The sequence below is a fragment of the Oncorhynchus masou genome, chromosome 24 (assembly GCF_036934945.1).
Source record: "Oncorhynchus masou masou isolate Uvic2021 chromosome 24, UVic_Omas_1.1, whole genome shotgun sequence".
NCBI lineage: Eukaryota > Metazoa > Chordata > Actinopteri > Salmoniformes > Salmonidae > Oncorhynchus > Oncorhynchus masou.
The window spans coordinates 58606421-58883653 of record NC_088235.1 but is presented as its reverse complement, the minus strand read 5'-3'; the positions used below and the strand labels follow the sequence as shown (position 1 = coordinate 58883653).

The 277233-nt window shown below is 43.3% G+C and overlaps 6 protein-coding genes across 15 annotated transcripts; 2 read left to right on the top strand and 4 right to left on the bottom strand.

Annotated features, from left to right (window-relative positions):
* The first annotated feature begins 14252 nt into the window (after positions 1-14252).
* On the top strand, positions 14253-47610 carry LOC135512388 (glutamate dehydrogenase, mitochondrial-like). Of its 3 annotated transcripts, XM_064934386.1 has the most exons (13): positions 14254-14833; positions 24336-24416; positions 24532-24587; positions 25629-25692; positions 27043-27137; positions 28471-28650; positions 29755-29892; positions 30129-30266; positions 30475-30555; positions 32207-32330; positions 33078-33169; positions 33993-34055; positions 34984-36082. In XM_064934386.1, the coding sequence occupies exons 1-13, from the start codon at positions 14431-14433 to the stop codon at positions 35101-35103; spliced, it is 1635 nt and encodes a 544-aa protein (XP_064790458.1). In that variant the 5' UTR covers positions 14254-14430; the 3' UTR covers positions 35104-36082. The 3 variants fall into 3 exon arrangements, with proteins under 3 accessions (XP_064790460.1, XP_064790459.1, XP_064790458.1); XM_064934388.1 differs by lacking the exons at positions 32207-32330; positions 33078-33169; positions 33993-34055; positions 34984-36082 and adding exons at positions 45682-45805; positions 46644-46724; positions 47548-47610 and having other exon boundaries at positions 14253-14833; XM_064934387.1 differs by lacking the exons at positions 32207-32330; positions 33078-33169; positions 33993-34055; positions 34984-36082 and adding an exon at positions 45682-45912 and having other exon boundaries at positions 14253-14833.
* A 1394-nt stretch (positions 47611-49004) lies between these two features.
* LOC135512387 (RNA-binding protein cabeza-like) lies at positions 49005-51934 on the bottom strand. Its single transcript, XM_064934385.1, has 3 exons — positions 51780-51934; positions 50466-50693; positions 49005-49298 (listed from the first exon to the last, which is right to left on the bottom strand). The coding sequence occupies exons 1-3, from the start codon at positions 51847-51849 to the stop codon at positions 49180-49182; spliced, it is 417 nt and encodes a 138-aa protein (XP_064790457.1). The 5' UTR covers positions 51850-51934; the 3' UTR covers positions 49005-49179.
* Positions 51935-59477: 7543 nt separating this feature from the next.
* On the bottom strand, positions 59478-77056 carry LOC135512386 (synuclein-like). Of its 3 annotated transcripts, XM_064934384.1 has the most exons (5): positions 76663-77052; positions 68362-68403; positions 68089-68216; positions 62242-62280; positions 59478-61171 (listed from the first exon to the last, which is right to left on the bottom strand). In XM_064934384.1, the coding sequence occupies exons 1-4, from the start codon at positions 76781-76783 to the stop codon at positions 62242-62244; spliced, it is 330 nt and encodes a 109-aa protein (XP_064790456.1). In that variant the 5' UTR covers positions 76784-77052; the 3' UTR covers positions 59478-61171. The 3 variants fall into 3 exon arrangements, with proteins under 3 accessions (XP_064790456.1, XP_064790455.1, XP_064790454.1); XM_064934383.1 differs by lacking the exons at positions 59478-61171; positions 62242-62280; positions 76663-77052 and adding exons at positions 67420-67698; positions 72394-72589; XM_064934382.1 differs by lacking the exons at positions 59478-61171; positions 62242-62280 and adding an exon at positions 67433-67698 and having other exon boundaries at positions 76663-77056.
* Positions 77057-98817: 21761 nt separating this feature from the next.
* LOC135512383 (multimerin-2-like) lies at positions 98818-129137 on the top strand. Of its 2 annotated transcripts, none has more exons than XM_064934375.1 (8): positions 98818-99231; positions 110589-110711; positions 117021-117127; positions 117408-117488; positions 118302-118535; positions 121638-122074; positions 122232-123735; positions 124118-129137. In XM_064934375.1, exons 1-8 carry the CDS (start codon positions 98864-98866, stop codon positions 124528-124530), a joined length of 3267 nt encoding a protein of 1088 aa, XP_064790447.1. In that variant the 5' UTR covers positions 98818-98863; the 3' UTR covers positions 124531-129137. The 2 variants fall into 2 exon arrangements, with proteins under 2 accessions (XP_064790447.1, XP_064790446.1); XM_064934374.1 differs by having other exon boundaries at positions 117405-117488.
* On the bottom strand, positions 126122-187639 carry LOC135512385 (bone morphogenetic protein receptor type-1A-like). Of its 5 annotated transcripts, XM_064934377.1 has the most exons (14): positions 187402-187639; positions 174381-174518; positions 173311-173374; positions 147137-147489; positions 136222-136381; positions 133502-133604; positions 132448-132547; positions 132219-132315; positions 131833-131971; positions 131321-131513; positions 130800-131097; positions 130371-130546; positions 128698-128828; positions 126122-128417 (listed from the first exon to the last, which is right to left on the bottom strand). In XM_064934377.1, exons 4-14 carry the CDS (start codon positions 147210-147212, stop codon positions 128292-128294), a joined length of 1599 nt encoding a protein of 532 aa, XP_064790449.1. In that variant the 5' UTR covers positions 147213-147489; positions 173311-173374; positions 174381-174518; positions 187402-187639; the 3' UTR covers positions 126122-128291. The 5 variants fall into 5 exon arrangements, with proteins under 5 accessions (XP_064790449.1, XP_064790448.1, XP_064790452.1 ...); XM_064934376.1 differs by lacking the exon at positions 173311-173374; XM_064934380.1 differs by lacking the exon at positions 173311-173374 and having other exon boundaries at positions 147146-147489.
* Positions 187640-188108: 469 nt separating this feature from the next.
* On the bottom strand, positions 188109-262230 carry LOC135511411 (PDZ and LIM domain protein 7-like). The gene is made up of 19 exons (XM_064932927.1): positions 262152-262230; positions 261837-262019; positions 243365-243516; positions 215343-215415; positions 212892-212914; positions 211434-211634; positions 208636-208802; positions 208220-208256; positions 207510-207612; positions 206497-206558; positions 198950-199069; positions 197901-198032; positions 195482-195541; positions 194441-194808; positions 193982-194339; positions 193310-193490; positions 193079-193199; positions 192733-192848; positions 188109-192604 (listed from the first exon to the last, which is right to left on the bottom strand). The coding sequence occupies exons 2-19, from the start codon at positions 261930-261932 to the stop codon at positions 192515-192517; spliced, it is 2460 nt and encodes an 819-aa protein (XP_064788999.1). The 5' UTR covers positions 261933-262019; positions 262152-262230; the 3' UTR covers positions 188109-192514.
* Positions 262231-277233: the final 15003 nt, after the last annotated feature.

The window sequence follows — 277233 nt, the reverse complement described above, 5'->3', positions numbered from 1 at the left end:
ATAAGATGCATGGGTTGAAAGACATTGGGGGGGAAAAAGAAAAAGAAAATGTCCACCAAATATTCAGACCCCTTGACTTTTTCCACATTTTGTTAGGTTACATCTTTATTCTAAAATTAACTCGTTTTTCCACCTCATCTATCTGCACACAATACCCTATAATTACAAAGCAAAAATCTGTTTTTATTTTAGAAATGTTTGCTTCTCCCATTAAGAATGATGGAGGACACTGTGTTCTTGGGGACCTTCAATGCTACAGAAATGTTTTGGTACCCTTCCCCAGATCTGTGCCGACACAATCCTGTCTCGGAGCTCTACGGACAATCCCTTCGACCTCATGGCATTGTTTTTGTTCTGACATGCACTCTGGGACCTTGTATAGGCAGGTGCGTGCCTTTCCAAATCATGTCCAATCAATTCAATTTACCACAGGTGGATTCCAATCAAGTTGTAGAAACATCAAGGTTGATTTATAGAAGCAGGATGCACCTGAGCAACATTTAAAAAAAATAAAAAAAATAATATCTTCATCCCCCCAAAATGTATTTTATTTTGTCATTATAGGGTATTGTCTATAACTTGATGAGGAAAAAAAATGTATTTAATCCATTTTAGAATAAGGCTGTAGCAGAACAAAATGTGGAAAAAGTCAAGGGGTCTGAATACTTTCCAAATGCACTGATAAGAGCAGCAGAATTCAATTCAGGATGAGTCGCCAGGCAAACATTTTTGTGCCTTGCCCAACCCAAAAAAATACAAATTGGATTTTCCTGTGACCCTCCAAATAAGTAATGTTTCTGGCCACAGCCCAGTCTTCTGTAGGAACTGCAATGGCCATGAGTCATACGAGTAGGCCCCAACCCACCATTTGGCAAACAAAACCTGTTGTAGCTGCTCACCAGTGTACTTCTGGGACAAGAGTGCTAAGGTCTGTCTCCAGGCTGTTGCTGCTATGTTTGGCACAGAAGCCCCGGGGGGGGTGGAGTAGAGCTCCAGCAGGATTGACGTCATACTCTCCCTCACCAGCAGCACCCTGAACTCCCACACGGCATCTGCACAGGAGCAGGGGGCGGCAGCTCACGCATTAAGCATGATCTAAATAGTTAAATAGCTAGTTGGATTATGTAATGCATACAAGTAGAACGATCTCTAGCACTTTGCAAAATGTTTAACAAAGTTACCGTAAAAATCCCTGTAACTCATTTTTACTTGTCCTGACTTTACTTTGGTTCCTGTTGATGCAACTGCATTGCAGCCAGGTCAATGCAGCTCCCCAGAGCAACACTGCCCCCTGCTGTCTATCCCCCTGCTCTACAGTCAGCACAGCCTTCAGTACACCGCCAAGGCTTGCAACACTATGGAGACACAAACAGAACCAGACACACAGGCTGCTGCTGTCGCACTCATGTAGTGATGGCTGTAATGATGTCTCATGTAATAATGTCCATACAACCACCTTCCATATCAAAGTCAAACAAAATGCATATCAGACAAAAGGGATAGATTCAGACGTGTGTATATACTGGTTTGAGTGACAGCTGTGGTGATCTCTGTCCATGTGACCATGCTATGTGGTGTGCATATACATTACGCAATCTCCTAGTCTGAGGCGTGACCTGTGACCGATGACCAACTTAGTGTGTGTGACTCAGAGCAGTGTCTGTGTAACTGATGTGAAATGGCTAGCTAGTTAGCGCTGGTGCGCGCTAATAACGTTTCAATCGAGTGATGTCAATCGCTCTGAGTCCTGAAGTAGTTGTTCCCCTTGCTCTGCAAGGGCCGCAGCTTTTGTGGAGCAATGGGTAACGATGCTTCTTGGGAGACTGTTGTTGATGTGTGCAGAGGGTCCCTGGTTCGAGCGCAGGTAGGGGCAAGAAGAGGGACGGATGCAACACGGTTACATCTGCACCAGTGTGTCTGGCCTCAGAGTCCTGAGACGGGCGTAGGGGATGGCATTAAGATTCTGAGGGACGTGAGGAGGAACGGACACCAGCAGGGAATCTCGCGCAGGTAACCACAGCGACCGACCATTCACACGCTTGAGAGACTGCAGAACACAGAAACATTAAATCAACTGTAAATGTAATGTGGGATTTTTGTGACTCAACGGTCAAAGATTAACATGTGCAAGGGGCTTTCACAAATACTGTCACATAAAGACACACCCTCTGAAACGCATTCATTGTTTCATTCATCACTTCATCACAAGCTATTCAGATGATCACACTATGCCAAGCGCAGAAAGCAATAGGGCGTGAGTGAATCTACACCATCAATAAAGAAATCTGTGATATTAGAAATTCTACAACTTCTAGGAAGGGGTGATAAATATGCCACAAGCTAAATTTAAAAAAGGCACTTGAGAAATCATGGTGTAATTCCCCATCCAGTCACCAGATTGGGCAAAGGCCTAAAAGATGCCCAGGTTGGAATAAGTACTGTCCAAAAATATATATAAAAACGCAAAATGTAAACTGTTTGTCCCATGTTTCATAAGTTGAAATAAAAGATCCCGAAAATGTTTAATACGCACAAAAAGCTTATTTCTTGCCGATTTTGTGAACAAATTTGTTTAGATCCCTGTTAGTGAACATTTCTCCTTTGCCAAGAAAATTCATCCACCTGACAGGTGTGGTATATAAATAAGCTGATTTAACAGCATGAGCATTACACAGGTGCAACTTGTGCTGGGGGACAAAAGACCACTAAAAAATGTGCAGTTTTGTCACCCAACTGAATGCCACAGATGTCTCAAGTTACGGGAGCTTGCAATTGGCATGCAGACTGCAGGAATGTTCACCAGAGTTGTTGCCAGAGAATTTAATGTCCATTTCTTTATCATAAGCCACCTGCAATGTCGTTTTACAGAATCTGGCAGTACATTCAACTGGCCTCACAACCGCAGACCACGTGAAACCACGCCAGCCCAGGACCTTCACATCCAGCTTCTTCAGCTGCGGGATCATCTGAGGCCAGCCACCCGGACACCTGATGAAACTTAGATTGCACAACAGACAAATGTCTGCAAAAAGAAAAAAGAAACCTCAGGGAAGCTCATCTGCAAGATCCTGAGGCCTATAGTCATGCCATTCATCTGCCACCATCACCTCATATTTAAGCATAATGATGCACAGCCCCATGTTGCAAGGATTTGTATTACAAGAGGTTGATGGCACCTAAATTGGGGAGAACGGGCTCATGGTAATGGCTGGGGTTGAATTAGTGAAATGGTATTAAATACGCCAGGTGTTTGATGCCAGTCCATTGCTCCGTTTTAGGCCATTATTATGATCAGCAGCCTCCACTGATCCGGCTACAATTCCTGGAAACTGAAAATGTCCCAGTTCTTCCATGTCCTGCATACTCACGAGACATGTCACCCATTAAGCTTGTTTGGAATCCTCTGGATCGACGTGTATGACAACGCGTTCCAGTTTCCACCAATATCCAGCAACTTCACACAGTCATTGAAGAGGAGTGGGACAACATTCCACAGTGATGAGTAGCACATCTCCAGGTGAGGTCTGTATAGGGGTCTGAGTGGGGGTTGCTGGGCTGTACAGCTCTGGGGAGCTGGTGGAAGTGGATGGTGTGGGTCTCTGGCTGTGTCCACAGTCTTACTCTCACGAGCAGGGCCTGGCTGATTGTCCATCCACAAACACAGATGGAGCAGGGGTTGGGTATGACTGCAGGTCATACCTAGGGGCAGACTCAAGCCCTGGGTAGACCCCTCAGGGGATGACTCAAGCCCTGGGTCCTGTTGCCGTGATATTCCCTCAGTGACTCAGAACACAGGTCCTCATCATTGCCAACTGCTTGCTCATTCTGGGCAGGTGAGCTCTCCAAAGGGCCCAGGACAGCCCGGTTCTCTCTCTAAGGGAGATCCGGTTTGGGTCTCAGGACCTTGGAGTCTGGTACCGTGCTTGCTGGTACTGGGCACCTCACCGGGCTCCGATGAGGCGTCAACCCAATCTCAACCGTCAATTCCATGGATCCTACCCCCCACCAGCAGAGCTCCATGGTCCTCCACTGACCAGACTGTCCAGGCTCTCCTCAGCAGCATCAGACACAGGTGTGAGTGGAGGTGCACCTATGAGCACATGAATCTTTGGCTAGTCAGTCATGCAACTCTTTTCACTTAATGCCACGTCAGCATCTCTTGTGTTCCAAAGAAACTGTGACGTGATTCTTTCCTTTTTCAACAACAGAAAATTATACTGCGAAGAAATCGGTCTATGATATAATAATGCATGTTGATAATGATTACTTCATCCCTTTGATACATTTCTAATGTTAATATAGTTCTTAATGTGGATTGGAAGCCTAGAAGATTTGTGAATTCACCTTGGAGGGGTTAAATACTGTAACGTCTGTGGAATTTTACTTTCTCTCTTCAAAACAGGGCACATTTGTCCTAAAAACTTCCAAGGATATATGATAAAAGCACAATACATTGACCTTTTTCATCAAGTCAACATGAGATTTTTTTTTTTAAATGTATAATTCACGAGTCAGCCGAAGTGGTGATTTGAACAACACATGGTAGAGCCCCCATGTTCTGAAAACCCAGCTTCATGGGGACTTTAGTACAGCAGAGGTATACAGCCCCACACCTGGCAACAATAACAGAGGTCATTTGTCAGAGACAAATAAATGTACACATTCCTGGCATGTGAGGGTTTTCTTCCCTGTGGAAAAAAAAGACAAAAAAGGCAGTGTAATTGGGAAACTCCACAGAACTCACCAATCAGAAGATGGGCGTTGTGAGCACATGAGCCAATGACACACTAGAACCGTGCTCTTTGAAACCACATCGAGATTCATTGCAGCCCTCAAACTACAGAATGGTGGGGTGAGAGACAGGAAAATATGAGAGCGAGAGAGAGAGAGAGCGAGGGAAATGAAAGGATATACAAGTGTGGTCAATGAAAAAGTATGGTAAGACTAGAGAGAAGGAAGCGAAAGTTATGAAATGACTGAAGTGTGCCTTTTGATTATCAATGTTATGAGTGTGCTTATACTACAGAAAAACTGCCAAAGTTTGTGTGCAATGTGTTCCGAACTCATGAAAATAAAAATAGAGCACTTAGGTCACAAATACATGGAAATGCATGGGAATGCCAAATTGTATCTAGCTAGAGCAAAAACAATGGCATTTTGTACTGGGGAGTGCCCTAGTCTGATCCCTTAATACCATTCAAATCCATTTGCTGCAGGTTAAAACAGGTTTAATATCTCCTGGAGTCGCGTCCTGAGGTGTACTGCTCTTATTTCATTAAACGTCACCACTTCCTATAGTGATGTGAAAAGAAGAAGCACCTCTCCCTGACCTCATGACAATACCATCACGACCCAGTTAATATAATATGCACACACAAACTGGCCCATCGTGTCTCATACAGTAATTTGGCCAAGGCCAGTCCTTTAGTAGTCTTACTGGTTGACACACTTCTCTTCCAGAAGCCCCTGGAAAAGAGCTGTGGTTGATCATTGCTAGATTTCTAATTTAAACAAGCGTGGTGGACTGTGTGTGTGTGTGTGTCCGACCCTTGGGATGATCTTATCTATTTACTCAGGGTAGAGTCTACAGCAAGGGGTTCGGTATTCCCTACACAACTAACACCAGTTTAGAGGTAGTAAGGATTTACAAAATGAAACATCTTTGTATAACAAGGATGCAACATGCTACCTACTGTTTGATATCAGGTTGCAGCAGCCAGTGCTGGGTCTTTGGAGCCGACTCAGGCTTGCGGTTGGACACACTCAATCTCAAATTATTAGTGATAGATCTACATCCAGACGTCAGATTGGGAGTCACCGGTACAGATGTGACACGGCATCCTTCTTCCTGCCACCCTATGGCTTCTGGAGGACACCCATAAAACACAGCAACGTGCATTGTCTAACTACAAGGGACACGGTCTGCCTTGGTGTTCATTCCTAAAAATTGGGCTCTAGTGGTGTATGACTTTTACAGTCTCTACAACTGCTAAAGTCTGCAAAATAACTAAATGTTTTTAAAAAAAGCAGCATATGGAATATATTCTCCTCAGTGCTCTTCAACGTTACTCCCGTTCCATGGGTGAACCTGCTGTCTTTCAAAGTGGCATGACACTTTTTGAAGGCGGTTTGGGGTCAATTTGCTGGTGCTGCAGGTCAGAAGAAAAGACCCAGAATGTGTATCCCAATCCATTTCCTTTTCATAATTCAGTATTTCCTGTATAGCCCACGCCCCTTGAACACACCCCTCCAACTCATGAATATATATAAAGTACCACTGTATGAGTCATAAAACCCATAATAACTAGCAGTCAAACAGGGAAATGGTTACAATCGTTTTTCCACCATTTATTTTTCCTATAGGGGAGTTTAGAAACACTTAATAAGGGCAGTGTTTCATGTAGGCTTTCCCTGGCATGACATTTTGTTAACCGTGTAAATCTCTTTAGGACAAGGTGGCTTTTATCAATATATTCACCTGTATTTACCCCCCCCCCCCCAAAAAAATCTATATATATAATGCAAATTAGCAGTGTTGTGTTTGAGACCACCTAAAGCGAGACCAATTCGAGACCAGAGCAAATCGAGTCCGAGTCAAGACCGAAGGGGGGGTGGGACCGAGCGCGGGAGGGGGACAAGGATCCAAGACCGAGTCAAGACCGAGACCAGAAAAATGCAAGTCCAATTCAAGACCACGATTGTAATTTTGTCAAATCGCCAGCATAATAGCTCAAAATGTCCAGTATTTCTGTGTTCATATTTCAGAAGAACATACGGATTCTTTAGAAATTCAGAATGGTGAGGGGGAAAAATCCATGCTGAGGGTAAATAGAGCCAATATACTAATTATTACTCATCCAAAACACAGTGGGGAACAATGAAGGCCTTCTACACCTTCAGAGAAGGGCAAATGATTTTTTTTTTTTATAATTCTAATAATAATTCTAATTACATTATTTTTGTCAATGGCCTTCTGATTTAATCTATTTAGTTTTTGTTGGAAAAGAAAGGGTTAACGCTGATGAGAAAAAAAGATCCAATCAGGATCTCTCTTTGGTGGTCTCTGGGGAGATAAATCTAGCTAGCTAAGTCAGCCATTGGTTAGGCCATCAGTAGCTAGATAGAAGGCATCTGCCATTCAACTGTATTAGGGCAACATTTTGGAATGACTGTAGAATCAACCAATCACATTTTTAATTGTAATGGGTGGGACCATTTTTACAAAACATTTATGAAAACGTCTGCCTTCTCAAAGAACAACAGGTCATTGAGCAATAGCAAGCAGTCGTTTTCCCAGTTTAACTAGCGATCTTTTGTTGAAGGCTAGTTTGCAGTGGCCGCAACAGGTCTTATCGAAAAGGATGTTGTTGCTAAAAGGTTTCAAGAATCACTTTTAACAAGAAGTTAAGTTTAAATGATCATCATCTGTTTTTTTTAATTGGAGCTCACTTGCTTTTGTCAGCCATCTCTTTGATGGTTAAATCAAAATAAAAAAATAAGCCATCTCTTTGAAAATAACTTGTGTGAAACATTGTTGCATTTTAACTTTAGGGCACTGGATACAGCCTGCAAAGCAAAGGAAGGGCGCACGGAATAAGCCACTGCTGTTAAAAAAAACATACATTGCTGCACGTCTAAAGTTGGCAAAAGCGCCTCTGGCAAAATATTCGGTGGACAGATTAAACTAAAAGTTGAGTCGTTCGGAAGGAACACACAACACTAGGTGTGGAGAGAGAAAAAGGCACAGCACACCAACATCAAAACCTCATCCCAACTGTAAAGTATGGTGAAGGGAGCATCATGGTTTGGGGCTGCTTTGCTGCCTTAGGGCCTGGACAGCTTGCTATCAGATGGAAAAATGAATTCCTAAGATTGTCAAGATATTTTGCAGGAGAATGTAAGGCTATCTGTCCACCAATTGAGGCTCAACACAAGTTGGTTGATGCAACAGGACAATGACCCAAAACAGAAGTAAATCAACAACAGAATGACATCAGAAGAAAATACGCTTTCTGGAGTGGCCCAGTCAGAGTCCTGACCTCAACCCGATTGAGATTCTGTGGCATGACCTCAAGAGAGAGGTTCACACCAGACATCATAAGAATATTGCTGAACTGAAACAGTTTGTTAAGATGAATGGTCCAAAATTATATGGTTGAATCATCAGCATACATGGACACACATGCTTTGTTTAACGCCAGTGAGCTGCCCTGTGGTACACCACACTTTACATGTTTGACATTAGAGAAGCTTCCATTAAAGAAAACCCTCGGAGTTATATTAGATAGATAGCTCTGAATCCAAAGACATGTTTCTTCAACAACAGGTTATGGTCAATAATATCTAAGGCTGCACTGCAATCTAACAGCACAGCTCCCGCAATCTTCTCATTATCATCAATTTCTTTCAACCAATCATCAGTCATTTGAGTCAGCGCAGTACATGTTGAGTGCCCTTCTCTATAAGCATGCTGAAAGTCTGTGGTTAATTTGTTTACAGAGAAATAGCATTGCATTTGGTCAAACAATTTTTTTCAACAGTTTGCTAAGAGCTGGCAGCAAGCTGATAGGACTGCTGTTGAACCAGTAAAGGCTGCTTTACCACTATTGGGAAGCGGAATGACTTTGGCTTCCCTCCAGGAATGAGGACAAAGACTTTCCTCTAGGCTCGGATGAAAGAAAGGCGTGGTTATAGAGTCAGCTACCATCAGTAGCTTTCCATTTAAGTTGTCAATGCCAGGAGGTTTGTCATTATTGATCGAAAACAAAAAAAATTCACCTCTCCCAACCTTTGAAAATTGAAACTGACAATGCTTTTCTTTCATTGTTTGTTTTTTTGTCCATAAGTACGATGGCTCACTGTTCGAGGTTGGCATTTCCTGTCTAAGTTTGCTCACTTTGCCAATTAAGTAATCATTAAAATAATTGGCAACACCAAATGGTTGTGATGAATAAGCCATCTGATTCGATGAAAGATGGAGTTGAGTGTCTTTCTGCTCATGATTTCATTTAAAGTATATTTTTTTCTCCATAATTCTTTATATAATTAATCTTGGCTCCATAATACAGTTTCTTCTTCGTTTTGTTGAGATTAGTCACATCATTTCTCAGCCAGTCAGATGTGCAGACAGACTTATTAGCCTTTTGCACCATCTCTTTCAACCATACAGATGTTCAATTCCTCATTAATCCATGAAGCCTTAACAGTTTTAACAGTTAGTTTCTTAACAGGTGTATGTTCATCAATAATTGGAAGAATCCATTTAATAAAATGTATCAAGTGCAGCATCTGGATGTTCCTTATTAATCACATCAGACCAACATTTTTTTACACCATCCACATAAGAGTCACAGCAAAATCTTTTGTTTGATTGCTTATACACTATTTTAGGCCCAGCTTTTAGATGTTTGGCTTTCCTGGATATTAGCCAATATACTATGATCACTGCATTCAATGGGCACGGATGCAGCTTTAGAACAAAGTTCTGCAGTATTAGTAAAAATGTGATCGATACATGTGGATGATCTTCTTCCTGTAGTGCTTGTAAACACCCTGGTAGGTTGATTAATAACCTGAACCAGATTACAGGCACTGGTTACAGTAAGAAGCTTCCTCTTGAGCGGACAGCTTGAGGAAAACCAGTCAATATTCAGGTCCCCAAGAAAGTAGACCTCTCTGTTTACATCACATACACCATCTATTCACACATTATTTAGACGCGGACTGTTAGCACTTGGTGGCCTACAGCAACATCACAAAAGAAAAGGCTATAAATGTGCCAGGTGAACCTGCAACCACAACACTTCAATAACACTTGACTTAAGATATTCTCTAAGCATTACAAGGATATGGCTCTGAATATATACAACACCTCCCCCATAAGCATTTCTGTCTCTTCTATAGATGTTATATCCTTGTGTTGCTACTGCTGTTTCATCAAGTCAATTATCTAAGTGAGTCTCAGAAATGGCTAATATATGAATGTTATTATGTTAGCAAGTTATTGATTTCATGAACCTTATTCATTAACCTTATTTCTAAATCTCCTTCCAAAATCATGGGCATTAATATGGAGTTGGTCCCGACTTTGCTGCTATAACAGCCTCCAGTCTTTTGGGAAGGCTTTCCACTAGATATTGGAACATTGCTGTGGGGACTTGCTTCCATTCAGCCACAAGAGCTTTAGTGAGGTCGAACACTGATGTTGGGAGATTCGGCCTGGCTCCGCAGTCTGCGTTCCAATTCATCCCAAAGGTGTTCTATGGAGTTGAGGTCAGGGCTCTGTGCAGGCCAGTCAAGTTCTTCCACACCTATCTTGAAAAAATATTTCTGTATTGAACACGCTTCGTGCATAGGGCAGAATCGTCTAGAATGTCATTGTATGCTGTAGCGTACAATGGGACCTAGTATGAATCATGAAAAACAGCCCCAGACCATTATTCCTCCTCCACCAGACTTTACAGTTGGCACAGTGCATTGGGGCAAGTAGCATTCTCCTCGCATCTGCCAAACCCAGATGGTGAAGCAAGATTCATCACACCACAGAACGCGTTTCCACTGCTCAAGAGTCCAATGGCGGTGAGCTTTACACCACTCCAGCTGATGCTTAGCATTCCACATGGTGATCTTAGGCTTGTGTATGGCTGCTCTGCCATGGAAACCCATTTCATGAAGCTCCCGCCGAACAGTTCTTGTGCTGAAGTTTCTTCCAGAGGCAGTTTGGAAATTGGTAGTGAGTGTTGCAACCAAGGACAGACAATTTATGCGCTTCGCACTTCAGCGGTCCCGTTCTGTGAGCTTGTGTGGCCTACCACTTCACGGCTGAGCTGTTGTTATTCCTAGAAGTTTCCACTTCACAATAACAGCACTCACAGTTGACCGGGGCAGTTCCATCAGGGCAGAAATTTGACGAACTAACTAGTTGGACAGGTGGCAACCTATGACGGTGCCACGTTGAGAGTCACTGAGCTCTTCAGTAAGGCCATTCTACTGCCAATGTTTGTCCATGGAGATTGCATGGCTGTGTGCTCAATTGTATACACCTGCCAGCAACGGGTGTGGTGGAAATAGCCAAATCCACTAATTTGAAGGGGTGTCCACATACTGACTGGGATAAATTATTTCCTCTTTTGGCACACAGCTTCAGGTTAGTCCTCGTTGAGGAAGATGTACGTTCCTCCCAAGTTCTTGGCTCTTTCCAGAACAGCTACGTTGTCCTTGAACCTCAGTAACTGGACCACTATCGGCCTGGGCCTGTCACCTGGGTTGGTGGTGGGTTTTCCAGTCCATCTCAATCTTCCTGTGGTCCATCTTCAGTTTCTCCAAGATTATTTACCTCACTTTGTCCCCAGACTCCATCCAGGGCTCGTGGAGATTCTGAAATTCCATTATTGTTGTTCTGCCTGGACTGTCCCTCGAGATAATCTGATTTCTCTGTCATTGTTATCATGAATTCACATACAGAACTGATGTCCAGAACTGATGTCCTTCCTCAGACCAGGCCTTGGTCGGCAGTATCACTGGACAGATAGAGAGCCGAGCAACTTATGCTAACCGCGTTGCAGGATCCAAATTCAAAAAGGCAGCTAGCTAGTTACGAAACCTTTTCAATAGACTTTAAAAACTTTCTAAAACAACAAACTGAGCTCTCCCTCGTTCAATGATGTGCCACAAAGAACCTCAGAATCAAGGCAAAGGTAACAATATCTGGATTAACTATCTAATGTTAGCTAAATGTAGTTATGAATAAATTGGCAAAATGTCTTTAAATTGACAATTCTGTGAACCTGTTAGCAAAGGTGTCAGCTAGAGATGACATGCAGGAGCCTGCAGGGATTTGTAATTTTGCATGATGTCTACTTTGATGCTAAGTAGCATTTTTGAATCAGAGTAAATAGAGACGAATATATTGATAAAAGTCACCTACATGGTTATCAAAACGTCACACCAGGGTAAGCCTACACAAAACACAGACCTTATTTTAAGTGTTTCTAAAATCCCCTATAGAAAAATGGATGAAACCATTCCCCTGTTTGACCGCTAGGTTTTATGGGTATTATGACACCTCCACTGTGGGGTTCTATTCTACAAATGCAAATTAACCCTCTATGCTACCACATAATTCACAATACAGGATTATACAAAAGTATTGGCATTTAGCTTTAAATCAACATCAAGACAACAGGGCCATGTTCAGTAAGAGAACGTTCTGGAGGTTGCAGATAGAAATGCCAAGACTAGAGCTGATGTGATTCCTTATTATCAGTGGCAATTTTAGCATGTAAATCTAGGTGGGGCAAACTCAACATATTTTTTTTATTTTCTTTTTACCCCTTTTTCTCCCCAATTCTGTGATATCCAATTGGTAGTTACAGTCTTGTCTCACCACTGCAACTCCGGTACGGACTCGGGAGAGGCGAAGGTAGAGAGTCCCTAACCCGGACAGGACTGGGCCAACTGTGCGCCGCCCCATGGGTATCCCGGTCGCAGCTGGCTGCAACAGAGCCTGGACTCGAACAAGGATCTCTAGTGGCACAACTAGCACTGCCTTAGACCACTGCACCACTCAGGAGGCCAAACTCAACAATAAACAATACATTAATTGCACTATAACGGTGACAAACAGTGCCTACATAAAGCTGTTCCATAAAGATGTTCTTTTCAGCCCCGTGGGGTGAATCCTTACCACCGCTACAGCTGGGTATCTGCGGAGCCTTGTCGAAAGAGTTCATTCAGCCTCATTTACTGCCTTTTTAAAAACATAGCTGATAAGGCTGACTTTCTTAAACAAATGTGGTTTCTACTGACAATTGAGATGTATAAGGGAACGATGAGCAATACGTAATTTTGATTAAGACATTAATGAGTGAGCTAAGACAGAGTCAATGTAACAATTTGTTTAGCACTTTTGAATGTACAGTGACAGAATTCAGAACATGGGCCGTTCTTACAGTATTCTCCCTGTACACCAAGTCAGAACCGTAGTATAAATAAAGGGGGCCTATAAGCCGACAATGAAATATCTTACAATAGTTGATGATGAAATTTATCTAAAGCAGGCTATAGGCTACATGTGCAACACCAAGTCAGAACAGTAGGCTAAGTTATGATGGGGAAAGGGACCAAATTATTAGGGTGAGGCACATGGGCTACTAACAGCTTACTACACAACATAGACTTAGTATTACTTTCTTTGCTACAGTACACATATCACATAATGTATGCAGTAGTATACATTACATTTTTGGACCTTTGTTCTATGCTCACTTGAACAGGAAGGTGGTGCAGAGGTCCTTCTTGTGAGCAAATTGTCATCAACTTTGTCATTCTCTGGATTTATAGTGTGTTTTAGACAACTGGGAACTCGTAAAAAAAAAAGTAAAATCATGACATCAGTGATCTTCAGGTCGGAGCTCTTGAAAGACGCTCGAGTTCCTGACTTGGATAACCGTTTTACCCAGTCTGAGCTTGTTTTTCCGAGTTCCCAGTTGTGAGTTTACAGTTGTTTATTCAACCCTTTTTGGTCCATGGGATTGCATGTGAATGTTTATCCTTTAAAGCTTGAAAAAGACTTGAACCACACACCCTCTCTACTAAATAGCAGGCTAGTGATTGCTTTGCAACATTTGCAGTTTGCCACTGACTCCAAAATAGGAGTGACATAACACTGAGCCAATCACAGCGCAAGTAGAGAACATAACCAACCCCTCCCTACTCTTTGTATTTTTCTGCTGGCTGCTCCACCACCACAGATAGGACTGAGCTAGCCTGAAACACCTGCATTTTGGAGCTGCCTTACTCTAGAAAGCAAAAAAAAGATACCATGTTTTTATGCGATTTCAATAACTCAATGTTTTTTGTTACACTGTTTGCAAACTGATATGTAACGCCTTTAATGCCAAAATAGCATGCAAAACAGACAAACGACTTATTTTTTGCTAAACAGATGGGGCTCAAAACATGTGGGGCTCTGCCCTGTAATGGGGTATTCATTACGCCGATTCTGTTGAAAAAAACGTTTCTTAACCGAAAGCAAACTGAACGAAACTGGGTGGAAACTACTTGAATTTGTCCAAAATAAATGATTGTGCCAGTTGCAAAACGGAACGTTTCCAATTGTTTGACTAATGATTCACCACTACACACCTGCGGAACGCTTCCCAGGGAGCAGAAAAATGTGTCGCGGAGACGCGCATTACTTCGCATGCGCGTTCAAGTGGAACCCTCCCCAGTGAGGTGGGCATACACACAAACACGCCTGTTCTCTAAAGAAACGGAATGCACGACTGCTGTCAGATCAGTACGAAACGGGACAGGACTAGAAGGAGCAGTTCTCTCGTTACACGTTTGTTTTCCCCCTACCCATTTCATTGTCGTCCCCTCACTTTGCTTTAAGTTTCATTCGTTACTAACGCCTTAACTCAGTGAAAAATGTACAGGTATTTCGGAGAATTACTTACTCGTGGAGCAAGCAGTGCTCTGGCCTCGGGATGTGTCAAGTCGGCTCTTCCAGTTTCCGCGTCGTTGATGCGGATGCGCCACTACAGCGAGGTCGCAGGAGAGAAGGATGCAGATGACCCCAACTTCTTTGGCATGGTGGAGGGATTCTTTGACCGCGGTGCCAATATCGTTGAGGATAAACTGGTGGAGGACCTCAAGAACAAGGAGACGCCAGTGCAGAAGAGACACCGAGTACGCGGAATTCTCAAGATCATCAAGCCCTGCAACCATATACTGAGTGTATCGTTCCCTATCAAGCGAGACGATGGCGAATGGGAGGTGATTGAGGGATATCGTGCCCAGCACAGTCAACACAGGACCCCCTGTAAAGGAGGTAAGCCGGCGAATGGGTGGTGCTGAAGCAGAATATAGCTAGCATGCTATCTAGCCTATCAAGTTGAGAAGCGGGTAGCTGCAGCCCAAATGGCCTAAGGTTTTTAGAACTAACCTAACTGGACTACAGCCTGTCATTTCCAATTGGAACAAATGAGCCATGGTGGGCAGAACTAAGCACGACCTAGCGAGATCCTATAGGCTCGATCTAGTATCGTCTGCATATTTCACTTAGGGAACGCCTACTTTGCGTGTTCAATAACTCAATTCGCATTTACACTCCTAAACAACGCTATTTAAAAAAAATATATATATATATACTTTTCATAACAGATTCTAGTTTTGGGAACATCAAACTATATTGAGATCAAATGTTTCATCGTAGAGAAAATTTGCAGAATGTCGGCCAAAATCCATCTCGTTCCATCTTCTCCCACTTCCATATTTGGTAGTGAGTGGAAACGCCAATTGGATGCTTCACATTTAAACGTCCAGTGAAATATCTGTCTCATTGTTCTGTCTCTGATAGGGCGGCTGGAGTATGGGTGTGTCGAAAGAAAAGTAGTGGGTGTGTCGAAAGCGCTCCGCTATAGCGGGAGTTATTTTAATGCTGTCCAGGTTTGAACCGGGCAATGGCCCATCATGTCATCTGGCGAAAAGGGTGGGTGCGGAGCGCCCATCTCAAACCAAACCGTAATCTTTGCCTTTAGGTCATGTCAACCAGGCAGCATGGTGCATCGTCCAGAAACATAAATCTCTTTGGTAATAAAATAAATGTTTGAATTTTCATTGGGAAGGCAGATAAAGAACTTATCAAAAGCAGTCACTTGGGAACACAGAATGAATCATGGGAACACAGAATCATACTAATTACTATACGTGCTTAATTATTTAACGTTTGTTTTTTTTGAGAGGACATGGCCACCTGACAGAGCGGGGTACCAAATAAGATGTTCAGTTTAAAAAATGTTAAGGATACAAGAATCTGTACATATCTGGCTGTATTGGCAAAATCATTATATATCCCATCTAGCCAGGCGGGGAGAGGCTTCCTGTTGTCACAGTTCCAAGACCAGTCATGCAGAGTTCAAAACTGGGAACAGGGAACTCGTAAATCTTCAGGCCTCTTTTTAGAGCTCCGACTTTCAGACCCGGAGATCACTGACCTTAGGATATGACCTCGCATTTTTCTGAGTCCCCAGTTGTCTTGAAAGCACCATAATATCTGAAAATGTAGCTAACACGCGTAATAGGCTGACCACACCGCTCGCACATGCTTTGCAAAATAAATGTAGAATTCTGTTAGTCAATTATTGCACCCACACTGCTCGCGAGTGTCTGCATTGCCAAGGGCTAAAATAGATCTCCTTTCTATTTCTGACCTCGATCGCGCTGCAAGTCCTGCCTCTCCCATCTCCTCATTGGTTTATAGAAGCAGGTACCCACGTGCCATCTCCTCATTGGTTATACCCACGTGGGTGATTGAAAGATGAACTGTTTTGCTGGTTGTCGTGGTAATACCATATAAATTCAAGGATGAAAAAGCCTGGAAGGAGGAAACATGGCTAGAAACGATTCGATTGACCGTTTTTATGTGTGGATTAACTTCTCTGGGATATGTGGTACGCCACCTCGCCAACAGCCAGTGAAATTGCAGGGCGCCAAATTCAAACAACAGAAATCTCGTAATGAAAATTCCTTAAACATACAAGTATTATACACCATTTTAAAGATAAACTTGTTGTTAATCCAGCCACAGTGTCTGCTTTCAAAAAGGCTTTACGGCGAAAGCACACCTTGCGATTATGTTAGATCGGCGCCTAGCCACAGAGAAACATACAGCCATTTTCCAAAGAAGGAGAGGTGTCACAAAAGACAGAAATAGCATTAAAATTCATCACTAACCTTTGATCTTCACCAGATGGCACTCCCAGGACTCCATTTTAGACAATAAATGTGTGTTTTGTTCGATGAAGTTCATCTTTATGTCCAAATACCTACTCTGAAATTGGCGTGTTCAGAAATGCATTGTCTCAAACAAATATCTGGTGAAAGTGCAGAGAGCCACATCAAATTACAGAAATACTCCTCATAAACATTGATGAAAGATACAAGTGTTATACGATTAAAGATAAACTTCTCCTTAATGCAACCGCTGTGTCGGATATCAAAAAGGCTTTACGGTGAAAGCACACCATACGATTATGTTAGGTCAGCTCCTAGCCACAGAAAACCATACAGCCATTTTCCAAACAAGGAGAGGTGTCACAAAAGTCAAAAATAGCATTAAAATTCACTTAACTTTGATGATATTCATCTGATGGCACTCCCAGGTCTCCATGTTAGACCATAAATGTTTGTTTTGTTCGATAAAGTTCATCTTTATGTCCAAATACCTCCTTTTTGTACAAGTGTTTAGTCCAGTAATCCAAATGCACAATGCACACTCACAAATAAGACACTTTTTTAAAATCATAAATCTTCAATAATATTCCAACTGGACAATTCCTTTGTCATTAGAAAGGAAAGGGAACGGTGCTCGCGCGCAATAAACAACTCAAGGCTTTCAGCCTGACCACTGGTTGAAACAGCTCTTATTCGCTCCCCTTTCACAGTAGAAGCCTGAAACAACTTTTTAAAGACTCTTGACATCTAGTGGAAGCCGTAGGAAGTGCAATCTGACCCCATAGACACAGTATATTAGATAGGCAATCACTTTAAAAAACTACAAACCTCAGATTTCCCACTTTCAGGTTGGATTTTTCTCAGGTTTTTGCTTGCCATATGAGTTCTGTTATACTCACAGACATTATTTTAACACTTTTGGAAACGTTGTGTTTTCTATCCAAATCTACTAATTATATGCATATTCTAGCTTCTGGGCCAGAGGAGCAGGCAGTTTACTCTGGGCACCTTATTCATCCAAGCTACTCAATACTGCCCCCCGTTCCCAAAGAAGTTAATTGTCGGAGTAGAGGACATTGTGCATTTCAGGTAAAATAACAACCAAATGTTTATATCCCAGGACAAATTATCTAGCAACAGCAAGTTAGCTTGCTAGCTAATTTGTCCTATTTAGCTAACTAGTGTAACAGTATAACTTTAGACCGCCCCTCGCCCATACCCGGGCGCGAACCAGGGACCCTCTGCACACATCAACAACAGTCACCCACGAAGCATCGTACCCATCGCGCCACAAAAGCCACCGTCACCGATTGAAACGCTATTTAGCGCGCACCACCGCTAACTAAGCTAGCCGTTTCACATCCGTTACACTCACCCCCCTTTTGACCTTCCTCCTTTTCCGCAGCAACCAGTGATCCGGGTCAACAGCATCAATTTAACAGTATAACTGTAGACCGTCCCTTCGCCCCTACCCGGGCGCGAACCAGGGACCCTCTGCACACATCAACAACAGTCACCCACGAAGCATCGTTACCCATCGCGCCACAAAAGCCACGGCCCTTGAACGTCACTGATTGAAACGCTATTTAGCGCTCACCACCGCTAACGAAGCTAGCTATTTAGCGCTCACCACCGCTAACGAAGCTAGCTATTTCACATCCGTTACACTAGCTAAATTGCCATAAATGTTTAATGCTTTTTGACCTGTACCCAATTTAATGTCATTGGTTCAGAGTTTGTTTTGATATTTTAACCTGCGTGTCGTGAACGCATTTGGTGTAGGTGGACAAAATACATTTATGCACGATGGCGCATGCGTGCAGCCGGTTTGGGTTCTGTGTTAGCCCTTGGCAATGCAGACCCACGTTGGCGCAATAATTTAATAACATAGATTTCTAAATTTACGCGACACGAGCGGTGTCGTCAGCCTGTTACCCATATACCTGGATGAACTCTTCTCCTCTGTCATGGATGCCATGGATGCCCTTAGCTAACCAACTGCGTTCAATGTTGGCTGGCTAGCTAAAATTAGGCTTTAACTAGCAATGTTTCTGAGATATCAATAATATTACTACACAGGTTGTAGAAAATGCCCATGGAGTTGGTGGAAGAATCCCTTAAGTCATGGCCGCTTGCTCAGCTGGGCCAGGGGCATTTTAATTAGGTCAGGTGGAAATGCCAGACAGATCTCAACTCATTAAAAAGAGGAAATCGCCATCGCCCGATTTCGCTGCTTTCTCTTCCTTAACTCCGTCTAATCCAGATGTTCTGTGCGTCCATGAATCCACTTCATGGTTAAAGGAATTCCTGCCTCAGTCTCATCCATTCCTGTCACCTGACCTGTGACCACCTGTTCACCTTCACTGTCAGTCATGCTACCTGTCCACTAATCTTTCAATGGTCCTTCGAGCAGGATGATGACTGAACCAAAGACGGGTGAAAAAGAAAAGGAGAAGGAAGATTTGTCTGATTGATTCCGTACTTTATCAAGTACGGAATCTCCTGTCCAAAGGGGATTCAAGGTCCGACAATGGGCGAGTAACAGAGCGGAGGTTATCCAGCACCTCCCGCCACAAGCCAGGTCCAGTAGCAATGAACTATGGCTTTCGCAGTCTGGCGCTAACCCACAAGAGCCCACTTTAGGACTGAGATGGAGCTGCATACCAGATACCGTGGGGCACAAGCACTGCTCAGCCCTGAGTACGGAAACCCCCACTCTGCGCACCATCTATCTGAACCTGGCCAGTCAATACAATCCCCTTGGGTATATCCTGCCATACACAACCAAGCCAAAGTCTTAGTCCAGGACCTGTGGCAGACCAAGAGGGACTGGGATGAACAAATCCACCCGGCTGACCTAGTAGAATGATGGATCTGTTGGGAAACAGAGTTATCGGAACTCTCTGAAGTCCAAATTCCAAGATGTTATGTACCACCCTGTGTTGACCAACTAGGATCATGCTTGGAACTGCATGTGCTCTGTGACACTTCGGAGTGCATCTAAGAGTGGAGGATAAGGCAGGCCACACCCATGTCTCCTTTGTCATGGCCAGGTCCAGTGTCGCACCCAAGAAGCAGTTGTCAATGCCTAGGCTGGAACTCAGTGCTGCCCTTCCCGGAGCCCAGTTGGCCTCTCGAAGTCCTGCAGGTATAAAGTGTTCGTCGGAACTCGCATTGCGGAAACCCAAGACCTAACAGAAGTCCAGGACTGGGGGTATGTTGACAGCGTAAACAATCCTGCTGATGACGTTACTCGTGGTAAAACCCTTAAGGAACTGGCTAAACCCCATCGCTGGAACTTGGGACCACCATTTTTGTCCCAACCAGAGAGCGAGTGGTCGACAGCTCTGTCGTGCGGCCCCTCCGCAACCAACTGAAGCTCATGAGTTAAGGAAGTCCGCCCAATGCTACAGCGGAACCAACAACCTCTCTCCCTGACCTAGCACAATACCTAACACTGCCGGATCTGATCGCCGCCACAAACCGGACCTCAGATGGGGTGGCTTCCATACCCACCTCCCTCGCGGCAGAGACACTACTCTTCCAGCATGCACAAGCAGTTAGCTTCCCTGAGGAGCTGAAAGCCGGTAGGGAAGTGGCTAAGTGGTTCTTCTCTCTTGCCCCAGAATATGACCAAATCCTCGGGGTGATTGGAGTCGGAGGGAGGCTGCACATAATGTTAGCCAGCTAGCCAGCCAGCTAACGTTAGCTAGCTAGCTAACAGTACGCCTTAAACTTGCAATAAAAACAACTCTCTGACAAAATTAGAATGTATAATATCTGAAAATGTAGCTAGACTCTTACCCGTATACATGGATGAACGCTGCTCTCCCTCTATCATGGATGACATGTTTGCCCTTAATTTGAAGATGTAATCCGGAGATTTTATACGAAAGCCGCCCGTGTTCTCTTTGACTCCCACCGCATTTGCAATCATACTCTGCTTCAACCAAGCATTCCACTGATTTCAAAACTTGATCAACTTCCTCCATGACAACACTGTTGATTGCTGTTTCTTCCCCATCACTGACATCAGAAGACTCTTCAATGGAAATGTTTTTACCTAAATCTGGGATTTCCTCATCGTCTGCTTCATTCAGAGTAAGAGAGCGTCAGCAAGGCATGATCATCCTCCAGAAAATAGTCCATCACAACATTTTCCCACTGCACTAATCTTTGTCGATAACACATGTTAAATTCAGTTGTGAGCAGCAGAAGCACTTTTGCAGTTTATTATGATATCTTTAAAAAAAAGCTGTCGTACGCGGCCTCCTGAGTGCCACAGTGGTCTAAGGCACTGCATTGCGGTGCTTGAGACGTCACTACAGACCTGGGTTCGATCCCAGGCTGTGTCACAACCGGCCATACCAGGAGTCCCATAGGGCGGTGCACAATTGGCCCAGCGTCGTCTGGGTTAGGGGAGGGTTTACGTGGCTCATAGCCTCTCCTGTGAAGTAGGGACGTGCCTCATACGCCTAGCTTCCTGAAACAGGTTGCATTTTGTCTTGTGCTCTTTCCAGGGGTCACTCGTAAAGAAAGGGGGAGAACAGATTACATATTGTCCCTGGTGACCTTTATGACCTAGTCATATAATGAAACCCATTCCAGTTCTGGTGACCAACTCAACGGCAGGAAGGGTGATCCTGGTTCCCGTGTTAATGTGTAATTGTAAATCACCCCCGTTGTGTATGGCCTCCTCGTGGGACCTCGTAACAACTCCACATTACATACAAAACCGACTCACACCAGAGAGCGAGGGAGAGTAGCACAATCACCAGATGGTGCCACAAAGTAGTATGGGTTGCACCTCCGTCACTAGGTCGCATCATTGCCATTGTTATCAACGTTCCACAGACGCTACAGCCACATTGGTGTCCAAAAGTAGAACGGGGGCTAATGACTGTTTCGCCTAGTGATGTAGTCGAGTCACTAAACCTAGAGTCCAAATCGAGTCCCAAGTCCCCTGTACTCAAGACCAAGTGACTCGACCATTGGTGACTGACAAGTCATAGTCCCAGTGCTCGAGTCCTGGTCTGAGTCACTGGATCCACATGAACTCAAAATAAAGTCAGATATAGTGTAGTGGTAAGAGGAATTTTGTCAAATTGTTTGTCTTTCCTTTCTTTCTGTGCCACCACGTTTGCATATAGACTACTGGTAATGTTACCAGGCCCACATTCAGTTGCAAAATGTTCTTGAACGTTACAGGTAGAAATACCATGAATAGAGCCAACGTTATTCCTTATCATATTTCTATCTGACATTAGTCTTGCTGACCGCACCCCAGGTTGTTAGCTATAGCTAGCTAATGAGGTAACATGACTGAACAAGGTGTAGCCTAAACCAATGATTAATAGTCCAGTCCGCAAGTAGCTTACTTTTAGAACGGACCACGATATGCTTTATGAATGTAAAATGCAGTGCCGCTATTATGGGTCATATATTTTGAACGTTAAGGGCTAGAATCAAGACGTTTTCTCTTAGGAAAAGAGTAAGACTTGGCTATGAAATGTAGTGGGTAAGGGGGAGGGTTGAACGCGACTACAAAGAGTCTACTTTTCTATACTTAAGGGAGAGAAACATAACTAGACAGTTGTTTTACAATTAAATCCAATGCATTTTTTTTGTTATTAATTAAGTATAGCAGCTGGTGTTTCTTAATCAGGCAAAGGGTAGCTAACTAGAAGGCTGGTGGTTACAGATTTTAGTCACAGATAATAAAATTTCATTTTAATTGACTAAAACAAGACTAAATTATCTGTGACTAAAATCTGTAACCACCAGCCTTCTATATATATACACACACACACACACACACGGTTTTTTTTCTGGGTCTATTTCAGTAAGTCTCGTCAATCGCCATTGAAAAATAAGTGTTTGGCGATTTATTTATTCACTGTTTTTGTTTGACGTAATCAACAGTGCGTAGATTTCAGTACATTAAGGTATATTGTACTGAACATATCTACTTTACAATGCTTTACTGTGCTGAATTGTCTACAATGGGAACTCATAGTAGTCACAAACCACAATTGGGTCACTTGTCCATATGTCAACTGACATACAGTAGGTGCATGCCTATTGCCTATGGCAGATTAAGAATGAAATCTGATTTGTTGAAGGAAAGTGGTGGTGATTAAACTAATCACACCAAACCACAATTATTTCCCCAGGGGAAATACATTAATCTCCTTTCAATCCTAAATCCTGTTTGGTTTGCTTTTGAATAGAACACCTTTCCCAAAATCTGTTCTCTGCATCAAGTTTTAACCATTAGCTTCATATTGCACTAATTAGAAATATCCTACTTTTTATGCAGCTATTAAAAGCTTCAGTGTCTTCAGAAGTAAAGGGTTTGTGAGGTAATATGTGTAGTATATAGTGGTAGTCAGTGAACAAGACAAACCTGCCAGGACCACACCCAGTAGTTTCCATCTCACTATGTTTTTCCTCTTTGTGGAGGGGGCCTGGCCTGCGGTCTCAGGAGTGAGGGAGTTTTTTTAAGCTGGCCCCGGGTGGGTGGAGTTTGCACTGGGTGAAAAGTGATTGATGGTATTAGTTTTAAAACCTGGCTGCTTTCCTGTCGTGAGCAGGGCGCCCTATTCAAAGCATTATGGTGAAGTCTACTCAACAAAGTGACGTATGTCAGACACATGGAGTAGTGATTTAGGATTCTGAGTTTTTGCATGCGAAAGTGTTTTGCTTTTGATTTAAAAAGGGGGGGGGGGCTTTATCTACCTTCACGAGGAAAACTAGTTTGAAAGCTTAAGCATACATTTGTGTTTCTGAACAATGCACCATACTGCCTGGTTGACAATAGGACCGGTGGGAGCAGATTACTGTTTGAGAAGGGCGCTCCTACCTCCCTGCTTTTGCCCGGTCGCATTACAGGCCATAGCCTGGTGCAACCCGGTTCAGCCCCATTGAATCCCCTCAGTGAGTCATAGCGCTAGGCGGTGTGGTTTCTACCTCCCTCAAATGCAAGCGTCTCCTCTCCTACGGAGCTCTAGTGTAACTCTCAGACACTGGGCAGCTGCAACCATTTTGTGCATTTCCTAATACTGCCTCCCTGCGATAACTACAAGAGGCCTAGTATGAAATGGAGTATTTGGATTTTGTAAAATAAACAAAATGGGGTATTGTTCCAGAGCTGACTGGGCTGGCATAGACAAGGGCTAGCCTACATTGGACAAATTGTGCCCTCATTTTCTCTCCCGCTCATACTCCTCTAACAAGTTCATTTTTTTATGAGTGGTTCTGAGACCGGTTAAAGGCTTAGTAATCAGGGCGCAAAATACCCCCTAGCCTGTGATTGTGTGCGAGTAGGCTAATTGCATTAATCCACCTCCTTGTGTTGGAGAATAAAATCCCAAACTGATGAAGCTAGTGGGATCGCTGGTTTTATTGTACAGTAACTTATTAAGACATATTGTTTTCATCATGCAGAAAGTATAAAGTTAAAGTATACCATTTTCCTAATATTCGTATACACACGTACTCTAGCTAGAGGTGAAAATGGGAAAACGCAACTTTTTTTTCAGCCAAGTCTGATATCACAGGTTTCGCTCTACTAACTCTGTCATGTTGTGTTTTTCCAGGTATCCGATACAGCACCGAGGTGTCTGTCGACGAGGTGAAAGCCCTGGCCTCGCTGATGACATACAAATGTGCTGTCGTGGGTAAGGGCTTTTTCTAAGCCTACACAGTATATTCTAGACACAAGTCCTCCAGACATAAGTATTTTTTTATTGCTGTTTTTTCTGTTGCAACCCCGTCCATTTAAATCCTTTACAGATGTGCCGTTTGGAGGAGCCAAAGCTGGAGTGAAGATCAATGTAAAGAATTACACTGTGGGTATTCGTTTGTTTCTGGATTCGCCAGAGTATTTGATTAAATACTTATTGTTGATGTCTTTTCGCCCAGTCACGTGTCACTTTCACATTAGCTTTAGGGTGTGTTCCCTTTCAACAAGGCCATTTTGTCTTTTATTGAGAAATTGTTTATCTGTGACTCTCAGAGCATAGCATACAGGCTCACATTACCAAGTCATCTAAACCAGTGATTAGAGTGCTGTCAAGGCATTTAATTTTTACCTCACTTGGTTCGTTGCTCTGTATTTACCCCTAGTGCAGGATGTTCTATTATGTGACCATATAGTGGAGTTTGTTTTCACAGTGATAGGAACAAGGATGAGGGAATCCTCCACCTTCAACCCCAAAATAGCTGAGATTACTTATAGAAAATGATTTATCCTGAATACAAAATATGCATATCCTGCACTTAATAAGGTTCTCTTTTGAATTTGCAAATAACTTGATTAAGTGCAGGTTGTACATACGGTATCAAAAGTTATTAATATATTGAATATCTTGTGTAAAATAATAGATCGCCCATTCAGTGTTCTATAGAGCTCTACACAGGAAGCTGTTAGTCAGTGGGATCTCGCTCCCCTTCCTGTTGCCAGCCCAGTGCTGACCCATCCCGTCTGTTGTTGCCAGTGGCCCTAGGGCTCCATTAGGCATTGGCAGCTCTGCTCTGGGGGAGAACTGCTGAGCCATCAGCTGGTAGACATCATGACTGGGACACCCTCCCCCCTCTTATCTGCTAGGCTGCTGGCTTTGAAAGTTGAAGCATTTTAGTCACTGATACTCAAGGACTTTCTGTCCTTGAGCCAGGTGGATGAGTGTCACTTTTGGTGTTCTTTTGAATAAATTCAAGTAATCCAGCTTTTAATTTAGTCGTATTAACTTACCTGAAGACGATGTTGCTTCTTAATATTTGAGTAGGAAGTTTTTGTTCTGTGATAGTAGTGCCTTTACTTCTTTTGTCTGACTTTACTACCAGTGAAATATGCAATGCCCTTTTATCATACTGTTATACGCTGTGTGCAGGACAATGAACTGGAGAAAATCACCAGAAGATTCACCATTGAGCTGGCCAAGAAGGGTTTTATTGGTGAGTAGTGTCTTGTGTCCAGGGGAACATTGAAGGCTGCTGGTGAAAGATATCTGGCGGTAATGTCTATGGCCGCATGAACACGTGGTCCGCTGGAATGGGTCTGCCTTCCCCCTAGCGCATACTGTCAGAAGCAGGGTTTCATGAGCCCAAAGTGCATGACACACAAATAGCCACGGTGCGAGAGGGGTTAAACAAAAGGCTTGACAAGGCATGAAGGCAGCTTGACCTTCCAGGAATCACAATGGGAAACCTCTCAGGATGGGAATACAGGGAAAACGGTACACCAGAAATCTAAAACGCAGTAATCAACAAAATATTTTTGGGGGGTTTTGGCATCGCAATTAGAGAAGGAGTTCACATTAACGTCACATTTCCTTGTAACAATTCCCTATCACTCCCGAGGACGTCCGCTTGTTTAAGAGTTATTTTAGGGTTATGCATTCAATGCTTGAAGTGCCTGTGACCTATTAGGGGTTTCTAGCATGACATGTCCACATTGTTTCAAAAGGCAATAATTGCTCTCTTTGTCGCTATTTGTTATCCAAAGCTGTAAATGTGGTCCACATGGTCACTAATCAGCAACGTATCAGACCAGTCCAGAGGAGCCTGTTATTAAAAGGCATCCCCAACATTCTCCCATAGAGGGAGGAGGGGACTGTTTGTATAGCTACATGTTCTAGAATAGACTGACGAGTTTCAGAAGAAAGTCCTTTGTTTCTGGACATTTTGAGCCTGTAATCGAACCCACAAATGCTGATGCTCCAGACACTCAATTGGTCTAAAGGCCGGTTTTATTGCTTCTCAAATCAGAACAACAGTTTTCAGCTGTGCTAACATAATTTCAAAAGGGTTTTCTAATGATCAATTAGCCTTTTAAAATGATTAACTTGGATTAGCTAACACAATGTGCCATTGGAACACAGGAGTGAATGTTGCTGATAATGGGCCTTTGTAGATATTCCATTCAAAATCTTCCGTTTCCAGCTACAATAGTAATTTACAACATTAACAATGTCTACTCTATATTTCTGATCAATTCAATGTTGTTTTAATGGACAAGGACATTTCTATGTGACCCCAAACTTTTGAAAGGTAGTGTGTGTGTGCTTAAGGGGTGTGTAACCCTGCATGGCAACCATATCCTCTGGCACTGTGTCTTCCGTACACTGCCATAGCTTCAAAGTGGGCCATGAGTGCCACTATTGTTTCACAGCAATATATTTAGATGGCTCTGCATGTTTCAGTATGAGTTTGTTGGTGTATTGGTTGTTTCTTCTTTACTGAAGCCATTTTAGTTATCCTGTAAGTTTACTTTAAAATTACATTATTTTGTCTTTCTCCTGTCAGGACCTGGCATTGATGTCCCTGCCCCTGACATGAGCACTGGAGAGAGGGAGATGTCATGGATCGCTGACACCTATGCCAACACCATGGGCCACCATGTATGTGTTCCCTGTATAAACTCACTGCCCTCTCCAACAATAGACATTGAGTTTCCCCCAGAACTTCCTATCAACTAAGTTAAATGGCTTTTAACAATTACTGTAAACCAGTGAAATGAAGGAAATCTCGGACGCCGCTCCAGAATCTTCCATCAATGTTCAATTGGATTGAGACATTAAACCACCTATGCTCCTTTCAAAGTCACCGAGATCTCCTCGACTAGCAACTGGACATTTTTATACATGACCCTAAGCATGATGGGATGTTAACTGCCTAATTAACTCAAGAATCACACTTATGTGGAATAACCTGCATTCAACATACTTTGTATCCCTCACTTTCTCAAGTGTTTGCTTTATTTAGGCTAGTATATACGTAACTTTCTCAGGTGTTCCTCTGCTTTGCATATTTTATCACCATTAATCTGTTCATGTCTTATCACCCTGATAACGAAGCGATTGTTACACAACCGCAGACCACAAAGCTGAGCATATCTGTGTACGGTTGCTAAGTTGTGATTATTCTGTTTGCACACGAGCCATCCCTATTGTCTTTGCTGAGTAAACATCTCCACTATGTCACTGTTTGTTTGCTTTTGTTGATTAGCATTTTTCCAGGGATTTCTGCTGGCCTCGTAACCCCCGCTCCTTGGCTCCAGATAGTATTCTGAGATCCATTTCCAATCGCCCTGGCGGTAGAGGAAGTGCTTTGACTTTCCATAAACTGACACTTCTACCAGTATTTTCTTGTCATAAAGACTACTGTTCCAGTTCTAATGACAGCATTTCGAAAGACGAAGCTCAACCAGTCTCTTGCTGTATTGCATCCTCATATATGTTTTGTTGATTGTCAGGGAGCACTCCAAAAGGTAAAGCATTTCAACTGTACACTCCAACTTCTACCCTATAGCGTAGTCATAGAAGTTGGTCTCAGTCTAAAAACAGCACTATGAAGAGACGTGTGCTCTTGTGCTGTCTAGGATTAGGCTTATCACAGTTTGAGGACAGGACAGTGCTGTGGACGATACCAGTGTTGTGATATTTTGTTAGTATCGTGGCAAGGAAATTAAACGCGAAGCGGATTTAACTTCTTTAAGAAAACCGAGATTTGTTTCTGAGTCAAATATTTATTTAGTGGAGTCTTGCTAGATCCTTATCTTTTCCCCTTGAAAGATTTGTCTTCAATAGATCCCAACATATGTTGTCTACACTGTCCAGAGTACCTAATACAAGGTTTACAAAATATGTATAATAAAATGGCCGACTGAGGAATTTTGGTGAAGTTGCTAATTCCACCACTAACCAACCACACGCTCCTCTCCTCTGTGTCCAGGACATCAACGCCCATGCCTGTGTGACTGGTAAGCCCATCAGCCAGGGGGGCATCCACGGCAGGATCTCAGCCACCGGGCGTGGAGTATTCCACGGCATCGAGAACTTCATCAACGAGACGGCCTACATGACCCAGTTGGGCCTGAGCCCCGGCTTCGCCGACAAGACCTTTGTCATCCAGGTACACAGACACGGCACTTATTGATTAGGAATGGCATTTCATTAAGCGTCTTTCCTCAGGTTTCAAAGCAATAAGAGGTTTGGCTCTGCACCTAACAATGTCTTCTGTTATGGCAGCGCTGTTTAATGCAAGGGATGCATCTACTGCAGCACTGCTTATATGTATACAGAATGACTGTACCTTTTGGCACTGAGACCAAGCATTAAGCCTTTATGTTCCACATATAGATTCCCTCCCTCATGTTGACAAGATATCAGCTGTACCTGATTCAGTGAAAAATTGTCCAGAGAATCAATTCCTCTGTTCTGCAGCCTTCTAATGTAATTATGGGAAATGTCATTAGGAAAACATCTTGGAGGCAAGATTTAATTCGACCCAGATGCCTTTAAAAAAAATGTGTCTGTAATCTAACGCATCCTTATCCCTTGAAATCCATACCTAACGAGCATGTTTCTGCTCGCCTGGAAAGACCGGGGGGAGGGAGTGCCGTCAGTAATCTAGGTTGCTGACTTGTGTCTTTGTATTGGCCGCTGCTGTAGTGGAGCTGCCTATTTTCCTCATGTCATAAATAATTGATATCTGAGTGATGTATGAATATGTTCCGGATGTTTAAAGGTATTGGAATATCCACTCTGCTTGGTTGTCATCAGATCAAGCACAACATGTATTTTCGTTTTGGTTAGAGGTAGCAACATTCGAGGCTACTATTGGATGGAACCCACGAGGTCGGTATAATGACAAACAGACGGGATAATGACTCGTTAGCAAGGTGTTCCATTTGGATGTGTAGGGGACTGTCCTCCCTCCTACAGTAGAACACATTGCTACTGCTAATTAACAATCTCTACTGATTACTGTGTCCTCATTAGCGTTAGCGAACAATAAACTCATTGGACCAGAAGACGCTACATGACATGTTTACTGTGCCAACCGAGCATGTGTCTCATGAACAAGAACATAAACGTAAATGGACATTTGGTGAAAACAAGCGGAACAGGCTTAGCAACGCGTGAATTATCTACCACAGGGCACCCAGGTCGGAACCTTGTTGGCCCATTTTCTCTCTTATTCTGAAGCGTGTCATTCTTCTTCCTCTTCTCCCAGGGTTTCGGTAACGTGGGCATGCACTCCATGCGTTACCTGCACCGTTTCGGTGCCAAGTGTGTCGGTGTTGGAGAGATGGATGGAAGCATCTGGAACCCCAATGGCATCGACCCCAAGGAGCTGGAGGACTACAAGCTGGTCAGTACACGACTCCTAGCTACGGTCAATAGCCTGCAGGTCGCCCGACCTCTGGCTGTTCCCTGTCCTTGTGGGGAGCACAGTGGAGCGTACTGTCTAAGGCTACCACCTAGAGGACGTACAGTGTCCCTACACTCTGAAAGTCCCCCACAGCCATCTGAGACGGATGACAAGTGGTACTGTCTACTTTATCTCTCTATGTCTCATTCTCTCTCGTCTCTCCTCCTTCTCACCAGCAACACGGCACCATCGTGGGCTTTCCCAACTCTACACCGTACGAAGGCAGCATCCTGGAGGCCGACTGTGACATCCTGATCCCCGCCGCCAGCGAGAAGCAGCTGACCAGGAACAATGCGCACAAAATCAAAGCCAAGGTCAGACCAGCATTGGGCGATGTGCAACGATTCCACATGAATGTGTTTGTTCCAGTCAGTTTGACCGAGCAGGCTAATTGGGGGGTGTTTAGTCATGTTTATGTAAGTTATGTAAAACGTACACAATCATCACTAACAGTAAAAACACATTTGTGGAGAGCTGGATTCTGTATGTTGATAGTATTTAAATTCTCTGTGTTTGTTCCAGATCATTGCTGAGGGAGCCAACGGCCCCACCACTCCGGACGCTGACAAGATCTTCCTGGAGAGGAATATCATGGTGATTCCGGTAAGAGGCTGCATTCATATTTCAGACTGCATATGAATTAATTATCCATTTATCCACTTGTGTAGTTGGGAAATATTTATCATGTTTGTATATTTATTTATACCTCTAATGCAACCCGTAATAAGACTGTAATGTGTATGCTAACAAATTCTATTAAGTTAATTATCTGACTCCATAAAGATGATTTAGCAATGTGCAAGAGACTAGTTGAGTTAAAGTATTAGAAAGGTCTGGGAATGGAATTCTAAAGGCTAATTGATTTAATTACATTGTAAAATGAATGAATTCACATACAAGGCTTAAAGGGATACTTTGAGATTTTGTCATTGAGGCCCTTTATCTACTTCCCCAGGGTTAGATGAACTCGTGGATACCATGTGCTAGCAGTTTGAAGGGAGTTGCTAACTAGCTCTAAAGCAATTGCGAACTAGCGTCAGCGCAGTGACTGGAAGTCTATGGGTATCTGCTAGCATGCTAGGAGATACCCAGTTTTCAGCTTGCAAAAGGGGTTTCTGATGATCAATTAGCATTCTTAAAATGATAAACTTGGATTAGCTAACACAACGTGCCATTGGAACACAGGAGTGATGGTTGCTGATAATGGGCCTCTGTACGCCTGTGTAGATCAGCCATTTCCAGCTACAATAGTCATTTACAACCTTAACAATGTCTGCACTGTGTTTCTGATCAATTCGATGTTATTTAAATGGACAAAGAATGTGCTTTTCTTTCAAAAACAAGGACATTTATAAGTGACCCCAAACTTTTGAACGGAAGTGTAGATACAGGGCCTCATTGCCAAAATCCCGACATATCCCTTTAAGTTACAAGGCATTACTAATATTTCAAAGCATTATTCAAGGCATAAGAGGGAGAGAACGAGACAAAGAATCCATTGCTTGTGTCTTAGCTCATGGGAGAGGGAGACGTCATAGCCTGAAAAGCCACGCCCCAGGTATCCCTGGGGTGGCGAGAGAAAGAGGGCGAGTGTTCCTGACCTGCGCTGGTGAGATACAAAGAGAGACACAATGAAGCGAAAGACCCTTTTTATAACCCTTTGAATATGTTTATATTTAAATCTGAGTTGTTAACTCAACAGTAATCCTATTGGTCAACTTCCAATCAGATAGCAGACCTACAGGATGTTTTCACAACAGAACCTACTGCGTCACAGAGATGTGAGAAAATGGGGAATGGCAAGAGTAACACGGAGAATGCTGAATTCTTGAGACGACAAGCCCTCTTACGTAGAGTTGATAAGAGTCACTTCAGGGGCTGGCCTGCCCCACACCTGTAGCAGGTTCCATTAGATTCTGTTGGCCCTGGAGACGTAGATATTTTTAGAGTCGGTTTCACAGACCAAGATCAACAACAGAAAAATAGCCTGGAAGTAGGCCAGATTCTGACTTGTTAAATCTACATGAAGACTGGGATTTCAGGAACATTGAGTTGGATTGCATACCTCTGGGTTCCAGAGTCTGACTCTACTTCTTTGAGTGGAGATGAATCATAGTCCAGGGATATTTTAAGACAATGCATACAATAACAATTATCATACATTTAGATTAGAAATCAATGTAGTGCGGATAGTTGCTTCATCTGTCTCTGTGACTTCACAGCTCTTGATTCGCCCTCTCTCTTGTTTATTTAGGACATGTACCTGAATGCTGGTGGAGTGACTGTCTCCTACTTTGAGTGGCTGAAGAACCTGAACCATGTCAGCTACGGTAGACTGACCTTCAAGTACGAGAGGGACTCCAACTACCACCTGCTCAGTAAGTCTGACATTTCTCTACCTGTAGCAAGTTCAGCCTGCTCTCTGTTATGTCACAAAGATGGATGTTGTTGATCTTGTATTATACTAAAGTGTAAATCTTTAATTACTTCCCCATGTCAACGGGGAGATTTGTTAGAATGGGAATGAGAACTATTAGAAATGTCAAACCCGAGGCTGATTAAACACAATGTTGTTTTTTTACAGCTGTGACTCATGTTGCACATAAAAAATGTATTGGACTGCAGAGTAGACACACACACGCACAGCACACAGAGTACAGCCCCTCCTCTGTGCCTGCTGAGCGAGAACATTATTGTCAGTCACTTTGTCGGGTTTCCAGGAAGAGGTGGATGCTGACTGTCTGCAGGCCTTGTCTAACACTCGCCCTCTTTCTCTCTTCCCGGTCTGAGTGGGTGGGATGGTTTCTGAATATTTCAGAAGCTGAAGCCATTCCCTAGTCTCACGAGAGTGGAAAGACTGGGCAGTGTTGGAGACATGGAAAAGAGCTCAGAATAGATACGGCTGTGAATTGCCAAACCCATAACGTTTTTGTAGAAAGGGAACATTTATATCATATTATTAATGCAGGTGAACTAACTATAAAATGACCTAAAATTTAAGATTTATGAGCTGTATCCTTCATGATGGTTCAATGAGGATTTAGTCAGATTCATATCCATATTCACTACAACATAATATACATCATCTAGTCATATACATATGAACTGTCTGTGGTCTCCCTCAGTGTCCGTCCAGGAGAGTCTGGAGAGGAAGTTTGGGAAGCATGGAGGAGCCATCCCTGTGGTCCCTACCTCTGAGTTCCAGGCCAGGATCGCTGTGAGTACAACCCTCCCCACACTGGCCTTTCTATGATTGTGGATTACTCTTCCTTCAATCAAACAATACCCCTAATATTTTATTAAGATATGATATACACTATATATACAAAAGTATGTGGATACCCATTCAAATTGGTGGATTTTGGTGGAAATTTGGCTATTTCGGTCACACTCATTGATGGCAGGTGTATAAAGTTGAGCACACAACCATGCAATCTCCATAGACAAACATTGGCTGTAGAATGGCCTTACTGGAGAGCTCTGTGACCCTCAACGTGGCACCTTTCCAACAAGTCAGTTGGTCAAAATTCTGCCCTGCTAGAGCTGCCCCGGTCAACTGTAAGTGCTGTTATTGTGATGTGAAAATGTCCAGGAGCAACCGGCTCAACCGCAAAGTGGTAGGCCACACAAGCTCACAGAACAGGGCTGCTGAAGTGCGTAGAGCGTAAAAATCGTCTGTCCTTGGTTGCAACACTCTACATGGCCAAAATGTAGCACTACATGACCAAGAGTATATGGACACCTGCTGGTCAAACATCTCATTCCAGAATCATGGCGGTGAGCTCTACATCACTCCAGCCTACACTTGGCATTGCGCATGGTGCCCTTTGGCTTGTGTGCGGCTGCTCGGCCATGGAAAACCATTTCATGAATCTCCCGACAAACAGCTTTTGTGCTGACGTTGCTTCCAGATGCAGTTTGGAACTCTGTATATCACAGTTAAGCAGCATTTTTCCAGAGATGAGTAAGGGTTTAGTTTAGTGGGCTAAATGTGAGCTCTGAGCCCTATTTTCAATGTATTTTTCTCTGTTTGGTTCCAGGGAGCTTCAGAGAAGGACATTGTGCACTCAGGACTGGCCTACACCATGGAGAGGTCTGCCAGGGTAAGAGGCTGATTGCTTAAACATGATTATCTGGGCTAAATGGTTCCTCATAGGTCCAGGGACAGGGGTTTTATTCAAAGGAAATGCTGTGTTAATCCAACACAAGGTCCTGAGGCATCCCATTACTCCTGTTCGGGGAAATGAAGTCTTGAAAGTTGAAGTCATGCTTCAACGGTCCAGTGACAAGTTCCATTTCTGTTTTACACATCTCATTACCCAAACAGCACTAAGCTCATATTGCCTTTTCACTGCTATCTTGCCACCATTTTTTTTGTTCCTCATTCAAGCTCATAAAATAAATCGCTCTCGAACATGGTACACACACACACACACACACACACACACACCCACATCCACACACACACACACACAGCCACAGCCACAGCCACATCCTCTCTCACCGGTTTGCTGTGCGTGCGAGCAGTGGTAACTGGAGCAGCCAGGGCTTTGTTAGTCTCTCATCATTGCTAAGGCCCAGCACTGATGCCAGAGAGAGCAGAGATAGGATGAAGATTCAGACCGTTACCCTGCTCCCCTCTACCATTAACACACTATCTATCCCACAAACACTGATGACTTTAATGTCACGTCTGACTGAGGATCCAGCCTTTGTGGAATGACATCCCCCTGCATCATATGGGGTTGCCTATAGCATCTCCCAGGAAATGTCGTACTCTGTGCAGACATACTGCATGAGAGTCTGCTGGTTTGTTACTTGCTTATTGCTCCCTGGGGGTTATTTCTTTAAAAGTACACATAGAGATGCTTTATTATCCTGTGGAAATGGATCACTGCATTGATAATGGAACAATAGTGGTGTATTGCTGTAGGTAAGAAATGGAGGATGGGAAAATAATGATTACTTGAAGGACACGGAGATGAATATCTTGGTTGAGTTTATATTCTTTGTTTTCTCTCCCCTTTTTAGCAAATCATGCGCACCGCTAACAAGTACAACCTGGGCCTTGACCTGAGGACGGCAGCGTACGTCAACGCTATCGAGAAGGTCTTCAAGGTGTACAACGAGGCTGGTGTTACCTTCACATAGGCGGCTCCTCACCACCCCACCCGCCTCCTGTCTGTCCGTCCACCAGAGCAGACCCAGCCCCCCCCCCCCCCCCAACAATCACACAACATATCAGGTGTTTACATTTTACACATGACCATTAGCTTTACTCGTTGTATATGTAAAACCAGCCAAGCAATATGCACATTCTTTTGCGTTCTCATGTCTTCAAGAGAACCCGTGTTCTAGCTTGCCTTAAATCCAGTAGGGCTGTTCTGACGCTACTGTGTCTATGGTCATTTTTTTCCCTTTACTGTAGAAACCTCATCTATTTTCTCAGTCATTCTATGGACTCCAACCCATTTATTCCTGTTACTATATTCTTATGCCAGTAAACACCAAAACTTCTGGTCTACAGCTTTCATGGGATACTGCTTTTATGAATCAGTGTTGTGCTTTTTCAGCATCTGTTATGGATCTACAGACAGATTTGAGTAAGTTAGTCAATATAATAGAATGTAAAGCGTATCAGATACACACTTAAAGCCTTAATTGCACCAGTTTCTCCTGTGGTGAAATGGAGCAAATGTTTACCTAAATGGAGAAAGTTCTTACCTACACCAGAATGTTCTTTCTATTTAAAGTCTCCCAATAAGACTTCAGTGCGATTATAAAGCAGTGCACAACGTGTGCTTCTACACTATTCAAGATGATATCATAAAATACATTTGTTACAAATACAGACTTATTATATGTTTGTAAGTAGGTTGGCACAACACTAAAATGCTGAATTCCAGAAGATTGTTCTGTTCACCTTTTCGAAGCCTTTGTTCTAAACCTGAACGCTTTGTTTTGCCTCAGAATTTGACCCATTTCAGAATGGTTTCTGTGCTGAAGGCTACTGGAAGGGGAGATGGGAGGGAATATGTGAGACAGGCCTTGATTGACTGCTTTGGGATTCTATGTAAGAGAATTTGTACTGCCTTTTCATTGATACAGAATTAAACTTTAAATTGCTCAATTGTTTTTATTTAATGTATTCATTGATTCAAACCAGAAACCATGATTCCCCATGGGGTATGTAAAGATTTTTCCATTGAGGTAAATTCTGCTTATTTTGTATACCAATGGCTAGGTATTGTTTGCATAATCCCCACTAACAATTTCATCCAACAGTAGCCTACTCAACAGACTTTTGAAATAAACATTTTGATTTATTTTTCAAATATAATACTCAACATTACACAATGTAGCATAGTGATAATAATAGATTATGACGGTAAAATAATATATTCTTCATAGGCTATAACCAGAGGTCTGTCAGATTGACTGACAATGAGAGGAAGAGAAACCGCTTCAAAGTCTGACTCAGCCGAAGAGACTTTTCCCAAATGACAGCACTTGGTCTGCGGCGCTGTTGTCCTTAGATTTGTCGTCACTCTCACCAGACATCTCTCCTGCAATTTCTCCCAGTGTGTCTGTCAGGTCTGAAGGATAAGCAGTGTTTAGCAGAATTGTAGAATTTATAAATAAACATGACCATAGGTTGCAAGGCTACAGATGGAGCTCAACATGAATTATTGTCTAAACAGCAGCAGCAAAAACTGCTGCAAAGCTTAAATCAGACAATATATTTACATTTGAGGCATTTTGTAGAATATATTGTGTTGAGCTGCATGAGGCAAATGGTGGTCACACCAGATACTGACTGGTTTTCTGATTCACATCCCTACCTTAAAAAAAATACAAATATTCATCCACCTTGGCGTTTTTCCTATTTGTTGCATTACAACCTGCAATTTAAATTGATTTTTATTTTTGGATTTCATGAGACATGATGTCCCAGATGTGCTCAATTGGATTCAGGTCTGGGGAACGGGCAGACCAGTCCATAGCATCAATGCCTTCCTCTTGCAGGAACTGCTGACACACTCCAGCCACATGAGGTCGAGCATTGTCTTGCATTAGGAGGAACCCAGGGCCAACCGCACCAGCATATGGTCTCACAAGGGGTCTGAGGATCTCATCTCGGTACCTAATGGCAGTCAGGCTACCTCTGGTGAGCACATGGAGAGCTGTGCGGACGCCCAAAGAAATGCCACCCCACACCATGACTGACCCACCGCCAAACCGGTCATGCTGGAGGATGTTGCAGGCAGCAGAACATTCTCCACGGCGTCTCCAGACTCCAGTCACGTCTGTCACATGTGCTCAGTGTGAACCTGCTTTCATCTGTGAAGAGCACAGGGCGCCAGTGGCGAATTTGCCAATCTTGGTGTTCTCTGGCAAATGCCAAATGTCCTGCACGGTGTTGGGCTGTAAGCACAACCTCCACCTGTGGACGTCGGGCCCTCATACCACCCTCACAGAGTCTGTTTCTGACCGTTTGAGCAGACACATGCACATCTGTGGCCTGCTGAAGGTCATTTTGCAGGGCTCTGGCAGTGCTCCTCCTGCTCCTCCTTGCACAAAGGCGGAGGTAGCGGTCCTGCTGCTGGGTTGTTGCCCTCCTACGGCCTCCTCCACGTCTCCTTATGTACTGGCCTGTCTCCTGGTAGCGCCTCCATGCTATGGACACTACGCTGACAGACACAGCAAACCTTCTTGCCACAGCTCACATTGATGTGCAATCCTGGATGAGCTGCACTACCTGAGCCACTTGTGTGGGTTGTGGACTCCGTCTCATGCTACCACCAGAGTGAAAGCACCGCCAGCATTCAAAAGGGACCAAAACATCAGCCAGGAAGCATAGGAACTGAGAAGTGGTCTGTGGTCACTACCTGCTGAACCACTCCTTTATTGGGGGTGTCTTGCTAATTGCCTATAATTTCCACCTGTTGTCTATTCCATTTGCACAACAGCATGTGAAATTTATTGTCAATCAGTGTTGCTTCCTAAGTGGACAGTTTGATTTCACAGAAGTGTGATTGACTTGGAGTTACATTGTGTTGTTTAAGTGTTCCCTTTATTTTTTTGAGCAGTGTGTATACAGTGGGGCAAAAAAGTATTTAGTCAGCCACCAATTGTGCAAGTTCTCCCACTTAAAAAGATGAGAGGGCCTGTAATTTTCATCATAGGTACACTTCAACTATGACAGACAAAATGAGAAGAAAAAAATCCAGAAAATCACATTGTAGGATTTTTTATGAATTTATTTGCAAATTATGGTGGAAAATAAGTATTTGGTCACCTACAAACAAGCAAGATTTCTGGCTCTCACAGACCTGTAACTTCTTCTTTAAGAGGCTCCTTTGTCCTCCACTCGTTACCTGTGAATAGTTATGAACGCTCAAGTTTTCTGTTTTCTAGTGTTATTACTTGTTTGTTTCACAATTAAAAAGTATTTTGCATCTTCAAAGTGGTAAGCATGTTTTGTAAATCAAATGATACAAACCCCCCAAAATCTAGTTTAATTCCAGGTTGTAAGGCAACCAAATAGGAAAATGCCAAGGGGGTGAATACTTTCACAAGCCACTATCTGTGACCAGCATATCTGTATTCCCTGTCATGTGAAATCCATAGATTATGTCATATTTAATATATTTAAATGGACTGATTCTGAGTTAACTCAACAGTAATCCTATTGGTCAACTTCCAATCAGATAGCAGACCTACAGAATGTTTTCACAACAGAACCTACTGCTTCACAGAGATGTGAGAAAATGGGGAATGGCAAGAGTAACAGGGAGAATGCTGAATTCTTGAGAAGACAAACCCTCTTATGTAGAGTTGATAAGAGTCACTTCAGGGGCTGGCCTGCCCCACACCTGTAGCAGGTTCCATTAGATTCTGTTGGCCCTGGAGACGTAGATATTTTTAGAGTCGGTTTCACAGACCAAGATCAACAACAGAAAAATAGCCTGGAAGTAGGCCAGATTCTGACTTGTTAAATCTACATGAAGACTGGGATTTCAGGAACATTGAGTTGGATTGCATACCTCTGGGTTCCAGAGTCTGACTCTACTTCTTTGAGTGGAGATGAATCATAGTCCAGGGATATTTTAAGACAATGCATACAATAACAATTATCATACATTTAGATTAGAAAGCAATTTAGTGCAGATAGATGCTTCATCTGTCGCTGTGTTACTTACTCTTTGACTTCACATCTCTTGATTGCCTGTACAGTCGTGGCTAAACATTTTGAGAATGACACAAATATTAATTTTCACATTCTGCTGCCTCAGTTTAGATGATGGCAATTTGCAAATTCTCCAAAATGTATTGAAGAGTGATCAGATGAATTGCAATTAATTGCAAAGTCCCTCTTTGCCATGCAAATGAATGGAATCCCATCATTGCTTTGCCCAAAAGGGCTTCACAGGCAAGGATATTGCTGCCAGTAAGATTGCACTTAAACCAACCATTTATCAGATCATCAAGAACTTCAAGAAGAGCGGTTCAATTGTTGTGAAGAAGGCTTCAGGATGCCCAAGAAAGTCCAGCAAGCGCCAGGACCGTCTCCTAAAGTTGATTCAGCTGCGGGATCGGGGCACCACCAGTACAGAGCTTGCTCAGGAATGGCAGCAGGCAGGTGTGAGTGCATCTGCACGCACAGTGAGGTGAAGACTTTTGGAGGATGGCCTGGTGTCAAGAAGGGCAACAAAGAAGCCACATCTCTCCAGGAAAAACATCAGGGACAGACTGATATTCTGCAAAAGGTACAGGGATTGGACTGCTGAGGACTGGGGTAAAGTCATTTTCTCTGACGAATCCCCTTTCGATTGTTTGGGGATTCGGAGAAAAGCTTGTCCGGAGAAGACAAGTTGAGCGCTACCATCAGTCCTGTGTCATGCCAACAGTAAAGCATCCTGAGACCATTCATGTGTGGGGTTGCTTCTCAGCCAAGGGAGTGGGCTCACTCACAATTTTGCCTAAGAACACAGCCATGAATAAAGAATGTTACCAACACATCCTCCGAGAGCAACTTCTCCCAACCATCCAGGAACAGTTTGGTGACGAACAATGCCTTTTCCGGCATGATGGAGCAACTTGCCATAAGGCAAAAGTGATAACTAAGTGGCTCGGGGAACAAAACATCAATATTTTGGGTCCATGGCCAGGAAACTCCCCAGACCTTAATCCCATTGAGAACTTGTGGTCAATCCTCAAGAGGTGGGTGGACAAACAAAAACTCACAAATTCTGACCAACTACAAGCATTGATTATGCCAGAATGGGCTGCCATCAGTCAGGATGTGGCCCAGAAGTTACAGTGCCTTGCGAAAGTATTCGGCCCCCTTGAACTTTGCAACCTTTTGCCACATTTCAGGCTTCAAACATAAAGATATAAAACTGTATTTTTTGTGAAGAATCAACAACAAGTGGGACACAATCATTAAGTGGAATGGCATTTATTGGATATTTCAAACTTTTTTAACAAATCAAAAACTGAAAAATTGGGCGTGCAAAATTATTCAGCCCCCTTAAGTTAATACTTTGTAGCGCCACCTTTTGCTGCGATTACAGCTGTAAGTCGCTTGGGGTATGTCTCTATCAGTTTTGCACATCGAGAGACTGAAATCTTTTCCCATTCCTCCTTGCAAAACAGCTCGAGCTCAGTGAGGTCAAATCAAATCAAATCACATTTTATTTGTCACATACACATGGTTATGTGTATGCCGAGATGTTAATGCGAGTGTAGCGAAATGCTTGTGCTTCTAGTTCCGACAATGCAGTAATAACCAACAAGTAATCTAACTAACAATTCCTAAACTACTGTCTTATACACAGTGTAAGGGGATAAAGAATATGTATATAAGGATATATGAATGAGTGATGGTACAGAGCAGCATAGGCAAGATACAAAGTAGATGGTATGATACATGTATTACATAAGGATGCAGTCGATGTACAGTATATACATATGAGATGAGTATGTAAACAAAGTGGCATAGTTAAAGTGGCTAGTGATACATGTATTACATAAGGATGCAGTCGATGATATAGAGTACAGTATATACGTATGCATATGAGATGAATAATGTAGGGTAAGTAACATTATATAAGGTAGCATTGTTTAAAGGGGCTAGTGATATATTTACATCATTTCCCATCAATTCCCATTATTAAAGTGGCTGGAGTTGAGTCAGTGTCAGTGTGTTGGCAGCAGCCACTCAATGTTAGTGGTGGCTGTTTAACAGTCTGATGGCCTTGAGATAGAAGCTGTTTTTCAGTCTCTCGGTCCCAGCTTTGATGCACCTGTACTGACCTCGCCTTCTGGATGATAGCGGGGTGAACAGGCAGTGGCTCGGGTGATTGATGTCCTTGATGATCTTTATGGCCTTCATGTAACATCGGGTGGTGTAGGTGTCCTGGAGGGCAGGTAGTTTGCCCCCGGTGATGCGTTGTGCAGACCTCACTACCGTCTGGAGAGCCTTACGGTTGAGGGCGGAGCAGTTGCCGTACCAGGCGGTGATACAGCCCGCCAGGATGCTCTCGATTGTGCATCTGTAGAAGTTTGTGAGTGCTTTTGGTGACAAGCCAAATTTCTTCAGCCTCCTGAGGTTGAAGAGGCGCTGCTGCGCCTTCTTCACGATGCTGTCTGTGTGAGTGGACCAATTCAGTTTGTCTGTGATGTGTATGCTGAGGAACTTAAAACTTGCTACTCTCTCCACTACTGTTCCATCGATGTGGATAGGGGGTGTTCCCTCTGCTGTTTCCTGAAGTCCACAATCATCTCCTTAGTTTTGTTGACGTTGAGTGTGAGGTTATTTTCCTGACACCACACTCCGAGGGCCCTCACCTCCTCCCTGTAGGCCGTCTCGTCGTTGTTGGTAATCAAGCCTACCACTGTTGTGTCGTCCGCAAACTTGATGATTGAGTTGGAGGCGTGCGTGGCCACGCAGTCGTGGGTGAACAGGGAGTACAGGAGAGGGCTCAGAACGCACCCTTGTGGGGCCCCAGTGTTGAGGATCAGCGGGGAGGAGATGTTGTTACCTACCCTCACCACCTGGGGGCGGCCCGTCAGGAAGTCCAGTACCCAGTTGCACAGGGCGGGGTCAAGACCCAGGGTCTCGAGCTTGATGACGAGCTTGGAGGGTACTATGATGTTGAATGCCGAGCTGTAGTCGATGAACAGCATTCTCACATAGGTATTTCTCTTGTCCAGATGGGTTAGGGCAGTGTGCAGTGTGGTTGAGATTGCATTGTCTGTGGACCTATTTGGGCGGTAAGCAAATTGGAGTGGGTCTAAGGTGTCAGGTAGGGTGGAGGTGATATGGTCCTTGACTAGTCTCTCAAAGCACTTCATGATGACGGAAGTGAGTGCTACGGGGCGGTAGTCGTTTAGCTCAGTTACCTTAGCTTTCTTGGGAACAGGAACAATGGTGGCCCTCTTGAAGCATGTGGGAACAGCAGACTGGTATAGGGATTGATTGAATATGTCCGTAAACACACCAGCCAGCTGGTCTGCGCATGCTCTGAGGGCGCGGCTGGGGATGCCGTCTGGGCCTGCAGCCTTGCGAGGGTTAACACGTTTAAATGTTTTACTCACCTCGGCTGCAGTGAAGGAGAGACCGCATGTTTCCGTTGCAGGCCGTGTCAGTGGCACTGTATTGTCCTCAAAGCGGGCAAAAAGTTATTTAGTCTGCCTGGGAGCAAGACATCCTTGTCCGTGACTGGGCTGGATTTCTTCCTGTAGTCCGTGATTGACTGTAGACCCTTCCACATGCCTCTTGTGTCTGAGCCGTTGAATTGAGATTCTACTTTGTCTCTGTACTGACGCTTAGCTTGTTTGATAGCCTTACGGACGGAATAGCTGCACTGTTTGTATTCAGTCATGTTACCAGACACCTTGCCCTGATTGAAAGCAGTGGTTTGCGCTTTCAGTTTCACGCGAATGCTGCCATCAATCCACGGTTTCTGGTTAGGGAATGTTTTAATCGTTGCTATGGGAACGACATCTTCAACGCACGTTCTAATGAACTCGCACACCGAATCAGCGTATTCGTCAATGTTGTTATCTGACGCAATACGAAACATGTCCCAGTCCACGTGATGGAAGCAGTCTTGGAGTGTGGAGTCAGCTTGGTCGGACCAGCGTTGGACAGACCTCAGCGTGGGAGCTTCTTTTTTTAGTTTTTGTCTGTAGGCAGGTATCAGCAAAATGGAGTCGTGGTCAGCTTTTCCGATGAAATTTAAGTTAGAGTAACAGTGATCCAAGTTTTTCCACCCTGGTTGCAGATATGCTGATAAAATTTAGGGAGTCTTTTTTCAGATTAGCCTTGTTAAAATCCCCAGCAACAATGAATGCAGCCTCCGGATAAATGGTTTCCAGTTTGCAAAGAGTTAAATAAAGTTCGTTCAGAGCCATCGATGTGTCTGCTTGGGGGGGGATATATACGGCTGTGATTATAATCGAAGAGAATTCTCTTGGTAGATAATGCGGTCTACATTTGATTGTGAGGAATTCTAAATCAGGTGAACAGAAGGATTTGAGTTCCTGTATGTTTCTTTCATCGCACCATGCCTCGTTAGTAAGGCATACACCCCCCCCTCTTCTTACCTGAAAGGTGTTTGTTTCTGTCAGGCATGCGTGGAGAAACCCGTTGGCTGCACCGCCGGATAGCCTCCAGTGAGCCATGTTTCCGTGAAGCACAGAACGTTACAGTCTCTGATGTCCCTCTGGAATGCTACCCTTGCTTGGATTTCATCAACCTTGTTGTCAAGAGACTGGACATTGGCAAGAAGAATGCTAGGAAGTGGGGCACGATGTGCCCGTCTCCGTAGTCTGACCAGAAGACCGCCTCGTTTCCCTCTTTTTCGGAGTCGTTTTTTGGGTCGCTGCATGCTATCCATTCCGTTGTCCTGTTTGTAAGGCAGAACACAGGATCCGCGTCGCGAAAAACATATTCTTGGTCGTACTGATGGTGAGTTGACGCTGATCTTATATACAGTAGTTCTTCTCGACTGTATGTAATGAAACCTAAGATGACCTGGGGTACTAATGTAAGAAATAACACGTAAAAAAAAAAAAAAACTGCATAGTTTTCTAGGAACGCGAAGCGAGGCGGCCATCTCTGTCGGCGCCGGAAGAGCATTTGGAGAGCATTTGGAGAGCATTTGTGAACAGCAGTTTTCAGTTCTTTCCACAGATTCTCGATTGCATTCAGATCTGGACTTTGACTTGGCCATTCTCACACCTGGATATGTTTATTTTTGAACCATTCCATTGTAGATTTTGCTTTATGTTTTGGATCATTGTCTTGTTGGAAGACAAATCTCCGTCCCAGTCTCAGGTCTTTTGCAGACTCCATCAGGTCTTCTTCCAGAATGGTCCTGTATTTGGCTCCATCCATCTTCCCATCAATTTTAACCATCTTCCCTGTCCCTGCTGAAGAAAAGCAGGCCCAAACCATGATGCTGCCACCACCATGTTTGACAGTGGAGATGGTGTGTTCAGGGTGATGAGCTGTGTTGCTTTTACGCCAAACATAACGTTTTGCATTGTTGCCAAAATGTTCAATTTCATCTGACCAGAGCACCTTCTTCCACATGTTTGGTGTGTCTCCCAGGTGGCTTGTGGCAAACTTTAAACGATACTTTTTATGGATATCTTTAAGAAATGGCTTTCTTCTTGCCACTCTTCCATAAAGGCCAGATTTGTGCAATATACGACTGATTGTTGTCCTATGGACAGAGTCTCCCACCTCAGCTGTAGATCTCTGCAGTTCATCCAGAGTGATCATGGGCCTCTTGGCTGCATCTCTGATCAGTCTTCTCCTTGTATGAGCTGAAAGTTTAGAGGGACGGCCAGGTCTTGGTAGATTTGCAGTGGTCTGATACTCCTTCCATTTCAATATTATCGCTTGCACAGTGCTCCTTGGGATGTTTAAAGCTTGGGAAATCTTTTTGTATCCAAATCCGGCTTTAAACTTCTTCACAACAGTATCTCGGACCTGCCTGGTGTGTTCCTTGTTCTTCATGATGCTCTCTGCGCTTTTAACGGACCTCTGAGACTATCACAGTGCAGGTGCATTTATACGGAGACTTGATTACACACAGGTGGATTGTATTTATCATCATTAGTCATTTAGGTCAACATTGGATCATTCAGAGATCCTCACTGAACTTCTGGAGAGAGTTTGCTGCACTGAAAGTAAAGGGGCTGAATAATTTTGCACGCCCAATTTTTCAGTTTTTGATTTGTTAAAAAAGTTTGAAATATCCAATAAATGTCGTTCCACTTCATGATTGTGTCCCACTTGTTGTTGATTCTTCACAAAAAAATACAGTTTTATATCTTTATGTTTGATGCCTGAAATGTGGCAAAAGGTTGCAAAGTTCAAGGGGGCCGAATACTTTCGCAAGGCACTGTAATTGACAGCATGCCAGGGTGGATTGCAGAGGTCTTGAAAAAGAAGGGTCAACACTGCAAATATTAACTCTTTGCATCAACTCATGTAATTGTCAATAAAATCCTTTGACACTTATGAAATGCTTGTAATTATACTTCAGTGTCCCATAGTAACATCTGACAAAAATATCTGAAGACACTGAAGCAGCAGACTTTGTGGAAATTAATATTTGTGTCATTCTCAAAACTTTTGGCCACGACTGTATGTTACATTACGCTGTAATGTTGGTGTCTGTAAACATTCACCATCTCTTGTTTATCCAGGACATGTACCTGAACGCTGGTGGAGTAACTGTCTCCTACTTTGAGTGGCTGAAGAACCTGAACCATGTCAGCTACGGTAGTCTGACCTTCAAGTACGAGAGGGACTCCAACTACCACCTGCTCAGTAAGTCTGACATTTCTCTACCTGTAGCAAAGCACTTGCTTCTACTAAGTTCAGCCTGCTCCCTGTTAAGTCACAAAGATGGATGTTGTTGATCTTGTATTATACTAAAGTGTAAATCTTTAATTACTTCCCCCTGTCAACTGGGAGATTTGTTAGAATGGGAATGAGAACTATTAGAAATGTCAAACCCGAGGCTGATTAAACACAATGTTGTTGTTGTTTTTTTACAGATGTGACTCATGTTGCACATAAAAAATGTATTGGACTGAAGAGTAGGCACGCAGACACACACACACACACACACACACACACACACACACACACACACACACACACACACACACACACACACACACACACACACACACACACACACACACACACACACACACACACACACACACACACACACACACAGCACACACAGTACAGCCCACACAGTACAGCCCCTCCTCCGAGCCTGGTGAGCGAGAACATTATTGTCAGTCACTTAAGCTCGTCGCTGAGTGGGATGGTTTCTGAATATTTCAGAAGCTGAAGCCATTCCCTAGTCTCACGAGAGTGGCAAGACTGGGCAGTGTTGGAGACATGGAAAAGAGCTCAGAATAGATAAGGCTTTGAATTGCCAAACCCATAACGTTTTTGTAGAAAGAGAACATTTATACCATATTATTAATGCAGGTGAACTAACTATAAAATTACCTCAAATTGAATATGTATGAGCTGTATCCTTCATGATGGTTCAATGAGGATTTAGTCAGATTCATATGCATATTCGCTACAACATAATATACATCATCTAGTCATATACATATGAACTGTCTGTGGTCTCCCTCAGTGTCCGTCCAGGAGAGTCTGGAGAGGAAGTTTGGGAGCCATCCCTGTGGTCCCTACCTCTGAGTTCCAGGCCAGGATCGCTGTGAGTACAACCCTCCCAACACTGGCCTTTCTATGATCGTGGATTACTCTTCCTTCAATCAAACAATACCCCTAATATTTTATTAAGATATGATATACACTATATATACAAAAGTATGTGGACACCCGTTCAAATTGGTGGATTTTGGTGGAAATTTGGCTATTTCGGTCACACTCATTGATGGCAGGTGTATAAAGTTGAGCACACAACCATGCAATCTCCATAGACAAACATTGGCTGTAGAATGGCCTTACTGGAGAGCTCTGTGACTTTCAACGTAGCACCTTTCCAACAAGTCAGTTGGTCAAAATTCTGCCCTGCTAGAGCTGCCCCGGTCAACTGTAAGTGCTGTTATTGTGATGTGGAAACGTCCAGGAGCAACCGGCTCAACCGCAAAGTGGTAGGCCACACAAGCTCACAGAACAGGGCTGCTGAAGTGCGTAGAGCGTAAAAATCGTCTGTCCTTGGTTGCAACACTCTACATGGCCAAAATGTAGCACTACATGACCAAGAGTATATGGACACCTGCTGGTCAAACATCTCATTCCAGAATCATGGCGGTGAGCTCTACATCACTCCAGCCGACGCTTGGCATTGCGCATGGTGTCCTTTGGCTTGTGTGCGGCTGCTCAGCCATGGAAAACCATTTCATGAATCTCCCGACAAACAGCTATTGTGCTGACGTTGCTTCCAGATGCAGTTTGGAACTCTGTATATCACAGTTAAGCAGCATTTTTCCAGAGATGAGTAAGGGTTTAGTTTAGTGGGCTAAATGTGAGCTCTGAGCCCTATTTTCAATGTATTTTTCTCTGTTTGGTTCCAGGGAGCTTCAGAGAAGGACATTGTGCACTCAGGACTGGCCTACACCATGGAGAGGTCTGCCAGGGTAAGAGGCTGATTGCTTAAACATGATTATCTGGGCTAAATGGTTCCTCACAGGTCCAGTGACAGGGGTTTTATTCAAAGGAAATGCTGTGTTAATCCAACACAAGGTCCTGAGGCATCCCATTACTCCTGTTCGGGGAAATGAAGTCTTGAAAGTTGAAGTCATGCTTCAACGGTCCAGTGACAAGTTCCATTTCTGTTTTACACATCTCATTACCCAAACTGCACTAAGCTCATATTGCCTTTTCACTGCTATCTTGCCACCATTTTTTTTGTTCCCCATTCAAGCTCATAAAATAAATCACTCTCGAACATGGTACACACACACACGCACGCACGCACGCACGCACACACACACACACACACACACACACACACACACACACACACACACACCCACCCACCCACCCACCCACCCACCCACATCCTCTCTCACCGGTTTTGCTGTGCGTGCGAGCAGTGGTAACTGGGGCAGCCAGGGCTTTGTTAGTCTCTCATCATTGCTAAGGCCCAGCACTGATGCCAGAGAGAGCAGAGATAGGATGAAGATTCAGACCGTTACCCTGCTCCCCTCTACCATTAACACACTATCCATCCCACAAACACTGATGACTTTAATGTCACGTCTGACTGAGGATCCAGCCTTCGTGGAATATCAGCATCTGTTATGGATCTACAGACAGATTTGAGTAAGTTAGTCAATATAATAGAATGTAAAGCGTATCAGATACACACTTAAAGCCTTAATTGCACCAGTTTCTCCTGTGGTGAAATGGAGCAAATGTTTACCTAAATGGAGAAAGTTCTTACCTACACCAGAATGTTCTTTCTATTTAAAGTCTCCCAATAAGACTTCAGTGCGTTTATAAAGCAGTGCACAACGTGTGCTTCTACACTATTCAAGATTATATCATAAAATACATTTGTTACAATTACAGACTTATTATTATGTTATTATGTTATTATGTTTGTAAGTAGGTTGGCACAACACTAAAACTCTGAATTCCAGAAGATTGTTCTGTTCACTGTTTCGGTGTCTTTGCCTTTGTTCTAAACCTAAACGCTTCGTCTTGCCTCAGAATTTGAGCCATATCAGAATGGTTTCTGTGCTGAAGGCTACTGGAAGGGGAGACGGGAGGGAATATGTAAGAACGGCCTTAATTGACTGCTTTGAGATTCTACGTAAGAGAATTTGTACTGCCTTTTCGTGGATACAGAATTCAACTTTAAAATTCTCAATTGTTTTCATTTAATGTATTCATTGATTCAAACCAGAAACCATGATTCCCCATGGGGAATGTAAAGATTTTTCCATTGGGGCGAAATTCTGCTTATTTTGTATATCATTAGCTAGGTTTTGGTTGCGTAATCCCCGCTGTACCTAATTCAACAGCCTTTTGGAATAAACATTTTGATTTATTTTTCAAATATAATACTCAACATTACACAATGTAGCATAGTGATAATAATAGATTATGACGGTAAAATAATATATTCTTCATAGGCTATAACCAGAGGTCTGTCAGATTGACTGACAATGAGAGGAAGAGAAACCGCTTCAAAGTCTGACTCAGCCGAAGAGACTTTTCCCAAATGACAGCACTTGGTCTGCGGCGCTGTTGTCCTTAGATTTGTCGTCACTCTCACCAGACATCTCTCCTGCAATTTCTCCCAGTGTGTCTGTCAGGTCTGAAGGATAAGCAGAGGTTAGCAGAATTGTAGAATTTATAAATAAACATGACCATAGGTTGCAAGGCTACAGATGGAGCTCAACATGAATTATTGTCTTAACAGCAGCAGCAAAAACAGCTGCAAAGCTTATATCAGACAATATATTTACATTTGAGTCATGTTGTAGAATATCTTATGCAGAGTGATTTAGCTAGGTGACACAACCATATATCACTGTCTCCATCCAATTGGCAACAGATTTTCATGCTGAACATTCTAAAATCTGCATTAAAACAATAGGCCTATGCACATTTTCCCTTCCAGAAATGTATTTCAATCAAATTGACCTGTTGCGGATAAAAGCCTGTGTTTGACAGTGCACATAAAAGTGCACTTAAAAGGTTGGAGACAGGTTTTCAGACATCTTCGACCGTCCTCCCTGACCAATGATATGTATTAAACCTAGATGACAGGCAGGGGGTGCTGTTTGGAAGCTTCATCGCAGCCATTTTGTACTCCATTGTAAAAAATAAAAAATAAAAAATGCTATACTTTGGAGCTTTTTTGAAAAGATATTAGTACTCTTAAATTATATTATGTGAACTAAACATAAACATACTATATAAAAACATTACATTTTTAGAGAGTACTAATGTTATTGTCCCCACTACAACAAATACATATTTAAATACATGTCATTTTGTCATTTTTTTTAAATACTGTAGAATTCCATTCATTCCTATAGAGGGAGGACTGCTCCTAATGAGGGTTACCAATATGGCGGCTTGTGGCTTCAAAGCCTCTCATTGGTGACAGTAACATAATCAATCCAGGGTTTATACACATAGTTGGTCCTGACATTAGGGGGACGTTTTTTCAACGATTTGGGTGCCAGGTCAGAGAAGAGTTTTGACAGGGTTTTGTTTAGAAGGGATACAGCTTTTTTCTAGATGGACTTTTCGTGGCCCTAAGATAGGTTTTTTTCTAAATTGACTTTAAGTAGCCTTAAGCAAGTAAGGGGCAGTTCCCCTTACTTCATGTGGAGAATATACAGGAAATACAACACACTAAGGCACACCTGAATAGGATGCATGAGGTTTGTACTTCATAATACTATGTAATTTGTACATTATTGTACTATGTAATGTAGGGTATTTATTTATTACCAAATGTAAGTTGATTTACCTCTGTTACCTCCTCCGGCCCCACCTGCTCCAGTACTTGACTCCTCTTTCTCATCCTTGCCAGAGAAGAGACTTCCGAAGCCGCCTCCCTCTTTGTCTTTGCCCTTGTCGTCATCCTTTGATCCTCCAAACAATCCTCCAATACCCCCACTGCTGCCCCCGCTGGACTCCTCCTTCTTTGAATCATCCCCTCCAAGCATGCTCTTCACCTTTTCTTTGGCAACTTTAGCTGCGAAACATCACCAAGTGAACTGTTTAGAAATCTGACCAGAAACATATAGGATGCATGAAACTAAAATGTGATTATTATTATTATTATTATTATTATTGTTGTAATGACACCCTTCTGGTTTTATTTATTTGGTCGCAGATGCCACATTCACGATGACCTTCTATGGGTGTAGCTTTACATAGTGAACTGGCAGCATTGTCAGACAACATTACAAGCAAACATTTCTTAGGCCTACATGTTGCTGACATCTCTGTAATTACACTGTAATGCAGCTAGTTTCAAGGATATGCACATTTAACAAACAGGACATGCATATTTGAACGTAATTGTGGCCGAGCTTCCAGTACATTTCTAAAAGACAAATGCCATGTATTGCATTTTGTATGCTTCCCGTCATGAGCTGTCCATAAATTACATGGTTAATAAGCACAAGTTGATGCTGATGCCGAGGTTCCAGTTGCCAGTCAAATCCAGAAGGATTCATCTCACTTTCTCTGTAACATCTAATTAGAGTAAATGAGAAACTGTGAAAACAGAGGATCAGATTGATTCGAAGCGTGCTGACATGCTTACAAAGAGTTTAGAGGAGAGATGGTTGGATCATTATCTACTGCAGCTGAAAGAGGAATGTCATTGAGCTGAGTTTACACGCTGATCTGAGCGCAGAGGCCAAGGCAATGGAAAAAATGACAAAAACAAGTCAGGTCTGTCCAAGCCTAGCAACCGCCCTTAAATGCCAAGGTTAAATGCCCAACTCATACCAAAGGATGCTGAGTTTTAAAAGTAAACGTCAGTTTGTGTGTGTTTATGTGTAAAAGTGTATATTTAGAGGAAAGTGAAATGAATCTATGTTTAATCATTTCCAGCTGCTACCAGCCTCACTCCAGCCTATGTAAAGTAGGACAGTGGAACGCTCCACAGAAATTAATCACGCAGAACAAAAGTCAAACAAACCAGTTCCAGCTGTGCGTCACTCCCTTCTCCTCACTCAACCCCCCCCATCTCCTCCCCACTTTCCCCCATCTCCTCCCCCCTTTCCCCCATCTCCTCCCCCCTTTCCCCCATCTCCCCCCCAATGCTCACCTGCCGTATCCACTGCCTGGTCCACATATTTGTCAGCCGAGTCACCCAAAATGCCTGAGAGGAAAGACATGTCTCTGAAGAGTAGTCAGCGTCTCTAGAGCAGTGTGTATGAGTCTGAGAGAGTATGTCGGAGTAGTATGTGGGGGCGGAGGAGGGCATGGAGTCTTATAGAGGTTGGCACTCTCAGTCCCTAAGCCCACGCCTCTCATAGCTCTACCGATTGGCCAGAGAGTACAGGATATGGCAAGAGGGTGTAACTCAGGACGGTAGAAAGGGGAATGGAGGGGGCTGGCTTGCTTTTGAGAGTGAATTCCATGACTGCTTGCCTTTCCCCCCGAATAAAAGCTTCTTTGTAGGGCTCGGTAGCTACAACACAGTACAGGAGTGAGTAGCCTGTGAATGTGTGTGTTGGGGAGGCTGGTTCTTGGAAACTGTGAAAGGAAGGTTTGGCACGCTGCCCTGTCTCCACCCTCAGTAGGAATGCTTGAAATGACCATAATGATACTCTCTGTCACAGACGAAGAGATGAAAGGGGCCTAAATGCAGTAGCCAAAATACAAGTCTGCCCATTGGAGCAGAGCTCTGTTTTGAGTCTGTCTTCAAAGTGCACCATGAAGAGTGGTGGGAAAAACAAGAAACTGTCTATCTGCCATCATTCGTGTGATTGGTTCAACATTCCACTAGCTCATGAGTAACAGAAAAATACTGCATCCACGAGACCTATGCTCGCAATGAACAATGTCACAAAGTAAGAAATCAATCGGCCATAAGACTACTTACCTCTCATCAATATTTGATGATGCATTGTTGTGGATTCTATTTCTGTGGTTGTGCCATATGACTCATCAATTTGCAATGTACTAATATCTGAGTTTGCATGGGATCTGAGGTGGGATGGTGTATTCACAATTTCCTTTATTTTTTATCTCAGACATGCTTAACTTGACTTTACCTATAATTGTATAAGAGTGTCTTCTTTTTGAGTAGATGTAGACCTACACTGTACACATAATATAAGACAGTTAGACAGGAAGGGGGATTCGACGCCAGTGGGAACAGAAAATATTTTGGGTATCTCAGATTGTTCTGGCAATTCTCACATGTGATAGTAAATTGTAAATACGGAGTATGTCTAGATAATGAAACACAATTTCCACATTCATTTATTCAACATTACAAATATGAATATGAATATCTCTAAACTACCCTTCTTGACTATTTTTAGATATTTCCTAGTTCTGACTAGCACATGAATGCAACATAAGTCTCAAAAGCCAGACCCTAGACAACACAGTGACTAAAGTTTGGTTTCAATGATAGACCCTCTTGGCATAAAGGAGCTATGTCACTGCCTACGTCGATAAGGGAAAAGGAATCATCACGAGGTATGTCTGCCAAATCACGAGGCAGACATGCCAGAACATTGCGATTCAAAACACAGGTTGGCAGGCAAAACCTTTGCAGTTGTTTTAGTTAAGGAAGTTGATGCAAACTAGACATTTGCCAAATGCACTCCTTAAAAATAACCTCCATGATCTGCATCTTGCTAGCTACTACACTGAACAAAAATATAAATGCAACATGCAACAATTTCAATCATTTTACTGAGTTACCGATCATAAGGAAATCAGTCAATTGAAATAAATTCATTAGGCGCTAATCTATGGATTTCACGACTGAGAAAACAGATATGCATCTGTTGGTCACAGATTCCTTTATAAAAAAGCTAGGGGTGTGAATCAGAAAACCAGTCAGGATCTGGTGTGACCACCATCTCCTTCGCATAGAGTTAATCAGGCTGTTGATTGTGGCCTTTTGTCCCACTCCCGTTCTAAGGATGCGCAAAGATGCTGGATATTGGTGGGAACTGGAAGACACTGTCATACACATAGATCCAGAGCATCCCAAACATGCTCAATGGGTGACTCGTCTGGTGAGTAGGCCATTGAAGAACTGAGCCATTTTCAGCGTCTAGGAATTCTGTACAGATCATTACGACATGGGACAGTGTATTATCATGCTGAAATATGTGGTGACGGCGGGGCGGATGAATGGCACAACAATGGGCCTCCGGATCTCGTCACGGTATCTCTGTTCATTCAAATTGCCATCAATAAAATGCAATTGTGTTTGTTGTCCATAGCTTAGGCCTGGCCATACCATAACCCCAGCGCCACCACGGGGTACTCTGCTCACAATGTTGACATCAGCAAACGTCTCGCTCAAACGAAGCCATACATGCTTTCTACCGTCTGCCCAGTACTGTTGAAGCTGGGATTCATGTGAGAAGAGCTAACTTCTCCAGCATTCTAGTGACCATTGAAGGTGAGAATTTGCCTATAGAAGTTCGTTGTGAAGTCGAACTGCAGTCAGGTCAAGACCCTGGTGAGGACGACGAACACGCAGATGAGCTTCCCTCAGACAGTTTCTGCAGAAATTGTTGTGCAAACCTACAGTTTCATCAGCTTTATGGGTGGTGGTCTCAGATGATCCTGCAGGTGAAGAAGCCGGATGTGGAGGTCCTGGGGTGACATGGTTACACGTGGTCTGCGGTTGTGAGGCCGGTTGGACATGCTGCCAAATTCTCTAAAATGACGTTGGAGTCGGCTTATGGTAGAGAAATGAACATAGTATAGAACAAGAAGGCCCGCAAACCGTTAAAGCTCCCAATTCACCTCTTTATTGGCAACGTTTCAAACCGAAACAAGAAATGAACATACCATTTTCTGGCAACAACTGTGGTGGACATTCCTGCAGTCAAATTAAATCAAAATCAAATCAAAATGTATTTGTCAGATGCACGAAATACAACAAATGCAGACCTTACCGTGAAATGCTAACTTACAAGCCTTTAACCAACAGTGCAGTTCAAGAATAGTTCAGATATTTACCAAATAAACTAAAGAAAAAAATAATAACAATGACCAGGCTATATACAGGGGGTACCGGAACCGAGTCAGTGTGCGGTGGTACAGGTTAGTTGAGGTCATTTGTACATGTAGGTAGGGGTCAAGTGATATTAAACAGCGAGTAGCAGCAGTGTACAAAAGAAATGGAGGGGGGGTGTCAATGTAAATAGTCCGGTGGCCATTTGATTAATTGTTCAGCAGTCTTATGGGGATTGATGTTAGAAACTGTTAAGGAGCCTTTTGTTCCTAGACCTGGCGCTCCGGTATCGCTTGCCGTGCGGTAGCAGAGAAAACAGTCTATGACTTGGGTGACTGGAGTCTCTGACAATTTTATGGGCTTTCCTCTGACACAGCCTATTATATAGGTCCTGGATGGCAAGAAGCTTGGCCCCAGTAATGTGCTGGGCCACACGCATTAGCCTCTGTAGCGCCTTACGGTCAGATGCCGAGCAGTTGCCATACCAGGCGGTGACGCAACCGGTTAGGATGCTCTCGATGTTGCAGCTGTAGAAATGTTTTGAGGCTCTTGGGACCCATGCCACAACTTTTCATTCTTCTGTGGGGGAAAAGGTTTTGTCGTGCCCTCTTCATGACTGTCTTGGTGTGTTTCGATCATGATAGTTTGTTGGTGATGTGGACAACAAGGAAGTGGAAACTCTCGACCTGCTCTAGCTACAGCCTTGTCGATGTTAATGGGGGCCTGTTCGGCCCGCCTTTTTCCTGTAGTCCACGATCAGGTCCTTTGTATTGCATGCCAATTGCACACTCCCTCAAAACATGAGATATCTGTGGCATTGTGTTGTGTCATTTATTGTCCCCAGCACAAGGTGCACCTGTGTAATGATTATGCTGTTTAATCAGCCTATTGATATGCCATACCTGTCAGGTGGATTGATTATCTTCGCAAAGGAGAAATGCAAATTCAGAGGGATTTGTCGCCAAAATTTCAGAGAAATAAGCTTTTGTGCGTACCGAATGGAACATTTCTGGGATATTTTATTTCATCTCATGAAACATGGGACCAACACTTTACATGTTTCATTTATATTTTTGTTCAGTGTTTTTTGTATTTTATTCAAGAGGGGAAAGTAGTAACATAGACAGTGACATAGTTTTTCTATGCCAAAAGAGACCATCATTGAAACCAGTCCCTCGTCCCTGTGTTGCCTAGGGTCGAGTTTTTGAGAATATTTACCAGTCACTGTGTTGGTGGTGCTCATAATATGTGATGTATATTGTTCCAAATAATATAAATGAACAAAATAAAAGTAGTTTTGAGATATTCATATTTTTTATGTTGAATACATTTAGGTGAAAAATTGTTTTTCAGAATCAAGACATACTTTATATTTTAGAGCAGGAGTATAATGACACCAATATGTTGTTTGTTTCATGTATGGTTCACAGATCAAAGGGTCTTAAAAGGAAGCGTGTATGGGCCTAAAATGTCCACTTTCATCATGCTTTTCTCAAAAATGGTTTGTGATACAAACGTAAAAAGGATTTCAAACATCCTTCTCCCAATGAAATTTATATGTGAGAATTGCCAGAACAATCTGAGGTACCAAAAATATTTTCCGCTCCTGCTAGTGTGGAATCGACCCCATTAGGCTCATGTTATTGTTTAGTGATGTAGGACGGCTGTGTATCTATTTGGCCCTGATGAATATTTAATAGTAGGGAGCAGATGGAGCTGGGCACAGGGAGAATGAATAGGAGGGTGAGTGCTGTGTTGTACATTAGGTCCTGAATGTGTCATCTCAACTGCTGTTGTGCTCTCATCATGCCGGAGGTTCAGATTGGTGGTGTCGGTATCATCAGATGCACCGCCTGGTAACCTATCCTTAGTGCAGTGGTGCTAAGTAATACCTTAAAGTACTACTTAAGTCGTTTTTTGGGGGTATTTGTACTTTACTTTACTAATTATATTTTTGACTACTTTTACTTTTGCTAAACTACATTCCTAAAGAAAATATTGTACTTTTTACTCCATATGTTTCCCCTGACAACCCAAAATGGTCAAATTCACGCACTTATCAAGAGAACACGTGGTCATCCCTACTGCCCATGTTCTGGTGGAATCACTAAACACAAACACATCTTTTGTAAATAATGTCTGAATGTTGGGAGTGTGTACGATGTTTATATCGTAACACTAGATATTTTAACATTAAAGTTAAGAAACTGCTTGTCTCAACCTTGATTCAGTGTCATTTTGATTATGCCTGCTCTGCTTGGTATAGAGGGCTATCGAAAAAGCAGAAAAAGATCATGCAGGTTATGCAAAATATTGTTAGCAGGAATATGCTGAATGTCCCCCCTAGGACCCACATAGGGGTACAGGAGTTCCGGGAGGTGGGCTTGTTGCCTTTGGAGTCCAGAGTGGAGTGGACCAACTTAAACTTAATCATATGTTTGACAATTTAAACGATCATGCCCTAGGTTACAGGAAAAACCACATTGATATGGTCTATAACCAACACAGTCACAACACCAGAGCTGGTGTTATGTCTTGTAAAATCCCAAGAGTTTTTCCATACAGGCATTTGTCTATGGAATAGCCTTCCCTTGGAGATCAAGCAAATAAAATAGCTTTAAAAAGCAGGCAAAGGTTTTAATTTGGATAAGGTTGTCTAAGGGAAACCACTCCTCTGCCCCTTGTGCCCCCTACTGCTGGTCAGGTGTATTTATTTAAAGGATCGGTATGATGTGCAATGAATAGATTGTTTTAATGTGAAATGAATATGGTTGATTTTTAAGGTTAGGGAGAAGTGCAGTGAATAGTGTCACTTTATAGGATGTCAGTATAAATACACATATTTATGGTTGTTTGTAATTTTATCTTGTCTTTTTATCATTATGTGTTGTTGTTTTTATCAGTTTGGAAATACGCTTTTTAATTGATATCCTCTGGGTCCACATTGTCCATTTGGTTGTATATGTCTGTTGCCAAAAATACATTCACTTCAATTTAAAACAAAAAATATAATATAAGACATTTTAAATTATTTACACTTTTACTTTTGATACTGAAGTATATTAGCAATTACAGTTACTTTTGATACTTAAGTATATTTAAAAACAGATACTTTTAGACTTTTACTAAAGCAGTATTTTACTGGGTGACTTCCACTTTTACTTGAGTAACTTTCTATTAAGGTATCTATACTTTTACTAAAGGACATTTCTCCAACACTGCCTTAGTGCCTCGTGACCTGACCAGAGAATAACTACAGACCATATCAAGGGCCCTGAGTTGGTCAGGCCTCCTGGGACTACCATCCTACATTGTCCACTGAGGGATGAATGCTTACACATGCTAAAATCAGGACAAGAATACACAGAAGTGTCACTGAGGGAACAGAAACAGTCCCTCTGGTAAACAATGTGTGTGTGTGCACAGTATGCGTGTGACGCAGACGGACCCGTGTGTGAAAACGTTCTCACCGCCCTGTCTCCTGTGTATGTTTGTGACTTTGTGTGTGTGTGTGTGTCCTCTCAGTGGCTGCCTTTACTGATCTTTTTTTCCACTAATTGGTCTTTTGACCAATCACTTCAGATCTTTTCACATCAGATCTTTTCAGAGCTGATCTGATTGGTCAGAAGACCTTTTAGTGAAAATAGATCAGAATTGGGCTGCCTGTGTGAACGCAGCCTTTGTTGCAGAGTTTAATTAGTGTTTTTTGTTTCCGGCTGAGCTGGTCCAAACACTGAAACAATGAATAATATGCATAGCATAACAAGCATAAACATGTCCGAAGACGAATTGAAGACCAGGTTGAAGGACGGGGCAACATCAATATTATTTCTAGGAATGTCTCCATAGCAACTTGATTAAAGGATCGGGTTTTGCAACAAACCTGCAAAGTACATAAATTACCAAATTGCCTCATGGGTGGAATGTTATTAATATGTTTAACAGTTTCGTAAAAATCTGTTGTTTTTTCTATGTCAAACACTTTTGTTATATTTCTGTCTTCTGTAATGTCCTGTGTGGCTCAGTTGGTAGAGCATGCCACTTGCAAGGCCAGCGTTGTGGGTTTGATCATTCCCACAGAAGGCCATTAAAAAGGAAAACCTATCCATTCACTACTATACGTTCCTCTAGATAAGAGCTTCTGCTAAATGACTAAAGTGTATATGAAGCATAATATTGGGACTCAAAGTCTTATACATTTCAACTCTAGTTCTGACATGTTTACAGGTGTGTGTGTGTGTGTTTGCTTCTTCGGCTATCCCTGGGGAATCACTCTTGGAAGCAAATGGAAGTGCAGGGCATGTGGCTTAAATAAGTAATTGCTCTGTTGTTGTTTTCAACTAGAGCCAAGCGGACCACTCTGCTTTTCACAAATCAACACCAGGTGGCAGTTGGGAGTCTGGGACGACACGTTCGGTCTATTACGGCCGCTGCTCTGCTGTTCGTCTCTCTGCAGGTCATCAGTACACCAGACAAAGAGTCAATAAAGAACCCTGCTTCAATAGCATTGCAGAATGACCATACAGTTTACAGCCCATTTCTTTCTAGAGGCATTCATTAGGCTCCACTGCACAGATAGTCTGGTGAGTATGGAAATAGAAAGTGAAAGAGAGAGAGAAAGATGGAGAGAGAGAGAGAACAAGAGAGAAGACAGAATAATAAAGGAGTAGCCAAGAATATCATGCATGAGAGAAAATGTAAATAATTAAATGAGCAGTCTATTGGTGTTTGCCCCAATTTTGTATTGTGTCAAGCTTGAGAATAATTATTATCCCATAATGAAAGAGAATAAAACAAGACAGATACAAACAATCATTTTGGATTTAAATAAAATTGTATTTATTTCAGTTCAGTTGTACTGTTTATAAAAGAAGCAGTCTGCTTGGATGCCAACATATATATTTTGTATTTTTGGATGAATGTGTGTGTCAGTGTGTATGTAACCTCTAATTCTTGGATACATGTGTGTAATAGGTGAATTTGAATTTGTGTGAGGTTGTGTTTTTAGTACCAATGAATGTGTGTCTGAGTCTATGTGTCTGGATGTTAGTAAGGCAACACGCAGTCTCGTTTGAGACGGCTTCAAAGGACAAACACTGTGATGGTTTAAAAGACCTGTTTAAATCACCGAAAGCAGACAGACAGGGGAGGGGGTAGGGTACATTGTTGAGTGACCGTAGGCGTCGCTTGAATGAAGGATCAGAGTGAAGGCACGATGAGGGGGTGGAGAAATTGTATTCCTCGAAGACCAGATGTACGGATGCCAAGGTATTTCACCTATCGACTACTCGTATCCACTTCTGAGGTAGGCATACATGCTGAATCTGGAAGTGGGGCCATTATACTATATATTTAGTCTGATCACATACATACATATCATTTTTTCATTGCCTTTCTTTGCAACTAGTCAAACACAAGATAAAGGCCGTTGCAAACTCCTAACGTCACCTTTCTCTCTTTGATTTCTCTATATAGCAGACCCAGGGTTCGGGGCAGAGAGACAGCAGGAAACACCACAGACAGTATCTGTTTATGAGATACAGAGTACCCGGTCTGTACTGTAGCCCCTTTGCAGGTGCGAGATGGCCTGGGTCATGTGATGGGGGAGCTGTTAATCCATAACTTCACCTTCACTCTGACCCTGAACCCTGTTTGGCAACGCTTTATTTGGATAGTCTGTAGAGTATCTACAGATGGACCATCTATAGACTATCAGTAACATTTCAACTAACCATCTACTAACCCTAACCCTTATTCTAAACCTAACCCTAGCAGTAACCTTAGCAAGATAGTTTGCTGATCGCATGGCCATCTGTAGAGCGTCCACAGATGGAAAATCCGGGCTATCTAAATAAAGTGTCACCCTCTGTTCTGTCACAATAAGGATGAGGGGGCGTCAGGCATTAAGACACAAGGGGTTAAATTAACTCACTTCAAAACACATGTTCATCAACAAACCTGACCAACGCATACACTGACATAAGTACATCTACTGTATAAGTACCGGTGTTACATTATCTGACAGAGTGCACACTACCAGGAAGTCTCACATTGCCAACCCTCTCGGAGAGGACTAAAGGTATTGTTCTGCGAAGTCTTTCTCAATGTCCTGGTGTGTATGCATGTGTGAACTGTATGTTTGTGTATGTGTGGTATCGTGTAGGATGACCTGGAGTGGTGGGCAAAGGGAATGGGGGAAGGGTAGGGGGGAGGGGGTCACAGTGGTAAGGTGGGTAATAGTCAGGGGTGAGGGACATGGAGGGTAAAGGTATACGGGCAGTGAGGGATGTTGTGGATGGGGAGGATCTTTCAGAATGTTTAGTTTCCATCGAGTCACACAAAGAAAGCATCAGAAGGGGGGCGGCACACCGGGGTTGGTAGTCCTCCCCAGGAACAAGAGTTGGCAATGGGAGACGCAGGACGAGCAGCATCTAACACGGTATTTCTTCCGGAAGAGAGGACGAGGGGGAGGCTGCTGCAGATCACTGATGTCAGAACCAACACTCCTGAGGTAAGGAGAGAGAAAGAGAGAAAGAGAGAAAGAAAAAGGAAGAAAGAAAGAAAGGGTAAATATTGTGAATGAGAGGAGCAGAAGTCACATATTTCCACTGCAGATGGTACACATCAGTACACTTTATGTTCCAATGAAGCGATTATCATGGATAAAGACTATCCAATGTGTCTGTTTAGGCAGAGTGTTGGATTATCTGGCAGTTTTGGGTGCCACCCTCGTTTCGTGCCCCATTTTAGAAAGTGGACGTAATATAAATACAGTATATAAAAAGGTCTGCTTCAATTTACGAGAGCATGTGGTTCCTGCTATAGGGTATGAGTGAATGATGCACAGGTGTAACAAATCCCCCAGCTCACATCTAACCCCATATGTGGACCTGTGGGGTCATTGTAACCGCTTGGGTCTTTGAGCTAAGGCTTTTTTCCCCACGGCCCCTCAAGTAAAACTAAACCTTTTCACATTAGTAGATGACTTCTGTTATTTGAACACTAAATCAAATGTCACAGCAATATTAGAACCCCCTTAAAGTGGCAATCAGCAGTAGAAATAATATCAAAGCAAGCTCCCCAGCCCTGTTTCGGTAAAAAAGCTGAGGGATGGGACTGGAGAAATGTATCCACTCTCAAATTCATAGGCAGAGCTATGGGCGCAAGGACTGACCATCCATGATATCAAAATGATAGTTTTAACCATGTTTTGAGACTATACAGTGCTTGTTTACATGTCATTTGTTTCCAAACGCTGGAGTAAAACAAGCTTATATCTTGAGTTCTGATGGGGTACGACAGTTGAACTAAGCTCATGATGCGTTTATAAGTTATGTTCTTCAAGAATCAATGGGTACATTATGATTCATTTATAAGTCCAAAAATTGATGGAGCAACCGCTGATTGCCCCTTTAAGCAGTTCACATTAACATATGGCTATTCCAAGAGGAGATGGGTGTTATACCACCTTACGCCTGGTCATACATAAACACATGCACATAGATATACTTCAACACGCAAAGCACACACAGAACCCACCCCTTTATACACCTACTGTACAAACAAACACACTCACCTACTGTCCTGCCTGCTCAGCTCCCTGAGAGAAGTCACTCTGTGTGGTACAAACAGAGAATGGGGATCAGCATGTGAATGAATGGATACCGTCTCTACTCCTATTGCTGCTGCAGCCGCCTGTTGCTGCTACAGAGGAGGATGGCGATGACAACTTCCTCTGATGCAATATCCAGCTGAGCATGTGAGTAATGGATTTGGAGGAGGGTTAAGCTGGAAAGAAATAAGGATGTCCGTGTATTTAAACTACGGTTTTGGTTAATAGACTTGCACGGGCATCTCTTTAGTAGGGGTGTTGAGGCTTCAATGGGAGAACATGCATTGCGATATTACGGGCTCAGGCACTTAGGAAAAAAGATACATCCTAGACAGTTTCCTCACGAGTTTATTCATGCCCAACAATTACCTTTGCAATCATCTCTACTCTGATATCAATTATAATTATGACTCCCGGCATGGCATTATGGTAATAGTTTGGTGAATGGTCTAAAGTTTGATAATCAAGTTTGATTCTGATTATTCATGGCAGTGGCAATATTGCCTGATTTGGTTGTAGAAATGTTAATATAATTAAAGTTATTGCTGTGGGAATAAATATGACCTCAATCCCCAATATTATAATGATTATAATTCATACGGGCAATTCTAGCAGGAACTGACTTTAATCATGTCCTTACCACATAATATATCAGAGACTGAGATTGTGAAAATGAGAGTGATTGTAGCATGTCATCGGGTATGGATATGGTTGTTATACTTGACCTTGGCTCTACTGTACTCTCTCCCACAAAAGGCTTTTAAGTGCCTTTGAAAATGGCACATGACAGAGCTGTGAGAGCAAGACGGAGAGATAGGAGATTGAAAAAGGGAGGGGGTTGAATGTATGCTGTGGAGAGGAGCGATGGAGAGATGGTTTGAGCTCTGGATGTAATTACAGATGGATCTTCTTGATTTACATTAAAAAGAGCCTGAAAGAAGAAAGGACACACACACGCACACACGCGCACACACACACACACACACACACACACACACACACACACACACACACACACACACACACACACACACACACACACACACACACACACAGCAACCTGGTCTCGGGACTCAGGACATTCATATTATTCTGTACGTAAATCGGAGACACTCCATTTAGTATGATATATTACGTTTCGTATGGTAAGTATTCATTTGTGGACGTCCATCACCCATTACGCATAATATGTAACCAGTTACAATTCATATTACAGGTTACGAATTTGCTAAATTTATAATATGTTATGAATATGCAAAAGGTATGATACAGTATGTTTCAAATCCTAGCTAGGTGGTTTACATTAGATAGGCTAAGGGTTAGGGTAAAGGTTAGGAGTTAGGTTAAAGGGTTAAGCTTAGGGTTAGGGGAAGGGTTAGCTTAAATGGTTAAGGTTAGGGTTAGGGGAAGGGGAAAGGTTAGCTAAAAGGGTTAAAGTTAGGGTTAGGGGAAGGGGAAGGTTTAGCTAAAAGGGTTAAAGTTAGGGTTAGGGTTGGGGGAAGGGTTAGCTAAAAGGGTTAAAGTTAGGGTTAGGGGAAGGGTTAGCTAAAAGGGTTAAAGTTAGGGTTAGGGTTAGCTAAAAGGGTTAAGGTTAGGGTTAGGGTTGGGGGAAGGGTTAGCTAAAGGGGTTAAGGTTAGGGTTAGGGTTAGGGTTAGGGGAAGGGGAAGGGTTAGCTAAAAGGGTTAAGGTTAGGGTTAGGGGAAGGGTTAGCTATAAGGGTTAAGGTTAGGGTTAGGGGAAGGGTTAGCTATAAGGGTTAAGGTTAGGGTTAGGGGAAGGGTTAGCTATAAGGGTTAGGGTTAGGGGAAGGGTTAGCTATAATGGTTAAGGTTAGGGGAAGGTTGGCTAACATGCTAAGTAGTAAAACATGTGTAAGTAAGAAATAAAATGCTAAAGTTGTCAATGATGAGATTTGAACTCTCAACCTTTGGGTTACTAGACATTCACATTATACGCCCATCCATCGACCCCGACCAACCATCCTACTTTCATTTTTGCCTTAAGTAACCATCTGTTACCTAACGTAACATATCATACTAATTTGAGTGTCTCGGATTGACATTTACTATGTTACGTCAAGTCGACACATGCACAAATGCACACATGCACCCACACACGCATACCCACGCACTCAGGCATACATAAACGTACACTCACCCATGCCTGCATGTTCACCCACAAACACAGAATATAGATTTAGAGTGGAATTAGTAATTTTGCACCCGAGTGGTGCAGCGGTCTAAGGCGTCACTACAGACCCTGGTTTGATCCATGGGCTGTATCACAACCGGCTGTGATCGGGAGTCCCATAGTGCGCCGCACAATTGGCCCAGCGTCATCCAGGGTTAGGGGAGGGTTTGGCTGGGATAGGCCATCATTGTAAAATAAGAATTTGTTCTTAACTGACTTGCCTAGTTAAATAAAGGTGAAATAAAATCTGCATATTTAAGCATGCATCTTGAGCAGTCTGGATCCTCCTGACTGGTCATTCTTTTCTTTTTTTAAGGAACATAATATGCTTCTCTGCATCTCTGCTATGATCTCTGGGTAAAAGATGGGAGAAAGGAATATGAGTCTTATTCAGTACATGTAGCTTCATTTTCCAAAGTCCGCCAACCTAGTTAGACAAGCTACTCTAACTTGATTGATAGCCTGAAATGGCTTCTTGGTAGCTAGTTATGAGGTTGGGAGATTGGATCTATCTGGGCTAGGTAAAGCCAACTTCATCAAATTGCTAGGTGGCTATTAGTATTACAGAGAAAAATAAATAAATTGTAAATACATTTTTTAAAACAAGACAAATCTGAGGGAGCACGTGCCCCTGTGCCCCCTCTGGGCATGATGCCTCCGACTGTAATATAGCGGGGACACAGCTGCTGTATCTTCACTGCAGTACAAATGACCACAACACAATAATGAAGGGCAGCTTTTAAATGAATCTTAATCAATGTAATCTTTTAAAGGTATTCATACTCTACCTTGACATGTGTTGTGTTATTTCATGTATATTTCATGTATATGTATAGAAAACAATTAACATGGTCTACATTCCTTTGAATTCATTATAAGATTTGTGATTGGAAATGTTTTCTCAATGTGAACATAAAATCCCAGCTTGAGGAAATATTAGCTCATTTGGAGCTGACCGGTCGCACGCCCACCTGTCCACCCTCAAACCAACCAGCACCCAATTACCACTGCTGCCTACCTGCCAGCACCCAATTACCACTGCTGCCTACCTGCCAGCACCCAATCACCACTGCTGCCTACCTGCCAGCACCCAATCACTACTGCTGCCTACCTGCCAGCACCCAATCACCACTGCTGCCTACCTGCCAGGACCCAATCACTACTGCTGCCTACCTGCCAGCACCCAATCACTACTGCTGCCTACCTGCCAGCACCCAATCACTACTGTTGCCTACCTGCCAGCACCCAATCACTACTGCTGCCTACCTGCCAGCACCCAATCACTACTGTTGCCTACCTGCCAGCACCCAATCACTACTGTTGCCTACCTGCCAGCACCCAATCACCACTGTTGCCTACCTGCCAGCACCCAATCACTACTGTTACCTACCTGCCAGCACCCAATTACTACTGTTGCCTACCTGCCAGCACCCAATTACCACTGCTGCCTACCTGCCAGCACCCAATCACCACTGTTGCCTACCTGCCAGGACCCAATCACCACTGTTGCCTACCTGCCAGCACCCAATCACTACTGTTGCCTACCTGCCAGGACCCAATCACCACTGCTGCCTACCTGCCAGCACCCAATCACTACTGTTGCCTACCTGCCAGCACCCAATCACTACTGTTGCCTACCTGCCAGCACCCAATTACCACTGCTGCCTACATGCCAGCACCCAATCACCACTGTTGCCTACCTGCCAGCACCCAATCACCACTGTTGCCTACCTGCCAGCACCCAATCACCACTGTTGCCTACCTGCCAGTACCCAATAACCACTGCTGCCTACCTGCCAGCACCCAATCACTACTGTTGCCTACCTGCCAGCACCCAATTACCACTGCTGCCTACATGCCAGCACCCAATCACCACTGTTGCCTACCTGCCAGCACCCAATCACCACTGTTGCCTACCTGCCAGCACCCAATCACCACTGTTGCCTACCTGCCAGTACCCAATAACCACTGCTGCCTACCTGCCAGCACCCAATCACCACTGCTGCCTACCTGCCAGGACCCAATCACTCCTATAGACTACTGTACCAGCCAGCACCCAATCACCACTGCTGCCTACCTGCCAGCACCCAATCACTACTGTTGCCTACCTGCCAGCACCCAATCACCACTGCTGCCTACCTGCCAGGACCCAATCACTACTGCTGCCTACCTGCCAGCACCCAATCACTCCTACAGACTACTGTACCTGCCAGCACCCAATCACTCCTACAGACTACTGTACCTGCCAGCACCCAATTACTCCTACAGACTACTGTACCTGCCAGCACCCAATCACTCCTACAGACTACTGTACCAGCCAGCACCCAATCACTCCTACAGACTACTGTACCTGCCAGCACCCAATCACTCCTATAGACTACTGTACCAGCCAGCACCCAATCACTCCAACAGACTACTGTACCAGCCAGCACCCAATCACTCCTATAGACTACTGTACCAGCCAGCACCCAATCACTCATATAGACTACTGTACCAGCCAGCACCCAATCACTCCTATAGACTACTGTACCTGCCAGCACCCAATCACTCCTACAGACTACTGTACCAGTCAGCACCCAATCACTCCTACAGACTACTGTACCAGCCAGCACCCAATCACTCCTACAGACTACTGTACCTGCCAGCACCCAATCACTCCTACAGACTACTGTACCTGCCAGCACCCAATCACTCCTACAGACTACTGTACCTGCCAGCACCCAATCACTCCTACAGACTACTGTACCAGCCAGCACCCAATCACTCCTACAGACTACTGTACCTGCCAGCACCCAATCACTCCCATAGACTACTGTACCTGCCAGCACCCAATCACTCCTACAGACTACTGTACCAGCCAGCACCCAATCACTCCTACAGACTACTGTACCTGCCAGCATCCAATCACTCCTACAGACTACTGTACCAGCCAGCACCCAATCACTCATACAGACTACTGTACCAGCCAGCACCCAATCACTCCTACAGACTACTGTACCAGCCAGCACCCAATCACTCCTACAGACTACTGTACCAGCCAGCACCCAAGTTGACAGCGTATTACTGCATATAAAGGCATGGTGCTTCAATGAGAAGAAGACAATAAAGGCAGCAAGCATCATGCCGTGCATTCATTCATTCATTCTACAAAACTATCCACCACACACCCTTTCAGAACCAGAACCAGCCACCTCAGGCTTAGCGTCCAGAGCTACAGCTTCTTCCTGTTCCTGCCAGACACAACAGTTATGGGTGGAAGGAGAAGAAATTATACAAGTTACCAACAATACGCACAGACAGACACACACAAACATAAAAGACACAAGTAAGCGTTGATCCTTTTCCTCGGCATTCCTTATAACAGAGACACTAAAATCAGAGATATGCACACAAACATTAATACGACAAGTCAACTTGGAAAAATCGGTGTTTTTGAGACCAGGATAAGATTGTTGAAGGATGGACCTGTTGAAGTCTCTTCTCCTGTAATCGCAAGGTTGATCTCAAGTCTGTTATAACTGTCTCTATTCCAGCCACCTCCAACCGTCCAGCCCACAGTTCCCCGTAGTGGAGGGGTTTGTCATAATCTTCACAATATGAAAAGACAGGATGAGACTCACCTGGTTCACCAATCCGGAGTTCACCGCTGCGTTCTCCATCCCTTCCACTGTTTGCTGAGACAGCTCATTGGCTCCGGCGACCGTTGCGTCCCCGACAATATTGGCTTGGTCAGTTGTTCTCTGGGCCACTGGGAGAAGGGGGACAGTGGGTTGTCACACTCTGTCCTTGGAGAACCAATTTCACCTCAGAATTTGGATTGTGAAAAAAGCCTGATCCCTGTATACATATGAAATGTAGCGCAGGATACTTTCTGTGGGTAGTGTTGCGTTTACCTGTGTTCACACCTGCTACCATTCCGTCCTTTGTCTTATTCCCTGTAGAAGAGAGAAACAGATGCTAGAGGATTTATGTTTCAATGGCGTTTCTCAAACTCCAAGCACTGTAAACTCGGACAAAACAGAGTTGCTAGTACTAGGTCCGAAGAAACAAAGATCTGCTTTTTGATCTGACAATTCATCTTGATGATTGCACAGTCGTCTCAAATAAAACTGTGAAGGACCACGGCGCTACTCTGGACCCTGATCTCTCTTTTGACGAACATATCGAAAATATTTAAAGGACAGCTTTTTTTCCATCTTCGTAACATTGCAAAAATCGGAAACTTTTTGTTCAAAAATGATGCAGAAATGCTAATCCATGCTTTTGTCACTTCTAGATTAGACTACTGGAATGCTCTACTCTCCGGCAACCCGGATAAAGCACTAAATATACTTCAGTTAGTGATAAACACAGCTGCTGGAATCCTGACTAGAACCAAAATATTTGATCATATTACTCCATTGCTAGCCTCTCTACATTGGCTTCCTGTTAGGCTAGGGGTGATTTCAAGGTGTTACTGCTATGCTACAAAGCATTACATGGGCTTGCTCCTACCTATCTCTCCGATTTAGTCCTGCCTTACATACCTACGTGTACGCTACAGCCAGAAGACTCAGGCCTCATTGTCCCTAGAATTTCTAAGCAAACACCCTGGAGGCAGGGTTTTCTCCTATAGAGCTCCATTTTTATGGTCTCGACCATTAAGTCATTACTGAAGACTCATATTTTCAGATGGTCCTATGATTGAGTGTCGTCTGGCCCAGGGGTGCGAATGCGAACCACAAGGAACTAGAGCGACTAACCACCCTTGCTGTCTCTGCCTGGCCGGCTCCTCTCTCTCCCCTGGGATTCTCTGCCTTTGACCCTATTATGGGGGCTGAGTCACTGGCTTACTAGTGCTCTTCCGTACCGTCCCTCGGAGGGGTGCGTCACTTGAGTGGGTTACGTCACAGACGTGATTTTCCTGTCCGGTTTTGCGCCTCCTCGGGCTCGTGCGGTGGAGGAGATCTTTGTGGGCTATACTCAGCCTCGTCTTAGGGTAGTAAGTTGATGATCTGTTGATATCCTTCTAGTGGTGTGGGGGCTGTGCTTTGGCAAAGTGGGTGGGGTTATAACCTGCCTGGTTGGCCCTGTCCGGGGGTATCGTCGGACGGGGCCACAGTGTTCCCTGACCCACCCCTGTCTCAGTCTCCAATATCTATGCTGTAATAGTCTATGTGCCGGGGGCCTAGGATCAGTCTGTTATATCTGGTGTTCTCCTGTCTTATCTGGTGTCCTGTGTGAATATACGTATGCTCCCTCAAATTCTCTCTCTCTCTCTCTCCCTCTCCTGGAGGACCTGAGCCATAGGATCATGTCTCAGGACTTCCCGGCCTGATGACTCCTGGCTGTACCCAGTCCAACTGGTCGTGCTGCTGTTCCTGTTTCAACTGCTCTGCCTGTGGCTAGGGAACCCTGCCATGTTCACCGGACATTCTACGTTCGACTCTCTCTCTTTCTACCACACCTGCTGTCTCGACCTCTGAATGCTCGGCTATGAAAAGCCAACTGACATTTACTCCTGAGGTACTGACCTGTTGCACCCTCTTCAACCACTGATTATTATTTGACCCTGCTGTTCATCTATAAACGTTTGAACATCTAGAAAACACTCTGGCCTTAAATGGCCATGTACTCTTATGATCTCCACCCGGCACATCCAGAAGAGGACTGGCCACCTTTCAGAGCCTGGTTCCTCTCTAGATGGATTAACATTGGATGGGGGCACTCAGCTTCCAAATCAAAAGGCAAATTCGGAATAACTTAGCGAGGACACCAGGATCAACATCTCCAGGCTTCCCTAACACTTCAATACTTGATGAATCAGGCACAGAGAATCAGTCTCCCTCTCTAATGGTTATTACATAGGGTCAGATCCTTGTTGTCTGTTCTAAGAGCAATGGGTTCTGCTCAGCTGGTCCAGTATTGTCTGTTCTCTCCCAGGCTCTGTCACAGTGCTCTGCTCTGTCTCTCTGGAGCTCAGCCCATCTCTGGCTCACAAAGACTCCTTGAGGAGAGAAAAGGTCAGCCATTCCTTCAGCCATAGAGCTGTATGGGTTGAGGCCTGTTGGCCAGCCAAACCCACTCAACCTCCTCAATACAACTGGCATGGAGCATTGGAGTGGATCTCTCTCTCTCTCTCTCTCTCTCTCCCTCCCTCCCTCCCTCCCTCCCATGCAAATCACCAGCCAAACCCACTCAACCTCCTCAATACAACTGGCATGGAGCAGTGGATCTCTCTCTCCCTCTCTCTCCCTCTCCCTCTCTCTCTCCCTCTCTCTCTCTCTCTCTCTCTCATGCAAATCACCAGCACAACAAGCCGTTGCTCTGTTCCCCCTGTTGACCCTTTGAGTTGGGCGTTAACTCCCTACACGACAATGGGCTAATTTAGTTCTAGGGACATGGAAATTGCCATGAGCTAAAGTCCAACTGTCCAATGTAGAACACAGGAAAAAACACAGACACAGGAGCCAGGCTATTGTATTGTTAATGCTGTAAAATCAATAGAGAGGATGGTAACATCACCAGGCAGCCATCAATGTTGTAACTTGATGTCAGTTTTCATGAGGAATCTAACATAACTTCATACCAGCAGAGGGACATTGTGACTGTGGCTACAGTTACCTCCCCTGCACCTGAGATGGTAAATACTGTTACTATAATACATGACTACACACCCACAAAACATCCTGTTCGCGTGTTTATATTCAAAGATAACAACTGAAACACAGGACCTCATTGTCTCATCAGAATGCTATCGCATCTTCGATTCTGTGTGTAGTAATCTCGGCACCCAGAAATAAATCTCACATGCGTGCTGGCCAGCTAAATGTTTTGTCTGCCATGATAGATGTATTGGTGGGTTTCATTGCATTTTCTTCTCCCTCTCTCTCTCTCTCTCTCTCTCTCTCTCTCTCTCTTTCTCTCTCTCTGTCTCTTCTCACTGCTTCTGATTCATCTACACACATCTTAATCCTTCTATGGTAAGATGGTGCTTATAAGAAGAAAGCGGGAGTGGGAAGGCAGCGGACGAATGAGGAGGAGGAATAACAAATATTGCATTTTAACATTGTTTATCAATTGAAAGACACACACTGTACAGCTCAGTTATTGTTTGATGAACAAAATAACACTGTGGCAAAATTAATGGAGAGCAGTACAATCCAGACATAATGGGATCATTACCTACCATTGTGTGTGTGTGTGCACATGTTTGTGTGTGTATGTGTGTAGACATGCGTACGCAACTGTATGTGTGTGTGTACATGCGTACGTGCAACTGTGTGTGTGTGTGATGGCGGTAGTGGTGGTAGTATATTCACGTCTCAGCTGTGATGTGAGGGGACACTCTGGCACACTGTGACCTCTCATCTGTGATTGTGGGAGACAGCCTGTGCCCTCCCTCCCTCCTCTCAGTTCTGCACACTCCCTGTCCTGGAGCACTGGGCCTCGTGACTGTCTGCCACCCACCCAGCAGCAGCTGAGCATCACATACACACACCAATATAGATACATGCCTGCACCATTGCACATGTACACACACACACCTACACCTCACGCCAATATATAGATACATGCCCGCACATGCACATGCACATGTACACGCACACACACACACACACACACCCCCCCCACACACACACACACATATATATACATAAACAACACATAATGCACCTGCTCAAAGCCTAGTATGTTGTAATACGCCCATACCACAGGAGGCTGCTACCATTCCACTGATTCTGCTTCAGCCATTAGCACCAGCATCCTGTGGACCACACAGTAGTGAATTCACACTAGATTGCCTCACACGATAGTACACTGCGTACAGACATCAGTCAATCCCGCACTCACTGAATAAAGTGCTCACACTCAAACAGATGAACGTAGTCAACAAACACAGGCACGGGCAGACATGGACACACACACACAGGATAAGGGCTCACCGAGAGGCTGTGCAGATAAACAGAGGCAGCAGATCAGGGTTAGGGGGGATTCGTGACAAATCTCCTCCTTTAAAAAAAAAACATAATCCATTCTCTCTTACACTCTGTAGATGACTCACACAGTAACGTGTGTGATGGAGGCCTGGTGGGGCTTGGCTGTGTGTAAAAGCCTCAGTATGCTCCGCACGCTCAACTGCTCCAACAGCACTGTCTCAGAGCACTCAGTTGTTTGATCACAGATCTGATGGGGGGGGGGGGGGGGTAGTACGCTACACCCTTCTCTCTCAGAAGAAGGGGAAAGAACAACGAAGATGAAAAAATAAGGGAGAATAGACCGCTTGGTCATGCTGATGAGATATATGGCGTTGCAGTAGAGGTTCAATGATCTCTTTACAGTGCTGTGAAGATCAATACACCAATGAAATGTGATGGGCTCTGCCCTCTGTGGCTGAATGGCTCCACTAGGTTGTTCAGCAGAACGGGGTGGATGACAGACCGCCTCCGTGTGGTGGGGATGATTTATGATGATGGATGAAGATGGATACAGCCTCCTCTGTCTCTGCTTATTGACATCCAATGAATGATAATCCCACGAACTGGATTCTGAGTGCATCACCCACTCATACATAATCTCGTTCCCTCGCTCTCATTCTCTCATCTCTCTTTCTCTGCCTCTCTCTCTTTTTCTTTTTTCTTCCCATCCTCTTCTCCTCTTCTCCCCCCAGGAATCACGTCACTCTCAAATGTTTCATTTATTAATTCATTTATCCTTTTCCTCTTGTTCTCCTTCGTTCTCTACCATTTCCTCTCCGCCCCTCTTCTCTAGGTTGTTAGTGCTGTAATCTGGTACCCAGACACTTCCGCCCAAATGTGTGAAGAGTCTGGTGGACCAACTCGTCAAACTTGGCCTTCGTTCTCTAACTGGCGGCACTCGAGACGAATTTGGCCAGCGGGTGGTTTCAGTTGGCCCTACAAGTTTCATTTTTTATTTTCTTATTTTCATTGATGGACATAAAATGTAAAAACATCAGGAAATTAAGTGATTTTAATTCAAGAAATCAACTATTCCCACGCCTAATATGGAGACGTGATCGTATACAAATGTAAGAATGGTTTGAAATTATTATATTTTAGTCAAATATTATACGTTTGGGCTTCTTGAGGTCAATTTGCAGTCTACAAATTATTTTTAATTATGTTCCGGACCCCCAAATGATGACAAATACAATATATATACAAAAGCATGTGGACACCCCTTCAAATGAGTGGATTTGGCTATTTCAGCCACACCCGTTGCTGACAGGTGTATACAATTGAGCACAAAGCTATGCAATCTCCATAGACAAACACTAGCAGTAGAATGGCCCGTACTGAAGAGCTCAGTGACTTTCAACGTTGCACCGTCATAGGACGAGTCAGTTCATCAAATTTCTGACCTGCTAGAGCTGCCCCGGTGAACTGTAATTGCTGTTATTGTGACGTCGAAACGTCGAGGAGCAACAACGGATCAGCAGCGAAGTGGTAGGCCACACAAGCTCACAGAACAGGACTGCCGAGTGCTGAAGCGTGTAGTGTGTAAAAATTGTTGCAACACTCACTACCGAGTTCCAAACTGCCTTTGGAAGCAACGTCAGCACAAGAACTGTTTGTCGGGAGCTTCATGAAATGGGTTTCCATGGCCGAGCAGCCGCACACAAACCTAAGATCACCATGCGCAATGTCAAGCGTCGGCTGGAGTGGTGTAAAGCTCACCGCCATTGGACTGTGGAGCAGTACAAGCGCGTTCTCTGGAGTGATCTGGCAGTCAGACGGACTAATCTGAGTTTGGCGGATGCCAGGAGAATGCTACCTGATCCAATGCACTGTGCCAACTCTAAAGTTTGGTGGACGAGGAATAATGATCTTGGGCTGTTTTTGATGGTTCGGTCTAGGCCTCTTAGTTCCTGAGAAGGAAAATCTTAACGCTACAGCATACAATGACATTCTAGACGATTATGTGCTTCCAACTTTGTGGCAACAGTTTTTTGGAGGCCCTTTCCTGTTTTAAGCATGACAGTGCCCCCGTGCACAAAGCAAGGTTGATACAGAAATGGTTTGTCGACGTCAGTGTGGAAGAACTTGACTGGCCTGCACAGAGCCCTGACCTCAACCCCATCGAACACCTTTGGTAGGAATTGGAATGCGACTGCGAGCCAGGCCTAATTGCCCAACATCAGTGCCTGACCTCACTAATGCTCTTGAGGTTGAATGGATGGAAGTCCCCGCAGCAATGTTCCAACATCGATTTGAAAGCCTTCTCAGAAGGCTGTTATAGCAACAATCGGGGAACCAACTCCATATTAATGCTCATTTTGGAATGAAATTTTTGATGAGCAGGTGTCCACATAATTTTGGTAATGTAGTTTACTTTTCTTAATAGGTCACACCCATAGAATTATATGGCCAGTCCCACAATTATATGGCCAACTTTGAATTGTTGATATCTGTATGAATCAGTGTTCTAATGTCTCAGTGTTCTGTATGAATCGGTGTTAGAATGTGTCAGTGTTCTGTATGAATCAGTGTTCTAATGTGTCAGTGTTCTGTATGAATCAGTGTTCTAATGTCTCAGTGTTCTGTATGAATCAGTGTTAGAATGTGTCAGTGTTCTGTATGAATCAGTGTTCTAATGTGTCAGTGTTCTGTATGAATCAGTGTTTTAATGTCTCAGTGTTCTGTATGAATCAGTGTTAGAATGTGTCAGTGTTCTGTATGAATCAGTGTTCTAATGTGTCAGTGTTCTGTATGAGTCAGTGTTCTAACGTCTCAGTGTTCTAATGTGTCAGTGTTCTGTATGAGTCAGTGTTCTAATGTCTCAGTGTTCTAATGTCTCAGTGTTCTAATGTGTCAGTGATCTGTATGAATCAGTGTTCTAATGTCTCAGTGTTCTAATGTCTCAGTGTTCTAATGTGTCAGTGATCTGTATGAATCAGTGTTCTAATGTCTCAGTGTTCTAATGTGTCAGTGTGTCAGATCTAATGTGTCAGTTCTTCGGCTGTCCACATAGGTGAATCCTTTGAAGAACCCTTTTTGGTTCCTGGTAGAACCCTTTTGGTTCCAGGTAGAATAATTTTGAGTTCAATGAAGAACCCTTTCCGCAGAGGGTTCTACAGGGAACCCGAGAGGGTTCTAGCGGGAACCAATAAAGTTTATCCTATGGGGACAGCCGAAGAACCCCCTTGGAACCCTTTTTTCTAAGAACGTATGTGTCAGTGTTCTGTATGTGTCAGTGGTGCTCAGGGCTGCAGAGCTGGGCTGTGCTATATTGTGCTGTGTTGGGTTGGGCTGGGTTGACGGGGGGTCCGACAGTGGAGCTAGCTGCATTAGTCACTCTGAGAATCCGAGACGCCCATGTTAAATCTCACTGCTGCAGCGGGCTGACAGCCAGGTGGGTGGTACAGCAGAGATGAGCTGATCTGAACTATACTCAGAATCATAGACCTCTCCCCAGCACCACTATACTGTATTATCACGTACGCACCGATTGGGGAAAATATGTGAACACACACACAGTACACCCCCAGTGCTCTACAATAGGATTTTCTCATCCATATCCCCCTGTCACATTAAGTGGGTGTACTGTATGTGTAACAGGTGTACTGTGTGTGTGTGTGTGTGTGTGTGTGTGTGTGTGTGTGTGTGTGTGTGTGTGTGTGTGTGTGTGTGTGTGTGTGTGTGTGTGTGTGTGTGTGTGTAGAGAGATGGTAGCGTGCAAATCATGTATATGACCATCAATATTGTTTGTCAACGTTCTGTTGGTCATTAGACTCTACATAATGAATAGAGTACCTCAGAGTAGCCCAGACTTGTCCCTCTTTGAATAGAACATCTCTTGCCTGAGGCATATGCAATCTAAAAATAAATACATCAATATCTTTCTCTCCCTTTCTGACCCTTTTTTCTGCTTTTCTCCATTGTCTTGCCTTCAGTCCTTTGCAATCATTCTCATTTTCTTGTTCAAAGTTCCCTTCCTATCTGTATCCATGTTTCCATCACCAGCCATATTTAGCCCTGCCTGGTTGTCTGTCCCATTTTATTCAAACCTTGCAGAACAATTAGTGCACTCACCCATCAGTCATCCATCAACTACAAGCACACCAGGAGGGCTTCACAGGATCAAAATGTAAGCCAGATTATCCCACATAAAAACTGTGATGTACTATTTTCAGCTAACCCTCTCCACCGCTGTCTATCCTCCACACCTTTCCCCATCATCACTCCTGTACTCACCCACATACATTACCCCCTCCTTGGTTTTGGCAGCTGCCCCCTCCACCCCTGCCTTGGTCTTCTCCGCTGCAGCCACCGCGCCTTCCTTGGCCATGGAGAATCCCTTCTTCAGGTAATCCATGCTGGTCTGCTGTTACAGGGCTGTGTCTTTTAGCTGGCTCTGGCTGTGTCTTGGAGCTGGTAGATGAGGTTGCTTGGTGTGCCCTTCTGTGCCTGCGTGTGTGTCTGCGTGTGTGTGAGCGTGCCTGAGGTTGTGTCTCTGCGTGGTAGGTGGGTGTGTGCGCGAGTGTATGTGCATGCGCTGCTCTTATGAGAGAGAGAGAGCGAGAGAGACAGAGAGACAGAGAGCGAGAGAGGGGCTGGACTGATCTGTGCTGCTGAGGCAGATTGGGACACCCTTAACAAGGAGAGCAGCTGAGCGAATGAAATGGGGAGAGGGAGGGTAGAGGGGCGGAGGGAGGGACATGGGGAGAGAGCTGGAGAGAGGGAGAGAAGAGGTGGAGAAAGAGAGAGCAAGTGGGTGAGGAATGCAGCGATGGATGCTGCAATGTTGCTCAGTTATGCTGCCCCATTTCTTCTGCTGTCATGCACACAGAGGCACAAATACACTCACAGGTTTAGTGGATAATTCAAGCCTGGATTAATCTGTCTGTTAAACCTGGAATGACACATTTTAAATGCTATTCAACACCAAAACCGCAAATTATCTGCTCCCCCTCTTTCATTACCCCCTAAGAATCAATGACATGCCATCCTCAGCAGTATGCGATACAGATACTGATGCGGATATGATGCAATGTAATATAGCAGTACGATATATGATCTTACACTTTATTGCCCAATTTGATAAAAAAAATAGTTTTGTGAAGTTTACAACACATCAAACAATACATATAAATCAAAACTGGATAGTCTTCAGAGATGGGAAGGGTTGAGTGGAGCTGAAGGATGGGACTAAAAATAAACAAAAGATAACATGTAAAATAAGCTGTGTCTGAAAATGTTTTGTATAATATGTAAACTCAGCAAAAAAAAGAAATGTCCTCTCACTGTCAACTGTGTTAATTTTCAGCAAACTTAACATGTGTAAATATTTGTATGAACATAACAAGATTCATCAACTGAGACATAAACTGAACAAGTTCCACAGATATGTGACTAACAGAAATGGAATAATGTGTCCCTGTACAAAGGGGGGTCAAAATCAAAAGTAACAGTCAGTATCTGGTGTGGCCACCAGCTGCATTAAGTACTGCAGTGCATCTCTTCCTCATGGACTGCATCAGATTTGCCAGTTCTTGCTGTGAGATGTTACCCCACTCTTCCACCAAGGCACCTGCAAGTTCCCAGACATTTCTGTGGGAAATGGCCCGATCCAACAGGTCCCAGACGTGCTCAATGGAATTGAGATCCGGGCTCTTCGCTGGCCATGGCAGAACACTGACATTCCTGTCTTGCAGAAAATCATCCACAGAATGAGCAGTATGGCTGGTGGCATTGTCATGCTGGAGGGTCATGTCAGGATGAGCCTGCAGGAAGGTCACCACATGAGGGAGGAGGATGTCTTCCCTGTAACACACAGCGTTGAGATTGCCTGCAATGACAACAAGCCCAGTCCGATGATGCTGTGACACACAGCCCCAGCCATGACGGACCCTCTAAATCGATCCCGCTCCAGAGTACAGGCCTCGGTGTAACGCTCATTCCTTCGACAGTAAACGCGAATCTGACCATCACCCCGGTGATACAAAACCACGACTTGTCACTGAAGAGCACTTTTTGCCAGCCCTGTCTGGTCCAGCGATGGTGGGTTTGTGCCATTAGGCGACGATGTTGCCGGCGATGTCTGGTGAGGACCTGCCTTACAACAGGCCTACAAGCCCTCAGTCCAGCCTCTCTCAGCCTATTGCGGACAGTCTGACCACTGATGGAGGGATTGTGCGTTCCTGGTGTAACCCGGGCAGTTGTTGTTGCCATCCTGTGCAGATGCTGCTACAAGTGGTCTGCCACTGCGAGGACGATCAGCTGTCCATCCTGTCTCCCTGTAGCTCTGTCTTAGATGTCTCACAGTACGGACATTGGAGTTTATTGGCCTGGCCACATCTGCAGTCCTCGTCTCTCCTTGCTGCATGCCTAAGGCATGTTCACGCAGATGAGCAGGGACCCTGGACATCTTTCTTTTGGTGTTTTTCAGAGTCAGTAGAAAGGCCTCTTTAGTGTCCTAAGTTTTCATAACTGTGACATTAACTGCCTACGGTCTGTAAGCTGTTAGTGTCTTAACGATCGTTCCACAGGTGCATGTTCATAAATTGTTTATGGTTCATTGAACACACATGGGAAACAGTGTTTTAAACCCTTTACAATGAAGATCTGTGAAGTTATTTGGATTTTTACAAATGATCTTTGAAAGACAGTTTATTTTTTTGCTAAGTTTATAAGCTGGAAGTAGAAGCCTTATTGTTGTTGTCAATTAGTTTACTCCAATTAGGGGAGGGGTGGTAGGGTTGGTTGAAAATAATAAAGAACAAAAATAACAAACAAAAGCAGCACAAAAAAAACTGTATATGTTGTATGTACATCCCACTATACACATTATATAATGCATAGCCCGTATACACACCACACTTACTTGTACATTGATAGGCAGGTTTTTCCCTAATAGAAATTGAGATGCCACTGCGATATTTCCCATTAATAATACAGAAAACCATAGAGGCACTAATGAGATTTAAGTGGCCGCTCTAATCCAGCTCAATGTATTTGATCTCATTGGCAGCAGGAGGACAGGGAGGGGGAATGGATCATGAAGCCCAGAGCTATAATTAGCGCATGTGAAGTTAGTTACATATGGCTCCTCTCTACATCAAAGTGAATGGCAAAGAGAGCCCCTTTAGAGTGCTTTACCTGGAAAAGCTATCCATAATCTGGCACGTACTAAAAGGTGGTGCAGATATAGTATCACAATTTTTTAAATGATGTAGAGATAAATTGTATATAGATACGGATTCGTATATTTGTGCTTCAGTTTAATACAGCTCCGGATGTTCTACAAGGAGAGTGCTGTGGTGTCGTTGAGGGAAAGACCGGAAAGCGTAGAAGTCAAAATCAAAATCCAATCTAAATTTATTGGTCACATACACGTGTTTAACAGATGTTATTGCGGGTTTAGCGTAATGCTTGTGCTTCTAGCTCCGACAGTGCAGTAATATCTAACATGTAATATCTAACAGTTTCACAACATATACCCAAAATACACGTAAATCTAAGTAAGGAATAGATTAAGAATATATACATATTTGTTAGAGATACAGTGACATAATAAAGAATACAGTATATCCAATATGAGATGGATGATGCAATATTTACACACAATTAAATTGAATAAAATACCATAGAACAGTATAGAGTACAGTTTATGCATAAGAGATGAGTAATGCAAGATACGGAGACATTATTAAAGTGGCTAGTAATTCCTAATCTATGTCTATAGGCAGCCGCTTCTTACAGTTGAAGTCGGAAGTTCACATACACCTCAGCCAAATACATTTAAACTCAGTTTTTCACAATTCCTGACATTTTTTTTTTAAATTGTACCTTTATTTAACTAGGCAAGTCAGTTAAGGACAAATTCTTATTTTCAATGACAGCCTAGGAACAGTGGGTTAACTGTCTGTTCAGGGGCAGAACGACAGATTTGTACCTTGTCAGCTTGGAGGGATTGAACTTGCAACCTTCTGGTTACTAGTCCAACACTCTGACCACTAGGCTACCCTGCTGCCCCTAGTAAAAAAATCCCTGTCTTAGATCAGTTAGGATCACCACTTTATTTTAAAAATTGTGAAATTTAGAATAATAGTAGAGTGAGTGATTTATTTCAGCTTCTATCTCTTTCATCACATTCCCAGTGGGTCAGAAGTTTACATACATCCAATTAGTATTTGGTAGCATTGCCTTTAAATTGTTTAACTTGGCTCAAACACTTCGGGAACCCTTCCACAAGCTTCCCACAATAAGTTGGGTGAATTTTGGCCCATTCCTCCTGACAGAGCTGGTGTAACTGAGTTAGGTTTGTAGGCCTCCTTGCTCAGACAAGCTTTTTCAGTTCTGCCCACAAATTTTTTATAGAATTGAGGTCAGGTCTTTGTGATGGCCACACATACCTTGACTTTGTTGTCCTTAAGCCATTTTGCCACAACTTTGGAAGTATACTTGGGGTCATTGTCCATTTGGAAGACCCATTTGTGACCAAGCTTCAACTTGCTTCAAGATGTTACTTCAATATATCCACATCATTTTCCTACCTCATGATGCCATCTATTTTGTGAAGTGCACCAGTTCCTCCTGCAGCAAAGCACCCCCACAACATGATGCTGCCACCCAGCGCTTCACGGTTGGGATGGTGTTCTTTGGCTTGCAAGCCTCCACCTTTTCCTCCAAACATAACGATGGTCATTCTGCCAACAGTTCTATTTTTGTTTCATCAGACCAGAGGACATTTCTCCAGAAAATACGATCTTTGTCCCACATGTGCAGTTGCAAACCGTGGTCTGTCTTTTTTATGGTGGTTTTGGAGCAGTGGCTTCTTCCTTGCTGAGCGGCCTTTCATGTTATGTCGATATAGGACTAGTTTTGCTGGTTGTTCTGGGATTGATTTGCAACTTTCGCACCAAAGTACGTTATTGCTCCCAAGGATGAACCAGACTAGTGGAGGTCTACAAATATTTTTCTGATGTCTTGGCTGATTTCTTTAGAGTTTCCCATGATGTCAAGCAAAAAGGCACTGAGTTTGAAGGTAGGCCTTGAAATACATCCACAGGTACACCTCCAATTGATTCAAATTATGTCAATTAGCCTATCAGAAGCTTCTAAAGCCATGACATCGTTTTCTGGAAGTTTCCAAGCTGTTTAAAGGCACAGCCAACTTAGTGTATGTAAACTACTGATCCACTGGAATTGTGATGCAGTAAATTATAAGTGAAATAATCTGTCTGTGAACAATTGTTGGAAAAATTACTTGTGTCATGCACAAAGTAGATGTCCTATCGGACTTGCCAAACAAGACATTCGTGGAGTGGTTGAAAAACAAGCTTTAATGACTCCAATCTAAGTGTATGTAAACGTCCGACCTCAACTGTATGTGCTAGTGATGGCTGTTTAGCAGTCAGATGGCCTTGAGATAGAAGCTGCTTTTCAGTCTCTCGGTGCCAGCTTTGATGCACCTGTACTGACCTCACCTTCGGGATGATAGCTGGATGAACAGGCAGTGGCTTGGGTGGTTGATGTCTTTGATGATCTTTTTCTTCCTGTGGCATCGGGTGGTGTAGGTCCAGGAGGGCGGGAAGTTTGTCCCTGGCAATGTGTTGGGCAGAACGCACTATTCTCTGGAGAGCTTTGCAGTTGTGGACGGTGCAGTTGCCATATCAGGCGGTGATACAACCCGACAGGATGCTCTCAATTGTGCATCTGTAAACGTTTGTGAGGGTTTTAGGTGTTAAGCCAAATGTCTTTAGCCTCCTGATTTTGAAGAGGCGCTGTTGCGCCTTCTTCACCACACTGTCTGTGTGGGTGGACCATTTCAGTTTGTCAGTGATGTGTACTCCAAGGAAATTGAAGCTTTCCACCTTCTCCACTGCAGTCCCATCGATGTGGATAGGCGGATGCTCCCCCTGCTGTTTCTTGAAGTCCACAATCATCTCTGTAGTTTTGTTGATGTTGAGTGAGAGGTTATTTTCCTGGCACCACACTCCCAGAGCCTTCACCTCCTCCCTGTAGGCTGTCTCATCGTTGTTGGTAATCAAGCCTACTACTGTTGTATCATCTTCAAACTTTATGATTGAGTTGTAGGCGTGCTTGGCCACGCAGTCATAGGTGAATAGGGAGTACAGGAGGGGGCTGAGCATTCACCCTTGTGGGTCCCCAGTGCTGAGGATCAGCAAAGAAGAGGTGTTGTTTCCTACCTTTACAACCTGGGGGCGACCCGTCAATAAGTCCAGGACACAGTTGCATAGGGTGGGGTTCAGACCCAGGGCCTCGAGCTTGATGATGAGCTTGGAGGGTACTATGGTGTTGAATGCTGAGCTATAGTCAAGGAACAGCATTCCTACATAGGTATGCCTCTTGTCCAGATGGGACAAGGCAATGTGAATTGTGTTGGTGATTGTGGATCTTTTGGGGTGTTAAGCAAATTGAAGTGGGTCTAGGGTGGCACTTATGGTGGAGGAGATATGATTCTTGACTAGTCTCTCAAAGCACTTCATGATGACAGAGGTGAGTGCTAGTCAATTAGTTCAATTACCTTTGCTTTCTTAAGTACAGGGACAATGGTGGCCATCTTGAAGCATGTGGGGACTACAGACTGCGATAAGGAGAGATTGAATATACTGTATCTGTAAACACACCAGCCAACTGGTCTGCGCATGCTTTGAGAACATGGCTAGGGATACCACGGCTAGGGATACCATGGCTAGGGGCAGCAGGTAGCCTAGTGGTTCGAGTGTTGGGCCATTAAACGAAAGGTATCTGGATTGAATCCCAGAGATGACAAGGTAAAAAACAAGGCAGTTAACCCACTGTTCCCCGAGGCTGTCATTGTAAATAAGAATATTTTCTTAACTGACTTTCCTAGTACATTTTTAAAATTAAAATACCATCTGGGCCGGCAGCCTTACGAGGTTTAACATGTTTAAATGTCTTACTCACGTTGGCCTCAGAGAAGGAGAGCCCACTGTCCTTGATAGCGGGCCGCGTCGGTGGCACTGTATTATCCTCAAAGCTAGCGAAGGTGGTGTTCAGCCTGTCCGGAAGCAAGACGTGGCTGGTTTTCCTTTTATAATCTGTGATTGTCTGTAAACCCTGCCACACAAGTCTGGTGTCTGAGACGTTGAACTGGGACTCAACTTTGTCCCTATACAGACGTTTAGCCAGCTTGATTGCTTTGCGGAGGGAATAACTACACTGTTTGTATTCTTCCACACTCCCAGTCTTCTTGCCCTGGTTAAATGCGGAGGTTTGCGCTTTCAGTTTTGCGCGAATGCTCCCATCTATCCACGGTTTCTGGTTGGGGTATGTTTTAATATTCACAGTGGGTACAACATCTCCTATGCACTTCCTGATAAACGCATTCACCGTTTCGGTATGTGTGTCAATATTATTTTCTGAAGATACTCTGAACATATCCCAGTCCGCATGATCAAAACAATCTTGAAGAGTGGATTCTGATTGGTCAGACCAGAGTTGAATAGTCCTTACCACGGGTGCTTACTGTTTGAGTTTCTGCCTATAGGAGGGGAGGAGCAAGATGGAATCGTAGTCCGATTTGCCGAATGGAGGGCGGGGGAGGGCCTTCTATGCATTCTGAAATGTAGTATAACAATGTTCGAGAGTTTTAGCAGCGCGAGTACGACAATCAATATGTTGATCGAATTTCAGGAGCTTTTTCCTCAAATTTGCTTTGTTGAAATCCCCAGCAACAATACATATAAGCCTCAGGATATGTGGTTTCCTGTTTGCATAAAGTCCAGTGAAGTGCTTTGAGGGCCGTCGTGGTATCAGCTTGAGGGGGGATATGGACTGCTGTGGCGATTATTGACAAAAATTCTCTCAGGAAATAGTACGGTCGGCAATTGATTGTGAGATATTCTAGGTTGGGTGAACAGAAGAACTTGAGTTCCTGTACGTTATCACAGTTACACCATATGTCATTAATCATAAAACATATACCTCCACCCTTCTGCTTCCCGGAGAGCTGTTTGTTCCTGTCGGTGCAATATACTGAGAACCCAACAGCCTTTACAGAGTCAGACAGTATATCTCGAGAGAGCCATGTTTCCGTGAAGCAGAGTATGTTACAATCTCTGGTGTCTCTCTGAAAAGCAACTCTCCCCATGAGCTCATCAACTTTATTATCCAGAGATTGGACATGAGAGAGTTATACTCGGGAGCGGTGGGTGGTCTGCACGCTTCCTGAGTCGAACCAGAAGACCGCCCTGAGTACCTCTCCTTCGCCAGTGCTGTTTTGGGTCAGTCTCTGGAATAAGTTAATTGCTCTGGGGAGAGCAAACAAAGGATCTGCTTCAGGGATGTCGTAATCCTGGTCGTAATGTTGGAAGTTCTGGTGAGTTACTGCCGCTATAATATCCAACAGTTCTTCCCGGCTGTGTGTAATGACACAAAACAATTCCTGAGCTAGTAACGTAAAAAAAATAGCATATAAACAAACAAAATACTGCATAGTTTCCTAAAAGCTAGTCGTGTTGCTGCCATCTCCGTCAGCGCCATCTTCACGGACGGCAGGCAGGGTGGGGTGATAGGTCACGGCAGGAAGAAGAACTCTGCGTTGCACATTATGTGTATGTGCAGCTGTTAGATAAGAAGGTCATGTAAGAAATTTGAATATGGTGTGTTAAAGTAGTGCTTAAGGAAAAATGTGTAAACATGTTTGCGTGCCAAGAAGTCTGGCTCAGGGACCCAGAGTTAGGACTTTACCTGTAACATTCAGGACGGGGTTGAGGGTCATCATGACTCATCTCAACTCAACGTTATCAAGCAACAAACAGAGTTCCGTGCCTCTCCCCTCTGTGTCAGCAAGGAAGTAGGATGGGGATATTTTCTGCAGTGGTGTTACCGTTGAAGCTGATTAATGTCTGATTGTCTCTACTATGCGTGTAACGTGAATGTACGAATGAAACAGACATTGAATGAGAAAGAGAATTAAGGGGGAAAGGAGGGGCTGAGACAGTCATTGCTGAGAGATGTTGAGGTAAGGTGTATGGGAGATTGGGGACTTGAAGTTGGCTAGGTTTGGGGTTATTGGGATAAGAGGGAAACGGAGACCCAGGGTTCTAGTCCCAGGGGTGTGGGTGTCCATTAGAGGGTAAAGAGGCACCATCCTCAGGAGTAATGAATTGGTTCTATGGACACATTCAGACAACCAATGATCTTGTCTATTAATGACAACCAGAGGATTGCCTCCACTGTGATGATGGGTTTTACTGTATTGCCTACTACAGTTCTGGCCTTTGATATACAGTGTTGGTACAGAAGGCGTGCCAGACATTATCCCCTAACCACATTTGACCTCATGTTATTTAAAGTTAAAAGTAAAAATGATAACTTCGAAAATAAGTATCCACTAATATCAATGGAAAGAACTTTGAGTTTGAGAAAATATCTTTTTATTCAGGGGAAGGTTGATCTTTGTGATCAGAAGAAGTGGCCAATTGAAAAGTGAATAAAGAGCTGCAAATGGAGAGTGATAATTGGATCATTTTGCACCATTATCAGTGCTGTTGTAAATCAGTTTGTTGTCTCTTCGGCTCCACTGGAGTCGTCCATTTAATCCCGAACAGGATGAATAAAGCTGACGTTTCACCCTGTGATCGGGTTTGTTGGCCAGATGCCTTACAAAGTCCCGGTTTTGCAGCTGTCTCCCTCCCCTCGTGTCCTGACTCCTGGGCAGAAAACAGGGTGACTCAGCGAATAACCTCTAGCAGTCAGCCCCAATACCCGACCAGCCTCCTCCAGCCAGCCACCTCTTTCTCTCCTTCATGCAGCCTCCATCTCTCCTCGGATTGGCTAAGGGCCAGCGCAGGGCTATTTTTAGAAGAGCTAATTTCTCGCATAACAATGAGAAAATGTATAGTGACATGGGCCCCTATGGGTCTCTGGATAGCAGATCGCCCACCCTACATGAGGTCAGAGGAGCAGTGACCAATACAGATCATGAGGCTCTCTGCGGTGTGTTGCTGTGAAATATCCCTCTCTTTACCCCCTCCCGTCTCTCTCACCAGCTGGGAGTGGCCACAGGAGCCAAGGCCTATTGACCAAGACAGGAGAAGGAGAGTGATGGATGTCCACAATCTCCACATCCACCACAGGCTGAGAGGAGCTGGCGATCAAGCAGACATACGGTGATTGCAAGTCCTTCATCAGGATCCAGTTCTCCCCGCCCTGTGGTCTAAGCCTTTTATGTAGCTCATATTCAGTGGAGCATTTCAGATACAGTACAGCACCTCTGCATTGAGAACCCCAGCATGTTCCCAGTCCAGTCAAGCCTGGTCATGAGACAGTATACTAGAACCAAGATCAGTCAGTTTTTGTTTTGTATTTTTTCTTCACCCAATTTGCTTGGAGAAGAAACAAAATGTTCCCAGAATATTTGTGCCAAAATGGGTCAGCAAGTCGCACTGAAAACTCAATACAATTGAAGACATTTGAACTATGTAGCACTTGCAACCTAAGTGAACTGTCATTGGTCAAGTAGATTCTTTAGAAAATGAGGGCCAGAGGGCTGTTTTGAGTATATTGACGTATTAATCAGTATACTCTGTTGATTACGAGGACCTGATTGAGGAGATTGTCCTGGTCAATCTATATCGCGGAAGCGTAAATTTAAAGGTAATTTCTGATTGAGCCGATGTAGGCAGCATTTACCGTGATTGCAGTCTCCACAAACACAGGAAAGTTGCCTTTAAATTTCAATCAAGCTGTACTGCTGAACTTCCGCTATATGGATTGAAGAGAGCCCTAAGCAGTGTTGGAAAAAGTACCTAATTGTCATACTTGAGTAAAAGTATAGATAACGTAATAGAAAGTTACTCAAGTACCAGAAAAAGTCACCAAGTAAAATTCTACTTGAGTAAAAGTCTAAAAGTATTTGGTTGTAAATATACTGAAGTATCAGAAGTAAAAGTACACATAATTCCAAGTTTCTTATATTAAGCAAACCAGATGGTACAATATTTTTAAAATCTTATTTACATTTAGCCAGGGGCACACTCCTACAATCAGACATAATTTACAAACAATGCATTTGTGTTTAGTGAGTCCCCCAGATAAGAGGCAGTAGAGATGACCAGGGATGTTCTCTTGATAAGTGAGTGAATTGGACCATTTTCCTGTCTTGCTAAGCATTGAAAATGTAATAGGTACATTTGGGTGTCAGCAAAAATGTATGGTGCAAAAGTACGTTATTTTCTTTAGGAATGTAGTGAAGTAAAAGTAAAAGTAGTACAAAAAATATAAATAGTAAAGCAAAGTACAGATACCCCAAAAAACGACTTAAGTTTAAAGTATTTTTACTTAAGTACATTACACCACTGTCCCCAACCCACTACACTATCATACACTGCTAATGATATTCCAAAAGGCTGCTATATGTAAAACCTCAAATTAAAAATGAATAATAATCATTTCACCTTTATTTAACCAGGTAGGCCAGTTGAGAACAAGTTCTCATTTACAACTGCGCCCTGGCCAAGATAAAGCAAAGCAGTGCGACAAAAACAACAACACAGAGTTACACATAAACAAATGTACAACCAATAACACAATAGAAAAATCTATGTACAGTGTATGCAAATGTAGAAGAGTAGGGAGGTAAGGCAATAAATAAGTCATAGAGGCTAAATAATTACAATTTAGCATTAACACTGGAGTGTCACACTCTGATCTGTTTCACATGTCCTTGCTATTGTCTCCACCCCCTCCAGGCGTCACTTGTTTCCCCCAGTGTATTTATCCCTGTGTTTCCTGTCTCTCTGTGCCAGTGTATTTATCCCTGTGTTTCCTGTCTCTCTGTGCCAGTGTATTCATCCCTGTGTTTCCTGTCTCTCTGTGCCAGTGTATTCATCCCTGTGTTTCCTGTCTCTCTGTGCCAGTGTATCCATCCCTGTGTTTCCTGTCTTTCTGTGCAAGTGTATTCATCCCTGTGTTTCCTGTCTCTCTGTGCCAGTGTATTCATCCATTTGTTTCCTGTCTCTCTGTGCCAATTCGTCTTGTAAGTCAACCAGCAGTTTTTCCCGTTCTCCTGCCTTTGCTGTTCTCCTTTTTCTAGTCCTCCTGGTTTTGACCCTTGCCTGTTTCTGGACTCTGTTCCCGCCTGCCTGACCAGTCTGTTTGCCTTGACCTCGAGCCTGTCTGCCACTCTGTACCACCTGGACTCTGAACTGGTTTTGACCTTTTGCCTGTCCACGACCATTCTCTTGCCTACTCCTTTTATGGATTATTAAACATCTTAAACTCCAACCATCTGCCTCCTGTGTCTGCATCTGGGTCCTGCCTTGTGCCATGATATGGAGTGATAGATGTGCAGATGATGACGTGCAAGTAGCGATACTGGGGTGCAAAAGAGCAAGAGGATAAATAACAATATGGGGATGAGGTAGTTGAGTGTGCTATTTACAGATTGGCTGTGTACAGGTACAGTGATCGGTAAGCTGCTCTGACAGCTGATGCTTAAAGTTACAGAGGGAGATATAAGACTCCAGATTCAGTGATGTTTGCAATTCGGGATCAGAGAATCACCAGCAGCAAGAGCGAGATCATTGATATATACAGAGAAAAGAGTCAGTCCGAGAATTGAACCCTGTGGCACTCCCAATAGAGACTACCAGAGGTCCGGACAACAGGCCCTCCGATTTGACACACTGAACTCTATCTGCGAAGTAGTTGGTGAACCAGGCGAGGCAGTCATTTGAGAATCCAAGGCTATTTAGTCTGCCGATAAGAATGCGGTGATTGACAGAGTCTAAAGCCTTAGCCAGGTCGATGAAGACGGCTGCACAGTACTGTCTTTTATCAATGGCGGTTAGGATATCGTTTAGGACCTTGAGCATGGCTGAGGTGCACCCATGACCAGCTCGGAAACCAGATCGCATATTGGAGGGATTCGAAATGGTTGGCTTGGCTTTCAAAGATTTTAGAAAGGCAGGGCAGAGGATATAGGTCTATAACCTTTGAAGAGGGGGATGACAGCTTTCCAATCTTTGGGGATCTCAGACGATACGAAGAGAGGTTGAACAGGCTAGTAATAGGGGTGGCAACAATTTCGGTGGATAATTTTTTGAAAGAGTGGGTCCAGATTGTCTAGCCCGGCTGATTTGTAGGGATCCAGATTTTGCAGCTCTTTCAGAACATCAGCTGCCTGAATTTGGGTGAAGGAGAAGCGGCTTGGGAAAGTTGCTGCAGGGGGTGCTGAGCTGTTGGCCGGGGTTGGGGTAGCCAGGTGGAAAGCATGGCCAGCCGTAGAAAAATGCTTATTGAAATTCTCGATTATCGTGGATTATCAGTGGTGACAGTGTTTCCTAGCCTCAGTGCAGTGGACAGCTGGGAAGAGGTGCTCTTATTCTCCATGGACTTTACAGTGTCCCAAAACATTTGGGAATTAGTGCTACAGGATGCAAATGTCTGTTTGAAAAAGCTAGCCTTAGCTTTCCTAACTGACTGAGTGTCTTGGTTCCTGACTTCCCTGAAAAGTTGCATATCGCGGGGCTATTTGATGCTATTGCAGAACGCCACAGGATGTTTTTATGCTGGTCAAGGGCAGTCAAGTCTGGGGTGAACCAAGGGCTATATCTGTTCTTATTTCTACATTTTTTGAATGGGGCACGCTTATTTAAGATGGTGAGGAAAGCACTTTTAAAGAGCAACCAGGCATCCTCTACTGACGGGATGATGTCAATATCCTTCCAGGATACCCGGGCCAGGTGGATTAGAAAGGCCTGATCGCTGAAGCGTTTTAGGGAGCATTTGACAGTGATGAGGGGTGGTCGTTTGGCCGCGGACCCATTACGCACGAAGGCAATGAGGCAGTGATCGCTGAGATCCTGGTTGAAGACAGCAGAGGTGTATTTAGAGGGCAAGTTGGTCAGGATGATATCTAAGAGGGTGCCCATGGTTACTGATTTCGGGTTGCACATGATAGGTTCCTTGATCATCTGTGTGAGATTGAGGCCTAGACTGGGCCTAGATAATAATAGAGCTACAATACAAATCTTGGTGTGTGACAACCACTGCTTATTTCCAACAATCTGAAGGTGATTGAGTGCTGGAGTGCAACCTGAAAAACGATTCCTTACTTTTCCATGATACGCAACAAAACATTTGCGTCTACACATCTGCTGTGTAAAAGTGTTATTGTCAAGATGTAAATTGGGGGTTCAATCATGTGGTTAAAAAAATCCTGTGAACGTTTGTTGTCTGTCTTTGGGAGTTGGGCTGGGTTGTTGTTCTGCACCTGAACAAGGCAGTTAACCCACTGTTCCAAGGCTGTTATTGTAAATTATAAGTTGTTCTTAACTGACTTGCCTGGTTAAAGAAAGGTTAAAAATAAAAACATGGAATGGCATCAATATAGGACCCATGCATCTGACGTCCCCCTCATGAAATGGAGAGGGAGGACCCATTAGAAGGTGGGTGCTAAATTACTCACAGTGGTGGGTTGTAGCATTCTGATGTCCTCACCCAGGGGTAACTACGCAGGCCTACACACTGTTACGGCCCATGTTCAATGTACATGGATACTGATACAACAATCCAACCGACAGAGGCACTGTATCAGTCCCCTAAGACCAACAAAACAACGGCTATCAATGAAAGAGTCATGAAAATATGTTAGTTAAGTTTTGATCTGGCAGCAGATAATAACAGCTGAGGCAGCAGGATGTCAATACCATTTGGACTAATCATACCACTTCACGACTGCCCAGGTTCCTAAACAGACCCGCTCACCATTTGCCCATGTTATATCAGCACTAATAGAGCCAACTATAGTCTCTGAAACTCAACTCCAGGAATCCGTAGAGCTACATTATTGTGTTGGTAATAAGCTAAAGCCACTTCACAGCTATTACTCAAGTCTCCCCATATCGTTCTCCACTTTCGACTCCACTTCAGGGAGTGGGAGAGAATAATGCAGTGCACTCTCACTGTAGTAGCTACTGTAAATTGGATAGTGCAGTTAGATCAACAAGAATTGAAGCTTTCTGCCAATATAAGATATGTCTATGTCCTGGGAAATGTTCTTGTTACTTACAACCTCATGCTAATTGTATTAGCCTACGTTAGCGCAACCATCCCGTGGAAGGGACACCGATCCCAAAGAAGATTTATTTTAAAGAGAAGACACCTGTATCATGTCAGATGTAGAGTTGAAATGTATTACATTTTGAGTTTGCATCCCAATATTAAACTTCATATACATCACAGAAGACTAAAATAATACAAAACTGTTTGACATAGAAACACTTTTTTTTCTCAATCATGTTTATGAATTATAAAATTATGAAAAATATGAATTACATTCCACCCATGAGGCCACGTAGTAATTTAACTGCAGGAAAGGGCTACAATGCACTGGAATCTGTCATCAAATGTACACAATTCCCTATACAGTCATTAACACAATTAGACTCACACAGAGACCCAGACAACCTCATTAAACGTATATTGCATTTAGGAATATATGAATGTACACTAAGCAGTGAAATGAGTTTCCTTGAGAAATATGATGACAAGGGAAATAGGTCGCTTTCTCTATTGTGGGTCCCATGTGGGATGACCCCTTTGGGACTCCTGTGGGGACTCCTTCCTAAAGGATAACATCAGTAACCCGATACAGGAGATGCTTGAAATACCCCAAGGTTGTGTGACTCCCAAATGTTTTCTAACATAGCTGGAGACAAGCTAAATGTCCAACTTTGATTCTTTGTAACAGGCTTCCTTTTGTTCCACACATAGCCCACCCATACTGATGGTGAGATTTCTGGGCCCCACATGAATTAGAGAAAAGCATCCTCTTGGTGCCTTCGCTGTTTGGATGAGGAGGCCATGTGAGGTACTGGACCATTATAATCTAAATACATGAAAGCCCTCAAAAAAAAACTGTCCAATTATGCACATGAGCAGTTTTCAATTAGAACTGTAGTGTTAGTTCAGTATTTTATGGAAAATCATTTAATAGAAAAAGACAAGTAAAACAAATGGTTCAAAGAAATCTCACAAGAGAAGTTTGAGGGTAGCCTATATTAGATTATAGTTTCTCAGTGAGTGCTAAATAATAACATTTTCCAATAGCCATGTCAATATCACTGTCCATGTTGCTGCGTGGCGCAGTGGGACACCGCTAGCAGACCGTGCTGGTGTCATGGCTGGCTGCTCTGAAGTAATATCTGTTGCGTCTCACGTAAAACATTTTATGGCCTTGTCTGCCTTCCTCGCCCTGCTGTAGCCCTGCTTTGCCGCTGCTGTACGACTATACACAGGTGCATGATGGGAGGGACTGCAGCGATGCGCTGGTCTGCAGGGTGTGGTGGCTGCAGCCTTGGCATGGTGGGTCTGTCTGGACCTAACTGGCAGCAGGCCCACTATTTGGGCCTTTATGTATCACTGCTCTGAATGCAGGAATTTGGTGGAACTGAGAATAGGGCGAGGATCATTTTCTTGCAAACCCGGGGAACTCTTTCTAGAGATCAGTTTGTCTTGTTTGTTCCATGAAATGTGTTTGAGTGGCTTGTTAGAGTGACACAGCACAGGGGCTGCTGGATCTCGCATATGTCTCAATACAGCTGCATCTACCACAAACACAAGCACACATTAACAGACATTAGGACACTTCTCAGATCGTATAGACCTAGGTGAAAGAATACCATGCCATTGTTTGAGGAGAGTGCACAATTTTGAACATGAAATGTTATTAATAAACAAATTAGGCACATTTGGGCAGTCTTCATACAAAATCTTGAACAGAAATGCAATGTTTCGTTTGATCAGTCTAAAACTTTGCACATACACTGCTGCCATCAAGTGACCAAAATCTAAACTGCACCTGGGCTGGAATAATACATTTTGGCCTTTCTCTTGCATTTCAAAGATGATGCACAAACAAAATACAATAGAATGGTTGTTTTTTTCTTTGTATTATCTTTTACCAGATCTATTGTGTTATATTCTCCTACATTCCTTTCACATTTCCACAAAATTCAAAGTGTTTATTTTCAAATGGTACCAAGAATATGCATATTCTTGCTTCTGGGCCTGAGCTACAGGCGGTTAGATTTGGGTATGTCATTTTGGGTGAATATTTAAAAAAAGGGGCGGATCCTTAAGAGCCATGTGTGTGAGGTGTATACATTTGTTTCAAAGTAGATTTGTTTAAGACAGTGGTGGGCCGTCAGGGCCAGCAAGGCCTTCTCTGCTGGCCTAAAAATCATCAGAATATAATTTTTTAAAATATATTTTCCCACAAATATGTATTAAATTATTCCCCAGAGTAAGAGTTACACTCTTCATTTCATAGCGTTCCTCTTGGTTGCACTGCTTCCAGCCCCAGGTTGAGATTTGGAGGGCTGGTCTTTATGTTAGATATTTTATCCAATCATATTCAGCCATCATGTGTTGCCAGGGTTCTAAAATCTGCCCTCAGGCCTTCAGAATCAACAGTGCGGGCGCTTGGTAGCTTAAAGTGAATGGAAATTCAAATTTAGTGTCAACCAATCAGCTTTAGAGTTGGCTATTATATGCCTGCTGGCTGGCTCCAGTGTTACACAGGAGCCAGCTAGCAGGCGTAGTGCCTGCACGTCTTTTGATTGGATTACCAATATTGAGAGGCAGGTCCTATATGGGCAGGTCTCAGAACTAGGAAACTGAAATTGATCAACAAATTAATTTACGTACTACTAAACTGTTTTTTCAACCCACAATGGCGGAAGGAGAAGATATCAATTTGGTTGAGGATATAATTATAACGCCATTCTCAAGACAAACTTTTCAAGAAAAGTTAGACATTGTCAGGAGAGGTAGACGCCGACGCTACAAAGACAGGCTCCGAGAAGCACTGCAAACTGTACTGCTGGGAATGCCTATTATTTGCAAGTGATCGATTTGGTGTTTGGAGCCACACTGGCTTTGCAAACCTGAGTTGTCTAACCAAGGCAGCAACGAGACACCAAAGTACGGCTGGGCACTTACAAACAATGGTGCTTTTGAAAACTTTTGGGGACACCCGAGTGGATTTACAGCTCAAAGAACAAGCGCGCAGGGCAACGAAGCTGCACAATGAAAAGGTATTGTACTCTTCCCCTGCAATTCTCTGAATAAAAATGTCAATTTCAAGGTGACGCAACGCCTGGTTATACTGTGTTTCTGTCTAAATGTATAGTGTCTAGAGCCATGGCATCATAATGATGGTAATAAGAGGTGGATTAATTTGGGTGGGACTGTGTAGGACTTCACTGAAGGCCCAGGCCCCAGAACCATGGCACGCTACTGGTTTAAGACTACCAAGAAATACTCTGTGTGACCCAGATGTAGCCCACTGCAGTAAAAGGTTAAAGGGACACTTCATCCAAATTACAAAATTACACATTGGTTTCCTTTCCCTGTAAGTAGTTGGGGGCAAGGTATGGCAGCAATCCACACTTTGGTTAAGTTTCCCTGGCACTGTTTCCAAATGCTAATGCTAACAATACCATGTAAGTCATTGTACCGATATTAGGCAAATCATCTTTAAATGAATTTGTTGAGCTACACAATCAATTTTAGATACTTTACAAGGATTTGGAAATAACGTGCGAAAAATGCTACAATAGGTACCATGAATTGCATTGGATTTGTGCCAAAAATTCTAAAATGTTAGCATTTGAAAACAGTGTCAGGGAAACTAAACCAAAGGATGGTTGCTGTCCAATGACCAGAGCTCTCCCTCCTGGCCTGTCCCATCTGGGCGACCTCTCTGTTGGTGGACTGTTGATCCCCAACCCCAGCTAGCCAAAGCGGCTGTCACCTCTCCCCCCAGGGTGTTTGGCAAAACAAGGCCCCGTCAGCTCTCTGCGTGTAAAACTAGTGCCATCTGCTGATGATACAGTGAACACTCACTCTGTCTTCATTTCTCTCTCAGCTCATAATTTACCCTGTGGTCCCTAGCTGCTTGGCTGCAGCCAAAAACACCAAATTAAGTCTTCGATCACATGGACACCCGGCAGGGAGGGGCCTCACTACTAGAGCTCCACCTGGATGCAGACAAGGACAGTAAATCGATGTTGCTATGGAGAAGAAGAAAAACGTTACCTTTCTTTTCATCTTCAACAGTAAGAACCTAGTGCAGAATAGCTTACAGTGTCGAAGCGTCTTACTGTACTGTTTATGATCATGGTAGTCTGTCTATTTTAACGGGCTACAGTCTCTCCTTGTACATAAGGGTGGGATTTCAGGTCCTGCTGCTACTAAAGAGTTACAGGGCTATCTACGTTAAGCACCTTAAGGAGCACCGTAAATCCTACTATGGCGAACAAGTCTGTCCCAAACACCGGGAAAGATAGTAACAGCAGCAGCACACATTCCAATGTCAACTTTTAAAGTTAGTGGGACACTGACACCGTCACCTCTCCGAGGTCGTTGTGAGTAAGGTCTTTAATCAGGTCAACACCCCGCAAGGCTGTGGTGCCCGACGGCATTCCAGGGCGCGTTCTCGGAGCATGCTCGGGACATCCGGCAGGCATATTCATATTTAAGCCTCACCTTGTCCCAATCTGTAATCCCCACGTGTTTTAAGATGACCACCATCGTTCCTGTTCCCAAGAACTCTTAAGGCATCATGCCACAATGACTACCGGCCTGTAGCACTCACGTCTGTAATCACGAAGAGCTGTGAGTTGTGGCATGAAACTCCATCATCCCGGACACCCTGGACCCACCCCAATTTGCATACCGCCCCAACAGAGCCATTGATGACGCAATGTCAAGTGCTCTCCACACTGCCCTCGCCCACCGAGATGAGATACTTAATACCTATGTGAGAATGCTGTTCATTGACTACAGCTCAGCGTTCAACACCATTGTCCCCTCCAAGCTCGTCACCAAGCTTAGGACCCTGGGACTGAACACCTCCCTCTGCAACTGGACCCTGGATCCTGCCACGCTGGCCCACAGGGCTGTGTGCTTAGTGCCCTCCTGTACTCCCTGTTCACCCAAGACTGCGTGGCCACCCACGCATCCAACAGCGGATTGCTGATGACACGACGGCGGTGGGCCTGATCACCGGTGACGATGAGACTGCCGGCAGGGAGGAGGTCAGAGACCTGGCAATGTGGTGCAGGACCAACGTCTCCCTCAACGTCAGTAAGACCAAGGAGCTGATAATGGATGACGGGAAAACAGAACAGCTTGTTTCCCCAAGCCATAAGACCACTAAATAGATAACAAAATGCCTACATGGACTATCGGAGTTGACCGTTGTATTTTATTTTTTGCAATGTCTCTATGCATATCACAAGACCCTACACACACTGACACACACACACTTACTTCATCATTTTCTCACACATACACATAATGTGCACATATATTTATACTGACTCTACACACACACCCACATACAATCATCATATACGCTGTTCCTACTCTTTTTATCATATATCTTACCCCTATATCTTACCCCTATACATATCGACTTCTATCACTCCAGTGGCTCTCGAGGTGCGCAGCGGTCTAAGGCACTGTATCTCTTTTTTTTACCCCTTTTTCTCCCCAATTTCATGGTATCCAATTGTTTTAGTAGCTACTATCTTGTCTCATCGCTACATCTCCCGTACGGGCTCGGGAGAGACGAAGGTTGCAAGTCATGTGTGCTCCGATACACAACCCAACCAAGCCGCACTGCTTCTTAACACAGCGAGCATCCAACCCAGAAGCCAGCCGCACCAATGTGTCGGAGGAAACACAGTGCACCTGGCAACCTTGGTTAGCGTGCACTGCGCCCGGCCCGCCACAGGAGTGGCTGGTGCGCGATGAGACAAGGATACCCCTACCGACCAAGCCCTCACTAACCCGGACGACGCTAGGACGCTAGGCCAATTGTGCGCCGCCCCACGGACCTCCCGGTCGTGGCCGGTTACGACAGAGCCTGGGCGCGAACCCAGAGTCTCTGGTGGCACAACTGGCGCTGCAGTACAGCGCCCTTAACCACTGCGCCACCCGGGAGTCCAAGGCACTGTATCTCAATGCTAGAGGTGTCACTACAGATCCTGGTTTGATTCCAGGCTGTATCACAACCGGCCGTTATTGGGAGTTCCATAGGGTGGCGCACAATTGGCCCAGCATCATGCGGGTTAGGGTTGGCCGGGGTAGGCTGTCATTGTAAATAAGAATTTGTTCTTAACTGACTTGCCTAGTTAAATGTGCACATTGTAAATATGGTACTGGAACTGACTGCCCCTGTATATAGCATACTTTCGTTCTATTTCTTGTGTGTTTTTGTTCTACCTTATGCTATTTATAGTATTACATTGTTATTGATTACTGCATTGTTGGGTTTAGAGCTTGAAAGAAAGGCATTTCACTGTACTTTTGCACCTGATATTAAAAACTTGAAACTTAACATGGGAGTTACATCACTCAAATATTGGAACATCCATCGCCGTGGCAGCAGATGTATGATAAACCGAAAAACAATACAGTTTAAACTCAAACACTAATTCATCTGTGACCTAAACAACAATGTATAGTCATAACTAGGGTTTCAAAATTCTGGGAACTTTCAATAAATTCTTTGGTTTAATTCAACCCCCCGGTTGGAGGATTCCCGGAATCAGGAGGGAATTAGCAGTAAATTTGGAATCTTCCAACCAGGGAATTTATTGAAAGTTCCCGGAATGTTGTAACCCTAGTCATAACATCATTCATCTTCCCACTATCTATTTAAAAACGGATTACTCATATGGGTCAGTGTGGGGGTCTGTGTGTGATTCTGATGCATAGAGACAGAGATAACTGGAGGGAAAAGCCTCTCCTATGCAGATACATTTGACTGATTCCCTCTATCCTCTGGTCAACAACCCTTTACACTCCTTTAAAAGCCATCCAATCTCCTGCTCTCTCTCCGCCCTAACATCCCTTTCCTGCACTCCGCCAGTTAGAGGAAGAGAGACAGAGGTGAGGTGATAAGAACATAAGAAATGGGCCGCTTCCTCACCGGCCCGGCTGGAGTATGTGTGTGTATGTGCGCGTGTGTGTGTGTGTATGTGCGCGTGTGTGTGTGGTGAAGGTGGTGTTGGGGGGGGGGTCCTAATGGCACCTCCAGCCTGCGGGCCTGAGGGAGGGAGAGAACCAAAGCCACAGGCTCATTGTTCCAGGCCCTGCAACCTTTCCATAGGGGGGGGTCAGTAGGAGGCTCATTTCCGAGGATTGTTAGAGGGCTTTGAAAACTTCAGGAGTTGGGTGGCTGGGGTGTGAGTGCATGTGTGTGTGAGTGAGGGGAACAGTGGGAGGGGACTCCTAGCCTGAGGAGGAGGAGGGTGACTTTTGAACATGGGGGCGGGGTATTTCCAAAACGTAACTCTTTAAAAACAAATAGCAGTCCCGGAGAGGTCTCAGATACTTTTGGCAGCTAGCTAGTGTGGATAGATCAGGACCAGGCAGCGTAGCAGACATGACAACTGTGGGGGAACTGATGCTGCTGGTGCTGGGGCTGCTGGTGACAGCTCATTGTGAGGTCAGGGCCAGAGATCCAGAGTTGGAGGAAGAGGACCCAGGCCTGCCTCTGGAGAAGGAAGGCTTGGATACCCAGAGGATGGGGATAGGAGTCCATCCTGAACCTGGGGGGATTGACATTCCCCACCTCAGGACAGGACCCCGTGGCCACGAACCTGATATGCCTGGACCTGCCCACCACCCTCTGGGGCATGGGCCACATGGACAACCCCATCAGGTTGGTCCTGGGGGAAAAAACCTGGGTCTGCTGCCCGAGGAGAGTGCTCCCCCACCAGGAGAGGGAGGGAGCTACCCAGCCCGCACTGGGTAAGTGTTTATTCACAGTAGCTAGCCACCTCTCAGCTGACAGACAGCCTGTGCAGACACGTATTTATAGGAGAAGGAAAACACAGGAACAACCACCTGTGGATCGACAAACACACACATGCACTTCGCAGCATGCACATCAAACTGAATATTACATGTTTAGTCTACCAGCATGTGTGTAATAACAGCTACCACCATAGATGTGGGAAGCAGGGGTGCTGAGGGTGCTGCAGCAACGCCTGAAAAAAGGGGGGGGGGGAAATGTATGTTTTTCTTCACAAAAGTAGGCAACAACAACAAAAAATCCCACCACCCCCAAACATCTTCCCGGCGGCTATGGTTACTACCCACGTTAAGAACGTGGAGCAGCCACATATACAGTTGAAGTTTGAAGTTTACATACACCTTAGCTAAATACATTTAAAATCAGTTGTTCACAACTTGTCATTTAAACCTAGTAAAAAATCCCTGTCTTAGGTCAGTTAAGATCACCACTTTATTTTAAGAATGTGAAATGTCAGTATAATAGTAAAGAGAATTATTTATTTCAGCTTTTATTTCTTTCATCACATTCCCAGTGGGTCAGAAGTTTACCTACACTCAATTAGAATTTAGTAGCATTGCCTTTAAATTGTTTAACTTGGCTCAAACGTTTTGGATAGCCCTCCACAAGCTTCCCACAATAAGTTTGGTAAATGTTGGCCCATTCCTCCTGACAGAGCTGGTGTAACTGAGTCAGGTTTGTAGGCCTCCTTACTCGCACATGCTTTTTCAGTTCTGCACACATATTTTCTATAGGATTGAGGTCAGGACTTTGTGATGGCCACTCAAATACCTGGACTTTGTTGTCCTTAAGCCTTTTTGCCACAACTTTGGAAGTATGCTTGGGGTCATTGTCCATTTGGAAGACCCATTTGTGACCAACCTTTAACTTCCTGACTGATGTCTTGAGATGTTGCTTCAATATATCCACGTAATTTTCCTGCCTCATGATGTCATCAATTTTGTGAAGTGCACCCCTCCCTCCTGCAGCAAAACACTCCCACAACATGATGCTGTCACCCCGTGTCGGTTGGGATGGTGTTCTTTGGCTTGCAAACATCCCCCTTTATCCTCCAAACATAACGATGGTCATTATGGCCAAACAGTTCTATTTTTGTTTCATCAGACCAGAGGACATTTCTCCAAAAAGTACGATCTTTGTCCCCATGTGCAGTTGCAAACCGTATTCTGGCTTTTTTATGGCGGTTTTGCTGAGTGGCCTTCTTCCTTGCTGAGACTCGTTTTACGGGCCTCCCGGGTGGCGCAGTAGTTAAGGGCGCTGTACTGGATACCACGGAATTGGGGAGAAAAAGACTAAGGATATCCCTACTAGTCAATTGGAGGGCCGGGTGCAGTGCGGACGATGCTAGGCCAATTGTGCGTCGCCCCACGGACCTCCCGGTCGCGGCCGGCTGCAAGAGTGAGTCTCTTGTGGCACAGCTGGCGCTGCAGTACAGAGCCCTTAACCGCTGTGCCACCCGGGAGGCCCCCACATTTGTTTTCTGAGGTCTTGGCTCATTTATTTTGATTTTCCCATGATGTCAAGCAAAGAGGCACTGAGTTTGAAGGTAGGCCTTGAAATACATCCACAGGTACACCTCCAATTGACTCAAATGATGTCAATTAGCCTATCATTAGCTTCTAAAGTCATGACATCATTTTCTGGATTTTTCCAAGCTGTTTAAAGGCACAGTCAACTTAGTGAATGTAAACTTCTGACCCACTGGAATTGTGATACAGTGAATTATAAGTGAAATAATCTGTCTGTAAACAATTGTTGGAAAAATTACTTGTGTCATTACTTGTGTCATTGTCCTAACCGACTTGTCAATACCAGAGGTGGGACCAAGTCATTGTTTTACAAGTCACAATTAAGTCTCAAGTCCCAAGTGAAGACAGGTATGTCCAAGTCAAATCTCAAGTCAAGATTGTCAAGAATCAAGTCAAGTCTCAAGTCCTAAACTTTGAGTTTTGAGTTCTAAACAAGTCATAATGTGCTCTTTACCAAATGTAATACCATTTCATGTTTTTAACAAGAGTAAGTTAGTATATTACATTTACGCATATCATGAATGCTTTTAAAAATATCTATATATTTATTACTTTCCAAATAAACATTATATTTCCATGGAAATTCATGGGTAGCCATGAGAAAGACACACCCCCCAACACACACACACACACACACACACACAGTGTGATTACAGTAGGCTAACGTATGTCAATGGTTTAGGAACAGCAGTAACATCAGGCAGGATTTAGGCTACCAACTGCCAGTTGTAGCTCAATCTTGGGTGCAATGATCACGTTCCCTCACTGACTGACTGTGTAGAGGCTCATTGATTTAACGTTACATTAGCCTACACTAGTAAAGTAATAACATATATAGCTATCTGCTATATTAGCCACAACTTACTGTTCTTTGTGCAGCTTCAAATGTCAAACAAAGTTGGAAATTGTTGCGCCTCCGTCTGTAATTTTCTTCCCGCATGTTTTTCAAGTTGCAATCCGTTTTTTATCATCTTTCCAAGGGCTCCACCTGAATTCACCCGCCAACGTTCCTCTGCACTGCCACACACAACTTTTTCTCAGCTGGCACGATTTGATTGGCTGCTGTCCGATTCTAACTGTCATCCGTTAAATGAAGAGTTGATGGGATGCACACTTTTTTTAATAGCATCATTTTTAATATTTGGGCTTGGGGAGGGTATCAAGTCCAAGTCAAGTCATTGGTGTTAAAGTCAAAGTCGAGTTGCAACTCATCATATTTGTGACTCGAGTCTGACTCGAGTCCAAGTCATGTGACTCGTGTCCACACCTTTGGACAAAACTATAGTTTGTTAACAAGAAATATGTGGAGTGGTTGAAAAACTATGTTTTAATGACTCCAACCCCAAGTGTATGTAAACTTCAGACTTTATATGCAGTGCCCCAGAAATATGTATTTTTTTGGGGGGGGGGATTCTCCCCCCCTTTTTCTCCTCAATTTCGATCTTATCTCATCACTACAATCACCATGAAGCTTGAGCTGATGGGGTGAACTAAAACCAATGTAAAGTCTTTTAGTAAACTTTTACATGTGCCCTCCTCAGCAGAACTGCTGGGATTTCACTGCCTTGGTTTGGCTGGGCTTCTTGTTAATGTGCTCTCTCCAGTCCCACCTCAACAAAGTGGCGAACGTAGGCACATGGTTTTCCTTACCCGATCGCAATTCATCGTAATTGCATAGAAAGCCATAAGAGAGCAATAGGTTTCCTGCAGTTTGTGCTCAGAGCCCAGCCTGCCGACGGAGCCTGGTCTTTGCTCCAGAGCTGAGTTACTGGACATTTCATTATTCTAACCTGGATACATACATTACACCCTAAATTGCAGCGCAGCTAGCCTGATCCGCTGATAATGTGCTCCCTGAGGAGCTAGCTCAAACAGCTAGCGATTATCCCTCCTTTAAGAACAGCCATTTAAACGTTTACTTAACGACATCGTTCAAAGAAGACCTTTTTCTTATGTGTCACCATCATTACTGTAATGGAGTTCAGGTTTGAGCCGGCCAACGTGTAGCCTGTGATATCTCTGAGGGCCAGGTTTGATTGGATCCTCTTGTGCTGGAGGAGGTCAGTGAGAGGTTCACCCCGTGTGTGAATAACTCTTACTCTGCAACAGAAAAAGTGAACGGTCTTTTGCAAACTCTCAACTCAACCAAGGTTCATGGTTCGACTGGATAAGTGAGAGGTTTGCATACAGTCCTTCCTCTTCAGTGTAAAAGAATGAATCAATGTGCTTCGGCCTTGACGTCTGTAAACAACATTGGTTGTTAACAAAAAGAAAATCGAGAAATTTCAATGACTGAATACCTCTGACATATGAAGACCGTGCAAAGGAAAAATTAAACTGTCGATAAATGTGCAGTCCAACAAAGATGTATTAACAGATGAACAGAGTGGATATGTGAGAGGTATTCAGGCACTCAAGGATGACCAATACGGAAGGCTGAGGCCGAAACGTCTCTTCTTCTAAACCGTAAAAAAAGAAAAATGTTTTTTTACAAACTTCTATTTGTTCGCCAAGAGTGTCTGAATACCTTTATCATATGAATAACACTGATTTAAAGGTCAGATATCTCCATTTAGTTTAGTGCTAACAGCCCGTTGTTTTGGTGAGTGCTCAGGGTCTAGGTGATATATATATATATATGCGTGTGTGTGTGTGTGTGTGTGTGTGTGTGTGCGTGCGTGCGTATGGGCACGTATGTGTGTGCTACAGTGCTAGGATAATTCCCTCCTGTGGTGTAGACAGTGCGCTTCACTGCAGAGTCCGAGGCTGTTTCATTCTGCACACTTCTGGGCCCCCAAAATGCATGCATTAGAACCCAGGTGGTGGGCGAGGAATGTGGATATACGAGGGGCGTTGGGATGGATGCTTCACGGTTGACGTGAGGCATTGGGTCTTTGGTACGCATGGGGAGCTCTGAAAGGCCACAGAGAGCGAGGGAGTGAACTGTAGACCTGTGTGGACTACTACAATCTAGCTAGCAAAACAGAACAGAACTATGCAGAAGCAAAGAGGAGCAGACAACAGGCTAAACAACTCATTACAAGAACCCATGAAAACAGGAAGTATGAGGGAGGGGTAGTTTACTGCTTAAGCTGTTTTCAACAATTCTGCTCAGATATTTAAATGCAACGCAGCTCATTCTAGTGTGGGATGTTACATCGGTGACGTCATCGCTAATGGTGAAGCTCCGTAGACATAATTAACAGTCGCTTAACGGCAATTATACTTTCCGCAAATGTCTTTCATCAAGCACACTCATTAAAATCAACATAATAGTAAGAAAAGCTAAAAGAATGAAATCAAGACATGAAAGTGCAGCCCATGTCTAAAGCCTGGCCCTCCTGCTGGGGTCCATCGTGGGGCTCGGAGGTTGTACTGATGACCGTACTGATGACATGTACCAGCTCCAGCTTCAAGAGCGGAAACATCTGCTCCCTTTCCATCCCTCAGTGGCCCTTCCCGGACCACTCGGAACAAGGTCATTCCCGACCCATCACCAACGCAGCCAATGGCTGTGTGTCCGGAATAGATGTGTGGAAAAGCCTGCTTGTTGCTGCTATGCTCTCACGTCTCTCTAAAACATGTCCTAAAGGAATCAGCTTCGATTCCCAGTGTGCTCGGCCTCGCCGCTCAGCCACTGGCATTGGCACAAAGGCCTTTTGTGAACAGTTGGGTTTCAGAGCCCATGTCGACTCAATGGCTAACACCCCCATACCCATCTGGTTATTTTCTCTTTTTGTTTCTGAATCAACATCATCTGCAGCAGTCAGGGTCCTCCGTAGAATTGAAACACTTTTGAACACTCTCCGACACAATGTGGCTTTTCTTGAAAGCAAAAAAAAAAAATCATAATAATGGCCACGAGTGCAGCATAAAGGGGATATTGTTATCCAGGCCAGCTGTACTGTATAAGGAACAAGCAAAGGGGAGTCCTGGCCAAGCCAAAATAACATTGTAGATCTACTGTTAATATTAGTTCTTCATTTATCTTGCGAAAGGAGTATCTGGTCTGGTGTTTTTGGTACTATAAAACATCTATGAATTAGTTAAATGACATGACTCTTCAACAAGACTACAGAGCCTCTTAGCTTAGCTTAGTTAGCCCTTTTTGGAAACCTCAGCTCCTCCAACCCAGAGGCCTAATCAATCACCCAGGACGCCATGATTAGACTGTGGGAGAGGACAGTGTCGCTGTGGGAACACAGTCCTAGTATCATATCACCATAATAGAGAAACTCACCACCAAAGCTGTATGACAGAGCTGTATGACAGAGCTGTATGAAGGTTTGTCCAGTGGATTTGCAGTGTGTGTGTGTGTGTGTGTGGGGGGGTATACTGTGTGGTGGAGTGTCTCAGGATGGAGTAGGTTAGCGCTGCGTGAGAGCGTCAGATGCTTCCTTCCTGGTCGGGGCCAAAGAGGGGTGATGTTCTGGAAGTTGTAGGCCTACAGGAGGTATGACCACGGCTATTGTGCTCTCCCAGAGATGGCCCTTCATGATTTCACAGCAGACCAGGAGGAAGCAACACCGGGCAGCTCTGACTCAGATCTGCCAAGCTAGTAGCACAGTGGTGGGGTTGAGCATGGAAGGGACAGATATTGGATGTTGACAAATTGAAATTCACATTGACAAATTTGTATTTCCAATGAAAAAGTTCAACTTTGCAAGCAGTCGGTGGGAACCCTAATTCATAGACTGTGAGAGCACATTGCCATTGGCTGGTAAGAATCTAGTATCTGCCTTCTTCTCAGCCAGAAAGGGAGTGCACATTTACCTCGGGAGGGCAGAAAGGGCAGACCTCAATGTTCTCACATTGTGAAAGTTTAATATTATTGTTCTGTGAAATATCAAAGACGGGATCAAGCGCAGAACACTGTTTGTGACACACGAGAGGCCAAAACAAACTTAAAGTATCAGTGACCCTCTAGTCAATTCACCAGGCATTCCACTCTCTGAGTTTCCATTCAGTCCTGTTGAACGAGGATATTTCTCAAAATGTCCTTTGTTTTTGTATGGGAAGGGACACAGTCTTTCCTTGTATTTGCCTTCTTATTTGCTTTCGAATGGCAATCGTCATGTACTGAAAACTTGTTAGACGAGCTTGTTTGCTGTGGCACTGTTTAGTCTGTGTAAGGGTGAACACCGTCGTAGAGCTAGAGCAGGAGTTCCCCTCCTAAAGGGGGTTGTAGCTTACTGGGCCAAGAGAAAGTCTTGGATCAGAGTGAGAAAAGGTGAAACATCTTGTAAACTCCAACTGTCTCGTTTCTACACATTCTCTGTCTCTGCAGTGTAAAGTAAGTCTCAAAACAAACCGCAGTGGCATGTGTGTCTGTACAGTACATGAAGGACTTCGGCAACACTCCAATGTCAGGGCCACAACGATGCAGCCACTTGCTTGTTGCCTTGGAAACAGATGAAGTATTTTGGTTTAGTCCTCTCCACTCCTCTGCAGCTGCACCCCTGGGACGTCAAGGCTCTTTGTTTGGTCTGGCCTGGATGCAGAAGTGGTGGATTAGAGAGCCAATGACACAGACATGTTGAGAATTCCAATACAAGGTCCTGTGAGTCCCGGGGGGGGGTTAGGCTGAGAATGGCACACATACTGTGCATACATACGACTTAAGGTTCCTCTTAAGCTTGAATGGGTGAGCCAGGTCAGATAAAGATTGTCCTTTTTCGGGAAACTCCTACTCAAACACGCAGGGTTACTTAATTCAGCCTCCATACAATGCTACACACCACAGTGGAAGGGAGCGGTTTGGCAATCACTTTGCCTCGCCTCACAGGTTCAGCGAGGTAAGCCAGAAAAAACACCAAACACCAGATCTGACATGTCACACTCTACCACGTCAGTTTGAGGGGCCCCAGGCCGACCTGTTCGCCTGGTGTTTAGTAAACTCTGTCTCCTGGTTGATGGGACAGAGGGGCGTGAGGTTTGTCTCAAACAGACTGGTCGAGACAGGGCCACCCAGGAGCAGTGAAATTTATCCCCCTCTGCACCTGTCTCACCTGGTGTCAGGGGCGAGATGACCTCTGCAGTGTTGTAGACTGACCCCTGGCTATCCTATACCTTCTCTAATGGGTTGCTTGGACAGTCTGGGTCTGAAGCAGGTTAGCAAAGCTCAGTGCAGGTTTGTGCTGGTAAGGGAGGGTCAGAAGGGGAGAGCCGCTGTAGCAAATGAAGGTCAATGGGGGCCAAATGGAATAAGAAGGCATAATTCACCAGAAATGGAGATAAATGAATACCTGTGGAATTCATTGAAATCAAATCTGCTGGTAAAATAAAGTGACTACAATTTCCCTAATTAGATATATGCAGACAGCAGTGTGAAGGTCCTGGCAAGAAAGCCAGCCCATAGATGATGTCTTGGCCTAGTCAGTAGTTGCTATGTGCTGAGAAGGCCGAGTTGGAAGCAGGGGATGGTTCTTTCAGCACCACCCTGGAGAGAAGCCAGGCGGGTGACTCACCGTGCCAGGCCTGGGCACTGACTCTGGCAGTAAAAGACCCATTATATAGTAATGAAGGGTAGATAGGGGCCAGGAGGGTTGACTGTCAAACATAAAAAGCAATTCTAAAATAGAAAATGGTTAAAAACGTCATAAGAAATGTCAGCCACCGAAACAATACGTTCTTCAAGAGTCCGACAACACCCAAATAAGGTTGGATGAAAAGGCAGATGCTGCTGAAATAGATTTTTATTTTTGGCACTGTTAAAAATAAATCAAAATGACTGTTAGATTATGGGAAGTCCAGTGGTCAGTGCCGGATGCTATGTTTGTAGCCTTGACCTGTAGAGACAGGAAGGAAAACCACAGAATTGCAAACAAGCAAACTGTGAGACAGCAGCAGTAGCAGCAGTCGTTGAGGGAGACAGCACTGTAAGCCCAGGAGGAAGATAGACCTTCACCCCAGAAACCTATAATAGTATAGAAGAACAACTTTACTGTCCATCCAGGATGGAAGTTCTTCTTTGGCATCACCTTACATTTAAAGAGTGACATACACATACAATCTCACATCACACACGTAAAACAGTCAGTTCGGCATACTGCATACACGTAAAACAGTCAGTTCGGCATACTGCATACACGTAAAACAGTCAGTTCAGCATACTGCATACACGTAAAACAGTCAGTTCGGCATACTGCATACACGTAAAACAGTCAGTTCAGCATACTGCATACACTTAAAACAGTCAGTTCGGCATACTGCATACACATAAAACAGTCAGTTCAGCATACTGCATACACATAAAACAGTCAGTTCAGCATACTGCATACATGTAAAACAGTCAGTTCGGCATACTGCATACAAGTAAAAGTCAGTTCGGCATACTGCATACACTTAAAACAGTCAGTTCGGCATACTGCATACACTTAAAACAGGACATGGATACATTCACTCACAACTGACCCAACTGCACTCTTAAAATAGATAGACAGGTACATATACCGATACAATTGACATTGCGTTTAGTAGTCCATCACCTTCGTCTTGGCCATGGGCATGCTAAAGCGCCAGCCAGAGGGAAGCCTTTTGAACTGAGGGTGTAGAAGGTGGGAGGAGGTTGCCAACGATGCCAAGTGTGTGCAAAGCTGTCGTCAAGACAAAGGGTGGCTACTTTGAAGAATCTCAAGTATAAAATATATTTTGACTTGTTTAACGCTTTTTTGGTTACTACATGATTCCATGTGTTATTTCATAGTTTTGATGTCTTCACTATTATTCTACAATGTATAAAATAGTACAAATAAAGAAAAACCCTGGAATGAGTAGGTGTGTCCAAACATTTGGCTGGTACTGTACCAGAATAATGGTAATCTGTCCAAACTCGCGTGGTAGATAAAACGGCCTGAATGATATGAGCATCTCATAGTCTCTGGTGAACACTTGTTCAATCACAATACACTGTGTGGCCCAAGTATTAACTACAAAGATACACAGCTGCCAGCTATTGATTTATGTGATGTTGTTTTGTCTCGATCTGCTCTGATTGCTGTGTATCCATCAAAGTTCACATCAATATTGTCCTGCTTGAGCCACGTTTCTGTAATGCAGATTGCTTGCTTTTCCCAAAGTCGTCTTCAAATTGAACCTTGGCCGCTAACTCATCCAGTTTATTATTCAGTGACCGTACATTTGTCATGGTGATCACTGGGAGCGGGTGACGGCTTCCCCACATTTGTCATGGTGATCACTGGGAGCGGGTGACGGCTTCCCCACATTTGACATGGTGATCACTGGGAGCGGGTGACGGCTTCCCCACATTTGTCATGGTGATCACTGGGAGCGGGTGACGGCTTCCCCACATTTGTCATGGTGATCACTGGGAGCGGGTGACGGCTTCCCCACATTTGTCATGGTGATCACTGGGAGCGGGTGACGGCTTCCCCACATTTGTCATGGTGATCACTGGGAGCGGGTGACGGCTTCCCCACATTTGTCATGGTGATCACTGGGAGCGGGTGGCATCTTCCCCACATTTGTCATGGTGATCACTGGGAGCGGGTGACGGCTTCCCCACATTTGTCATGGTGATCACTGGGAGCGGGTGACGGCTTCCCCACATTTGTCATGGTGATCACTGGGAGCGGGTGACTGCTTCCCCACATTTGTCATGGTGATCACTGGGAGCGGGTGACGGCTTCCCCACATTTGTCATGGTGTTCACTGGGAGCGGGTGACGGCTTCCCCACATTTGTCATGGTGATCACTGGGAGCGGGTGACGGCTTCCCCACATTTGTCATGGTGATCACTGGGAGCGGGTGACGGCTTCCCCACATTTGTCATGGTGATCACTGGGAGCGGGTGACGGCTTCCCCACATTTGTCATGGTGATCACTGGGAGCGGGTGACGGCTTCCCCACATTTGTCATGGTGATCACTGGGAGCGGGTGACGGCTTCCCCACATTTGTCATGGTGATCACTGGGAGCGGGTGACGGCTTCCCCACATTTGTCATGGTGATCACTGGGAGCGGGTGACGGCTTCCCCACATTTGTCACGGTGATCACTGGGAGCGGGTGACGGCTTCCCCACATTTGTCACGGTGATCACTGGGAGCGGGTGACGGCTTCCCCACATTTGTCACGGTGATCACTGGGAGCGGGTGACGGCTTCCCCGCATTTGTCACGGTGATCACTGGGAGCGGGTGACGGCTTCCCCACATTTGTCACGGTGATCACTGGGAGCGGGTGACGGCTTCCCCACATTTGTCACGGTGATCACTGGGAGCGGGTGACGGCTTCCCCACATTTGTCACGGTGATCACTGGGAGCGGGTGACGGCTTCCCCGCCTCCGTAGTCTGTTCCTGACACCACCAGCTTGAGGTCTCGCTTCTTCTGAGTTTCCGTTTTTGACTTTGTAGAACAACAATCAGGTAAGGCAAGGGTGTTTGAGGGTGCGAGCTTCATCTTGGAAAGAGAGCAGATTCTCACGGGTGTAATGTTAGGTGACAGTGGTTGTTTTACTCACTGGCTCCATACAATCTCCGTTTGTCGTTGTAAAGCTTTTTGAATATAACAGCAATCAGGATGAACAGGGTCACACATGCCACATACAATCCACTTTCAACGCACTCGGGACTTATATAGAGCGATATAACTATAAACAAAAGAACAGGGTCTGGCAGCAGCGCCGTGCCCCTAGAGGATGTAATATCTCTCCATAGATTCATCTCAACGGTCTCCCAGTTTCCGGTGTCATTACACACAGAGATTTGCACAGTATCAAAGGAATGGCGCTGTCTCTCTCTCTTTCAGGAACTGGTGTGCATTCGTGCACCGCCGCATTGTCACCACGGCCGTCTCCTGTGGCACGGAGGAATACACCATCAAGTCTCAGAGCCCCTGTCCCAACGGCACACCTGACTGCCAGCTTGTCATGTGAGTTCATCCCAATGTGCATTCAAACGTCAACTCAAATCACATACTAACAGTACAATGCATTATATTACAGATTGCACGATGCACACTCAGATTCTCCAATCTCCCACACACATCTTGTGTATTTTTGTATGTTTTATTTCAACTTTATTTCGTCAAGGAGTCAATACTGAGAGCAAGGCCTCTTTTACAGATGAGCCCTGACTGACAGAAAATACTTGTCAAAATATCAATACAAAATACAAAAGACGGTCATAACAAACACACAAATTCATTCATCCGTAATAAGGTCCTCAATCAGCTTTCTGAATTGCAATAGAGACACCAGAACATCACATTTAAGAACATTTTGAAACTTGTTCCACGTATAAGATACATGAAAACTGAAAGCTCATTTACCTACAGGTGCATTCGGAAAGTATTCAGACCCCTTCCCCTTTTCCACATGTTGTTAAGTTACAGCCTTATTCTAAAATTGATTAAATAATGTATTTTTCTCATCAATCAACAAACAATAATCCATAATGTCAAAGTGAAAACAGGTTTTTATACATTTTTGCGAATGTATAAAATATAAAAACAGCAATACCTTTGTTTACATAAGTATTCAGACTGAAAATTGAGCTCCGGTGCATCCCTCTCCATTCACAGCAAGCACATTAAGTGTGTGCCCTCAGGCCACTACTTTGCTACCACATACTGTATCTACAACACAAAATGTATGTGTATGTGTGTGTGTCTCTTCACAGTCCCCGCTGTTCCATAAGGTGTATTTTACTGCATACATCAGTTGTTTGATGTGGAATAGACTTCATGAAGTCATGGCTCTATGTAGTACTGTGCACCTCCCATAGTCTGTTCTGGACTTGGGGACTGTGAAGAGACCTTTGGTGGCATGTCTTGTGGGGTTTGCATAGGTGTCCAAGCTGTGTGCCAGTAGTTCAAATAGACAACTCAGTGCAATCAACATGTCAATACCTCTCACATGTTATGATGAAGTCAATCTCTCCTCCACTTTGAGCCAGGAGAGATTGCCATGCATATTTTAATGTTAGCACTGTGTATATCCAAGGTCCAGCTATAATGCCCTGTTCTGAGCCAATTGCACATTTACAAAGTCCCTCTTTGTGGCACCTGACCACACGACTGAACAGTAGTCCAGGTGTGACTAAACTAGATCCACAATAGGGGGTGTAAAGCCAGAACACATACGTTTTCCCAGCAGAAGACTATGATCGATAATGTCAAAAGCTGCATTGAAGTCTAACAAAACAGCCCCGCGGTATTTTTAGCGACAGTCCTTTGTGTAAGTGCATGTTGAATGTCCTTCCCTTTAAGCACGCTGAAAGGGTGTTTCAATTTGTTCACTGTAACATAGCATTGTATCTGGTTAAACACCATTTTCAAAAGTTTACTAAGGGTTGGTAACAGGCTGATTGGTCGGCTATTTGAACCAGTAAAGGGAGCTTTACTATTCTTGGGTAGCGGAATGACTTTTGCTTCCCTCTAGGCCTGAGGGCACACACTTTTTAGTTGGTTTAAATTGAAGATATGGCCTTCCGAGTCCCTACGGTGAAGCATGGTGGTGGCAGCATCATGCTGTGGGGATGTTTTTCAGCGGCAGGGACTGGGAGACTAGTCAGGATCGAGGGAAAGGTGAACTGAGCAAAGTACAGAGAGATCCTTGATGAAAACATGCTCTAGAGCACTCAGAACCTTAGACTGGGGCGAAGGTTCACCTTCCAACAAGACAATGACCCTAAGCACACAGCCAAGACAACGCAGGAGTGGCTTCGGGACAAGTCTCTGAATGTCCTTGAGTGGCCCAGCCAGAGCCCGGACTTGAACCCGATCTAAAATTTCTGGAGAGACCTGAAAATAGCTATGCAGCAACGCTCCCCATCCAACCTGCTAGATCTTGAGAGGATCTGCAGAGAAGAATGGGAGAAACTCCCCAAATACAGGTGTGCCAAGCATGTAGCGTCATACCCAAGAAGACTTGAGGCTGTAATCGCTGCCAAAGGTGCTTCAACATAGTACGGAGCAAAGGGTTTAAATACTTATGTTAATGTCCAATTTCATTTAAAAAATATTTGAAATGTGCAAAAATGTAACAGATTTTTTGTTGTTGTATAAAAATGGATAATCAACGAGGGCTGTGGAAAATAGTGAGGGACATCACCTTCCATAGGCCTATTTATTTGGCAAGAGAGCTGTGCATGGCTGCATCTCACTGTCGAAGACTATGTGATATGTTTTGGTTATTTGGCTCTCCATTCAATTTTGTTTGTTGCGTTTGTCTACTGTTAATGTAACTAGCCTAAATATGGATTGTGCCATGACTTTATTGACCTGATATTGTGTACTTGGTACCAATGTTTTGTTTTGTTCTGTTCACATTCATTTCACAGTTATGTCGTTATTCAAAGCCAAACTGCTATTCAGTACTTTTGTTTGCAAGCATGAATAACTAGGCTACTACTTTCAGCATTTAGTTTGCATTATTTTGGTAAGACAGCTGTGTGTACGGCTGCATTCACATAGGCTGTTTGTAATAGGTGAATTACCCCATCTATCTTGTCGCGTATACTCATTACCAAAACGGCCTAGCTGTAGGGCGCTGTCCATTGTGCTGATGCAGCGCAGCATAGATTGGTGTGAAATCTGTAGTCTACCTGTCACTTCAAAAGCACTCCATGATCTCAGAGTCTCACCATTTGAACTTTGTTTACTGTGATATAGCGTAATTATATAAGCAGAACTTAATACAATTCCAACGCAAGAACCCCCCAAAATGGTGTCCACTCGCCAGTTTCAACTGCCCCTTAGTCACTTTATCCTGGCCCTGGGTCTACTGCCCATCACCGGCAGGTAAAATTAAATCAAACGCTGTGTGTGGTGCACCTTGGAAGGAACCACTTACTAGGGAGAATAGGGGGGGCTTAGTCTTTGCCTCGTCCAGTGAGTGTGCCCCCCCGCAAAATACCGCTGACAGATTTAAAATAATATAAAATCTCAGGGGCACTTGCCCTTGGGGCCCCTATGGGCATGAAGCCTCTGACTGTAACTAACACATATCATATGAAAACCCTATTACTACCACTGACATCACTACTGCCGCAAGTACCATTACCTCTACTACTATTATTTCACAACCATCAATATTTCAAGACGAGCACGCACACCACATTTACTTCAGTAAATGGTATTTTTCTAGTTTTATTTTGTTCTTTTATTAGGATCCCCATTAGCTGTTGCTATTGCAGCAGCTACTCTTCCTGGGGTCCACACAAAACATAAAATATGACACAATACAGAATATTAATAGGCAAGAACAGAGGTATGTACATGTAAAATAAGAATAAGGTCCTGCACAGACATAAAGCTATAAAAACACAGAGACCTAAACTCTTGGCCTAGATTCAGTAGCATCATCATTCATACAGTACATACATGTAACTGCCAAAATAAAGGAAACGCCAACATAAAGTATCCTAATTGGGCGATGGGCCACCACGAGACGGAATAACTACAATGCGCCTTGGCGTAGATTCTACAACAATCTGGATCTCTATTGGAGGGATGCGACAACATGACAAGGTGAAAACTCTGTCAATGTGCTCTTGAGCAAGGCACTTAACCCTAATTTGCTCCAGGGGCGGCATAGTGCTATGGCTGTCCCTGTAAAACAACACATTGTACTGCCGCTATCCGATGTATGCGAAAAAAATACCATTATGTAGTATTTTGTTGATGGTGTTGGAAAACGCTGTCTCAGGCGCCACTCAAGTGTCTCCAATAAGCGTTCAATTGGATATTGATCATATTCCGACCTCTATTAGAAAAGGGAACCGTCTTAAACAGCTAAACCAAAGGGACAGTTTTTGGATTTACAAACTACAGGCCACTAAATACCCTGGTTTAAATAAAGATCTGGATTTCTCACTTTTCCTGTCGGGTCGTGAGAGGTTCCTTTGCTGTCATCTAGTGGGCATATCGCTCTATTGCCCTCAGGTATGTTTAGACGGATGTGGTCCATGTCTGATCTGGTGGACTATAAATAGACGGCTCTCCTATTCTTACCACTTTGTCTAGTCATATTTTCTAGGGGATATGATGCTTCTCGCCTTGATTTGCATTTTGATAACGTTTCACTTTTTAATGTGTATAATACTGCTTGCTATGTGTTGGCCTTTTAAGTCTAGAAGCATGTCCTCTTCAAATCAGGGTTAATTGTACAACGCTGTTCAAAAGACGACATTGTATTATCATATCTTTGTACTCCCTGGTGAAAGCCATGCAGCGAAAACACGTCAGTTATTAATCTTTCTTTCTATTGAACATGCTATACAAATAAAGGCATTTTAATTAATTATATGAAGAGCGCCTTGGTCCTCTTTTCGTTTTGAAGAGTTCAATTGGATTGAGATCTGGTGACTGAGATGGTCATGGCACATAGTTTACATCATTTTCATGCTTTTCATGCTCATCAAACCATTCAGTGACCCCACCTCGTGCCCTGTGGTTGTGGGCATTGTCATCCTCATAGCTATGGTAGCCAGAATAATAGAATACCCAGCATTTTTTATAGCACGATGGGATGTTAATCGCTTAATTAACTTAGGAACCACATCAGTGTGGAAACACCTGCTTTCAATATACTTTGTAGCCCTCATTTACTTAAGCGTTATTTTGGCAGTTACCTTTGTGTCAGTTTACATATACATACACCTTATTTAGGTCAGATAGGAGAGAGGCGTTGTTTTATTTGTTGATTAAAAAACAAAACATTTTGCTGTTTGCTTGAGTAATTTGACGAGATGGGAGTTCCATGTGAACAGGGCTCTGTATAACACTGTGCATTTCCTTAAATTAGTTTTTGGATTTGGGGACTACGAAGAGACCGCTGGTGTCATGTATGGTGGGGTTAAGCAGGTCTGTCCGAGCTGTATGTTATTTAATTATACAATGTGGGATCTTTAACAGTCATTTTTCTCATATAAACAAGAAGTGATGCAGCACATTGTTCCTCTACTTTGAGCCTCTTGTTGCATCTTGTTGATATCGACCTTCCGTTTACAGTGAAGCGCAAGATGTGCTGCTCTGTTGTGGACCAGCAGCTGGTCTCCCGAGCTGCTTCTCTACAGCTCCTGACCATATAACTGGGCCGTAGATGTGGTAGAACCAGAGCCTGCAGGACTTGTTTGCTTCAACGTGGTGTTAAAGATAGAGCCCTCCTCATCTTCACAAGAATAGAATCAAGATGCCTTGAACGTGTTCACTTACAGTGTACGGTAACACCAAGAAGTTTATTAGCCTCTGCTCAATAGCCACATCATTCATTACCAGATTCAGCTGAGGTCTCGTAGTTAGGGAATGGTTTGTACCAAATACAATGCTTTCAGTCAGAATGTGAATTATGCAGTCATATTCAGCAGTGTCTCAATTATTTTCAAGGGACCTCCTATGGTGCACACTTTGTGCCCTAGTAAAGACGCCATGTAAACAGTAATAATCGTTTTTATTTTTTTTAAAGGTGGGTGGGGGACATGAACACAACCAGTCATGATGTTTTCATCTTATTGTCAAACAAATCACTTCAAAAAGTAGGCTGCCTGTCCATCCACTCCAAAAAACTAATCCAGCATCCAAACCGTGTGCTGGTGCCATTTGATGAATGGAGAAAGAGATCTGTTACAAAGCACCAAAAAGTGTAATGACTTTTTCACTGACTGTCATTGGGTCTACACTCTTGTAGGTGGAATTAACGGATGTTTCTTGCTTACAAAATGACCTTTCTTGTAGAAATAAAAGTTGGGGCACCGGAAAAGGGGCTGAGATATGAAACTTTCCCGGGAATAACTGTGCAGCCATGTGGAATATATATATTTTAAAACCATGACTCAGAGGTGGGGGTGTACGTTTAATATGGAATAACCTTTTATTTAAAAATGTACCGCTGAAGCAGTACAAATTTAATTTTAAACAAATAGGAGAATGATTAAATTTGCATTGTTTAGAACCCCCCCCCCCCAAAAAAAAAATAACTTTGTTGCATTTAGTGGGACTCATGTCTCATTAGGGGTTAAACAAAATTTCTTTGATAAGTTTACTGAGAACTGGCAGCAAGTTGATTGGTCGGATATTAGAGCTTAAGTAAGGGAGCTTTACCATTGTTGGGTAATGGAATCACTTAAGCTTCTCTCCAGGTTTGTGGACAAACACTTCTCAAAAGACTCATATTAAAGATATGGCAAATGGGAGTTGTAATCAGGTGTAAATCCAATGTTTTTTGGTTTGTGTGTTTAGGTACAAGCTCTCTACCCGGCCAGTGTACAGATTAAACCCGAAGATCTTCACCGCCTTGTTGTGGAGGTGCTGCACGGGACATGGAGGGGAGAACTGCGAGGACACGGGTACTGATACAGAGCTACACACAACTGATGCACACATGGTATAAGAAGTAACCTTACAGTGCAATATGCCTCCACAGCCCTGCTCTAAATTGTCTCCTTTATCACTTGCAGAGTTTGGCTCTTGTTATCTCAAGTAGATTTCCTGTGTGTGAAATGGCCCTGAACTCTGCGAGAGGAACCGGCTGGGGAATTAACGTGTTTACGAAAACTGTGGAACCAATAAAAGTAACATCCTCCCTCTGTGCTCCTGCCCTCTTCCTCTATCTCCCTTCCCCAGTAGCTGATGGCCATATATCTGACTCTGCAGACCCCACAATGGCAGGACAACCACATCCAGGAGACACTGAGCCTCATCACACAGGTAGAGGTCTGCTCATCTGAGGGGGGGGTGACTGAGTAAGCTGCCCTCAATCAAATGCCCCGTGACGCCCTCTCTGACTCAAACTGAATAAACGGAGGAAACGCCAGTGGCCCAGGAGAGCGAGTGTTTGGGTAAATGCTATAGCAGGCTGTGTGGGATGTTTGTCACTTCCCGGGGGAGGGAGGAAAGGGTTTGTGAACCGTTCTCAGGACATCAAGCAGGGCCTTAAAAGGGGGTGTTGACCCCATCCCATCCCAGCCTGCCCTAAGCCCTTTAACTATGTCTCTCATGTGTAGCTATGAGTCCAAACACACAGAGTCACCAGTACACAAACACATTTGCAGGCATGAGAGAAAGAAAGACATAACAGTCAGAAGCCTGAGACACTAGGGACCTAAAAAGAACCCTCTGCACTTTTTGGACAGTTTTAGGTAACAAAGACGCAAAGTCCCTCGTTGTCGGCTGGTCCGCTCTCAGTCCCTCCGCGTCCCTTATTGAGAGGGCTTCCTAAACCGTTGAGGGCTCACATACTGAATTCTTTACCACCACTGGAGTCGAATAGCTATTGTATTACACACACTAATCAAGCACACCCACAGGGTTGGCTGAAGTCGGGCGAGAAGTGGCGGCCAGAGAGCAAACCTAAGGCTGTTTCTCAGGGTCGGGGGAGAGTCCAGTTCACATCAATAGATACAACAATGTGCCACTGGAGAAACAAGGATAAAGTGTGGTTAAACATATTTACCTTGATAAAAGCCATGGTTGAAATCCCCCCCTGCTAAAATTTTATCCATCTGTCTGTTATCTGTCTAGGCGCTCAGTCTAGACTCACCCACCAGCCTGAGTGGGAGCAGAATGACTTCCAGGTGTCTGAGAACCCTCTGTACGAAAGCCATCCCTCAGAGGCTGACAACAACAACGACACACACACAGATTCCCGAGAGCCCCCCTCATACCCTCGACAGGCCCAGGAGCACATCCCTCACCATGGCGATGACCACCCCCACCCCTACCCCAACCACCGGCAGCAGGATTTCGATAATGGAGGTAAGTTGGGACCCTAGAATCACCATTACTGTACTAAAATCATGATAATCACACTAGGCAAAAGTTAGGGAAACGTTAGGAAGCCTGATTAAAATAAGTTGTTAGGACCTCCAAGACCAGGATGGTGACTGTGCTTTAGGAGGTCGAATGTTTTCACTACTGCCAAAATCAGGGACATGAAAAGGAGGCATGGTCGTCATTGGCAACACCCCTAACACCATCTATCAACCTCTTTGGGACATGCAAAAACATGTTCACTCACTATCTCGTAGGCAATAACAAACCTGCAAGGAACGGGCCATTCAATGTCAATAGAAAACAACTTTGAAAATTAACAGAACTTTCGGACAGTAGCAAAATCATGTCTCTAAGCTCCTGTTTGGCATGTTTACACTCCCAGCTCTTATTTATGCCCTACTGTCTGGTCAATTGCCTGTCTCATCCACATCCCCTGAGAGAATTGACAGGCTTTAGACTGGTGCAGTAAATAATCGGAGGACAGCTTGACCGGGAGGGGTGGGGGACATTTCCACAAACGCCTGCTTAGTGTCATCCCACCCATGAGCTTCCTTCTCAGGAAATCCTCTTCCTTCTGGAAAAAATGTCCCCCCCCCATACATTGTGTAAAGATGATGTAATCCACAATAGGATGGGGACTTAAGGGGCCTAATACACCATAGTGTGAGGTCTCGTATTCTAGCCACACATGGTGACATAGCCACAGGAAGTATGGGTGCTGGAGGGGCAGCAGCACCCCCTGGCAGTGAAATTGTAAAACTGCAAGGATTAAAAAAATAGATTTTTCATTGCATTATTGATATCAATTATCATAAAACCTGAGATATTTACAGCCTATTTGGGCCCCATTCTGCATGGAAAGCTCTCAGCTCGGTTTTGTAAGCATGATATGCTATTATCTATTCAGTTGTGGGGGTTTGGAGTTTGATACGAGCTCTGCTGTACGGTGGACATTTAAGTTTGAGTCAGGTCTCTCTTGCCCCCTCTTCCATAAACAGCACGTGAGTTTCAAGTTTGGGGAAGCAAATGTTAATCATAAGAATGCCTGCAACCATCTAATCTAGGCATATAAAAAAAGGGGAATCACAAATTATACAATAACCTGGAGAAAATGATTGTCCATGTGCCGATGACCCATAGCTGTGGGAAGTAGGGGTGCTGTGAGTGCTGCAGCATTCCCTGATAAATCAACCCCCCCCCAAATAATGTGTGTGTGTGTGTGTGTGTGTGTGTGCGCGCACATATACATACATACATACATACATACACACATATATATATATATATATATATATATACTACAAAAGTCCTTGTTTTTGAAAGAAATGTACATTTTTCTGTCCATTAAAATAACATCAAATTGATCAGAAATACAGTATAGACATTGTTTATGTTGTAAATGACTATTGTAGCTGGAAATGGCTGTTTTCTTATGGAATATCTACATAGGCGGATTATCCACAACTATCACTCCTGTGTTCCAATGGCACGTTGTGTTAGCTAATCCAAGTTTATCATTTTAAAAAGGTTAATTGATCATTAGAAAATCCTTTTGCAATTATGTTAGCACAATAGCCTTAATTTCTCAGAACAAGAATAGACTGACGAGTTTCAGAAGAACGTTCTTTGTTTCTGGCCATCTTCCGAGACTCATCAGTCTATTCTTGTTCTGAGAAATGAAGGCTATTCCATGCGAGAAATTGCCAAGAAACTGAAGATCTCGTACAGAGTGCTGTACTACTCCCTTCACAGAACAGGGCAAACGGGCTCTAACCAGAATAGAAAGAGTGGGAGGCCCCGGTGCACAGCTGAGCAAGAGGACAAGTACATTAGTGTCTAGTTTAAGAAACATACGCCTCACAAGTCCTCAACTGGCAGCTTCATTAAATAGGACCCGCAAAACACCAGTCTCAACGTCAACAGTGAAGAGGCGACTCCGGGATGGATCCAGGGAGGGGGGGGGGGCCTCTTCACTGTTCACGTTGAGACTAGTGTTTTGCGGGTACTATTTAAGAAGCTGAAACCTCGCTGACCAACTCCCTTCTCCCCTGATTGTTCAGTTTGACTGGGCGGCCAGCTCTAGGAAGAGTCTTAGTGGTTCCAAACTTCTTCCATTTAAGAATGATGGAGGCCACTGATGCTGCAGACATTTTTTGATACCCTTCCCCAGATCTGTGCCTCGACACAATCCTGTCTCGGAGCTCTATGGACAATTCCTTTGATCTCCTGGCTTGGTTTTTGCTCTGACATGCACTGTCAACTGGGGGTCTGAATACTTTCCGAAGGCACTGTATATGTGGGTGGGGGAATTCAATGTCGCATATTCACTCACACAGACGAGTATGCACGCACACATGCTTGTTTTACTATCGTTGTGGGGACCAAACCATTTATTCCTATTCAAAATCCTATTTTCCCTCAACTTAATTGTAAACCTAACCTCTAAGCCTAAAATAGCCCTTTTTCCATGTGAGGACTGGCAAAACGTTCCCACGTGTCTGAATTTTCGTTTACTATTCTTGAGAGGACTTCTGGTCAAGGATAGTAAAACCAAAAACGCACACACCCCCACACAATTTCTAGGAGGAATGTGAGAATCCCTGCAGCCAGTATCTTATAACTCTAGAAGGACCTGCTTCCATTAGGGCCGTCTCTGGGGTGCACTAACACTGCCACGAAACAAACCCATCCAACATTAAATCACTCTGCTTTCTTGTAAACAAAGAGGTCCAGTCAGGAAGAACAATACATTGGGGAAATTAAATTCCAAAATATTGGTCAGGAAATAGGAATAACACAAGAGCATAGCTATATTTGGCAACTTGGCATTTTACTTTGGCTACATCAGCAAAAAAAATAAATTCAATTGTAGATTTCTTGGAACTAAAGCCTCTCATAACTGTTCCTGAGAACTAATGGCACAACTGATATGAATGAATAGCTTTTACAAGAGAATACATTCTAACAGGTTTTGAAAAGGAGCCTTCCTATGCCCCTATACACACAAAATGAGTCTTGTTCTGAATCCTTCTACCGATTGATGTGAGTAAATATTATGCACCGACTTCCTGGTTTGTCTCTCAGATCCAATCATGGGTGAAGTGGAGGCTGTCGCTCTACTGCCCTACGCAGACTCTCTGTCTCCCCTCCCTCTGCCCCACATGATGGCCCTGCTGATGTCCCAGCTCCAGCCCATGTTGGATGGCTTCAACCGCACCTTGGAACGCCTGACCTCGGAGGTCGGGGGTCTGTCCCAGGATGTAGCCCAGCTCCGGAGCGCTCAGTGGGAGGTAAAGGAGGCGGCCCTGCGGGGTGCAGATGCCGGAGAGGGTCCCGAGGCCTTTGACGCTAAGCTGGAGCAGAGTTTCCAGGACATCAAGGAGGTGAGGAAGGAACTGGAGAGACAGAGAGCTGAGATGGCAGATCGGTTACACTCCCAGCATGCCATGCTGCACTATAACATCACCAACTTCAAGACAGACATCGACGCCAAGATCAAACACAACGACAAGATGTTACAGGTCAGTGAATTCCTCATGACGTGGTGATGAAACTATGTAATGATTCTTAACTTTGAGACTTAGTTTCTCACTTCGGTGTTAGGATCATACACCTTCAGACTTTTTATGGGCATTAAGTGAGAATGTTCTTCATGCCTTTCATATGTTTCCCGGGTAGGTTAATCTCGAGACCCTGAATGCCACCCTGTCAGACATGAAGCTCGAGCAGGAGCATCTGAGTGAAGAGCTCCAGAGGGACCTGACCAGCCCAGGGGACAGGAGAGAACCCAACCAGGCCCAGCACCCTCCAGAGGACTCGGCAGTGTGGGAGTCTATCGCTCGTCTGGACAACAAGGTGGTCAACAACACAGGGAGGGTGAATGCCCTGGTTGAAGACTTGGAGATGTCCAGGGCGTTGTCATTGGCTCTGAAGAGCGGCTTCCGAGGCCTTGAGGAGAACATTGCCCAAACGTGGAGGAACAGCCAGATCCAGTTCATGGAGACGGGCCTGGAGGTGGAGGCGGCTAAAGTAGCCGTGCTGAACCGTGTCAATGAGCTGGCCAGCAACCTGACCCTCCGCTGGGAGCAGCTGCAGGAGATGGAGACTGACATGGACTACCTGTACACACAGTTCTACAAGAACGTCAGCTCTGCCAGAGACTGTGACTGCGAGGCATTCACCGCCACCATCTCCCGCTTGGAGCAGGGACTGACCAACGTCACAGAGCTGGCCAACGACAACCGTCTGGCCCTGGATGGGAGTACCGATGCTGGGTCGGAGCGCTGGAGTCCCTCTGTGGAGGACATCTACCAGGGGTTGGATCACGTCAAGGCCTCCCTGGCCTTTGAGCAAGAGAAGAGCAGGACTCTCCACCACAATGTGACCCAGCTGCTGGCCTCCTTTCTGGGCATCCAGAGGGACATGCTCAGTCTGCGGGAGAGCGACGAGTGGTTGGCAGGTGAGATGAGTCACCTCTCCAGCTCCTTCTTTTCTCTTTTGAACGATGCCATCCGCCACACCGATGTGCTGGAGATGCTCCTGGGAGAGGAGGTGATGGGGTTTATGGACTGGCCCCAAAGCAACCAGGAGGCCCACTCCATCCCTGCACTGCAGGAGAGGCTTCGCCACATGCAGGAACAGATCAGGGGCCAGAACCTCAGTCTCACCTCCCTGTTGGAGGCCGCCCGGGCAGAAGAGTTCCCGGCCTCAGACGAGCCCTCTGTGCTGGTAGACTTGGCCTCCCGCGGCCTGAAGAGGAGGAGTGGAGACCAGAGGAGTGACCACCTTGTGGTCTCAGCAGCCTCTGAGGACCAGCAAGACTACTCTGACAGTGACCTGTGGACCCTTGAGAAAGCAGTGAAGGAGCTGGGGGAGAAGGTCCACAGGCTGGAGTACAGGCCTTGTACTGCCAGCTGCAACAACACCAAAGATGGTACCAAACTGCAGGCAGAGGTGGCCTGGCTGAGGAGGGGTTTAGAGAATCATTTGAGTCTCTTCAAGAACGTCTTCAGTAACTCAGAGGGATTGGCCGACTCAGAAAGCACCCTGGACTTGGACCAGCTGTGGGCCCTGATGAAGAGGAAGGAGGGGAAGAGACAGAGGAAGCGCAATAACAACAAAGAGGGAATCAAAGACCACATTGGAGAGAGAGATAACCTTCGCAGCAGGAGGGATACATCAGGTAGGCATCAATCTATGAAAGACATATCTACCTCTCAATCAAGCTGGGCTACACTTCTTTCTAACATCCACAAAGACTGGAAGTTCACTTTAAACTCTGATCTATACATGTGAAACACTCTCAAGTCAGTGCTCGCAATGGGTTAAAACAGGGAGTCGCTTAGCATGACAGAGAATCAACCCAAGACTGCCCCCTGGTGAACCACAAATGTTTTAGTTCAGGCTTAAGTGGTCTAAGCAGAAGTATAGTGAGTGTCTATGGGTTAAACGCATTTTGCTACACCCACAATAACATCTGCAAAATATGTGTATGCGACCAATATTTTTTTCCCCCATGAAGTTAGCAGATAACAGCTGATCATTCCCTGTATGTTCTCTTACAGTGCTATCTAAGCTGGGGGACAGTCCCCTTATGTTTCTGGCCAGAAGCATACAGCGCAGCAGACCAAGTGACAGCAGCCTCCTGGTGTTTGAGGACACGTCGCTAAACCTGGGCCAGATGTACTCAACTCACACTGGGATGTTCCAAGCACCTTTGGCAGGAATCTACCTCTTCGCGCTGACGCTGAACTTTGAACCTGGCCCCTCGCTGTCTGGGCTGAGGAGAGAGAACAGGGAGCTGGCTGCCGCTCTGCATCAGGACAAGATGGCATTGTTTGGCCCCGTCACCCGTGTGTGTCTCCTACAGCTGCAGCAGGGAGAGGAGCTCCGGCTTGAACTGTATGAGGGGACTCTGGTGACCGATGACCCCAAAGACAACGCCTTCGCTGGGCTTCTGCTCTATCAGACCACCTGAGGACGCCGGGGCTGCTCTGTATAGTCAGAGGAGAGATGTTGGCCTGGGAGCAATCAATCACAAGACTGACAGCTACTATGCCACCTGCGTTTCAATCTCTTACATTGATATTTTGGGGGGGGGGGGCATTCAAGCAACAAGGCAGTAACTGCTCATTTGGTCTGAAACGGGTTAGTCATTTTTGCTACATAAAATACATGCTTAATCACGTGGACAAGTATCCTGCCTCGAGTTGTGTTTTGGAGAAAATGGGGGTCATGTTAGCAGTAACTGTATAAAGTTACTGTGAAACCAAGGTAAATAAAGATAAATAAAAAAATTCTCAGTTCCATGCTACGAGCAGTTCCTGCCTTTTTGCTTGGTAGGGCAGAATACAGGGCTTTCTGTGCTTTATGTCTTCAACATTTCTAATTCAGTGCCGTGAAAAAGTATTTGCCCCCTTTCCAATTCTCTACTGTACATATTTTAGATACTGAATGTTATCAGATCTTCAACCAAAACCTAAAATTAGATAAAGGGAACCTGAGGGAACTAAATTATACATATTTTAATAAACAAAGTTATGCAACACCCAAATGGGATTAGGTCTGGACTTTGACTAGGCCATTCCAAAACTTCCTAGACATTCATATAGACTTTAATTGTGTTTTGGATCATTGTCCTGCTGCACTTCAACTTCAGCTCACTGTAACTGTAGAATTCTGACACAATAGAAGAAACCAAGAATTCTGCTTTAAGGCAAGTCGTCCAGGCCCTGAAGCAGAAAAGTATCCCCAAACCATCACACTACCACCACCACGCATGACCGTTGGTATAAGGTTCTTACTGTAGAATGCAGTGATTGGTTTTCGCCAGACATAATGGGACCCATGTCGTCCAAAAAAGTTATACTTTTGAATCATCTGTCCATAGAACATTCTTCCAAGAGTCTTGATGATCATCTAGGTGCTTCCAGATGCCTTTTGGCAAACTTGAGTAAACTTTTTGGATGACATGGGTCCAGACCTAATCCCAAATAAGATGTTGTGGCAGGACTTGAAACGAGCAGTTCATGCTTGAAAACCCACAAATACCACTGAAATAAAGCAGTTCTGAATGCAAAAGTGGGCCAAAATTCCTCCACAGCGACGTGAGACTGATCAGCAACGACAGGAAGCGTTTGGTTGCAGTCATTGCAGCTAAAGGTGTCACAACCAGTTACTCAGTGTAAGGGGGGAATTACTTTTTCCCCACAGAGGGGAATTGGGTATTGCATAACTTTAATTAAATTAAATAAGTATATTTAGTTATTTGTAAATGCATGTTCCTTTTATCTATTAGGTTGTTTTAAGATCTGATATAATTCAATCCCTTTTCATGGTACTGTACATGTATAAGGCCTCAGGTAGAGAAACAGACCCTTTTCTACAAGACACGGGTTCCATACTGACGAGTTTTAAACTCTTATTACAGTACATCAATATGCCGTACCTTTCTCCTCCAGCAGATGGCAGTGCTAGACACCTTTACTGGTTTTAGGCTCGGTCTCCACAGTCAAACCAACAGTTAATTGGAAGGAAATGAAACAATAACCCAAGACCAGACCACAAAGTTGTGTACTAAAATAAGGTTATTTACTTTCAAATTGATACATTGGACAGGCTGTGTACAGAAACAGAATCGTTTTCTTTCCTTGGTAAACTCAAAAAAAAAGGGCACCTTTTAACCAGATGCTGTATAAAAACACATTAAAGATGTACATAGAGATTATTCTATATGGTTTTCTTGCATATTACAAAGAGGAAAACACTAGTTACTGCTCAGGTGAAATATTTTTTAAATATCTACCATATGTACTGTTAGCTTAATTCACAAAGAAACTGTCCTGACCACACTAGGTTGCACGTGATTTCAGCGGACATGCACACTTAAACATGTGCGCAAACCCACAAGCACTGCAAGATATTTTTTCAGAATTTGTATGGACACAAGGGAAGCAAAAGCAAACATTGGATAGATAAAGAGGCAGACACAATAGGAGCAGGGACTTGGAAGAAATAGTTAAGAATACACTGGCCAAGACTTGGATCCTACGCAAGAGGGTTAACAAAGGGCACGATCTGCGTCTAGAGTTGAGGACAAGTGGTTCAGCCAAGGATATTATTTATGTTGTTTTCATTTCATACCTGTATGAAGTTCTAAATGTAGAAATGCAGTTCCTCTTGTGCTAAATGGTCATAAATGGGCTTGCTCTACCCTCTGCACTGGCCCGCAGATAACATCACTGAGGAAACCTGCAAATATGTATATATTTGAATGTGTCCCAAAGCAAGCGGAAGTGGTTTCACTTCAGTGTTGCATCTACTGTATGTTCCCTCTGTACATGGCTTTACAACTCTGGCTAACTAAATGTTTTTAGCACAAGTAAATATGCCATTTACCATAGCATTGAGTAAGCTATATAATTGTACATTAAGTTAGTAAAATATTGCATATTTTCTGAACTAATGTTGACTTGTGAGCCCTATGACAAACCTGACATGTAGGACCCCGGAAGACAAACAATTACTGCACAATGGTACAGTTCAACGGCTGAGCTCACATGATGTTTGGCAATATGAAAGTTGGCCACTTAATGAATGAATATATATCTGTAACTCAAAATGGAATGAAAAGCAAGAGAAGAGCAGGGGGGGGAATCTATGGATGTGGGTAAGAGGCGTGGGGACAGCAGAAATGTCAGATTAATCATTTTTAGAAAGGCCTAATTGATGTGTGCCCTCTAAGCTAAACACTTTTGCATAGGCTTCATGAGGGCCAAAATATGCCATTTTTGTGTTCTGAACTTAACTCCCAGAAGACATACAGAATATAACACATATGAAGAAGGGGTAAGCATAGAGACATGATGGGACACAAACTCCCTATTCACAAATGTCATTTGAATACAATTTTGTGTTAAATATGTTTTTTTTTTTTTTACCAGACGTCTTTTTTGACAAGTTACTGAGTTGAGGTTTGTTGTAGGAAGCACAGTGACAAGTTGATTTAAGGCAAGTCAGGTATCCCCTCTTACAACGTCCTTGGTTGACTGGATTGCTCATAGCTCTTGAAGAAGGTCCCGTTTGAAGCCCACTGGACGCGAATACCATTGCAGCATGTTTTTTTTTTGAGGCACGGCATCTATCGATACAATATATTTACATATTAAATTCACATATAATTATAGTACCTTATTTCGTATTTCGTAATTACTCTACTTATGAGTCGAGAGACATTTTAATATGGCAGGAGAAGACTGTCCCGAAGAGAAAAAAATGTTGGCATAAAACGCTTACAGGCAAAAACCGAACAGAATTGGCAGGTGGTGACGCTTGCGAGGGCAGTGTCTTGGTTTGAAGTGAGGCTCTAAGGTTCCTCCATCATATTCCTTTCTGCCCATCAACATGTGAGCAGGAAAATGCCATCCCCCTCCACACACAATGTCATGTTTTGACTTTCACAGAAAGCATTCAATGCAGCACGATAACCACAAACTCCTCTGGCCAGGGAGGGAATAAGGGAAAGAGCCTCTGGCAGCAGCATCTGTTCGTTGTGGTGATAGAGACTCATGGAGGCTAAGGCTCTATGCCCAAGGCCCAGTGACAACAGGGCCCTTTTTCTCCCATACCCTGTTCCTCCTCCCCTGCCAACTGAACAGAGGTGACACATTCAGCATTACGACACACTGGGGAGTTCTGTCTCTAGGTCATGCTGTGTTGAGTATGTAGGGGGGAAAAGGATCAAATCTTGATGTCCTGCGATTCTACCATTTTGGCCAAGGTCTTCTTGACTCGTAAGATGGTGAGGCGCGAGGCGGGGTTGTGGGCCCAGCACTCAGACATCAGCTTCAGCATGGCTCTCAGACACTGGAGAAAACACACACACACACACACACACCCCGCTTTAGGAGTTTGATCTAATTTAAATAACCTCTAAATAAACAGTATTGCCTCGGCAGATTTGTACTTATTATAGTTTTTTTTAAGTACTAAATACAAATGCTTTCATATGGGTTACAACTGGATAAAAGACAACCTTTGCCTTCTTTACTTCTTTTTTCTATGCGTTTATGCATTGATCTTCAGGTTCTTTCTCAAGGGTCTTGTACAGGGAAAACCATATTTGCCCTGATAAATCAGGACTCACCTCGTCACCGTTCCACCTGTTGGACACGGTGGGCCGCAGCCCTTTCACACACACCACCTCCAGCATGTCCTCAAAGGACGGCTCTGCCGGCACCATCTCATAGTAGGGCAGCTGGTGGTCCTCCACTATGCCTGAGAGAGGAGAGGGAGATAGTGACACGTAAGCAAAGCGCAAAAGAACACCGGGTTCAACCATACTGTCAGTGTAGCGCTTTCCATAACCAGTTGAAATCTTAACCCCAGATAGGCTTTTCTTCTGTAGCGGTTGGCAGGGCCTAAAAACAAACACCGCGGGTAGATTTTTGGCATTGGCGTGTAATATGTTTGTTTTCACAAGCCATGTTGGCGGGTGGTCAGGGCTCCACAGCATTTCACTCACATTTGAGAATAAAAATAGATCTCTGCACCCATTTATAGATAAATAAATGCTTCAGAAGTGTTTCTTTAAGTGTTTCTGTCTTTTTGTTGCATAGCTGGTAGCTGCATAGCTGCATGGCTAGAGCGTTGGACTAGTAACCGGAAGGTTGCTAGATTGAATCCCCGAGCTGACAAGGTAAAAATCTGTCATTCTGCCACTGAACAGGCAGTTAAACCCACTGTTCCTAGGCCGTCATTGAAAATAAGAATTTGTTCTTAACTGACTTGCCTAGTAAAATAAAGGTAAAATTAAAAATCATCACGCAAAGAACTACAAATCCTGTAGTATATGCCGCAGGACACGCATCAACACCGCCTGGCTGGGAAGCAGCGCGCACTGTGATTGAAGAGCTGAAGATTACATTTTTAGATGCGCTGTGCACAGGCATAATAGTTGGTCTAATTTATTCGAAAGTCTACCTAAGTGAGACTTTGTCCTTGTGTTTCTTGGCCTTTTACATTGTTTTGTTCACATGCTAGGTTGTTTTGAATTTTTGAGTTCGCTTCAGCGAAGACACATCGGGTTCTAGTCAGATTCTATCTGACAGACACACTGTCACTGACAACTCCAGGGGCTATGTGCCCTCATTGCCATGGTAACCTCCTGCCTTAAAGGGGCAGTTGAACAATTGTCTCATTTGTAAAAATGTTGGTTAAAAGCCTAAGGTAACAAAAATGAAATAATATTTAGCAATATAACACCTACCTTCTGACTAGTAATACATTTATTGTTCTTGGTTTTGTTATTTTGGCAGAAAAAAATATTTAGGCTGGTAAAGAATCTGAGTGGCTGGTAGACTTTTGGCTGGTTAAAAAAAGTTTGTTTCAGGTCCTGGTGACTGGTCTGGAATATCAGTATCAAATGCGTACACAAATTCCTGTAGATTCGTGACTATAAGGAGTGTGTGCGTATACGCATCTACAGTCAAAACTGTTCGCTGCTCTGGCCCCCCAATGGTGGAACAAACTCCCTCACGACGCCAGGACAGCGGAGTCAATCACCACCTTCCGGAGACACCTGAAACCCCACCTCTTCAAGGAATACCTAGGATAGGATAAAGTAATCCTTCTCACCCCCCCTTAAATGATTTAGATGCACTATTGTAAAGTGGCTGTTCCACTGGATGTCAGAAGGTGAATTCACCAATTTGTAAGTCGCTCTGGATAAGAGCGTCTGCTAAATGACTTAAATGTAATGTAAATGTACACGTCTATGTCGGTGTGTGAGAGCATGCGCGCACGTGTCTGTCCCCATACCTCCTGTTACACAGCGGCGGGCCATCTCCCAGATGATGAGGCTGTAGCTGTATATATCAGCCATGATGTAGGCCTGGAAGTGGTTCTTGTTCAGGGTCTCGCCCAACACCTCAGGGGCCATGTACCTCCGGGTCCCCACCCGCGTACTCAGAGGAACGTCCACCTCGTTGGTATCACTGACGACAAGAGAAGAAGAGGAATTTACAGGGAAATGGTCAGTTGCTCCAGAAACAAAACTTCAGCACTGTTTAGAAGAGCGGCCATAAGTGAAAACATGGGTGCATTCATTAGCACACACCATAGCAAAACGTTTTGCGTCACAAAACGATTGTTGCTTATTAGACAAGTTCATGTACTCCCTCCCTGCGCGTCAGTTTTCTTACGTTGAGTGCCTAATGAACACAACCTTGAGTAAAACATTCATTCTACCTGTTGAACTTGACAGCCAGACCCAGGTCAGCGATGCAGCAGGTTCCATTTTTCTTCATCAGGATGTTCTTGCTCTTGAGGTCTCGGTGGGCGATGGCCGGCTTGCCCTGGGTGCCGTAGATCTCCGTGTGGAGGTGGCACAGGGCACAGGCAGCGGAGTAGGCCAGTCGCAGCAGGCTCTGGGTATCCAGCGTGGTGAACTTCAGGTAGTCGTACAGGGAGCCGTTCTCATGGTAGTCTGTGATGAGGAGGAGCTGCGTGAAGGCCCCGGTACCCTTGATGTCTGCTGCTATGAACCCTGAGAGGGGTGAGAAGAGAGTTGAGGGGTGTTTAGTGCTATATTGGGATGTAGGCCTTGCCCTGATACATGACTGTTGACCTCATGTATTAGGGTAAATGTAGGCCTAAAACCACTCCAAGCCAATCAAGACTACATTAAAAACTTAGATTCAGACCATTTTAGATGGAGGCAGAGACAGCAGTCTTCTTTACTACAAGCGAGTGGTAGGAACAAAGCTTACCCAGTATGTTCTCGTGCCTCATGAGGACAGTTTGGTAAATCTCAGTCTCTCTGAACCAGCTGGCCTCCTCCCGGGTGAAGAACACCTTGACGGCCACCTTCTCTCCCCGCCAGCGGCCCAGCCACACCTCGCCGTAGCGCCCCTTGCCGATCTGGCGTACCATCTGGATCTGCTTGGCAATGGTACGCTGCACCTACACGACATACCAGGGAGAGGCATTGAGCATCAAGTGTGCCACAGATCATACCTACTACAACTTTGATCATTTGTTATTTTCTTCACGTGATATTCGCCGTTTCAAGCATAGATGCGTGCTAATGCTTTGTACGGCACTGTTGTTATAATTTTCAATTCGACTGAACCTACTATAAATCTAGTTATGACCAAAGACAAACACAAAAACAGCTGTTACACTTTCCTGGAAAGCAGAAAAGTCACATTCCATAGCCAAAGGCTTTCCATCCAGGCCACATGCTCCAAAGCCCCTCCCTGTGTCATGTGGGGGATCTTACCAGCAGGGGGAGCCCAGAGCCACTGCTAGAGGACTGGGACTGGTTGATGAGGTCTTTGAGAGACTCTCCCACAGGGATGAAGGCCTCGTCCTGCTCCAGGTCCCGGTGGTACCGCTGCCTCTCCGTCTGCCACTTGTACCTGGCAGGAACACACACAGATCAGTTCACAATGCTAAAGTTACAATATGAACAAGAAGTGCTGTGAGGCAACAAGTCAATCGGTATTAGAAAAGGGGTGAAACCGACTAATCTCAAAGAAATGCTTAAATGGCACCAACAGTTGACTTGTATTCTACCACCACGACTCAAGTCACTGTATATTAGAGACAGTACATTTGGAATCGCTCTCTTTCTGTTCGCTAGTCCACTGTAATAGCCAGTCCTACCTGTAGTAACAGACTACCGTGATGCAGATGAGAGTGCAGCAGCACACAGTCATTGATATAAGGAAAGCCAGCCAATGGGCACTGCCAAAGTAGGTACCTGCAAAACAAAACAATTTGTATTCCCAAATACAATTTCCGACCCAGACAAACTAGTATAAGAATACCATAGTGGAGCCCCTACACAGAGGTAAACACCAACAGTAGAGTAACAGTTGGCCCGGAGCCTCACCAGTGTCCATTGGGGGGGGTAATGTGGGCTGCAGGTCCCGATTACAGAAGTCTGTATCGCAGCATTCGATCGTGCGCCTTGTCTGAGCCCTGGGTGAATCCTGAAACAATGGTTTGTTGGCATAACAAGGGTTATTTAGAATGACTAAACAAGAACAAAATATGAATATTAGCTATAGACTCCGTGGCCAGTTTATGAGTTAACGTCTCTCCTCCAGACAGTGAGTCAAGTGGCAGTGGCTTCTAAAAAAAGCAAAGGCATCAAGGGATTCTGTTACTGTTTGATTGAATGTTAGAGTGTGGTATGATTGGCGGAGCCAGGCGCGCCGGATCTCAGTATCTCAGGACCGGTCACCATCCTGGGCTTTTCACGCACAACAGTGTCTAGGTTTGACCAAGAATGGTGTGACAATTTTTTTGTTTGAAATAAACATCCAGTCAGTGGCAGTCCTGTGCGCGAAAACAGCTCGTTGACGAGAGAGGTTGAAGTAGATTGGCAAGAATCGTGCAAGCTAACAGGCATGCCATAAACAGAAAAATAACTAGGCGGTACAACAACTCGTCGATCCTTGTCATGGATGGGCTATTGCAGTAGACAACCACACCGGGTTCCACTCCTATCAGTTAAAAATGAGAAGAAACTGCTCCAGTGGGAACGCAATCACCAACCCTGGACAATTTGCCTAGTGGAAAAACATTGCCTGGTCTGACGAATCCCTGTTCCTGTTACTTCATACTGATGGTAGAGTCAGGATTTGGCATAAGCAGCATGAGTCCATGGACCCATCCTGCCTGGTGTCAATTGTACAGGCTGATGGTGGTGGTGGTGTGGAGAATGTTCTCCTGGCACATGTTCAGTCCCTTGATACCAATTGAGCAGTGATTGGACGCCATGCCCCGAAGAATTCAGGCTGTTATGGAATCAGTGTCCAACCCGGTACTAAACTTGCTGAGTGTACATATACATTCAATAATGACATTCATGAAACATGACATAATTGACATCCGTGCGCCCTTGTCTTGTCCTGCTCCCTCCATACAGACAGCATGCTTACCTTGCATTGAAAATGTGAGCCTTCATACTTCATGCAGCCAGAGGTCAGAATAGCTTCTCCATTCTCGTCCTCCTCGATGATGGCAAAACACTGGCCATTCGTCCTACAATATACACATTCAATGACTACAGTTCCAAAACACACATATAGGTTAGCGTCTTGACCAAACCTGCCATTCATCACAGACCCAAAAGTCAGAGTTGGAACAAACATCTAAATGAAAGATTCTGGTAATTTTGAATACTTTTAGCAAAAAGCTTGGAAAGTTGCTCTCACGAAACAAAAGCGGTCCCTGAAAATTGCGTACTACGTCACATATTTGCAGATATGTACGCCACGTCACATTCCTCTGTCTCTTGCTCTGCTGTGGGTGTATCATGTGCATCGTGCTAGCTGTCAGTCATATGGCGAGGGGCTGATGCTCATTTGTTAAACTCAAATTATTAGGGGCTGGCCCATGTGGGGGAAATGTAGGAAAAATGGCGCAGCACAGATCCCAGAAAAACAGTCGCTATCAAACTAGTGATTTCGAGGTAAGTAATTCTGCTCATACATTTTGCATGTATGAACGACACGTTGACACATCCAGCCCAAAGCGGGAGGTAGGGATGCACGATATGTCGATGAACATATCTGAATCTGACGATATTAGTTAAAAATGCAAACATTGGATTTGGCCCGATGTCTAGTTTAACGGCGATGACAAAGCTGACGTGCATAACTATATAACGTAGGTACATGACGTAATGACGCCACGTAAAATGTTGCGCTACACGTGCAACACAGCATTCCTAACCTAGCCCACAATGTCTACTGTGTCGATTGAGCATTCAACAAGTCCAGCAGTCATTTGAAAGAATAAGAACATTTCAGCGAGACAACTCAAAGGCGAAATCCATTAACGCCGGGATATTGGAATCCATTGCCCTTGACAATCAACCGTTCTCTGTCGTGGGTGATGTTGGCTTTCGCGACTGGTCGAGCACTGGTACACACTAACATTACCAATTGAGCCATTGTTCAGATGTTGCCCTACCTGAGTTGCACAGTAACAGCGTCACTGCTATTAGCTTCACGACATACTATGGAACGTCAATTGGGTCTTTGCGTGTCAAAAAAGATAAAACGTCAAATAACACTATTTGACGCTTAAAGCGTCAAGCTTTCAAAGCATATAAGCTTTTAATTTGACACGTCAAATATCACAGTTCTATTATAGAATGTTGTGTGTTCTGAATTTGCATGTGCAAGCCAAGCGCCAGCACTACTATCAGTAACACTATCAATGCTGTACAAGAAAAGTCTGCAAACAAGCAAACACCAGCCACAAACAATATGTTTACAATACCACGTTGATAATAAAGCATTATGTGTTTGACTGCAAATTTGGGGTAGCTAGCTAGCTTTAGCTTGGTATCTACCTAGCACCAACACAAGCAGCCTGAAAACAAGGTTACAATTGGTCGAATCATGCCATATTTAGACTAGTTGTTAAACAAGGTTGGAATGTGAAGCAATGGAATTGGGTATCAGTCTACTCAGTGACACCCACAGAACACAACTGTGAAGAGTTTACACAAATATTAGCGTTGTAGCTCTTATCACGGGACTGTGTCAGCTTATTGTGTGTATTGACATTCATATTCCACTGTATAGCTTTACCTAAAGATTGGGGATCAATGAAATGGGGTAACAGTCTACTCAATACCCAATATATTTTTTCCCAACATCCTCAGAGTTATCAGACTCCAAAACATACACGCAGTATTAATTTTCCTCTGGAATGGTGTTCAATACACATAGGTTGACAATAAATGTGGCTCAATTCACAGTTGTTTCAGAGTCCCGCAATAAGAGCTACGACGCTAATGTTCACTGGGTGTCACTGAGAAGACTGATACCTATGGATTGTGGATCAATGACATGGGGGTAAGGCTGTGGAGTGAAATAAGTATGCTCCAATGCAATTCTAAAGTATAATACATCCAGTGTGACTTCAACAGATTTGTTAAATTAACAAATTATTGTCTTTTGTTGATTTTATATAACATTCCAAATAGTGTTATTCGACATGCATAGACCCAAACGGCGTTCCATAGAAATCCTGCTTGAGAATGAAATGACTGAACAAACGAACAACGAAACAGCACAGCAAGTGAAAGAAAACGGTTTTGATGATGTTTTACTGGTAATGGAGACATATGTAAATGCCAACAAAACAACTTTTTGGTCAGTGTGGTGTGTGTGTGTGTGTAACCTTTATTTAACTAAGCAAGTCAGTTAAGAACTAATTATTAATTTACAATGACGGCCTACCCCGGCCAAACAGGGACGACGCTGGGTCAATTGTGCGCCGCCCTATGGGACTCCCAATCCCAGCCAGATGTGATACAGCCTGGATTCGAACCAGGGACTGTAGTGACACCTCTTGCACTGAGATGCCGTGCCTTAGACCGCTGCGTCCATGTGTGTGTGTAAACTATTTAACTGTACTAGAATGCTTAAAAGGACGCAAAATTTTAATATCGGTTATTGGCATCAGGTTTTTTGTCAAGGAAAATATTGGATATCAGTATCAGCTAAGAATATAATATCAGTGCGTCACTAGCGGGAGGTTTTAAAAAAGTATACTTAGTAGTCGCCAAAGTTACGGAGCATGTCTTTAAGGATTTGGCCTTTGGGAAAGTACAGAGTGTACAATGAGGTGGTTGGTCACTCACTCGCAGGTGTTATTTTTGTGGTCCTCTGGACAGTGGCCCGAGCAGTAGCAGCTCAGAAAGCGGGCGGCGTCCTCTGGGGCCACCGTGGGCCCGTCTCCGGGCTTCCTGGACTCGTGCTTGTGCCCGGTGCCATGGAGCATGTGGTCTGGATTCTGACCAGCTGGATGGACGGATTGAGGAGAGACAGAAAGGGAGGAGAAGAGACAGGGCGAGAGAGAGAGAAAAACAGTTGTTTTATAATGACAGTAAAAATATCACAATCCATCATTCTTTCCTTCCATCTGTTTTAAGTGCACGCATCACCATTGTCTGGCATACAGAACATATAAATACACTGTCACATTACTTATTCCACCACGTCTGGTTTGAAGAGTTACAGTAGTCAAATACTAGGCTATGTAATCAGCGTAAACACAATAGCAATACGGTTATTTTTAATCTGCTGTCCCACCCTCTATTAGTTTCTATCTGAGAGCGGTCTGCTCTGGTCTGATTGGGTCCTCATCTGATGAACCTGATCCATATAAGGCCAGAGGGCTATTTATACTCCGTACTAGTGTCCAGCCAGGGCCATCAACATGGATGAGTGTAAGCAGAGCAGACCAGTGTATGAAAGGGCCAAGCCAACCACTGTTGTTCTCTCAGCACAACTTCAGCACCGTTGCCAATCTGATCGCAATTACATATGAAATTGAAAACAGTGTGGTTTTACTGGCGGAAAAATCGAATATTCATGCAGGCTATGATGTTGTGGTTCTTAATAATGGCAAGGTTTAGTACACAGCAAACGTTTACGGGTAAACTCAGTTTACGGTGGTTAAAGTAGCCGAGCGCTCACTGCCAGCGCTCTGTATTAACAGCGTCTAGAAAAGGGCATAGGCAACAAATCTAGACACATATTAAGGAGCCAGTCAGAGGCATTAAGATTTGATACACGGCACCATGGGTACAAGGTCAGGAAAATAACATTTTACAGAGCAACACGCTCATTTTAGGTTAAGTATCTTATGTTGTATTAAATGTGTACGAGCTCACCGTGTTAATCCTCCTATTAGTCTGACACTCCTGCCACCTCTCCTCATGCCCTTTCTCCTGATCCCTTTTCCTCTCTCTCCCCTTCTTTTATTTAACTACGCAAGTCAGTTAAGAACAAATTCTTATTTACAATGACGGCTAAGGAACAGTGGGCTAACTGCCTTGTTCAGGGGCAGAATGACAGATTTTTACCTTGTCAGCTCAGGGATTCAATCTAGCAAACTTCCGGTTACTAGTCCAACACTCTAACCACTAGGCTACTTGCTGCCCCGATGCCCCCCTGCAATGCCGTGTCCCACTTTCCTTGTCATTTAACCTCTTGCCCTCTTTTTTCCCCCAGTCCTACAACCTGTTGTTCTTCTCTTCCTTCTCTGTCCATATCCTGCTCTTCTTGACTTCCACTTCATCCTAACACCCCACACCCATTTCTCTGCCCCCTGTTTATTTTCCTAGCCTCCTTGTCCTTTCACCTCTGCCTTTTCCCCAGTTCCCTTCCTCCCCCATGCTGCTCAGGAGAGTGAACCTGAGCTGTGGGCCTCGTGAGCACAAAGAACAAAGTGATGTCTGTGTGTGGTGCTCGGCGCGGCTGCGGGCACTTCCTCTGGAGCATGACGCGACTCGAGCCTGCTCGAGTTCAGACATGTCTGCAGAGGGGCAATCACCTGCAAAACCTACAATTTGAAACGTCTCGGCAGCAGGACAGCAACAGGGCAGACGGTTTTTTTCTCTCCCTGCTGCTGTTGTCTCCATCGCCGCATTCCTTTCCTAGACCCCATTAACTGACTTCAGAGTTGTTGTTCTAGTCTTTCTCAGGGATATTTTCCTCGTTTTACAACCGAGTGTCCTGGAGGTTCTACATTCAGGCTGCATTGTCTGAGTAATTCCATTGGTAAATGACCATTAAAAAGGCAATTGGAGCGATACAATAGCTTCTGCTGGGCTTCAGTTCCTTTTTACAGTTCATTTGTACACTGATCGCGTACATAGAGACTCACTGGCATACTGATGTCAGCTAGCCTAACTGCAGAAATAGACTACCACAACTACAAATGCTTCACTTTAGGTACTGTACTTCAGCCAAGAGAATTTCCAAGAAATGTAATTGAAACCCCAGAGGGTGGCAGGTAAAAAACCTGCCAGACATAACTTGGTTTTGGGATCCTAAACTAAAACGATTGCGAAACACTTCTACAAACACATAACAGCTGTATCGAAAAGGGAAAAAAAGCCCATTAGAACTCTATTATTTCACTTCAACAACTAAAGCAAAGCTGATCACAACTTTCTTCACTAAGATGTTCTGTGCATAGAGAAGGGAGATTCACTACAGTCCTCATTAATGTGTCAAGACGATACTTCACTAGGACAGATTTATGAAGCCCGAGTGAGAAGGGAAATCAGTGTGGCAGAGGTTGTGAGCTCATAGCTGTATCGTTAGAGCTGGAGTCCTAGGGCATAGAACAAACCATAATGTGTTGAACAAACAAAGGTGGCGGGGGCTATTGCTTATGGCAGCACCACCCTGAAAATAATTAAGTGCTAATGGAAACCTGAGCAGTCCTACAGTGAGATAGCAGAGCTGGCCTCGGGAAGCTGGGATCCAGGGGCTTTGAAGTCTGCCTTCTATCAGTGAAGGGGGAAAACGACACACAGATTACAGGACTCCAGAGTTCCCGACATTCTCCTGGGTGGTGGGAATAGACTCACAGTCTCGCGGTTTCTTCGCTCTACATCCGTCACATACACGGTCTCTCTCACACACACCCAAAGAAATAAAGCTCAGAAAAGGAGGCAGATAGTCTAGACCTCTTGCCATTGATATTACACACAGGAGATTTAAATCAACATCATATCAGAAATTGTTCCGCTAATAAACTACGCTTAAGTGGTGGCATGGCCCAGGGCCCAGTTTGAGCTGGGCTGTCCCTTGCTGATGTCAGAGCTGTGTAGGGAGGCAGAGTGGAAACTTATAAACACACAGCAGACTGGAACCGGATCAAATGGGCCAGGCCCAAATAAAAAACCAGAACGCTATGGGTAGATGGCTCTTTCTCCCTTCCAGACTCTCTCCTCCTGTCTCAGCTCCTTCTGGGAGCTGTGCCTGGTCTAGACTGGCTTAAGTCATGTTTGAGTGGGGGGGGGGATTCAGGAGGCTCCCGACGCTTTGATGAGGTGATGAAAGCCTCTGGTAGTCCACATAAAACTGACACGTTTTTACTGCAGTCACTGGGGGCTGTGAGGACTTTTAAGGCCTCTCTCTCCATCTCATTGGAGTCAGAGAAAGCCATGTTGACAATACAAGATTTAAAGTTCAACATCAATCCCCAAAGAGCCTCAAAGCACTGTCTGTTCCTATATGGCCTCGCTAGTGAAAACCCGGAGTACCTCTCTCCCCCCTCGACAAGGAGGCCTGTGATTGGTTGGGGAGCAGTGGCTGTCAGTGAGGCTGGAAATGGCTGCTGCTCTCTCTAACTCTGCCTCCACATGTGTGCTTAATTCTGCCGCCAGTCACGGCGGAGTCTGAGGTCTGGCAGAGCACGCCCAGTAATGAGCCTTTCCATCTCCAGTCAGCCACATGCTCTTAAGGGGCCAGCACACTGACGCTAACGAGCCACTCCATCCACAGGCAACGTAATGCATGGCTCTTAAAGGGCCAGCAGCAGAATTGTTTTTATTGTCAGATCCAGCCTTAAGAGTGCCGCGCCATGATCTAAACAGTGTTCCGAACTGGTTGTTCTACCAACAGGGGCCACTGTGGAGATGAGGCGAGTAATATGTCCTATACCTGCATTAGTGGTGCGCGGGTCAGCTGTTTGTTCACCTGCACCTGCCCGAAATTGCTAATAGACCATGCGCAAACAACTATGTGATCAAGTGAAAATCTGAGACACCGCAACCGACCCTAACCCTCTATTATAGAAACTCGCTGTAGACTAGTCAGGCACGGTGGAAAGGTGTTTTGACAGGTTGCAGGATTTCCTTTGCCTGATGTAGATATGTTTCTTCTTATAATTTCCGGCATTTTGGTAGGCTATTTGTAGTTAACGTGTCTATAATTAGATACATGCAGCTTCTCTTCGGTCATTGCCCTAGAAGACTAAATAAACCCTGGCTAGACCAGAATGTCAGAAAGCGAAGAAATTAATGCTTCAATCTAGTTGACATCCATAAAGTTCTCGGTCATCTCTGCTTCTTTCACGAAGCAGAGACTAAACTTCGTTGCTCCATGAAAGCAGCAGCAGTGTGTGAACTTGACCGGGGAGAAAATGACAATAACCAAACGGACAACAGTTTGACCGTTTATTAGAAAGCTATGAAAATGACCCAACATGTTTATGATAAGATTTCCGTTCGGCCAGGATGCATATTCACAGCGCGCGCACGCACACACACACACACACACACACACACACACACAACTATAAGGTTTATTTCTATGCACAGGATGCATAAAGGAATAAATCATATGTATTCACCCCGTTCGAGTCTAATTTTAGCCTACATTTGGTGTATAATTTCACTGAAAGAAATGCTTAATTCTGCAGGAGTTAATATTAAGACTATGGGAGTGGTTATAGACCTCAGTGGTCAGTGTCCAGATATCAGTTTCCATTTAACTCATCTGAACAGTAGGGCTAGTTTCCTTGACATGCCATAGGCCTATTTGAAGTTCCTGTCTTGTGACTGTCGAATTTGTACAGCGTTTCACAATCATCATAACCGACACTGCTATCAAGATCGACCAACTGGCAAGTGTCTTCACTGACATTTTCAACCTCTACCTGACCGAGTCAGTAATACCTACATGTTTCAAGCAGACCACCATAGTCCCTGTGCTCAAGGAAGCAAAGGTAACCTGCCAAAAATGATTACCACCGCGTAGCACTTACATCTGTAGCCATGAAGTGCTTTGGAAGGCTGGTCAAGGGTCACAACACCATCATCCCGGAAACCCTAGACCCGCCCCAATTTGCATACCATCCCAACAGATCCACAGATGACGCAATCTCAATCGCACTCCACACTGCCCTTTCCGACCTGGACAAAAGGAACATCTATGTGAGAATGCTGTTCATTGACTACAGCCCAGTGTTTAAAACCACATTTCCCACAAAGCTCTTCACTAAGCTAAGGACCCTCGGGACTAAATACCTCCCTCTGCAACTGGATCCTGGACTTCCCGCCCGCCTGGCGGTAAGGGTATGCAACATCTGCTGCGCTAAGCCTCAACACTGGGGCCCCCCAGGGGTGCGTGCTCAGTCCCGCTGTACTCCCTGTTCACCCACGACTGCGTGGCCAAGCTCGACTCCAACACCATCATTGAACTTGCTGATGACACAACAGGCCTGATCACTGACAACAATGAGACAGCCTATAGGGAGGTCAGAGACAACAACAACCTCTCCCCCAACGTGAGCAAGACAAAGGAGATGATCGTGGATAACAGGAAAAGGAGGGCCAAATACATCCCCCATTCATGTCGACAGGGCTATAGTGGTGCTACAGAGGGTAGTGCATTTGGCCCAGTACATGGGCATGGGGGAACAAGTTCTAGCCATCCAGGACCAATAAACTAGGCGGTGTCAGAGAAAGGCCCACAATATTGTCAAAGACTCAAGTCACCCATGCCATAGCCAAGTCTATCTCCAAAGGGTCCCTTAAGAGCTTCAACCCCAAGCCATAAGACTGCTGAATAATAAATAAAAAGGCAACCTAGACAATTTGCATTGACCCCCCTCCCTCCCCCAATGTTTTTATACTCCTGCTATTTGAAATTACAGCTCGAGGTGGGTGAGACGGCAAGAAATAGTATGGAGGTATTAGCTGACAATTATATAAGTCATACAACAAGTGAGACACCCAATTTGAAGGCTCCCCTTTCAGCTCCATCATCACTTCCACAGTAGCAAAGGACACATATGTATACCGCTCACATTGTTCCTCAGGTTTGTGATGCAGACAATAGAAAAATGACAGGTGTTACCGTAACCTCTTCACCACAGTACATTTCAACACCACAAATCAAATACATTTTGTTCATATTAATCACTACAAGGCTTTTGTCCAAAACGTGGCGGGGTGGGAGACCCACCATTCCTTCCATCTGTTTTTGAGTGCTATTGGAGAACTTCCTGAGAAGTTTATTCAACAACCCTTGTTACGCAGCAACAGTTGAGTACCTTGAAAAATATTTAACAAGTTGCTACAACCTCACACATGGAAAACAACAGAAAATAAAACTAGACCTATAAAACATGCATCTTTCCCCCTTGGTGAGACAACAGTGGAATTTTAATTGGTTTGTTGACACCTTTGGAACAAAAAAAAGTGAGTCTGAAAAGAGCATTCATAAGTTGGCACAGCAGGCCCCTTATACAGCCACCCTATTGCCCAGCGGGCGCCTCTGTCCCTGCCCCCTCTCTACGTAACGCTTGGCATATGCCAGACCCCACACTCTCTCGCGTATCAGCTGGTGTGGTGCAAAAAAAATTAGAAAAGCGGTAGAGAAAAAAAACCTCTTGTAGGATTGAATTATTTCCGGAGAACAATGAATGTTTGGAGTGGTTTCTGCCCTGTAACGACTGACAGTACAATAGAGGAAACGGTTAATGTGCAAAAAGGAACCCAGAGCGCCAACAATCAGTTCAACAACTTCCTGTAGTGGGGGGTTCTTCGACAAGTCACTACTGTCGATGACTAAGCTGCAAAGGAGGAAGGAAGGAGAGAGGCTAACCTGGCCCAGTGGGTACAGAGGCACTGTTTCACTGTACAGTATGCCTGGGACAAGGGCTACAGAGTCAACAGAGGCTAAAATAGCATGGGCTCTGTGATAACAAAACACGGTCATAAATTCACAACTGATTCAGAGCTACGCTCGCTGAGACTAATCATCATACCTAACACTTGGACCAGCCTCGCCTTCCTCTTATCAGCTCGTGTGTGTGTGTGTGTGTGTGTGTGTGTGTGTGTGTGTGTATGTGTGTGTGTACGCTCGCTCAAAGGCTCTGCTTTCAGGGTAATCAACTCCTGATACTTGCCTTAACATCTCATTGGCTGGTTAAAAGGTGACCTTTTACGAGCCTGAGAGCTGCATCTTTATGGTCATGGTTGGCTTTATGGCTGCCGGGTGAGTCACTGTGGAGGCCCAGCTGGGAAGGCAGTATGAGAGCAACAGTAGGAGCAGCTAGGGGAGCAGAGAGAGGCCCTTTTATGAGGCCCCGGCACATTAAGATAGCACCATATCCTTCCGACATCAAACACGGCAGTACAAAACCAGCGTGATGCTTGAGTCTTCCGTGACTAAATTGTTTTTGTGATCGGAGCATATTCAGTGTCTTTTTGACACACATTTGGAACATGTAGGCCAAATTTTCCAATTTAAGGGCAAAATAAGGCAGAAAGCAAGCCCACAGTGATGTGATGATCTATCCACTGTATCCTGGGAACACCACATGACATTCAACATGTTCTAATCTCATTGAGAACAGGGCATTTTCCAAGTGGCGGGTACCATTCACTCCTCATGGTTGTTTCTGCACGTCATGGTAAACTTGGTATTGAGAGAAGGGACTGCGAGTTGCGCCTATGGTGTTTGGTCCCATTGGTTAGGTCCCATAATTAGAATATAAAACAGTTCGGACCACCTGGGGGGTTACGGTAATATTCTTTAACTAGGTGGCTTAGGCCTTGCATTTCTAAAAGGCCCTGCATTTGCCGCTAATTCACTCTAATCACGGCCATTACAACAGCTTAAGATACTGATCTCTCCATAGTGAGGGGTGGGGGACCATGGGTGACATGAAGGGGTAGCTTAAAGGCTGAAAAACCAAACTATTCATGCTAATTTAGTTTAACAATGTTTATCAAGCCCCTCCTCCATATGTAATAGACAGATGAGTGTTTTAACAGTACTTCTGAAGTTAGTCTGGTCTTGGATTCATAAGGGAGATCAAATTAGAAATTGCAGGACAGATTGGGTTAAATTGTTACTAGCTATTCAGTATTAATCATACGAGAACAATGGGCAAATTGGACAACTATTTAGAATAAATATAAAATAATTGCCCTTTTAAAAACAGAGATTACGTTATAAATTCTCAAAGAGGACTGCCAGGTCATTGAACCTTGCACAGAAACAAGTCAAATTTCCACCAAAACAGCATATTAGAGCAGGGCTATTCAACTGGTGGCATGTGGACCAGATCCGGCCCGTTTATTAATTTATAATGGCCCTTTGATAAATGATGAACATTAAAAGATGCGCTATGCAGAAACAAAACAAACAAATATGATTTAGAGAATCATTGTACCATCTAAACAGTGAAATATATTTTCCATAACCGAAACTATTGTATTTTCAGCTGGTGTACAAAACCGAAAGTAAAAGTCGCACAAACGGGAAACAGAAATATCGCTCATATAACAGATCTACCAATTCTTAGACTTGCTTTCAATGACTGACAGATCTATAACTCAAATTTCTATGTGAAATTGGTCAGGTCACCCAAAACGTTACATATTGCAGCTTTAATGAAATAGCTGTAAAAAATTGGCGCCAAAATATGGAGTTCAGTGGCAAAATGACAAGCACTATTGTCTCTCTAGTGTGTGCAGTTTTTAGCGTTTATTTTAGCACCTATGTGGAATGTCGATAATTTTTTTAATCATTTCAATTTGGCTCTAGTGTTTGAACGGTTTAAACTACAAAAGATTATGACCCAACACGAACATCCCTTCTGTTTTCCTCTCTGAGGAAGGACTGGTTAGAAGAATCAATGAATTGAAAAATGAATTGAATTCAAAAACATACTTCCTTCAGACTGGAATTTGGCATTACCTGATTTGACATATCTTTGCATTATTTATTTAGATGATTCGTTTTCAGATTAATTTAAAATGAGAAATTACTTTTAACCTCTGCGCACGGAACCCGCTAGCGGGCTGAAATTCCACAACATACGGTGGTCGCAACATAAATAGTCATATTAAACATTCATGAAAATGCAAGTGTCTCACCTGTATCGAAAGACTAGAATCTTTTTTGAACGGGAGAGGACATAGTTTTGGACTGGTAAGTTATTATCATGCTAATGTCCTTATTTGAAATTAATATTAAATATTATTTGTGATGTTTTATTTATTTTAGAAGCAATATATAAACATTTAATATCATGAAATGTGAGATGCGTGTCTGCCGCCCCACCCCAACCTACATGAAATAGTCTATTTGAGGCTGTTGAGGAGAGGGCAGGACCACATCATTGGCCAAAGTTAAATGGAGACAGATACAGCTGGTCTGTTGTAATATAATAAAGACAGTAAATCTAGCTGGTCTGTCATAATATAATAGAGACAGTAGATCGAGCAGGTAATAAATAATATATTCAACCTTCAACTCTCTCATATATATATATATATATATATATATCTGTTTATTATACCTGTTGATACAGGGCTCATATGTGAAACTATTCTAACTGAGCATTTTCTTTCACAGTGACACTGACTCCGAATGGGAGTCTTATCCGGTGTCCTGTGTGAATTTAAGTATGCTCTCTTTAAGTCTCTCTTTCTTGCTCTCTCGGAGGACATGAGCCCTAGGACCATGCGTCAGGACTACCTAGCATGATGACTCCTTGCTGTCCCCAGTCCACCTGGCCTTGTCGCTGTTCCAGTTTCAACTGTTCTTTTTAACTCGAGGTGCTGTCCTGTTGCACCCTCTACAACCACTGTGATCTACACCCGGCACAACCAGAAGAGGACTGACCACCCCTCATAGCCTGGTTCCTCTCTAGGTTTCTTCCTAGGTTTTTGCCTCTCTAGGGAGTTTTTCCTAGCCACCGTGCTTCTACACCTGCATTGCTTGCTGTTTGGGGTTTTAGGCTGGGGCTATATAAATATATTTGATTTGATAGAGGACTGAGGGTCTTCCAAATAAAAATGTTATTTTGTAAATGTGTATATATTTTTTCATATTTTTTAATCAATGATTTTTTTCCCCTTCATATATTTTGGGGGGTGTGTTAGAATACCATTTTGGTATTTTGTATATAGTTATTTGTTTCAAAATATATACCTTCACCAATTTGGCCACTTGGGTACATTTGGGCGACTTGTGTGGGACACCTGGGTGACTTCATGATGAATGTCATGTAAGCACAATCATTTTGGAAGTTATCATTCTGAAACTTTGCACAAGTACTGTTGCCCTCATATTTTTCACTGAAATTGTCCCCATTATCCTATCTGAATGTTTGTTTTATCTTGTTCATTTTAAAGATACCTATTTTATTTTTGTATCTTTTTTTCCATTGTTTTTTCTAAACCAGATCTAGTGTGTGTTATTCTCCTACATTCAATTCACATTTACACAAACTTCAGTGTTTTCTTTCAAATGGTACCAAGAATATGCATATCCTTGGTTCTGTGCCTGAGCTACAGGCTGCTAGATTTGGGTATGTCTTCAGGCAGAAATTGCACAAAGTAGGGAGGGAGCTGCAAGATGTTAACAAAGCTTTAAAATGGCTGTTTTGAAATTAATAGTTTCCCATATTTGGGTTGCACCTCGACTCACGTTGGTTGAGCGCCTTCCAATTCTTTCCTAATTCATTTTAGCAACATTTAATTTTAAGAAAAGTGCTTTACTGGTGTGTGTGCCTTTTTTTTATACAGTTCTACTGAAGAATAATCGCATGTAGAAAATGTCTGGCACCTATGCAATTCACTATTTACATTTTTTTTTACACCCTTTAAGAATATAGTTAAATCGCTCTGTATTGAGTGTCCATCCAACTAAAGAGAGTGTGAGGCACAGACAGTTGTGAGAGTTTGGGTGCAGTGGGACAACAGAGGACTATAATAACAGAGGAGCCAGTCTTACTTTGAATACCTTCAGCTCTGATCACCAGTAGGATGCAGAATCCCACCGTGGAAATGCAAGAGGGCAACCCTGTCATCCTGGCACAGTGACTTGTGGAGACTTGACTGGGCTGGACTGCTCTCTGTGGGAGCTTGTTGGTCACCTCTGTAGGCTGATGGTGAGCCTAGTCCTGTCCCTTCCTCAGCACAGGTCGAAAAGGTGCAGAGTAGTTTTCCCCCGTCAGGGGGGAGTGGAGGTACGGGTGAATATGTATGGGGCAGGGAGAGAGGAGGGAGTGAGGGAGGATGGGTACGATGGCAAAAAAAAAAAAAAAATCAAATCTTCTTTCTCACAAGCTCCCTCGGTCCAAAACCCTGGAAAATCAGAGAGAAAAGGAAAATATTGTTATAGGAAGTACAGTGTAATCACACAATTCTAGAACACTTGATCATCATTTTATAGGCTGGTTTTCCTCACGCGTGCCACTGCAGAGAGTGGCATGCCCTCACAGCAATGTCATGATCAAGTTTAGAGAGGGCAGCGGGTTTGACACTGACAACCGACTCCTATTCGTCTTTGTGAGCCCTCGGCTGCAAGTTATCAGATTTGCTGAGCAATTTAGCACAACTCGGGAGGAAACATACAGGACTGCGGTAGATAGAGAAGAAATGGTCAGTGGGGGCATCATTGCTCCTCTCAAACCGCACTGAGAAGAGCGACAGCATCAAAAAAGGGTAACATTACTCCCAACCAACAAATGGATTTTCCACTGGAGACTTTCATGCCTCCAATCCTCCCAGTCAAGTAAAAGCAGAGTTTAAAAAGGACAAAATGGCAGACTAATCAAATAAGGGAGATACAGAGCACATCTTATTTAATCTAAAGACGGGTTACCGTGCCAGAACAGAATTATGCAGCAGCGACTTCCCAACCGATTACATATCAGCTCCTTTGGCCACAAACAGAACAGACAGAAAAGCCACATATTTGATGCAAATAATAGCTATTATGGAAAAAGTACCCAGCTGTCCTCTCTCTTAACTAAGCAGATTGCTTCCAATGTGATTCAAATCATGGCATCGTATGTCTGATGCAGAGGGTGCTGGGGAGGGGTAAATGGTGAGAAGGGTCTGAGGCTGATGTATGACCCTGCTGACTCCTAACCGTACGCTTGGTTGATCAGAGGAGGACAATGCCAATGGGGCAAGGCAGGGCTCTCGGTCGCTCTAACCTCTAACGAACATGTGGGGTGACAACCAGCCTTGGACGATAACCCTCAAGAACCGAAAACTGCACTTGTTCATCCATTCTCCCCTTTTTGTTTTCCTTCCATTAGTGTGTGTGTGTGCTGTCCATCTTTGCCCTCTTGTTTTTTGCAGGCTTGACCTCGCAAATCCCGGTCAGGCTGGCGCTACTCTTGAATGGCTAAACATTCCCAAATTATTTGTTGAAGGATGTTCCGCAATTACCCGTGTTGGCCTCGCCCAGCGTTAATAACGAGATGTGTCTGTTCCCTTGTAGGCATGTGCGTCTCGCTGCAATTAGCGGCGCTGAGAAGGGGCCGTTCGAAGGGGGGGACAAATTAGCGGCGGAGCGGGCCGGTGTCTGTCACTTTTGATTTGCCCGAGGGGGACAAAGAGCCCCGACCTGTGCTCCACTTTTCACACATCCCTGACTGGGTAATGAGGGAACAAAGAAGGGCTCCTCGAGGCTGGGGGACAAGAGAGCCAACCAAGGTGTGTGCTCTCTGTGTGTGCGCGCATTACGTGAGGGATCGAGTGGGATAGATAGAATGGAAAAAAGGGAGAAGGAACAACTGTTAAGGGATGATGGTCAGGATGACAACTGTAGCAAGCAGTTCGTATCTCTTCGAGTGACTAAGCGTTTTACAATTCTTTCAATAACCGGTGTGCAGACAAATACTGAGAGAAATCAAAAGGTAGAACTTATGTATAAGCAAACGCATTGCATTAGCCCAAACGACAAAACACTGCAATGCAGTTATAATACAAACAATCTCAGCCCTGGGAGAGGAGTTGCTACCCCTATCAGGTGGAGGCAAGATGAGGCATGCAGGGGAAAGGCCAGTTGTGAGCCCCCAAGCCAGGAAGCTGTCCCCATCACCCCTGACACGTACACTTCCCTTCCCAAACAAGAGATGAACAGGGCACACGGACACACACACACACACACAACAGCTGGGGCTGCTGATTGACATGGAGACGCACTATCAGTTACCCATTCAAAAACAGCAGCTAGAAACAAGAGTAGCTGGCAGCTTTTCTCTAAGATTAACACAAGCCAACAAACAGAGGAAAACTGACTAGTAAATCAACAAGAACATAGACTACAGTTAAATAAGATACTTTTGTATGAATATGGCATTTTATAGAATGGTCCAGACATATTTTTTGTCAGTTCACGTTTGAGAAACTTACCCAAAACAGCAAATCAATTCCTCGTCCTCGGTGTGTAGTACGGGGGCACCAGAAAACCTGAACAAAGGCGCCAAAAACACTCAAAATGCGTCCTTTCAGAAACTGCAAAGCTCTCAGTATAGTGAGGCAGGTGTTTAGATGTTGCACGCATGAAATTGTCATTCCGAACTTCAGCTGCAATGTTATATTCCCTATTGCGCGACTTGAGACGTTTCCCCTATCCAGCTGTCCCATTATTCTTGTAGCCTGCTGCTACATATAACTGCCAAAATAAAGGAAACACCAACATAAAGCATCTTAATTGGGCGTTGGGCCACCACGAGCCGCCGGAACAGCTTCAATGCGCCTTGGCATAGATTCTACGTGTCTGGAACTTCCTGTGGAAGCACCCCATGCTTTCAATGTACTTTGTATCCCTTGTTTATTTACTCAAGTATTTACTTTAAATTTGGCAGTTAAAAATAAAATGGACAGAGGTATCACTCGAGTCGCAACAAAATTGAATATAACAGATGCGGATAAAGTTCGGAATGACTATTTAATGTGTACAATATCTAAAAACTTGTGTCGCCATATTTGGATGTTTTTGGAGCCTTTATTCGTGTTTTCAGGGTCCCCATACAACACAATGAGAACGAAAAAGTGATTTGCTGCTTGGGGTCATTTTTAAAAAACATTTGAAATCACAAAAAAAGGTGCCCGGACCCTTCTATAACATGCCGTTTCCATCAAAAATAGAGATTTGGTTGTAAAAAAAACAAACATCGTCTGGCAGGCAACAAGTAATAAAAAATAAAACTATATCTATTTTTTTTAAAGCATCTACAATCAAAAGGAGAATGAGTTTAACATTGAGGTACTAAAAGAGTTGGCTTGGGAGGCTGAAGAGTTTGTTGTCCTGTAGTCTCGGCGATGCTGTCAGGTAACTTTCCCTGCAGAGTACAGACGTCCTAGGCTAGCACCACCTGTACTCTTATACATGGCTCAGGACTCAGCAAGGTCTTGTTGTGACTTGTCAGAGGCAGAGCTAGCAGACTATCAGTACAAAACAAATCTCCTTTTGTCTGGGTGAGAGCGCTCGAGTCTGGGTTGATGTGGTGAATCATAATTAACACAGCATATGTTTACCTGGTATTACTTATTTTACCCTCACACCTCAATTGTGGCCACCTTCCCCTAAAGAAACACTACTACCAAGAGCTACTGAAATGTGCAGACCTATAGGTAGTTGGAAGATTGCGTCACCACCATCTTCTACCTTTTTGGGAGTGCTAGCCCTGTGCTCACTCCATTCCCACAGATGATGAAATGGGACATTGTCATGTGGTGGTGCCACCTGCATAGAATAATAACCCTTACACCAAACCCATGATGGTCAACTGCTTGGGAAAGGAATTCTGGGTCGCACCACTCAATGAATGCCAGGAAATCCAACGGGCTGGATTTCCAAGGAGCGGCTACAGGCTGGACAACATTTTGAAAACGCTCCTAATAGGTCTTTAAATGCCTTCTGGAGACTGACGTGAACTGATAAGGATCACTCCATTAGGTCAGAGACAACAATGGCCCTATTCCAACAATGAGAGATGAAGGCCAGTCTGAGGAACAGAAGGGCAAAAGAGATTTTTACTTTCCAATTCACACTACATCCTTGCCTTACCATTAGTTGTGGCTGCGTGACCAACATTCTTGGTCAGCAGCTAAAATTTACCATAAATATCATGTTAGCCACTAAGCACCTTTTCCTCTAAAACACATTACAATATTGAATAATGAAACAAACCACAAGCATTTGCAGACAATTAAATGTTTTATTTTCTTGTCCATACACATTAATCTAGCTCATCAAGGACAACCACCACCCGAGCCATTGCCTGTTCACCCCGCTATCATCCAGAAGGCAAGATCAGTGAAGGTGCATCAAAGCTGGGACCAAGAGACAGAAAAACAGCTTCTATCTCAAGGCCATCCGACTTAAATAGCCATCACTAGCACAGAGAGGCTGCTGCCTACATACAGACTTGAAATCATTGGCCACTATAATAATGTTTACATATCTTGCATTACTTAACTCAAGTGTATAGTTGAAGTCGGAAGTTTACATACATTAAAACTTGTTTTTCAACCACTACACAAATGTATTGATAACAAATTATAGTTTTGGCAAGTCAGTTAGGACATCGACTTTGTGCATGACAAGTAATTTTTCCAACAATTGTTTACAGAGATTAATTCACTGTATCACAATTCCACTGGGTCAGAAGTTTACATACACTAAGTTGACTGTGCCTTTAACTTCTTATGGCTGGGGGGCAGTAATTGAGTAGCTTGGACGAATAAGGTGTCCAAAGTAAACTGCCTGCTACTCTGGCCCAGAAGCGAAGATATGCATATTATTAGTAGATTTGGATAAAACAAACTCTGAAGTTTCTAAAACTGTTTGAATGATGTCTGTGAGTATAACAGAACTCATATGGCAGGCAAAAACCTGAGAAAAGTCTTTGCCTATCCAATATACAGTGGAACATTTGGACCCGAGCTTCCACTAGATGTCAACAGTCGTTAGAACCTTGTTTCAGGCTTCTACTGTGAAGGGGGAGAGAATAAGAGCTGTTCCAATCAGGTGTCTGGCAGAAGGCCATGAGCTCTGTCTCACGCTCGCCCGTGAGAGTTAGCTGCGTTCCTTTTCCTTTCTAAAGACAAAGGAATTGTCCAGTTGGAATATTATTGAAGATTTATCATAAAAACATCCTAAAGATTGAAATAGAAATACTGTGATGGGATTAATAACAAGTTTATCTTTAAAATGGTGTATAATACTTGTATGTTTGAGAAATTTTAATTATGAGATTTCTGTTTTTTGAATATGGCGCCCTGCACTTTCACTGGCTGTTGTCAAATCGATCCCGTTAACGGGATTTCAGCCCTAAGAAGTTAAAAAGCTTGAAAATTCCAGAAAATGGCTTTAGAAGCTTCTGATAGGCCAATTGACATAATTTAAGTCAATTGGAAGTGGACCTGTGGATGCATTTCAAGGCCTACCTTTGCTTGACATCATGAGAAAATCAAAAGAAATCAGCCAAGACCTCAGAAAAATAATTGTAGACCTCCACAAGTCTGATTCATCCTTGGGAGCAATTTCCAAATGCTTGAAGGTACCACGTTCATCTGTACAAACAATAGTACGCAAGTATAAACACCATGGGACAACGCAGCTGTCATACCGCTCAGAAAGGAGACGCGTTCTGTCTCCTAGAGATGAGCGTACTTTGGTATGAAAAAAATGTAAATCAATCCCAGAACAGCAGCAAAGGACCGTGTGAAGATGCTGGAGGAAACGGGTACAAAATTATCTATATACACAGTAATCAAGTCCTATATCGACATAACCTGAAAGGCCGCTCAGCATGGAAGAAGCCACAGCTTCAAAACCGCCATAAAAATCCAGACTTCAGTTTGCAACTGCACATGGGGACAAAGATCATACTTCTGGCTGTTGGAATACAAATAGAACTGTTTGGCGATAATGACCATTGTTATGTTTGGAGGAAAAAGGGGGAGGCTTGCAAGCCGATGAACACCATCCCAATCATGAAGCACAGAAGTGGCAGCATCATGTTGTGGGGGTGCTTTGCTGCAGGAGGGCCTGGTGCACTTCACAAAATAGATGGCATCACAAGGGAAAAAAATTACATGGATATATTGAAGCAACATCTCAAGACATCAGTCAGGAAGTTAAAGCTTGGTCGCAAATGGGTCTTCCAAATGGAAAATGACCCCAAGCATACTTCCAAAGTTGTGGTAAAATGGCTGAAGGACAACAAAGTCAAGGTATTGGAGTGACCATCACAAAAACCTGACCTCAATCCCATAGAAAAGTGGTGTGCAGAACTGAAAAGGCTGTGCGAGCAAGGAGGCCTACAAACCTGACTCAGTTACACCAGCTCTGTTGTGGGAAGCTTGTGGAAGGCTACCCGAAACATTTGACCAAAGTTAAACAATTTAAAAGCAATGCTACCAAATACTAATTGAGTATATGTAAACTTCTGACCTACTGGGAATGTGATGAAAGAAATAAAAGCTGAAATAAATATTTCTCTGCTATTATTCTGACATTTCACATTCTTAAAATAAAGTTGTGATCCTAACTGACCTGAGACAGGGAATTTGTACTCTGATTAAATGTCAGGAATTGTGGAAAACTGAGTTTAAATATATGTAAACTTCCGACTTCAACTGTATATACTGTATTAAATTATATCTATTGCATCTTAGCCTATGCTGCTCTGAATTGCTCATCCATATATTCTTATTCCTTTCCTTAGATTTGTGTGTATTAGATATTTTTATGAAAGTGGTTAGATATTACTGCACTTTCGGAACTAGAAGCACAAGCATTTCGCTACACTCGCTATAACATCTGCTAAACACATGTATGTGACCAATAAAATTTGATAATACACAGCTTATTAGCTAAGTAACATGCTTCATGATCAAGTAATGTTAGCATATCAATATTGAGCGTTTACCCCTCCCAAACAAATATAACATGTACAGTAACATTATCATACAGTGTCATTCATATAATATAGGCTACACAGTTAGGTAAGGTTAGCAAGCGAGCTAGCTAGCTCAACAAAATACTTTGTCATGTTTAGCTATACCATTGCTAGATAGGCGCTATTAGGCTTATCGTAAAATTTCAAATAAACACCTCAGAAATGAATTGCTTAAATCACTGAACAGGTGCTTAAATAAGCTAATATTGTCTCTAATATTAGAGACAGGCTTCTATTTGAGCCAGGCGTCCATTTCCTCCATTGTTTAATTCCAGCATTTTTGTAAGATTCTTAATTTCCTGCACTGCGTTATCATTTTTACACCAGGTCACATTTATTTTGTCTTGGTATGCCTCCATTTCAACAAAACACTTTTCCTTGACAATAATTATTCTCCTCTGACTGTGCATTTTCATCAGTTCTTTGACGATTTCTAGCGGTCTCGAAGTTGACTGTTTTTGTGTTTGTCCGTTACATAGCAGTTCTCAGCTGTTAGCAGCCAATGGCTAGCAGTTTCTTTCTGGCAATAAAAACAGATGATTGCCATTACTGAATTTCTTTATTTAACAAATCAAAACATGAAACCTCAAAACAAAATCATGGTAACCTCAAACAGTTACTTTAGACCCACCGTTTATTTGAAATAGGTGTTTATTTGTTGAAATGTGTGCAATTGCATGGCTATTAAGAGGGACTGGCGCATATTTGAGGCTGAATAATTTAAGTTCTATGCTACACTAGCTACAGTATTAAAATTACCTTAGAATAAACCAGGCTTAACTTTATCAATATCATGGAAGTCATGAGGTAAAAGCAAATTGTGACTTAAAACGTTGATAATTCAATGGGGAATTGCTTCTTGCCTGGATCTCGGTGGCAGCTCAGTGCAAATACTGTTGAGATTTAAAGCTACGATGACAATTTCAGAACGTAACTGGCTGTTACAACAATTTCAGATGATAACTCAATAAAACCGGTTATAAAAAAAGAGGAAAATGTCTGTACATTTCAGCCGTTTCAAAAACATTGCTATGCTATTACAATTTTTACTGTAAGAGTGTTGGCTCAACAAGACATTTCTGTTTACACTGCCTTGTTTAGATGGGAGCAACTGTCAAGTGAGTGTCCTGCGCTCCGGAGGTTGCGGTCGAGATGTTACTAGTACGCTAGTTTACATTCCATTATGTAGCCGAGAGTATTTTTGCGAAAAGTCTAGTAAATGTGGAAATCCTCTGATGGAAATGATAAAGAAATCGCCGTCATTCCAGAACACCGCACAGTGCTTATTCTCAGGAAAGAACTTGCACATCTAGAAACTGTCTAACATGAGGTGAATTTGAAGTGATAGTGCACTCCCAAAGTATGAAACTCGCTGACACATTTTGAATTTGCGACTGAACAATCCCTTAAAAGCTGAACATGGTCGTATGGTAGGGCCAGAGTCCGGGATGATCTTGTCCAAACCTTGCCAAATGTATACAATTTTACAAACAACAATCTCAGGATTCTCTTTCACGTCAGTATATGAATGAATCCACTCGAACTGAGACCTGGTATAGAAACAACAGATGCTGCACCCCCACTTCCTCATATAGTAATAGCTCTGTAAAATGAGCCTGGAGCTGCATGCCTCCTCTGTGCTTGGGGGTGGGTCGCAGACATCAATAATCCAACTCTAATGCCTCTCCGCTTCCTTCTCTGGAAAGCTGCAGGGGAGACCAGACATCAATAACCAACCTTAATGCATCTGCACTTCCCGTTCTGGAAGACAGCAATCTAAATGAAAACAAAGCGGCCTGGTTGACTTCAATGCTTACTTTCCATCTCCTAAGCTTGAAAAATAAATGGACTAATATTGGGCGATTTAGTGAAGGGTAATAAGGTAGACTTGAGCAATATGGGCATGGTGAATGGACAACAGAGACAAGGGTGTGTAAATGAGAAACACTTAGGTACAACTAAACACTTGCTACATCCCTCTCACAGCCTTGGAAAGAGCTCTTCACTACAGCCCTGCTGCCATGTCATTTGTCTCCTCCCACCCCCCCCCACCCTAACATGCCCTTGCTCTTCCACTCTCTCTAGTTCACACTACCTTGGCACAGATCCCTGGCCTCTCCTGGAGCCCCTCCATGCAGGCAGCCCTCTCCGTGCTGCAGGCAGCCTTCTCCCAGTGTCAGCGCCCTGCCCACATGCCTTTCAAGGCCTGCTAGACTGCAGGGCAGACTTTCTGGCTCCACTGCCATTGTTTGCTTGGCTGCTTTGCACCTCATCCAGGGAGCGGATTAGCATAAGAATACCCATCCACACTGAGCTGCCGCCTTTCCCTCCTTATCCATGACGTACTCTTCATCCTCTTCCTCATTTCCCTTCTCCACACTCCAGCATCTCTCCCTTCCTCATTGACAAATTTCAGAAGACAGCGTGTGAGTTCCTATTGGTAGGGAGATTGACTTCTGTGAGTAGGCGAAAAAAAAGTTAATTTGCAGGGCAAAATAACACCTGCCACTGATCAAATACACTTAAAACCCCACAATGTATAGAAGTATAAGATTAATATTCACCTAGCACTTTTGAACCTGTTTACACCTTAAACCTGATACAGCTAAAAAGATCATCTCTACCGATGTTGCTCAAACAGAGTGTGTGAGGTAGGGTAAGTGTTTTTATCATGACAGTATCACTAAGGAAACACTTTGCCTAACCTATGTGTCATAAAGCATACATTGCTACCATAAACATGACAAATTATAACATCAATTAGGTTAGGGAGGACCACTAGAGGTACACAATGTCATAAGAATTGAGAAATAAGAGCGTGTGCGTCTAAAGTACACTACAAGATAGAGGCCTCAACTGTGATCTGACGCGTCACACCTGCCATTCACCATTTCACACAGTCAGTGTGACCAGGGCAGAACCTATGAAAAGGAGCTTGCAGAGGCTAGGAAAATGTTGAAACAAAAACTTAACACTAAAATTAAAATCAGAAACCACGATGTCGTAGTCCACAGACAAATCCATTTGTTCAGAACTGTTGACCAAACTGAACTCAACATGTGTTTAGCTTTAACTGACTTGGCAAGTTAAATAAAAGGTAGCAATAAATAAAAACACTGATTTCCGATTGTTATGAAGAATAGAAATCGGCCCTAATTAATCGGCCATTCCGATTAATTGGGCGACCTCTAGTCTGAAGTTTGCAAATGAACATCTGAACGATTCAGAGGACAACTGGGTGAAAGTGTCAGATTTTGGTGTCAGATGAGACCAAAATGAAGCTCTTTGGCATCAACTCAACTCACCGTGTTTGGAGGAGGAGGAATGCTGCCTATGACCCCAAGAACACCATCCCCACTGTCAAACATGGAGATGGAAACATTATGCTTTGGGGGTGTTTTTCTGCGAAGGGGACAGGACAACCTCACCGCATCAAAGAGACGATGGACGGGGCCATGTACCGTCAAATCTTGGGTGAGAACCTCCTTCCCTCAGCCAGGGCATTGAAAATGGGTCGTGGATGGTTATTCCAGCATGACAATGACCCAAAACACACGACCAAGGCAACAAAGGAGTGGCTCAAGAAGAAGAATATTAACGTCCTGGAGTGGCCTAGCCAGTCTCCAAACCTTAACCCCATAGAAAGTATGTATAGGGAGCTGAAGGTTCAATTTGCCAAACGTCAACCTCAAAACCTTAATGACTTGGACAAGATCTGCAAAGAGGAGTGGGACGAAATCCCTCGAGATGTGTGCAAACCTAGTGGCCAACTACAAGAAACGTCTGACCTCTGATTCCCAACCAGGGTTTTGCCACCAAGTACTAAGTCATGTTTTGCAGAGGGGGTCAAATACTTATTACCCTCATTAAAATGCAAATCAATTTATAACATTTTTGACATGCATTTTCTGGATTTTGTAGTTGTTATTCTGTCTCTCACTGTTCAAATAAACCTACCATTAAAGTTAAAGACTGATCATTTCTTTGTCAGTGGGCAAACGTACAACATCAGCAGGGGATCAAATACTTTTTCCCCCTCACTGTATATCTTTTTATATATCTTTCTTCGCATATTTTTATAATATTCTTTTCTAAAACTAAACTTCAAAATACTCTCCTGCAACCCGCTTCACCCAATGTAGTGTGGATCTGTTTTTTCTAAAGTATTTTTATTTACCTAAAATCCAGAATCCCCTCACAGAAGATAGCCAGCTCACTAGCTACTAGCCAGCTAACCACTGCTAGCGGTCACCAGTTAACCTTTAGCTTGGAAAGCTCTCGCCAGTCTGTACAACGCGACTCAAACCAGAGCATACTAGATCTATTTTCTCTCCATATCCTCGGATTCCTACCGCAAGCTCTGGGCATTTTCCCCCTGGATCATCGCAGCTAGCTAGCTGCTATCCGAGTGACTACTCCAGCTAACGTTGGTCCCGAAGCAAGCCCAAATTAACCTGTAGCTAGCCCAAGTTAGGCCCTTTCTCCCAGCTAGCTAAAGAGCCCCATCAGCCACTCATGGGCTACAATACCCGGACCCTTTCTACTGCCGGTACAGGGCACGGAACCCTGCCGATCCTTCACGACGACGTAATGTGCTCGAGGGGGTACTCAACTGGCCTCTGCACTGCAACGTCCCCTGAATGCCCATCTGCTAGTCGCGGCCCGCTAACTGCTAGCCGTGGCCCACTAGCTATCTACAGCATATTGGGCTGTTAGCTGTATAGAGCCATTGGCCAATTTCTTGGGCCACTATACCCATTTTGCCAATTGGACCTGGACCCCTCTGCTACTTGGAACCCTACTAATCCATCAAGACTGGTCTATCGACTTCACCGCGTGCGGAGGCTAAAACAGAATTTCCTCTGTCGAGATGTCCCTCTAAGGCCCTCTGCTAGCTTGCAAGCCTCGGCCTGCTAGCTGTCTGAATCACCGTGTCTCCAGCCAGCCCAACCACTCACTGGACCCCTATTGATAACCCGGGTAGGCATGCCTCTCCCTAATATCAATATGCCTATGTCCATTACTGTTCTGGTTAGTGCGTACAGTCTTATTTCACTGTAGAGCCTCTAGTCCTGCTCAATATGCCTAAACCCACCATTTAGTTCCACCTCCCACATGTGGTGACATCACCTGGTTTAAATATCTCTGGAGACAAAATCTCTTATTACTCAATGCCTAGGTTTACCTCCACAATGTACTCACATCCTACCATACCTTTGTCTGTACATTATGCCTTGAATCTATTCTATCGCACCTAGAAACCGGCTCCTTTTATGCTCTGTTCTGAACGTAATAGACGACCAGTTCTGATAGCCTTTTGCCATACCCTTATTCTACTCCTCCTCTGTTAGCACACTGCCAACCCGGATGTCCTAGCCGTGTCTGAATCCTGGCTTAGGAAGACCACCGCAAACCCTGAAATTTCCATCCCTAACTAACATTTTTCAAAAAGACAGAACTGCCAAAGGGGGAGAGGTTGCAATCTACTGCCGAGATAGCCTGCAGAGTTCTGTCTTACTATCCAGTTCTGTACCCAAACAATTCGAGCTTCTACTTTTAAAAATCTACCTTTCCAGAAACAAGTCTCTCCCGGTTGCTATAGACCACCCTCTGCCTCCAGCTGTGCACGGGACACCATTGTGAATTGATTGTCCCCCATCTATCTTCAGAGCTCGTGCTACTAGGTGACCTAAACTGAGACATGCTTAATACCCCGGCCATCCTACAATCTAAGCTTGATGCCCTCAATCTCACACAAATTATCAATGAACCCACCAGGTACAACCCCAAATCCGTAAACACGGGCACCCTCATAGATATCATCCTAACCTACTTGCCCTCCAAAAAAAATGTAGAACCAGAAACAGATATAGCCCTTGGTTCTCTCCAGACCTGACTGCCCTTGACCAGCATAAAAACATCCTACGGCGTTCTGCATTAGCATCGAATAGCCCCCGTGATATGCCACTTTTCAGGGAAGCTAGGAACAAATATACACAGGCAGTTAGGAAAGCTAAGGCTAGCTTTTTCAAGCAGAAATTTGCATCCTGCTGCACAATCTCAAACAAGTTCTGGGACACTAAAGTCCATGGAGAATAAAAGCACCTCCCCGCTGCCCACTGCACTGAGGCTAGGAAACACTGTCACCACTGATAAATCCACTCTAATTGATCATTTCAAAAAGCATTTCCCCCCTGCAGCAACTTGCCCAAGCCCCCCAATTTCTCCTTCACCCAAATCTAGAAAGCTGATGTTCTGAAAGAGCTGCAAAATCTGGACCCCTACAAATCAGCCGGGCTAGACAATCTGGACCCTCTCTTTCTAAAATCTGCCGAAATTGTTGCAACCCCTATAATTAGCCTGTTCAGCCTGTCTTCGTATCATCTGAGATTCCCATAGATTGGAAAGCTGCCGCGGTCATCCCCCTCTTCAAAGGGGGAGACACTCTAGACCCAAACTGCTACAGACCTATATCTATTCTACACTGCCTTTCTAAGGTCTTCGAAACCCAAGTTAACAAACAGATTACCGACCATTTCGAATCCCACCGTACCCTCTACGCTATGCAATCTGGTTTTAGAGATGGTCATGGGTGCACCTTCGACTCTGTCAATCTCAACATTCTTATTGGCAGACTCAACAGCCTTGGCTTCTCAAATGATTTCCTCGCCTGGTTCACCAACTACTTCTCTGGTAGAGTTCAGTGTGTCAAATCAGAGGGCCTGTAGTCCGGACCTCTAGCAGTCTATGGGGGTGCCACAGGGTTCAATTCTCGGGCCGACTCTCTTCTCTGTATACATCAAATGATGTCGCTCTTGCTGCTGGTGATTCTTTGACCCACCTCTACGCAGATGACACCATTCTGTGTACATCTGGCCCTTCTTTGGACACTTAACTAACTTCCAGACGAGCTTCAATGCAATCACTACTCTGGATGGTTCTGATTTAGAATATGTGGACAACTACAAATACCTAGGTGTCTGGTTACACTGTAAACTCTCCTTCCAGACTCACATTAAACATCTCCAATCCAAAATTAAATCTAGAATAGGCTTCCTATTTCGCAAAAAAAGCATCCTTTTCTCATACTGCCAAACATACCCTCGTAAAACTGACTATCCTACCGACCCTCGACTTCAGCGATGCCATTTGCAAAATAGCCTCCAACACGCTACTCAACAAATTGGATGCAGTCTATCACAGTGCCATCCGTTTTGTCACCAAAGCCCCATATACTACCCACCACTGCGACCTGTATGCTCTTGTTAGCTGGCCCGTGCTTCATACTCGTTGCCAAACCCACTAGCTCCAGGTCATCTACAAGTCTCTGCTAGGTATAGCACCGCCTTATCTCAGCTCACTGGTCACCATAGCAGCACCCACCCGTGGCACGCGCTCCAGCAGGTATATCTCACTGGTCACCCCCAAAGCCAATTCTTCCTTTGGTCGCCTATCATTCCAGTTCTCTGCTGCCAATGACGGGAACGAACTGCAAACAAACAACAACAAAATCACTAAAGCTGGAGACATATCTCCCTCACAATCTTTAACTTCTTCAGGCTAGGGGCAGTATTCGGAAGTTTAGATGAATGAGGTGCCCAAAAGTGCCTAATCTGCCTGTTACTCAGGCCCAGAAGCTAGGATATGCATATAATTGGTAGTATGGCCCGTTCCTGTAGGTTCATGCTCTACAACATCCGCAGAGTACGCCCCTGCCTCACACAGGAAGCGGCGCAGGTCCTAATCCAGGCACTTGTCATCTCCCGTCTGGATTACTGCAACTCGCTGTTGGCTGGGCTCCCTGCCTGTGCCATTAAACCCCTACAACTCATCCAGAACGCCGCAGCCCGTCTGGTGTTCAACCTTCCCAAGTTCTCTCACATCACCCCGCTCCTCCGCTCTCTCCACTGGCTTCCAGTTGAAGCTCGCATCCGCTACAAGACCATGGTGCTTGCCTACGGAGCTGTGAGGGGAACGGCACCGCAGTACCTCCAGGCTCTGATCAGGCCCTACACCCAAACAAGGGCACTGCGTTCATCCACCTCTGGCCTGCTCGCCTCCCTACCACTGAGGAAGTACAGTTCCCGCTCAGCCCAGTCAAAACTGTTCGCTGCTCTGGCCCCCCAATGGTGGAACAAACTCCCTCACGACGCCAGGACAGCGGAGTCAATCACCACCTGCCGGAGACACCTGAAACCCCACCTCTTCAAGGAATACCTAGGATAGGATAAAGCAATCCTTCTCACCCCCCCACACTTCTCACTATTGTAAAGTGGCTGTTCCACTGATGTCAGAAGGTGAATTCACCAATTTGTAAGTCGCTCTGGATAAGAGCGTCTGCTAAATTACTTAAATGTAAATGTAATGTAATGTATTGGATAGAAAACTCCAAAGTCTCCAAAACTGTTAAAATAATGTCTGTGAGTATAACAGAACTGATATGGCAGGTTGAAAACCCAAGGACAATCCATCGGGATCTTTTTTTTCAGCTCACCTTTTGATTACTATGGCTGTCAATGGGAATATAAAAGGAATACCTCCCAGATTGCAGTTCCTAGGGCTTCCACTAGATGTCAACAGTCTTTAGAAAGAGTTTAGGCTTGTTTTTTGAAAAATGAGCCAGAATTTGTAGTTTTAGTAAGTGGCTCCCATTTTGGCTGTAGTGTTTGTTGCGCGTTCCGGTGAGTGCGGGTACTTGGTTATATATCCGGTAATGGTCTCCGGTATTCTCCGTCTTAGATTCTATTGTTTAAAATGTATTGTTTACTTTTTTGGGATATAAAGGACTTTTTCGAACAAAAGGGCAATTTGTTATGTAGCGGGGACCCTTGTGATTGCAACCAGATGAAGATCTTCAAAAGTAAGTAATTTATTTTAGCGCTATTTCTGACTTTCGTGATGCCTCTGCTTGGTTGGAAAATGTATGTAATGCTTGTGTGTGGGGCGCTGTCCTCAAATAATCACATGGTGTACTTTCACCTTTTTGAAATCTGACAACGCAGCTGGATTAACAAGAAGTTAAGCTTTGAAATGATGACATGATATTTTCATGAATGTTTAATATTACGATTTCTGTAATTTGAATTTCGAGCTCTGCAATTTCACCGGATGTTGTCGAGGTGAGACGCAAACGTCCCAATGATCCGTAAGAAGTTAAGCACCAGCTGTCAGAGTAGCTCACAGATCACTGCACATCGCCCATCTGTAAATAGCCCATCCAACTACCTCATCCCCATACTGTATTGATTTATTTTTCCTGCTCCTTTGCACCCCAGTAACTCCACTTGCATATTAATCTTCTGCACTTCACCACCATGGCCTATTTATTGCCTTACCTCCCTTATCCTACCTCATTTGCACATGCTGTATATAGACTTTTTCTACTGTATTATTGATTGTATGTTTGTTAAGTCCATGTGTACTTCTGTGCTGTTGTATGTGTCAAACTGCTTTGCTTTATCTTGGCCAGGTTGCAGTTGCAAATGAGAACTTGTTCTCAAACTTGCCTACCTGGTTAAATAAAAGGAGAAATAAAAAAATGAAGTGCGCCTGTGTTGTTCTCTCTGTGACCAGGCCTCCCAGAATCTGAGGTTATCCTTCACAGACACAGTCAATTACTGCAACCACAGCTAAAGCATCTCTAATAAGGCATGCGTACACACACAGTGAACACACCACGGCTCACACACCACGGCTCACACACCACGGCTCACACGCATATGACACCCATGGACGAGTAGGCTACCCTATGATTAAACCACTCTACAGGGTAATTGACGTTTTACATCATGGTTTCACATTGATATTCGGGTTGCCTGTGATCTTGATATTACCTCCTGAAATCTACTGAACACCTTCTGAACAAAACAGTGTTGACGCCCTTGTTAAAATAGAGGCCCCCTTAAAGAAAGCAGAACATTTTAGAAAATCCACAAGCATGCCAACTAAAAACCACTGTTGTTTAAATATTGTTTTTACGTTGACTAAGGCTTGGCTCCGGCAAGGTGCCCACTATTACTCCACCAACTCCCAGGAGCTGAGATATTCTGCCTGTTTATTTTCCATTACCTGCTCACACATTCCACTGGCAAGGGAGGGGAGAGGGGGAGTGGCAAGGTGCTGATAAGGGCTGGGACCAGGCGGCGCTCCAGCACAGCAATCCTCCTGTGAGAAACCATCCACCCTGAGAGAGACAGATCCTCCCTACCAGAGCATGATCTGAACTAAGGCTTGTCAGGACAACAGGATCTGCTAGTACTCTATGTCAGGAAAGCATCTCTCCCGCGGTCAATAGACTGACCTTGAAGATGGGAGGATGTGGGGCAAGTGATGCGTTTCATTACAACACACACTGGATCGTCATCAGGAATATACTGGGTATAGGCCTAGCAGTTCAGTGGTTTGAACTGACCACACGACATAGGCTAATCTGGAAACACGTTAGGAGTTTAAGCTAAGCAAAGAGATTTTATTCCATCCACCAACACTAGGCATGTGCATTTAACGTGCTCTATTTTTAGGATTTTGATATTGAACAATATTTATTAGAGGTATGGATAGAGCCATCTTTAATTGTGCAAATTGTGAGTTTTGGCAGGGCACTGAATGCTAACAATGCCACCGGGAGGCACCTCGCCTCATCTGGACCTGAACGGTTTGTCACAACTTTGTCTGAGACCAGGACAAATCAAATTTATTTATATAGCCCTTCGAACATCCGCTGATATCTCAAAGTGCTTTACAGAAACCCAGTCTAAAACCCCAAACAGCAAGCAATGCAGGTGTAGAAGCACAGTGGCTAGGAAAAACTCCCTAGAAAGGCCAAAACCTAGGAAGAAACCTAGACAACAATATCAATGCAATAAATTGCATACAATTAGTTTGTTGCTAATTATACTACTTAGACAGTCAGCTAAAACAAGGTAGCTAGCTATCTATAGCTAGAGGACTCATGATATATCTCCAGGAGTGATAAGTAACATTTTTGTCTTCATATTTTGTTGTCTAGTATTATTGCTAGCTAGGGCCATCTACTAGAACCACCCGTCTTCCCAGTAGCCTACTTAGTAGGTGAACTGCTGACTGCTCATAACTCGCAGATGATTGTTGACACGTCCAGGATTAAGGGGCAGGGCAATTTGTAACTTGTTTTTGTTAAATCAGTGGCTGTATTGGAGGGGGGAGTCGTTTCTTCTCAATCAGCAATTAGTACAGGGAGGTGTGCTCTTAACCTCTGCTAGGCAATTAGTGTTAGTACTTCAGCCTCCCCTGGTTTCTCAGCAACAGCTGTAAGCGGCAGTCATGTCAGTCTCGTTGGCAAAAGTGAGAACGTCGCAGAAACTAAGACAGTTCTGCCAAGTTGTTCTGTGGAATGCTCCACACCACTCTCTCACTTGAGTATCTTACCTAGTTTTTTTTTCATTTTGCAGCTTTGGCAACTATGCATGTTTTTTTCATACCTGTTCGCTCTTCTCCCTGTAGGCGTTACAGACGCTCCCCACCCCTTGGCTGCAATCCTAATTTAGTGTACCCTGCGCAACCTATGTGGAATTCTGAGTCTGTCAGCGTTCGGGAAACTGCTGATCTGCAGTCAAGAAAGCGGAGTTCATCTCATCATATGCTGACCTTCAGTCCCTTGACTTTTTTAACCTTTCGGAGACAAGGAATACCACAGGGAACACTGCTCCTGCAGCTGCTCTCTCTTCATCTACGTTGTCTCTCATAGTCCAAGAGCATTTGGTCGTTGCAGTGGTGGCACCGGGCTTTTTTCTTTTCTCCCTCTCTCACCTGTCCATCTCCTCATTTGAGTTCCATGTGGTCACTGTTACTTGTTCACTCAAGCTGAATAATGTTGTCATCTATGACCCACCAGGTGCTCTTGGAGAGTTCCTCAATGAGCTTGACAAGCTAATTTCCCGACGATGGCTCACCGCTCTTCGTACTTGGACTTCAACGTCTGCCTTCAAATAATTTATTTCAAAAGCTCTTTCCTCTCTGTGCCTTTTTAGCTCACCCTTCGCCAATCCCCCCAACTCACAACGCAGACAATTAGCTTGACTCATATTTACTAGAGGCTCTTCGCCTACTAATCTCACTACAGCTCCCCCTTCCAGGTCTCTGATCCCTACTTTGTTTTCGTTGTCTCCCTTTCCAACCCTGGCCACTCAGCCCCTACCCAGATGGTCATGCGCTGTCACAATTGCTCCCTCTTCTCTTCTATCGTATCATCTTTCCCTTCTGTTAAATCCTACTCCCTCCAGTCTCCCGATTCTGCCTCTCTAACCCTACTCTCTTCCCTTTCCGCATCCTATGACTCGCACTGTCCACTTTCAGGGCTGCGGTTAGCTGAGCAAAAATTTAAAACTAAACTTCCGGAGGACCTATCATCCTTTCACTCCCTCCGCTCTACCTTCTCTTCCACTGTATCCGGTCCTAAAGCCACTGTCATTATAAATTCAAGTTTCTACCTCTAACCCTAGGGAACTACATTCCACCTTATCCTCTAACTTCTCTAGGATAGGAGGCAGCATTTGGAATTTTGGATGAAAAACATGCCCAAATGCTACTCATCCCCAGAAGATAAGATATGCATATAATTAGTAGATTTCGATAGAAAACACTGAAGTTTCTATCATGAATCATGTCTGAGGATAACAGAACTTATTTGGCAGATACCCCAAGGACAAACCATTCAGATTTTTTTTGAGGTCACTCATTTAAAAATGGGGTTTCATTGGGAATCCAGATTTCTAAGGGATCTTCTTGCAGTTCCTACCACTTCCACTGGATGTCAACCGTCTTTAGAAATTGGTTAAGGTTTTTTCTTTGTGTAATGAAGTAGTAACAATGTTCAGAAAGAGGCTAGAGTGAAGAGGACTTTGTTAGAGGCGTTTGACCTGAAAGCTAGCTACAGTTTGTTGTCCTCCTGTATTGAACACAGATCATCCAGTCTTCAATTTTATTGATTATTTACGGTAAAAAAAATACCTAAAGTTGTATTAAAAAAGTAGTTTGAAATGTTTTGGCAAAGTTTACAGGTAACCTTTGAGATATTTTGTAGTCGTGTTGCGCAAGTTGAAACTGGTGTTTTTCAGGATCAAAACAGGCCAAATAAATGGATATATATCGATGGAATTAAATTGAACAAAAGAATCATTTGTGATGTTTATGGGACATATTGGAGTGACAACAAAAGCAGCTTGTCAAAGGCATGAATGATCTTTATTTCTGCGTTTTGTGTCGCGCCTGGAGGGATGAAATATGTGTCAGTGTTTGTTTACTATGGTGCTATCCTCAGATAATAGCATCGTTTGCTTTAGCCGAAAAGCCTTTTTGAAATCTGACATGTTGACTGGATTCACAACAAGTGTAGCTTTAATTTGGTATCTTGCATGTGTGATTTCATGAGTTTGATTTTTATAGTAATTTATTTGAATTTGGTGCTCTGCATCAGCCTATTAATTAGGAAAATAAAAAATGCCATTTTACTAGGCTATTCAAAATCATTGTAGGCTAACTCTTTTAGCTGCCCTGCACAATCAATGAACCAACATCACCTCGGCCTATGAGTTATTTCGCAGACTCATGAATAGAACGTTTGGAGTGTAGCATAAGGTAACCAGTACATCCAGTATGCATAATAACAGTCCACTATTAGAAACAGTTCCATTTTGAAGTATAGGCTACATCAATTATGTACCAAAGACATCTTAAAATCTGTAATTTTTTCCTGACATGCATAATATTGGCAGGCTATATAATTGTATAAGGGCACAATCTTTATTTTAAGTCAGGTTGGGAGGGCTTGGGATGTAGGCTTATTCATATGCATATGCTCTGTGGGTGTTTTAATTAATCACCATCTTAGAAAGCGCTGTACATTTCGTTGGGTTGAGCTTTGAAACAACATCCACAATGACAATTTTTTCCACTCAGTTTCAACCTGATGAACTTCTTTCTTCAAATTGATCAATCACAGTGAGGGGAGTTTTAAAAGCACGCTACTGTTTTGATGCAATGTTCGACTGCATTTGCATTGATGTTAGAGTGGTTTGAGGGAAAATAGTAAACTGAGTACCATCAGCGAGTCTACCAACCCATGTACAACTATTTGTTGAAATGTGCTTAGTCTCAAATGTAAAAAATAATCTTGAAGATAACGTTAATTTGCTTTGACTATAGTATTCCATGTGCATGTGGAGCACAACAAAATAGAAACCAAACAAAGCATGTTCTCCATGATTCCCTTTCCCCCTCAATGTCTCTCTCACTCACTCAATTGTCTTCTGACTGCTCCCTCTACACACGTGTGCTGAGTGTGCACACAAGCTCCCATTAGGCCTACAGAAATGCCGATAAAAACAGTGGGTATAAAAAAAAAGATCCTCTAACTGATAAGATACACACGCTACATTTTCTTGCCAAATGATGACAGTTTTATCACAAATTCAAAATGGACTGGTTGATTGAAGTAGGGAAATGTGTTCCAACAACTAGCTGCAGATTTGGAATAATTGTATCCCGCCCATTGTCTGCGTATATTAAGTTACTTTGTGAACTGCTAGCAACAATTAGAATGAGTTAGCCTAGGCCATAGCCCACTAAACATTCAGGTTCCACACTGAAAATATACAAAAACAGTTTGATAAGGACATAGGGTATTTTCATCAGAATCATTAAAGCTACAATGTCACTTTTTGGGTGACCAGACCAAATTCACATAGAAACGCAAGGTATAGGTCTGTCATTCTCATTGAAAGAAAGTTTAAGAAGCGGTAGATCTGTTATGTGCACTATTTCTATGCTTCCCTTGCTTAAGTTTAGTTTTTGCCTCTTTTACTTTTCGGTTTTGTACACCAGCTTCAAAACAGCTGAAAACACACTTTTGGGTTATGGAAAAGATATTTCACCGTGGTTTAATTGGTACAATGAGTCTCTAGCAAACTGAAATAAGGTACACTTTTTGAATTTTAACAACCAAGTAATGGGGGAGGGGGATATCTGCATAGTGCATCTTTAAAGGAAAGCTCCACCTAAAACTATTTCGATATTTGTTACATTATTAGGCCATTGTGGATATGGTCCCACAATGTTTTCAAGATATGCAACTTTCAAAACACAGAAATATGGCCCGTATGATGCATCATATGATGCAGCGTTTTGCAAGAAAGTGCAATTCATCATTGTTTTATGATTATTTAAGTTAACAGTCAGCCGGAGAGCTGAACTAACCCAGCATCCAGACAGATAATAAAAGTGCACAGTGAAGCGTTTTAGTGCAGATGTGTTTAATATACGATGCAGATAAAAAAGTATCTGATAATGGAACATCCCATAGAATTCTAGAAAAATACCACCTCTCACTAAAAAGGCTGTAACTCATTCACAGTAAAAAGTATTATTCTAATTTCAGATGTTAATGGCAGTTGGGGGAAACAAAGGTGTTATTTTAGTACAGGATACATTTTCACAGGTATTTTTTCTTGACTGATTACCATTTGATTTATGATATATATTGTATATCAAATAATTGTTTCAGGGCTGTTTCTCAGCTTTCAAAATATGCATAATGTTTTCATGTACAGTGCCTTAAGAAAGTACTCACACCACTTGATGTTCTTCCCATTTTGTTGTGCTAGTCAGAATTTGTTTTGTTTTTTTGCTACTGGCCTACAAAGAAAGCCCCATAATGTCAAGGTGGAATAATGTATATACAGTACCAGTCAAAAGGTTGGACACACCTACTTATTCAAGGGTTTATTTTGACTATTTTCTACATTGTAGAATAATAGTGAAGACATAACCATGAAATAACACTGAATCATGTAACCAAATCAAAATATATTTTATATTTGAGATTCTTCAAATAGCCACCCTTTGCCCTGATAACAGCTTTGCACACTCTTGGCATTCTCTCAACCAGCTTAACCTGGAATGCTTTTCCAACAGTCTTGAAGGAGTTCCCACATATGCTGAGCACTTGTTGGCTGCTTTTCCTTCACTCTGTGGTCCAACGCAACCCAAACCATCTCAATAGGGTTGGGGTCGGGTGATTGTGGAGGCTAGGTCATCTGATGCAGCACTCCATCACTCTCCTTCTTGGTCAAATAGTCCTTACACAACCCTGGAGGTGTGTTGGGTCATTGTCCTGTAGAAAAACAAATTATAGTAGGGCTATCACTAAGCACAAACCGGATGGGATGGTGTATCGCTGCAGAATGGGGTGGCAGGTAGCCTAGTGATTAGAGCATTGGTCCAGTAACTGAAAGGTTGCTAGATCAAATCACTGAGGTGCCAAAGTAAAAATCTGTCATCCTGCCCCTAAACAAGGCAGTTAACCCACTGTATCCAGGCCGTCATTGTAAATAAGAATTTATTCTTAATTGACTTGCCTAGTTAAAGGTTAAATAGAAATAAATACATAGAATGGAGGCCTGGAGTTGTGTCTGTTACTTGAACTCTGTGAAGCATTTATTTGAGCTGCAATCTGAGGTGCAGTTAACTAATGAAATTATCCTCTGCAGCGCAGGTAAATCTGGGTCTTCCTTTCCTGTGGCGGTCCTCATGATAACCAGTTTCATCTTAGGACTTGATGGTTTTTGCGACTGCACTTGAAGAAACTTTCAAAGTTCCTGAAATTTTGCAGATTGACTGACCTTTATGCCTTAAAGTAATGATGAACTGTTGTTTCCCTTTGCTTATTTAAGCTGTTCTTGCCATAATATGGACATGGTCTTTTACCAAATAGGGCTATCATCCCAGACATCCTGGACCCACACCAATTCACATACCATAGGGCTGTGTGATAAACCATATTTTTACAATGTACCGGTATTGATGCACGGACCGGTTTGGGTTTAATTTTACATTCTATAAATGGTATTTGAATGTTTGGTTTGTTAAATGTGATACGCTGTATGTACCTTACATTTTTATAGTTTACTTTGCTACTTGAGTCATCCCTCTCCATGCCACTTTCCTCACAGACCTAGCCCTGCCCCATCACTCAAGGAACGCATTTGTTGTTCCTCCATGGTCAATGCAGCCCATGCAACAATGTTGATGACAACAATGCTGTTTTCACTTTGCTTCTTAATATAAACCCACTTGTATTCTATAATTACACTATTATTTTGTTTATTACATCTTCAAACTGCTACTTTGTCTTTTCTTAGCAAGATGCACCTAAATACTTGTTAGCCGTAAATGCTAATCGCTAGTTATTACATTTATTAGCTAACTAGCTAGCAAACGTAATCAGTCAGGGCAAACGTAATTAGCTATACAGCCTGATAATACCAGTGATGGTGTAGACCTAAATCAGCATGTTGTTTGTGTAACAGTATCTTCTAAATCAAAGAGGAATATGCAAAGCAAGAATGTTAGCTAAGTGAAGTCGATAAGAGAAAACAAACACTTATCAACACTTTGTTCCCTACCCCATTGATAACTCTTCCCTGTTAATTTTATTCATTGTTATGTCAAACCCTGTATTCAAAACTCCCACAATTATATTCTAACTATAGAATTGGAATAATCGCTCTCGTTCCATGATTCCAACAGTTCACCCAAGTGTTTTGCTCTAAATTGTAAGTCAAATCACAACATTTGGTTAAAAATACGGCCTAGGTTGTTTGCCCATAGCGCACAGCCCTATGTGACAGTGTGGAAATTAACTCAAATGGGTGCAGGAAATGCAGAAATTGATGAAAATGCTGAAAAGTATTTTTAGTTGAAGTTGAATTGAACAGTATAAAAATAATCAGAATGGAGAAAGACCCATTGAAATCACTTAGAAATGTACTACTACATGTAGAACTTGTATTATTCAAAAACATAAAATAACGTCAAATACAGGCATACCATTAAATTTTTTGTTTTTTTTTTGTTTTAATACTGTGATATATTTTGGCCATATCACCCAGCCCAAACTAGCATACCACCTCAACAGATCCACAGATGATGCAATCTCTATTGCACTCCACACTGCTCTCAACCACCGGGACAAAAGGAACACCTGTCAGAATGATGTTCATTGACTACAGCTCAGCAGTCAACACCATAATAACCTCCAAGCTCAGGACCCTGGAACTGAACACCTCCAGCTGCAACTGGATCCTGGGTTGGCAACAACACATCTGTCAACACAGGAGCCCCTCAGGGGTGTGTGCTTAGTCGCCTCCTGTACTCCATGTTCAGCCACAACTGCGTGGCCAAGCACGACTCAAACCCCATCATCAAGTTTGCTGACGACACAATGTTGATAGGACTGATCACCGAAGATGAGGCAGCCTCTTGGTATGTCATCAGAGACCTGGCAGTGTGTGGTGCCAGGTCAACAACCTCAATGTCAGCGAGACAAAGGAGATGATTGTGGACTACAGGAACGGAGGGTTGAGCACACCCCCATCCACATCGATGGGGCTGTAGTGAAGCGAGCCGAGAGCTTCAAGTTCCTTGGTGTCCACATCACTAAGGAATTAACATGGTCCACACACAGACTACTGCACAGAGCGAAGGTGGGCTAATCTAATCTATCCGGATAACTGCTAGCGTCTTCTGTCAACAAGTCAGAAGTCACAGTGACTTCTGGAATTCACATATTTTTGGGAGCCTCCCAAATAACAAGTACTGCATTCCCGTCAACAGGACCACATTTTGTTTTAGAACCAAACCAAGATTGGCTGTGGTTTTTCTTTCAAATGGGTAAAACAATGTGTTAGCGGACAGAACAAGCAAAGTGGTGGGCAGAGATGAGCATGAGCTAGAGAGATCCCACTCTGTTCTATCATTCATTTGCATATTTCTGTTAGTGAACACTAACTCTAAAGTGTATGTGTGAGATACCTCAATATGCCTGCCTTCACACTCCTAAACAAATACCTTTTTTTTTTTACTTTGGCAAAGGGTAAAGTCTACAAAACTTAGTCCACTCTGTTCGTTAACAGATTGTAGTTTTGGGAACAGAAAACTGTATTGAGAACAAATGTTTCATCGATGAGAAAATGTGCAGTGTCGGCCAAAATCCATTATGTTCCATCTTTTCCCAGTGCCGGCCACTGGGCTACCTCTCACTACCATATTTGGTAGTGAGTGGAAACACCAAGCGGGTGCTTCACATTTATACAGCTAGTGAAATAGGAACCCCCCCCGACTCGACTAACGTTGTCCCCCTAAAACATTACCTCGGTTTCCTCACCTATCAACAAGGAGAGAAGATCCCGCCGCTTCCTTTAGATCACGCCGTGCCTTAGAGCAGGGATCTGCAAATTGACCGCAAGAAGCTCAAACAGATATAACATTTGACTAAAACATAAGACAGATTTCCAAAATTAAAATCACTTGGAGCCGGTGATTGCTGGTGTTTTCAGTCTTACGTCCAACAGTTGAGGACACCTGCTTTAGAGTCCATGAGTGACGATTCAGGGGCAAATGTCAGACACAAAACTTGAGGCACAAATTGGGAAACTCACCCACTCGCCTTAGTGTTGTTTAAAAACGAGGAGGTGAAAAACATTGGGTTCAACGTTCTCTGTGAACATATGGTAGTAATTTGCTCGAGTAGACTCCCTGACTCTGAAAGTCTGCCGGTGGAGTTCGTAAGCTCTCACAGTCTTTTCTCTCTCTCAAACAAAAACAAAATAAAGAACACATGTGCAACCGATCAGTTTATTATCTAATCTTTTATACATTTTTAAATTGAAATAAGACTAGGTGTCTTAATGTCAACAATACTTAGACCAAAACAAATAAATACATAAGAAATACTCCAGAAATGCCATTCTAGATCTCTCTTATGACGGGTGTCACTCTACCCAAAGCAAACTTACAGATGTCTAGCATAAACCTCCAGGAGCATGTGCAATCAGGTCCTTTCCTTCTCTTACTCCTCCAGTTATTAATCACATCAGTAGACAGCTTCAATAACCCAATCTGTGCCTGCAATTATGATGCAGGAAACCACCTGATTGGCCAGCTCTGCTGGGAGAGATCAGGAGTTAATCTCCTTAGAGGGGTATAATCAAGTTTTGGAGTAATCACCAGTGCCCTCCAGAGAGAAATTAACATTTGTTTGTTAGGTAAGATTTTTCTTTTTAAAGGCTGAGATGGAATCCAAATAGAGATGCATTCACCAACCAAGCATGTGACCACAACGCATCTTGCACAAATTACACACTGTATGAGGCTGAACATGCATCATCACAAGCATAATCCAGAGCAGGAGTCATCTCTCTGATTCACTGTAACAGCCATAGAGAGCAGTCTTACCTCACTGGGGGATCCATGGTGCAGGAGCATGTTGAGGATGCTTGTAGAGACCAGTGTTGGTGCTGGGGGTCATACAGATCCATAGGGATAAAGAACATAGACGCTGGAGATAGAAATCCAGCATGGCACCATGGAGACCTGAGCAGGAGAGGGTAAGAAACTCAAATTAGTCATGCACCAAGAAAATGGGACTTACTGCACTTCAAAGTGTGTCAATGTCAACGGCAGATGGGAACCACAAAACATGTCAGGTCGGGAAGGCTATTGATTGCATATCACAAGTCTTGGGACGTCTGGTTGAAAATAAAAACTATGATTTAGCTAAATATTTTTGTTTGTTTCTGCCCTGAGATTGTGCACGAAACCCCTTTGGGTTAAGGAGGCTGGGGGGTTGCTGGGCAACCCGAACGGTGGAGAGGTATCATTGCACAGCGCTGCAGACATCCTGTCACCGGGCCAGGAGCCCAGGGACCCAGCCGCAGTACACTACGACCTCCACTGAGGGAAAGGAATTACACATCACTGCAGCCTATAACTTAGTTCTCACAACTTTAGAAGTCATTAGCAGTGCCGGATCGGTGCGCGTGTGGAATTACCACCACTTCAGCATCACCGCCAGAAGGACGCTGCCAGAGAGAGACTGAGGCAAATTCCAACAGGAATATAAGAGATAGGCCTACAACAAAGATAGAGGACTATAGTGTCTGAAAAATAAAATGTGGGCGACTCATACATTGACTCACTTGTGTGATTAGTCAAGTCAATAACCTCGAGACCCACGGTAACGCTGGCACATTTTGGACTTACAACCCCTTTTAAACAGTGTGTTTGAGCTACAGGGTTGTTGCAGTGGATTTGTCCATTTGTTCCATTAGTCTATGATTAATGGGAGTTAGAGTGGCATTTGTGAGACAAGGGCGGATTGCGAAGACCGTTCTTCTCACAAAACATCTCAAGTCTGAACAGTTGGAGTTAAACTATTATGACCCATCAATGAAAAGCGGAGACACTCATGACCACGTAACCGGTTTCGCTCTAAGACGCTAACAAGCCACACAAGAGTCTTTAGAAAGTACGAGGTTCTTCTCCATAGAAGATCATAAGAAATCCCAGGACAGTGTCTATAATACTGAAATAAGCTCACATAGTTGCTGTCAAACTCCAGTTGTCACTCACAATTTCTGTACTTACTGCATTCATATGAATACATTTATCAGGTTTTTGCTTGGCAGACATTTTTTTGGGGGGGAAAGGGATTACATGAAATGTATTTAAGATTAGCCTTTCAAAAACAGATTTAGGCCTAGCCTACATGAACCTGAAAACATACTGAGGGGCAAAATGTTGGTCAATAGCTGGTATGATACCAGGGAATCCTCATCTAGCTGACAGAAATATCAGCAAAGACATCCCAACAGCACATTGGGACACACAAACATCTGATTTTAGACCGGGGAGGTGTTATTCCAAGGGGTGGGGGGAGGACAAGGGTGTCGCCATAAAGCCTCCAATGAGTGGGCCACTGCAGGCCAGAGAAGCCCCCTACTGTGGCTGGGAGATAAGTGGAGCAGCATGGTCTGGATATGGCCCAGCAGCCAAGAACAGCTCTCAGCACCAACACAGGGGCTAGTCTTCCACCAGCGAGAGCTCCTTGAGACTCAAAGGGGCCTTTATTTAGCCAGGGATATCAAAGTGAGTTTACATTCAAAACAGACAGCACACAACAAACTCTTGCAGGGAAAATAAATGCACTATATCAAATATAAATCTTAAATTCCTGCAAGCAAGAAACTCTATTCTGTTAGCTTAAAGGCATTTGAGGGCACCAGAGCAAAGTCTAAAACACACTCGTAAAAGGAAATAGTGCATGGAATGCCTACTGCAGTTATCTACTTTTAGGCCAAATTACAAGAAACCTGCCATTTGAAAGTGCGAGAGTGCAAACGGAATACAAATTGAAGAGAACAAAATCCATGGACACCGTGAGCAAGTTCAGGAGAGTGAAAGGCAGCAGGGGGAGATCAGCTGTGCTCATCTGTTTACAATACTGCCTCTGCCTCTAGACTCAAATGTCTCCTCAACATGCCAGGGTCACTTAAGGGTGCAGCCGATAATTGGCAACTAACCGCGCTGGCTATTTATAAAGTCCTGAGAGAATGCAGGAATATATTCTGAGGTTGGGAGGTCTGTCACAGTGCAGGGGCATGGCTCCGGGGAAAGTTATTTTGAGTAAAAGCAACAATGCAGAGAGAAATGCAGGAAGCATTAAAATAGAGAATGAAAGTACTAGCTAGACATCTTGTAGTTCTACTCAAGTTTAAGTGCTATCATTAAGTTGGAGAGTTGGTCTCACATCTGTTGTGAAGTGGGAAAAGCTTCAAGCGCCTTGTCACGTCATATGCAAATTCCTTACAAGCACTAGGTGTCAGGTGTTAAACTTCACTGTCTGACAGGATAGTTATGTAAGGAAGGACAAAGACGGTTACACAACGGAACAGAACTGTCAGCCAGGAGAGGGAACACTGCTGCCCAAAAGTGCGAGGAATCCCGTGGCACAGAAAAAACTAAAGTCAACAAACAAAAATAAACTTTATTGAGCTGATGTGTGAGTTTGTGTGTGTGTGTGAGACAGAGGCTCGAAAAAGGAAGTCGAAGTGAAGCATTTGGAGATTCCATCGCTGCAGTTAATTCCGTCGGCTTTAGCAAAACCAACAGAGTGGCACGAGAGCAGAGGCAAATGTGTCGAAGCTCAGAGGAGCGACTAATGCCATCAAAGTGAACGATCAGCCATAGCTAATTGAAATTAAGGACCATACAGGGGGAGGGAGAGTGGCTCCGGTCCATTCATAGGGTCATCTCTGTGTAGGGGGTGTGTATGGGCCTACGCCAGCTTTCCCCCCCCTCCTCTCTCAGCAACTCACCTTAAATCAAGTCCGCTTCCTTACAGGAATAATCAGCCTCCTGTTAACTAGCTACTTTATCCTGTTAACTAGCTACTTTAACCAAAGTCCTAACCTACATCTAGCTCAGTGTTTTCAACAAGCATAAATTCACTTATTTTACTCATATTTTTAGACAGCAAATTGACTGCAAGCCTAGAGTGATATAATATATGACTAATGTCAAACCTTGATTACATTTGGGAACATTGTCCTGCGTACGGTGCCGTCTTTCGACTGGGACGTTAAAACTGGTGTCCCGACTGCATGTGGTCATTCAAAATCCTACGGCGCTTATTGTAAGAGTAGGGGTGTTCAACCCGGTGTCATGGGTAAATTTCCAACCTGGCCACATTCCATCATGGCCACCAAAGTATCCCCCTCATTCCTAATTGGAATATATCACTCCTCACCTCTCCAACTGATAGTTTATGTGTGGTGAGAGTTCTGGCACAAAAATGGTTGCCGTACATCACTGAGGTGGGTGCTACACATTGACGGTGGATGAAGCGAGTTCCCCCTCTTTTTTTGCTAAGAAAACTTGGGGACCGCAGGCCACTAGTTGGGGAACCCTGAAGAGCTGAGTGGATTTTTATTTTATTTTTAGAAGCACTACTCACAGGCATAGCAGGTCTAATTTACTTGAAATAATGTCTTGGTGTTTGTCCTTGTGTTTCTTGGCTATTTATATTGTTTTGTTCACAATGTCATATTTCAATACTTAAGTTTTAACTGCTGGGGAAGAGAAGACAACAGACTACTTACTAGTCAGACTCAATCTCAAAAGGCAAAAAAGTGACTGGAGTCATGTTACAGGGTAGCCTTAGAGGCAGGTGAACATGTGTCAACGTTGATATTTTGTTTTTAAAAAATGAAAACAAAACAATATGCCACATTCATTCTTACTAGTAGTACATTTATTGTTTTAGAAACATTAGAAAGCACTCTCATCGTTTGTTTGGTTGGTGTAATTTTAGTGAAAAAATATATTTGGGCTGTTAAAAAAATCGGAGTGGCTGGTAGATTAAAATAAAATAAAAATTGATCGACCTGCCACACGGCTGATGGACCAAAGAGTTAATGTTAGGCCCTGCTCCTTTCTCTGTTTTTATCAAATTTCATGTGTCATATTTAAAGACAGACATTCTGTTTGGAGTGGAGATGGGTCTTGTGGGTTGATGAAGTCTTCCCACTGCATGTACCATCCATTATTGCTCAGGGGAAGAAAACAGAATTTATGCAAAAAGAATACCCCTGCACTCATCTTATTGACATTCAATTATACTCACAGTTGTGAGCATACCTGCTGACATTTAGACTAGGCTACCAGCTGGTCTTAAATCAGTGATCAAGTTGTATTAACATTAGGCCAAACCGTCCTTCATGAAGAGTATGGAAAATATATCACAGGTCAAACTGAGAAACAATGACAGATGACTGCAATTTGAAACTGAAGCTGTGAAAATGCAGGGCTATAGTGAACTTACTCAGCAATGTTTTCATGTGTTTATCCATTTTAAACACTTGCCCGCCTAAATCCCATAAACAAGGGCCTACTAGATTTGTACTGCAGTGGTTCCTGACATAGCAATTAAAAAGACGTGTGTGCATTTAACCTCTCAAAGAGTAACAAACAATAATCAGTACTACTTATCAACAATTTTGGAGCAGCAGGTAGCCTAGTGGTTAAAGCTTTGGGCCAGTAACCGAAAGGTTGCTGGATCGAATCCCAGAGCAGAATCTGTCGTTCCGCCCCTGAATTGTTCCCCGGTAGGCCGTCATTGTAAATAAGAACTTGTTCTTAACTGACCTGCCTAGTTAAATAAAGGTGAAATAAAAATATGAACTAGGGATGTTAAAGGTATTAACTATTAAATTATAGGTTAATTTGCTTAATTCATGGAATTAACTTGCGGTGTGTGTATTTTCATTAGTTGTTATGCATGTTATATATCACATGCACACAGAGTTTGAGGAGAGGAATAGATCTGCGAGAGCAGATCCTCAAAAAGCTGGTACAGGAGTGAAACGTGCTTTTGTGAGCTCAGTCATTGCACAACAAATATAAATTCTAAATGCAATCACATGTTAAAAACAGTTTTGATGGCCAGGATTAAAAAGAGCTAAAATAAATGTATCTCACTCAGAATTAAAGCGCACCTCCCATTCGCCATTCCAGTGCTTAGTCGACGGTGGGAAGGCCATCAATTTGCAACCACCACTGTGAGCTTGAGGCAGGATAAAAATCAGGGCTTGACTAACTTCTTTAGCCACTTATCTTTCAGACAAGTAGTAGATTGTTTTTTAATTGAACTTGTCCAAAGGCTCGAATCACTTAACCCCCCCCCCTGTTGTATGATGCAAGGAACCACTTTACAAAATAAAATTCATGTTTTTTTAACCATAGAGAAACAAACCGAAATCTAGGCTAAACTGCCTATTACCTTCTTTGCATATTCAAGCCAGTCTCAAAATACAACACTGTTCCTGGAGGATGGTTGGCCACCCTTGGCACCCTATAAAATATTGCAATACTACAATTAGAACCAAATACTTGTCTTCAGAAATTAATTCTCGCCAGGGCTCGAAATTAAGGGCGTCCCATCATCCCTGGGAGGCTAAAAATATGTATAATATGAAGATATCCCTCTCGTGGTGTGGGGGCTGTACTTTGGCAAGTGGGTGGGGTTTTATCCTGCCTGTTTGGCCCTGTCCGGCGGTATCATCAGATGGGGCCACAGTGTCTCCTGACCCCTCCTGTCTCAACCTCCAGTATTTATGCTGCAGTAGTTTGTGTGTCGGGGGCTAGGGTCAGTCTGTTATATCTGGAGTATATCACCTGTCTTATCCGGTGTCCTGTGTGAATTTAAGTATGCTCTCTCCAATACTCTCTCATCTCCTCTCCTCTTCTCTTCTCGGACCTGAGCCCTAGGACCATGCCTCAGGACTACCTGGCATGATGACTCCTTGCTGTCCCCAGTCCACCTAGCCGTGCTGCTGCTCCAGTTTCAACTGTTCTGCCTGTGGCTATGAAACCCTGACCTGTTCACTGTGATTACTATTATTTGATAATCTTGGCCATGTTCTGTTATAATCTCCACCCGGCACAGCCAGAAGAGGACTGGCCACCCCTCATAGGTTTTGGCCTTTCTAGGGAGTTTTTGCTGGCCACCGTGCTTCTACACCTGCATTGCTTGCTGTTTGGGGTTTTAGGCTGGGTTTCTGTACAGCACTTTGATATATCAGCTGTGTCACGCCCTGGTCTTAGTATTCTGTGTTCTCTTTATTATTTTGGTTAGGCCAGGGTGTGACATGGGTGATCTATGTGGTTTGTTTTGTCTAGGGGTTTTGTAGTTTATGGGATTGTGTTTAGTTAAGTAGTCTAGGTAAGTCTATGGTTGCCTAGAGTGGTTCTCAATCAGAGGCAGGTGTTTATCGTTGTCTCTGATTGGGAACCATATTTAGGCAGCCATATTCTTTGGGTATTTCGTGGGTGATTGTTCCTGTCTCTGTGTTTGTTGCACCAGATAGGGCTGTTTTGGTTTTTCACGTTTCTTGTTTTGTAAATTGTTCGTATTTTTCATCTTTCATTAAAGTTGTATAAAGATAACCACGCTGCATTTTGGTCCTCCTCTCTTTCACCAGAAGAAAACCGCAACAAGCTGATGTAAGAAGGGCTATATAAATACATTATGATATGGTTCAAAACAGACTGAAGCAAATCTAGGATGACAGATCCAAAATTCATACAACCACTGCACATTAAAACATTTTAAAAAGCAATGACACTGATGCAACAGATCAGACCGTTCAGCTTAAAATGTTGATAAAGTTGTATTTCTTCATATCATAAGTTCAACAATGCGCACATGGCTTTGGGCTACACAGGAATGTTCCTAAATGCGTTCTCAAAAGTGCACCGCACTTTGGTTTCAGTTGACAGAGCAGAGATTAAAAATATCCCTTAGAAAGGAGGGGAGATCTTAAGATGCATCAACTAACATGGGATACTAATATGACTAGGATTACACCTTTGAATACTTAACAATAAAAGAAAGTTCATTTACATATTAAGTATTTATAAAATATTCCCTTAACATTTCTATGGTCGTATTTTGGTTGGGCTACTTTGAAGGTAAAATCTGCTTCATTAACTTTCATTAAAGGTTTTAAACAAGTTTATGGTTAAATAGTTTTAAAACAAAGCTGGAATGGCGCTGGAGGGAATAGCAGCCGCCTTAACAGTAATTGTTTTTGTACATAATCTTTCAGACAATTTCCGATGACCGAAAAAGAGCTTCTAGACATCAAAACTGCGATCACTAACCTCAATTTGGATGAGGATTTCTACTTCAATGAACCAGAGGTGAAGGACATAATACTCATCCTGGACCAGGTCCAAATCCGCAACACCGGGAGGAAGTGGCAGCATTAAAGAGGCCGACATAATGGATACCTGACGAGACCATGTCGGTGAGTGTATAAACGCCTCTACTCTCCATTTTAACAGCGAAAGTGCAATCACTGGAAAATAAACTGGACGGGCTCCCTTCGAAACCATCAAATAAAAGTGATCTGAAGAACTGCAATATCCTGTGTTTCACAGAGTCGTAGCTACACAAGGACATGGGAAATATAAATCTAGCTGATTTCTCTATCCATCAGCAGGACGGTAGCTTCGGGAAAGCTCGGGAGGGGGGGTGTCTCTTAGCAACAGCTGGTGCACAATCTCTAATATTAAAGAAGTCTCAAGGTTGAGATAGAATACCTTATGATAAACTCTTGGTAAATAGTATGGTCTACAGTTTATCTATATTTTTCATCGTTGTCTCTTTACCATCACAAACCGATGCTGGCACTAAGACCGCACTCAACGAGCTGTAAAGACCATAAGCAAACAAGAAAATTCTCACCAGAGGCGGCGCTCCTAGGGGCCAGTGATTTCAATACAGGAAAACTGAAATCAGTCTTACCTCATTTCTATCAACACGTCACCTGTGCAGCTAGAGGAAAAAAAAAAAACTGTAGATCACCGTTACTCCACACAGACACGCATAAAAAAAAACGCCCGTACGCTCCATTAACTATATCCTCCTGATTTCCGCTTACAAGCAAAAACTCTGAACAGGAAGTACCAGTGACGCACACGCTCAATATGGAAGTGGTGTGATGAAGCAGATGCTAAGCTACAGGACTGTTTCGCTAGCAGACTGGAATATGTTCATGGACTCATCCCATGGCATTGAAGAGATTACATCAGTCACCAGCTTTACTAATATGTGCATTGATGACGTTGTCCCCACAGTGACCATATGTACAAATTCCAACCAAAAGCCATGGATTAGATGAAATATCCGCACTGAACTAAAGGCTAGAGCTGCCACTTTTTTTCCACTTATCAGAAGTTTATATGAAATCCCGCTACGCCCTTTGACAAATCACCAAACAGGCAAAGCTTCAAGACAGAACTAAGATCGAATCCTACTACACCGGCTCAGACCTCGTCGGATGTGGCTGGGCTTACAAACTAACAATGATTACAAAAGGGAACCCCAGCAGAGAGCTGCCCAGTGATGCAAGCCTACCAGATGAGCCAAACACCTCCTACGCTCACGTCGAGGTATGCAACACTGAACTATGCATGAGAGAACCAGCTGTTCCAGGACGACTGTGTGATCACGCTCACCGTAGCCAATGTGAATGTCAACCTGTTAAAAAGGTCTTACTCACAAGGCCGCAGGATGTGTACTCAGAGCATGCGCTGACCAGCTGGCAAGTGTCTTCACTGACATTGGGCATAGTACATGTGCCCAAGAACACCAAGGCAACCTGTCTAAATGACTATCGCCACATAGCACCTTAGCCATGAAATGCTTTGAAAGGCTGGTGATGGCTCACAACACCATCATCCCAGACACCCTGGACCCATTCCAATTCGCATACCACCCCCAACAGCTCTACAGATGCCGCAATCTCTACTGCACTCAACACTGCCCTTTCCCACCTGGACAAAAATAACACCTACGTGAGAATGCTGTATTTAACTAACGAGTAATGTGGAAATAACATTCAAATCTTGACACAGGGCTCTACAGTTTCTGTGCGACCTGGAATTTTGATTTAGGAGTACTAGTGATCCTATCAAAATGTAGGATTCTAATTTTATTATCTCAAATATTTTTCATTGTGCTCCTACATTTTTCAACTTGGGCGCGCACATGTGGTCCTGGTAAAGAAAGGTCAGCATAGAGCCCTGCAACATTGCATCATATCACAGACCTTAGGCATATTACTGAGGTATATCAACTGTTTTTACAAAGACAAAAGACACTAAAAATCTTCTTAACCATCTTCGGTTTACTGAATCCTCCAGTATTTGAATTCTCCAGGAACGCCATCCTTTTAGCTGCCTTCCACATATTATTTCAGATGCTGATCGGCCTCCATCACACAATGCATGTTTTTATAAATCCCAAGGCCCCAAATAATCATATTTTCTTGGTTCACAAACAGGAAGGGATTTCCCCAAAATAAAACTAAGTAAACAAACTGACCTTTTCCACTTTCTCCATTAAAAGACAAAAACCTTTAAATTACCATCAGAACAATCTGTCCCTTGCCCTATTCACATTAGCTCTTCTAAAATTGTCACTCATGTGGCTCTGTGTATTTAAAAGAAAGATCAATACCATTAAAAAGGACAACTGCAGCCTGCATGGTAAACATCAAGACCAGTCATCCAGCAACCGTATAGAATAGGGGTGTCGTGTCAAACATACAGCAAGCAGGTGGTTTCAGTCTGAAATAGGCAGGTCAACGAAAGGCTGTTTGATTTAAAATGAATGAGAAACATTTGCACGCCTAGGTGTTCCAAGAAAATCCCTCTTCAACAAGCACATTGAAGATGTAAACATTTGAAGCCTCAATAAAATAGCCACCCGCACACTGTATACTGGAAAAACAAATAGGCTATTCCTTTACAGGCAACATGTTAATTGTTATACTATCTTTATGTTGCAAGTAAAAGTGTACAGAATGAAAATGGATAAAATGTCAAGAGTATGAAATGCCCCGCATTAAGCAGTATTTCCAAAACCCAGCGGGAATTGGTGCAGGTTTATACAGCCTGTGGTAGCAGAGCACCCCTAAACCTTCACAGCTGTCTGAAACAGTTCTCTGTGTACAGTCTAACGGTGACAGGTTAGAGTTATAGTCTTTATCTGCTCTTCTAAGTTGGAGTCGGAGGTGGATCTGAGCAATAGATCTCAGCTTGCATTTTGACTCAGTTATCTTGACTCAGAAAAGGCTGGTGACCACTGCTCTATCCTGATTGCCTAGTCACTTTTGACCCCCACCTGTATGTACATATTACCTCGTGCTGCTGTTACATTTAAAAAAAATGTTCCTACTTTTTAACTCTGCATTGTTGGGAAAGGGCTAGTAAGATTTCTTCCACAGCTCAGCCACCCTGTCTCCAGGCTTGGGGGGGGGGGGTGTATGAGTGGGGGTTGACTCAGGGAGGCACAGCAGACAGAGGGACCCATTGGGATGTGAAACTTGATCCGTGTGCTACCCCCTCACTCTATCTCCACCACCTCCAAGAGAGCCTTGGAGACTCCCTGAGCAATCTGATCCCTCACTGCCTATGAGATTGGAAATGCTTTCAGAGGAGAAAGACGGATGCAGGACAACAGAAGCAAGGCAGGGGAAAGACGCTCTTAAACTTAAAGGGATGTTAGAAAAACAAGCATTGTAAATTTAAAAGTGCTTGAGAATGTTTTGCTTCTCTCTTTCACCGCACTCAGAACACTTGAGGCAAGTTCTGGTTTACGTTACAGACTTCAGTACTGAAACAACTTCAATTCTAGGAAATAAGTATCAATATTACCCACACCACCTACAACACACTAGTCATGAACTTTACGGAAACCATGTAGGTTAGCCTATTTAATGAAAGTACATTAAAAAACATCTCTTGATTTCCAACATGTAGACTATGCCTACTTAAAAGTTCAACTGCAGTGGCAGCTGTCAAGCAGAGGCATGGGAGATAAAACAAATGGCCCATCATGAGTGATAATCATTCCATTATAAAAGGAGAAGATAATTCCAGCTAGCTACATCCTCTTGACAATGAGCAGTCCTCTGATCTGTGCATCGCGTGTGCATAAATCATATCTGAATTATGCACAATTTACTGAACCCCATCCCCATTTCTGTCTAACCCTCCATTATGTTCTCTCCAGACTTCAGGCAGTTACAGAGCTCTGGCTAATTAATCAGACTCAGCTCCAGAGCAGGGCTAGACTCCTGCTATAATCATTGTGTTAGCCCACTGATCAAGACACTGTGTACACAATCATTGCTAGAGAGACTAGGCATAGGTCTATATGAACTATGTAGACATTCAGCTACGTTTAAATAGGGACAATTTGTCACGTGCTTGATTATAGTTTTAATAGCTGAAGAAATCCTCACGCTTAGTTTGTTAACCATTTTTCCTGGCCTAGTCTCACTCCCCCAATATTGGCCTGTTTTATGGAGTATCCCGGTACCCACAGAAGGTAAAGATGTCTGGCATATGTATAATGTTAGACTCCAGACGCAATAATTTTTCCCTCCACCTTTAGAAATCCACTTCTACCCCATGCCGCTTAAAGTGAACAGTTTCACAATCAGGTTTTCCATCTGGCTTTTGACCTCCCTATTTTCCAGAGCCCATTCACTCCAGAGTTGCCTTCAGCATCGGAAGGTGAGGAGCACAACGCATCGCCCTCTCACTCCAGGCCCAAATTAAAACCAGCTTTTTTCACAGACGAGAAAAGCATGGCCAAAAATGACCCATTCGTATGCAACCAACACCATGAGACGAGACACTGGGTATTTTCCTTGTGAAAAAAAAAACAGACCTCTTGCTACTGACGTAGTGTGTGTATGGGTGTTTGTGTGTGTATTGCCAGATTTTAAAGTGTCTCACTGCCTCTAATACTTTCACACCATCAGTGTGGACTATATCACGACGATGATTGACCAATTTACGATGTGCAATGATAGTCAACAGGGAATAAAAATCAATTAACCTTCATGGTAGCCCCCCAGAAACCCCTTTATTCAAACTATGTGTGTGGTTATTGGCAGAAACGTGAGAGCTGACGTGAAGTCTAATTAAAGAGCAGGATGAATGCTTATTTGGGCGATTTGTTTAATCAACTTAATCCTTGTTATCAGTACGTTGTCCTAAACACTTGTTACAAAACAAACTGACATTACAACGAGGCCTACCATGGGCCAATGTACAGTTGTAATCCGTGAACTACTAACGTTAATTAATTACACATAGTTAACTAGCTAACACTAGGCTAGCCTACTAAGCTTTCAAGTAGTACAATTCAAAGATATGATTTAGAACTTACTTTTCAGAGGGAAAGTGAAAAACGTTATCTTGTCATCTAATTTGATACAAATGATTCCAAACCTCATCGCATTCAATCACTCAGTAAAATATGTTACAATGTCTCTGAAAGCGATACTTAACGTTAGTTACATGATATCGCTCTGTGCTAGCTAACTAGCAACCCACTAGCTAACAACTTTCATTGCGTAATGAGTGAATTGATTTGTAAAACAATTTAAACTTAGCAACTAGAAAATAATACGTTGGCTAACTATATACACAAACCAATTCGGTCAATATCAAAGTTCAGTGTCAGGTTTGCTAATAGAAGTACTTGCAAACGAGTAAGCTAGCCAAACAAATATATCTCGATACTTAGCTAGCTCGCTAACAAGCAAGTGGCTACGCTAAAATTAGCTAGCGCTAACAATCTAGCGAGGTAGTTTTCGCTTTCAAAACAAACTCTCGGAAACAAGTGGCTGTATTTAAACCGAAGCTAAAATATTTAGCTAACTAGTTAATAAATATAAACGTAATACACTTCCAAAATGAAGCCAGTAGCTAATGTGTTTTTTAGTTTTATTTTCCAGACGCAAAAAAAACAAAACTTTTTCCAAGACAACAGCCAAAGCGAGGGCAGAATTAACAGGAGTATGACCTAGCCTGGTTAGATTTCATTCCACCTCACCTTTTCTTCAGCAGATGTGGCAATCCTTTTGGTTCCGGGCGAGCACTCCTCTGTATCTTTCTATTTCGTCTTGAAGTTGCAAAAATGTGGTGTACATTTCCCAAACATGCAGTTTAACGTCGGCCCTGCTCTACTCGCTCTGTTTTTTGCCTCTGCCTATGTCATTTGATGAAACACGTAGACAGACCAACATTTTCCAATCACTGCAGCGAATGCACAACCATTTGAGGGAGACCGAGTTGCGGTAGGAGTATTTCTATGGAGAAATCAAGTATTTTCCAATTACCTCAGTGACGCCCCCTGGTGTAAATGGACATAGCTATTATTTTTCATTGCCCTAATCTACTACAGTATATTCGTATTTGTTTGACACATGTATACAATAGTCTACTCACAAATAGAAGAGCGTGGAGAGTAAAAAGTCGGGGAAGAAGCGAGGAGATGAGGTGCTTGAGAGGTATATAGAGAGAAGCTGGTGAAAATTGAGAAAGAGGTGGACAAAGTGTGGACATAAGAGGGATTGAAAAACATGGATGAAGGAGAGATGATATGGAGAATAAAAAGGTGGAGGAGATAGATGAAGAGGAGTATAGGATATGAAGAATAAAGGTGAGAAGGAAGTGGAAGAATAAGGGTGAGAAGGAAGTGGAAGAATAAGGGTGAGAAGGAAGTGGAATAATAAATTAAGGTGAAAGACAATGTGAAATAAAATGTTTATTGACACATTTCAAAGATTCAAACCATCCTGGGGTCATTCCACCACTTCAGTGCCCTTTGAGAAGTGTAATTTAACATTGTCAAGCGCACATGTTCAAAGTCATAAAAAAACATGTTCTCATCTCAAGAGGTTTTTTAAATAACAAAAATGACTATAGAAAGGGCCTATTAAAGTGCCAAATAAATCAAATCAAAATAAAGTAACGGGGTTGATGATTTCTTCTTAAATCAACCATAAATCCCCTTGTGACAAGGGGAATGGATGCGTCTGTGCATCAGGGAGTGGCAAGTGAATATCAGCTTCATGAAAAAAAAATTGACAGCTGAACCATTTCTAGCCTATCTATGGGTAACAGGGTTGACGTGTTGTGTCCAACCCGCTCAGTTTCCCACCACAAAACACCAGAAAATGGCCAAAAATAGTCAAACCATAACACCTGCTTTTTAACTATGATTTGACAATTAATGTTCAAACTTTCCTTAAAAAAAAATAGTTTAAAAGAAATAGTTTCACCATATTAAAACAAAAGTTCAGTTCACATAACAGGGATCACCAAAATGAGGGACAGGAGTAAATGAATCAATAATCACATGAAATAAATCATCGTCAAATTACTTTGTTAAAGCAACAAAAATAACTAGGACAACGATGGTGACACTTGGAGAAAGGTTTTGAGTAAGTGGGTTGAAATCCTAGAGGAAGTGACACAGTTGACGGAGGGGCATCAAAATGTTGAATTTTGGCACTTTAGGTAGCCTTTATTCACATAAAAATATATATATATTTATTGGATTCTCCAAATGCTCGGTATTAAAAGGGCACTTCATTTAATATAACAGGCTTTTAAAATGTAATATTGTTGCACAAATTCTACTTAAATATCAAACGGATGCAAGAGGCACCCATTTTGTGGAACGACCCCCTAGAGATACCAGCAGCCTCTCAACATTGACTCTGGTAATACAGGCATACTTGTGGTTGTAAAACAAAAACATAATGGTGATTCGTAGTCTTTGCTGAACAATATAAATTAAGGTCATGGTATTTAATAGGCTACAGCATGCATAAATTAAGGCCCTTCAAACATTGCCCAATCCAGGAAGTTCTCAAGAGAGACGAAATCAAGCACATTTCCTTCCCAAGATAGATACACACACACACACACACACACCGATAGACTCCTGTTAAATTCTTCAATCGTCAAGGTATATCCTTTCTCCATGTAACTCTGTTCTCATAGCAGTCAGATGCATTTCACTAAATAAAGCAATGCATAAAACATGTTCCTATTTCTAAGTATAGTTCGTGTTATGGTAGGCCAGGCAGGGTGAGTCATTTGAAATATGGGGTTACAATCCAAACACATCAACGTTCCACATAAAAAAAGACCTCGTCTATATAGACGATAGGGTTCTAAGTACAAATGCAGCAAGAGATGAACCACTAATTCAGGTGTTATTAATACATGTACAACAGAACAATGACAACAACTCCATTCCTCCAACACAGTCCATGCCAAAGAAAAAAAAAACATTGACGCCCTACAACTACTCAAAGATCAAAGCCATATTTCAGTTGCTGCTTCAAAAACACGAGTAAATCAACGATCCGATTTAAGAGTGCAGTTGTTATCTCATGCCAAGTATATATCATCTATTCTAAGACAAAAATACTACTCTAGAAAATAATTACTTTCCCCGATCAAAACACAGAACATGGAAGAAGAAGCAATCCCTTTTGCACATTGGATATAAACCTTGCAGCCTCACCAGTGTTTACTAAACAGCAGTACAAACAGAAATCGTGTGAACCAACATCGAAAAGACCACTCAGCAGCCTGAAATTGAAAAGGATGGTCTTAATACAGTGTCATTGCAAAGTAACCTGTGTGCCATATGTTTAGTGAGAACAAGCCAGGAGGGAGGGACGTGTCAAGAGTGAAGAGAATGATGAAGGCTACTTAAGCCTCCCGTTACAGAGGACAGAGATGCACCAGAGACCTCTTACCTGAATGGAATGAATGCCTGACGGCAGAGAGAAGTTATAGTCATTTGGGAATGGACTGTGAAATTCTATAAAACTGTGTCCTCCTTAATTATGTCCTTAACTATTCTTTCATAGTGTTATTATTGCCATTGTTGACTACAGAGGACACGTGTGAGCATTGGAACCAGCAATATTGACATTTTGGGCTGCTGACATGGTCCTTCAGATACCAGGTAACACAAAATACACCACATTTGATTGTCCAAAACTAGCCTCAATGGGATGCACAGCATTTCTATCATCATGTTGACGCAATAGTCTTCTTTTTTTGTTGTTGAAAGGGGAACCATCTAAATAACCCTAACAATTGTTTTCCCTGTGCTGTCCACAGTTTCTGATTATGGACTTAGTGTAATGACATGGCTGGTTGATACATGGGGCCTGGAAAAAAAGCTTGACATTGAACTGTTGGATACGAAGTCCACAGGGGTGACAAATGGCTTTGTAGTGTTTGCTGGAGTGGGGACAGAGGGAGCATACAGTGAGTGTACTATGTAGTGACGAGTGTCTGAGGCATGCTAAGTAGCAGAATGGTGTCAACACTCTGTTGCACTCTAGTGGTTGGAAACTATACAACTAGTTTCAATACGCTGAACTTTCAGTAAACAACTATTTAGCAACAATTCAAGCCCGTCTTCATTTCCCTCCAATGGTACCGTGTAAGGTTTATTCTGAACTGGCACAGACTGTGCTTTTCTTACCAGTTGATCTACACACATACAGTATGCATATCAAAAGTACTCAGTGTTATGCAAAATCACAGTATGCTTTGCTACTCTAGTGGCACAGATACATAACTAATACTGATGTTGCCTCAGTAGACATGCACTGACAATCATGTACAAACTCATGCATGCACACACACTTACACAAATACAGAACATACACACAGATGTATAAAATAAACTCTGAAAGTATAAAGTCTGTACACAAGCACACTGTCTCAACTGACCTTTAAGGTGTGTGTGCTAGTGAGAGAGAAATGATTGTGTTTGGCTATTTTTTTTTTTAAATGTTTTAACCTTGACAGACATTTCCTATATATTCTTGTTTAAATTAAGTGCTTCATACAGGTGTATGGCATATCACCATAGACATCTGTTGTGTAAAATGTATCTGTAACACCCCAGGCCAGAGCTCGTCTCCCTTAAGCGCAATTCAGAGACACAATAGTCTGGCGGCCCACTGTGACATATCTTTCTGGCTCTGGTCCACCAATCCGTGCACCTCCCCAAAATTCCCATTACATACTATAAAAGACAGAGTGGTTCCTTGATTTCCAGTCAGTAGCAAATCCCGTTTATGAGACACATTCCAAAAACCTGACTTCCCTACCCCATAAAGTGTTCAAATATATCCAAAAAATCGTCTCATCTTCTACCTGGATCCCCAAAGTTGGTACAGTATTACTGTATCATAATGTAACAGAGCACCATCTTTGTATATCATAAATAAATAAATCCAGGATGAAAGAGTGAGTGACAGGTTCTTCATATGATACTATGAACCTCTGTATGATGCAACTGCATGCATAAAAAAATGAAATAATTCAGCAAAAGCCCAAATATAACTGTTTTGTTTTATCAGCAATATAAACATCCATGGATGTTATACTTCCGTTTTATTCTATGTAAATAAATAACACTTTGCCAAAGATGCAATAAATATCACTTACTAAACTGTCACTTTTAATAATACCTTTGTGAAATCAAACAGCATTCGTAGGCCTAAATGTGTCATGCTACAGTGTACTGTATCGGTTCACGTTCTGTGCTCTGTTGGTCGGCGTGAGGCATCATCATGTTAAATCTACTGTATGTGATACTAAAACGATCTTATGACATTCACTGCAAGCTATTTGGGTTTTTACATTCAAAACAAAGCACACAGTGTTCCTGTGAAATAAGGCATCCTATTTACTGATTGCCCTGCTACTCCACTCAGTCTGCCTGTGTCTGTAGGCTGCTAAGGTTTTTGCTCCAGCCTCACTGGATTGAGGCCCTCCAGGATCTGAGTGGAGTAGCAAAGGATTTACATCAGAATTCTCTGACATACAATATCATTAATTTTGAAGTGATATTAATAAATACAAACGGAACACATGTTTGGGGGGGGGGGGGGCTGCAGCATTTTCGGCAGTTTGTCTTGAATTTCAGTACCGATGAAAATACTTAACATTTTGTCACGCCTGATTGATCGGTTTGCTGAACAGTCAATCTTGCTGCTATCATCTTCAGCTTTTTCATCATTTTGACTGGCATCAATGCCCTCTACTGGGCTCTTTGCCAAGGCTTGGGCATAGCTACGTAAGCACCTGCCCACCACCCCATAAAACTGCAGATGGAGCATCTACACGTTGATGGCGTGAGCGTGCTTCTTGCACAGTGGCTTGTCCTTCTTGGAGTAGAAGGGCTGGCCCTCCAGGTTCAAATTACACACCTGTGGGAGAAGGACACAATTGTGAATCTCACAAACCATATTTTTTGGCACAGTCCAAGAGATCTGAGGAATAACCGTTTTATACAGCAGGGACATGGGTTATTGTACAGCGCTGTAGCCATTCTTACCGCACAGACAAAGCAGGTGTCGTGCCAAGTATGACCCAGTGCTTCAATGAACTTGTCTCCCGCTTCTACTGGGAAGTCACAGCCATGGCACTTGGTGCTGAAGAGTGAAATGTAGTCTGGAAGAGAAAGCATAGAGTGTGAAAACACTAGCAGAGTGCAAACGGTAGCAAAGTTACATGCGTAATTGTTTTTAAATAATTGTCTCTATGTGTATAATTCAAATGTTGTTCAGTTGCAGAAGAGGACATTATGACAAACATATAGGAGCTAGTTTGGGCTCTGAAGGAAACATTCAACACTTGAGGCGTTTCATTATGTGCCATGCTATTCCATTGATCTAAAGTACCTTTCTCGCAGTAGGGCTCCCCGTCCTCCATGTGGAAGAGGCTATTTCCAAATGCCTTGCCACAAGCAGCACACACAAAGCAGGTGGTGTGCCATGTCTGCCGCAGAGCATGCATCACCTCCTGCACACCAAAAAGAACGCAGGCACATAAAGTTATTGTGTGGGTGTATGCTACGCACAAAGTGACTTCGTGTGTGTTGTACTTGTCTGCGTTTGGGTCCGTCATCTTACCCCCATGATCTTGGTGTTGCAGCGGGCACAGGTGGGGGCAAAGAACTCCCCGTAGCAGTTCTCACAGTACACTGCGTTCTGCTCCTCCACAAAGCTGCAGTCTGCCAGCGATGTGTGGCAGTAGTGACAGTTGAACTCCTCTGGGTGCCAGGATCGACCCAGGGCCACCAGGAAGGGTCCCCTGTAACGACAGAAAGCAGGTGAAAGCTATGATCCCTTATTGATGTCACCTGTTAAATCCACTGAAGGGGAGGAGGCAGGTTAAAGAAGGATTTTTAAGCCTTGAGACATGGATTGTGTATGTGTGCCATTCAGAGAGTGAAAAAGCAAGACAAAAGATTTAAGGGCCTATGAACGGGGTATGGTAGTAGGTGCCAGGCCCACCGGTTTATGTATTAAGAACAGCAACGCTGCTGGGTTTTTCACACTCAACAGCTTCCCGTTTATCAACAAGGGTCCACCACCCAAAAGACATCCAGCCAACTTGACACAACTGTGGGAAGCATTGGAGTCAACATGGGCCAGCATCCCTGTGGAATGCTTTCGACCCCTTGTAGAGTCCATGAGCTGATGAATTGAGGCTGTTCTGAGGGCAAAAGGAGAGGGGGGTGTAACTCAATATTAGGAAGGTGTTCTTAATGTTTTGTACACTTAGTGTATCGTTGTTGTTACCTGATCATGTTGTTGCAGGCTCCACAGAGGGGTGCTCTGTTGCTGTTGGCAGCAAAGCGCTCTGCCCTTTGGGCCACGCCCCGGGCAACGGGATTGAAAGGGGCAGGGGTGGGGTTGTAGGGGGCAGGGCTTGGGTTATAGGCAGGGCTTGGGGCAGAGTGAGGGGTGTGGGCAGAGCCAGGGTGTGGGATATAGGCCGGTGCTGGTGGGGCACTCTGAGGTAGAGCAGGCACTTTCATGCTGGTGCTGGTTGTCTTGCTGGGGTCAAACTTGTTCGCAAAAGAGTCGTCAGTGATCCAGGGGGGCCTGCTGGAGGGGGGTTCAGGGGCAGCGGCTTGGGGTGGAACAGGGGCAGGAGCTATGACCCAAAGAGACACCCGGTTAAGTCAACACTATCCATACTTAACAATATGGTAACACACATACAAATGGTCACACAGCGCCACCTGCTGTAACTACCTGGCACGATGCAGGCGGTGCTGACCACCTTGGGTGGGGGAGGGCCCACAGGGATCTGGATGGAGCTTTGCTGCATGTGAGGAGGCTGCTGCATGTGAGAAGGCTGCTGCATGTGTGGAGGCTGCTGCATGTGAGAAGGCTGCTGCATGTGTGGAGGCTGCTGCATGTGAGGAGGCTGCTGCATATGTGGAGGCTGCTGCATATGCGGGGCCTGGTGCACGGGGGGCCCCTGGTACATGGGAGGTCCCTGCTGCATGGGAGGCCCTTGGTACATGGGAGGCCCCTGCTGCATGGATTGCCCCTGGTACATGGATTGCCCCTGGTACATGGGAGGGGCTTGTTGCATGGGGGGAGCCTGGCCATATTGGCTGCAGAAGGATAAAAAAGAAGCTGAATGACATCATCACCACCAAGATGGAAACATATCTACTAGTCTGATCATCAGTCTAGCTGTTTTCTGAACGTTCATAGTTTAGACAATATAACAATCTAAACTGGGAAACTGTACTACAAGTACCAATTACTAATAAGGAGACTGTTAGCACTATGCCTCACGATTAAACCTAGTACGCTGAATGCTGGACAGCCACCTCTCTCCTTCCTGACTGAGTGTCCACATATGTTTCGAGTCTTACCTGGAGCTCCTCCACTTCACCAGACACGTTTAACTCAAAGGTTAGTGGGAGTTTAATATAGCAGAGACCCACACAGAGAGAGAAAGACAGCCTGGTATCAGAGAAACAGTGTTAGAACAGAGAGCCTCAGTTATGGCAGTGAGAGATTCACAGAGTCACCAACAGATTTCATTTGAGCGGAGAGAGGAGCAGATTTTGACATATTTGTAAGAAAGGGGAGGTTAAATCGCAGGTTAAAACGAACACTGTCAAAGCACAATTTTCATCCTTCGAGCTAAAAACAGAGGGAGGGGAATAAGGGTGTGTTATTCCGGAAGTGAAGTTATGTTGACAAAAAGGGGAGGAAGCACACTATCCAGATGTTCTATGGACAGTGGCATCTGGATAAACTTCCCCACAGAAGTACCTGGAGACTGAGGATTTGAACTGGGAGCTGTAACCAGAGGCAGACTGTTGCAGGCTGTAGCTATAACGCATCAGAAACAAAAAGGGGTCAGGCGTCAAAAACAGGGGTCAAAAATAGCTCTTTGGATGAAGGCCATGTACACCTATACCTGTATGATGCCGTGCTGCCCAATGAGTTTGTTTCCGATAATGGCATCCGGTTTTTAAATGTTGCATGTGCAGATGTAACTTTTCTCCACTGTTTACTGAAGGAAAGCAAGTCATCGGATTTCTCACATATTGTAACATTATCAGATCACAGCAGTTTCATTCTAACTGCTAGTCAGTCAGCCTAGTTTGACCACAAAGGGCAGCACACAATCAGTCTCTTTGAAGTATAGGTGAACTTGGTTTCATAGCAATACCTTTGTGAGAGCACACATTCACACACACAAAGGAAAAAAATATTTATCATAGAGAGAAAATTAAACAGGTTCTGAAAATCCATGATCCTAACACTGCCAAACCAAATTGATACACACCTAAGCTCCTATACACCATATCTCTATTTATCCCCATCAATAAAGGAAACTATATTGATACTGCACACACACACACACACACACACACACACACACACACACACACACACACACACACACACACACACACACACACACACACACACACACACACACACACACACACACACACACACACACACACACACACACTCCTGGTAACATCAGTTAACACATCCAATCCACATTGAAAAGAAAACAATGACACAATTATTAGGAAACGTTCAAGTGGACCACAGGACCACGTCTCAAAAACACACTAACATGCTGGCGAGATGAATTCACTTCAAACCACCCTTCACTGCACATCATGAGTCGATATAGCCTTCACAGTTTCAAGCAACTGTGGTAACCACACTGGCTCCAGGAGATCTCTATAAAATACCACTATTATATTAAAGGTTAGATTTGATTTCCTTCGTTATTTAAACACAGCTGTTGATACAAAACAAAAAAATGGACCCTCTACAATGGTTGGCTGAACCAAACAAACTTGGGGATCATTGCGTCATACGTACCATAAACCCCCTTGTTGTGCAAAGCAAAACAATTAAGGTCATTTCATAACATCCCCACTAGACACTGACAAATCAGAGGGTATTCTACAAGCACACAAAATAGTCATCTTTTGTGATAAGTGTCACATTTTGAAATTGTGTACCAAATTCTACAGCATTCTAGCGCACATAATATGACCCTTCCAGCTACTGCACTATGAAGCATCACATCGGTCAAATGCTGCTAATTGCCTGTAGCCACTAGTTAGCCATTCAGTAGTTGACTTGAATGGTGCATTACAGCCATAGATAACGATTTGGTACATCACTGATTTGCAGGATACAAATGATTGTGATCGACATCCAAGTGCTACACCCTTCTGCTGTTCTATGACAAACTACCCCCCCAGATCATAATTAGTCAAGCCAGTGTGTGAGCATGCAGTTGAGCAGTGACGTGCAGAGTGAGCATGGGAGAGCGTGGGATAGAGGAGCTACCGCCATCACACAAGGTAGTACAATCACTAACTGGACTACTATGTGCACTACCAAGTGAACTACTCTCATATCACTAATTATGTGGCCGTCGCAGGTTGAAGAGAGCCCATTAATACCAACTCTGAGAGTAGGCTGTTGCTTACTATGACATGCAAAGGTCCAGACTTGAACGGGCCTGTGGGGATTTTGTGCGTGTGTTAAATGGAAGAAACAGGGTGACCTGCAAGTCAACTTCAGAGTGATGTTAGCCACATTCAGCATTAAAATGGGAATGTTTTTTTATATTGGGGTCAAACATATCTAACCATTAATAATTGTGAAGGGAATATTGACATTGTGGAGAAAGAGGTGCAAATTAGTCAAACAAAAACTTAGCAAATGCTGCCAAACCCCCACATGAGCTTACATTCCTCCGCTTGTCCCTTGAGACAATCTGCAGTGTACCGTCTGCACATCAAGCCTCATGGACGTTTTCCTATCCATTCAGCTGTAATGGAGAGAGCTAATGCAAAGAGCTTTTGGAGAGAAGTTGGACCCGGTGCAGGCAAGCAAAAAGTTGCACCGACCTATTGCAGTCCCGTTAAATAGCATGTATCCAATTGGGTCTGTCGCAGTTCATTTTGCACCACTTTTCATGCTGCGACAGATGTAACTAATCCGATAGTCTTATGAAACATGGCCAATCCGAACGAAGCGACGCTGCAGTCATGGCCTTGGCTCCTTTGATCCGGCTAGTGTCCCAAAGTTTGTTTTTTTATTACCCTCCTGTCCCCTATCCCACGTACCGAAGCAACTCTGCACACCACCGTCTGTGACGTGGTCAGTCTCTCTGTCACTGTGTCAGTCTGTCCAGGTGTGTGTGTACCTCAGGTGCTTGGGTTTCCCAGAGGGCAGGGTGCGCTTTCGTTTGGGCAAAGTGCTGCTTCGGAACACTGGGGTGATTGACAGAGCCTCCAGCGCAGAGGTGGGCGGTGGCCCTTGCTTATAAACCTTGTTTCTTAACGAGAGCCAACAAGAGAGGTCTGAGAGACTCCAATTTCCTCCACATACACAATGAGAACTTAGAATTTCTTATGCCATCTTAAACCCTCTGAAATACTACACTGTATTGCAAAATAGAGGGTAACACTTTAGTTGGATAGTCCTTAGTAGATGTTTTATATATGTTCAACTAACTGTCAACAAATTGTCCTCTAGCAAAAACTATCCTATCTGCCCAATCTCAATATGTATGGCCTTTCGTGGTACCCTACAAGTAGATAGGACACTATTTTTTTATGTGATTTTTGATCCTACTGACAAACCACCATTCATGGATACGATATGATATACTTTATTGTCCATTTTCATTTCATCTGCTGTGATGGTCCAAAATAGATTTCGGAGGGTCCAATAAAGTAGTATAGACACCATGCCTCTCGATGGTCCAAAATCCTAATCCAGAAGTCTAAGAAAAGGATCTCAGGCATCGCCATTGAAGGTCCAAGGTCCAATGGGGTGATCTGGGGTATTTCACCAAGATGCAATATCTGGCTCATGTAATTATGTCGAAGAGCGTTATACGCCAACCCTAGCAAGCTGTTGCATATAAACTGACTTACAGTTGGTAGTTTTCTAATAGTTTGAGCATCTATAGATCATCTATTGTGGACAATCCAAATAAATCCCGTTTGACACCCTGTATACTCTTCCATCCACTATTTCAGCATCAGAAAATAAAGCTCTCCCAACCCAATCCATATTCCTCACAAACCTCTTCTCTGGCCCCCCATAAAATAGCAAATATGTACTAGCATCTGTACCTGCTTCTGCCTCTCCTATCTCAACCAAATCCACACAACACATTGGCCTAGCTCCTGATTGACATTAAAGGTAGAAACTGTGACAGGGGGAGTGATTGCGTGACAACTGTACCTAGACTGTGTAATCAAAGCAGACGAGATATGGGAGGCTGCATGCGTCAGGTGGCGAGGTGCCCCAGAGGGGACTGCAGGGGCCACTGGCTGTGTCTGGGTGGCTGGGGGTGGCTGCTCGCTGCAGAGGACAGAGTAGAGTTAAAACAGAGAGGGAGGTAGTGCTCTGGGGGAACTAGGAAAGGGAATTTGGGGAATTCTTTGTGTGACATATTGACTGTGTTCACTCATCAAACTCTCTCTTGATTTGACAGAACTGTCTGCTTCCTATCGAGGGGGGGGGCGGCGGGGGGCAGCAGTGATGACCAACCATAAAAGCAACAGCTTGCGCAGCCCCAGGTCATTGTTATATTGTATTAAGGCTGGTCTGATAAAAGACAGGTTTAAGATGGATGGATCGTTATGACGATGAGGACGTTAAGGGTTAAAGGATGATGGTTTGGCAGACATGCTCTGCATGACTACAGTACTCCACTGCCTTGAGGCTCTCTGTTCTCACACCGCTCACAGACATGGCAGGTCTTCCCGGTGTCTCTGTCCTCACAGTTTCCACGCAGTCCAGATGATCACAGCATCATCAGACCGTTTGACTTACCTTGGACACTCTTCCCTGTGAATGTACTAAACCCAAATCCATAAATGCATACTGCTCATGAAACCTTTCACCTAACCACTCATGTAGTACAATCAAGGTTTTCCAAGTCTAATTGGAACATAAAAACAAAAACACACATTTCAATAAATGTTCAATCAATCACATTGAAAAAGAAAAAGTGAGACAACATCAGAACAATACAGTCACTCTCAATGAAAGTGAACACACAAATATAGGTACATGCCAAAGACAAGGAAGAGCACTCAGTTGGCGAAGGACAATAAAACCACAACAGACAAAAACTTTCAACCCACACAGCATTACCTCTCAGGGGTGGGTTCAGGGACTACAGGGGCAGGCCCTGGAGACTGCGAAGCAGCAGGTGAAGCCACCTGATTGGGCAAAGCAGCGCTAGCAGGCAGAGCGACAGGTGCAGGGCTAATAGAGATTGGAGCATGCTCAAAAGGGCTACTGCATAAGAGGTCAGGTTGCATTGAGAGAAAACTGTTAGCAGTCTGAGGCCGAAAATCATATATACAAACAGCCCACGTAGGGCTAGGTGTATATGAATTAGAGAGTTAATGTCAGCACAAATAGACCTGTAAAAGGTATATGGCCTCAATCACACGCAAAACCAAAAGCCTTGATATTGCTCAGCCCAACGCAAGGATGTCCATCCAGGAACAAATTGAAAAAGCGTAGAAAAAGAAATCAATTACAATTATTTACGAGTCTTATCTTTCAATATAAGGAGTTGGAGCTCGAGGTGAGCAAAAACCCCTATGCAGGAAATAAAAACCACACAGAAAAAGAAAGCAATCTGCCCATAAGATAAAACAGACATTTGAAATATTGGTTTTGGGGGGGGGGCACTGGAGAACGTATAGAGACTGGCAGCATGGGCGAGTGGGGAGATATCTGGTTGTATCATGGAAAGCTGCCTAGCTGCTTCTGCACGAATCGATTGTGCATAACGGGGAATGATTAAATAACTGTGTCAAGACAAGAGAGCTTCATCAATCATGTCCAGAGGCCAGAGAGAGAGGGTTACAGAGGGTACCATCTCACTGGGATGAAGCAGGCTTATATTGCTTGATATGTACTTCGTCTTCACTTTACTAACACAGTGCATTAAACAGTGATTTGTAACGGTACAGAATATCATACTAATCTAATATAATCAGAGACAATCTAAGGTGTCGGGAGAGTTTCAGCCATAAACCCTGCTGGGGAAAGGATTAAACAGAGTATACAACAACAAAAGCAAACAAAAAGGAGAGAAAAATGTCAGCATGGCATAATCAATGAGTGCACACACACTACAGAACATTTGTGAATTGACTTTTAAACCTAAGTAAAAACTAACAGATGTTGCCATTTAAAACACAGCTGACTTGGACATGAGGCCAAAACATTGAGTGAATGACTGAGGGAGAAGGTGGCGTTGAGGTTGCCCCACTCTGGACTGGGGAGAACGGAATGAATGCAATGCCCAGGGGGAGCTGCCCAGGCTGGAGGACAGACAGAGGATGGCAGGCATCTAGCAGCAACAGGCCTGATGGTGGTAGACCGATGGCTGACCCCTACTCACTTCCAGCACCCTGACCTCTTCTCCTGGACATCTCTCTGACCCCCCCCTCCCCATTATTCCTGTTGACATTTACAGGCAGGTATAGAAGGGATAGTTGGAATGTCATATGTCAGGGAGGTGGTATGGCACAGAGAGAGGTCAGGTAAACAGTGGTCTCAGGTGGTCATTTAACCCTTCATCACTTTCTTTGGTGAACCCGTGAGGTTAGCAAGTGCTCCTAGGTTGTGGTTGTAGTATGTCTTTCTATGGTGTGTCTCACGGCTAGATGTGTGGAGTACGGAGTGGAGTGTTGGTGTGTCGGCAGGGGAGATGGAGGCTGGGTACAAGGACAGGACAGGCCACAGTCACACAGATACTAAAGACACTATTATTTCTGAATCCAACCAACCAAGTTTTCAACAACAAAGTTTTGTAGCGTTAACTGCTTTCATCTAGAGAGACTGCTACAAAGTCACTTTTATCTGATGGGAGTGCAGGGAAGGGTTCCCCAATAGGGGTCTCGCGGGCCAAATTCGGCCCAGGAGTGATGTTATTTGGCCCCCCAAGTTTTCTGAGCAAAAAACAAACAAAAAAGCATTTTTTTTTAAATATAATTCCCATACTATGAGGTTGAAATAATACTGCCCTTTTAGTATAAGAGCAGTTTGAAAAGACCACCTCAAACTTCAGCCTGTTGTGGTGGGATGGAGTTTTGGCCTGCCTGGTGACGTCATCAGGCAGTAAATTAGCAAATAGACCAATAAAAAAGAAAGTTCCAAAGCGCTCTGCCAATGACAGCTAGCTAGTTTTCCCCTCCCACTCAGACCACTCCCAGACAGTCCTAGCTAAATTCTTGCTTGAGAAATAGCTCTTTGCTAGGAAGTTATTTTTGTTCATTTTTGAACATTTTAATTGAAAACAATCAACAAGCATTTTTACACAGAAATGATTTGATATTGAGATAAAAATGGCTGCAATGGACCTTTAATAAAATACTAAAATCACCAGTAATTGAGCTCAATGTGATTTTAATTTCGGAAATATGTTGCCCCAAATTGTAAAATCACAAAAAAATGAGCTCAAAGGGATTTTAATTTAGTAAATCTGTCCGAAGCATTCCCACACAAAAATAGAGAAGCAAGGGGCCTCCCGGGTGGCGCAGCTGTGCCACCAGAGACTCTGGGATCGCGCCCATTCTCTGTCGTAACCGGGAGGTCCGTGGGGCGACGCACAATTGGCATAGTGTCATCCGGGTCAGGGAGGGCTTGGCCGGTAGAGAAATCCTTGTCTTATCGCGCACCAGTGACTCCTGTGGCGGGCCGGGCTCAGTGCGCGCTAACCAAGGTTGCCGGGTGCACGTTGTTTCCTCCGACACACTGGTGCGGCTGGCTTTCGGGTTGGATGCGCGCTGTGTTAAGAAGCAGTGCGGCTTGGTTGGGTTGTGTATCGGAGGACGCATGACTTTCAACCTTCGTAGTGATGAGACAAGATAGTAGCTACTAACAATTGGATACCACGAAATTGGGGAGAAAAAAAGGGGGTAAAATTCAAATTAAAAAAAAAAAAAAAAAAAAAAAAGAGAAGCATATGCCATCGTATCCTAATTTAATCAAGGTTGGAAATTATACTTTTTTTGTCAAATATTATATCTGTTTGGGATTCTTGCAGTCAATTTACAGTTTACAAATTATTTATAGCTACTGATGTTCAAAATCAGTCCACGGCTGAATGTAATTGTGGACCCCTGGTGTGGGGTATAAGCCTATCTGGCATAGGTACAGACATCTAACTTCAATACTACTGGATCTCTATTTGAACTCAGACAGCCATGTACACAGACACACACATAGGCACAGACAGACTTCCCTCACAACAAGTGGTTTATATAAACAGGCATTCTGTGCAGCTCACTTGGTACACACAGAGGACACTGGCCTTCAAAACACAATAATTCTATCCATGCTGTATCAATAGACTGCATTGACAGAATTGCTGTGATGTATTTCCAGATGTATTGAGGGAATGAGTGTTCCAAGTTAGTGGCATAGGAAGGATATTGTGCTTTGAAGGCTGAATTCATAATCTGTTACCTCCGATTAACAACATAAGGGGAAGGGGGGAAAGAAGAGAGAAGAAGAAAGAGGCCACACCTGACAGAGAGATGTTAAAGATAGCTGATTGCATACATGCACCACTCTTTCATCTGCCAATTACCTATAAACAGTTAGGAATTTGGACGACTTAATCTGTATACTAAAGCGATTTCTCACTCTCTTTCACTGTGGAAAGGAAAAACTTGAGGATAGTTTAGAAGAGCAACAAATCTATGGCTGGTAACGTCTGCTTGGCACAACTGTCAACATAGGGACATTGTTACTGCTCCCACTAAAGCAGCTGTGTTAGTTAGGCAGCTCCATGGGCAGGCAACCTTCTCAACTACAATTTCACTCTGCTCCTCATTCTCTGCGACCGAAAGACCACTCCGGGTTAGGCAGGTAAACACTGGCATGTGTTTGCATGACACCGGTGAAATGGGCAGGCAAGGGCAGGCGATTGAGAGACCAGTCCATGCTCTTACAGGCAATTTAGGAGGACGATAATTGAGATTACAGCTAGTCAAGGCAGGGGGAAATGAGTCTAGTACCACAAACAGGTATGTATATTACCACGTTCAGCTACTTCAAAGCAGCAGTGAGCTCTAACCATGGAGGTTAAGGATTTGCGAGTGGGGCTTGAGGTTGAGGGAGGGGGATGGCTTACTGCAGAGCTGTAGTAGATGAGGAAAACACTGACTAACAGGTGCTACAGGCAAGACTCTAAGACAAGGGAGCGCAATGAGTCAGACACACAACATGAAGACCGACACAAACATATACTGTAGCTGTCAACAAGTACCCCCTCACCTTCTGTACCCTTTACATGATTCTCGAATGGTACATAGGCCCGAATCAACTCTACCTTCTTGACGGACCGAACTGTGATTAGTCCCATGGATTAAACCTACAATACAACTTCGTATCGCCGACTGTCACAAGCTTATCTATAATATCGAGACAACCTCTACGGTCCTTGACGCTTTCGAAAACAATATCATTTTCTAAACATGACGATAAGAAGATGGGAATTCACATGGGCACTAGGCCCCTAAAATGGGCCCTAGAAATCACCAACTGCAAACAAACAAAAAAACGCATGGGAACGGAGCACACACACCGAATGGCCTTCCACTAGTTTGGCGGTGAGGGTGGGATGAGAGAGTAGGATAGCCATGTAGTGACGTGCCAAAATATGATGTGAAGCAATGACGCTTGTCCTGATGTTTAGGAATGTTTGGTGTGTCAGTTCTCGGAAATAAATAAAGAGAGGGAGTCAGGTACAGGAGGCCTAGAATACTCAGGGCAACTGAAGTGGAAAATGAGATTTTGTTTTAGGGACGGAGACTGAGGCCGGTGTATGATAGAGGAGGATGAAGAGGAGGAGCGATGAAGGGCGAGAGGGGGTCAGCCACCCAGAGGCACTCCAGTGCAAACACACTGTCCTCCTGAGCATGCATTGCATGCAGGTGGAAATCTCTCTCAGGGGAGGTGAGGAGGAAGGGAAGAGGCAGTTAGCAGAGGTTTCCAACAGTTACAGACGGTCATTAAATAATCCATTCATCAGCCCACAGCAGAGCTAAGTAACAGCAGCTCCCCTATGTGACAACCAAACAAGCAGTTACCTTTCAAAGGGCTTTCAACGCCTTCAAACATGGCCTCGCCAAATCTCACTACTCACATATTTGACTTCCTGTTCTCCTCTCTTACGCGGGAGGACGGGACGACGCCCAACAGGGTGTTGTCTGACGGCTGTACTTCCCTCCTGATATGATAGTCCCTTCAGCCACATCTGACCTAACCTATAGTAGCAGCTAGAGACTCTTGCCTCGGCAAGGCCTAAATGGACAGACCATTGACATAATACTGCTTTCTATGTAATAACAGACAATCAACATAATATTGACCTCTGTTTAGGGAATCTCACAATTGATGGCATGATTATATGAGAGTGAATGATGGCTGAGCACAGTAATAACACAGTCATCGCTCCGTGTAACAGACTAAATGGCAGGTGTGGAGAAGATCAAAGCCTTGTTTTCTACATGGTGTACCAATGTGGCAGGTCAGTTCATCTTTCTGTGGGTAATATGAAAATTAGCTTGGTTTATTTCTACAGTCTTTCTAAAGAACTTTTCGGGAATACAATCTCAAAGTGATTGAACGATGTTATTTGTCATACATATCTTATCACACTAACAGCGGTGTAAAGTAATTAAGTAAAAATACTTTAAAGTACTACTTAAGTAGTTTTTTTTTTTACTTCACTACATTCCTTAAAGAAAATAAAATGTACTTTTTACTCCATACATTTTCCCTAACACCCAAACATACTCATTATATTTTGACAGGAAAATAGTCAAATTCACGTACTTATCAAAAGAACATCCTTGGTCATCCCTTCTGCCTCTGATCTGGCGGACTACCTAAACACAGATGCTTCATTTGTAAATTAATGTCTGAGTGTTGGAATGTGCCCCCCAAAAAACTACTTAAGCACTTTAAAGTATTTTTCCTTAAGTACTACGTAAATAAAAAAAGATATATAAACATTGTGCTGTCTAGTTTGCATAATATAAGGAATTGGATACTTTTGATACTTAAGTATATTTTAGCAATTCCATTTACTGTTGATACTTTAAGTATATTTCAAACCAAATACTTTGACTTTTACTCAAGAATAATTTTTACTGGGTGACTTTCACTTGAGTCATTTTGTATTAAGATATCTTTACTTCTCCATTTGGATACTTTTTCCACCACTGCACTCTATGAGGCAATGTAGCTTGGTTATTAGATATTCCAAAGCCATTTACATTATATAAAATATCTCTGTCTTGTCTAGGTCAACATCTCAAAGGCCAAAGTACTTGAGGCACAAGGCCTTGACCTTTGTTGGGGGCTTCTGTGAAAATCAATCCTTCACCAACTTCAATTTACAAAAGTCCTGCTTGAATAGTGAAGTGCCTCTACCCTTGGTAGTTGAGAAAAAAATTACCATTCAAACCGTTCAATACCAATGATGAAATGTAACAGAAAATGGATGAACTTCTCTCATTGAAGTCAAAGGAAACTCATAGTCTACATATAATCCAATAATGTTCCCTCTGATTGAAGTCATACTTGTAATCATGTGGCCATCTGGCCATGAACCAGACTGGAGCCTATTGTTTAATCGTTTTAAAAAGTCAGTGCAATGCACAATGCAGGCAGCACTCCTGATTATCACTGCAATAGTCCACTTTACTTTATGCCATTCACTCTCTCTGGGCAATTCTCTAATTCCTCACTTTATCATAGGCCGCAAGGGTTTGCTGCTCTCCACACATTCCAATGAGCCAGAGCCCGAGGACTAGGAAACAAACAAGCCATGTTTCATCTGTGAGTGATTCATATTAAGAATAATTACGACTTCGGTTGACATTGGGGAATTGTTGAACCTAAATTGGACCCTTGAGATCGCTGTTACGTTCTATGTATTTGGTTCCTTGGGAGCGGCTTTGAAATTCTAAACAAACAACTGATTTTATTTAGAGTTTTTGATTAATCATACAGATGTAGGATCTCAATTTGACCAGTATTGTCACAGCAAAATCATCCTGCATCAACAGGATTTGAACGGTTAGTCCACATATTGTTGCTTGATTGGTGGTTAGGTTATTAGTTGGTCAAAATTGGGCTACATGAAAAGTGCAATACTGTTAATATAACTGTGTTATTGAGTGTTTTCAGTTAATTTATTTAAATTATGAAGCATTTCCTGCAGTGCAGGAAAATTCTCAACAACAAAAGAGTGATCAAATTAAGATCCTAGACCTGTATCTATAATTGTTTATGGTCTCTAAGAGGGTGTTATGCTGCTATGCCTTAAAGGTAAGCAACTATTTCCTCTATAACTTCCATTTAAAAGCTTATAAACTGCTCCATCAAAACTGCATCTGATAAATATGATACGAAAGCAACCAAAGGAAAAATGTGTTTCGTTCACAGTGGTATCGTTTTTATTCATATTTATATCACAATGTCAAACTCAAATAGTGATAATTTAATGTTGAAATACAATCCAACTTTTTATACAGCTGCAATTAATTTTGAAAACTAGGATCAACTTTCATTGCCAGAATAAGAGGGAAATTATGACATGGGCTAAAATCTCCATTACAACATGTGATCAACAAGTATTGAACAAACCTCTTTCCACTAACTCACTTTCCAGTATCTTTAGCCTGACCTTCTCCTCACTCACCTGCTCTACCCTTCTCTGATTGCTACAGTTACATTCGGTCTGACGCTTCTTTTAAACCAGGGTTTTTTCTGGCACGTTAAGGATTTGAGCAGACAGGCCATTGTGCCAACTTTTCAATTTGGCAAAACGTGGGCCTTTAAATTCTGTGTCAAACTTTTCCCTGTGGCATGAGGAAAGACAAAAAGGAAAATGGGGGGAAGAAAGAGAGAGGGAGAAAAGGGGGGATTAGAGATGGGTTAGGGACTGTGGCCTCCACTCCCCTGCCTGAGTCCTGTGAGGGTAAGTGTGCACTGGGGACTCCCAAATTCTCCACAAACACAAATCAACCCAACTCCTGGGTGGGTCTATGATGTCCTGCACTATACTGTATCAGGGCCCCTGATGAATTAGCTCAGGCATGAGAAATCACTAATGAGAAAACAAAAAAGTTAAACACGTTCTGTGTCATTTCAGCTGGAGGAGTCTAACAGACTGCTGGGAACTTGTGTGAGCTCATCATGAGGGCTATTTGTAATCCGTGTGAGGGGAACTATCGATACACTTCAGACTATTCTTACTGTTGGCTCAAAATGACATGAGTCACATGCTAACCTTCAAGTTCAGCACAGAGAGTGGTGTGGAGTTGGGGCCTGAAGCAGGGCTGAGTGACCCTTTGACCCTTGACCCCCTAGCAGGAACTCTGCTAAGGGCTCATATGGTCTGGTCTGGAGCAATGTCTAAATACAGCTTTTCTGCTAGGCCACCGGTCGCTGCTGCTAGCTGCCTACCTTGATTTCCTCAGATGTTCCACGTCTGGGTCTTGCACTGCAGGAGAGAGAGACAGAGACAGAGAGAGACAGAGAGAGACAGAGACAGACAGAGAGAGACAGAGAGAGACAGAGAGAGACAGAGACAGAGAGAGAGAGTTAGAGAGAGAGAGAGAAACAGACAGAGAGAAACAGAGAGAGAGAAACAGAGAGAGAGACACAGAGAGAGAGACACAGGGAGAGACAGAGAGAGAGAGACACAGAGAGAGAGAGAGAGACACAGAGAGAGAGAGACACAGAGAGAGAGACACAGAGACACAGAGAGAGAGAGACACACAGAGACAGAGAGAAAGAGAGAAGAGGAACCATCAGTAACAGTGTTTGGCAAGGTAAGAAGGGTTGACTAAAACGAAATGAAACAGAACAGCGCTACTTACTGAACTCCGTTCCCGTGATGTGGGCGAGGAGGCGGAAGGACTTGGACTGCACCTGGGAGGAGCTGCGGGCCCAGTCGTTCAACTCCGTGTCCCTGTCTGCAGTCTTGATGACAGCCTGATACACTGGGGAGGCACTGTCTACCTGAGCGTCTTTTACAGGGAGTGAACTGGAACCACAGAGAGAGGGCTGGCTCGTCACACTGGCACTAATTCCTACCCACCATCGCCATCAGGGCGTATAGGGATTGGGGTTTGTTATTCTGGTTTCTGATCACGGTGTTCAGAAACTGTAGCCCGGTGATGATAATTTATTATTGGGGCATGTCTGAGGTTATACATATACTATAACTAACTTGTGTAGCCTGCTTGGATGACTAAGGAGCATTTAGGGGAATAACTATTTCATAGTGTGATGTAAAAACCAAAATGGGTCTTGCATAAGGTGAGCTGCATGAGAGGGGCTTAAAAACTGGACATTAAAAAGGGGCATCCGCCAGCGTACGCTCACACAAACCAGTGATGGAATGCTGAAGAGATGTCTCATAGTTTCCTATTTTCAGAAGCTTGCATGTGAAGCATTATGGTTGCATAGCAACTAGCTTGGACCCTGTGGTATCTTTCCTCAACAGCATAGTATGGAACTTTCATTTCAAACAATCATTTAAAAAAAATGGTGTACCTTCAGCAGGAGGAGGAAAGAGCTCAGAACATTCCGTTTAGTGTCGTTATTAAACCAGTATAGCTCCTGGTACATGGCATAACTATTGCTGGTCAGCTGCGCATTCCCTGAGCACTGATAGTTCTGGCCACCTCGCTGAGGCCGGCACTTCAATGTGTCCCTCCTCCGTTCATTTCCTTTTTTATATCCATATAAATCATGCAGTTTTTTTTTTTTTTTTTGCAATTCAAGAGAAAATTGACTTTTGATAACATCCCAGCAGACAATAAAACCTATGTGACAGAGAGCCTTGAAACATAAAGAATCCCTGTGTAGCCAGCGCCGGAGTGGACACCCTCGACGAAACGGTTTGCAACACCATGAGCAGAACATTATGGAGAATGGAGGAATGAGCGGAGCGATTGATGGAGATGGCGAAACTGCCAAATAACTCAATTATGATTCTATGGTTGACCTTTAGGCAATATCGGTTTGCACCTCACTCTGTGCTTTTCTAAAAACTCGAATAATGTATGGCATGAAAACGTCTGAATCGATGGATGTTTTCGATACATTTCAAAACAGCACAATTTCAGCACAATTTTCCAACTGAATGAAAAATTGTTTGTTAGTAATCAGATAGACATTGATATAGAGCCACACACCATATAGTGATGTTCTCTACAAACAGCTGCTCTGCAATCAACTCCCATCAAACTATGACGTCATCATTGGATTAAGGGTGCAGAGGCAATATCCGGCAATTCTAGACGTCCTTCCATCAACCCACAAACTACGCCAATTGGTGGTGTGTGTCGAAAATTGCCATGGGTAGAAAAACCAGACCCTCCATTCAGTGTGAGGACGTATTGGGTTAGCAGAGAGAAGGTTTGGGACGAGCGAGGTGTACAAGCAAAGAGTGGTGAGCGAAACGGACATGGAGGAGGCGGCGGCGGAGGGATATGAAGACAGCACACAGGCTGGGCTCCGTAGGTTGTCACAGAGCGGTCTACTTACGCCAAGGGGGAGCCGGCTGGGACTTCCTCTCTGTACAGCAGGGATGGGGTGGGGCAGGGCAGGGTTGGGGTGGGGGTGGGGGGCAGCATGAGGGAGGATTAGATATGAATCCCATAGGGGATGTCAGAGTGAGAACCCAGAAAAAGGACACTTTTCTCCACATACGAACAAAACAATTTCCCTTTAAGCATGTGTGTCTACATATTTACATACACTGATACAAATCAAGAGTTTACAGTCCCTTCCATGAAATTATTAATTTTGCAACGGTAACTAGCTGAATATGATGTGTGTACTGAGATCTCCAAGTATTTGAAAGGTAATCATGGGTGAGGATATGTAAATGGATCAGGGAAGGCTTGGTGACTAACCTGGTGGTTTTATGCTTGAAGGTGAGCACAGCATGAAGACGTTCAGAGAACGAATGGAAAGAATCTAACAAATACACTTGAATACCGCAACAGGTGACCTGCCTTTGTAACAAGGAATACGCCTTTATAAATATACTACATCTGTGCCTTGGCGCACAAAACCAAACCCCTTCCAGCACCAGACAATTCAGTAGTCAGACAACCACAAAACTAACAGTCAAAACCTGAGCACTGCACCAACACACAACCAACAGCACCTTTGAACACACAGATCTCACTGCTACCTGTTACAAACCATCTGTGTTGAATGTATGCTCCTTCTTGACACATACAGAAGGCACTTAGGACATTCAGAACTGTACAACCATTTTTAAAAGGATGGTAACCATCCTAGATCATTAGACCCTGATAAGGCATTCTGATGAAGTCGGTCTGTGGTTTTAGTTTCTCCAGCACAGCACGGCTACACTATGCTGCAGTGCCAGACTAGTTCAACAGCCAGCAGAGGAGAGGAAAGGAGGGGTAACACCCTCTTAGAAAAAAACGTTGTTTTTAACCTGGAACCAATAAGGGTTATTCAAATGGTTCTTCCTATGGGGGACAGCCGAAGGACCCTTTAAAGTTTGAGATAGTACCTTTTTTTCTAAGAGTGTATTAAAGTCATGCAGGCTCGGTAGGAATGCTACAAAGAGTGGGTGGGGGGAGGAGACAAGGAAAGGGAGTGAGGGAGTGCAGAGGAAGGAGGGTCTTACCCGCCCTCGTGGCCCTTGGACTGGGACTGTCCGGCGATGGCGTCCATGATGGCGTCCTGGGAGTACATGCTAATGGGGGTGTTGTACTGGGCATGGATGATGGTGGCCTTGCCCCCAGGACCCTTCACCTCGATGGGCTTGTGGGTGGACAGGGCAGTGTCCTTCAGCGCATTGGGGTTGAAGTTGGGGATGTACTCGTTGCTGTTGTGGAGAGCGGTGGAGGGTCCCGGAGGAAGGCGGCAGGGTTGTGACGGGGAGGGTGAAGAGGAGAAGGAGGGAAGAGACGGGGGGAAAAGAGGGGAAAGGGAAGGAGGAGGGTGGCAGTGGAAGGAGAAGTTGTGTGAGATGGAAAGTTCAACAGTGTCATAGCCTGCTAGCAGATCAGTTGGTGCTTCAGCCAACTCCTCTGTCGTGTGTACTGCCGTGTGGAACATGATCATGCACGGCACAACAATGGGTGGCACAAACAAAAGAGTTGGCTAATGCACAAGAGATCTGCTACGTGACTACTACAAGAGTGTGGGGCTTTGGAGAGAAAGGCAGATCAGTTGCCATCGAGGCGCTGTATGCCACACAGCAAACATGCTCCCTACAGTAAATCTCTCAGTAGAGCAGGCGCAGCACAGCTCACATATCTGCGCACACACACACACACACACACACACACACACACACACACACACACACACACACACACACACACACACACACACACACACACACACACACACACACACACACACACACACACACACACTCCGGTTTCCCCTCAAGACACACAGGTCAACCATCCCAGGTATGTGGCAGCATCAGCCTACAGGATGGTGTTATACAACTGGCCCACAAGTAAACTGATCAAGATAAAAGAGCAAATGGAGATGTTAATATAAGCATGCACTGTCGAGCTACAAAAATGTAAAGGCTCATTTATTGAACCATTGCATCGTGCAGAAATTCAAAACTGATCTGCAAATCCTCTACATCGTATTAGCCATCTTTCAAATGGGAAGCTTCACACTTCCACCTAAATGTATGTACATGGTTGATGGCTTATGGGGGAATTTAGCAATAAGTCAGAAAATGACCTTTATTCTCGAATAAAAAAAAACATATCCCAAAAACACTATTAATGAACAGGGATCTTGTCCGTGAGAGTTCGAAGGCAACGCTTTTTTTTCTATTCTCTTCACAAGATCGAGGTTAAGATTTATTAGACGTTCTCGGGCGGACGTTGACGACCTTTACATTGCAAACCGAAAAAGGTCATTATGAACGCCGACGCTAGAACTGCGCATCCATCCCAAAAGGCAGAATCACTACACAACAAGCCAAGACAATGCACATCCACTTCACACCAACGAGACTGACACAAGAGCAACAACATCACACCACACCACACAGCCAAACCGCACAATCGTTTGGACACACGCTACTCCACCACAACCAGGAAGTACTAACTTGGCAGGAGTGTTGAAAATAACCTGAGGCAGTGGAGAAGAGAGAAAGAGACAGTGGGTCAACAACACAATTACACTCCACAATCCACCTACACAATGCTGCTCGTGTGGCGTGAAAGGCAAGCCGCAACGCGTGTCAGAGATGAGCGAATAGGACAGGAGAAAATGGAGTGATGGATAAGAGGTGGGTGAAGACTGACCCGAGTTCACTGGGAATCACACAATGCAACAGTGAAAGCCATCAGTGACAGAGATGTTTTCACCTTTGTTGACGTTCATCCTCAACTATGATTACTGAGGCTTGTCCGCCACTGATATAAAGCCATGGCATTGCAGGCTCCTTAAATATATCACACACACACACAGACACACACATACACACACACATACACACACATACACACACACACACATACACACACATATATATATAAATAAAACATATAACAGACTCTGCTTATGTCAGAGCAATGGTACGAAGTGATAAAGAGATAAAGTGGGAGAGAGAGAGTGCCACAGGCGAGAGAGCGATATTTCCGTACTCCGTGTGTTTTAGATGAGGACAGAAAGCGAGATAAAGAAAGAGAGAAAGGGGGAGAGAGAGAGGCGAAGCGAGAGGGCCAGATGAGACAGATATATATTGGGGTAGTGTATGTTTAGCACAGCAGAGGAGAGAGAAACCTGAACCCAGCCATTACAAGGCCTGTTAAAGAGATGACAAGAACAGGTGCTTGCCCTGAACCTGACAGAGTAATCTTATCGCACTCCGCAAATTATTGTTAGAAGTCTCGTTTAGCACTAGAGGAACGCTAGTGCACCGTGTTCACCACAAAGGCTGATACAGCACTGCACTTAGCGATTCCCCTCGGACTTTCTCATATCCAAGTGACGCTATTAGCATTTCATTGAAACATCAGCCGCGTACTTTAAAAAACGATCCCCAACCTCACTGTGCAGTCACTTCAGCCACCCTGGCCACGTTTAAAGCAATGGTTTGGTTGATCTCTACACCCGCACTGTAAGGCTCGTCTGGGACGTCGCAGCGTGTATTTCGGCAGAGGGGAGACCTAATCTCCTTTGGGCTCTTTGTATCACCTGGAGGAGGGCCACAGGCTTGCGCTAGGGGGCTTTACAAGGACCGTGCTGTGCCTCTCCTGCACATTCCACGCTGGGGAAACCTGAATCACTAGGACCAACTGGGGTCAACAAGCTGTCTGGAGGCCAGCTCAGGATGAGAATACACAGCTAAATCTGAATGTTCTGAGACTCTTTCTATCCTTCTGTCCCACGAGGGCAGAGCAGCAGGGACTGGGTGGAGTAGGCTGGAACCCCTTAGAGTAGACTGAAGTTAGACATAGACACTGATCTATGATTCGTTTTGTGTGTGTGTGTGTGTGTGGGGGGGGTCTCCAAATGTTGAAGGTTTTGGAGAGGGTTAGCTGATCCTACACCTGAGCCTACAGGCAACTTCTACACAGAGCTTGTACCCCAACCCCCTCCTCTCCACTATGGGGTTGAACAGACCTAGCCACCCCAGGCTGCTGCTGCTACTACCAGGCTCCCTGGCCCGTTCCAGTTGGTTACATACCCCACTGGGAGGCCTGCTGCAGAGCCCTTTCCTCTGTGGCTCTCCTGGAGCTGAGCCATCTCTTGCAGGGTCTCAGCTGAGTACAGCCCAATAGGGGTGTTATACTGCGCCTTCTCTGTGGGGGTCGTCTTGCCCCCGGGGCTTGGCGTTTGCCTCTTGGTGGGCGACCCTGAGTAGGAGTTTGTCTCGCCAGACGCCTCTGGTGACACGGAGGAGGTATTGCAGGCCGAGAGGCCGCCATTGATTTGGGTTGTTTGACCCTTCAGGAGTGGAGAGATGTGGGTGAGGTGGATAAGGGGGAAGACAGATAGAGGGGTGGTCAGAGAGAACAAAGCCAAAGGTACTCTATCAAATTCAAAAATAGAGTTGTATAAAGTTAAACTTGGAAGACAGGGGTGGGTGCTGCGTTATCACCAATATCACCAGTAGAGGGCAGTGAGAGACTTCACATAGGCACCATGCACATGGCACCCCAAAGAGAGTACAATTCTGAGAAGATCAGACCAGCAAGGTCCAGGGCTGTTCTCACAGACCCCAGAGAGAGCTGGATGTGCTGCCTCTGTTGCTCCTTAAACCCCTAATGGAGGAGCTTTGCAAGGAGCTTTCTGGAGCTCTCTCCCCTGAGAGGAGGTACTGTTTCACTGAGAGTCCTCAAACCACTCGATCCCATATGAGTGTGACTGAAAAGTGTGTGTGTGTGTGTGTGTGTATATCTTTTCTTTATAAGTGCACGCTACTGAAATTCTACAACTAGGGAAGTATGAAAACTGAGCATTCGTTGTACTGAATATTTTGGTAGAGTGAGACCGAACAGTGTGTTTCTGGCCGAGTGTGTGACGTCTCTGAAGGTGCTGTCATGCTTACCTTCTGGTGAGGGATCTGTTGCATGGGAGAGTCGATTCTTGGGATGGCACTTAGCAGAACTGGGCGCTTTGACCTGCAGCAAAATAATGAAAATCAATGAATCAATGATCAATGAAAATATTACAATTATAGCAGTGTGACTTGGAATTCTACCACATGAATAACACATTAGCGGCTGTCAGAAAAGGTGTTCTGCACTGAAACAGCTTTCATTTCAACCAAGGTAGTCCCGCCAACGCCTGAAGTATAAACTTGGCCATTCATTTTATTGGCATTCTATTGTTGTTAGACATCAAACTTGCTTTTATTGCATTTATAGTTTCCATTTAAGTTTATGTAGTTCTGTCCTTGAGGTGCTCTTGTCTATGTCACAGAAAAGCTTTGGCATTTAGCCTGATGGAACGCACACTGCCATTTTCTTATTACTAGAGATATCGGTTATGTAATTATTACCCCAGGATGTGTTATGCCAGAGGACAATTCGCACAGGATTCGTTATTCCAAACGCCTCCCTGTAATTCTTCATTCTTTTTTTTCCTATTCAATTGAGTCTTATAAAGGAAGCCTGGACGGTTCTATTCTAGGTTTGAAGATATTTCAACATCATGTGTAGACGATTAAAGGCTACTCGCGCTTGGTTGCCCAATGTGTAGGTGTCCACATAATATAATATTGAGGAAGTGTGATCGTGATCATTATTTTAGCGATCTACAGTAGACGTCCCTCCTAAAGAAAATGCCCCCCCCCCCATCCTGCTGATGTGAGCTGCTGAACAACAGACTTGCACTTGAGATGAGTTAATAGGTGGGAACATGAACTTCCCATTTCCAAAAAATGTAGCTCAATGCTTTTCTATCTAATTCCTACATCGACAACTAGGCCAGGCAACATACTTTTTTTATTGCACATTTGAACAAACTTTTTATATTCATTAGCACAAAGCATATAGACCTAAACAAAAAGGATTCACTGTGAAGAGTGGTACTTGTAGGTTTCTCAAGCAAAATCTGTCAAACTCTAATGCATCAGAAAACACAGGGATGTCAAAAAGCACAGGACTAATATTATCAGAGGACTTTGGAGTTTGCCAAAAAAACAGTAGGTTATTCCTCTCCTCCCTTACATAATAATTCAATAATAATTTTAAAAAAAAATGTAAACGTAAGAAAAGTGAGATTTTCACGTGTGGAATTGCATGTTCACATTTGGAAACATTAACATGTGTAAATCACATTTGCAGTTTCACATGTAAGAAAAGTCCACCCACTGTATACACACTAGTAGAATAAATAAAAAAATAACCCCCCATGTCATTTCAATGAAATGATGATGAACCACTGTGGAATAGACTCTGAATTGACGTCTGGGCCCAGTGGACACGTGTAAATGTCACTTTCACATGTGAAATTGCAAGTTCACACATGGGGGTAAAATAGTGCTTTCCTCCTCACCTGTGTAAAGGTGCTGACAACATGTTGCAGTAGCAATGTCCCCACATGTGGAACGGCAAATTCTGTAATGCCACTCTGTAAAAGGTTACTTAGCGCACCTGAGTTGAAATAGTTATTTCTTAATTCTGTGCCATCCACTCCATTATAATAGTAGTCCATGGCGATGCATTGATTAGGGCTGTGGCGGTCACAACATTTCCTCAGCCGGGGGGGGTATGTCAAGCAAATAACTGCCAGTCTCACGGTAGCATCTCCTGGCTGCCACGCAGCCTACATGCCACTGATGCAGACCTTTGGAACATCTACATTTTAAAAAGTCTAATAAATCCATGTAATATAGCCTACACCTTCACAATAAATCCATTATTTATTTTAGACAGGTCTAAAGAAACATGATATGAAGAAAATGGAGACTATTAAATGAAGAACAGAATAGCATACTCTGAGTTAGTTGTCCTTATATTAGGTCCTAATGCTATGCCATATGGCTGTGGGCTACACTACTTCATTTAGCAGACAAGATTTGCTTAGAATTCCGTGGCATTATTATATAGTATGAAGAATTCAATTGAGCAAAGCTCGATAAAATAGAAAGGATATTTTCTCCAAACGATTTGAGGGAGTGCGCACATGCAGCTATTATATGTTGAGTGGATAACAAAGAAATAGGTACTCCTATATGCTCAATTTAGAGGTATTAATGGAACTTTAGTTGTTCGTTGGGCTATACAATGCCTTCGGAATGTATTCAGACAACTTTACTTTTTCCACATTTTGTTACGCTACAGCCATATTCTAAAATATATATTTTTTAAATTCCCCTTTATCAATCTACACACAATACCCAATAATGACAAAGCAAAAATACGTTTTTAGAAATGTTTGCTAATATATATATATATATATATATATATATAAATTAATATTACATCTACATAAGTATTCAGACCCTTTACTCAGTACTTTGTTGAAGCACCTTTGGCAGCGATTACAACATCGGTTATTTATGGGTATGACACTACAAGCTTGGCACACCTGTATTTGGAGAGTTTTTCCCATTCTTCTCTGCAGATCCTCTCAAGCTCTGTCAGGTTGGATGGGGAGCGTTGCTGCACAGCTATTCTCAGGTCTCTCCAGAGACGTTCGATCGGGTTCAAGTCCGGGCTCTGGCTGGGCCACTCAAGGACATTCAGAGACTTGTCCCGAAGCCACTCCTGCGTTGTCTTGGCTGTGTGCTTAGGGTCGTTGTCCTGTTGGAAAGTGAACCTTCACCCCAGTCTGAAGGACTGAGAGCTCAGGAGCAGGTTTTAGTCGAGGATCTCTGTACTTTGCTCTGGTCATCTTTGCCTCGATCCTGAATAATCTCCCAGTCCCTGCCGCGGAAAAACATCCCCACAGCATGAGGCTGCCACCACCATGCCATGATGGTGCCAGGTTTCCCCAGATGTGACGCTTGGCATTCAGGCCAAAGAGTTCAATCTTGGTTTCATCAGAACAGAGAATCTTGTTTCTCATGGTCTGTGAGTCTTTAGGTGACTCCAAGCGAGCTGTCATGGGCCTTTTACTGAGGAATGGCTTCCGTCTGGCCACTCTACCATAAAAGCCTGATTGGTGGAGTGCTGCAGAGATGGTGACCTTCTGGAAGGTTCTCCCATCTCCACAGAGGAACTCTGGAGCTCTGTCAGAGAGACCATGAGGTTCTTGGTCACCTCCCTGACCAAGGCCCTTCTCCCCTGATTGCTCAGTTTGTCTGGGCAGCCTGCACTAGGAAGAGTCTTGGTGGTTCCAAGGGGACCTTCTTGGGGACCTTCAATGCTGCAGAAGGTACCCTTTCCCAGTAGCCTTTTTTGGTACCCTTCCCCAGATTTGTGCCTCGACATAATGTTGTCTCGGAGCTCTACGGACAATTCCTTCGACCTCATGGCCTGGTGTTTGCTGTGACATGCACTGTCAACTTTGGGAACTTATATATACAGTTGTATGCCTTTCCAAATCATGTCCAATCAATTGAATTTACCACAGGTGGACTCCAATCAAGTTGTACAAACATCTCAAGGATGATCAATGGAATCAGGATGCACCTGAACTCAATTTCAAATCTCATAAGAAAGGGTCTGAATACTTATGCAAATAAAGTATTTCTGTTTGTTATTTTTTTTATAAATTTGCAAAAATGTATAAAAACACATTTTTGCTTTGTCAATATAGGGTTTATTTAATCCATTTTAGAATAAGGCTGTAACGTAACATTGTAAGGCTGTATGATCATACATTTACATTTAAGTCATTTAGCAGACGCTCTTATCCAGAGCGACTTACAAGTTAATTTTTACCTTTATTTAACCAGGCAAGTCAGTTAAGAACACATTCTTATTCTTATTCAATGACGGCCTGGGAACAGTGGGTTAACTGCCTGTTCAGGGGCAGAACGACAGATTTGTACCTTGTCGGCTCGGGGGTTTGAACTCACAACCTTCCGGTTACTAGTCCAACGCTCTAACCACTAGGCTACCCTGCCGCCCCAGGCTACTGATGATCTGAAAAAAAATCTATTAAAAAGGCATGAACTCTGCTTTTTTGCACAGGCTGTACACACTTCATCAGTCTCTTATTCAACATTAGACAAGCACTTGATAATGCCTCAAATATTTTGGCGGTATCCCCTTTGTGTGGCGATAATGCCCCCTAAAACATCTGTGCCTTTTGCGGCCAGTGGCCGTTGTGACCTTGGGTTGAATATAATAATTCTAATTATCTTCTCCCTGAGTGCTGTCTGCACCGAAGCACCTCTCACTCACATAGCTCTCCATCACGTGATCGGGTCTTTCTCACAGAAAAGAAAACCTGTGTTTCTTACCTTACGCTGGGCATCATCCACAAGTGATAATATATAATTCACATGTGATAGGCTAATATTGTCACCCATCAGACTATTCTTGATTTAATCTTGTCTTTACATATACTAAATAATAGTGTGAAATTTGTTTTGATTTAGAATGGACCATTATCATGCACCTGTCTCTAAACAGGGGCAGCGTAAAAAAAAGAATAAATAAATAAATAAATAGAATGTCATCTATGCACTTAAATAGCGAACAAAGGACGCTTTTCCTGTGGTTAATTTTCATACCAGCCAATACTGCTGTTGTAAAGAGAAGCAATATATTTAATATTAGGAAAGTTGACAAATAAATATAGTAGCCCTAGCCTATAGAAAGTTGATGGGATTCTCCTCTTTTAAAATGGAGGCCACCACTCTGTTCTCACACAATTGCATAGCCTACAGAAATGTTGCGCAACATGAGCTCATGGGCTCTCATGAAGTGCTTAATTTGATTTTTGAATTCATTTGCATTGAGGTCAGAGTGATTAGAGGGAAAATAGAGTGCCGAGTACCAGGCAGTTAGCATGTTTGGTGGGCTACTAATGACCATCAGCAGCATCAGAGCATGGAGAAGCCTAATTACCGTGACTAACAGCCCTATTATTGATACACATGTATACAGTGCCGGCAGAAAGTATTCTGAATTGAATATTGAATTGTTCCACATTTTGTTGTGTTACAGCCTGAATTCAAAATTGATGAATTACACCCATTTACACACACAATCCCACAATGACAGTGAAAACATGTTTTTAGAAATGTTTGCTAATTTATAGAAAACTAAATACAGTTGAGGTCGGAAGTTTATATACACCTTAGCCAAATACATTTAAACTCAGTTTTTCACAATTCCTGACATTTAACGCTTGTAAATATTCCCTGTCTTAGGTCAGTTAGTATCACCCTTTTATTTTAAGAATGTGAACTGTCAGAATGATAGTAGAGAGAATGATTTATTTCAGCTTTTATTTCTTTCATCACATTCCCAGGAGGTTAGAAGTTTACATAAATTCAATTAGTATTTGGTAGCATTGCTTTTAAATTGTTTAACTTGGGTCAAACATTTCGGGTAGCCTTCCACAAGCTTCACTCAATAAGTTGGTTGAATTCTGGCCCATTCCTCCTTATAGAGCTGGTATAAATGAATCAGTTTTGTAGGCCTCCAAAAAGTACGATCTTTGTCCCCGTGTGCAGTTGCAAACCGTAGTCTGGCTTTTTTATGGTAGTTTTGAAGCAGTGACTTCTTCCTTGCTGAGCGGCCTTTCAGGTTATGTCGATATAGGACTCGTTTTACTGTGGATATAGATACTTTTGTACATGTTTCCTCCAGCATCTTCACAAGGTCTTTGCTGTGTTCTGGGATTGATTTGCACTTTTCACACCAAAGTACGTTTATCTCTAGGAGACAGAACGTGTCTCCTTCCTGAGCAGTATGATGGCTGCGTGGTCCCATGGTGTTTATACTTGCGTACTATCGTTTGCACAGATGAACGTGGTACCTTCAAGTGTTTGGAAATTGCTCCCAAGGATGAACGAGACTTGTGGAGGTCTACAATTGTTTTTCTGTGGTCTTGGCTGATTTCTATGGATTTTCCCATGATGTCAAGCAAAGAGGCACTGAGTTTGAAGGTAGGCCTCGAAATACATCCACAGGCACACCTCCAATTGAATTTTCTAAGCTTTATAAATGCACAGTCAACTTAGTGTATGTAATCTTCTGACCCAATGGAATTGTGATACAGTGAATTATAAGTAAAATAATCTGTCTGTAAACAATTATTGGAAAAATTACTTGTGTCATGCACAAAGTAGATATCCTAACCGAATTGCCAAAACTATAGTTTGTTGACAAGATATTTGTAAAGTGGTTGAAAAACGAGTTTTAATGACTCCAACCTAAGTGTATGTAAACTTCCAACTTCAACTGTACATACGTTTTCACACCGCTGAGTCAATACATGTTAGAGTCACCATTGGCAGCGATTACAGCTTTGAGTCTGTTCCGGGTAAGTCTCCAAGAGCTTTGCACACCTGAATTGTATTCTTTAAAAAAAAGCTTTGTCAAGGTAGTTGTTAATCATTGCTAGTCAGCCATTTTCAAGTCTTGCCATAGGCTTTCAAGCCAATTTAAGTCAAAACTGTAACTATGCCCTTCAAAACTGTAACAATAGGTGTCATTCTTTGTGAGGCATTGGAAAACCTCCCTTGTCTTTGTGGTTGAATCTTATCTTACAGATAATTGTATATGTGGGATACAGAGAGGAGGTAGCCATTCAAATATCATGTTAAACACTATTATTGCTCACAGAGTCCATGCATCTTATTGTGTGACTTGTTAAACCAATTTGTAATCCTGAACTTATATCGGCTTGCCATAACAAAGGGGTTGAATACTTATTGACTCAAGACATTTCAACTTTTATTTTTAATTAATTTGTCAACATGACTAAAAACAAAATTCCACTTTGACATTAAAACTTCTTCAGGTTCGGTGGATCCCCTGCGGGACAGTTGAGCTAAAGTAGGCTAATGCGATTAGCATGAGGTTGTAAGTAATAAGAACATTTCCCAGTACATATACATATCTGATATTGTCAGAAAGCTTAAATTATTGTTAATCTAACTGCATCGTCCAATTTACAGCAGCTATTACAGCTATTGTTTGAGGAGAGTGCACTGTTTTGAACATGAAAAGTTATTAATAAACAAATTAGGCACATTTGGGCAGTCATGATAGAACATTTTGAACAGAAATGCAATGGTCATTGGATCAGTCTAAAACGTTGCACAAACAATGCTGCCATCTAGTGGCCAAAATCTACATTGCGCCTGGGCTGGAATAATACATTATTGCATTTCAAAGATGGTACACATTTTTTTAATTGTTGTTTTTTTCTTTGGATTTTCTTTTATCGAATGTGTTATATTCTCCTACATTAATTTCCCATTTCCACAAACTTCAAATTGTTTCCTTTCAAATGGTATCAATAATATGCATATCCTTGCTTCAATGCCTGAGCTACAGGCAGTTAGATCTGGGTATGTCATTTTAGGCGAAAATTTAAGGGGAAAAAAAGTGTCCGATCCTTAAGAGGAGGTGGTTATTAAATGTTTTCAATGCTACAGGAGCTGTGTTAATTTTGTTTTAATCCAGGACAATTTGGACCGTCCGGACTTTCATTGTAGCAACTGTTTGCTTGCAGAGGACTACAGGGGTGAAGTGGCTACTCTCAAACAAGTAGCTGCGGAATCCACACCCGCCTACTTTTTCTCTCTCTTCTACCCCAGTAGCCGAATGCCGCTCTGGCCTGGTGGAAGTGTCGCTGCGGTGTTGGCTCTCCAAAGCCAACTGGCCGGCACTCTGCAGAGATCCCCCTCCCCTGGAGAATGGAGCTATTAGGATGCTCCTGGATGACTTGGGGATGTTCCTGTTCTCGACCCTACCAACCAGCCATGGAGATATGTCACTCGCCATGGAAGTCGAAAACAGCGTCATCTGGCAACGGGAGCCTAGGTGGAGATGTTAAGCCCGGACCGGACACAGACCAGAAACAGTTGACGCTCTGGATCCAGAGGTTCTGGCGCCTTCTTCACTGGGGGCTTCCAATTCAAGATCAGATCCAGGAGGTGTCGTTGACTTGCAATAATGCTGCATTAATTTACATTGTCTCTGTCAAAGCCCCTGGGATAATGTAAGTAACTTAATTTATGTCTCCCTAACTACCCTGAAGGCCTCTGTTGATCCTACAGCTATTGTATTCAGTAATCATGTGCCTATGAACCAGAGTTATACTGTTAGCACTGAGGCCCTAGTAGGAAGTCCACAATGTGCTGCTTCCCATTCACTATCAGCTCAAAAATTAATAACATGAGCATGTCTACTGCTGATAAGCTTCCCAGTAAAGCAATAAAAACAATCAAGCATCCAAGAAAGTGCTCAAAATAGTCCACATTAACATATGTAGCTCAAGAAACAACTTGCTAGTAACGTGTCAAAGTGACTAGTACGGCGGCTGACTGGGCTCATTCACAACACAGATGACATTCATATTCTGACCATCTCTCACTTAGATAATACCTTTGATGATACAGTGGTAGCAAATAGACGTCGACCGATTATGATTTTTCAACGGCGATACCGATACCTATTATTGGAGGACCAAAAAAGCAGATACCGATTAATCGGACAATTTAAAAATATATGTATATTTTTTAATGTATTTGTAATAATGACAACAATACTGAATGAACACTTATTTTAACTTAATATAATACATCAATAAAATCAATTTAGCCTCAAGTAAATAATGAAACATGTTCAATTTGGTTTAAATAATGCAAAAACAAAGTGTTGGAGAAGAAATAAAAGTGCAATATGTGCTTTGTAAGAAGCTAACGTTTCAGTTCCTTGCTCAGAACATGAGAAAGCTGGTGGTTCCTTTTAACATGAGTCTTCAATATTCCCAGGTAAGAAGTTTTAGGTTGTAGTTATTATAGGAATTATAGGACTATTTCTCTCTATACCATTTGTATTTAATTAACCGTTGACTATTGGATGTTCTTATAGTCACTTTAGTATTGCCAGTGTAACAGTATAGCTTCCATCCCTCTCCTCGCTCCTCCCTGTTCTTGAACCAGCAACACAACGACAACAGCCACCACATCGAAGCAGGGTTACCCATGCAGAGCAAGGGAAACAACCTCCAAGGCTCAGAGCGAGTGAAGTTTGAAACACTATTAGCGCGCGCTAACTAGCCAGCCATTTCACTTCGGTTACACCAGCCTCATCTCGGGAGTTGATAGGCTTGAAGTCATAAACAGCACAATGCTTGACGGACAACGAAGAACTGCTGGCAAAACGCACGAGAGTGCTGTTTATATGAACGTTTACGCGCCTGCTTCTGCCTACCACCGCTCAGTCAGATACTTGTATGCTTAGTCAGATTATATGCAACGGAGGACACGATAGGTAATATCTAGTAATATCATCAACCATGTGTAGTTAACTAGTTACTTTGATTGATTGTTTTTTATAAGATAAGTTTAATGTTAGCTAGCAACTTACCTTGGCTTACTGCATTTACGTAACAGGCAGTCTCCTTGTGGAGTGCAACGAGAGAGAGGCAGGTCGTTATTGCATTGGACTAGTTAACTCTAAGGTTGCAAGATTGGGTCCCCCGAGCTGACAAGGAGAAAATCTGTCGTTCTGCCCCTGAACGAGGCAGTTAACCCACCGTTTCTAGGCCGTCATTGAAAATAAGAATGTGTTCTTAACTGACTTGCCAAGTTAAAAAAATATTAAATAAAGTGTGTAAAAATATAATATATATATATATATATATATATATATTTTTTTTTTTTAATCGGCGCCCAAAAATACAGATTTCCGATTGTTATGAAAACTTGAAATCGGCCCTAATTAATCGGACATTCCAATTAATCGGTCGACCTCTAGTAGCAATACATGGTTATAACTTCTACAGAAAATACAAAAATGCCAATTAGGGCCGATTTCAGAACCACATTCCTGTAAAGCTTTGAGAGGATTGAAAGTTAAAATACTGTTGAAATAATATGGTTACAGATTCATCTACCTCACCTAAAGCCCATTCTTGTGGGAAGCTGCTCTAGTCCACCAAGTACTAACTGTCAGTATCTGGATAATGTGTTTGAAATGCTTGAGAAAGTATGTGATATGAACAGAGAGGTATGTTTTCTGGGTAATTTCAATATACCCACTGGCCTTCATGAAGCTGCCCACTCAAGAAAAAGCTTCAAAAACTGTAACCAGTGCCTGCATCCTGGATCAGGTTATCAGTCAAGCTACCAAGGTAGTTTCAAACAGCACAGGATTGAAATCAACATGTATTGATCACATCTTTACGAATGCTGCAGAAATTTGCTTTAAAGCAGTGTCCAAAACCATTTGACGTTGTGAGCACAATAAACAGTTGAAGTCAGAAGTGTACATACACTTAGGTTGGAGTCATTAAAACTTGTTTTTCAACCACTCCACAAATTTATTGTTAACAAACTATAGTTTTGGCAAGTAGGACATATCATTTTTGCATGACACAAGTTTTCCAACAAATGTTTACAGACAATTCCAGTGGGTCAGAAGTTTACATACACTATGTTGACTGTGCCTTTAAACAGCTTGGAAAATTCCAGAAAATGTCATGGCTTTAGAAGTTCTGATTGACTCAAATGATGTCAATTAGCCTATTGGAGGTTAACACCATGGGACCACGCAGCCATCATACCACTCAGGAAGTAGACGCGTTCTGTCTCCTAGAGATTAACGTTTGGTGCGAGAAGTGCAAATCAATCCCAGAACAACAGCAAAGGACCTTGTGAAGATGCTGGAGGAAACAGGTACAAAAGTATCTATATCCACAGTAAATCGAGTCTTATATTGGCATAACCTGAAAGGCCATTCAGCAAGGAAGAAGCCACTGCTCCAAAACCACCATAAAAAAGCCAGACTACAGTTTGCAACTGCACATGGATACAAAGCTTGTACTTTTTGGAGAAATGTCCTCTGGTCTGATGAAACAAAAAAATAACGATTTGGCCATAATGACCATCGTTATGTTTGGAGGAAAAAGGGGGAGACTTGCAAGCCGAAGAACACAATCCCAACCGTGAAGTATGGGGATGGCAGCATCATGCTGTGGGGGTGCTTTGCTGCAGGAGGGGCTGGTGCACTTCACAAAATAGATGGCATCATGAAGAAAATAAATTATGTGGACATATTGAAGCAACATCTCAAGACATGAGTCATGAAGTTAAAGCTTGGTCGCAAATGGGTCTTCCAAATGGACAATGACCCAAAGCATACTTCCGAAAGTTGTGGCAAAATGGCTTAAGGAAAACAAAGTCAAGGTATTGGAGTGGCCATCACAAAGCCCTGACCTCAATCCTATAGAACATTTGTGGGCAGAACTGAAAAGGCGTGTGCGAGCAAGGAGGCCTTCAAACCTGACACAGTTACACCAGCTCTGTCAGGAGGAATGGGCCAAAATTCACACAACCTATTGTGGGAAGCTTATGGAAGGCTACCCGAAATGTTTGACCCAAGTTAAACAATTTAAAGGCAACGCTACCAAATACTAATTGAGTGTATGTAAACTTCTGAGCCACGGGGAATGTGACGAAATAAATAAAGTCTGAAATAAATCACTCTGCTATTATTCTGACATTTCACATTATTAAAATAAAGTGGTGATCCTAACTGAAGACAGGGAATTGTGAAAAACTGAGTTTAAATGTATTTGGCTAAGGTGTATGTAAACTTCCGACTTCAACTGTCGTAGCCATATCTAGGAAAACCAACATTTCCAAAGGCTGGGGCAATTACAGTAAATTTAAAAAAAAGAGGTCATACAATACATTTTGTAGTAATTCTTATGTTGATGAAAAATAATATAAAAATAATAATATTTGCTGGTCTGTGGTGTGTAATGAGGAGCAACCAGACACTGCACTTCACACTTTTATGAAATTGCTTATTCCAGTTACTAATAAGCATGCACCCATTAAGAAAAGTATTGTAAAAACAATTTAATCCCCTTGGATTGATGAAGATTTGAAAAATGGTATGGTTGAGAGGGCTGAGGGAAAAGGCATGGCAAATAAGTCTGTCAGCACAACCGATTGGCAAACGTATTGCAAATTTAGAAATCATGTGACTATACTGAATAAAAAGAATTAGCTACAATATGAAACCAATATAAATGATTTAAAGAATGATAGTAAAACGCTTTGAAGCACCTTAAATATCCCGCTCCATCATTCATTGAATCAGACAGCTTATTCATCACAAAATCCACTGATATTACCAACTATTTTAAAGATTTTTTCAATTGCAAAGATTAGCAAATTTAAGCATGACATGCCAGCAACAAATGCTGACACTACACATCCAAGTATATCTGACCAAATTTTTTGAAAAACAAGCATTGTAATTTTGAATTCTGTAAACTAAGTGTGGAAGAGGTGAAACAATTATTGTTGTCTATCAACAATGACAAGCCACCGGGGTCTGACAACTTGGATGAAAAATTACAGAATAATAGTGGAAAATATTGCCACTCCTATTTTCATTGTAAGCCTACTAGAAGGTGTCTTCCCTCAGGCCTGGAGGAAAGGTAAAGTAATTCTGATACCTAAGAATAGTGAAACCCCCGTTACTGGCTCAAATAGCCAACCAATCAGCCTGTTACCGAACCCTTAGTAAACCTTTGGAAAAAATTGTGTTTGACCAGATACAATGCTATTTTACAGTAAACAAATTGACAACAGATTTCAGCATGCTTATAGGGATGGACATTCAACAAGCACAGCACTTACACAAAGTACTGATGATTGGCTGAGAGAAATTGATTATAAAAAATATTGTGGGGGGCTGTTTTGTTAGACTTCATTGCGGCTTTTGACATTATTGATCATAGTCTGTTTCTGGAAAGACGTATGTGTTATGGCTTTACACCCCAGCTATATTGTGGATAAAGAGTAACCGTGGATTGCAAACTGTTATGGTCACAAACATCTTGATACAACAGTAGCTAAGATGGGGAGAAGTCTGTCCATAATAAAGCGCTGCTCTGCCTTCTTAACAACACTATCAACAAGGAAGGACCTACTGGCACTAGTTTTGTTGCACCTGGATTACTGTTCAGTTTTGTGGTCAGGTGCCACAAAGAGGGACTCAGGAAAATGTTAATTCAGTCAGAACAGGGCACCACGGCTGGCCCTTAAATGTACATAGAGAGCTAACATTAATGATATGCATGTCAATCTCTCAGGACTCAAATTGGAGGAGAGATCTACTTGTCTTTGTAAGAAGTGTTGACAAGCTGAATGAACCGAGCTGTCTGTTTAAACTACTGGCACACAGCTGGGATACCCACGCCACCAGTGGTCTCGTCACAGTCCAGAACAGACTATGGGAGGTGCACAGTACTACATAGAGCCATGGCTACATGTAACTCTATTCCACATCACGTAACTGATGAAGAAGTAGAATCAGATTTAAAACACAGATAGAAATACACCTTATGGAACAGCGGGACTGTGAAGAGACACACACAAACGCTAGCACACACACTCTACACACACATTGTAATATTGTTGTATGGTGGTATTATACATTTTGTATTGTTGATATGTAGTGGTGTAATAATGTTATATGATGTACTGTTTTATCTTTTGTTTCATGTGTAATGTAAGTGTCTTAATGTGTTTGGACCCCAGGAAGATGGAGATCCAAAATAAATACAAATAACTAGCTACCAAGAATCCATTTCAGGCTATTAAATAAGTTACAATAGCTTGCTTGTCTAACTGGCATGCCTGCTGTCAAGGTTGGTAGGCTTTAGAAATGCAAGCAATAACTAAATATATTGAATAAGGGTGTGTTCGTAAATTCATTCTGGAGTGCACGAGTACGCTCGGGGGTTCGTAAATTCAGAGCTTTGTCAGACTGTCCTTTCGTAAATTCAGAACGTTTTGCTCTCTGCGCGTGCAGAGCGCACACTGGATGCTCTGGCTGAGGATTAGGGTTGATCCGAGCGTTCTGACCTCACAACAGCATTCAAGCACCCAAGCTAACTGGCTAACGTTGGATAGCTTGCTAGCTACTTCTAGGCACAATGAGAGAACACTTCACGGCCATATTCAAAGGGTGTTTGAGAGTTCATAAATTCATCAGTTATTCTGCGCTCTGCCACACTCAGGCGAGAGTGCTCTGAAAATGGAGTAAATAGCCAGAGTGAACTAAGACTCACATTCCTTTCAAATTATTTACCCAGATTTTTGTTGGAGATGCAGAAAACAATTTTTAATTTCTTAATAAAACCAGACTCAAGATGTATGCTTATATATGCAGCTGTTTTTTAACACTTACAAGGCTGCCGGGCCAGAGAAAACATCAGGGCGCATTCTCAAAGCATGCGCACACCAGCTGGCAAGTGTCTTCACGGACATGTTCAATCTCTCCTTGTCCCAGTCTGTAATCTCAACAAGTTTCAAGCTGACCACCATTGTCCCTGTTCCCAAGAACTCCAAGTTAACCTGCCTAAATGACTATCGCCCTGTAGCACTCACATCTGTAATTAAGTGCTTTGAAAGGCGGGTCATGACACACATCAACACCATCCTCCCAGACACCCCGGACCCACTCTAATTCGCATACAGCCCCGACGCGACGCCCCAGGTGGTGAGGGTAGGCAACAACCCCTCCGACGTGCTGACCCTCAACATTGGGGCCCTTAATGGTGGGTGCTTAGTCTCCTCCTGTACTCCATTCACTCACGACTGCGAGGCCTCGCACAACTCCAACACCCTAATCAAGTTTGCTGACGACACAACAGTGGTAGGCCTGATCACCGACTGCGATGAGACAGCTTACAAGGAAGAGGTCAGAGACTTAGAAATGTGGTGCCATGACAACTAGCTCTCCTTTAACATCAGTTAGACCAAGGAGTTGATCGTGGACTCCAGGAGAAAATGGGATGGCACGCCCCCATCTACATCGATGGGGCTGTAGGGGAGATGGTCGAGAGCTTCAAGTTCCTTGGCGTCCACATCACTAAGGACTTAACATGTTCCACACACACCCGCAAAGTCATGAAGAGGGCACAACAGTGCCTCTTCAAAAGATTTGGCACGGGACCCTGGGATCCTCAAAACGTTCTATAGCTGCACCACTACAGCTCCAGCACTTAGTATGGAAAATGCACCACCTTCAACCGCAAAACACTACAGAGGGTGGTGCGGAGAACCCAGTACATCACTGGGGTCGAGATCCCTTCCATCCAGGACCTCTATATCAGGCAGTGTTAGAGGAAGGCCCAAAGAATTGCCAAAGCCTCCAGCCAACCAAGCCATAGACTGTTCATTCTGCTGCATCGGCGCTCAGAACAACAGGCTCAGAGACAGCTTCTACCCTCAAGCCATAAGACTGCTAAATAGTTCATTAATGATTACCCAGACTATCTGCACAGACCCCATCATGCACTGACTCTACTGTGTGCACACTGAACACTATATAGTGAGCTCCAAAGTATTGGAACATTGACACAATTTATGTGGTTTTGGCTCTGTACGAAAGCACTTTGAAATGATAAAATGGCTATGAAGTGCAGACTCACAGCTTAACTCTCAGCTTACTTCAACCATATTGAGTGAACCATTTAGAAACAACTGGACATTGTCCCCCCATTTTAGGAGACCAAAAGTATTGGGTCAAATTCGCTTATATGTGTATTAAAATAGTAAAAAGTTGAGTATTTGGTCTCATATTCCTAGAATGCAATGATTACATCAAGTGTGTGGCTCTACAAATGTGTTGGATGTATTTTCTGTTTGTTTAGCTTGTGTTTCAGATTTATTTGTGCCCAATATAAATTCATGGTAAATAATGTATTGTGTCATTTTGGAGTCACTTTATTGTAAATAAGAATAGAATGTTTCCAAACACTTCTGCATTAATGTGGATGAAACCATGATTACGGATAATCCTACATGAATCGTGAATAATGATGAGTGAGAAAGTTAGACACAAAGATCATACCCCAAAAAAAGCATGTCTTGGGGGTATGATATTTCTGGGTCTGTAACTTTCTTACTCATCTTTATTTAGAAACATTCTATTCTTATTCACAATAAATGTGTCTCATTTCAAATCCAAAGTGCTGGAGAACAGAGACAAAACAACAACAAAAATGTGCCACAGTTCCAATACATTTTACACACTACATACACACACACACACTACACTGACACTCTCCCACAAAACCCTGCCACATTCACACACACACACACACTACAGGCATAACGACGACACAAACACACACACACACTTTTATACTCATCATATGCTGCTGCTACTCTGCTCTTTATTTGACTTGTATTATTCTCTACATGATGCCTAGCCACTTTACACTGCCTTCATGTACATAGGTACCTGAAATACCTCATACCCCTGCACATTGATGTGGTACTCCCTGTATATAGCTCAATTCTTGTGTATTTTATTTGTCGTATTTTTATGTATTCCATTTTTTTACTCTGCATCATTGGGAAGAGCTCCTAAGCAAGCATTTCACGGTTACAGTAAGTCTACACCTGTTGTCTTTGGCGCAGGTGACAAATAAAATGTATTTATTCAAATAGACGTCGACCCATATCGGCCCACATTTACACCCACTCATCATTGGTGCCCTTACAACAACACAAAACATGTCAAATTTGAAAGTTTCTCATGTGTAGCTTAAATTTGACCTGTGAAACCATATTTTCAGATGTATAAAATGTAGAGTTCACATGTTAACACCACCTTTTCAAATGTGATAAAAAAAACATGTTTTCACCTCACATGTGAATTGCAGTTGCACATGTAAAATTTGCAGTTTCACATGTTAAAAAGTTAACATGAAAATTGAATGTGCAAAAACTCATGTGAAAATCTCACATTAGCATGTGGAATTGCAGTTCACATTTTAACCTTTATTTAACAAGGCAAGTCAGTTAAGAACAAATTCTTATTTACAATGGACGGCCTACCCCGGCCAAACCCTAACGACATGCGCCAATTGTGCGCCACCGCATGGGACTCCCAATCACGGCCGGTTGTGAAACAGCATGGAATCGAACCAGGGTCTGTAGTGCCGCTGTGATGGAGTGCCCCTGTGCCACTCAGGAGCCCACATGTGGTGGTGAAATAGTGTTATTCTCCACATATGTGAAAAAAGTGGTGTTAAAGGAGAAGTATAATTCTTTACAAGTTAATCTCAATTTTTGTTATGGAAATGCCATGTTATAGAAGGGTCCAGACACCATTTTTTTTTTGATGATTTCACGTTTTTGAGAAACTTATTCCAAACAGCAAATCCCTTCCTTTGTGTCATATGGGGCCATGAAAATATATTAACAAGGACTCCAAAAACACCTAAATATATTATTTTAGAAACTGAAAAGTTCTCAGTATAGTGATGCAGGTCTTTAGATGTAATACACATGAAATTGTGTCATTCTGAACTCCATCTGCAATGTTATATTCCCTTTTGCGCAACTCAAGCTCTTTTCCCTATCCAGCTGTTCCATTTCGCTGTAGCCTGCTGCTACATATAACTCAAAATACAAGAAACAACATAAAATAGGGCGCTGGAACACCACAAGCCACCATATCAGCTTCAATGTGCCTTGGCATAGATTCTACAAGTGTCTGGAACTTCCTGTGTGGAAGCACCCCATGCTTTCAATATACTTTGTATGCGTTATTTCCTCAATTGTTTATTTTATTTTGGCAGTTACATGTATAAGAATGGAGGAAGACGTATTGCTTGAGTCGCAACAAAATGGAATATAACGTTGCGGATAAAGTTCGGTATAACTTTTTCATGTGTACAACATCTAAAGGCCTGCATCACTATACTGAGAGCTTTGCAGTTTCTAAAAGGATGCATTTGGGTGTTATTGAAGGCTTTGTTCATGTTTTTCCATTCCAGGTGACTACCCTTTGAAGCTGGTTGAGAGAATGCCAAGTGTGTGCAAAACTGTCATCAAGACTAAGGTTGGCTACTTTGAAGAATCTCAAATATAAAATATATTTTGATTTGTTTTTACACTTTTTTGGTTACGACATGATGCCATATGTGTTATTGCATAGTTTGTCTTCTCTATTATTATACAATGTAGAAAATAGTAAAAATAACAAAACTCTGGAATGAGTAGGTGTGTCCTAGCTTTGGACTTGTGTACAATCTGTATATATTTTCTTACCAGTGAAATATCACTTTTTTGTTGCAATTGTGCCAGCATGAGCACGTGAGGTATAAAAGGCTTATCCTGGCAAGAAAGTGGTAAAAATGGGACCGTTTGAAAGGGGGTTGTATAAACATTGCACAACTTTTAAAAAAATATATACATCTTTACACACAACATACTGTAAATCGTGTGGAAAGTGTATGATTGGTGGAAAAAAAACATTGAAAAAATGCTTTGAGAATAGAAACGATGCAAAATACTTCTTTAGAACATTCATGGATTTTTACTGGTTCCTTTGACACTTAGTGACACTTTTATAGATGCTTCATGACTGCATGGCTCCAGACCCCGTCTTTTCACTCTTCTCTTAGTCTCCGCCGCCACTGGTTTTTAGTTTAGTTTATTAATTCAACCATTTAAAAAAAACAAGCACACATAAAACTTAAAAGCCATACATGTCCATGAATAAAATCGTCGAGAATAACACACAATAAAGTCTGGGACTTATTTCCATTGTGGTCCTCTTGAGACAAGATGGCTCGACAAGATCGAACACAGTACAGCAGTGAAATAATAAAACAAAAACAGAGAAGAAGAACATTATCTCATCATTCCAGTTACATCATAGGGGTTATTCATATGGGCACAGAAGACATCAAACATATTTTTACTTTATTTTTAAAGCTGCCCAGAGAAGACATTGCTTTTATAGGCAGAGGCAACTCATTCCATTCTGAGGCTCCAGTACACAAGAAAGTACCTTTCCAAGCATTACTCCTGAACCTGTATAAGCCCACATCAGCAACACCTGATCTGGTGCTGTGATTGTGTGCATCCCTAACACGAGGAAAGTAAATCACGTCGATATCTGGGCGCAGGACCATAAATTATCCTGTAAACCAAACCTAGTCTAATCTGGGACACCCTAGCCTCAACAGGCAGCCAGTTTAGTTCCTGAAAGCAGCTCCAACCTATGTGAGTACGTGGACTCACCTTCAATACTACCCTGATCAACTTATTCTGGGCTATCTTGAGCTTCCCCTTCATAAATGTAGATAAGCCACCAAACCAGGAAGTACTAGCATAGTCAAATTGGCATTGAATAAGGGCAGTAGCTAGCACTTTCATGGAGTCCTTTTCAAGCAGCTTGGACTTTCTAGCCAAAAACTTAGTTCTGGCATTAACCTTCCCTAGCACCATATTGGCCATGCTCACACCTCCCAAGCTTCCATCAATGATACATCCCAAGTAGCTAACAGAGGTTTTAGTAGTCAGCACCTCCCACCCCTAACTCCACTCTGATTTCAGACGTAGTTTTACTTTTGTGAGACACCAGAAGTGTAGAGTCATGCGCATAAAGAAAAAGATTGCAAGAACAAGCATCTTTCATATCATTAATATACAATAAAAACAGCAGAGGCCCAAGCACGCTCCCCTGTGGAACGCCACAACTCATTGGTTTAGCCTGAGACAGTGAACCATTTACCTCTACTACTTGCTCCCTTCCTGATAAATAGGACTTTACCCAGCCTAGAGGGATACTGCTTAACCCCAGTGTCTCCAGTTTGGAGATTATGAGACAGTGGTTAACTGAATCAAATGCCTTCTGTAGGTCAAGCAGTACCATTCCACACAGATTTCCCTCATCAATCTCTTTCCTGATGAAGTCAGTCAAGTAAAGTAGACATGAATCAGTGGATTATGTTTTTTCTAAAACCCGACTGAAAATCATACATTAGACCCTGCTACATTTGCTCATGTACAATTCTCTCCAGGATCTTTAATGTTACACAGAGGATAGATACAGGCCTATAATTCCCAGGGTCAGACTTTATTCCCTTCTTATATAGAGGTATAACTTTAGCTTGTTTCATGTCCCCGGGAAAGATGCCTTGTTCAAGAGAGAGATTAACAATATGGGTAATACAAGGGACAATTTGCTCAGCAGAATCTATTAGAAACCTTGCAGGAATATTATCCAGGCCTGTGGCTTTGGAGCATTTAAGCTCTGCCAGCATTCTGACTATTTTGGTCCGTTACTACCTTTGTAAAAGAAAAATAGTTTGCTGAACCCCTAACTCTACATAATACTTCTTGAGTTGGTTGCTTCCATACAGACCAGAACTGGTGGGCAGCTTGCTAACCAGCTTGCTGGCAACAGAAGTAAAATATATATTTTTTTTTAAAGAGTTGAATTCATTGGCAACCTCTGCTTTTCATATACCATCTCCCTTTTGATGTTCAGTCCAATACTGTTTTGTTTGTTTTTGGTAGTACTACTACAGCCTAGTTTCTTAAATGATTTCCAAAGCTTTTTAGGGTCGTTTTTGTTTTCAATTATTTTCTCGGCAAAGTAACCCCTTCATCCATCCTGCTCTGTGCTTCATTTCTGTGACGTTTATATAGGACAAAATCATGCTGCTCTTGAGAGTTCTTAAAGGCCTTATTCCTGGCTTGGATAGATTCTAGAATCTCATGATTAAACCAAGGGCTAGATCTCTGCTTTACCCTGACCTGTCTAATGGGAGCCATCACATTCACCACATCAAGGAATCTACATTTAAAGGCTTCTTTGGCACTGTCTACCCATACACTATCTAGCACAGGTGACCAGTCAATTTTACCCACTTCATCAAAATGTAAGCCCTTCTTCCCAAAGGCCTCATTGAATTCCCGATCCACTTGTAACTCGCCTCCCACTGCTCGCCTCTGGTTGCCTCCGCTCCGCTGTGGACCCCCCTCCTCTGGTGCACTCTCCACCCTCGGTAAGTCCTCTGGTCGCACTCCACCTCCAATGCTCACACGCCCCACTGGAACAGCACGCAGATGCTGCACTACTCTCACATCTCCACACATTATTACATTTACATTACATTTAAGTCATTTGGCAGACGCTCTTATCCAGAGCGACTTACAAATTGGTGGATTCACCTTATGACATCCAGTGGAACAGCCACTTTACAATAGTGCATCTAAATCATTTAAGGGGGGGGGGTGAGAAGGATTACTTTGTCCTATCCTAGGTATTCCTTAAAGAGGTGGGGTTTCAGGTGTCTCCGGAAGGTGGTGATTGACTCCGCTGTCCTGGCGTCGTGAGGGAGTTTGTTCCACCATTGGGGGGCCAGAGCAGCGAACAGTTTTGACTGGGCTGAGCGGGAACTGTACTTCCTCAGTGGTAGGGAGGCGAGCAGGCCAGAGGTGGATGAACGCAGTGCCCTTGTTTGGGTGTAGGGCCTGATCAGAGCCTGGAGGTACTGCGGTGCCGTTATACAAGCAGAGGTCATATCGAACTCCATCCACCACACCCTCTTATCCCAGCAGTCTTCTTCCCTGTCTTCTGGTGAGAGTTGTTTTCAACCCATTTTTTTTAAACATGGTCTCTGTAATGGGGGGGGGGGTTCGGCAAAAGAAAAACAAATTAAGACGAAATGTGTTTCTTGGGAAAACAGAGAAGAAAGGAAGAGGAGAGGAGAGGTGATAGAGACAATGACATGCTCTGCAAAGGCACGGCAGGAGGGCCTCCTCTCGTATCAATCCCTCAGTGGGAGGACAGGCACGTCCTCGATCCAGCCTACACTCCCCGTTTTACAACAAACAGACGGCTGATGAAAAACAGCATGTGGAACCACACAGGAGATGAGGGGAGGGAGGTTGGGGTGGTTGTGATGGGGGTCAGCTGAAGCTGTTCTGAGGGCGGGGTGGGGTGGGGGGGTGGGGGGGTGCAACTCAATATTAGGAACGTGTCAAAAACTGCTACTGAGAGCAGCCTGATTCTGACACCAGCCACAGTACACAGGCGTCTGGGAGTGTGACCCTTAAATGACTCACTAGTTTTTATTTTCCTGTCCACTGCATATGCCATTTGAAGCAAAATTCCACATACAAAGCATAGTGCAGGCCATTTGTTTTTGTGGCTACCCCAAGTGTCAGAATGGAACATAAACTGACAGGCAATGACTGGAATCTGAGGTGAACAAACAAACAAAAGAATCTCCCAAAATAGAGAAGTAGAAAGTCAGTAGGGACTAAGAAGTGAGACCTGACATGCTTTCGCCACTGACCTGAGTGATGCAATGCGGTACAAACAGGTAACAAAGAGACTTGGATCAGCAAACATGCTGAGTTCTAACATTGCAAATGTACTAAAAAAAGTGATGGGATTTCAGTCCTGGCCCACAACAGGTAACGCTCATTCACTTTTGTTTTAACTCTCATTCCCGTTAGAGGCATAGGTTAATGGTACAGTTCTGGGAAATCTTAAGTAGGTACAGTCCTACTGTATCTACTTAACAATGCATGGTTGTTTTAGAGATTCCGTCTGATCTGAAATCTCACAGCTGCAGCCTGGCTGACTCATGTAAGTTCGATTTCGAAAATGATTTTTATTGTAACTCTGGCTTCTCAAACCAAAGTGGACATATTTCGGATTATTACTGAATCTTGGTTCAAGTCTATGCCGAATTCTGATGTGTCTCTGACTTGTTATAATGTACACTTTATGCACAAAACAAAGTTAGGATCAGCTTAAAGAAAAGTACACAAAACAGCAGAAATGTTCAGAAGTACATAAGACCGCTGCAGCGCCATCTTCAGGTACCTGGTCGGTGGTGCACACGCAAATCTCTGAGTAGCCTAGGTTATTCTTGTCTGATTTGGAGTCTATGCCATCTGTCTCTGACTCAGATCAGGCCCTTAATTGTTTTAATTCTCTGTTTAATGCTATTGCAGATAAGCATGCTCTGTATAAAAAAAACTAAGGGTAAAGGACAGAGCTAATCCTCGGTTCACACCCGCATTGTCTGAGAAATGATGGGAAATAAATATTAGCCCGGGCTAAGTTAGACTGACTGATTATATGTCTGATTGGCAATCCTTCAGACCTTAGAGAAACAAATGTCCATCTCTGGATTGTAAAGCAAAATCCACATACTTCTATCAGAGAGTGGTGGTTATCCATCTAACTTCTGGGAAATGGTCAAATCGTTGAAACAAAACTCCACCCCCTCATTGCCACTGCAGGGTATGACTGCCTCTGGTCCCATAATAGACGCAATGGACATGTGTGGTGATTTTAATAACCATTTTGCCTCAGCTAGCCTAATTTTTTTTGAATAATAGTTTCTGAGAATTCCTAACATTTCTCTACAGAGAGTTTATGTAACTCAAAACAGATTGTAGAGAATGATGTACTTCCAGTCATACAATCTTGGTTATTTTCATTTCAACCATTTTTTTTGTCTCGGATGTATTTAAAGATCAATGTAAAGAAGAAAATCCACAGGGGCTGATTCACTTGACCCATTCTTACTACAGCTCTCTGCCCCACTCATTGTCGAATCTTTGACCTGGATTTCTTACTTGATCATTTCTACTGATGTTATCCCTGTGATCTGGAAAGCGGCACATGTTCTCACCCTACATACGGGTGGAGATCCTGACTTAGGTAACAACAGCCCAATCTCCAAGTTATCTTGCCTAGTCAAGATATTAGAATCCTTGACCAACTCCCAGCTAAGAACTCACTATATTCTAAAATGGGAACAAGTTTGGTTTTATCAACCACTATGCTCGTTTTAGATTGTGTCAAATTGTATCGATCATAAAAATCATTGTGCTGCCTTATTTATAGACCTTTAAATGGCCTTCGACGCCAAATGGCCTTCGACGCCATTGACCAGAGCGCTAAGAACCTTGGCGTGATCCTGGACAACACCCTGTCGTTCTCAACCAACATCATGGCGGTGGCCCGTTCCTGTAGGTTCATGCTCTACAACATCCGCAGAGTGCGACCCTGCCTCACACAGGAAGCGGCGCAGGTCCTAATCCAGGCACTTGTCATCTCCCGTCTGGATTACTGCAACTCGCTGTTGCCTGGGCTCCCTGCCTGTGCCATTAAACCCCTACAACTCATCCAGAACGCCGCAGCCCGTCTGGTGTTCAACCTTCCCAAGTTCTCTCACGTCACCCCGCTCCTCCGCTCTCTCCACTGGCTTCCAGTTGAAGCTCGCATCCGCTACAAGACCATGGTGCTTGCCTACGGAGCTGTGAGGGGAACGGCACCGCAGTACCTCCAGGCTCTGATCAGGCCCTACACCCAAGCAAGGGCACTGCGTTCATCCACCTCTGGCCTGCTCGCCTCCCTACCACTGAGGAAGTACAGTTCCCGCTCAGCCCAGTCAAAACTGTTCGCTGCTCTGGCCCCCCAATGGTGGAACAAACTCCCTCACGACGCCAGGACAGCGGAGTCAATCACCACCTTCCGGAGACCCCTGAAACCCCACCTCTTCAAGGAATACCTAGGATAGGATAAGTAATCCTTCTCACCCCCCCCCTTAATGATTTAGATGCACTATTGTAAAGTGGCTGTTCCACTGGATGTCAGAAGGTGAATTCACCAATTTGTAAGTCGCTCTGGATAAGAGCGTCTGCTAAATGACTTAAATGTAATGTAAATGTAATGACCATTCCCTTTTCATTCAAAGACTGTTTGAAATTGGCTTGGATCCGGAGGGTTGCAAACGGTTTAAGAACGATCTATCTGACAGACAGGACACAATGACTGTGTCAAGTCTAATTTCCTCAATATTACCAAAGGTGTTCGGCAGGGGGCGGTTTTGAGACCTGTTCTCTTTACTATTTATATCAATAATATTGTTCTATCTATTAAATCCTGTAATAGTCATCTGTATGTAGACGATACGGTTATGTATGCCATTGCACCGACTGTTGACCAAGCTTTGTTAGAGCGCCAATCTGATTTTGTTACATTACAGAAAGCCCTTGTTGATTTAAAAACAGGTACTTTAATGCGGGCAAAACCTAATAGATGTTGTTCTCTAATTCATTCAAAAATGTCTCAGATGGACAAATATTTACTCATTGGATGGTTCTCTTATCGAGCGGGTTCCTGCCTATAAATATCTGGGTGTTTGGATTGATAAACATCTAACTTTTAAAGAGAAGAGCTAGTCAAAAAGCTAAGATTTAAAGTGGGCTTCTTTTTTTCGAAATAGATCTGGACTCTCTCCAAACAGCAGGAGGCAGATTGTATAATCAACTTTCCTGCCAGTTTTGGACTATGGTGACACCATTTATCAAACCGCAGCAGACAGCACTGAAACGTTAGCATGCAGTCTACCATAGCACACTTAGCTTTATCATAGGTGACAGGTTTAATTCTCATCACTGCCTCCTGTATCAGAAAACTCGGCTGGTCTCAATAAAGTCCCGTAGATCACCTCCCGTTTTGTTTACAAAGCTCCCTGAAAAAGCCTCCAACCTACCTCACTTCACTGTTGAAATAGGAAATATGAGACACCAAACCAGTTCACAGGGATGGTTAACTCTCAAGGTTCCAATAGTCCTTACCAATCTAGGTAAATCCGCTTTCAGTTTTAATGCCCCCATTCTTGGAATAACCTGCGGAACTCATTGCATCTTGTTTCCCTGATACTCCCAGAGCAGTTTAAGACTAGTATTAGATGTGTTGAATGAGAGCTGTTGTTTTGATTGAATGAAGAGATTGTAATGTACATTTTTTTAAATCTTTGTTTGGGTGATAATTCTCTACACTTGTATTGCTGTGCTCAGGGCACCTTTAAATGTGATTCTGGTCTCAAATGGGTTTCCCCTGACTAAGTAAAATAAAAAATATATATAAAATATATATATATATACACAGTTGAAGTCGGAAGTTTACATACACCTTAGCCAAATACATTTAAACTCAGTTTTTCACAATTCCTGACGTTTAATCCTAGCATCAATTCCCTGCCTTCAGTCAGGATCACCACTTTATTTTAAGAATGTGAAATGTCAGAATAATAGTAGAGAGAATTATTTATTTCAGCTTTTATTTCTTTCATCACATTCCCAGTGGGTCAGACGTTTACATACACTCAATTAGTATTTGGTAGCATTGCCTTTAAATTGTTTACCTTGGGTCAAACGTGTCAGGTAGCCTTCCACAAGCTTCCCACAATAGGTTGGGTGAATTTTGGCCCATTCCTTCTGACAGAGCTGATGTAACTGAGTCAGGTTTGTAGGCCTCCTTGCTCGCACACGCCTTTTCAGTTCTGCCCACAGCTTTTCTATAGGATTGAGGTCAGGGCTTTGTGATGGCCACTCCAATACCTTGACTTTGTTGTCCTTAAGCCATTTTGCCACAACTTTGGAAGTATGCTTGGTGTCATTGATCATTTTGGAAGACCCATTTGTGACCAAGCTTTAACTTCTTGACTGATGTCTTGAGATGTTGCTTCAATATATGCACATCATTTTCCTTCCCTCATGATGCCATCTATTTTGTGAAGTGCACCAGTCCCTCCTGCAGCAAAGCAACCCCACAACATGATGCTGCCACCCCCGTGCTTCACGGTTGGGATGAGGTTCTTCGGCTTGCAAGCCTCCCCCTTTTTCCTCCAACCTTATGGTGGTTTTGGAGCAGTGGCTTCTTCCTTGCTGAACGGTCTTTCAGGTTATGCCAATATAGGACTCGATTTACTGTGGATATAGATCCTTTTGTACCGGTTTCCTCGAGCATCTTCACAAGGTCCTTTGCTGTGTTCGAGGATTGATTTGCACTTTTTGCACCAAAGTACATTCATCTCTAGGAGACAGAACGTGTCTCCTTCCTGAGCGGTATGATGGCTGAATGGTCCCATGGTGTTTATACTTGCATAATATTGTTTGTACAGATGAACGTGGTACCTTCAGGCGTTTGGAAATTGCTCCCAATAATGAACCAGACTTGTGGAGGTCTACAATTCTATTTCTGAGGTCTTGGCTGATTTCTTTTGATTTTCCCATGATGTCAAGCAAAGAGGCACTGAGTATGAAGGTAGGCCTTGAAATACATCCAAAAGGTACACCTTCAATTCACTCAAATGATGTCAATTAGCCTATCAGAAGCTTCTAAATCCATGACATCATTTTCTGGAATTTTCCAAGCTGTATTTAATAATTTGCTAAAGGTTTGATATAGGAAGCGTTCATATCACACATTAACTATTGAGATGCATTTTTCCCAAGATCACTTTATCTAGTCTCTGAAACCTTGGGAGTCGAGATTGTGTGTGAAGGCGTGCGTGTGTGAGTAATTGAAGGCATCCCATGTGTTTGCTGTAGATCAATGGCTGGGGATGATTCAGCAGGAGTCAAGCCTTGCAGCAAAGCAGATTCAAATTAATGAGAATACGACATGAGCCAATGTGAAGGACGACGAGAGCTGTCAACTGCTCTAACTTTCCTGTTTGTGTGACACAAAATAAACACACAGAATTTGCAGACAGATTAGCATTCGCGGTTTGTCTTGCCTTAGGTTTGGTCGTGAGATATGGGTCTGTACATAAGCATTTATTCCAAACTAATAAATTCATGCATGGTCCAGAGACATATGCTGCTTGCTTATAATATTGTTACACCGATTAGCTTTTCATATAGTAACATTGATAAACATTCACTGAGTGCACTTCTGGTTATTTGTATGGACAAAATACCGTGTCAACAGAGCAAGAAAAGTGACATCGTATTTGTGCTTGTCCTGCGATAAAAGTATACGAAAGCTATCTTTGGTTCTCTAGTTTTAGCCAGGACAGGTGTGAAAATATCATCATTTATGTTCCCTCCCTCCATCCATTCCCTCGCTCCTCAGTCCTCAGATGACAGTGCAGCCACATCTCTACCTCTAAAATCGGCTCCAGGTCTGTCCATCCAGACAGGGATAACAGGCAGCCCACTCTGTCACTGTCCCTTGTTCCTTTCTAAAAATGACACCTAATCTGTCTAATCTTCAATTAGACCACTATTAAAGAGTTGGCCCTCACAGAAAGGTGGAGAGGGGCACAGAGAGACTCTTTATTCTTTGTGTGTGCGCACGCGTGTGCATGCGAGTGTGTGTGCTTGTGCGTGGTACGTACTTCTGCATGGTCAGGGCCAGGTTAAAGCTGGCACACTTGATCTTGTTCTGGGCCTCCAGGTGGGTCATGCCCTCAGTGCTGACACCGTCGATGGCCACGATGATGTCACCCTGGACCAGGTTGCCCTGCTGTGCCTTGCTCCCAGGGGTGATCTGTGGATAGTCAGCACACACACACACACACACACACACACACACACACACACACACACACACACACACACACACACACACACACACACACACACACACACACACACACACACACACACACACACACACACAATGGTCAACAATCATAATTCCCTTCAACAATGGACACTCAATGGTCAACATCAAATCATAGGGTGCGTTCGTAAATTGCCCCCAGTGTGTCAAAGTGCGCTCAGAGCGTTGTCAGATTGCCCGTTTGTTAATTAAGAGCATTTCGCTCTTGGAGCATTCAGAGCGCACACTGACGAGGAGTAGGGTTGATCTGAGCGTTCTGACTTCACGACGCCAGTCAAGCTAATTGGCTAAAGTTGGCTAGCTACTTCCAGACGCAAATGAGAGAACACCTCACTCTGAACATTTTACTCGCCCTAGCAGAGCTGGTTTGGCTGTGTACATGTTATCTAGAGGGTTAATGACTAACTGTGTTACTGGCAACAATTTACACAGGACAAAAAAAATGCAATCTGCAACAATTTCAAAGATTTTTCTTGTATGACATGTACATGAGTCAAATTAAATATATTCATTAGGTCCTAATCTATGGATTTCACATGATTGGGAATGCAGATACACATCTGTTGGTCACAGATACCTTAAAAAAGGTAGGGGCGTGGATCAGAAAACCAGTCAGTATCTGGGGTGACCACCACTTGACTCATGCAGCACGACACATCTCCTTCACATAGAGTTGATCAGGCTGTTGAATGTGGAATGTTGTCCCTCTCCTCTTCAATGACTGTGCGAAGTTGCTGGATATTAGCGGGAACTGGAACATGCTGTCGTACACGTTGACCCAGAGCATCCCAAACACGCTTAAATGGGTGACATGTCTGGTGAGTATGCAGGCCATGGAAGAACTGGGACTTTTTCAGATTCCAGGAATTGTTTACAGATCCTTGCGACATGGGGCTGTGCATTATCATGCTGAAACATGAGGTGATGGCGTCAGAAGAATGGCACGACAATGGGTCTCAGGATTTCGTCATGGTATCTCTGTGGATTCAAACAAATGCATTGATAAAATGCAATTGTGTTTGTTGTCCGTAGCTTATGCCTGCCCATGAGCTTGTGCAGAAATTATTCAGCTGTGCAAAACCACATTTTCATCATCAGCTGTCCGGGGGGCTGGTCTCAGACAATCCTGCAGGTGAAGAAGCCAGATGTGGAGGTCCTGGACTAGCGTGGTTACACGTGGTCTGCGGTTATAATGGCCGGTTTGGACGCACTGCCAAATTCTCTAAAACGACGTTGGAGGCGGCTTATGGTAGATTAAACGAACATTAAATTCTCTCCCTCAAAACTTGAGACATCTGTGGCATTGTGATGTGTGGCAAAACTGCACATTTGTAGAGTGTTTAATCAGCTTCTTGATAATCCAACCACCTGACAGGTGTGGCATATCTTGGCAAAGGACAAATGCTCCCTAACATGGTGAGAAATAAGCTTTTTGTGCGTTAGGAACATTTCTGTGATCTTTTATTTCAGCTCATGAAACATGAGAAAAATATATAACCTACCACCAGGAACATTCTGTCATTTTCTCAATTGTAGCACAGTATGTTATAGGTGTGAAAGACTGAAAGTGGACGATCCGTTCATCAGTAGTCACCAATATGCGTGAAGCGATTCATGTCTCCGTCGCCCAAAATATCCCCCATGCTAAAAACCCTTAGCTCAGCGCAGTCTTTTACCCTGGTCTTTTACTCCCAAGAGTAGTATATAGTAATAAGCTGCTTCCTGTTCAAACTGCATGGCATTTCTTATTTACTCCATTTTCATCTTTCCTCAATCATTTCTGCGATTCAGGAAGAGAGGAAAGAGAAAGAGAGAGAGTTCATAAAATAAAGAAAATCGAACTGACTACATTAAATCCCCTGAGAGGATATTGAAAGTCAGGGTGGCTTATTCATTATTACTGTTAATAAAGGGAGCCGGTGAGATTCTGGTACTTTACTACTTGCCCAGAGTCAAATTAATCAATCAAATGTATTTATCAGCCGATGTCACAAAGTGCTGTACAGAAACCCAGCCTAAAACCCCAATCAACAAGCAATGCAGATGTAGATGTAGAAGCACGGTGGCTAGGAAAATGAATTTAGGGATACCATTTTTCAATATCGACATGCAGTATGAAGGACGTTGAAGGTAGTTTCACGAGCCAATGCTAACTAGCATTAGCACAATGACTAAGCCTACAGGTACAATAGCATACGCCACGTAATGACATCTCAACAATAGGGTCCGCATGCACTTTAATCATAGTAGCCTAATGGGGGATTTTCACAATCCGCGATAATTCGGACAGCCACACTAGCTTCACCCTATTGTGGGTGCTAGAAGAGAAGAGGCAAAGAAATAGGATCTTAATTTGACCCTGCTTCTCACAGCTGGAAAATATTCCTGCAGCAACATAAAATGTGAATTAGAATTAATATACATTTTTGTAGGGATTGATCAAAATGTTCCTTAGGGCACATCAAGTCTGACATTTTAATGTGGAAATTACAAACTTTAGAAGCCTTTTTACTTTTAATACACCACAATTTGCATTTCCTAGTGAGCCGGAAAATTCTCAGCAACAAAAGAGTGATCAAATTAAGATCCTACATCTGTATATGCCCTCTCATTGGCTATACCGGTCCCACCTGATCTCGCCTCCTACTGCCTTCCTTCCATCTTTGAGGACATGCATTTCCATTGTTAGAGCGATCACTCGACTATCGTGTCAATATAATGGAAGATCTGGTGCTAGGTACATATGTAGGATCTTAATTTGAGCCAGTTTGCTACAGAAAAAAATAATCCTGCAGCAACAGGAAATGCTAATTATAATTTGGATTAGAATTAATGGGGTCGATACATTTTTTTGTAAGGGAAAATCAAGTCTGTAATTTCCACTTTGAAATTTCAAACTTCAGAACCCTTTCGAAACCTGAAATACACTACACCCAACAGTCCCCTGCCCACTTCGCTTCTCCTTCACTGAAAATGAATGGCTTTCCGTAGTATCATCGCCCACATCATCTTCAGTTAACACACACCATAAGTGAAGAGAGTGAGTCGGCTGTACACAGACACACACTTCATTAATTTAGGCCTAAGTGATAATTGGAATGAGATGAATGGGAACTGACTTCACAGAGAAGTGCGAGACACTGAAGATTTCAAAAGCTAAGCAAACTTTAGCATTAAAAGGGTTTAGCGTCTGTGATTGCTACATGTACAACCATTTATGGACTGTTAAATGAATGATATACACTGACTGTACAAAACATTAAGAACACTCAGCTCTTTCCATGACATAGCTTTCACCTGGTCAGTCTATGATCCCTTATTGATGTCACATGTTAAATCCACCTTCAAATCAGTGTAGATGAAGGGGAGGAGACAGGTTAAAGAAGGATTTTTAAGCCTTTGAGACAATTGAGACATGGATTGCGTATGTGTGCCATTCAGAGGGTGAATGGGCAAGATTTAAGTGCCTTTGAACGGGTTATGGTAGTAGGTGCCAGGCGCACCGGTTTATGTCGAGGACTGCAACGCTACTGGGTTTTTCACGCTCAACACTTTCCCGTGTGTATCAAGAATGGTCCACCACCCAAAGGACAGCCAGCCAACTTGATACAACTGTGGGAAACATTGGCGTCAACACGGGCCAGCATCCCTGTGGAACGCTTTCAACACAATGTAGAGTCTGTGCCCCGACAAACTGAGGCTGTTCTGAGGGCAAAAGGGGAGGGGGGACGCGACTAAATATTAGAACGATGCTCCTAATGTTTCATATACTCAGTGTATAGCCATTGATTCCTAAATAAATTACTTAGAAATGCCTCATGAGCTCAGTACAACTGCCGTACCCCCATCAGAACCCAACATATAAGTTTGTTTTTTGTGATTGTTAAAAAGAAACGCTGTGTAGTGTCAAAGCATGGCTAAAAATGCCATTTTCGATCGTCAGTCCTTGCATCCATAGCTCTGTCTATGAATTTGAGAAAGGTTACATTTCTCTAACCCCATCCCTCAGCTGTTTGTTGTTTCTCAAACTGTAGATTGCCCGTTCAACTCAAGTCATTGACAAAGAACTATTCCGACAGAGATGGAACATCAAAAACCAGTTTCAAAAAAATTGCTTTGGCTTTATTTTTGAAGTTATTCTATAACGATCATCCTTAAGAAGTCAAATTGAGTAATCATGCATTGTTGCAAACCTGTGAGTGTGTTGTTGACATTTCTCCACTAAATCAGTTAAATGCAGGTGGGCTTTTCAGCTGTGCGTTTTAGGAAATAACCAGGCCACCAGCGTCCGGTCTGGAGTAGCAACCTAGCGATGCTGAAAGATGGCCGTTTTGGCCTCTAAAATGTGTTTATTGTGATCAAGTTCGATCCCCACTGTGAATTATTTCAAAGTTCGCTACAAAATCGAAATATTTAATTAAACAGTGATCCATTTCCGCGAATACTACATTTGTCGTCACACAGGACCACGTGCTGACACAGACCAAGCGCGAGCCGGCAGGCTGCGAGGCGGCTCCTGGTTGACCCTCTCTCAGGCAGGAAGAAAAGGACTACATCAACCATGATCCTTAACAGGTTTTTTTTGTGCCATTCAGCCCGATTCAGTAATATGGCGCACTTCAAATTCAAATACTTCTGGGCGCCATCGTATTTTTTTTAACTATCTACTGGTTTTAATGTCAACAACACAACAACAACCCCAGTCAAGCAGCCTCAGTGACTCAATCGCTCTGGATCTCCCTGGGGAGCTCCGTTATCATGAGGAGCGTGCCAGACAGCTGGCCACTAGCTGCTGAGACCAGTGTTAAGAGCTAATTCATTTAAAACACACCAACAAGGTACTGGAACCAACCAGTGCTGGACAAGAGATTAGGCAGCTCGGGGCACTGCAGCACCCAAGAAATGAACAACAAAACTTTGTTTAGATTTGATATTGCAAGTTGCTTTTCTTTTAAGGAAATAATCCCTTGATAAGAAAATGTTTAAGCTTACTAACTTTGTTGCTTTTTACAAACGTTTTCATTTTGTTTAAACTTTCTCTAGCATATCCTTCTCCTATACTTAAAAAGAGTGAAATATCATAACTTAATCCGCTTCTCAGCTTTGTGCATGAAAGAAATGCATTCAATGTCACATTGAAATGGAACTGCAACAAACTGTTTTATTGAAAAAGATTATCTGGATTTTAAATTGTCTACAGTGATGTTATCAGCCAAAGCTGCTTCCTCATGTATCTCACATCTCCCCCTCCCTGTTCCCTCTCTCTCTCCCCCTCCCTGTCTCTCCCCCTCCCTGTTCCCTCCCCCTGTCTCTCCCCCTCCCTGTTCCCTCTCTCCCCCTCCCTGTTCCCTCCCCCTGTCCCCCCCCTCTCTCCCGCCTTCCTTGTTTCCTCTCCCTCCCTCCCCCTTCCTTGTTTCCTCTCCCTCCCTGTTTCCTCTCCCTCCCTCCCTCCCCCTTCCTTGTTTCCTCTCCCTCCCTTGTTTCCTCTCCCTCCCTCCCCCTTCCTTGTTTCCTCTCCCTCCCTTCCTCCCTCCCTCCCTCCCCCTTCCTTGTTTCTCCTCCCTCCCTCCCCCTTCCTTGTTTCTCCTCCCTCCCTCCCCCTTCCTTGTTTCTCCTCCCTCCCTCCCTCCCTCGTAATCCACTGCTTCTCTGCCACTATGAAGATAAAAGGAGGTTAGTGGTCTGTGTATGGCCCAGACAGTAGTGTTACATAATATCAACTCCTTTCATACAGTGATGTCTGGTGTCTGGCATCTTGCACCAGGTTGCCTATCAGCTTCCGATTTATGGCCCTGCTTCTGTATTTAGCGGGGAGTCCTGAGTATCGCAAAGGAAACTGACCATTGAGACAGGAACCGATGACAATCTTCTGTGTGCGAACGGAAGTAATAATGACATTTCTGGTGTACAGTATAGTATGTTGGACAGATGTTGTATCAGTGACACAACAACACTCTAAAGGCCCCTTCAAAGGCTTTCAATAGCCATTCATGTCACATTAATTGACTCGCAAAATCAAAATCCATTTAGTAAAACTGACTTTCTGTTCTACTGCCAAACACCACTGCTGAATCAGGGTGGTTTATAACACAGTGTGTTTAAGACTTTTTCCTGGGCTATTCATAGTGTATGACTGGAGCTCCTAGACATTGTGGCCATGTGGCTTGTCACATTAATATTGAGGTGGAAATAATGATAGCAGTCATCATTAATGACAGGATCCAGGATAATTGTCAGGGGCTTATTAATATAATTTACCCTTTGCTATATAAAAGGCCATGATTAAAAGAATAATTAGAAACAGAGACTAAAACGCCTCAGTGTTTTAGTGCAACTACAATAGTTTCCTTTCAAAGTGTTTTTCTGATCAAACCCCTCAAAATGTTTTGTGATAAATCAAACAGTATTCAGTGCCTGTGCGGACATTAGTCTGAGGGAATAAATCCCACAACTGTGGGGCATTGTGGCAGCAGGGTCTCTCAGACACACACACACAGAAAGCGAGGGAGAGCGAGAGCATGGGAGAGCGAGAGCAAGGGAGAGAGAGAGCGAGAGAGTGAGAGAGCGAGAGAGCGAGAGAGGGAGAGGGAGAGAGGGAGAGCGAGGGAGAGCGCGAGCGAGCGTGCGAGAGAGAGTGCGAGAGAGAGTGCGAGAGAGAGTGCGAGAGAGAGTGCGAGAGCGCGAGAGCGAGTGCGAGAGAGAGTGCGAGTGCGAGAGGGCGCGAGAGAGCGCGAGAGGGAGAAAGAGAGAGAGCGAGGGAGAGAGAGAGTGAGGGAGAAATGGGCAGAATCAAAGCAAACTGACACCCTCCCTGCCACTTATTTTGGTCCATTGTGACCCGGGCTGTCTGAGTTATTGGATGGGTGTAAGATCTCCCACTGGAGACGGGGCCTGGCTGGGTCCTATAGTTGGGCTCTCCGCCCACACTGTTAATGAGACTACTCAAGTTCTACCAGCACCACTCATGAACTTTCTGTGGGTACCCCTTGAGACTGAGAATAGATTAGGTAAGCACTGGCCATTCATCAGGAAAACACTGGCTAAAATTTGTTCTCAATGACTTACATGGAGAGTTAAAATCAAGAAAGTCAGAAATAAACCAAATTGGAATAAGGCAAAGTAACAAAGTACTTTATATCAAACATAAATAAAATTGAAGTGTTGATATTTTGTGCTCGAGGGGTTGAGGGTGTGGCCTGTGTTGGCCAGCTCTTCTGTAAAAGACAGCTGCACTGAGTCTCTCTCCCTCCCCATGTTCTCTCTGGCTGGCGGGGCCTGGCATTGGCGATGGCCCTTCCTCCACAAATGCCAGCTCTAATTGGCAGACGGGGCTGTTGCAGAGTGTCTTGACATACAGTATAAGCAAAGGTTGCCATGACGATGATGCCAATGCCACCGCCGTTGGAGCCAGCTGCGTTGGTGATGACGCCGATCAGCCGCCTTGGTTCACAGGAAGGGCCCAGGGCCACCTTTGACCTCTCGCCTCAGACCTTAGCTGTAGATTAGGTGCTCTCCCTGGCTAGAGGTTCACCTGACGTGGCCTGGTAACATTCACAAGCCTCAGCTGTTCCAAACCTATTTCTGCCATGACCGCTTTCAAACTCATTATTCTCTATTTGTCAAAACAACTTTAGCTAGGGTGAAACAATGAGGAGACATTAGACGCCACATGCATTTTGACTGTGGACCCTAAGGGATTTCGTCAAGTCAACTCTATTACAATTGGCATAGTGCCTGGATGGGCAACTTTGATGGGGATTGAGCACCCCCCCCTAATAATGGCACAAGGGAAATGAGATAGCAACACAGTGGTTACATTGCTACTGGAGTCAGTGGAGTAAAACATGCAACACGTATTGCTCCGATTAGTTTTTATTTACTTCATTGTGGACTACAATAAGACAGTCTCTCCATCAATCATGAGTGGAATTTCCCCCTGCTGACTAAATGAGCCCAATCCAGTGACAAAATCCAAGTTCATTGAAACGCTTGTTTTTCACTGGACCCACAAAGCAAATAGCAGGAAATGGAGGGGCACCAGGAAAAACAAAGGGCATTGAGGGTGAGGAGTGGATTACCAACTGGCTCACAAAACCTATATTAACCCTCCACCCTCACTCTGGTCTATTGATGTCTGGGTGAATGGCTGGCTGATATGCCAGCTCAAATCTCCTGTGCAGTCACACCACACAAAGGGGCCCGTTTTACGGGCCAGGCAAAAGTGGGGCAGAGAGAGAGCGAGAGAGCGAGAGAGCGAGAGAGCGAGAGAGCGAGAGAGCGAGAGAGCGAGAGAGAGAGAGAGCCTGTGATAAAGAAAAAGGGGGAGCGAGAGGAAGAGAGAGAAAGAAACAAAAAGTCAGAGTTGAAGGGAGGGAAAGTCAGAATTAGAGGAGCTGCAGCAGAAAGAGAGTCAGAAATACAGTAGCCAACTAAAGAAAGAGTGACTGCCAGCCAAGAGTAATATATACTGTAGACTGAAAGGAGGCCCAACACTTGTATCACAGCCTCACTGGCCTGCTGCAGACAAGATGGAATCTCTTCATCAGATCATGGGACAAACCCATGATGAACAAAATCTTCATCAAACCATGATCTGATGAAGAGATTCCATCTTGTCCGCAGCAGGCCAGTCAGGCTGTGATACAAGTGTTTGGCCTCCTTTCAGTATGACACTTTCATGACACTTTCTACAGATGTAGGATCTTAATTTGATTACCCTGTTGCAGGAGAACTTTCCTGCAATGCAGTACATTTAAAACTAGATTTTCCCTTATGAAAAATGTCTCAACCCCTACAAAAATGTCCATTAATTATAATCCACATAATAATTCACATTTCCCGTTGCTGCAGGATTATTTTCCTCTGTAACAAACAGGCTCAAATTAAGATCCTAAATCTGTGTATAGAACTTCTGATTTGATTCAGCCATATTTTCCCCCACAAAATACTTTTTACATTCAAAATGCTTTTTTGAATCATTCTGAAGTTTCAACAGTACACCCAATAATTGTACATACATTAACAACAGGTTTGGGAAGCTCTTTTTAAAAACACACCTACCGTTTCCAGTAGAATTTATTTAGGTGTCTACTACCAACATCCAGAAGGTCTCTTGCTAGAATGGTCTTCGTTCAGTGGAAAATAGGGTCTACACCGAATTTACACAGAGGAAGTGTTTGTGTAATTTCAAAAGCCACATACTTGAAGAAACCCTATGGGTTAGAAACTTCAATCAATAGCCCGGGCGTTTGTTTGCTTAAATCCTTGAACACAACAGGTGCTTATTAGAGACAGGCTTCTATTAGAGCCAGACATCTATTTCCTTAAAGCAACTTTTGCTCATTTGAATAGTTAATTGTTTAATTTCAGCATTCACCTTCAACATTGTAATACATTTCTTACTTTCCTTCATTTACACACTGTGTCACATTTATTTTGTCTTAGTATGACTCTATAAAATAAAATAAATTGAATAATTCCTTGACAGAATAATTATTCTCCTCTTTATTAACTGTGTATTTGTCAGTTCTAACCTTTGCCACTAGAGGGCAATCTCCCGATCTAGGGTTCTGTAACTCACACCGTTTTTGTGCTTGACAATTAGCTAGCAGTTCTCAGCTTACTGGTAATAACTTATGATTTACATAAATCATTCAGTAATTAATAAAAAAAAATTATGTAACAAATCAAACATGAAACCTCGTAAATAATTCAGGGTAATTCATGGTAACTTCATAAACAATTAATTCAGACCCGGCATCTATTTGAAACAGCCGTTTATTTACTGAAATGTGTGCTGTTGCACACAAAAAAAGGGACAGGCAACCATTTCAGACTCAACGTTTAAAATATACGTTTTACGGTAGTTTCTGCTCACAAACGCGAAAATAATCTGACACCCCATATTGAACGCAGCAGTCCTAGAGTCTGCCCTGGGAATGCCTGACTGCTCATGCAAAAGGTTAACAGTCCAGATCACCTCTCAGTGACATCGATAAAATACCATGAGAATAAGAACATAATAGGCCACTGGAGACATTAACTCACTGCTGACACCAATGGGCAGCTAAAATAAGCTGAGTTACAGGGAACCCCAGGCTCTAAATCCCAACCCGGTCTCCGGACCCCTGCAGAGTGGGTCCATGGAAGTAGAGACGGAGAATTAGAGGGGGGGGGGGGGGGGCACTTCTGGTATCTATAGCCCTCACAATTTCCCCCAGTGGCACTGACCTTCTGCGGCCTGCTAAAAACAGCCTTGCCTGTCAGCAGCGCCAGCCGTTGGCTCTCATACCACAGGCCTGGAGTGGGGGGTGGAATGCCGAGGCCTGTAAGACCAGGGATAACATAAGAGACACTTTATCAGACTGAGTCGGCAGCCTACGACTGTTCAGGACCTCAATCTTACAGTCTGCTACTGTAACTCAAAGGGATATGGAGGGTGGGGGGGGTTAAGGGGCTGGCATCAGGCCGAGTGGACGCCAAGATTTCCTAAAGCATGGCATCATGTACTAATGGTAGTGAGAGAGGCCCTTGCTGAGAGTTACATGTGGTTTTGAGTCAGGGGTGAAAGTAAGGCGGTATGGTCCGTACGGCAAAATAAATAGTGGGGGTGAGTCGTACCGGTAAAACGTGAACATACAACATGCCCAAAAAACTATAGGCTATTACACCATTATTTAACCTTACGGTCAAATTAGCGAATTGACTGGAAACCGAGTGGTATACGCTCCAAAATGCATTGTGGTTTGAGGAGAACAGTTACATTTTGGGAAGGTGGAGATGAGTGGCCGAGACCGAGGCGCACGTGGACTACAGTGGATGCATCAATTCAGGCTACAAGTGTAGGCCCAATGACAATCGCAGAATGTTATTACAATACACGTAGGTGCTTTGTAACTCTTTCCATTCCATTATTTTGTGAGTGGATGAATGTGCGCGTAAGTCTACAGGAAGGCCTTTGTTAAGTGATTATTTGACAGATGAAACACAATGACTGGTTGTGTTTTTGCCACATTCTAAATGCATAGGGGCATGTCCATAAGGCTAGGGGAAGATAAGCTTTCCCTAAAATAAATTGAATTTAAAACTTCCAAAGTGACCATAGGCAGAGCCTAATTAGCTGTCTATACAGAAATAAATCAAATCCTTCTAAAGAGGCTACACCAAAAAGCATGACTAGGCTGCAAACGATTCACTAGCTTCTTAAATAAAAATCTGTTTTAAAAATCGCATAGCCTACAGTCAGAAAGGCCCGCAATTTGGGTAGTGCGCACTGCAAATACCAAATAGATTATTTTTGAGTTGCGACTGTCAGTGAAAAGAAGAGACCCATCCATGCCTATCGCAATACTTACAAATACAAATCGCAGAAAAACTGTTTGGAAAGCAAATGGCTCTTGCGGTAAATCTCCAGAGTGTCGCAGCGGTCTAAGGCACTGCATCTCCGTGCTTGAGGAGTCACTACAGACACCCTGGTTTTTTTCCAGGCTGTATCACAACTGGCCGTGATTGGGAGTCCCATAGGGCGGCGCACAATTGGCCCAGCGTCGCCTGGATTTGCCTGGTGTAGGCCGTCATTGTAAATAAGAAGAAAAAAATAAATAAGAAGAAATAAAAAATTCTGGGTGGATTGTCCTGGGGTTTTCACCTGCCATATCAGTTCTGTTATACACACAGACATTCTTTTAACAGTTTTAGAAACGTCAGTTTTCTATCTAATACTACCAATTATATGCTCTGGGCCTGAGTAACAGGCAGTTAACTTTGGGCATGTCAGGCATCCGAACTTCCGAATACTGCCCCCTATCCCTAAGAAGTTTAACTGACTTGCCTAGTTAAATAAAGGTTAAATTACTTATAAAAAGAAAATAAATGTTTTTCTAAAGAGATGACAAGACTCCAATCTGTCTTTAAATTATCAAAATTCTTAACTTAATTGAGCGAACAGTAGCCCATCTTATTGGCACCAGTGGAGAACATCAGCCAAAATCCCCGGAATGATTGTATATTCACTGTCTTTATCATTGGGTCAGTGCCACTTTTGTTTGTTTTGGGACGATAATCTCCTCCTCCATGTTAGATGGACATCATATTGTATTTGTGTCTGCCCTTTTCGTAGGCCAATTATACCAACCAGACAACATTGTTTTTATTGATCTGTTTGTCAGTGTCAGCAGAGTAGGATACACTGTCATTTTTGTAGTACTTAAAAAAAAAAAAAAAAAAGTGTCCCCCGTACTGGTAAGAAATGAAATCTACTTTCACCCCAGTTTGAGTTGCATCGGTTACATGTGGTTGAGATTCGGAGGGTTTAACTGAGGAGGACGATACGGCCCATAAAACTATACTTAAACCCCTTATTCCCATATAGATTGGGTCAGGTGAATTCAGACCACACAGTACATTGAAAGGGTAAAAACTGCACCATACAGACCTTGTTAAAGCCCAGGGCCAAGGGGGGAAGATTGAAATTCATCAAAGATACACCCTCGAAACCCATTTGGTGTGTCTCGCTTGCTGGTTCTAAGACATCTACAGTTTATACTGTAAGTCTGTAGTGTATGACACCGATTTATGTCAAATCTACAAAGTCTAGGTTGACAACTCAACTGTCCAAGGGTAAAACAGACCGGTAATATCCATTGCAATCCCATGAAAAACAAGCTGTACTTCACCTCCACAAAAAGGTTACATTTAGCCAGCTTTATGATAATTAGTTGTGTTGAGTGATGTACTGCATTTCCTGATCATCTTGAATCATTCAAATGAGTGAATCAGCTCTTGTCAAATCCATCTTGTCACAGACAGGGTCACATACCCAACATGAGGACCAGTGTATGAGAGGCAATGACTCGAAAGTTCAGACTCAAGGCCCCATTTGCCCTCGGTCTTGGGTCTCGGGCTGAAGCAGAAAGTTCCTTCAAACAGAAAGAACACAACCACCCGTATCCACTCAAGAGGATGTGTTCATCTGTCAATATCAATTTCACAGCCAGACCAAAGGCTGAAAGGAATGACCACTTTACCACAACATACAGTTTTCAAAGTCGGGGTCGCGACTAGTGGGGTCGCGCTGAAAATGCAGTTTGCTTCGCCAAAGTTAAAACCACTTTTTTTTGTTAAGTACAGATTATTAAGTATAGATTATTGTATGGGACAGTATACAAATGTTTTCGAGAAAGATAATTCGAAAAATAAAATGTTATTGAGTAAATGGTTTCTTTTCACTTTAATAAGAGATGAAAATGTGATGAATTGAACGTTATTTGTCGATGTAAAAATTGAAATGTACTGATTTTAAGGTTGTCGTCGTCATCATCATATTTGGGTTGTGGTCGTGAAAATGTAAAAAAATATCTAATAAATTCAGGTGGTCCCCGCTGTTTGAATGCCACTGTACTTGAGCCAAGGAGGTGTTGACTAAAACGCTCACCAAAGCTTCCCTGTCTACTGTCCGGGCGAGGAGAGGACACACATTTTAATAACAGCATAACACTGCGGAGGGCACAAACTACTAACAGAATTTCCTAAAACAAATTATTACAGATCAGATTAAACTCAGTAGTAAAACGTGATCTTCTGGGGCTATATTGGAGGGCAGTTGAAGAAGCTCAAATAAATGCCAAAAGAATGAGGTTGCTTTCATGAATCCAAACAAACTTCCTGATAACATAAATTGTTGCGAGCCAAAGGTGTCCTAACAGGCAACACAAAATAGAAAGTACCATAACACAACCAGCTGTTATGCATGTGGCACTCTAATACAGTGCTATTATCCATACTGGACTCCAGAGGTTTGCTAGGGACACATATCGTATTCCGAGTTGGTGGATCTCCGTGCTGACATTTCCCTCAGACATCTTATAAAAAGGCCAAATTAGTTTTTCATGGCAGTCCAGTCTTTACGGAAATGTCATAATGCTCCCTCCTAAATATGGGGGATTTAAAAACCAATAAATGGTGACTCGCACATCCGTTTGTGAGACAGTGGCTGATTTCTCTCACAAAAGAAGCCAAGTTACACATAAGCCAGGCCAAGACAATCTTTTGAATGTGGATAAATTAAGTGCCTCACTTGAAAATGGAGGAAAGACTTTTTGTTTTGTTGAAAGGCCAGAGAGGTTTATTTTTATCCCAACCTCACAGTGAGGTATTTAGAAATAGGGTCTCCTGCTTGCCATTATAGCAGGGTTTCAGGTCTATGCCTTCCATACACCATCTTTCTGTTTTTATTTCGGATTTCACCTCCACATAACTCTCAATTTGATCAACCAGCCAGACAAGTTATCCAATGTAGCCAGCCGCAATTTCAGGAGGTACAAATTTGTCATTGGAACCACCAGAGTAGTCATGTAGTATTTGTGTACGGGGCTGAAGTTGTGCAGTCCAGGCCATCAGGTGAGTGACACGAGCAGCAGCTTGGTCGTCAGCAGCTTGGTCGTTAACAACCCAATCCCCAGCCTCGAACCTCCCTTTCGATCATGCAGTGCCCACACAGTATGTAGGCTACACAACACACGTTCTCTCTCGCTGTCACACCTGGCGCTATTAATTAATTTTATTTTTTTAAATAAGGCAGCAGTCATGAACCACCCAAACCATCAGCATTGTCCACCGGCGGGGAAGAAAGTATTTTTTAGAAGGGAGCAATAGAGCAGCAGCCCAAGGCAGGCAGAAGTTCCTCCACACCTGTCAGAGTGCTGAGTGACTGAGCCTTGTGCTCCTGGGCTGCAGACTGAAGGCTCCAGTTCACAGGCCTCTATATAAAAGACTGCATACAGTCAAAGGGGATTCAATGACCAGTTGTAAAGGTTCACTGAAATAGGCTACGCATTTATCCCGACACACTTCCTGTAGATCTGAAAGGACTGTAATTAACGGTTGTGATAGCTAAACCCTTTTGCCCTTTGAAATGCTACAATAGGTGGAATTTTTACTGTGTGGCTTATACTCATCCTATCATTTCAGATCAAGTAAGGAGAAGGGGCTATAGGTTGATTTATTGGACAAATAGCCTTTCTACAGCCTGGAGGTGTGTTTTGGGTCATTGTCCTGTTGAAAAACAAATGATAGTCCCACTAACCTGCTGGGATGTTGTGTCGCTGCAGAATGCTGTGGTAGCCAAGCTGGTTAAGTGTCCCTTGAATTCTAAATAAAATCACTGACAGTGTCACCAGCAAAGCACCCCCACACCATCACACCTCCTCCTCCATGCTTCACTGTGGGAACCACACATGTGGAGATCATCAGTTCACCTACTCTTCGTCTCACAAAGACACGGCAGTTGGAACCAAAGGACAGATTTCCACCAGTCTAATGTACATTGCTCATGTTTATTGGCCCAAGCAAGTCACTTCTTCTTATTGGTGTCCTTTAGTAGTGGTTCATTTGCAGTAATTTGACCATGAAGGCCTGATTCATGCAGTCTCCGCTGAACAGTTGATGTTGAGATGTGTCTGTTACTTGAACTCTGTGAAGCATTTATTTGGGCTGCAATCAGAGGTGCAGTTAACTCTAATGAACTTATCCTCTTCAGCAGAGGTAACTCTAGGTGTTCCTGTCCTGTGGACCATGTCGCTTTATGCTTTTTGAAACTGACCTTCATGTCTTAAAGTAATGATGGACTGTTGTTTCTCTTTGCTTATTTGAGCTGTTCTTACCATAATATGGACTTGGTCATTTACCAAATAGGGCCATCTTCTGTATACCACCACTACCTTGTCACAACACAATTGATTGGCTCAAATGCATTAAGGAGGAAAGAAAATCCTCAAATGAACTTTTAACAAGGCACACCTGTTAATTGAAATGCATTCCAGGTGACTACCTCATGAAGCTGGTTGTGAGAGAATGCCTAGAGTGTGCAAAGCTGTCATCAAGGAAAATGGTGGCTACTTTGAAGAATGCCAAATATAAAATACATTTGGATTTGTTTAACACTTTTTTGGATACTACATAATGTTATTTCATAGTTTTGATGTCTTCATTATTATTCTACAATGTAGAAAATAGTAAAAATAAAGAAAAACCCTGGAATGAGTAGGTGTGTCCAAATGTTTGACTGGTACTGTACACACACACACACACACACACACAAATCCTAACATACTGTAAAGGTTGTCTACAAGTGAGTTACGCACGTATATCCAAAGATGCATTCGTTATGAACACATAGGCTTCAGGCACACATACACACCAGACTCATCATAGTATTATTCCAGACAGCCAGCTTCCTTTCTTTTCTTCTAATAAATATCTATTCTACAAATATCTCTTCTAAGAACATCGACAGATTGAGGTTCTTGGAAGAGATGTTCATAGAATATACTGTTCTTACCAGAAAATAACTTGTGATATTCAGGCAACAACACCTCTCTCACTTTCAGTACTAAAATAATGTGGAGAAATACACCTCGACACCTTAAAACACAGGGTGAGAAATCCAAATATCTATTTCAGTCTCGGGGAGGAAAGGAAAGGGGCAATGAACTCGCATATTAGGTCATCACAGAACAAACGCAGCACACAAAAGGCATAATCACACCTGAATTAGCAACTGAAGTAACTACAGGTACTGTAACTGCCAAAATAAAAGGAAACACTTGAGTACATGAGGGATACAAAGTATATTGAAAGCAGGTGCTTCCACACAGGTGTGGTTCCAGAGTTAGTTAAGCAACTGAAATCCCATCATGCTTAGGGTTATGTATAAAAATGCTGGGCAGGCCAATATTTTGGCTACCATGGCTATTTAAAAAAAAAACAGTGGGTTTACTGCCTGTTCAGGGGCAGAACAACAGATTTGTACCTTGTCAGCTCGGGGGTTTGAACTTGCAACCTTCCGGTTACTAGTCAAACGCTCTAACCACAAGGCTACCCTGAATGACAATGCCCCCATCAACAGAGCATGAGTGGTCACTAAATGGTTTGACGAGCTTGAAAACAATGTAAACCATATGCCAGGGTCGCCCAACTGGTGGCCTGTGGGCCAAATTTGGCCCATGGGTGATTTTATTTGTCCCCAGGGTATTTTATTTGTCCACCCAAGTTTTCAGAGCAAAAATAAAAATGTGGTTTGAATTTTTATTGTTGGACATAAAAGACCGTAAAAAAACACCAACAAATCAGCACCAAGTGATTTTAATTTTGGACATCTGTTCCAAAGTATTCCCACACATAATAGACAGATATATGTGATCACATACACTTTTTAGCAAGGCCATAGCTGTCTCAGTCACCAAATCTCCACCCAAGAGATCAGTTATGGGAGATTACTGGAGCGGTCCCTGAGACAGAGCTTTCCGCCACCATATAAAGAAAATACCAAATGATAGAATTTCTCGCGGAAGAATGATGTCGCATCCCTCCAATAGAGTTCCAGAAACGTGTGGAATCTATGCCAAGGAGCATTGAAGCCATTCTGGCTAGTGGTGGCCCCAACAGCATATTAAGACACTTTATGTTGGTGTTCCCTTCATTTGGCCAGTTATCTATAGTGTAAATATACAGTTTTGGCAGGTGACAGCATGCCATGATTCCAGTCTGAAAATACATACGTAGGCCTACATTCTCACCATCAACTGTGGTGTAACAATTTTAACATCGCCTACCCCTAACTCACAGCTCCTACCACCATAAACCAACCCAGTCTTTAGGCCTTTACAATGTGTGAGGTGAACATACCACTACAGGATAAGGTGAACACAACATATTCTCAGACTTTTTTTTAGCAAAGGCCAAGCTTAAAATCACTGAATTTTCCAAAATCACACAATGGATACCAACCAGTGAGAAAACCTATTGAAACTACTGTAATAAAACTGCATCCCAAACAATCTAATATCAACCAAACGTCCCAAAATGACCACCATGTTTAACAACAACACACCTACAAGTACTGTGCTAGTACCGTAGTAGTAATTCAATATTTGATGTCCTATAAGGTTTGGCTGACGGTTAGTGCTAGGTGAAATCCTTGGGACTTCCCTACCCTAAACCACTACCCTTTACCTTCATCCTTTTGAATTTAAACTTCAATGGGATGACGTCAGAGTTGGGCCGTCCCAAGTATCCCGTTTCAAGCACGGAGCATTAAACAAACCCCAACATCTAGATTCAAGCTTAATGCAAGAAAAAGGATGATCTCATTGGTCAAAAGACATATCGGATATGGGATGTGGAAATCTCCGTGTGTTTGTACAAAGTGTGGATGTATGTACACTGAACTGGATGAATTGATCTCTTACCCTAGAGATGGTCAGGGGCATGTTGAAATCTTTCCCTCCCTGCAATCGGAAGCCCCATGGGGCCGACCCACTCAGAGAAATGTTGTAGGTACTCATTCTTCCAAAGGTTTTGATTGCTTGTTTGGTTGAATCTTCTTCAAAAAAAATGAGGTAGAGGGGGGTGGGGCAGGAGCCAAGTAGCTTCTGAAAGCAGAAAAAAAATGGTCAAAAAAAGTACACTTGAGAACTAAATGAAATGTCAAATAAGACTGAAAGCACAGCAAACAAAAACCTAACCCACTACAGCCACAGACAAATATGTAATTCACGACCCACCCCTTTTTAAATAAGGAGAGAAAGACAGACAGAAAAGAGTAGAGAACCAGAGGAAGAGAGGTCTTGCCTGCTCAGATGAGCTGAAGTGACAGCCTAAGAATAGCCACTCCTCTGCAGAAAGTGATACCACAGTAGCATTGTGGGGGGTGGGGGGGTCCCCTTATATGGCATGTAAGGGGACACCCGGTATGTCAGTCCTGCCATGATTCACAGGGTTAATATAGCCCCTTCCTAGGCCAACTGATTTTTTTCAATACCCCCCCCCCCCTAACTCCAGACTAGGGTCTTCCTGAAACCGTGTCTCCTCACACCTCATACTGGGGTTGGCTTGAGGAAACATCTAATTAACATCATGGTAGCTGTATGCAGTTGACGAGAGAGAGTTGATTCTCTCTGATTTCTCCATGTGTTCCACTTCTGCAAAAATCTACCACAGTTTAGTTGCTTAACGGTTTGGGTAACAGGATAAAACTGACCAGAACCAGAGCATTTTAGCCAGCAGACACTTTTTGGTCCGTCATATTTGGAATCAGGTCAGGTTATCAGACCTGCAAGGTTAATGTCCTGTAAAATGTACCCGGAGGTCAATAAGACCTGTTGCATCATACTTTATAAAGCCAGGACATAGAGTAACAGTCATTTCACTACAGACCTCGTATACATGATTGACAGGTAGGGTGTAATTTGGTACTGTATATAGAGGGGTGACCTGTTGGACGAGTAAGAGGCATTGTTTGTGTGTATACATGCTTGCGCGTTTATACGTAGCTCACGGTTGTCCTCAGCCGCTGAGTCAACCACAGTGTGACGGGGGTTACGATATCAATTTGGTGGGGCGTGTCTAGAAGTCCTCTGAATAGCCATGACATAATGTAGGACCTAAAACGAGGTGAGATTCCAGCTACGTAAACTAAACCTGAGATGCGGCTTTATCCACTCTGGCAAAACCTATCTTGACCTTCCAGAAAACACGTTTCCCACTACCAAGGAACCTCGAGACCTCTTTGAGAAGCACATCAACCCAACACAAAAGGGGACAAGCTGAGAGATGGAACCCCAATATCTGGCTCATTATTCAGGTATGTTATCAATGCACAATCATGCAGCCTAGCCTATGGCTATGATGCTGCATTCAGCATAAAACAATGAGGATAACCCTCATGTTTTGGTACAAGGAACAAGATTACTATTATTGGCTATGGTCCAGGACATTTAACTATGGATAACACCAGGCCAATTAATGAACAATATTTATTTGACCTTTATGTAACTAGGCAAGTCAGTTAAGAACAAATTCATATTTACAAAACCCTCCCCTAACCAGGACGACGCTGGGCTAATTGTGCACCGCCCTATGGGACTCCCGATCACGGCCGGCTGTGATACAGCCCAGGATCGAACCAGGGTCTGTAGTGGTGCCTCGAGAACTGATATGCCTTGGGGCTCCCGAGTGGCGCAGCGGTCTGAGTGCATTAAGTAAATTCGGAAACGATTCAGACCCCTCGACTTTTCCCACATTTTGTTCATAAATTACAGCCTTATTCTAAAATGGATTAAACCATTTTTTCCCTCATCAATCTACACACAATACCCCATAATGACAAAGTAAAAAAAGCTGACGCTACAAGCTTGGCACACCTGTATTTGGGATGTTTCTCCCATTCTTCTCTGCAGATCCTCTCGAGCTCTGTCAAGTAGGATGGGGACTGTCGCTGCACCGCTATTGTCAGGTCCCTCCAGAGATGTTCGATCGGTTCAAGTCCGGGCTCTGGCTGGGCCACTCAAGGACATTCAGAGACTTGTCCCGAAGCCACTCCTGCATAGTCTTGGCTGTGTGCTTAAGGTCATTGTCCTGATAGACTGGGTGAAGGTACACCTTCCGAGGTCCTGAGTGCTCTGGAGCAGGTTTTCATCAAGGATCTCTCTGTACTTTGCTCCGTTCACCTTGCCCTCAATCCTGACTAGTCTCCCAGTCCCTGCCGCGGAAAAATATCCACACAGCATGATGCTGCCACCACCATGCTTCACCGTAGGGATTGTGCCAGGTTTCCTCCAGACATGACACTTGGCATTCAGGCCAAAGAGTTCAATATTGGTTTCATGAGAGTAGAGAATCTTATTTCTCATGGTCTGAGAGTCTTTAGGTGCCTTTTGGCAAACTCCAAGCGGGCGGTCATGGTTTGGCCCCTCTACCATAAAGGCCTGATTGGTGGTTGTCTTTCTGGAAAGTTATCCCATCTCCACATAGGAACTCTGGAGCACTGTCAGAGTGACCATCGGGTCTTGGTCATCTACCTGACCAAGGCCTTTCTCCCCTTTGCTCAGTTTAGCTGGGCGGCCAGCTCTAGGAAGAGTCTTGATGGTTCCAAACTTCTTCCATTTAACAATAATGGAGGCCACTGTGTTCTTGGGGACCTTCAATGTTGCAGACAGTTTTTGGTACCGTTCCCCAGAGCTGTGCCTCGACACAATCTTGTCTCGGAGCTCTGTGGAAAATTCTTTGGCCTCGTGGCTTTGTTTTTGCTCTGACATGCACTGTCAACTGTGGGATCTTATGAAGACAGGTGAATGCCTGAACTCCAACCAAGTTGTTGAATCATCTCAAGGATGATTCATGGAAACACGATGCACCGGAGCTCAATTTCGAGTCTCATAGCAAAGGGTCTGAATTCTTATGTAAATATATATATATTTTTTTTTAAACATTTGCAAAAATGTATTGTGGGGTATTGTGTGTGTAGATTGATGAGGGAAAATAAATATGAAATCTCTTAAGAAGCATGTTTTTGGTCTTTAGGTGTAAAACAATTAATATTATAATAAAGTGAAACAAAATAAGCAATCAATTCAGACCTTAACAATTAAGTTAGAACACTTTATACAGTGCCTTGCGAAAGTATTCGGCCCCCTTGAACTTTGCGACCTTTTGCCACATTTCAGGCTTCAAACATAAAGATATAAAACTGTATTTTTTTATGAAGAATCAACAACAAGTGGGACATAATCTTGAAGTGGAACGACATTTATAAGATATTTCAAACTTTTTTAACAAATCAAAAACTGAAAAATTGGGCGTGCAAAATTATTCAGCCCCCTTAAGTTAATACTTTGTAGCGCCACCTTTTGCTGCGATTACAGCTGTAAGTCGCTTGGGGTATGTCTCTATCAGTTTTGCACATCGAGAGACTGAATTTTTTCCCATTCCTCCTTGCAAAACAGCTCGAGCTCAGTGAGGTTGGATGGAGAGCATTTGTGAACAGCAGTTTTCAGTTCTTTCCACAGATTCTCAATTGGATTCAGGTCTGGACTTTGACTTGGCCATTCTAACACCTGGATATGTTTATTTTTAACCATTCCATTGTAGATTTTGCTTTATGTTTTGGATCATTGTCTTGTTGGAAGACAAATCTCCGTTCCAGTCTCAGGTCTTTTGCAGACTCCATCAGGTTTTCTTCCAGAATGGTCCTGTATTTGGCTCCATCCATCTTCCCATCAATTTTAACCATCTTCCCTGTCCCTGCTGAAGAAAAGCAGGCCCAAACCATGATGCTGCCACCACCATGTTTGTCAGTGGGGATGGTGTGTTCAGGGTGATGTGCTGTGTTGCTTTTACGCCAAACATAACGTTTTGCATTGTTGCCAAAAAGTTCAATTTTGGTTTCATCTGACCAGAGCACCTTCTTCCACATGTTTGGTGTGTCTCCCAGGTGGCTTGTGGCAAACTTTAAATGACACTTTTTATGGATATCTTTAAGAAATGGCTTTATTCTTGCCACTCTTCCATAAAGGCCAGATTTGTGCAATATATGACTGATTGTTGTCCTATGGACAGAGTCTCCCACCTCAGCTGTAGATCTCTGCAGTTCATCCAGAGTGATCATGGGCCTCTTGGCTGCATCTCTGATCAGTCTTCTCCTTGTATGAGCTGAAAGTTTAGAGGGACGGCCAGGTCTTGGTAGATTTGCAGTGGTCTGATACTCCTTCCATTTCAATATTATCGCTTGCACAGTGCTCCTTGGGATGTTTAAAGCTTGGGAAATCTTTTTGTATCCAAATCCGGCTTTAAACTTCTTCACAACAGTATCTCGGACCTGCCTGGTGTGTTCCTTGTTCTTCATGATGCTCTCTGCGCTTTTAACGGACCTCTGAGACTATCACAGTGCAGGTGCATTTATACGGAGACTTGATTACACACAGGTGGATTGTATTTATCATCATTAGTCATTTAGATCAACATTGGATCATTCAGAGATCCTCACTGAACTTCTGGAGAGAGTTTGCTGCACTGAAAGTAAAGGGGCTGAATAATTTTGCACGCCCAATTTTTCAGTTTTTGATTTGTTAAAAAAGTTTGAAATATCCAATAAATGTCGTTCCACTTCATGATTGTGTCCAACTTGTTGTTGATTCTTCACAAAAAAATACAGTTTTATATCTTTATGTTTGAAGCCTGAAATGTGGCAAAAGGTTGCAAAGTTCAAGGGGGCAGAATACTTTCGCAAGGCACTGTATCCTCAGATAACCGCTGTCTATTACATATCTTTCATGCTTGATCAGAAAGCAATGCTTCTTGGGCAGTTCTCTCTCAATGCAGAAAAAGCTTTTGATGGACGAGAATGGTCATATATTTGGTTGGTTTTGGAACATATGGGACTTGGCTGCAATTTCATTAATATGATTAAAATATCATATGCCAATCCCTCAGCCATAGTAATAACAGGCAATACCTGCTCTGTTCCGTTCAGAATAACTAAAAGTAGCAAGCAAGGTGATCCTATCTCACCTCTGCTATTTTTATTGTCTATAGAGCCCCTGGCCGCGGAAATTCGACAATCTAAAGAAATTTCACAAATATCTCTTAATTCTACGGATCACGTCATCTCATTATACGCCAACAATATCTTACTTTATCTAGAGAACACATCTTAATCCTTCCCAAAAGATCATAGACAAATCCAGCTCCATCTCAAGTTATAAAAAAATCTGCACAACTGCCTCTCAAGACCCCGATGAAGGACTCCATCTCTACCTATGGAATCCCAATCATTTCCCATTTGAAATATTTAGGAATAGACATAATTAATACCTTCCTTGGAAAAACCATTGCCAGAAACTTTTACAGAACGCTCAAATCAATTAAATCTGATCTCAGTAGATGGACGGACATCCCAGTTGCTTTAACCAGCAGAATACCTATTGTCAAAATGAATATATTGCGACAGCTGAATTTCTGTAGTTCAATGCTTCCCTCGTCTCCCCTTTCGGCTATTGGGATAAATTAACACATTTGCAAAGAGGGAAAGATGTAAGAGGACTATCCGTACCAAACTTTAAATTGCATTTCCAGACACTGGGATTTCGTACCATCCTAAAGAGGTTTAGCCAGGATTCGATTCTTCTGCCCCCTGTCGTAGTATAAAAGAGAAACACGGTGTGTTATTGCCCTGGAAGAGGTGGTATGTCCCTTAAACAATGTAAACTACACTTTGGTCCTATTATTACACCGGTTTTTATTTGGCACAAAACAATATAACTGGGAATCAAAACGGCATGTCCATACTCCAATATTTCACAATAACGCCTTGCAATCTGGATAGTGGCCTCTTGCATCTCCACAATGGTCTAAACGTGGAATCCATACCCTTGCCGATATCACGGACGGTAATGGTTTGAGGACATTCCAAGATGTAAAAACCACATAAACAAGGATTTGCCTGGTAATGTGTATTATATTTACAACTTAGGTCAGCTATATTGCCCTATATTGCCTGAGTCCCTTGGGAAACCCAACTACCAAAATATCCAATGAAGGGATTTATAAATAAATCATCCATGCTCCCAAAAGGACCGATCTCTATAATATAGAAACAACTTTTGGAAAGCTCATATTATGAGCTAGCCATTAAAAAAGTATGGTATACAGATTTAATTGAATCTGAACAACCCGTTAACTGGAACAGAATATGGACAAATATTACCTTGGCATCCCGTAATCTGAACCATCAACTTATGTTAAGTTTGTTCACAGACTGCATTTAACACCAAGGAAACGTTTTACGATGAAATTGGCCCCAACTCTTCACTGTGTCCCCTGAATCAGGTAGGCACATTCCTCCATATGATGTGGGAGTGCCCTGTAGGTAAATGATTCTGGGGCAAAGTTACTAAATGTATTTCGAAGTGCAAGAATATAAATATTCAATGCTTTGCATCTATTCATTTATTTATTTACTTAACCTTTATTTAACTAGGCATGTCAGTTAAAAACAAATTCTTATTTACAATGACAGCCTAGGAACAGTGGGTTAACTGCCTTGTTCAGGGGCAGAACAACATATTTTTTTTTACCTTGTCAGGTCGGGATTCAATCAAACAACCTTTCAGTTACTGGCCCAACGCTCTAACCACTAAGCTACCTGCCGCCCGAGGCAGGAATTATGTTACTTAATGATAGCTCCTTGAATCTCTCAATATATCAGAGACTGTTACTGCTGGCACACAGCACTGCCGCAAAAAAAAATATCTTGCTCTTAGATGGCAATTATCTCATGCGCTCCCAATTCACCAGTGGATACAGTTACTATTAGAAGTTATGACATTAGAATGATCAAACAGCGAGAATGAATGGTGCTTGTCAAGGAACAATTGACACCTGGAGAAATATACTAATCTCAGCCAAAGCCCAACACATACATGCAAACAATATATTAACCCATTTTTATTTTTCTCTGCTTTCAGGCCCACAGGGAAGGGTGCTATTCTGAGGGTTTTTTCTGGTCGCCAGGAATGGAGCCGGGGGGGGATGGGGGGGTAGTGGGTGACTGACAAGCAACCCTAGTTGCTAAGAGGGGTGGGAAACATGGTTTCCAGGGGTGGAGTTGGATGAAGACATGTTGGCAGGGTGGGGTTGGAGGAACGGGATGGAAGTTTGGGGATGGAGGCCGCCACCTTTTTTGTTCTATTTTCCTGTTTATATTTAAATTATTATCACTTAAACTCTATGTATTTTTAGTATTTTATTTTGAGTGGCAGCCTTTAGAAACGTATACTTTAAAATGGATAATGTAAGCCCCCAAACAAAAAATAACAAAACAAATAAAAATGGTCAAAAACAAAAAGCTTTTAAAAGGAAGGGTCCACCTGAGTTTCTATATACCATTGTGTATTTAAACCCAATGCATCTCCCCAGGATCCCTATCCACACACACACAAAATCAGACTACTGACCACCTGCTCTGATTCGCCGAACCTTAGCACACATGCACTCACTCACGCACACACCCACCCACAAGTAAGTATTTTCGTTAGACGGTGTGTACCATGTGTATCCCTGTACATACGACTAATAAAACTTTAAAACACCCTTCCGGGCTGGCCCACCATCCAGGACAAACACTAAAGGGAGGAGGGCTAATCCTAAGGGTGCCCTCCTGGATCTCACTCTCTTAAGAAACCAGTGCAGAGCTAGTACCAGTGGTCCTATTCCTGACAAGTCAAACAAGCTCAGAGCTATAGTCTCTCAATCGGCTGTGTCTCTGAGACTCTCTGAACGATAGGCCACCTGATGTTTAGGCAAAGGTAATTGTGTCTGACAGACACGTCAACCATAACACACACCATTAACAAAACTGAAGCTTGCTAATTCAGGTATTCCTTTCTGGAAGTATTTTAAGAGCAAACATAAAAGGCCTTTTTATCTGACATATCCCTCACGTGAGTACTATATCTGTGACTTAAGTAGAATGTGATCATAAAACAAAATATACAAACTGGGCTGTTGTACTTAGCTAAGCTAATAATAGAGACATCCTCAGCATCAGAATTATCTTGTTAGCTGGACTGGAAAATATCTCTGTTACTTAGACGAAGGCACATGATATGATAGTTGATTAGGTGGATATAGTATCCGATGACATAACACTCGCTGAGTATGAGCACAGCTATTGGCTCATTTATGCAGAACATGGAAGTTGTTTGCGAGCGCAGCAAATCTTCTAGCAACTCTTGTCCTCTCCTGTTATAGCAACCCTCTGGTCAGGCGAGCAGCGATGGGCGTGTGACAGCCTGTGAGGTCATTCACAATGAGGTGACTTTATCAGACAGTGAAGGCATGAAGGCATGCGATGGTAGACGGGTGGGGGGGCAAAGGGGTGATGCTCAGTCTCTCTGGACAGCTAACTCCTGAGAGAGAGCCAGGAGCAGATTCTTTCATGTGGGAGTGGGAAAGCACTGGCACTGGTCTATCTACTTGACTGCCTCTTTTTTGACTAGAATTCAATAGCTCCCTCCACATTGCACACTCATCTATCACTATATTCCATGTTCCATTTCTGTCTGCAACGACAGGCGGTCTTGTCACTCAGAACCTCTCTGCCTATAGTTACAAACATCGTGTAAATCAGTGGTCACCGACGTTTTCGGAGTTAAGATCACTTTCTGAGTCAAAAGGGGAAGACAAGATCAACCGCTCTGATTTTTTTAAACATTACTTAAAAAACATAAGACCATAAGATATGAACCAATTAAAACCAGTTCTGTAGTAATGAGGTTTGTGCAGTAGGATATAGGCCCAATACATTATCATTGCATATTGGCTATGCTTGAATTGCCCTGCCAATGTTTTTCTTCTCATACCAATTTGAATTTATACTTGGAAAATGTACTGTATATGATCACACTGGTAATATAAAATATATGCATTACTTGTGAGGCACAGATGAGTGAGCATAATAATTATTTTTTGTCAGTCTGAGTGGGAGGGAGCAGCAGTCAGGCTGTTCCTCAGCTCTCCCTCCGCTGAGAAAAGGGGACACAATCTTCCAGCTGATGGCAAAACTGAAGTCGCATTGCATTATTTCTGTCTCATGCACCAATTCATGTCTTTACTTCTATATGAAAAATATTCTTTGATATTAAAAAAGACACAAGCCGCTAACAATAACAACGAAAGCTTATCGGAACACTTTGCTATACTCACTCATTGCAGCTGCAGTGCTGGTTGTAGCATAAGTGGAAGTAGGGAGAACGCACATTTTATGGCTTATAAAAGTGTAGACAGTGCTGAACAACAACGTAAACATGACCTTACTCATGAAAACAGCAGCTGTTTGCAGTATGCATTGAGTCTATCTCTAGTCAGGGTTTTAAAAGTTTTGAAATCTCACAGTATCAACTTAGCTGTGCGTTTGAGGCTTCTCTTTATTGCCTATGGCTCAAGGAAACTGTGTAGACAGTCCTCTAAGCTATCTGATTGAACAGCGGTAGGCCTATAGGTGCACTTCATTTGCTCTCTGGGCCTGCCGAGTAGGTGGAGTTCTTCCTTCAGAGACATTAAATGGTTTAAAATGGGAACACTTTACCTTCCCGGCGCCAGGGCTATTGCATCAAGTGCACCTACCGCCAACAGCGGGGGGAAAATAAAGAGGTACGCAAGGTTTTATCGTTTTTTTTTACAGAAATGTTTGGTGATCGACAAGGAATAATTAATGAAGAATAACGTATGATTTTGTTATTCTTGGGGACAGGTCGAATAACATACGACGAACAAAAGGTGACTGGCAATAATATGATAATACAATACCTACAGTGCATTCGGACAGTATTTAGACCCCTGGACTTTTTCCACATTTTGTTATGTTACAGCCAATTCTAAAATTGATTAAATTAATTTTTTCCCTCAATCTAGACACAATACCCTATAATGACAAAACAAAAACAGGTTTAGACATTATAGTAAATGTATTAAATATAAAAAACAGAAATACCTTATTTACATAAGTATTCATACCTTTTGCTAAGAGACTCGAAATTGAGCTCAGGTGCATCCTGTTCCCATTGATCATCCTTGAGAACTTTATTGGAATCCAACAGTGGTAAATTCAATTGATTGGACATGATTTGGAAAGGCACACATCTGTCTATATACGTTCTCACTGTTTACAGTGCAGGTCAGAGCAAAAACCAAGCCATGAGATCGAAGGAAATGTACGTAGAGCTCTGAAACAGGATTGTATCGAGGCACAGATCTGTGGAAGGGTAAAAAATGTCTGCAACATTGATGGTCCCCAAGAACACAATGGTTCCATCATTCTTAAATGGAAGAATTTTGGAACCACCAACAAAGTACTGAGTAAAGGGTCTGAATACTTATGTAAATGTTATTTTATATTTTTTATAAATTAGCACAAAAAAACTAAAAACCTGTTATTGCTTTGTCATTATGGAGTATTGTATGTAGATTGATGACGGGGGGAAAAACGATTGAATCAATTTCAGAACAAGGCTGTAACGTAACTAAATGTGTAAAAGGTCAAGCGGGCTGAATACTTTCCGAAGTATTCAGAAGCCATAGATAACAGGCAGCATCCGCACTGAGCTAAAGGGTAAAGCTTCCGCTTTCAAGGAGCATGACACTAATCTGGACCCTTTCAAGAAATTCCATTTAGACCCGTGACGAGCCATCAAACAGGCAAAGCTTCAATAAGACTAAAATGGAATACTACCACACCAGCTCTGACACTTGTCGGATGTGGCAGGGCTTGCAAACGAACACTGATTACAAAGGGAAACAGAGCAGAGAGCTGCCCAGTGAGTGACACAAGCCTACCAGACAAGCTAAATGCCTTCTATGCTCGCTTCGAGGCAAGCAGCAAATGAACCATGCATGAGAGCACCAGCTGTTCCTGACAACTGTGTGATCTTGCTCTCCTTAGCCGATGTCAGTAAGACCATTAAACAGGTTAACATTTACAAGGCCGTGGGGCCAGACAGGAATATCAGGACGCGTACTTAGAGCATGCGCTGACCAGCTGACAAGTGTCTTCAATTACATTTTCAATCTATCCCTGACCCGGTCTGTAATACCAACTTGTTTCAAGCAGACCACCACTGTCCCCGTGCCCAAGAATGCTAGCGTAACCTGCCTAAATGACTACCGCCCTGTATCACTCACATCTATAGCCATGAAATGCTTTGAACGGCTCACATCAGCACCATCATCCCAGTCACCCTGGACCCAAATTTGCATACCAACCCAACTGATCCGCAATCGCTATTGCACTCCACGCTGCCCTCACCCGTCTGGACAAAAGGAATACTTATGTAAGAATGCTGTTCATGGACTACAGCTCAGCATTCAATACCATAGTCCCCTCCAAACTCATCACCAAGCTCAAGACCCTGGGACTGAACACTTCCTTCTGCAACTGTGTCCTGGACTTCCTGACGGGCCAGCCCAAGGTGGAGAGGGTAGGCAACAACACATCCACCACGCTGACCATCAACATGGGGGCCCCTCAGGGGTGGGTGCTTCGACACCTCCTGTACTCCCTGTTCATCCATGACTGCATGGCCATGCACAACTTCAACACCATCACATTTGCTGACGACACGATGGTGATAGGACTGATTACTGACCGATGGTGAGGCAGCCTATAGGGAGGATGTCAGACTGCCAGGACAACAACCTCTCCCACAACGTCAGCAACACAAAGGAGCTGTTAATGGACTACAGAAAATGGAGGTGCGAGCACGCCCACATCCACATCGATGGGGCTATAGTGGAGCGAGTCGGGAGCCTCAAGATCCTCAGTGTCCACATCACTAAGGGAATTAACATGGTCCACACACACGGTTGTGAAGAGGGCCCGACTGCTCCTCTTCCCCCTCAGGAGGCTGAAAGGATTGCTCCCTGACCAAAATATTTTCAAAGACTCATGCCAACCAAGCCACAGACTGCTCTCTCTCTGCTTTTTTTAACAAATTATTTTGCACTGACTATATGCACACACTGCACATACTTACACCGACACCCCAACACAAACACATAACATGTGCACACATGCATAATGACACGCACTTTCACACTCCACATATGCTCAGACTCAGAAATAACATGTATATCGCCAAGTTATTTCTATTGTATTTCACGGTGCATTTATTCCTCGTGTTACTATTTCGGTGTTCTATTTTTCATCTCTGTTTTTAACTCTGCGTTGTTGGAATAGGACACATAAATAAGCATTTCACTGTTCGTCTACACCTGTTGTCTATGAAGCATGTGGCAAATTACATTTGATTTGCAGTTCACACATGGAAATCGGTTCAACCCGGCCCAAGTGCCCACCCCACCGTAAACACAATTATTCCATACTGAAGGAGAATGCACAGTAATGCACATTACATGCTGACCACACGGCATGCAACACAGTGCGAGAGCATGACAAAATAAATGTACATATACATGTTATTCAATCATTGCATCCAAACTGCCAACGCCCTCTGCACAGCCAGGTGCTAAAATAGAGATTGGTTCTATTTCTGAGGCGCTGCAAGTCCCACCTCTGCCATTGAAAGATGAACTGAGGTGCACACTCTAGTCCAGTTGGTGGTGGTAACGCACCTTATTAAAATTGTTTGCCAACCGTCATAGAAAATCTTAGAAACAAAATAGGTTCCCCTGTTTACCTGTGGATCAATTGTTGAGTAGAGACCACAAGATATTGTGTTGACTCAAAATGGGTCAAAATTTTACAAAGATCCAGTAAAAAAGGACATTGTGCATTTCAGGTAAAATAACAAGCCAATGTTTATATCTCAGGACGAATTAGTTAGCAACAACATGCTAGCTAGCTAAATGTCCATGAACGTTTCAAAATGAATATAGTTGGTTCAGAGATCGTTTTGATATTTCAACCTGCATGGCTTGATCGCATCTGGTGTGGATTAACAAAATCAACATGTGTGCCCGGTCTAGTCAACATGTAATACTGTTATGTACACCGCCATAAAACTCCAACGAAGAAGAATATTACACACTGAAAGTTACAGGTGACACGTGCACCATCCCACAGTTGGTGACGCCAAAGAATTCCTAGATGAGATGCAGCATAATATGAATAATTTAATGGGATTTTCAGTTCAAACTCTTGCATGTAAAACAGAAGAAAGTGAAGGTTTGTGGCTGTTGTGAGAAACAAACATGAGGTCCGGTGCAGTGAGCCTGTTGCATACGCGACAGATTATTGTAAAGAGCTACAACTGCTTCAAATTCCATTCAATTCACGGCTCACGGTAAACCCTCTAAACACGCTGACGGCTTTTACTACCTGCCGTTGTTATTTGAGGTTCTCCTCTCCGTCCCCTCTTTTGTCGCAGCTATGTCACTCGGGACAGCCTCATCCGATCCCCGGGACCACGGGCTACGTGAACTCATGTTAAAGGGGAGGGGGATTAACTGGGGATTTTGATTAAAGTGGAATTATTAAAGCGACAGTCGTCCTTTATCTACAGGCCAAATCAGAGACACATGTTGAATGAAGCACCAAAACATACATGCAAAAAGACGCACACTGTTGATATAGATAGAAATCTGACAATTTCACACCAATCAGATTTAGGACTAAATTGCTAATCCCAATAACCACGCTTCAGATTCACTGTATACATAACCTCGGTTACCCAGAAGTAAAATTCTCTCGCGAAAGTTAGTCATTTACTAGTTTCATCTGTCCACGAGAATCTGTTCAGAGAGATTACAGTATGCAGGTTTGGTGTTAATGTTGTCAAATTAACAGTAGGCACTAAGCAGGTAAATTCAGTATAGGTATAGATTCAAGTATTTATTCATCTCATTGCAGGGAAGATGACTGTCAGCTTGATGAAAATGGTATGTCAAGAAAATGCAGAATATTTTCTATTCTAGGTGTGATAATGACATAAAATAATGCCTGAATTTTTTCATGCATTGATTCTGTATAGCTCACCTCTTCATAAATGCCAGCAGATCCCAGAAGTGACAGTCACAGCAGACCTGGGATCAATGAGGAATGAAAGTACACAGGGGTCTGATCTCCTCCATGTCAACTCTGGATACATCACCTGCCTCGCAGGCACTGAGATCTGAGCTCCTCTCTGTGGGGGGAATCCAAACAGAGAAGGAAGGCCATGATTCTTCATGGTTGTCAATTCCATCGGTAAGGAAAATCATTATAAATGTGTTTTTCCTGCTTCATAGAGAGTGAGGGTGTAAACACCAGAGCTGGGCGATATGGACCAATATCCATATCACAATAAACTGACTGAATTATCACGACAATGATAAATTGAACGCTAAGTGTGCACCACAGTTATTTTTTATATTACCCTTAAAACTACTAGCTATCAATTGTCCCATTAACAATCACCCTTATTAACAAAGTTATTTAATATCAAACTTCATATTTCTCTAGCAGGGCCCTATAGGTTATTTATCGTAATGAATGATATCAGCAAAATGTCTACGATAAGTGGTCGGTTTGTTCGGTGTCAAAAATGTTCACTTTATCGTCCCAGCTCTAGTACAGTAAATGCAGTGGTATGCTATACATATAATCATTGTAAAGGTACACCAATGCAAACATACCCCCATCAAATGAGGCATGTTACTCTCATGTTACTCTCAGCCTCTGTCCAACCTTTTATATTGACCTTGTTCTGGGTTTGCATGAATAGCTCTGGAACACTGTAAAATTCACAAATGGACCCTGAATCTACAAAAACAAATACAAAATATGTGTTATAATGTGTCACAATATGATAAATGCCCTTGGATGAGAGTGGGGCTCGATAGCCAACAACAACAGAGGCAATTTACACTGCAGAAAGAGCCCTATCACACATATTTATCAATTATCCTGAGTCCATTGCTATCATTAAACTGTAAATAATAACTGCATACTTATTTTCCACCATAATTTGCAAATACATTCATTAAAAATCCTACAATGTGACTTTCTGGATTTTTTTTCTCATTTTGTCTGTCATAGTTGAAGTGTACCTATGATGAAAATTACAGGCCTCTCTCATCTTTTTAAGTGGGAGAACTTGCACAATTGGTGGCTGACTAAATAGTTTTTTGCCCCACTTTACATATGTTATTTGTCAAAGGAAGTGTTCAGTATATTTGTGTGCAGGGCCGTAGCCAGGGTCTGAGTTTTAGTGAGGTCCGGATATTAGTTGCTGTAGCTTCATTCAACTTAATTCGCCTCAGCCGATCTACAAACACATAGCCTATTAGCTGTACAATTAGCCGTTATACATTAAC

Coding starts and splice junctions, on each gene's coding strand:
- LOC135512388 (XM_064934386.1), top strand. CDS start 14,431: ATGTACAGGTATTTCGGAGAATTACTTACTCGTGGAGCAAGCAGTGCT. Junction 24,588..25,628: donor TCAATGTAAAGAATTACACT/GTGGGTATTCGT, acceptor CGCTGTGTGCAG/GACAATGAACTGGAGAAAAT. Junction 32,331..33,077: donor CTCCAACTACCACCTGCTCA/GTAAGTCTGACA, acceptor GGTCTCCCTCAG/TGTCCGTCCAGGAGAGTCTG.
- LOC135512387 (XM_064934385.1), bottom strand. CDS start 51,849: ATGTCTTTCCTCTCAGGCATTTTGGGTGACTCGGCTGACAAATATGTG. Junction 50,694..51,779: donor CCAGGCAGTGGATACGGCAG/GTGAGCATTGGG, acceptor GATGTTTCGCAG/CTAAAGTTGCCAAAGAAAAG. Junction 49,299..50,465: donor GGCCGGAGGAGGTAACAGAG/GTAAATCAACTT, acceptor CTTATCCTTCAG/ACCTGACAGACACACTGGGA.
- LOC135512386 (XM_064934382.1), bottom strand. CDS start 76,783: ATGGATTACCTGAAGAAGGGATTCTCCATGGCCAAGGAAGGCGCGGTG. Junction 68,404..76,662: donor GGAGGGGGTAATGTATGTGG/GTGAGTACAGGA, acceptor TCTCTTCTACAG/GGAATAAGACAAAGGACGGA. Junction 67,699..68,088: donor ACTCCGGATTGGTGAACCAG/GTGAGTCTCATC, acceptor TGTGTCTGGCAG/GAACAGGAAGAAGCTGTAGC.
- LOC135512383 (XM_064934374.1), top strand. CDS start 98,864: ATGACAACTGTGGGGGAACTGATGCTGCTGGTGCTGGGGCTGCTGGTG. Junction 118,536..121,637: donor GCAGGATTTCGATAATGGAG/GTAAGTTGGGAC, acceptor TTTGTCTCTCAG/ATCCAATCATGGGTGAAGTG. Junction 122,075..122,231: donor ACAACGACAAGATGTTACAG/GTCAGTGAATTC, acceptor TTTCCCGGGTAG/GTTAATCTCGAGACCCTGAA.
- LOC135512385 (XM_064934377.1), bottom strand. CDS start 147,212: ATGACAGGGTTGCCCTCTTGCATTTCCACGGTGGGATTCTGCATCCTA. Junction 131,972..132,218: donor ACGGTAGTCTGTTACTACAG/GTAGGACTGGCT, acceptor TGTTCCTGCCAG/GTACAAGTGGCAGACGGAGA. Junction 128,829..130,370: donor CCGCCGCTGTGTAACAGGAG/GTATGGGGACAG, acceptor CTCCTCTCTCAG/GCATAGTGGAGGACCACCAG.
- LOC135511411 (XM_064932927.1), bottom strand. CDS start 261,932: ATGAGTACCTACAACATTTCTCTGAGTGGGTCGGCCCCATGGGGCTTC. Junction 193,491..193,981: donor GCCTGCAACAACATGATCAG/GTAACAACAACG, acceptor CTGTCGTTACAG/GGGACCCTTCCTGGTGGCCC. Junction 193,200..193,309: donor GCAACACCAAGATCATGGGG/GTAAGATGACGG, acceptor TTTGGTGTGCAG/GAGGTGATGCATGCTCTGCG.